General features: G+C 38.2%; 1 protein-coding gene across 2 annotated transcripts; it reads right to left on the bottom strand.

The window, feature by feature from the left end:
* Window positions 1-45,074: 45,074 nt before the first annotated feature.
* SLC9A9 (solute carrier family 9 member A9) lies at window positions 45,075-261,238 on the bottom strand. Of its 2 annotated transcripts, XM_035544998.2 has the most exons (16): window positions 260,900-261,238; window positions 254,632-254,834; window positions 249,555-249,632; window positions 248,843-248,919; window positions 217,092-217,207; window positions 207,396-207,501; window positions 180,971-181,109; window positions 180,023-180,128; window positions 169,590-169,678; window positions 149,431-149,544; window positions 147,456-147,567; window positions 143,359-143,512; window positions 105,275-105,323; window positions 100,015-100,094; window positions 45,993-46,098; window positions 45,075-45,458 (listed from the first exon to the last, which is right to left on the bottom strand). In XM_035544998.2, exons 1-16 carry the CDS (start codon window positions 261,072-261,074, stop codon window positions 45,267-45,269), a joined length of 1,896 nt encoding a protein of 631 aa, XP_035400891.1. In that variant the 5' UTR covers window positions 261,075-261,238; the 3' UTR covers window positions 45,075-45,266. The 2 variants fall into 2 exon arrangements, with proteins under 2 accessions (XP_035400891.1, XP_035400897.1); XM_035545004.2 differs by lacking the exon at window positions 45,993-46,098 and having other exon boundaries at window positions 45,077-45,458; window positions 260,900-261,232.
* Between the last annotated feature and the right edge of the window lie 14,951 nt (window positions 261,239-276,189).

Below are 276,189 nucleotides of genomic sequence, written 5' to 3'. Positions count from 1 at the left end.
AAATTCCAGAGAGAAGTGCTAAAAATGGAAGGGATAGTTAATTTGGTATTTAAAACACATACTGAGGTACTTGTGTTTTTGTGGAGTTAGGTGGCTTCTGTTATCACTTGTACGTATTCTGATTTGATGCTGAATGGATCCTGGACATCTAGGTTTGGGCTGTATGTTCTTTTTTCTTTTTTCCCAGTCGCAGTGCTCTGGGACAGTGCTTGAAAATCTGACCTTACAGAGCATGTCGCTTGCTTTTTATCTGCCCATGGCTTCGTGACATGCCGGTACTACCCGTTGCAACAGCCGCACAGCGTTCGCCAGCTCTGCTGTCGGCCGGGCGAGCAGTGCCTGGGCAGGCTGCGGTGCCTCTCTGCAGAGCAGTGTGCTGCCCGCGGGGAAAACAAGCCCTGCTCCCCTCCGGGCTTGGATGCTGCATCCGTGATTTCAGCGCCTGAAATACAAAGCTTTGCTGCAATTTCTAAACGGGACTTTCTCATGACAGCATGTTATAGCACAAGACCTTTTAATTTTGGGGGGCAGTCTGGTCATTTGTGTGTGCAGAGTTCCTTGCTCTCTTCTGCAAGAGTTTTGTGGTTTAGTAAAGTGAACAGGAATTGCCCTTTTGACTGAGAAATTGATGAGCCCAATTGACTTAGCCTCCTATAGTCTCTTTGGGATTCTAATTATATTAAAAAGCTCTTCCTGTTGTTCTGAGAAAGTGCTCACTGCTCTTGTGATGGTGCTTTACAAGCATCTGCTCTTTGCTGATACGAACGGTATGTCAGTCGAGTTATGCTATCTGAATCTGGTTCATAAATTGAGCTTCACCTACTACATTACAGCAAGGAATTACTCAACACACTCTACAATTATACCTGGGCATGTTTTGGTGGACAGAAGTAGTAACGCAAAGCTGCTTTTGTCAAAATAAAGAACTGCAATTTTGTTTAGGCAAAGCTTCGGGAGAAATGAGTGGGACTTTGCTTGTGTAAAATGCTGGTGGGCTAAGCCCTACGTTTTATGCTGCTCCATTAAATAAGTAGGTAAACAACTGGCAGTTAAAAGAGGCCATTTTTAGTTCTTTTATATATTCAGAAAAGAGGATTAGAGGAATTAAAAAACAATTGAAAAGAAAAAAATGTGGAAAATCATAGAGGAAAAATAAGATATGAGAGATTATGAGCATGGTTACAAAAGACTTCTGTCCATTGTCAGAAGGGACATCGAACAGAGGTTGGAATACTTAAATAATACTTGACTCTTATGCTTAAAAATAGTGCCTGGGTTTGCTTTCTTTCTAATTTAATAATTACAGCATGCTTCTTAAACTGAAGATAGTTCTTGCATTAGTGAAGAATCAATAGCATAAACTAGATGCTGAGTGCACTAAGTTGCACTGAATTGGGAGGGAGACCATTTTGAAGACGTGGCATGTTGACAGACCAGAAAGGCCAGTGCTTAACTATGTGCTGTTTTCTGCTGTGAACAAATGCAGAAAATGGTACAAGCATTGCTAATGGTAGCAACTGCTACATGTACAAAAGCACAGGGAAACCCTCTGTCCTCCAAACACCAGATCAACTTAAAACATAAGATGTGTAAAAGCATGCAAGTTGCTGCAGCTGACCTAAATTAGTGATGAGGAGTTGATAAGGAAAAGATGGTCATATGAAGTATCTTTGGTTCTTTCTAACAAAAGGGGGAAATTCCTCTTTCTGATCACTTCATTCTTCGTCAGGTGTTTAACTTCATGCTCTGACTGGGAAGAGGAACAGAACTGACTTAAATTAAGACCATAAATCATGTTTTTCAGTTATGAATTGAACTAAGGTCTTCAGAGATGAAATACGGTAGTTATAATCAATTCTGAAACAAGTGTTTTTCATCCTCTAGGCCATGAGAAGAAGAGTGGGATTATTCTTTATTTCCCTTCCATTTTTAATTGCTGTAGTGTGTTTTAAATGTCCTTGAAAGTGAAGGGTGTTTCACATGAGCTTCTGCATACTGCAAGGGGTGGTCTTAGAGTCTGCATTTCAGTTTTGCTCCTGTGCATCCCTTAAAATGCAGACATGGGTCTCTTTTTATCTATGAAAACCAATTGTGTCGCTGCTTAATGTGAACAGACTGAACAATGGGCAAATGCTGCCTGCATTAATCAAATAGATCAAAACTATTCTTATTCCAGTGCCATTTCAATTCAGGGTGTTATAGCAGGACTAAATATTACTCTGCTGGAATTATGCAGCATGAGACTGCTTGCCATTGATGTGTCCAGCTTCGATGGTCACTGCTCTCTGATAATTACCCTGGCAGTCATTGGATGCAGTTCATGATTTGTATCAGAGCTCACAGGAAAGATCTTATGAAAATGTGTGTATGTGTTATAAAATCAAAAATACATGTAGTAGCATTTCAGCAATATTCATTATGCTACAAACACGTAAAGTATAAAAGAAGGTTTACCTGCTTTCTTTGGATTCACTGGTACCAAGTGAGTTGTTAACTTATTTAAACAAGAGCTCTTGGCTGTCATGACATCCATGATTCTTCACTTAAGTTATTAATTCTGCAAAGAAAATGTATAGATCCTGTACAATACAGACTTTTAACACTGCAAGTTGGAAAACTTCCATGTATTTACTTTTCTTTGCAGCTTGGGGTTCCCTGCAATCCCTGCATTACAAGATCATGAAAGGATCACAAGAGTGGCCCTTCATTAGTAAATATTTAGCATATGGATCTGTGCAAACCCAAAGGGTGTGAAACATTAAGGTGTCCCGTCTTCCCCTGGTGTATGAAGAGTTAACATCCCTCAGACACATTCATACAAAATGTAAGAAAATAATCTCTAAATGGTGTTGCAAATGGGAGAACTAGGACCGAGGAGTCATCTGCTTTTGCAGTGAAACGCAAAAACTGTAAAATGCATGTAAAAATATATAACAAATTTCTTTGCCAAAGAAAATTCTGTAAGGGGCCTATCTGCAGCACAGGGAGGGACCTCCCCAGCCCCCTTATGCAAGTGAGATCTTTGGCATCCAATTCCATTCTGATATAAGAATATGCTTATTATAACAGGGTGGTGGGAAAGGAATTGAGATTGAGCAGTAAGTTACCATCTCTTTGTTCCTGTCATAGAAGTTGGTTAGTAGCCAGGACAGCCTGTGGCTCTTTTATAGTGAGGTACCACAAGCTTGTGTCTAGATATAATAGCATTATTCTGATGGGTTTTGAATGAAAATGGAGCTTTTCTGCTGAAAAACAAGATGAAAATCAGATTGGAGGAACTCTCAGAATGAAAAATTACTAACAAAGCAATCTGAGCAAGGCAGGCTGGTAGGAGCTGCTGAGCAAACTTTCTAATGGCATTAGTGGAAGCTGAAGTTGTTAAGTGGAATGGGCCCTATGGCTACAATTTTAAGGACTCTAAAGATGCTAGTAAGTTTTGAGTAGGATTTTCAAGAATGCCTTCACATGTAATTTCCATTGCACTGGGAGTATTATGCAGGAGTCAGTGGGACTTATATTTTCAGGGTGCCTCCAAAAACCATAGACTCATAAACACATGTTGGAATGGGCCTCAGGAAGTTTCTGGTCCAAACTCCTGCTCAGATCAGGGTCAGCTATGAGATCAAATGAGGTTGCTTCAGGCTTTATCCTGATGGGTACTGGAAGCCTCCAAGGACACAGACTGTATACTCCCTGAGCATCCTTTTGCAGTGCTTGACAGTTCTCATGGTGTACCATGATGCTTTGGCAAAACTAGCCCCAAATCACTAATTACATTACATAAATTTCTTGCTGGCTGCAGCTCAGCTGTTGCAAAGGGCCAGCAGCAAAACGGTTAGTGAGTAGTGATCTGTGGAAAAATGTGGATACACAATTAGAATACTGCAACCAGCAATGTCCCTTGTTTTACCCATGAGTGATAAAGAGGAGAGTAGAGGCAAAGAAATTGATTTAGTAGAAAGGAAAGGAATACAAAGCAGAATCTACCAGAAGTTGCTTTTTCTCTGCTATAAAAAGGAGGAGACACTGTTAAGGAAAATGGAAAGAAACAAATGATACAGTGCAGCAAGGTTGGAGGAGGATGAATAAAACCATTTGCATGTTAAAAGCAGAGGATAGACACTTAAAGGATATAAGATAAAATGTGCTGATACTGTGTGCTATAACTATTTGTGATTAATCACGATACGTGGAATGAATTCCTCACTTCTAACAGTTTTAGATTCAACCGTTTTGCTCATAATTTCAAGATGAATTTCAAACAGGAATAGTTTTCATACTTATATGTATACTGTTGGTTTCCTAATTTGTTTTGTGTATAGATAGAAACAGAATAGTTGACCTTTTGTCTAAATATTTCTTTCTTCAAACCTCTGTGCATAAATTCTCAAGAAGTCCCCCATGTCTATTGAATTCTTGGCACCTTCTTATTTTCCATCTGCCAGATGGTTCCTTCTCCCACCAGCCAGGATTATCAGTAATTATCTGTTTCAAGCCATGTACATGTCTCATAACATTTTATCACAGGAGTTATAAAATGGAAAAGGGACATATTTAGTGTTCATATAAATTCCAGTATCTCTTTTGGCAGCTTTCAATATTTGATTGTTTGCCAGTGTTTGTACCTATGGATGCTTGCTATACCGGTCTGGTATTAAACCTTTAATTCTTACACTATCTAGCTCACTTACTAAAACTAGGCACCTTACATACTTGGCAAGCAGGTGTTTTTAGGAATACTAGCTTAGTCCCTGGAGTGGTGACCTATTTCATTCTTCAGGACACCCTTTATATCACCTTGTCAGCCTCTCCACCTAAGATACACCAGAACCCACCGATACCATCCTGGGGTGGCTGGAGACATCTGGTGTCTTTTTACCTGTAAAGCAGTGAAAAAGATCTGACTGCCAGAGCAGAGCTGGGGCCTGAAGCATGTTGATCTTGATGGTGTTATGCACTTTCCACCTGCTCTGCTGGCCATAGCTCCAGCTCAGAGCATCAGTGCTGGCAGTGGTGATGAGTATCCATTTCAAAGAGATTTTGGTTCAGCTGTAGCATAGGAAGTACTGTGAAGTGGTTATTTGTGTTTCTCTGTTCCATTACAGGAACGAGCAAGAAGCAGCCAATGCTGACCTTAATGCTTTCATTTCGTAGAAGTTTAACATCTGGTCCCTAATCACATGTTCTTTCATGCTGAAAAGGGGTGAAAATACACAGTGTAAAAAGTTTAATGTAGCTACTGTCCAGAGGAGATTTGCTGGGTTGTTTTAGTCCAGGAAACCTCATCATAGGGCTCATTTCACAGGTCCTTGAGCCCCCTCAATTTTATCTTGTTTTAAAAAAGAAATGTTGTATATGATACCACACCAGAGAAGTAATCACTGACTTTCTGGAGGCAGTGCCACAGAAGTGCCAATTACAAATCACGTAGCAAGTGGAGGAGGGACACCTGAAGTAATTGAGGAGGTGTGCTGCTAACCCCCTTTGCCTCCCAGATATGTAACAGTTTCTTGGGAAGATGGGATAAAAACAGAAGTCTTCCCTGCCCTTCCAGATTGCAAGGGGCTGAGCTGCCCCCCCACCCTTTATTTTTGTCTGTGTATGTGTCGATACCTGTGTCCCGCTGGGTGCTGGTGAAGGCCTGGCCCAGCTGGCGCCCGTTGATCCAGGGGTGCCATGTGCCATCAGCCTCACAGGCAGCAGCTGGCTGAGGTGAGGGTGGCCCAGCCCTGGGGGGGGAAGGAGCACTCCTCAGGGTGGGCTTTGAGGGGATAAATGCAGGGTAGTGCTTCTCCTTGTGACTGGAGGAGGGCTGTTTTGTGGAGGTGGCAAGGATTTGTTTGGCTCTTCTGAGGGGAAGGAATACTGCAGTTTGAGCATTTGGTGCAGCCTCAGGACCGCTGAAAATCTGAGGAAAGGAGACTGAGCAAAAGCTCTCTTCAGTGCTGAGGCCTGGTTCTGGTGGGCCACAGCGTTCTAGTAAACGGAGGGAGGTGGCAAGGTTGCCAAGTTCAGGCGCCTTGTAGAAAGTGCCCTTTGGGGTGAAGACACTTCAAAATGCTTTGAAGAGCATTGGCTGGGACTAAGGAGGTTCCTGAGTGCAGCCTAACAAAAAAAGAGGTTCAAGATGGATGTAGATGACCCTGTGCCACTCAGGAGAACCAGCTGTGTGAGGAGAAGCTCGTGTGGCACCCTGCGGCTGATGGAGGTGAGCTGGGATGGCTGTGCTGTTGCAGTGGGGTGGGTGAATTCAGGATGCGAGTGGCTGCAGCACGGGGGTGCTGATCTGGTGGGATTTGGGGTGGAGATGGAGTGTGTCTGAGAGCGCTGTCAGTTAAACTGAGCTGTGGAGATGGGCACCAGGGTCTGCCTGTCATGGTGGCAGCAGGGCTCTGAGGGTGTTGTTTTGGACTGGTAACTGTAGGGGTTAAAGTCTGAAGAAAATTAGACTGTGATGTTAAAATTAATTAATATGGAATTAAAAATGCCCCCTAGTTGAACAGGCTCTTATGGGGTATGGGGGAAGGAAGTCTGTAGTGAGGGCTCTGCTTGCAGGGGCTTGTGAGGAGCCCCTTTGGAGCAGCAATGCCTGCGGACTGTGGCCCTGTGAAATGGTGGGAGTGGGCCAGGAGTCTGGGGTGCCATGGTGTGGGATTTGGGCCCTGTGGGTGCAGCTCTCGTGGAGCTCCTGTCCTCACTGTGACACACTGGCATGCTGCTGTGGGCTGCAGGGCACTGGCAGGTCCTGCCCAGCACTATGGGCTTGCTTTCCTGCTTATGGTCACCTCTTCAGGGATGTGCGGCTGCTCAATTGACTGTCCTACAGGTAAGGAGAGGCTTCAGAGTTGATTGTTCCTCACGCACATGTACTGACTGAAAAGAGAAAAACACCTGCATCTGTTTCCTTGCTGTTCTTAAGCCCTGTTTAGGCTAATGTGGGGTTCTTGCCTAGTGGCAGTCTTCTCCCAGGTGAACTACAGAAACTCTCTGCCTCTTTCCTTCCTTTGCTTACCGAAATGGCTGCAGCCATGGCTGCTGTGACCTATCAGCCTTCTTGCACAGGTGAGCTGTTATCTCGTCACTTGTCTCATTCCGCCTCTGTAGCCGATCAGGCTCCCTGTTGCTTAATTAGTTCTCTTGTAATTAATAATTTAGGAAAATGCTTTGCTGTGGGTGTTAACTAGTCATTTATCTTTATCGCTTTCATGTAAATAAAGACTTGTTTTGAAGCTTAACGCTTCCCAGTTGCTGGTTTTCATTATTACAGAGCTTGTAAGCTGTACTTAGATTCCTTAAATCATATTAAAATCATACTCTTTCCTCACTGCAGGCTTCAGACCTTGGTACAGTGTCTAATAATGGCTCCTCATCTTCTTTTATGAATCTTTGCATAAGAGATGCTAAGAGAATGTGTGTGGGGGCTCACAGCTGGTACCCTATTGACTACTCTGACCATTGTGAATGTGTGTCCTGATAATCTATAACTCCTTGCTGAAACAATGAATTAGATGTAAATTATTTTCACATATAAACCTTAGATGTTCTTGGCTTAAGCGTACAGACAATATGTAACAGATTTCTGTGTAGCTGCTGAATTTATCCCTGTGGGAGGGTAAAATGGGGAAAAAAATGAAAAAGCTAAACATAATTTTAGAGAAAGAGGAGCTAACTGTGTAGGCAGATGATGCATTTATAATGGTTTGTGTTTAAAAACCCTCATAACTATTTAGTTAACTGTCTTAATTAGAGAGCAGAAGTACTATTTTGAGTGTTCCCACCGGTTCTGTATTAGGTTACTGAAGTGAAATCAAGATTCCTGCTCTTATTTCTTCTCTGACTCACCTGTAAAGTGCTTAGAGGAGAGTGGAGGGCTCCCTAACACTGTCTTTGGGAACTGTTAGTGCTTGAAGCTTATCATCAGTTCTGGCACTCTGCTTTCCATGTTACACAAGTGGACTTGGAGGGTAAAAGGGGTATTCTGTGATATCCGAATGGTAAATGAGCTCCCTGTACCCACACTGGCTATGAGCACTTGTAGCAGCATACTGCAACCCAAGGCTGCCTTGGGGTACTCTGGGAATCAATGAACAAGCTGGGCAGTGAGGAGAGGATAACGTGTCTGATGGAACAGACCATGTTACTGTCTAAAAGGTTAGTTTGAAATATGGTTATTCTTGCACGAATATTAAATACCTCATTATACAAAGCTATAACTGTTTCTAACTCAGCTCTCTAGTTCTTCAGGTAAAGCAGTGTATAGTTAGCATCCATTGAAGTGCAATGTGGCGAAAATGTGGCATGCTGGCAGCTTTAAGAATGCACAGAACAGGGGCAGGTACTGTGGCACGAGGGGTTGCTCAGTGGCTGGAGCAGCATGAGATAGGCACATGGGGCACTCCAGCTAATTGATTGAACTTACTCTTAATTTGAAATCTATGCTTAGTAAAAAAAATAATAAAAAATGTATTCTAACCTTAATTTAACAGTATATAGTTTTAACCTGTAGGCAATTCTTACATCACCCCTTGTTGAGTAAAAGACTAGCTATCTAAGGCAGTTTAGAGAGGGAGACAGCATCTTCTATGCTGGAGTAAGGCATTAGGGAACACATGCAAGTGGTGCAGGTCACACAAGGTGCAGTGTCCAAGGAGCAGAAATTAAGATGGTTTCATTTATGCATGTAGTGGCAGGACCTTATCAGGCAGTAGAATCAGACTGCATTTCTGAAAGCTAGGGCTGGGAGTTGAGGTATGGGCAAGACTCAGTTTGGATTTACAGTGGAGGCTAGGTGAAGAGGTGGAAAATATACTTTTTGTATTGATTTCCCTTCTTGTTTTAATGAAGCATATTGTATAGTAACAACGCTTTCTCCTTTCTGTTAAAAAGACTACTCTACTGAGTAGTCTTTGAAGTATGTGCTCCCCCTCCCTGAAGTGGAGTTGAAATCCCTAATTGCTTTCAGATGTACTTGAATTCTAATGCAGCCTTATCTTCCTTCTGGAGGCTTGGCTTTCTTCAGAGTCACTGGCACTTCATCTTGCCCTCAATGCCCCTGTGAGCTGCATGCCTTACCCTGCAGCCTAGTACAGAGCAGTGTATGCCTCAGCACTTGCACCAGCCTGCAGCTATGCCACATCCTAACAGCATTCCTAGCATGAGGTTGTTTCAAAATACACACCCCCTTCTCCTCATAGAGTTGTGGTCATCTGCGCTCATGCAGTGGGGATAGTGTCAGTTTCTCTGTAATTGAGCTTTTGGGGACAGAGGAGTACTTCTGGTCGTAGCAGGAATTTAATGTGATGATCTACTCCGAAACTAGCCTGCTCTAAGAGAAAGTAAGGAGAAATTTTGCCTTGTGCTTCCAGCAGCATTTTTTTTTTTTTTAATAAAAGCATTTTCCTGAGTGCTACTGCTATTTCTAGGCCATTGTAGGAATTCATGTTGCTGATCTGGCACTCTTGTGTTCTTATCTGCTGCTTCATCATGATTTCACTGTAGTGACTTGTCTTGTCAGAAAGTCAATACAGTGAATTTGGAAATAGCTACAACTGCTTGAGAAGTGGATGCATCAAGCTAAGCAGTTGATCTATCAGGTTCACTTGCAATATTTGTTTCAGTAATGGATTACAGTCTGATCCCGGTAAGTGATGGCCTCAGCAGTCTCATAAAGACTAGCTCAGTCTGGCTGCTCTCAGGTAGGTGGTGCTACAAAAATCTCTTCAAGCAGTAGAAAATGTTTGTGCTGGAATCCCTGAAGGAAAACCAGAGAGTCAGGCTGCAAAGAGGGGGGATGGAGCCTGTTCCTTTTTCCCGATGTACTCTGTTGCTGTTCATATACTTGATGTGTGGGTAGGGGTAAATTTTTTTGGTACTTGAATATGCTTAGCAAAGTGCTACCATGGGTGGCCACACATTCCTCCATGGTTTTTGCTGTGTAAAAAAAAAAAAAAAAAGTGAAGAAAGATTGAATATGCAGATTGAAATAACTAAAGGTACTTCCATTATTGTCCCGAGTTGGGATTCAGCTTTGGTTGTGTATTTTATTCTTAAATATATTCAGTGCAAAATGCCTTGCGTTTCAGTATGTGAAATGATAGGCGAGGCATCAGCTGTAATGGGCCATGCAGTGACTTATTAGGCAGTGCATCTATTTCAGTGGGAAGTTCAGTTCTTATGGGAGGCAGAAATGATCAGTAGGTGATGTAACAAAATCAGCTGGTTATTTGATGGGGCTGAAAAATGAACTTTGTCCAAAAATATTCACCCTTCACTGATCTAAGAAGGCCATTCAGTGGTCTGTAACATTGCCAAATCCAGACTAGCTACCTGGGAACATGTGAAACACTTGAATTGCAGAGATTTGACAGTAACGCTTTTGCTGAACTTTTATTTATTTGTTTAAGCAGAGGCTCCTGTTCCCCTTTTGGGACCAGGACTGAGTAGGTGGCCTTTGGCTGAGTTGGTCCCCTACCCCCAGCCATGGGCATTGCAGCAGAGGGGCTCTGCCAGCGCTGTCCTGAGGCAAGAACCATTCTGGCTTTTCAAAGCAAGGCCGGCCTCTTGCTGCCTCTGTGACTGGCATAATGGCTGCTTGCTGTTGTGATGCTCTTCTGGTGGCTGTGCAATACTGTTATTTTGCTACATCAAATGACTCCAACTGAACCAAAACTGTTGACTAGTATTCCTGCTCTGTGGTGAGCCATGTCCCTTGCTCTCCCTTGCTGTGCCTATGGTGGTGGCCCTGGGAGTTCAGCAAGGCAGCTTCGTAGGGCCACAGAGAAGTAGAGTGCTTCTTGTAGGCTCTTGGTGCTGGCTGCTTGCTAAACCTCTTTGACCCAAACCTGTTTGAGGCTGAGATCTCCTTGGCAAAGGAGAGAGGTTGAGTTTTCTCTGAACAGCATTATTGGAGTTTCCAGGAAACTCTCAATGTGCTGGTTCAGAGCTGGTGATATCCCTTTCTAGTGTGAAGGTGTATCTTTCTAGTGTGAAGGTGATGATCAAATATGTTAGCAGAACGTTTGGAAAACAAAAAAGCTAATTTAAAAAGCTCTCAGGATTAGCAGACGTTCCTAGGAAAAGCTGTCATGCCCAGGATCAATTTTTCCCTGATACTGTCCCAATGATACTTCTCCAGGAGGCTGTTGGAATTCAATTTTTAGAATAATGAATATTTAAGAGGATAGATACTATTGTCTGGTATTTTTTCTTTATTTTTAAAAGTCATGTAACTTTAGTCGTGCAAATCTTAAAATCAGGAATTTTCCTATGGATAATGAAGTTAAAATACTGTCTAATCCTTTCTGAGAGAAGCACTGCTTTAGGAATTGTGGCTTAGAGCTTTCTAGTACGAGCACTTTCTAAAAAAAGGGCAGTATTTCTTCCAGACTGACTTGTTTGCAGGGTTCAAGGCAGTAGTGTGATACGCTCTACACCCCCCTAGGTCTAGCATTATAAATAGCCAAAATTATTGGGGTGATTTTGGAGGAGAGTAAGGGAAAGGGAAGGTGAGGTTGTGGAACATGGCTGTGGGATAAGGCTGCTCCAGGCTGACTGAGGGGTACTTCTGTTGCTCATTAGGCTACTGTAGATGTTAAGACCAAATTGCTGTGAAATCAAATGCTCTTTAATGCACCTTGGGTGCCAGCTACAGGAACATGTCATCTTCTAAGTATTGGCAGCCATCTGCTCAGTTCATGCTCTGTGTGGCATGTTGTCCTCACTGAAAGCGTTTGGTGATGGAGAGCAAACAAGTCACCCAGTCAGGTAAGTAGATCAGCTTCAAGAGGGAAGCCCAGTACAGAGCCATGGCAGCATGTTCCAGCCAGCCACGTCTGTGTAAAATGCACCCTCGCTGGTGTGTGGGGCACCTACTGGGACTCCAGGTGCTGAATCAGCAGTGCAGTTACATGGCCATCTTTGTCTTCCCTGATTATAACTCTCATTACGATCACACATTGGTATACGGGAGAGGGTGCAATAAACTTGTACAACTTGTTTTCTACTTACCATCAAGTTCTCCTAATTGCAAATAACATGAACGGTTAGTAATCTATTCAATGTACACTTAATCAAATTTAGCGTATGTTTCAGAACTGGGCCACAGCTCAAATCCAAATGCGTTATTTAGATGTATTTTAACACCAATACTGCACTAGAAACAGACTGTGGACCTTCAAGATATTTGCTGCTTGGCATTAGTGGACTACTGACAGGAGAATGGCTGATTTGCAAGGGAACTTGAGAAATAAGCAGGGAGAAGTAAAGTTAATTTGTGCCTAATGGCTTATTAGAGGAACTTTATAACATATCTTGGAGAAAAGGGGTGAAGCAGGTAAGTTACACTGATGCAGAGACCAGCAATGGTGTTTCTGAGGTACACAGAGCTGTTCAGGGTTAAAGGTGTCAGAGCAGGGTTTCTTATAGGGTTCCTTGAATCTGATTGCCCTCTTGTTCCTGCACTACTCTCAGGCAGAAAAGCGGTTTGTGAAATCCTGCCTTGGGGAAGGCAGGGACCCACATCCTGCAGTGAGGACTGCAGGGGTATTAGGATCTTGCTCTGAAGCTCTCCTCTGCCAGCTGAAAAGCCATGATGTTGGTAAGCTGAGGAGTTAGTGCCACTCGTGTGTTACTGGTGTCACTCCAGTGAGCTCAGCAGAGGTACATATGGAAAGAAATGGGCTATGTGGGCCTGATGCGGTGACGTGAGGCTTTCAGCAGTTGGGTTGATGTGTAGTCTTATCACGACACTTCTGAACTTCTGCGGTGGTTTACACCCACATCATTGTGGCTTCCCAGGGAATGCAGAAATGTACAGGGTGGGGTGTGTGGACCTGCATGTGGTGGCACCCAAGTCACCTCTGAAGCCACAGCCAGTAGCCTCTGCTGTAAGCCTGCATTTCCCACGGCTCAGCAGCTATTCCTCTTCCCTGCTCACACCTGGCTGGGGCTCCCTGCCCGACTAGCTGTGTTGGTGTGACTGTTTTGATGTTGTGCTCTGAACTGTATCAGAGAGCTGGGGGCTGGGTTAAAAATAATCTGTTTTCAGCTGAGGTCCTGTCACAAGTCTGGTGAGTATCAGTCACATGGCTGGCAGACAGGGACCTGCCTCACGGCGGTGTGGGTGTAGGGAGGAAGAGATGTGAGCGCCTGGGAGGCAGAGGGGGCAGCTCGTCAAGCAGGCTGGATGCTGAAATCCCGCACTGTAAAACGAGATGTTAGGGTGCTGCATGTGTTCTAGCAGGGGCTGTGGAAGGGCTGTGCTCAGGGCCCGAGCACCAGGTGTGCAGTGTAGGTGATGGAGCACTTAAAAGAGGACGATGGCTGGCCTTGAAATAGAGCTGTGCTTTGCACTTGTGAAGATGTGAAACCTGTCTGGAGCGGGTGGGTAGGGCTGAGCAAGACAGATGGTGCTCCAGCAGGCTGGGCAGGGAGGTGCAGCCACCGCAGGCTGTTAGAGCCTCCACGGGAGGAGCAGGAGATGCAGGTTGATTCCTTTCCTAGCTGGAGTTCTTCCTAGCCATCAGTCTAAAGTAAACTTAATGAAGGGGACTCTCAGCCTCTGATATCTCATTTCTACTACTTAAAACTAGGACAAAGCTCAAAAAAGAATGTGTTAATTGTGGCACTGGGGAAGGGTGAGCAAGAAAGACCTTGGTTTTGTAGCCTAGTAATTAGAGCATGGAGACTGGTCCCTGCTTCAAGGACTCCGTTTGGCAGTGGTTAAAATGTAAGCATCCCACAAGTGAAGAAGCCACATCTTTTGGATTTTTTTGCACACCTTCTTGCCTCAGCATCTGTAGCACTGCTCTGAGTTTGCTACTGTTCTGCAGCTTGTAAGTAGCTAGTGGGATGTGGGGGGGCTGGTAAGGCAGGCTAATAAACAACAGACTTTTCTCTGTTAACGGTTGCAATTGGGAAGACACACATAACTGGGCTTCAAATTGAGCCAAAGGCAAGAACAATTGGGTACCCGATCTTTTTTTGAGGTTTTTGTGGGCAAAATCACATAGCTAAACATCTAGGTGAAGCAGTTGTAAAACAACAGTACAAAAAGAAAAGACAACATTTAAGATGGAATTTTTAGTATTTGACTAGCAAATAATGTGTGGTGGTCATCTACTTACTGTGTGAAGGCAGTAACTGTGTTACTGAAAACAGATGAGAGAACTCTCCGGATGTTGTGTTTGGAAATATCTTAAATTGTCCTTTAACTGCAGAAATTAGTGGGATTTCAGTCTTCCTGGGTTTTGACCTTTTGAGTTATTTTTGGTTGCTTTTTTTTGTTTGTTCATATTTTAAAAATGCAATGTTAAAACCCAAATGCAAACTTCAGCTCTGTTCACAGGCACACATAAGAGAAATAATGGCTGTTATCCAGAATCAATTTGCATGTGTCTACACAGTGCATTGCTTAACGAGGTAGGTCCCAGAAACAGCATAACTGCATTAACATTGTGCTCTGCCTCTGCAAGCATACCCTCCTCCTCAGCAGAGCTAATTAGCCTAAATAGAAGGCTGCAGTGATGTGTTTATACTGTTTCCAGGGCTGGGAGGTCTGACTGTACTTTGCAATATAAACCTAGCCATCTTTTCCTTCAGTTTCTTCCCTCTAAAATAGATTTTTCTCATCTGTGGTGCCATGTACTTGTTATTACCAATATTTTTTCACTATCTCCAGTTGACAATTTTTAATACAAGCTGGAGAGGATGTCTGTGGGTAATGTCAGTAGAAACAATGTTGGTCTTAGAAGTCTCTAATGTTCTGCGTATTGGTGCTGACTGTGTGACTACTCATCCTTGCTTCTAGAGCTTGCATTTCTGTACAGTTTAAGATAGCTGTACTTAAGCTTAATTTTTCAAGCTTTTCTGTTCTGGTAAGATCACAAGATGCTGTGGCTTGTGTGGTGTGTGTGTGTTTTTTTTTTTTTTTTTCCTCTGAAGACACCAGGATGATACTGCATTGAAGTCCTATCATAGCTGATTTGAGCCTTACCTGTAGGAGACTTTCCTCTGAAAACTCTTCTGTATTTTTGTGGAAACCATGCAAGTGTTTTATGAACTGGATGAGAAACGTTTCCATACTGTGGAATAGTAATCTGATAGAATCTGTAGATGCATGATGTTTGTCCATATTACTTGTGATTCAACTTGTTGTTCCCATGCTGTCTGTAACTCGGAATATTCACTTGTGGAATCACTTGTTTTTCTCCACACTGAGCATTGCAGCTTACCCAGAGTTTATATTTTAAGGAAGCAATTCATGATTCTCGTTAAGATAAGCCCGTTGCTGTTTGCTTTTTGTGGAAGTTTGTCTTGGTTGTCAATCCATTGCTATATCTTTGGTCTGTTTGCCTTGGCTTAGTTTATTTCTATGCAGATCCAGATCCTATAGTGCAGCTCAGTTGCAGTCACCACCTCTGTGCTCCAAATAACACAGCCTCAAAGGGAGAGTTTTTGCTTTGGGGTGTGTTGGGAACAGCACTGCTTCTGTCTTAAGCCGACCCAAAGGCACAAAGCCAGGAGGCATTGCAGGACTCTGACACAGTAAGATCTTGGAGCATAAAGTGGGGTGGTTTCTGGAGTATGTTGCCGAGCGTGAGGTGTGAGATTGTGGGGATTTGGGCCTGCATGGGGCTTGTGAAAGTAACTACAGGCTGAGGTTATTCACTGGCATCAGCAAGAAAGATGCTGATTACTGCAGATATTGACTCTGGCGAGAATCCATCCTTACAGTTGATATCCTTGTCTGTAGTGTCAAAGAAACCATATGGCAGTGTCTGCAAAAATTGTCCCAGTTAAATCTCTCTGCAATGTGAAATACTGAATATTAAAGTATTCAGGGCTGTGAACCTGTTGCTCCTCTAGAATCCTAAATCAGCTTGGAAGGATTTGAGTATCTGGTGTTGAAATCTATTGGAGACTATTGATCCTGGAGACTTAGCTTAACTGTCCGTTGTTCTCCACTTCCTCACTTTGTCTGTGTTCCTCCAGACACCTTGAAAACTGGTCTGTCTCAGGGATCTTCGGCTGCCTGTTCTGGTTTCATGCATGTTGACTCAATTTCTCTTGTGCTACTTAAGGAGACATAACTTGCATTGATGTTTCTGTTGCTGATGGATTTAAGCCAACACCTGACTGAATTGATCTGTCCCTGCAGTGCTTCTCCCTGGCTTATGGCTGTCCCTCTGATCTACAGACTTGGCTGACACGTTGCTCCCAGATAAGGCAGTAGTTACTGATGGTTGTCTCCCAGTAGAGGTCTGTTATCTTTGCTGGCTATTTTTCACTGACAACAGTTTCCTTCCTTGATTCCAACACTCATTACTATCTTTTAGTTTGAACGTTCTTGGGAGGTTGGTATTTATTTATTTGATTTATTCTTTCAATTTACATGAAACTGTGGTAGCTTCAATTAACAGGCATCCATCTGTGCTCCTGACACACTGGTGGTAATTAAAATTAAGTATCTCGATGTTGTTCAAAGCAATATATAGAATGAAATTTTTCAAAATGCTTCTTGAAATGTCTAGGTGTAGGGGCTGCCTCTCCTGCCAGCTTCCCTCAGTTTGTAGTGTTAGAATAGAATCATTGCTGTGAATTAAGCATGTATTTTAACAGCTTTGCCTGCTGCTTTTCTTCAAAGCTTAGCAGTGTTTTTTACAGCTACATACAGGAGTTCACATCCTCTGCCCAAGGCTGGGAAGTAGTCCACCAGCTCCTGTGAATTGACAAGGTGCTGGGAAAGCAAAATATAAATTGAAAGTATGACTGCAAAAATTCAGTGCTAGTCAGTCCTACCAGCTGTGCTGAAAGCATTGCTGGAGGCCTACCAAAGAGGGCAGTGTCTGGAGCTTGTGGGTTCCTGCTTGCACCACAACCTCAGTACTAGTGATGCACAGCTGTATGCTTCATTTAGCCTGCAGACCCAAGCGTGGAAATGACTAACCTAAAAAACAGTTATTTTTCTCCTGTTCTGTCTTGAGTTCTAACAGTTTTCATGGTCAGTCCTTAGAGGTTAGTCTTCTCTAGAGTTGTATTGGTATGCTTTCTTGTTCAGGAACAGGAGTCTTAACCAAATTTAATGATCGGTTTGCTTGGTACAGCTTATGTGTTGTTGCTATTTGGTTTTGTCTTCAGGAAAGACAATCAGAAAAGTGAACAAATACATTGATTAAAGTGGACTTAATCTTTGTGTGTGCCTATATAGTCTATTAAAGGATTTCCCAGACCTCTGGATATCACAATGAACTAGTAGTACCTGATTTCTCACCTGACTGTTTCTTACATGTCAATCATGACCGCTTTGGAAGCGTTTACTGAAGCTTTTTCAGAAGAGTTTAAAGCCATTTACAAAAGTTCAGCTTTTTAACAGGCATGTAAAGTCCGAATTTGTGTGCCTGCTGTACAAGTCAGTAGGGGCTGAGACTGCAGGGACCTGGTAGCAGGGCTGCTAACCACGTGCACCAGAACCAAGTGTTGCCTGCTTATACAGGCACACGTCATGGGGTCTCTTTTTAGATGCTCTAAGTTCACTGAAGATGAACACGTGCTCATTTTTGCTGTATAAAAATCAAGTGCAGATCTATGACAATAGTTCAGTATCCAAATAATAGGTTGGATAGTACTACTGTGTGTGCAGTTGCACTGCTCTGTAAGAATAAAAGGATAAACCTGCTTTTTTAGTACTGAAAAGCGATCGTTACCACTGCTCATGAAGTACTATGGCATGAACGTAACTGTGAAAAGGAAATGCTTTTCATCAGTTTACATTTCCTTTCTTCTTGCTATCACTCCAAAAGCCAGAAAGTACTTTTCAAAAACTATTATTAAATTAAAAAAAATCATAAAGCATCTCTGCCAACTTGCTCTATCAATTTTAACTCATTTTACTGAGCCTTCCTACCTTTGTACCCGGAGTCCTCTTAATAATTCTTGATAATGAAAGTGTGGGAAGATGATGGGGGTTGTTAGCATGGTGTAGTGTGATTACCTCACATCAGATGTCTGCTGCACAGATCTTTAGGTGTTTCAAATTAAGTACCATCTCAGGTACGACTTCCTCTGTCTTTAGTAGAGGACAGGCTATGGTACAAAAGGCGAGAGGGGTAACTTCAGGACACTGGGAACCTGTACATAAAACGTGAGCCCTGGCCCTCAGACTGGCTCAGTTCACTGGAGAACTGTGTAACCAGCTTGTATTGGGACATCTGAGACACCACAAAATAAGTCTGATATTTAATTGTGGATTTCTTTATAGTACAAAGGTCTGTGCACTTGTGAATTACTGCTAAGTGCGAAGGGAGTTATGGTGACAAGCTGGTTGCAAGCATTGGGCTTTCTTGTACTGCAGGCTACTCAGATTTATTTTGAGATTTTCAGCTATTAGTTTTGCCTGGTCTTTAGTGCATGTAATACGACAGTATCTCATAACCCAGGTGCCCTCCATGTTATTTGCACCAAAGCTTGCCTTTGACAGTCTTGGAGCAGTGCACTGGCTATAGCTTGTATCTGTCAGCATTTCTGCTATTAGTGAAAGATTTTGGGGAGCAACAAAAGATGAGTCTGAGGGGAAAAATGCATTAAATACCTGAGATGAGCATGTTTTGAAGCTCTTCTTGATTTGATATGATTATGTAACATCATGAAAACATGGTTCTGCTTAAGGATATCAACAGAAATAGGTTTTTAACAAACTGTACCTTGCAATAATTTAGGGACAAATATTTAAAACTTTTACCTTTGATAGCGTGTCAAAAGAAGGATGGTAATAGTCTTAAATTCATTTTTTTTTTCCAGTTACATTTAAAAATCAGTGTGCTTTTGACTTGAAGATCTGGTATCTTTAGTGTATTGATTTCCATATTTTAAAGTATAGATTGGTTAATACTTGCCTAGCAGTACTGGTAGGTCTGTGGCATCCTGCAGTCATTCAGATCTGAGATACAAAACTTATAGGTTGAACTGATGTATTCTTATGGAAAGGCTGATGTAATTGGGATAAGTAGGAAAGCTTTTCGGGCACAAGGTCCCTACATTAGGCTCGACAAAATTAGAGCAAACTTGAAGCTAAGGACATCAGCTATTGCTTTTAGCATAACCTCACTGTATCAGTCAGCTGAGTAACTTCATGGAAGCGTATGGGTAATTGTAGGTGTCTAAAAGTGTTGTTGTTTCCACTTACCCCCAGTAAAACTACTCATGTGGCTACTTAAAGAGCTGTGAATAAGATAGGAAGGATTTCTGGAAAAAACTTGCAGGTAAATGGGTTTTCAGCTTTTTTTGACCATAGGCTGCTTCAGTCATGAGGCTGTTCCAGGATAGTTCAACAAAAATAACTTGTTGGCTGAAACTGGGATTCGCTGTGAAATGTTCTATGTTTAATTTTCCATGGCTCAGAGGTGTCTTGAGGAGACCTCTAAATTTTTTACCTTCTGGGAAAATTGCTTTGCAGCCAAATCTGAGCCTCTAATAACAGCAGGATAAGTGTTGTGAGCAATAATCCCACATTAAATTGTCAGTCATTGTCTTTTTTAACAATGATTAAGCTGTGGAGTTGTTGGAAAATGGGGCTGATTCCAGAGGGGGAAGCACTTAGTTATAAAATAGGATGTATGGTGGGTGTAATGCTTGGGGTCTGACCTGTTAATTTCACTCAGAGGAGAGTTTGGAGATGGAAATCAATTGTTTAAGCATATATTTGGATGCCCTGCTCATTAGCAAGAGTTTCTGCCTTTGCAGCTCTTTCCCCACTACTCCTGTGAACCTTTTTTCTTCTAAGTACAGTCAAACTCAAAGGCTGTTAACACTGCAGCTGGAATCAGTTCTTTTAAAAACCTGCTGCCCTGTATTGATTTATGCTAGACAAAAATCGAAGTCGGAACAGTACCTGGTTCTGTTTCCTGTGTGAGCCCATTTAAAAGCAGGAAAAGAACTATGCATGTGTACCTAACCAATGTCAGCTAAAAATAAAATTAAATTTATTTATATTTATTATATATATATTTATTATATTATATAATATTTATTTTAAAATAAATATTTTAAAATAAATAAACTTTCAAATGCTTGTTCCCAGGTAAACACAGTAGCCTGATACCTGTGTTGCAATAACAATTATTAATTCAAACAGTTGATGGCATAGATGAAATAGGTCCAATACTTGAATATTCAAATCTTATATTTCAGGGTATGTAGCTGATTGAAGCTATATCCTTAAAATTTTTTTCCACTTAGAGAGACTAGGTCTAGATTTCTAAAATATAACCCTTAGCAAAAAGTTACTCACCCAGTGTTAGTGGTGTCACAGGGGAATTGCTGTATCTGAACTTGTGTTTTGCGTCTGTGTGTTTTATTCTGTGGAAATATATACAAGAGAGGCAGACTAGAAGGACAGGTGGAGGGAAGATGGGTAAGGAGAATGAAGCAGAGTGTAAGCAACATCAGCAAAGGGAAGAGGCTGAGCGCTGCAGAGTTAATAAAAGGGGAATTGCTGACTGACCAGGAAGTCTTGTGAAGAGCAGACCTTTACTCCACATGTACAGGTGTAATTTGCAGAGCCCTGACTTTCTACTCTGTTCCTCTCCTCTCTCAGTGAAGACTGCTCACAGCACTGTTAAGCTTTAATTCTTTGCTTTCTGACTTGTTCTGGATCACTTTGATATACAGCGTTCCTTTTCACTAAAACAGTTATTCAGATAAGGCCAGTGTGATATTTTTTTCACTCTGTCAATAAATTATTGATGTTGCACCTAAAAATATAATGTTTTAAAAAGCAAGAGCTGCAAATGCTCCTTATGATATGAAAAGGCATTTCTAGGTTTATTGAAACAAAATAATGGATATGAAATATTCCTGAGACTATTAAAAACCTTGGATGTGCTTTATTGCAGACGACATGGACAGTGTTAGCACTATTTTATCATTATTTCAGTCTTACGTGGGAGGGAGAATGCAATGTAGGAAAACTGGCATGTTCATGTTGCTAATAGCCTCTGGTGTGTTACTGTCTCAACACAGGTCAGATCTCTCTCACTTCTACCTCCCTGCAATGCTATGGAGAGTGTTCACCTCCAAGACCACCTTGTATCTGAGGGCAGGAGAACATGGGAGTCTGTCTTCTGTGGCTTGGAAAGCTTTGTGGAGCTGAAAAGGAGTGGAGGCAAATCATGTGCTGTCAGGAACGGAGGCCTTAGTGCCACTGCCACAGGCCCTGGGGTTAAGGGAGGAGGGGGAAGAGGGGCTTCTAAAAGGCGTGTCTAGGTACTTAATAACCCAGCATCAGACACTTGCTTTCCCACTTGTGTTCCTCTTCATTCCGGTCTTTTTTAACTGAATGGAGGACATGTTTCTTTGCGTTGTCTAATTAAATTAGGTAGTTGCATTAAAATAGGCAAAAGTTATTGCTTACAATAACAGGGTCTAGGCACTGAACGCAGCTCAACATTCTTTTTAAAAAAAAAAAAAAAAGCACAAACAAACCCACCCCTCTTGAATCACAGAAAGTGAGCTGAATTTGCAAAGGATGTTACCTTTTATTCATTCCTGGACCCTCTGAGATTGCTCCCAAACCAATTCACTTTGAAGAACAATGGAATTATTGTCTCCAGGCTGGCAGCAGTCGTTTGTACGGCTTGGCTCAATGAATATTTTTATCAGAATGTTTTTGCATTGCCAGTCTTCTATGTGAACCCTCACCCTCAGCTTGGAGCTAATTAGTAATGCATAACAGGGGATGTGCTGCTCTTCTTTGCCTCTCCCCAGAAGAATAACTTGCCCTGCTAACAGATAACTCTTGGCAGTATGTGAAGACCTGGCCACAGAGTGTTTTTCTTTCTTGTAGTAAAAACACAGCTAGGAGGGGTGGGTAACTTTCTGGCGGTTCTCTTGGTATCATTTACATGTACAACATCCAATGTAGCACTGAAAACAGTTATTTGACTGCTCATGCTCCTGGAAATGTGCTGTTCTTACTCTGCTTTTTACTGTATATTATGTCAAAATTGAATATACTTATATGTCTGCTAGAAAACCAATGATTCACGAGACCACACTGTCCTGCTTACCCTGTGTTAGTTTACTATCTGAAGTTCCTGCTCTTTGCTTTCCTTCCTTTGTCCTCCACCCATTCCCCTTAACCCTTGCGAATTCTTTTGTGGTGGCTGCTGCTGTATGAGCCCTTTAGTTGAGATTTGAGTAAAGCTATGTGGTGGTCTCCTTTGGGCTTTGTCTCTCAAAGGTATAAGGTAAACCAGGTATGTTTATAAAAACAGATTAATTCCTGTTCTATGGCTAAGAATGGCTCAATTCAAAATCTAACTTACAACATAGTCTGGGGGAAGCATTTAATTACACACCAAGGAGAAGGGGATGAAGAGGAAAGCAGTATCAGGCTCAAACAACACAGAAATATATGCTTGGAAAAGCCACCAGAGCTGAAGCAGGCAATACAAACATTTATTAAAAATTGCGTACATCTTTTTTTCTTTCTTGCTCGAAGGAAGAGAGCTGCTGTGCATTAATGCTGCTCTGAACAAAGCCCTTTCATCTTCTGGGGATGATTTTGTATTCAGTGGTATTAAAAGAATTCTAATTCAAATTAGCATTAAGGCTATCTGAATTCACCTAAAGATATGGCTGTCTCTAATTTCTGATAACTTGTTCTCTACATAGTACTTTTCATCACTGGGCATTGTGTTATGTCATAAACTGTATTCTTTTATTCACAGGGAGTCTGGCTGCCATCTCACACCAGAGTAATTCAGCAAAGTTACTTTTGATTTTAAGTCAGTGTAAGTGAGAAGTTTGCTTCCTTTGTTAAAACTTCCAGCTTATGGTGTTAATTATTGGTGATATAAATTTAGCAGTAAACCTGAAGTAATAACTCCTACATTTGCTGTAGAACTTCTCTCTCCTTGGCTGTCAGAGTTCTTCTTCATCTTGAATTTGATTTGAAACATGGTGCCTGCTTGAATGAAAAGTGGGATGAGTTCTGCAATGCAAATATCTTAACCTGGGTGAAACAATATGTAAAAGTTGTAGGGGGTTCATGGCTGGTTATGATCCCAAATACATATAATTAGCGGGTTGATAGACAAGATCTGTGTTACCCTGTGTTTTTAGCATACAGGTAAGCTTATCATATGGACAATCCTCATCTCTTTCCACGGATGAAGACCTTCTATTAGCTTGACTACAACTTCCATTTAGTGTTTACCAAATCAAGTCTTTTCTAACACTTATGAAACAAAATCTTACTGAAATAACTGTTTACACACAACAAAAGATGATTATGCAGATACACTAGAAAATACTTCCCTGAAAGCATTTTTTTAGATTTGCCTTTGTAAATTCATCTTTCTCTAGGGCAGCTGAAAGGCAGTGTCAAAATGTGTTTGTTGGTTTCAAATCTGATCTTGCAGGGTCCAAATTCAGCTAAACTTGGTCACAAATTTATCAAAAACAATTAGAAATTAATAACTGTGGAATTAAGAGAAGGTGTGAACATTGAGAATGACAGCGTGACACTTCTATCACCAATTAAAAATTTAGGCCAATATTAATTTTTCTTTTCCTCAAGAACTATGTAACATGTATATTGTGTTTATGGTGAAAACTATTATTCTAAAAAAGCACTATAAAGGTGGTTGTGTGGCTTCTGAGAAGGCTGAACGTGAATCAGCATGTGCTCAGTACTTCAACTCTAAGGATCATGTTTAAGCAATTAGAAAGGCTTCAAGTCTTAGCTGTGCCATCAGGGCCTGGGATGACTGGAGCAGTGCAGGGCTGTCTGGGCAACTGGTCAGTGGTGGTCTTTGGAATTGTGTTTTTGGGCAGAAACTGGGTGGCTTCAGCCCAGGCTCTGCAAATAAGGCCGTGTGTAGGAACCTGTAATGATTCTGATGAACAGGCTGGTGATCAGCCACCAGGAATTTTGTCTAACCTGCAGATGACCTCTCTCTGGCAAAACATAGCACAGCATTTATGGTTTGCACCTATTACATTCTATCCAAAGGTGTGAGCATATTTTGCAGTAGTTCTATATATTAATTCCTGTCTGCTAGTAAATGTATTTCATGGAAGAATACAGTCACACAAAAAATGTTTTGAGTTAGATACAGAAGCCAATTCTTCTGATTTGTTTCTCTTTAGATTTCTAAGCTTGAATATCAATTCTGTGTAATGCTCAAGAACTCCTCTCCAGTGAGTGTCCAGTCATGTGAGACATTGTGCTGTCAGGTGGAATTGTTCAGTGGCCTTGTTACCATCAATATCAGCATTTTTGGGAGGATATTGAGCAGTTTCAGGAAACATACAGCCTTGCAAGATGCTGCATATGTGTGTAAGGAATAATAATGCAAAACTATTCCAGGAGCTTTCAGGCATAGCTATTAAACCATTTATTGTTCTTCCACTCCGTATGAACTGTGGCAATGGCATCATGTGAGTAATTGTGGCAACAGGTCTGTGCCTTTCTCTGTGGAAAAGCCAGATGTAAACTCTGAAGGACTATCAGGAGTATGTCTTTACTGTTGTCCAAGGCACGTGAAGACTCAGTGGAACTGTACTGCTGCTGTTGCCCTTCTGAAATCAGTCACACTTCGAGAGCATGGACCAAGCTACTCTGTGTACATTTGGGATCTTGCTTGTGCAGATCCTGAAGGATGCCCACAATCTGCAGTCTTACCGCTGTGGATAACTACCTGGATTAAAGCTAGTTGGAGTATTTTTTTTTTTTTTAATATACTGCAGATAAGATTCTTGACTGCGTTGCAGATGAACTGTATATATATATGTTTACTTTAACCTGAAAGAGAGGAACACAAACAGCATGCAGGATTGTCCCTATTGTACTAGGTTTTCCCATGGCAATAAGCTGATTCCAAAGGAAGAGCTACACCTTGTTCATTTGCCTCAAACCAATAACGTTTTCCAACGGTTTAGTAGGATATCTTAGAGCCTAGACATCAACTTTCAGCATCTTGAATACATGCTTGTGTACCACAGAAACAGTTCAGGAGGCTGTCTGACATGCTCTCCTTTCTGTCCTGGGGTACCTATGTAGTAGGTGTAAGTTCCTCACACTGGTTAATGTCAGTGAACTAGATTCACCTTAGGTAACAACTAAAAAGTGAGAGGCTGGTGTATGCCCGAACTCGTCAGTAATATAAACAAGCTTCCTTTAGTATTTCCTTCATTACTTTTTTGAGAGTCTAACTGCAATTTCCATTTATTTTCAATGAAGTGTTCAAGTGCGTGAAACTGGCAATATGCAGAGTTCCCCGCACAATGCCATAGCATGTAAAAAAACAAAAACAAAAAAAAAACAACCAAACAAAAAAAACTGCTGTGTGCACAGCAACTGGGGGAGTGGAGGGGGGAATGACACTGAAATAGCAATTTAGTCAAGTGTTCAGAGCAAATAAACTTGTGCCTTTTTCCTGTCTTTTTGAAGTTTCTGTGAGCATGTTGCGGAGCTGGAACATAAAGTTCGACATGGTTTTAATTAGTGACTGGGAAAAGAAGGTGTATTTGAGTCAGCTGGAAAAATGTGCCTTCAAGGATTCAGCTCTGTTGATCTTGGATCTGATTTCAAATTGGCTGACTTGCAAAACAGCCCTTTAAACTTAGATACTCCTTCAGAAGGATTGCTGTCAAAACAGTAGAAAAAATAAAGAGTCATATATCTAACCCTGTAGTGCATGCAAAAAGCAGCTCTAGGAGCAGCATGGCTGACTGCTGTAAATGATGTGCCATAGGCATCCAACTGTGTAGCTTGTAAGGCTTCTTCCTCTGGAAATACCCAAGTATCCCTTTATGTTTGCTGAGGCGTTATCCAAACTCAAATGTACAATATTTTCTTGGGAATTGAACTGCATTTTAAATGCTCTAGTGGCTTTATCAGATGGTCTGGAAGACATGCAGTTGGCTGGAATATGCATCTGAAAATACAAGAACAATCTCACCTTTTCTATGCAGGTTTATGTGGGACAGATATGGGAGAGAGAATACTTGTCCACAGAAAATAGTGACATTTCCATTGTGTAACCTCCCAAGCTGTTCTACGTAATTTCATCTGGCTGTTCCAGTAACAAATCCTACCATTTCAGATATATCCATACTTTTGAGATGATTGAAGCTTTGAAGAGTTTGCAACCTAGTGCTGTTTTGGGCTTAGCTTTTGCAAATATGTATTTACTTGCTTAGTAGCTTACACTTGAGAAGAGTCTGTAGGATTTCGAGAGTTGAGGAGTTCGGTAGACCTTGATGATGCAGTGAGCTACTGAGAAATGGAATTTCAGTATGAAAGCCAAATTAAAAGTAAAAAACAAACAAAAAAAACCCCCTGCTTAGATCAAACAAACTTTGTGCATCTATCTTTCAAGAAAATGGGAAAGAAGCAAACACTTATTTTGTTGGCAAACCTATTTTTTTTTTAACCTGAAGCCAAGCAAATTTTTGTTTTACTTCACTCTTTTTCTCCTCATTATAACTGATCTTCAGAAACATAATTTCAGGCAACTTGAATGTTCACACTTTGAAAATGTAGAAACAAAATACCTTGGTATTTCCCATGAGAATAATTTAGTGGGAAAATGTTAAAGCGGAGTATTTAAACCTTTTCAAGGATCCCCATCTACACTTTCGTTCAAAGCCTGTTTGCTGGACTTGATGTGGGTTCGTGACCAGTTTTTGTTCCCTCCGAGCTCCAGTTCTGAGTTTGAAAACAGCAAGCCACGACACAGGATTTGATCTCCATCTGTCTGACTGTAGGCATATCATGTGCCCTCTGTCTCCAGTGCTCAAGAGGGGAACACCGCAGACTCGTGTACTCGGTTATTCTGTTGTGTAACAAGGCATGCTCAGGCCTTGGACAAAAGCAGACCTTGTGGATTAGGTCTGCAGGGTTTCATGGAACTGCATGTAGCAGTTGGAAGCAGCAGAGCTGGAGAAGCAGTCTGATGCTGTGAAACAGAGCCACCATTCAGAACAGTTCTGCATCTGTGCTGTGTAAGCTGCAAATGGCTATTGCTAAGCCTGGTCATCTCCAAGAATATACGTACGGACACAGCAACAAATTAGAGCAGCAGCGCAAGTAGCCTGGTGCTCCCGGCTTGGTTCGCTCCAAAGAAATGACCCACCCTCAGTCCAAATCCCTTTTGGCTGCAAAGAAGCAGGGCACAAGTTTAATATTCTGGATAATAAACAGCATACTGAATTAAAATCTGGATGATGCACCAGACAGGGAATCATTTGTGCTGCTCTGCTTGTTTCTCTTTGGGCTTTTTGCCTAGCTGGCCAGCACCCAGGGAGTGCAAACTGCTGTGGTTCACTCCAGGAGACCGGCAGCCGAGGGAAACTGGTTGCGAATTAAGTCCCACTTCCCATTCCTGATGATGAGAGGCAATTAGCAACTGTGGCAGGGGAGTGGATGGTCTGTCTGAGGAAAGCAGCTTGCTGGGGCTCCGGAGGGAACGGCAGCTGCTTGGAGAGGAGGAGTAAAGCACTTGGACACAATGGTGTGTAAGGCCAAGCCTACAGCTGTAATACAAAATGTTGTTTCTGAAATCCTGAGCTGATTCAAGCAACAGCCTGGCTAAACAATTTCAGTGCATAATAAATAAGGGATAACAAATACTAAGTGAGAGCGCTGCCTGAAGTACGCGTGCACACAATGCGGTGGGGCAGTTAGAGGTCAGCAGCCAAGGAGGCAGAATGGAGCAGCCTGGGGGTGGTTTCCAGGCTCAGTCAGAGGGTGTGGGGAGAGCAGGGCTGGGGCAGCATCAGGTGCCCTGTTCGCAGAGAGAAAGCGGTGGGCATCAGTTAGGAGGCTGCTCTGCAGGGATGTGGGGGGCAGTGCACAAGAGTAATGCAGTATGTGAGGCTGTCACCGGGCGCTGAATGTGTGCGAGGGTAAATATAACTACAAAGAAAAAATCACAAAAATGAAGGGGGGTGCGTCTGGGGTTATAGGAGGTAGGAAGGATGCAAACATCCAATAGGATATCCCCTAAAATGAAAGGGCAGGAATGGAGGAAAAACGGAGAAATTGAATTATTCCTGTATAAAGGGCAAAAGGGATTTGAAAGGGAGGCCGAAAGCATCTTATAGTCACAAAGTGTACCTGGGGGAGTTGCTTCGACTATGAGTGACCCAGGTTATCACCAACAAATAATTAAATTTCTGTCATAAGCAAGAGAAACTTATAGAACGGGGACACTAATGCACTGTGATCTACTGTAGAGGTGTATGCCTCTCATGTGCGTGGGGAGGCCCAGAGACCTCCAGCAGGGTCTGAGTTTTTCTCATAAAGAGTGTTGTAAACAGCAGAAGAGCCCAGACAGCTTTAAAAATAACTTGAAATTTAAGTGTATTTATGTATCACTGTGGAGAAACTCTTCATAAAAGTCCCAGCAATATGTTATGCCTTAAAAAAGAGGACATAGGTGGGAAGTGAAGAATAACAGAAATGGCAAGAATCGAGTAAATTAAGTTCATAGAAGAGGAGCTCTGAGCTGTAGACAGAAAATAGGGGGAACAGATTTTTCATTTCTGCCAGGTATAGCGAATAGATTCTTTCCTCTTTCCTGACCTTTTAATTAGATAAGTATCTGAAGTCTTATTTACTTTTAATCTTTAGGAAAAAGGGGAGGTGCACAAATCTGCTTTTGTCATGAGAACATAGACTATTTATAATCACCTGTAACTTATGTGGCTAGATAATGTGTGCTGTTAATTTTGTGGTTTGGAATCGTGGTGTTAAAAGGGTTATTCAGTGTCCTGCATGCACTTACTTGGCCCAAACGCTTTCTCTAAATGAATAGTGCAGGCAGACTGCATTCAATGCCAGTCTGGTTAGAAGTAGGGCTGTTAAGTGCGAAGTGGTTTATTAATTACTATTTTTACAAGCTGTGATAGCTTACCTTTATCATTTGGAGAGATTCTTATTTTGCCCTTTCGCTTAGTGCAAGGTCACGGAACCATTGATTCAGCGTTTGGTACAATTTGCAGTTAAAGAGATGGAAACCAGGGGTGAGCAAGTGGAGTGGCTGCAGTTTTAATTTACTTCCCTCCCACCCAACTGATTACCTGCTGCACTTGCAAGTAAAACTAATAACCAGATCATCAGTTACACGTTTCTGCTCAGTCTGAGGCTTGGCTGGATGCAGTAGTTCTTCCACCAGCAGAGGCCCAGGGATTCTTCGACTGTTGCCTCCACCCTCTTTGCTAAGACAGCAGCAAACCCACGTTGCATACTTTCCTCCAAAAGAGCATATGGTGTTTAGGGTACAGTGCACAGTTAGTCAGTCCTCCAAATTAATTTTAATCCTCTGTAAGACTTTCAACTAATATAGGATGTTTTTTTAAAGTTGTAAACCAGTGTGATTTGACTGTCCTGGGAGGATATAACTCAAATGCTTCATTGAAACCAAAAGGACCTAACAAACAATGCAGTGCTCTCATATGGAAGGAGGCAGCACAGTGCTGTTAGGGACTGCCTTGCAATCGACAGACTCTGCTTCACGATGTGGTAGCTCTTTGTGGGGGACAGTAAGGATGTCAACTGTAAGGATTTCCATGTGATATGGAAATATCACATGGAATATCACATTTCATATGGAATATCACATTTTCACGTGATATTGGGTTGGAAGCACGCTAGCAGCAGCCCTTGTGACCCCAGCTCTGTTTGTGGCACTTGTGCCATTATCAGGTCCTAGCAACTGTGCCTGGTGAGTGGGGAGCTGTGCTTGTGGGGCTGCTGCCCTCCTGCCTTGAAACGCTGCCCTCCTTATGCTGCAGGCAGCTCCAGGCAGAAAATGGCCCGACTCCAGCCAGGACTGTGACTGAGCGGTTGGAGAGCAGCTGCTTTGCAAATGGCAGGCCCGCTGAAATACCGTGTTTGTGTGTCTTGGCTTCCAGAGCCATGGTGTTCTCCAGGATGAAATACTTTGACAGATGTTAGCTGATGTTTGACAGCTATTGTCCAGAATATATCATACCAGCTAAAGATTCCTGTAGGAATACTGGGCTCAGTACTCGGGGCAAGAATAAAATATGGACTGCACAGATTTCTTTTTTTTTTTACAAAGAGTTCATGATTAGAATAATCTGTCATAAAGCAGCTGCGAAAAGACAACTGAACCCCTGCAGTGTAGTCTCTGGGATTATTTTACATTAAGGAAAAACAATATGGAACAAACTGTCCTTAGCCGTCTTATTATTATGATAACGGAAAGAGGAAAAATCTAACAAAACCTTCAGTAATCCCGGTGATGTGCAGGCACTTCAGGATCTCTGCCAACAATAGCCCAAAGCTCTCTGTGCAACCTCAGCGCTAGGTTGCTTCTTGCTCTGTTAGCAGAAGCTTTCTGGTAACAAGTCCTGTTTAGTGTGCTAAGAATTAATTTTATTCTGTGCTTTATAAGTTAGCTCTTGAAAATTTCTGTGCTGGCAACTGTTGACATGTTTCATTGGCTGTTTTCCCTGGCTTTCTGAAAGTGTGATTGCGTTACCTTTGTAGGTGCTGGTGGTTTAACAGAGGGATGGATGATAGGAAAGGGAATTCCCTGAGAAAATGATGCTATAAAACACACAATGTACAACTTCTTTGGGAAGCTTCTTGATTCTTGTAGCCTTATTCTTTAAAGCATTTCAGCTTCAGAAGTGATTGCGTACAATGAGGTCTATTCGCACTACAGAGCCACTTTCAGAAGAAATGTGGGAGGCAATGGCAATTCCCCTACAGCTAGTAAAAATGAAGATGCATGATTATTTCTCCTGTTTATAAAGAAATGGGGCTTCATATTTATGAGAACAGACAAGCTTATTAGTATTGCAGTAACCCATGGTCAATACAAATATCACAGGCACTACTTCATCTTGCTAACTATGCTTCATGATGCGGGGAAGGCTTAATCTGTTGCTTGTCATGCCTGGCTAATTGTACTGCTAATAAGAATTGTGTTTTGGGGACTATTGACCTTCATGCCTCTGTGAGAGCTGAGGATGCCCAGCATTGGACAGGATGAAACCTAGTTTTCTCTTGCTGCTGATGTAAATGAGGAGTAAAATTCTTAGATACTCTAGCATGGTTATGGTGAAAGAGAAGACTGGGTGCTTGTGTGGGTTTTTTTTATTGGTGATACTGGCTGTTGCGGTGACAGTCACCAGGTGTGAATGATAATGGTGAATGGAGAGGAACATTTCATGGAAACAGGAAATGGCAGATAATAGCAACTGAAATGAAAATGAGCTGGGTCTGCAGCACCTACACAGCAAGGCAGGGAAAGGAGAGAGACAAGACAGGTAATATGGCTTCTCTCATCATGTTTAATTTTTTGATGGGGATGGAAGCTTGAGACGGAGCTGGAGGCAGCAGACTTCCTTGTCTAATCCCCAGGCACTTCCCCCTTTTCAAGAGTAACCAGGGGAACCTGGCATTAGTCATTCCTTCAGGTGGCTGGGGAGCAGGAGGGATTTATGGCTGAGCAGCGAAGGGTTTACAAGTCAGTCAGAACTCATCTAATCGCAGCCACTGAGCTGACTTTAATTTGAGCATTTGGTGTTGTTGGCAAGCTTTCCATCCATCATAAACAAAGCTACCAAATTAATGAAAATACTTGCCAACCCTCTTACCTCCCCCACAAAAACATTAAACAGGCAAGTGGCAAAGACGTGTCTGATGTTGAATTAATACTGGCAGGGGCAGGAGAAAGCATCTATTGATCTGTTTCACATAGGCATGTCTATAACTCAGATGACTGTGTTAAGATGAAATAGCAGGTACAGAGAAGTAGTTTGAGTATTGGGAGAGAAGGAATCTGCCTCTAATAATTGTACACATGGGCAAAGCAGCTTTTAAAGCAAATCAAAGCAAAGAGGTTGGTCTAAATTGAACTCTGCTACAACTCCACCGAGGGCAGTAGCATTACACCATGGATGGGTTTGTCTTTCAGCCCTCCACAAAGGGGGCATTATTGTGGCTGCTGAAATGAATTGACAATATAGTGGGTCTCAGGAGGGGATATTCAGAACAGTAAAAGCCCTGGCCAGGTACTGCAGGTGGTGCAAAGGGCTCTGTGTTCCCCACAGTACCACAGGGAGGCCTTTTTCTTCTTGTGAAGTGAAAGGCAGTGATGAGAGTGATAGATGGCAGCCTACCTGCCTATAGAAGTCATCATTAATGTTGGCAGAAATAATCAGGCCTTTGTTCTGGGGCGGGGGGAAGCAGCCAGCAGCCTTGCTGAACAAGTGGAAGTGTTAGGTTGTGTGCATCTCTTCTCTGGGGCAGGGAAGGGAAACACTTGGGAAGACGGTGCAAAGCTCATACGGTAGTAATACTCCCTGCTTTATTTACAGTTCGTAGCACTTTCAACTCAGGGTTCTTCAGTGACAGCTAAAGCTAAGCAGTACCAGACTTTCCCAGATAAACAACCTTCAACAAAATAACTGTGTGAGCCAACTCTGATTTAGTAAGTGGCACTCTTCTCCCTGAGTCAATTCCGTAGCACCATGAGTCTGGGGACACTGCTGTCATTTAGGCAAGCGATGGTCAAGAGGCCTTGGTTACTTGTGACAGAAAAGATACCTTGCTTCCTTTCTGAAAAAAAAAAAGTAAGGATTGCATTCATGTGCAGGGTCAGCTCCTTCAGCAACAAAAATGTAGGTTACTCTGAATAAGATTTTTCCATTGCCTTTCTCAGCTTGTGAATGTGGAAGGGCTGAAAGTGCCACTTCTCTGCCTAAATTTTAACATTTAAAAGTAAACTTTGATTTATGTTCCAGTCTTCCTCCCAGCTTAACTGAAGTTTGGATCAGGCCATTTGCAAAGAGGAGAAAAAAAAACAAGTACACTCACTTTTCTGTGAGAACAGTAGTCTTCGAGTTTCAGCAGGGTGAAAATGCCAAGAAGAAAGACTTCATTTTCATAATGATGAGGAACATGCTGGAAGCAACAGATTGAAATTAAGGGAAGAAACTTTAGGCTTTATATCATGAACGTAGTCTTGCAGTGAAGCCTGTGTGCCACTGTGCTGTGTCCTGAGGAAAGAGGCAGAGCAGGCCAGCAGCTGGCTCTGAAGCAGGAAAGCTGAAACACTGAGCTGGGTGGCTGCTGGTCCTGTGATTCCCAGCCTTTCCAAGCTCTGGGCAGAGACTCTTTCAGCCTCAACTCCTGAGGCAGGGGCCAGTAACGTGGGGCTGTTCTGCCCCAAGTGTGACTGAAACTGTGTGCAGGGTTTTTGCCAGAGGAGTGAGAAGCAGCCCCTGATGCAATCTGCTCCCACCAGATGGGTCAACTTTTGTCTGCAGCATTGAACCTCAGCTCTCTGCTAGTCCAAATGCAAGTCCAAAAAATGTCTGAAGACAAGACTCCACACCCCATCCGCAGCTTGTCATACAACAGGGGCAATGCAACATACTTTTTGCTGGAGCAAATAGGACCCCTGAGTTACCTAGCTGATTTGCATGTAATTGTTTCCAGTAAATGCTGGAACATTCACTGTGTAACACAGTGCCTGCCTTCAAGTCCCTTGTCCTCCCATCCTTGGACTACTGATTGCGGGTCCCTCTTGCAGTTCAGCGGAAAAGATGACTACAGAGGCTCTCTCCCCAGCCTGGCTTCCTGGTATGCAGCGTGGGGATCAGTGAAGAGCAGACGCAGCCTTTCCTGCTTGCTTGGCAGCACTGGTAAGGAGACCAGCCAGGTGTGCGTGGCTGGGATGTCTGGCCCAGTAACTTTCTAAGCTATGTTCCCAACATGAGGTGAGGTGTGGGCTCTAACTCATCCCAGTCCAGTGGGACATGCTTTGAGGTGGAAGGCAGACTGGAAGTTTTTGATGGTATCTCCTTTAAGCTCAAAGGTCAGAAATCATTTGATATGTCTACCTTCTGAGTTATAAAAATCCTGAAGTCCCTCAATCCTCTTCAAAAAAAAAAAAAAAAATGGGCAGACCAAGTTGCTAGTCAGAGGGATTTGTTCTCTTGGGAAAATGCTATACTGCTAGCAGCGCATTAGAGAAATTGGCTGTGCTGTCTAGATGTACACTGTTCAAATAGCTGTAAAACCTCTTTTAGGTATTTGAATTCAAGCTGCTGTTGCAAGACAGGGAAAAGTAGCCCCACAAAACAGGGAGCCCTTATAGGGTAACTGCCATTGTGCATGGCAAGCCTCTCTCTTAGCTCAGTAACACTGCCTGCTTGGGGACTAGGGTAGGATTAAGCATCTCACTCATAAGAGAAACCTGCAGCTGAACTCACGCACAGTAAGATTTCAGCAGGTAGATTTGAAATGAAGATCACAGTGGGGTTCCGAGCCCTAAGGGAGCTAAGAGATGTCCTAAGGGAGCATCCCCTCTGACTGATACCCACCTTGCTTGCAGCTACAAAACAGGTGATTAAAATGTGTGTCGGTGCTATTAGTGACCCCTGTCTTATCAACACTGGAGATGAAGGTGGGTGACACAAGGACCCAGCTGCGTAGACCCTGGCTGGCCCGGTTCTGGTGGCAGATGGATGGGTTTTCCCATGGCTGATGTGTCGGGCAAGCAGAGCTGCCCTCTGTCAGCACTGCTGCTCCTTTCCAGCCCAGCCGGGAGCCTGCTGGGGCCTCGTCCGCTCTGCTGGTCACAAGCGTCTGTTAGCTCCCCTCCCTGAAACTGAAAGCCGAGTCAGACGTTGGAATTTCTTAACTTCTCTAATTCATTTAAACTGAAAAGATCCAATTGCAGGAAAATGAGAGAACACATATATACGAAATATACTTTTTACCCTCACTTTTTTTCTTGAAAAATAACAATTGTATTTCATAGAAACTAAGTAACTGCTCCCCTTCTTGTTATGAAATGATTTCTTTAGTTTGGAATCATTTCATCACAGGGAGAAAAATCCAAGAGAAAAAAGCTTAAAGAAAATTAAAACATCTTTTAAAACTAGGAAAAGTCTAGGCTTTATTCTAACAAAAGAGATCTGACTGGGGAAAGGATTTGTGTACTTTTTCTTCAACGAAGTTTTTTCTTCTGTGTGAACTTTCTTGTGTTCTCTTCCCAAGCTTAAAAAGCAAACAAACAACTTTTTGAACTTGGGGAACTTGCCAAGTTCTTCCAAATGTGTAATTCTTATTGTATAGATTTCCTTTTGATACTGAAGGTCGTGATACTTAAATATCTAAATATCCTCTGTAGGAGGATAAAATGAATGTTTTTGCTAAAGGGAGAGCTTATGAATGACTTTTGATTTGATTTTTTAAAATGAAAATCTGCCAGCTCCATGCAGCTGGGTGTTTAATTCATACTGAACAATTTATGCAGAGAACTCGTGTTCATAAGTCCTTTTTTTAACGTAGTCCTAATTTCAGGCTTAACTCCAGTTTAACAGATGCTTTTGCCCATGAACTTATTAATAGACAGTTCTCTTTCCTTTAACTAGTGCGAGTTTCCTGGCTTTGTCATCATGTTCCCATTTAAACCTCTGGGGGTTTTGAGGCCTTGTCATGGAAAAAAGATGATTGTTGTGGGTTGGAGCTTATTTGGGTGAAGCCAACCCTGAGCCAGCGAAGAGAGGAAGTGAGCTGGTTTGAGAGCACTGGAATTCGCGTGATAAATGACTTTTTTAATGCTAGCCCATCACTGCTGGAGCAAAGAGGTATTTCTCCTGCCTTATCTGGAAGCCCTGTGCATGTCCTGTATCTCTGGCTGGGTTGTTGGGCTTTGGGCCAGGGAGCACCTGAGAAGGACGCTTAGCCGAGGCCCAAGGAGGCACATGGGTGGTTTTATATAATGCCTGTCCTAGGGGGAACAGAAAATCCCCATCTCTGAAGTCTTACTCTTTGTGAACTGGAATTAAAAACTGAAATTTCTTACAGGATTCAATATTGTTTCACAACTTTAATCTTTTTAGCTTTACTTTTGAATTTGGGTGTAGTATACAATATCAAATAATGTCCTTCTACTAATATTTAATGCAATAAGGAATTAAATGTTCAACACTTGAATCAAAACAATCAAAATGATTGATATTGACTTCTGTTCCATTGAGCTTGTAGTGAAATCAGTGCAGTATTGTGCCGTATTTGATTTTTGATGTAATGGTGCTTTCTTGATTCCCAAATGTCTGAGCAATGTTTTTGATCACTTCCACTGAAGTGCTCTGCAATGATGAGAACTAATTTAACTATGCCCAAGTCGCTCCGAATCCTGTGGCTTATATGAGGTCCTGCAATGGAACAGCAAGGGTGAAGAATGTCCAAGGGGGGAATGAAATAATAAGGTACAGAAAACTGACTATCAATGAATGTCAAGAATAGAGGGCTCTGATTTTGTCCTCTGAACTCCTGTACTGGCTTTGCTGGTTGCCTGCCCTGTTGAGATGAAACAGAATACTTAATATACAGAGAAAAAAGGATGCGACTGAGTTTGGGGAAAAGAGGTTTAATTGCTACCTCCAGACACCTTCAAAGGGTGATGCTTGCTGGCCCTCACCTTTGTATGAATACAGCTCTTTATTTTTTCTTAAAAAAAAAAAAAAAAAGTTTTAAGGTGCCATCAGGAGCTTGTGGAGCAGATCATCCTTTGGAGAGGATGCTTCAGGCATTGCTTAGGTCTAGCCATCACGTCTATGGCCTTGCACTGCTGCATCCAAAAGCGATATTTCTCCGTGCAGGAAGGTTCTCAGGACATCCACGTTAACTAAGGTTATGAGCAATAGCCCAGATAGTACAGGAGGCATATGCTGGAGCAGCCATCACAAAATCCACTGCAGTGCACGCTGAGCTTTCACACAAATCCTGGCTCTCCTGAGAAGTCGTGCAGAGTGCCCCCCCACTGCTTCGGAGGGGAGGCTGAGATGCTAAGCGAAGGATGGAGTCACCGCTCCTCATACTTGCCCAGGTCTTAGCCTGGTTCTTCTGGGTATTGTCTACTTCAAAAAAGAGAAGAGGTGTGGGTGGTAAAGAGAAAGCAATGGCCTGAAGGGCAGTCAGTACAGTACTGCTTAAGTCTCCAAATTGTTCCTTAAACAGTAGCTGAGTCATAGCGCTATGGAAATTGGTTGCAGTGTTTGAGTAAGGAACTTTATTGTGCTGACCAGAAAAGTGTGTTTTGTGCTATGCCTTTGTTTTACTTCCAGGCCTTGTTGGGAGCAATGAGTGGTTTTGGCACTTCCTATGCCCTAATTTCAGTGTAATTTGAGGGTTGCAGTAGGCTTCAGTGTGAGCTGCTGTGTATTCATCACTTCTAAAAGTCAGATCACTTATTTAGGAGCTTAAGCTTAGACTTGCTGTTAACCTGAGCAGAGAGATTTTTTTTTTTTTTTTAACACAAAACAAAGCTTTGGACAAGCTTGGACTCTTCCAAAATGAATTCAGTAGCAAGCAAATTCAAGGCAAAGCGAGGGTTGTTACCGGCTGCCCCAATCTATCCTCTGTCAGGTTGCTGCAGGAAGCGAAGGGGGAAGAGGCAAAGGGGAGGCTGTGCGCTGCTGGCAGCACCTGGACCTTCCCTACCCTAATGCTGAGGGCTGGAGCAGGGTGATAGCGCTGGCTGGGGTCACCCAGTTAGTGTGCTGGTTACTGCGGCAGACTGAGGGGTACTGAAATAACTTTCTAAGTACTCAGAAGTTATTGAGAGGTCCAGAAAATCATTTGGAAAACCCTGAGACAAAATCGATGTACTCTTCTTTACTCCCATTTTGTACTGCTTAGATTTCTTGAAAAGAAAAGTATGTAATGGAAGTCTTTGGGGTCATTCACATCGTACTTAGGATACAGCCAGCTAAAAATCTGTAGAGGAGTTGCACTAATTCATTAAGGAGCTGTGACTATTTCAACTGAGGGCATCCATGAACTTGAATCCACTTTAATAAATGTTGTTAACTGGGTCTTAAATGGTTTCAGAAATTGCTGTCAGACATCAAGAATAAACAGTTTTCCTTGTTCTCCTGATTAAGGAGAGACACTAAAAAAAAGTCAAAAAATACTTGTTAATGCAAATGCATTAAAACTGTTCTGGAGTATATATGGTACAAGAATTGTCACTTGTTTGTTCATTGTAGGTGTTTCATCAGCGTTAAAAAATTACAAGTAACTTCAAAGCTGTGTGTACAGAAGGTATAAAATCTCGGTAACGTAGTTATGAGTGTTCTTCCTTGGGAAATCTAGCTGGAATATCTGCCTTTGCTTACGGACTTAGGCAGGTTGTGTTCCTGATGTGTTTCTGAAGTGACAGTTAAGTAGTTATTGGCGAAGGTGGTTTAGAGTTACTGTTTGTGAACACCTGAACTACTCTAAAAGTCAGGGACACTGTCTCCATGTTCCTTTCTGTGTAATGAAGTTCTCTTCAGTATTTACAACTTCAGCTTTGGGACACATCACTGCATTTTCCAGTGAACTAGGTCAGGGTAAAACCCTGCCAGGTGCTGGTGCGTGGGGAGCTTGTCCCGATGGGGAAGATTTGTTTTAAACCCAACATAGGGAATCCAAGGGTCTGTGGCAGGTTCTACATTACTGATGTTCAGGCCTCTAAATATCAGGATCTGAGTGACAGCAGACTGATTCTCGCAGTAAGCGAAGCAGTTATGGAACAGAAAACAACAAAAACAGAAAACTTTTTTTTTTGTGTACGACATGTTGCATTCAGCAGGGTTTCCTTTTTTTTTTTTTTTTTTTTTTAAAAAAAAATAATCCTTTATTCTGGTTAATTCCTGTAATAAAATAAAATAAATGAGCACTTGCTTTTAACTTTCCTAGCCATAGTGAAGTGCCTGATGGAAGCACACCCCAGTGTGCTTGACCCATCTGTCTTCATGTACAATCTGTACTTGGAGTAGGCATTATGTAGCTGACACGCTCTTACGTTGGTTTCTTTTTGAAGAACCATTACAACTTTGGGTGTGAATCCCACACTAGGGGGAAAGAACTTCATAAAATATTTCTAGCCAAAGCAGTGAGGAAACTAAAGTTTTCATTCTAAAAGTAAGCCAGAGAAGGTGAAAGAGACAACTTGGTGAAAAAACAAATAGCTGGCAAGGCAGGGGGAGAAGAAAAGAAGACTGAGGAACTTATATCTTGAGTTGTTTTTCCACACTTCTGCAAACAGCAGGCTGGTGTTGCCTTTATTACTTTGCTAACAGTGCTGTTGAAGGATTAGCCTTTCATCCTGGCTCCTTTTTCTTCATTTTCTTTAAATTTGGTCAACCTTCAGCTGGCAGCCATGTCTCCCTTCAGGCCTGTGGAGTGCTAAAGTTTTTACAGCGCAGTATTAGAGCCAGGGATGGAACTCTAGCAAAAGTTTTAGCAGCATTCTTCAGGCTAATTCTTCATTTCTTTATTGGCAAATACTTCGCTGGAGTTTTTAGTCTGCATTTGCCACATAATATCTTGGTGATCTTTTTCAATTCAAGTGTCTTCTTTAGCACTGAGTTCTGTCTCCCTTTCCTTCCTCATTCATTTATTCATTTCCCTTTCTTATATTTTCATTTCCAGTCAGGCATGTATGCAAAAGCACTGGGTTACATTTAGATGGTACCGTACCTGTGGAGTCAGAAATCCCATTTTACTTATGGGATATTACCCTACTTCAGCTCACTTGCCTGTAACTTGTCCTAGGCCTGTGTAATGCCTAATATCACGGCATAAGGTTATTTCTTTCAATATTTAGGTTGTTAGGTGTAGTGCTCTCTAGTTTCAAATCCTTACTGAGTGAGGCAGCAGTATGTTATTTATGTCCAGATGCAGCACACAGAAGCAGACAGCTAGGTAGTAAAGAAGGATGTAGTGCCGTGGCTGGAAACCACCCCTGGGCATTCCTCACTGCTGCTTCTGGCACCAAGGTTTCAGGCCCTGCTGGGTTTTCACTGGGTTATGTTCATTTGGTTTGCTCAGATTTGAGAATCCTCTGAGGCCTGAAACAATATTTGTTCTTTTGTACCTCAGATCTGATATTTGTAGGGGAGTAATAGAGACCAGTGACACTGAATTAAGTGGGAAGATGTTGCCCGTGCTCTGACAGTGGTAGAAAAAGGGTTATTTTGGAGCAGAGTCATTCCTATGGCCCCCATTGTGCAGCAGAGCTTGTGCAGTGCTCCCTGCCTCCTGTGGTGTGCCCAGAGTGGTGGGCTGCTGTGAGAAGAAGGCAACATGCCAGTTAACAGTGGGGAAACTGGAAGTATGCAATTATGACACTTAAACCTTTAACCCCCCCAATATTGAAGGAAAAATGTGTCCAAATGTTTGTCCAATTCTGCTGAGCGGTAATACCTACTAGGAAAGCTAGTCATTGAGCTAAAGGAAGGCATTTCATGAGCTGAAAATTAACTGGTATTGGGACCGATGCAATAACTTACTGCTTGCCTGGGAAATTTGGATTGACTGGAGAGTTTAAGCTCTGGAAGACTGTTTATAAAATAAAAATGTTGACAAGCCTTTCACGGTTCACTAAGAGAACTCATGTCTGTTGGGATTATACTGTCAAGGATGAGCTTGCTTGTGTTAAGTTCTTTACAATGCTCTAAAGTGGTTTGCTGTAAGATGTTGAAAAGGGCTATTTTGCATTTCACTGGAAGGAAGTAGGGGAAAGTAACTTTGCCTTTAGAAGTAGCTTCCAATCTTTAAAGTGGGTATTCAGGTTTTTCCTTTTCTTAAGTGCATAATAAATATTTGTGTCCTGAGGATTCACCGTACTCATGAAAAAAATAATTTTGAAAACGCGTAGTGCTCATGTGCATCTAAAGTGACTTAAGTATCTCGCTTTTGTGTTGTACCCCAATACACCTAACAATTGGGACCTTACAGGTCTGCATTACTTGATGGCTGATAGCAAAATACAGACCAGCTTTCACAAGGGCAGACAGACCTATTGTACAGATCATTCAAAGCCCAGCACGGCGCTTAGGTTGCTCAGCGAAAGGGGTGTGAATTGCTCTTGGCTTCAATGCAATTAGTTTAGCAGCTTAAGTTATGTACAGGGTTAGTTGGTCTGGAGTTAGCCCTAATGTGGTTACTGAGGAAAAATGGGATCTTTTTAACACAGCAGTGTAGATGTTTGTTTCTAGCCTTGCTTTCAGCGAGACACAGACACAGACACAGATTTCTAGGTTGGAAGAGACCTCAAGATCATCGAGTCCAACCTCCGACCTAACACTAAGTACTCCACTAAACCATATCACTAAGCTGTACATCTAAACGTCTTTTAAAGACCTCCAGGGATGGCGACTCCACCACCTCCCTGGGCAGCCCGTTCCAATGCTTAATAACCCTTTCGGTAAAGAAGTACTTCCTAACATCCAACCTAAAACTCCCCTGTCGCAACTTTCGCCCATTCCCCCTCGTCCTGTCACCAGGCACGTGGGAGAACAGACCAACCCCCACCTCACTACAGCTTCCTTTAAGGTAACTGTAGAGAGCGATAAGGAGGTTACCAAATGTTTCACTTCTCTGTGAAAGTTATCATTGTGACCTGATATTTTTAGACCAGTGTCTTTGGGGCTGGCTCTCCTATCTCCTATTTATATCCTGGATTCATTCTGCTGCTTCCAACCAAGCAAACCAGAGAGTGTTTGCCAAACACTCTCTGCAGCTCAATATAAAACTTCACTTATTACTTCTGAAAACTGAAAGGTTTAGCAGTATTGCAGATTTCTGTCTCTACTAGCATGTTGGCCTTCAAACATAGTCACTGTTTTGATAATATTTTACATCTCTCTTTTCCAAGCGGTGTTCTATTAGATTAACTTGGATAGGAAGAATAGCTTCACATTTATCATGTGTAACTTGCGGGTTCAGTCAAATGCAGTGAGATATTGAGTAGTTTAAATCTCTAGCATATGAACTGTATATTAACTTTAAAGGCCTTTCAACATCCATTGCTCTGTTTAAATGGTTGTGCAGAATTACTTGTTGCCAGTAATTTTTACTTGAATACAAATATATGTTCTAATGTTGTTTTTACTCTCTTAAACTGCATGTCACGAAAAGAATAACTTAAAATTAGGCAATGGCAAGGCCGAATAGTGTAATGGATCATCAGGACTTTTATTGCCATTTAATACAAGTTTCAGGTTTGCTTGCAGCTCAAATTACATTTCCTAAAAGCCAATGGTACTTTTGTTGCTGAGCATAGTCCCGGAGGATAAAGCCCAATCTTGCTGGGACCACTGATTGAGCTTCTTGACAGGCTTAGCATAAAAATCTGACATGTGAAGAAAGAACTCTCCTGTTACAAGAGATGACTTTACCAAGTGAAGTTTAGGCATACAGACACAACAGTGAGGGGAGTTTTCACTACCGACTCTTTTTTGAATAAACAGAACTTCAGACCCCAGAGCTCTCTATTTATCACATTTCTCACAAGCGTGAGAGATTTGGACACAGAGATGACAAATCGTCAAAAACCCCATAGAGTATACTGTGGGATGGGTTGCAGAGCAGAATCTAAGAGCAGAACTCTTTTTGGGAAGAGTTTGTCATTTGCAGTTCATGTAGCAGTTGTGAAAAACAGCTTTGCATCTTCTTAATATAGTAACAGCTTATTGATTTGCACTGTAAGCTAAGGAATGGGGTCCATGCTTCCCAAGGAATTTGGGAAGCCTGGTGGCAAGTACTCAGTACTTCTGAAGATTGCAACAGGATATCCTGGCTACTGAAATCAGGACTGTGCTAGTACCCGTCCATGATAATTTCTCATGGTGTTGCCACATGTTTATCTCACTGCGGCGTGTCTCTACCTGCTCTCCTGCTTCCAGTTGTCTTTACCACTTCCCACAATATGCTGCAGGATGTGCAGTACTAGGCAATAAAACCTTACTTTCTCGCCCTTTCTCCTTCTCATGACCTGCTACACATCTTTTTTCCACAACACAAAGCTAAACAAGGCAGGGAGTTGGAAATCCATTACTTTTTCTCAGAACTTTTCATGTCTGATTTTTTTTTTTTTTTAACCACATGGGGACTAAGTTCCTTTGAAGTTCCTTGTTTAGTGTTTGGGGGGAAAAAAAAATGCCAGTTTAAACTTCTGATCTTTCATAATGGCATATAGAGATCCAGTGTTCAAACTTATGCTTAAAGCAGTTGTTCTAGAGCCACACTTTTCCAGGCTAATTAATTACTGGTTAAGAATGACTAAAGCTTGATTATATTGAAGCTTGTATTTCAGCTTCCATCTGTGGTGAAATCAAGATGTATTCAGCCTTATGACCATTCATGGAGATGGCTTGATTTTTTATTCTTATGGTTTAAAAGTTCCTTGCTTATCGACAGTGCATTTGAGAATGACCCTACTAGAAAAAGTTGATTGGGAATGTTATCATGCACTGTTAGTTGAAACTGTGGAGGTTAGGAAAGGTACGCGTGAGAACAATAGTGTGGTCCTACCTCTGTGTTTGCAGTACCTCGCTGGTACAAATGCTGATCTGCCCTAATGTATGATAATAGTATGTGGCAGCTCGTTGTGTATGTGATTGACCACTTGTTTAGTCAGTTCCTGCACTTATGCAAACAATCAATACTTTCATACCGAAATTCTCCTCTTGTTTTTACATCTAACTACCACTGACTTCACTACCAATGTGAAAGTGTGTGCCCAGAATAAGTACAGAAAGAGGTTTATCCTTGTTGCCAGTCTTAAGATATATTTTTTCCAGAGATATTTGATTGGAGACAACTTTTTCCTTAAGGCAATACAAAATGAAACAGATGATTTCTGAAAGTATACACTTAAAATTATTTTACAAACAACAACGCTGTTTACAGCTTGTAAGTTTTGTGCTGTGAAGCTGTAACGACAAATGCCTTCTGGAATAATTGCTGTATAAACAGTGATCATGCCCATTCAGTGCAGCAGTGTATGTGTGTGGGGAGACAGCTGCTGATTTTATCAACTTGAATGCCTCCTGCTACAAATATTCATTTTGTGGCATCATGGTGTGACCCTATACAAACTATGCTACAAGGTGTATTTAGAAAGCAGCTCCTGGACTGGTTGTCAGGAAAAGGCTACACTGTGAGCATGAAGGAGCTTGATTTACCAAAAGACTGAGGTTCTGCAATGCACATTAAGTATTTTTATATCATGTACTCTTCAGAAAAATCTTCTTCCTTTCCTGTATAAATTCAATAGTTACTAGAGTTCATGTTTACTGAACTAGTGATATCCCTGTCATGCTTGTGTGCTCACATGTATGCATCTCGTTCATCTTTTTTCCCTCCAAGTATTTTTTTCTTTTCCGTACCAAGTGGGACATTCTCCACAGTGGTAGTGTCTATTATTTCAGCATAACTTACTGGCTTGGTGGCTGGAATCTTTATATTTGGGTGAAGGATGCAGCCTCAAATCCCTTCTAGGCAGAGGTAATGTTGTTTCCTACACTTTGGGTTATAGAAAATCTTGATGTGGGGAGTGCTGGGTAAAGCAGCACTTCTGATCATGCTTCATGCAAAAAATCTGTGCTAGTTCTTAAATGAATCAAAAGGTTGCATCTTGATGGGAGCCTCCCTGGAGTTTGTAATAAGCAGCTTAAATCTCACCGTTCTCTGGGTCTTGAGACAGTTCTACTTCTTAGCCATCTCCTACTAGCTGCCTCAAGCAGTTCATTTCTGCGTGCAGGCTTTTCTGGATCATTTAGGAGATGCTTTTGTCCTTTTAAAGACAGTCTAGGGAGCGCTGGGGCTGTAGATTTGCTAGGCAACAAGAGAACCCAAATTGGGTGCTTTAACTCTGAGTGTTGAGAAACAGATGTTCTTTTTTAGGATGTACCTTAATGCTTTGAATGCAGGAAATGCTGTTAAATGCTTGCTTTTATTTCTAAAATCCTTTCCATTGTGTTGTGGATCTGTTCAGGAGCAGCTGTATAAAAAGTGCTGAGAGCATGAGTATGTTAGGAAGGTATTTCTTTCCATCCTGGCTGGTTAAAGCTGCATTCAAAGGCCAACGTACACGTGTGAGTGGCCTGATACAGTCAAATGCAATGTGAGAAAACATGTGACTGTAATGGGTTTACAGTGGGCTGGCAGTGCCTACGTTTTTGATGACACTATGGTTTAAAAAAACTGCTATGGTTTAAAAAACAAAACAAAACTGCATATTGTTGTAGTTATATAAATGATGGTAAACTTTATGTAGAGGAACAGGAATTTACTTGGTAAGATATAAGGTTTTTGTGCTTAGTACACTTTCTAGTCTCTTGCTCATGTAGTATCTTTTCTTTCTTTGGTTTACTTTTTTTTTTTTTTTTCAATTTAAAATTACTGTTCATGCCAGTGAATTTAGCTGACTTTGACATTATGTGTGTTCAAGCTGGAGTTTGTATGTTCCTAATCCAAGGTCTCCTTCACAAATATCTTCCTTGCCTGTAGCCTGGGTGCAGCCTGCTCTGTCCTGTGTTGGCACTGGTGCATGAGCAGAGGATTCGTAGTTTTCACTCAATTCATCATTATTTATGATATAACCGGTGTCCTCGTTCTTCAGTTGATCCTGTGTTTCAGACAAGGAAAAACATCAGTGGAAGAAACTATATAGAGAAGGATTTTTAATAAAGCTTAAATGAAAAACAGGTCTGAAGCAATTTCACTTCGACTTTTTTGCCTTTTTTTTTTAGCTACTAATTTACCATGTTAATCTCATTTTGATGTTGATTAAAGCAAATAGTTGCTTACCATGGTCAGCTCTCAGGCAGTACTGGGGAACATAGTTTACCATCCAGGCCTAAAATAACTTCAGTACTTAGATATTACTGATGCCAGTGGAATGGGACAGCCAATACTTTCAGCATCTGACTGAATTATTTAAAATATTTCCCATATTTGAAGCTCACAAAATGTGTGGCTGTTCTTGAAAATGTAGCACTGCACCTTCTGAGACCCCTCCTCTACAATCCTGAAGAAATCCATATAATAATTATCATTGAAAATAATAGGCTTTGGAAAAGGGACTTTACCAAGGTGTTTCATTGAGTACAGTGGGTTTTGGGTTACTCCTAAAATACCGTTAACTAAGCTAGGTACTTACTCCGTATGCACTGGGGCTGGTCAGAAGTCTGGCAACAGGATTACACCATTCGGGTAATGTCGTTGTGAGAGGTGGACCAGCATGGGTTAAAATAGGTTTTAGGTATCTGTGAAGTTCGTTAAAGAATATCTCCCATATTGGTTATTGATATTAAGATCCTTCTGTATTACACAAGGAAACTTCATTTCAAAGCTTAAAGTAATTCTCTAATGGAATGGAAACAAAGCAAACACTTCTTTGCTAACCCGTTAACTGTGCTGGTTCACCTTTCATTAGTTAGGATGACCTGGTGATCAAAGCCTGTCCCGAAAGGTACCAGAATGGCTGAAGGGTATGTCACAGGATACAGAAGTGGAGAAGGAATTGAAAGAGAAGAAATACGCAGTAGATTATGCTGTTTGCTGTTCTCATCTGCTGGTTGCTGTAAGAGTGATCTCTTATGCAATTATAACAGGAAACACTTTAAGATGCAACTGTATCAGCTTGTTATGTAAGAATAGTAGTAAACATTTTCTTAAACGTATACTCAACCTTTTGTAAGATCAGTGCATTTCTTCAATCAGCGAAGAATATTTCAAATAAAAAATTTCAAATGTAATGTGTCTTTATATCTGGGAGTATACGTAAATTCTTTGTAATACCCTGTTCTCAGCATTCAACACATTTTGCACTTCATACATCAATGATCCTTTACATAAAATTATGTAAATGAGTTAAGAACAGGCTTTATGCTATTGTCTCACGCCTGTCTTTCCTATCTTTTCATCCAAATGGGCTTTATTGAGATAAAAGAAAAACCTGCTCATCTTAAGCAATTATATCATCCTTGTATCTGTCAATAATAGCTCTCCCAAGAGTCCTGCAAGTTGACTTGTGTCCTCTGCTACTCGCAAAGTAATTTTTGGTGTTCTCTGGGAAGCAGGTCTGTCAGCTATTTGTGCTGCCAGGGAAAACCTGCTTTATTGATTGTTGACCCTCTTTATTCTCCCCCCTGCCCCAGCTCTCTCTCCCCCTCCTTAAAGAGGAGAGTAACAAATGTAAATCTGAGTGGTGACTTGAGCTCTGTAGCAACACTGCAGAAATACTGAGTAAGTAGCAGTATGTCTTCAACCTAGCCCTGCCAGTACCACCTTTTCTTTCATAACCGTCTGACATCACTGCTCCACACGCTCTGTACAAACTGTCTGCTGAAGAAACTGTCATGTAAAACATCCTTTATGCTCTCAGTTACAGATTGAAAGGCTAGATAATCTGCTCAGCTCTGTGCTACTGCCACACAAGTTCTGTAGTCTGTTTTTTTTTTTTTCTGTGGAATTTTTTAAAATTAAATGGTATCTGTTAGAAGACCATGCAATTCCTTCATCCAAGATCGTATGCTGAGCTCATGTGAAAAAATGAATGAGTCCACTTCAAAAAAGATTTTAAGACTATATTAAAATCTGATTAAACTGATCCAGTGGAATTGACCAAGGTGGGAATCTCATGATCAAATTACATAGGGAAAGTTTAGGTTCTGCTTCTGTAGGAGCAAAACTAAATGAAATCTTTCCTGATCCAATCTTATTGGAAACCTCCAGGGAAAAAACCTTCAAAGTGCCAAGTAGTTGAGAACTATTATTAAAAAGCAATGTATAGAAGCTATCAATTTGAGTTTTCTGAAGTGCTTAGAAAAGGCAAAAATGGAAGTAGGAGCCTAATTCTATGTTTTTAATCTTTCTTAATACTGGCTTTCTTATTACAAACTTGAATTGTTTGATCTGACTTGTCGGACCCAGCATGAAAAACAGAGGTTTGTAATGGAAGTTAAACTTGATTATTCTGTTTTCTATTATTCCTTCTAGAATAAGTAACTGAGAATGAATATTCCTCTACACTACCTCCTTAATCCAATCTCTTGGTTCTCATGTATAAACAGTCTTATAACTTTATTATAAGCTTTATAGCCCTCAGTGAAATGTGTGTTCTCTTTACCTCCTATGTTATGTACGGATGGCACGCATGCTTCCATGTAGCCCAGCACCATCATGCTGAAATGGGCAGACTACTTGGTTGGCACATAAGTCTTCAGTGGAGGGATTTCTATTCTACACCCCCCATCCCCGCCCCAATTTTTTGAGCCACCACACCTTTTTGGATGAACTTCTAGTGTCTGATGTGTTTAACTATTTAGTTGCTATGCATGTACTTTGATGGCTTTTAAATTGAGTGAAGACTTTATTTTGGGCTTCAATGCATCCTCTAAGTTCCCTTCCTTTTCTGCATTTGTTGTGAGTTGTCAATGTTTTTGCTTTATAGTCTCTTCTGATGCAGTTCAAGTGCAAGAAAACTGACTTCACTTTATTGTAATGCTTCTAAACCTGTAATAAATTTACTGCTTTGTTCCTTAGTTAACTAGTAATTATTCAGCCCACTAAGAACTTCACTTGCATGGGTCTATTTTTCATTGTTTTAATGACCTGTGCCATAAATGTTTCTTCTTTATTGTTGACACAGTTGCTTTATAGTATTGCAGACATAATCACGTTGTTCAGTGCAGCATGAAAGGGGAATTCTAATCCTAGTGTAATGCTGGCATTTCAAAAATATATCAGACATGGGTCTACAGCATTTTAAGGCTGGCAAAAAAATCTTATCACATTCCAGCTGGTCTGATTACATCTCCAGGGAGAACTAATTTAAATACAGTAATAGAAAAAGATGAATTTTGCACTAAGGCAGCTTTACAAATTGGAAGAAACTAAGTGTAGAACTTAGCAGAACTCAGATATAACTGCCTAACCAAATCTATGCCTTCCTAATTCAGGGATGGGGAAAAGATAGCAGGAAGATATATCAGTCAACCCACTCTGACTTGCATTTCAGTCCTCTATGGGCATAACAGGCTACCTGCATGTCTCAGATACCATACAGTAAATATACTGTGTTAAAGAATGTTATTATTGGAGCGGTGGTATCTTGTAAGCTGGGAAACTGAGTTCGAGATGTTTGTGTATGTGTATTTATGGCATATAAATTTGTATACAGTGCTGGTGTGTTAGCATGCCTTCACTTTTGAAATAGAATGCTAAATTTCCTATTGAATCCCCATATCTCCAGGCTTCTGCTCTCCATTCATGTATCCACAGATCTTTACCCTGGGTCCCCTTATTGCCATTTGAACATCCTGGCAACTGCTTTGGCAGTTCCATTCTGCAGTCCCTGCTGACCAGGCATAGTTCATCTCTTTTGTACTGCTATCAGACTCAGCATCTAAATCAGTGTTTACTCCTCCCTGGTTCAGCTTCTGTCTTTCTCACTTTAAATCATGAGACTTCCTCATGAAGGGTCTCATCTAGAGGTAGATAACACGTCTGGCCAATGTAGCCTGAATGCAGATGGGTGGTTTGCTAGGGCTGGTGAGGCTGAACAAGTCAAATGGGCTGTTGGAGGATGCAGCGTACTCAAAAACAAGATCTTCAGAGTTTTGCTCTCAAGATTGAATAAGCTTGAGGGTATGAATAGCAAACTTTTTAACGAAAGTTTCACAATGGGATCTTGTTTATGCTGGACTTTCAAATCACCAGGATAGGATTTGGGTTTTTTCTGCTAAGTATAGATCACTTCAAAATAACCTCTTCAGGATTTTTAAGGGGGAAAATTTGGAATTGCTTGATTTTTATTCCCTCTGTCTGCCTGAAACAAATGCTTATTACAGAATTTTTCCTCCCATATATTAAATGGCTCAGATTACCTGTAATTTTTTAAACAAAACCTTCAAATGAGAGAGATCAGGTAATCCTGATGGCAAATGCTAATATCAGTAACCATGCATTTAGGATTTCCATTATGCAGAAAATTTGGAGTTTTCAAAGCTTTTGATTCATGTCAGAACGGGGAAAAATAGAATCTCAATTTCTTTTGGTTAGTAAGTTTCAAATGACTACACTTTTGTTAAATTCATGCATTCTGTCAAATTTTTGAGACTTGGTAAATGGCTATCTTTTTGACTTAATGGCATTAGCATATTCAAAGAGGGAAAAATATTATGGTGGAAACGCGTCTGTTCTGGCTCTAGGACTTACATTTTTCTTTTGCTTGAGGGTCAGAGTTCTCTTCTACCTGTGATGGTTTTGTTAAATATGTAATAGTAACTACTGTGCCCTCACTTTCTGCATGCTTGACTGGAGCTTTTGAGAGAAAACTAATTTATATATAGTTTGAAGAAGAAAAAAGCAAAATCCCATGGGCAGGAGAGGTGGCCACAGTTCTTAAATACATGTGGCAGCTCAGCTTTAGCTCTATAAAACACTGCATTAGGCTCAGAAGGTGTTGGTTTTTTTTTTTTTTTTTTTACCTTTTATTTCATTGCATAATGGTGGTCTGTAATTCAAGGTAATTCCGTCCTCCCCAAAGGCAAATACTTTCATACTACAATATTTGGTATTAGAAAGCCCCAAAGTACAGGAATTCTTGTGATACTAGTCAAAATTACATCTAGTGATTTTTCCAGAGATTACTTTCCTATAGCAGGTAAGCTGTATCACAAGTACATGCTTGTTAAAACTATGTCCTTAAATATTCCATTGCCTAGTGTTACTTTTCTGCTGTGCACATATGTCTCTAGAGGCAGATGTTGCCACACCCAGAATCTTTCCTTTGTGCAACTCTTTTAAAGATTCTTGAGGATCGTGGCTTTTATTTTGTGAATACTTCTACTTAAATTGGAGTTTGTAAATTAGTTATGTCATGAGTTTTTGTTATTTCTCATTTTTATATTTATGAAGAAATGTATATAAGAAAGATAACTCAGAAAATATATAATTTCTGTTCATTCCATGTTTTTCACAGTAAGGACAAATGATATCTTGGTCCTTGGAGAGCTGCAGTTTTCAAGAGTGATTTTGATACTAGCTGTGTCATAGCCTAACGAGCAAACACTTCCGTTTTGGTCATGCTTGAGTAGCAGCAGGCAAACCACTGAACTTTAGATTACCTGCAAAAATTTTGTACATGGCTAACTGCTGTTAACAGCTGACCGAGATTATTTGGTAATCTTCATACAACAGCTTGTGCGTGTGACTGAGCTGGTGAGGCACAGAGACATCTCTAAGTCTTAAATGCATGCCCAGCAGATTAAGGGGGAGCTTGTGTAAGGGAGAATGGTCTTTGCTCACATACCAGGGGATTTTCTTCTGAGGATGGAGAGCTATCAGTGTACAACAGTTGAAAAAGGCAGGGCGTGATTACATAGGATTTAATCATTAGAATAACAAGTATCTTTTTGAAAAGAGCATGAGATCTACAGTGATTTAACATCTGAAGATAACCTGATCTGCATTGTGGAGAAAGCTGAGAAGTGACTAAATCCAGCATAAGTGATATTGGAATTTATCTTTGATATTGGTGAATAGTGCTCTGGTTCTTTGACTTTTTTTTTTCTTTAAATCCTCTCTCTAAATCCCACTACTGTTTTAATTTGAAATACTAAACAACTCAGGATAAATGGAATTGTACCGTAGTCCTGCGAAGCTTAAATTATTGGGTATATTTGAATGATTTCTAGATCCATTCTCTCTGTCATGTCTGAGAGCAGTGAGAGTGGGTGAAAATCAAGGGTAGTAAAAACTAGTTTAATGCATCCTCACAGAAAACTGTCTGACCGTAAAGTTCCAGAGCCAGATGTAGTGTCAGACCCAAAGAATGAACTCTGGCTTTGATGCAGAATATGGCTAAAAGTTTGAAGCTTTCAACTTTGGAATCACTGTAGAGATATGTGCAAAGTGGAAGCAGTTAGCTGAATTGATCTTAGCTGGGTCTTTCTATAGATAAGCAGCTGCAGACTGGGAAGTAGCTTGTTCTCTAGTATGCACTGAGTAAAATGTCTGGGATACTTGCACACCATGGGTTTCTTGTGTTGAGCTCACTGAAGAGGAGAGGAAAATTCAGGCATCTTACTCAAGATATTTGAAGCCTATTATATATTTGAAGCCTATTATATTCCAAATTTAACACCTCCATGCAAGGAAAATCCGAGACATAAATGGAGGCTTGCTTATATAATTGATATGTGGGTAATGCAGCTACTCCTGGAAACAGGAGAGGGCATGTGGAAGGACAGAATGTTACTCATATAAGACTCAACAGGAATATGTGAACAGGCACTAATGTCAGGCAAATTAACTATAGAAAGAGGATGCAGACTGAGGTAACTAAAGAGAAGAACAAAAAACCTCCCTCACGTCAGTTGCATAATAAAAACAAGGACATAACCATCTATCTAGCAATAACCCTTCTGATCAAAATACAACCAAATTAAAAAAAAAAAAACAGCCCTCCCCAATGGGTCTGCATGGGAGTCAGCTACATACCCGACAAAGAGTTAAGTCTGTGCTGTGCTAGTGACATCAATCACATAATTCATTGTGGAAAAGTATACAGTGAAGTTACAGAGGGTAGCTTTCAGCAGGATATTGCATAGGGGTATGCAAAGGAAATATTCATTATTAAGGCAAATGTATGAAAGCAACTTGCTTTGTGTTCTCAGAGCTGCATACAATGGTAAATGTCTCCAAGAAAAAAGTTAGGAACAGTAAGATAAAAGGGTATCTTCCTGGCTACAGTGCAGGATAAAAAAAAGGTATTAATAACATCAGTGTGACTTTTCACAAAAAAAAAAAAAGTGATTCAAGACTGGCATCATTGGTAGGTTCCATGTCCCCCATCATCAGACACCTAATAGCAGGATATTTGAAAGAAAACTAATCTATCCATCTTACATTTTCATCAATAAAGTGAAATGGGCAAATCCCAAGGCAGTCTTATCCTGCAGCGCCTAAGTTAATTGGAAAGAATTGCAACTAGGATGAGTTTCTTTCCCTTTTTTGACTATAAAAATCTGAACTAATAGATTAGACTTAAAGGCTAATAATTAGGTGTCTAAAGTTTGATGAAATGAATCTCACTTCAGGATTTAGGAAATTAAAAATCCTGAGGCAAAATACATGAAACCAAACACAACATCCTCCATACCAGAGAAACTAAGAGGGTTTGAAAGGCATCTCTTTTGTTTTTAATTAGGAAATAATGTATTAAAAGCAGTGTATGCGTATTAGAAGAACAAAGGTGAAATACAGATTTCTGAAATAAATTTAATGTCAAAGCCAGAAGCAGAAATCAAGACTTTAAAATCATTAAGCTTGGGAAAACCTAAATGACAATGGTATTCACAGAAAAATATTTCACCTCAAAATATTAAATAAATAAATCCTGGCCTATTTGAAGGCATGGAAAATCTCAGGACGCTTTAAAAACTTGCATACCCATAGCTTGGTAACAGAATGTGTGCTGTGTGCAGTAATTCACCGTGCAAAAAAGGAGCTTCTGATAGTGGTACACTTTCAGTGTGGTTACAAAGTTGGAGGTGTCATTGGCTTGAGTAAGCTAAACTGTATCTTTAGACAAGATGAACAGTGGTGTGACCTAGCGATGCATAGACCCTTAAGGCCTTAAAAAGACTGATGCCAGCTGCCTCAGATGAGATCGCTTTCAAGCTCTTCACATAAAGTATGTCCATTGTAATAAGGTGCTGCAGGCCTGATATTGGCAGAGGAAATGGCTGCAGAAGAGCAAGCAAGTAAGCAGGGATTTCTGCACTCTGTGGAAGACTGTTTCATGTGGGCATCTTTGTCATCACCATCTGCTCAAGAAGTAATCCAGAAAATAGATGTGTAAAGAATGAGGACTGGCAGCGTTCACAGATCCTGCTAACAGCCATCTAATACTGGTGGTCCCACCGATCTAATCAATTGCAAGATGCAGGGACAGTAAATCCCCAGATTAAACAGTGAAGTTTAATCAAGTGAGTTACTTCAATCACATCTTTGAGAAAAGATCTGATCCGAATACAGTGGAAGCTATAAAGCTTTTAAAAACCTCTCACCAAGAAGTTATATCGGGTACAATGAACCCACATCTACTAAGACCGCTACTGGGGATAGCGCTGACTGCGGTGCCTCTGCCCTGGGAGAGGAGAGCTGGGGAGCTGGGAGGCTGGTGGAGGTGGGAACGGCTAGCAGGAGAGTCCTGTGAACGATACTTTCCAAACGTGACTGGTGTCATTCAGCTCAAACTAAAATACTGCAATGAAAACAAAGCTGTACAATGGCAGCCAGAACTTTGCAAACAGCAGCTAGAGTAATATGCTTGCTAAAGGCTTCTGGTGACGTGGATTGAGAGCTGAAGTGAGTGCACCAAACTTGTGCTCGAATAGGAAAAAAATTATTTGGCATTTTTTCAGGAAGTTAGGTATTTCATCACTATAGATATAGCTGTACAATTGCAGTTAAAATGGTTCACAGGCCTGTGGAGACAGTTTTTGATAAATCTCCGGCTTCTGCTTTGCCAAGAATCCGAGAATGATCCCAGTTACAAAGGTGCAACTTGAGATGGAAATATGAACCCCCGTATGAGAAAATCATTTAAAAAAACACTTTTCTTGAACAGTTTTGAACAATGAGCTATAAATGTGGAGAAAGTCTTACGGGAACAGTGCATCATATTCTGATACTTGATTGTGTTTTTCTACATGTTAGCAAAACATGTACATGTACAAAAACATGTACATCTACGTGTTAGCAGAAACAGAAATAGAAGTGTTGATTCATTGCAGTTTTTAGAAAGAAAAATATGGGGTGTGTAAACAAACAGGATCTTTTTCCCTATCAGAAGCTTGTGGAGTAAAGAAGAGTAAATAAGGAGATGGGTAACATCCTGGGAGGGAAGAAAATGGTCACTCCAAAGAAAATGAGAATTCTGGCAGTTCTTAGAAGGCTGTGTTGGTACAGTAGTGAACAATAGACCGGAGAGCTATTCTCTTGGCCCAATATGAATCTATAAAAAGCCCTGTGATAGAGATGTGTGTATCCCTACTAAATATAAAAGCAGAGCATCAAGGTGACGTGCTGAGTGAAGCCCATGGCGAAGCTGACAGCAGAGAATTACGTATGGTGCATTCACAAAATGATGATATTGCTCATTTATACACTTGTGGGAAACAAAACTTGTTCCAGATAATGAAGCAGATTCAAAGCCCATGTAACAAGATCAGGGCATGTTTTAAGACTTTTCTTGGAATAGTGCTCTGCTTTATAGTGTAACATATTGTGCTTATGGACAGTTAGGTAATGACTAAGAGAGATGCTGGGAGTGCCAAAAAAAAAAAAAAGTCTTTTAATCTCACTGAGCTGCTGAGAGCAGGATAGCCTCTGTAAAGCCTTGTTAATAGGAAGCTTGTTTAGTTTAATATCCTCTGAGAATCTCTAGTCCTATGAGCAGATTGGTATGAAGATTATGCCTGCAGATTCTTTTGTAGCTCTTTCCAATGTGTAACCCATGTTGTGTGTGCAGTTAGCTAGCTGGATGAAGTTGGAAGTCTCTAATGGGTTTGTTTAAAAAAAAAAAAAAGCACATTAAGAAGTGGAGGAGTCAGTGTTTGAGGAAGGAAAGACACTGCATGGGAATAGGCTTCACTATAACCCAAATAAAGCAGCCTTCTGGCAAGTCAGATCTTTGCTTTTGAAAATATATTTTAAAATAGAGAAAGACCAGCTAGAGAACGCTCATGACATAACATTCCTGAAGAGGTATGGGAATATTGCAACAAAGAACAATTGAGGGTAATGAGTTATGGTAGAGATCCTAGCAGCAGAAAGATGTGTACTGAACAAAGGACAATAGGATAATAACAATGTTTATACTGCTTGGAGCAAAACAAATTTGAGGTATTTATCCTAATTTTACAGCTTAAAATTCTAAATAGGTAAAAGGAAATATTTTGTTTAGGAATAGTGGCAGATTACAATAACAGTACAGGGGATCCATATTACAAGAACTCGTACTGCCTTTTGATCGGCAAGAAAGTTGATTGAAATATAAAAACAAATAGAAAAACTGTCACTATATTTCTGGTTGGAATAGGTGATCTCACAGCTCCTATTAGATTAGCAGACTAGTCTGGAGTGGGGATGACCAAACTCTTAATATCTGTCTTTGCAGAAAAGAGCTTCCTGGGAGGCTGTGAAAGGTACAGAACAGGACGGTCACTGGGAACAGTGTGCTGTGATGGGGGGACTTTGAGATGCAAGGGGAAAAATCAAGATGGATTTTTAGTGTGACAAGTGACTTTTTGTGGTCTGGTTGCAAAGGTATCTGGACAAAGTTGGGAAAACTGGATGACTTTTGCTTGAATGAAGCAAAACATAGTTTTGCAAAGATGTGATATTCCAGATAAGAAACTGCAATGAGAATTTATAAGCCTTTCTACTATTTTTCCACATTTTTAAAGGAACGTGGAGATGTAGTTAAATGAAAAGGCACTCACTTTCAGGCAAACCTGACCTATAGTTTTATAGCAGGTATTCAACTTGTAGCAATCATTGTTTGAAGAAATCACGGACCCTGTGATAAAGGGATGTGTGCTCTGGATACTGTAACACTTATTGCTGTGCAAACCAAGAAAATAGAGGGTACCAGACCTTAGGCCTCTTGCAAGGCAAAGAAGTTGTCCCCTTTTTGCTCTACACCCTACACGGAGTACTTGGAGGAGTTTATTTTTTCCATCTGGTGCTGGAACATCAGCATGATGGTACATGCTCCTGCCACAGTAGGAGGAAATCTGCATCCTTGTAATGTTGTCATTGCTGTATTTGGCTAAAGGATGCTAAATGCTTTTGTAATCCTTTTTAATGGATAACTGATGTGTTAATAGAGTTGTTGCAGGTATTAGGCACCAGTTTCAGAGAGGTTAAGCCAGTTTCTTAAAACTTGCCTGCCTCATGGCTCACAGATCATTACATTTCCAGTGAAAGGTTCTGGAGACAGATTATGAAAGATATTTTTCTTTTAATTTGGCATCTTTCCCTTCTGTTTATTGGTGCAATACACTGTGCACATGTACCAACGCTGGCACTGACCCAAACACAGACAATAATAGAGAAGGGGAAAAGTACAGCATAGCATGAATGAGCATGAGGCTTTCTCATTCTCAGTGTTTCATTACAGATGGAGAGGTCAGCTACTGGGGTTTCAGTCATGAGTGGCTCGTAATACAAAAGGCAGCTATATGCTGCATGAACAAGCGTGGCTGTTCTGGGAATGTGATTTGTTTAAGAAACATTCAGGGAGATCACTGCTCTTTTTTTTTTTGTCCCCTCTATGACAGAACTCCTGTGCTCAACTCCTAATCCAGATCTGATTTCAAAACTGCTTGCTGATAGATTTCACTCTAATGGCTCATTTCCAAATGCCTTAATATCTTAATGGATTTAGACCTAGATGAGTATTCAAAAAGCCTAGCTCTTTGAGAACTCATGCTCAGTTTTTCTTTCCTAACAGTTGTTCCCCCTCAAAAATACTTATCTAGTCTTTTTTCCTTTTTTTTTTTTTTTTTTTTCTTTTTGAGAGGCATGACTTGGGATAATTCAGTTAACTTTAGAATTGTTTTTTTGGCTCTTGATGAAAGTTTGGCTGGATGATGGCATTTGGATAGTTAAGTACATTGATCTCTTTTCACCCCTGTCAATGTAAGAAAGGATTTGGTCTCTTGAAGGCACTTAGCTTCTCCAGGTTCTTCCTCCCCCTGGCATGGTTCCATTTCTCTGCTGTGGAAAGGAGGCTAAACATGGCCCTGTCTCCTCTGGGGCTTCGTCTTTCAGGAATTAATTATGTTAGCAGCCTTGCTTGCTTATGTTCCTAAGAGTGTCTGTGATTGCTAAGACCTGGCTGATAGCAAAATGATTTCTAAGCCTGTGAGAGCATGGATAGTCTGGCCCTATAAATAACTGACCTTCTGTTACGAATGGTATGGTTTGAGCTAATTCAGTGAAAACGTGAGTGCTCTAGTGCAGAAGACAGAAGATCAAGCAAAGAACTGAAGTCTTGTCTGGAAGTGCATTTCTCAGTGTGAAATAGCTCTGAGCAGCAGGAGGTACAGTGTGCCTACAGCTCTCCATATGAGCTAAGGCAAAGACCAGAGTCACTCTGTGTGAGCTGCAGGAGTCCTGTAAGGTGTTTGGAAGTGAAAATCTGATAAAAAAACGTAGGTTAGTTTGATTTACCTTTCTAACTGAGGCAGTGTTGCATGTATATGTGGTCTAAGGACAGAATTACCCATGTTGAACTACTATAATTCTACTCTTGGCTAGAGCTTTGCCATAAAAAAAAAAAAAAAAAAAACTTTTGGCATGCCAAAGTGTGACTTAGGTCGCATAGTTCTCCAAGCCCCTGTTGAACTGAAGCATTCAATAATGCCACTGACACCTTGATCAGCAAGGCTTTGCAGCACTCTGGCATTATTTTATTTTTTATATCTATATGTATCTTGATATAACTAGATTTGTTAATGTATTTTACATAAGGTTGCAGTATAGAAAAGGTTGGCATCAAGGTACTGTCTGAAAAGATATAGAGCTGGCAGTACTCTAGCAGGAAATGAGCTGGCTGAAAGGTCAAATTCTCCTAGGAAAAAATGAAAAATAGGAAAGAAAGGCTCAAATAAATGCACTTGGCTTTGTCTGCAACTTGTTTTTGCACTAGACACCTAGACTTTAAAGAAATGATTTTAAACTAGACAACACTTACCTTCAACCTCCTTACTGTGGAATCTGGGGGCTAAGTGTAAAACAAGCCTAATACTGCAAGTTGTTCAAAAATTACATATTAAAAACAAAAGGACCTGCCCAGGTTTTGTGAATCATAATTTAAAGTTGCATTATATAAATTTTTAAAACAACCTCTTAGTCCCTCATGTTTGGTACGAGAAACTTCTCCATCATCTGTAAATGTAGACCTTGCAGATGGACAGCTTTAGACTCTATTTAGAACTTTTCCCCTGTGTCTTTCAAGGAAGAATATGTGTGATGTGGTGACAATAGCTGCATTTAACCTACTCATAAGGTTGTAGAGATTGGTTTATATAGGAAATAGATCTTGTTAGACAAATCTAATTTTATCCTTGGATGAAATTACAAGTTTGATTGATAAAAATGATCTGCATTTAATAAACTGTGAAAGGCATTTGAAATGACACTGTGATTAAAATTAGCTCTTTAAAGTATCAATAAGACATGCATTAAATTGATTAAGAACTGGCTGGTTGATAGACTTGAAACAGTAATTGCCAGAAGAGAACTGCTATGGATTGGTGAGTGTTTTCAAGTGCTCAGTGCTTGGTAGAAAATGTGATATTCAGTAACTTGACCGTTGTTGGTGGTGATGGTGTGTGGACGGATGATGTAGATTAAATTATGATAAAGACAGAGCAGTTATGTAAACACACCTTGATTACTTGGTAAGCTGGTCTCATTTGGATATATTTCCTTTAGTTGCAAACCTGAAAACAAACAAGCAAGAAGGGCCAAATGTACCTGCAGTGATTGTGGATTATAGGATTTTCATGAGCTCCAAACGGAGGAAAAAAAAAAAAAGGCAATGCATGTGAACAGTGAGTTGTGAGTAAGCTAGTGTCAATACTTCTGTACAAAACACTAGAGAGACCACTGCTGGAATACCGTGCCTGGTGTAAGTGGCTTCAGAAGGTTCAGAGGATATCAGAAAGAGACCCTTCATTCTGCCCTAAAGATATTAAAACTAAGTGAGAAGTTAAAGTAGTGACTTAATGAACTCTTTAAGTATCATTACATGAAAAAATAACTTTACCGGAATAACGGTAAATAATAAAAAATAATATATATATATATAATATATATAATATATATATAATATATATATATATATATATATATATATAATATATATATAATATAATAAATAATAAAAAATAACGTTACCGGAATGTTTTTCAGTAAATTAAAGCAGGGTGATAAACTCAATGTGTTCTAAAAGGAAAAAAAAAAATGTTTTAACAGCAACTAACCAGTGGAAAACATTCCTAAGGGAAGTACACTGCTGATTTTCTTCTGATCAGAAATGGATATGTTCCTGGTACCTGTAATACTTGAGCTGGTTCCTGGGATCAGTACGAGATGAAATTTGTGATGTCTAAGAGGTCAGACTGGATAATGTAAAGACCCCTTGTGGACTAAAATTTGTGCTTTATGAATTTAATTACTTAACACTTCAGAAGTTCTTTGACACTAGAAAAATCATAAAGGGCTTGCTCCAGTTAATTCTCTCTGGAAAGATAGTTGGCTTAGTATCAGAGAAACATTTAATCTTTAATTTGAGCACTTTTTTTTTTTGGTATTTTCTTCCTCTCTTATGTGCCTAGTTGTCCCAAATTATGTCTGTGTGACTCCACTTGCTAATCCTTGTCTTTCTAGCTTCTTAGCTCTGCTTCATTTAGCTTGGTAACATTCTGTGCAAGCACATCATCTAAGCTCCTCTTTGTTCTCTACCAGTGGAATAAATATTTCATCATCGTTGTGTGTGAACCTGTAGGTCTTGAATGAGCTTGACAAATTTGTATTGTCTTTGTACTCAATTATAATCATTGACTTGAAGTTTGTCAACAACATAATGCAGGGGATGCTTAACTCATTTGGCATCTTGAGGACTCTGTAAGAGACTTAGATTTAAAATCTTTTTTTTTTTTTTTAAACTTCTGCTTCCAACATATATGAAAGCAATTACAGGAGTGGACTATTCTCTCTTATGTGATCTGGAGATATTTTTTACAGTATCTAATACCTCATGGATGTTGACACCACTTCAAAGCAGCGTCCAGCTCTGCAGAACTGTTATTAATATGCTGTGGCAAGATACTTGTGGTGCATAGGGAAAGCACTGTCCCAGTCAGCACGCAATTAGTGATGGGCAACTTTAAGAGAGTCAAATGTTTTTGCTGCAGTTGTCACAAACAATAGATGTCCCAGACAAACGATGCCTTCAGTACTGTCACAGAAGCTGACTTAAAGCTATGTGTTAACTAGAATCATTCTTCAGGAGCATCGTTATGCCAAATGCCTGATGCTAAACAATATCAGAATTACTAGGTTGTTGTAGTATCTATAATCCTGGCTTTGTGCATGGCCCTGTATCACTCTGCCTAGCTTGGACAATCCTCTCTCCATTCTACATCATTCTTCAGTCCTGTGCTACCCAGTCCTGAGAGAGAGCAGCTGGGAGTATGTGGGCCAAGGAAAACAGGGGCAAAGAAGGAAGGGAGCTGTGTTGGGGCTGGGTATTCCCAGTGCCTCTGCCCACGGCAGTCGATCTCCCATGGGAGATCTGCTGGGGAGTTGGTGAGATGTAAGAGAAATACTAGGTATGGTTTGCAGAAAACAGATCAGCTCCTCTTCCAGAAGGCTTAACAGTATGGCAGTAGTGGGTAGGAGAGTGGTGCTTTGTTGGTGTCAGTATCATGACAGAGCTAAACAAGGCTTTCTCTCCTTTAGTTTCACTTCAGTCAAAGGAACACCTAAGGAGACAATTTCCCTTCATCCATCCCTGTTGGGTCATTGGCATTGGTATGATCCAAGACCTATGACACCTTTATTACAAATATTTTTTTGTCTGCATTGCTAATAATCTTCTACCTGATCACCATTAGAACAGCTCCCTCTGCTGCTTTAGCCCCCCCACCCTGATCACAGGCAGTAGCTGTCTTTAATCCTTAAATTTTTTTTTTGTACTTGAGTGTGACACTCTGAATTCTGGCATAGCATTTCTTGCCTATTGCACATTGAGAGAAGTTCTTTTTGATCAGACTACAATTCCTGTGAGATACCAAGTTAACGTTTATAATAGAGATACAGTTGATTTCTCAGATGGAAATGTTTCTCTTTTTAGATGCCTAACACTTCAATGAAGAGTCAGAATTTTCCAAGAACATTTTTATTCAGTTGAAAGTTTCTTCTTCTGTTGAAAACAGTTTTGAGGGAAAATATTTGACCACCACAGTTAAGGTCCAACTGTACATATGCATGTACAGCTTTGTATGACCTAGGGTAGCCATCAAGGACATAGGACTGTAAGTATTTTGGGTTGAGGGATGGATATATTAGTCTGACCTCAGTACTAAGAGAAGTCTTTGAACAGTGAAAGAAAAGGGTAATCAAGGACTTGAAGTTATATGGAAAAATGGATAAAATGCCATGTGCTTCAACAAAAGCAAATTGTGTCAGGCTAGACTGGTATCTTTCTTTGATAAGATAACTGATTTGCTAGACAAGGTCAAAATAACAGATCAAATATCTATGTAGGTTTAAGCAAAACATATGAGGTATGGTGTCTCATGGGGAAAAGATTATTTGAGAGGCAAAAGGGAATAGTATATATTAGAAGACAGATAAGAAATTGATTTCCCATTTAGCCAGCTTGTGTCACCTTACAAAAGGCATCCAAGAATGGAGAGAGACTGTGAGAGGTGTGTCTCAGCCCTCAGTCTTGGGAAGAGTCCTGTTAAACTGAAGTGAGGCTAATGCATGAACACTGGTTCATGAGCAGACTTCATAAACAGGTGCAAGCAAGGATGGTATCACCAGTGCTGAGGAGGATTAGATTCCTCTGCTTGAACAAAGAGATGATCCTGAAGAGACCAGGAATAGGGAAGAAATTTAATAGAATAAAATATAGTCAAGTACCTAGTGGCAAGTAAAATGAGAAAACACTGCACAAAGGTCTTGGTTAATACATTTTCCTCCTTAGCTAGCGAGTCCATAGCCAATAACACCACCTCTAAGGCAAGAAAAGCTCCTTAGTAGCTGGAGATCAAAAGCAGCGTGGCTCTGAGTGTCTGTAAACAACTTTCTCAAGAATTGCTTACCTAAATTACTTAGGTACAGTGAGATTTGTCACACCTTAAGAACAGCTTTTCAGGATGTTTCCTGTAATTCCTAGATTTGGATATGTGAAGATACTACTTCAATAACACGGATTTAAGTTTGTTTCTAACCCTGTAGAAGTGTGTGCAAACACTCACAAATTCTCTTTTCAGGGGAACTATCAAGCATTAGAGTGGAAAAATGAAATTCATTTGTTCCATTAGGATTGTGACACATTTTTAAAAGCAACACTGTGTAAAAGAAAAAAGCATCAGTTTGTGTCTAAAAATTTTTGATAATGTCTTCCTATATTACAAGTTTGATTCTTGCTTAAATGTTTGGCTTAAATCTTATTTTATTCCAACAAATTTGCGAAGTGTTTAATTACTGGCTGTTCTTTGCATACTTTCCACTGAAAGCTATTCTCTTGAGAGATGATCACGCTTTGCGCATATTTCAGTGCTTCACAAATATTACTTGAACTTTGCAGCATACCTGTCAAATATCATTTTAGTAATCCTGTTTTGTGGAATGATAAACTGAAAAATGTATTTAAAAATGCAAAAATGCTTTGGCTGAGCTAGGATTTCTGTCTCTTCAATTCAGAAGGTACCATATTCTTGTAATTTGCTCAATTTCTGTGAATTTATTAATGAAACCCTCCCTTCTTCTGATTTAAATCATCTGTAAAATAACTTTGAAAAGATATTCCATTTGAAAAGCAGAGACTTTTGTATCTATAGTTCAAACTGTTGAAGTAGACAGATTTTCCAAAGAACGTGGCAGTTCTTACTGAGTGTTGTTGCCTGCAATGTTAATTATTTTTAATTCACACTGACTATCCAACAAATTAGATTTTTAAAGGGTTACATTTTAAAACCTTGATATTGTTTATTTGGTGTAGAGACTGAAAGAAACTTGAAACTGAAATAAATGAAAATCAGAAAATAAAATATGGTGACTTTTATAAAACTTTATTACTTTATTAATAGTGTGATTTAGTCCTAGATCGAATGCCAGCTATTGAAACAGTCATAAATTATGTCGATTTACAAAGTAGACAGAAGTAAAATAAGGTAGACAGTGTAACCTTCTGGCAGTCTTAATGTGAGACAATATTTGATGTGAAAATGCATTTAGATGACAAATTTTATGCAGTGTAATGGTTTGCATCTGTTAATCTGCAATATTACCTTCGACCTAAATAAAAGTAAATTTCTGGTTTATTTCTCTCTCATTACTCTACTCTTTAAATTTACTTTACTCTTGCTTTTGTGATCATAGCTCTCAAATAGATTAATCCTAAACCAATTTACTGAGAAGATGGTAAGAGGCAATTTTTATTAAAACTTCTGAAAAATGTTATTGGCACACATGATTGTTATTTGATTAGATCCTTTTCATGAGGTGAAGTCTGACAGCAAGATAAGCTGCATGTCATTTAAAGATTAGTAATAAAAAAAATCCACCCTCCTTTTGTGTGGTCTCATATTTTTTTGTGTGGTGGTATAAATGGAACATCACTACAAGTTTGAAATTAGCAGAAGTAGATAGTTACCTAAAAGGAAAGGATGGAAGAAGAATCATAGTGCAATTTCAACTCTAGTTTGTCATAATTATTTAGTTTGGCTTCCTTATTCTAAGAGTTCATCCATTGTGGGCATTGAGCCCATGGTACAAATGGCACTTGGATACCTATGCTATTATTTTCCTATTTCATAAAGTGTGTTAAACAGGTCGCGTGCACATGCTGAGGAATGCGGTTTGATACAAAATCTGTCTTGGGCAATTGTAAACAAAATTATTCTGAACCTTTAGCTAAAGCTAGGCACCTAGCTCTGAATCTTTTGGCCTGTGTTATAACTTGCTTCCTAGTATCTGTGTTCATGTGTGTATGCAGTGGACTAAAAGCATCATCTTAGCAGAGCAATAAAAATAAGAAGTTCAGAGGTTCAATGTATAACGTAGCATTAGGATTACTCTAGAAGTTATCCTTCTGGACTGTTCTTTTTTTTTTTTTTTTTTTCCTCCGTTCCATAGGAATGGGGGTCCGCAGTCTGTGAAGTTTACAGGCCTCCACAATTTTTTTTGTGGATCGTGAAAATGATTTACTAATCTTAATGTGAGTTTATGTATATACTACCTAGGTTTTATATGGCATTTTTCTTCCAAACAGCATTTTTCTTCCAAATATCTGAACATTACTAACTGATGTTTGTTGTAGTGTTGTATACAAGCTACTGTTTTTGGACCTACCAGAAATTGTGAGATTTTTCAACTTTTGCCAATTTGCTTGTGTCCTAAGGAACAAAGTCCTCAGTTGTTATAACCTGTTTGATTTTCATCATTGTCCTCTTTTACTTGCTGACTCCTGAATTAATTCATGCAAGTTTATTTAGGTTAATGGTGTTACTGCAGGTGAATAGACACAAATCATTACACACAGCATATGAATTTACCATCTAAACATATTTTCATTTCAACGACTGTCTCAGATTAACCACCAAGGTGCTGAACTGCCAAACTTAATTTACCTTTATCTGTTTTATAAATACTTTTACAGGTTGCTCAAATGAGGGTTGTGTTTTATTTTCTATGTTGCAAATAATTCTACTTTTCCTACCAGGAGAAAGATGAAAGGAAACATTAACCTTTAATCATCAATTGTAAATGATAAATTCCAGACAAGTACATTTAAAAAGAATTTGAAATGAAAGGGCTGACCCTTAAAATTCAAACTTCTTGCAGCCAAGTTGATGTTTGGTGACACTGTCTAACAGGAGGATGAATTGTTTTTCCTCCAAAAAGCAATTGTAGCATATGCTTAATGATTGTAATGATTGGTGTTTTTTTTTTTTTTTTCCAACTATACTAGTAAGGTAAGAATAGTAATACTGGAATGATATGAGAAACTATTTGTATTAACTTATTTAAACTACTGTAGGCAATTGGAGGAATAGTATGACCCCAACAATAAGACACCTGATAATATTTTGGCAAACAGTTTAGCGAACCAACATGATTTCCAAGGTTACAGGCAAGTCCATCACATTGAAAAGAATACTCAGTGTGTGACTTTACATGGTTCACAAGGTAGTGAAGTGTGTTGGAAGGTATATGACACAAGAAACTAAAAGGCGTACAGTCTTCCTAGTCCTCAGTGTTTGTGATGTTTGACAGGCCACTTAACTTTCCATGATTCCTCCCTCCCTCTTTATCTTGTTTGTCTTTTAAATTAGTGGTAAAGACAGTCCTGTCATCTCAACAAGCACTTTGAAATGTACGTGTAAAAAATTTGTCATGCAGTTCATAGGTATCCTCCCTCAGAGGTATCTGCAGAGAGGTTGAGAACTGAACTGGGGGGGGGGCAAAGTGAGGTGCTCTGCCTAACACACTTGTTCCCCATCAGAGCATGGCGAGGTGGTGGAGTACTGCCACAACCCTGTGCTGCCCTTTGCTGTGCTTGTGAATTGCATTTACTATAAAAGTGTTCAGAAGTTAGATTCTCACTCTGTAATTCCCTTCTTGCTTTTGTTATTTCTAGTCATTTCTCTTGTAGTAGCAGGCTGATTGTCACTTACTGTGAAGGGGTGAGAGAGGTGCCTGAGCAGTGCGTGTTTTCACTTCCGTCATGCTGGGACAGTCTGTGAGGTGTTCTGTGAACCTCATCAGGTCAGCATATCCAAAGGTGGTGCTGACATAGGAAGTGGAAAGGTTTAATAGCAAACTGCTATTTTGACCTCACAGTTTTGGCAATGAAACTCTTCTAGCAACATTATCTTGAGAAGCAAAGTTTTTTTTTTTTTTTTTTTTTTTTCCTGTAAGAAAAGATGACAGCATGTTCCTTTACAGCTGCAGTAACATTATCTGAATGGATGAGTTGGGCTCCTGTGGTTGTTTATGGATGAGACAGAACTCTTGAGCAGACCTAGCAGAGTTTTGGCATGACATGTGTCAGGTAGTTTTTTTGTCTGCATCTCAGCAATGCTTCTAAGGAAACTAAGACAGTTAATTCATGGTCTTTAGCTAGGCCCTGCTGAACAGCATCATCTTAAAGTTCTGCCCAGAGCATCGCAAATCTCCAGAAAATGCTTAGTGGTTTCCTTGAGGAATTTGGGCAGCAGGTCCAACTCCCAGTTAGTATTTGTGACCCTGCTGTATGAAGTCGCTTTGTTTTAATCTTCGGCATGGTCTTTACCTGCAGCATGGTTTTTAGTTAGTATAGTGGTAGGTCCGTGTGTGCATGTATGTCTGAGAAACTGTAGAGATTAACATTGGGCGATGGCCTAACAAAAGGGATGAAGAATTCAAATGTACAGTGCTTATATTAATATTTTGGTTCTTGTATTGGTGGTATAGTGATACCTAAAAGCACCCCACTGACTAGGCAATATATTGTAATCTAAATAATATATTATAAAACACTCGATCAGATGAAACGTTTCAAGGAATTTAAGTACACAATGGTGGAATGGTGTGCTCATTAAAATTGTCAGTAAGCTTTACTTCATGGCACTCCTGTGGCAATAGGAAAGCAGCTAAATTATTTGAACTCATAAATATTCCAATTTTGAATGCTTTTTCAATAACCAAGGGACGATTTTAGGAAATATTTGTGATTCACTTTCCTCTCTCCTCCAGTTCTGAACCAGCCCTGATGATCTGTCTCACAAATGCTAAGATAAATGATTTTACATGTGCATTTGGGAACACATCATAGAAATTAATGGGAGCATGGTGATTGGGAGGTAGTAAAAAGGGATAACAAATAGTTTAATCAGATGAATTTTGTGTCTAGGTGTCTCTTAGGCAAACTAGACTGGGGGGGGGGAGGTTCACCAGCTTAGTCTCCCTGTATTCGTTCACTTCTGATGTTTGGATGGAGAACTGGGAGGTGACTAAAGCCCTACAGTGCGAAGGAGGTCAGAGAAAAGTGACGTGCACTGACACTGAAATGGGAACAAGAGCCATCTGATGAGAAAAAGTGGGCCTTGTTGAAAAAAACATTGCGCACCATGATACAAACTGTGTACTGCATACACAAGGGACTGACTGACAATAGCAAGATTGTCTAACTTTTGAAGCTGTAACACTGCAACTTTAAAAGAAGAGTGAAGCATTTCAGTGTGCTGCTGGTGTTAAGAGAGATCCTGCTGAGGGGCTGCTGACTCATCCCCCAGTTTTTAGGCTTGGCAACAATTAGTCATGCTAAATCCCAGGGGTGTTCATGCGCATAGTCTGCTCTCCTTTTTTTCTGTCCTGCTAGGACTCCTCCTTTTCTGTTTCCCCAGATTTTATCTGATTGACGACATTTTCATGGATTTACCCCACCCTGTCATTCGTCTCTCTACGGAGTAGGAGCTCTCCTTCTGCCTCTGCTTGGTGAAGCATCCTAGCTCACATTATGCATCCTAGCTCCCATTATCAATCTTAAATTTTCCAGAAAGCACATTCTTTGTGTCTGTCTCTTACACTTGCGTAGAGTTTCCTTAGAAAAGTGCTTAAGACTTAAACTCTAAATACGTAAAGTTCCTTAAAATATCTTCTTAAAGCTTATTGCTATGTCACAGGCAGCCATCTCCTCTACACTCTCCAGAATTACACTCTCAAATATCTTTCTATTCCTAAATGCCCAAACAAGATGCAATAATTGTTAGTTATCAATCTTCCAATACCACAGCCTATTCTCTTATCAGATGCTGTTTCGTAATTTTCTTCTACGTTTCCCAAAGCATTAGCCTGAATCTCTGTGCATTTCACCCTGTGAAAGGTGAAGGGTGCTGGGATAAGGAGAAGGTGTTAAACTGAGACTGGGGACTCGTGAGGTTTGTCAGCTGTTCTTAAGTCCTGTAGCAAAGGTGAAGCAATTACTGCCCTGTAATTCATGAAGAAAGATTCCTACCCAATATACACAGCTGCTTTTCCTGGGTTTTGCAGGTTATTGGTTGCTTCCCCTCTACCTGTCCTAGTTCCCAGGAGATGTCAGAATAACATAATGTTCAGGTATCTTTCCCCAGCCTAACAGCTACTATTAGTAATTCATAATACTGTTAGCAAGGATTGTCACAGAATGTTTTTTTTTGTTTTTGTTTAGAAGTACACTATAAATCTAAGCCATGAGCAAAACATAATGAAAACCATATGGGGAAAGAACGAAAGAAAGCATAAAGGTTTCATGAAGAGATGGTAGGAAGTTAATTTGTAGAAAACCTAAAATCAAGTGCAATTGTGAAACACAGAAAAAGGACTCAACACACTAAACCCACCGTTCTTTCCTCATAGTCTGTGTGACAGAGCTTACTAAGAACAGTATTTATTTTTATTTGATCTGTGCTTTTCCACATAAAATAATATGAAATCTAATTTTTGTCTAACTCTTGATCCTCACAGCATTAGAGAACTCATAAAACAAAAATAAAACTTTCTCTTTGCAAGTTGTTTCATGTCCCTTCTGTTGTATATTTGATGTACGTAGGTTGTGTTTTATGTTTTGTGGAGTTTTGCTTTAAATTGCTTGAAACACAAGAGCAGTATAAGCCCAACCCAACGTGACTTACTAGCACAGCACAGTCTCCCTATCCGGGAGGTCCTTGTGACTTATCAAAAAGACAGGACTCCAAAAACTGCAACTATCTGATTTGGGCGGAATTTCAGCATCCCTCCCCTTTTTGCATTTCTGAGTAAATAAAGCATCTTGCAAAAATAAGTAAGTCAAGAGCCTGTACGTGTAAGTGGCAGTGTGGTAACACATTACCACAGCCACTGCAGCACTCCCTCAGGAGGCTGCGTGCTGGTGCTGGGTGTGCCTGAGCGGTGCCCAGCAGACAAGAGGCCCAGGCAGCTGACTGGCAGTGCCCTTCTGTAAGCTGGATTATTAACAGAGACTGCTCCCACAGCCTCTGCAAATGGAGAATACCGTAGTGCTATGGGCTAAGTTCACTCTACCCCACTATTGGGAGCACTGCTGCCTGTTTGGATGTACTGGGCCTCTGTTCTGGTGGGTGGTGGGAGCCACAAACACATCAAAAAGGATGACTTGTGCAGCCTCACTGAGTGTCAGAAATGAAGATCTGAACATATTGAAAGCAATGTACTTGTGGCAATGTTTTAGTTGGCAACTGGTTTGAGGAAACAATTTTTCTTATGTGACAAAATGACTGGTTGCATTCCTAGCCCCTTTACACCTCCTTCAGTGGCTATAAGTACTTCCAGAATGTGAAACAAATCTCTGTGGGAACCTATTTTTAAAACTTTGGCAGTAAATCTGGCAACTTGGGGTGATGGTAGGATGACAAGCATGATATATTTTTATATCAGAGTTTAGTTATAAATTTATTTTATGAAACATGATACAATTTTTAAGTGCTGGGTTCTAAGGACTCACCCCTTGTCATACTCAGAAAATGTTAGCAATGTCTTTCTGTAGCTACAGTAAGGTTCAATGTGCAGTATGTATATTTTTGGGAAGCAAGCAAATATGACTAGAGTTAGCATCAGATTAATTCTCAAACAAGGTGACAGAAAAACAAATTTCCAGCCTTCACATCTGATCCTTGATTAAAGCATTATTGCCACCATACAGACAATTACGCCCCACCTAATGTTGCCAGTTACGCTGCCAGCGATTCCAGTTTTACAGACAACTAGACGTGTCCTCAGATAAGCTCGCCCTGACAGAGATACTCTCCTGGATATGACATGTAATTGCAAGTAATTCCTTTGATGTAATGGAACTGAAGTAACTTGTACAAATTAGGAATTTGTCCTACAAATTTTTATTTGGAAATCTCTTAATCTATTTTTAAAATACTCTTTCAGATTAAGGCAAATGTTACTACTAATAATCTAAACTTTTTTTTTTAAAGTGATAAAACTTTCAGTAAGAAACATTTCTTAAAAATTCTTTAATGCAGATTTTTAAACATTTTTGCAAATTTCTGGTAGCAAAGAGTCACACGGTAATATATTTAAGTTGCTACTTATAGGTAGCACTTAGGGCTTAGTGGTGCCTCTGTAAAATGTGTTTAAAAAAAGGTGGCCAAATTCTGCTGGCACAACTGCACAGTGCTACTAGGAAGTCTACTGTGATTTTCAGTTCAGCATACGTAAGGAGAAAAAATAGAAGGTGAAATCTGCTGTGCAGGTATCAGAATTTTCTCCCAACTGACATAGTCTGGTCAAAGTTCACTCGGGACATGGACTACCAATGCAGGTATGCAGGTTGCTTTTTGAAGATGTATTTCAAGTCAGCATGTAAAAACTCAAAAAAAAAAAAAAAAAAAAAAAAAAAAAAGTCAAAAGCAGTGGTTATTTAGTAGAGCAGAGTAACTGCATGTTCTTCAAATGATTTTTATAAAATGCTGTTCTTTTCTTTCCTGTTCTTATCTAGGTGAGCACTCAGACTTGCAATCCCCATCTCATTCTTTCCTATGGCTATTCTTTTTGCTTCCAGCTGTGTTAACAACTTATACTTGGCTGTGTTTTAGCAACACCTCTTCATAGCACTTAAAATACTCAGCACTCAAGGATGACACTGTAAAGGGAGGATTATGTATTTGAAAACCATGTTAGCTTTGTAGCCACCCCACACTGCAGAGTGATTCATTGTAACCCAGATTTCCTGTGTGAGTTCCATGTAAGCTTTTGTGTTTTCTATTTGATATTAGAATGGTCTTAATATTTTTTTTTTTGTCATCTTGTCCCGTTGTGCATTATCTTCTGATAAAAATCTCCCATTTTTGCTGGGGACAATTTCAGGCAGGAGGAGTCTTGGAGACTAATTTTAAATGAAGTTTTGATGAAAGCATGGCATGGCTGGTGGGTATTCAAATTCTCCAAGGAGCACAAAGATCTCTGGTCTCAAGGTGTTTTACTATTACTAACAGGATTATACTCTGAATATTAGTTTCATGCCAGTTTGTATAAATAAAGGAAAAATTATGCTGAGTACATTCATTATTATTGTTGCGTGTTCTTAATAAGTATTGGCACCTTCACTAATAGCTACTTGCATATGCGCAAATGTAGAACACATTTTGGTTATTAAAAATGCATTTTTGAAAGCACCTCATTTTGTAGTAATTTCTACTGCTGATGGCAGCAACTGTATTTGTCTCCTATAGATGCATACAGGTGTGCAGTCTTTAGTCTATCGGAATAAAAATCTGTTTGTATCCATCTTTGAGAGAAAGTGAGGGTAAATAAACTATTGGAGACAATGGATAGTACCAGGATGCTTTTGTTACACAGAATGGTGTTTTTTTTTTTTAAAAAAAAAAAAAAGCTTAAGTCCTTGAAGTTTGGATTTTTTTTTAATGCAGTAAACTTTTCTTATTTGCAACAAACATGACCAAATGTCATCTAGTCTCAAAAGCCTTCAAAAACATTCTCAATCTGGGTATTTAAATGTCGTTTATATGATTAAAGGATTAATGAAGTGGCTTTGTCTGTAGATACAGAAAAACTACAAAAAGATTACTGAAAGCACAGGAATATGCTCAGGTTTTGATTTTAAGAACTTAATTGATATAACTATTCATATATTAAAAAAGTTTGTAACAACAGAAGTAAGAAATCCAGTTCATCTCGAAAAAGTTCATCTCAAAATCAGACTTTTTGAGTCCTGCTCATATTGTAGTTTGTAATGAAGGCATAGTATGCTGATGGGTGTTTGAATACACAAAATGCCCATTAGCCTACTTGTACATGTGCACAGATTAATGTATTCATACCAGGAGCCAGTGCAAAACACAGATGGGAACTTTTTGAAAAATTGATTTGTTCATGAAGTTAATTTATTCTGTTTGTTACTAAATTTTGGCATCTCTCCAAAGAGCAACCAGAGTGCTCATTGCTGTTTTGCTACCTAATTCATTAGGTCAGGGCATGGTTATGTTCAGAGCTGTACCACTGAAACTTAAGTAATTCATTCATAAATTCTGTTAAGCGTCTTGTGAACTGCAGGTGTCCACTCAGTTTTGCACTACTTCAAATAAGTTTTAAAATATCACTGTTGGTCCAGTATAACTTTGAATGAAGACTGGGTATAAATTCTCCACCCTGCTTAACTGGGTAATGCTGAGAGAAAGGGAAGAGATTTTTCTTTGTAATGCCAACAGACCCACAGTAGGATAAAAAAAGCTGTCAGCTGAAAAGAGTTAGCAAGCTTATGCAACAGATCCCTCCAAACCCTCCAAAGGTCGATTGCTTCCCTTTCTTATATCCTGTCTAGCCAGCATGGTTGGGCAGGCATTTCTGTTCTGAGACAGGAGCACCCTGTGCCACTGTGGGGGCTGGAAGTGTCTCTGAGAACAGAAAAGGAAGTACCTCGTCTTTGTGATCAGCTGTAGTGTGAGATACGCTCCAGGATGGAGGCTCCAGCAGTTAGCGTGCTTTGTTTTCTCACTGGTGGAAATACAAACACTCAGGGCAGAAATTTAGCCACCAGAAAATGTAGGTGTTTCTGGGTTCACAAATGGAGAGCACCATGTCTCCCATTTAGGTTGATAAGCATCAGTATATGTAAAAGCTTGGAAGCTTCTAACTTGTTTTGGATGCTTTTGGGGGAATGACAGGACTCCCTGTTATGGTGCTTTTCATGCTCTTATACCTTCAGTTAAATATACGGCAAGCGTGTCCTTGAATTCAATGGTTTTATTTCTTTGAGTTTATCCTATAAATTATGTTATAGTTATTATATGAAAAAAAAATTACAGTCTTAAATACACCAGGAGCGTAATATATATTTTAGTTGAGCTCAGCACTGCAAGCCATTTGAGGAAATTGTTTACACTGAGAAACACAATAATAGAAGGAGTAATTCATGTGAGACATCTATGCAAATCAAGTCAGCGTATACAGAAAGCAACAAGTAATTGATATCTTTGGGTGACAGACTGAAGAGGAAATAGAAAGGTGAGAAATAGTGTACTAAATCAAAGAGTTATTGTTAGAATTAGCAACTCTTCTCAGGATGTCTGCCTGCAAAGTTGAAATTTATGGAATTCCATTTACACTAGTTAGCCAAGAAAAGTATTTACTCAAAAAAATAAAAAGCCGGATATTCTTTTACTTGGGGTTGTTCCTCTCTGCTTCCAAATGCCGTGCAGTCTAGTGCACTGCGTTTCTGGGCTTACATGCTTATCCAGAAGATTATTGTCTGGTCATGCTAAGGATTTCCTGTACTGAAAAAGCCGGGGTGTGTGGCAGAGAATTTTCTAATTACAGTGGACCCTTTTCCAGTGTGTGTAATACACACCTTTGTACACAATAAGTATGCATACGTTATAACTATTTCTTTTGTACTCCAGATACACCGCCTCTGTATTTGGAGCTGGACACACAAAAAAAAAAAAAGAGGGTGGTGGAGTCAGCAAGAAAAGTGTTCACAGCAAACATGCGTAGGAAGGAAAGCTAAATGAGTATTTTGAAAAAAAAATCAACTTAAAAATCAACCTAACTGACTAGGTTTTGACAACATTAAGCAGTTTTTCTGTTGGACTGTTTTTGTGTGGTCTTAATGACATAAAGATCACAAAATTGGGCACAGTAATCATGCCTTACTTGTTATCTCACTAAATATATGGAAGAGTGCTTTGCCAATTAATACAAAAATTGTCAGATAAACCTGTTCTCCTCAAATATTCTAGCTCCATAAGTCTTCTTTTCTTGGACCATTCCTTTACCAACTAGATATTGTCTGCCTCCTCTGATCAGGGCTCTGCTCCCTAGTAGCCATGGCTTTGGAAGGAGGACCTCGATAAGTAAATCAAGCTGCTGAGAAAGAAAGAAAGGAGACAGCTGGTACTGCAAGAAGCCGTGTGCGTGTGGGGGGGACACGACGCGACACACTGCAGTGGGCTAAGAGGCTAAGTTCCTTCCTCAGTTACTCTCTTACACTTAGATTCATATAATATTCCTTATTTCACTGCTAAGATTGAGTTTAAGGGAATTTCTGTGCATTATCAGGTCCCCATTCTGGTTACAAATGAAACAAATGTCCTGTGATCACCACCCTTCCCTTGGATCTGTTCTTTTCCCTTTTTATATCTACTGCTACAGGTATTTTTCTTTTCCAGCCATGACTCACCTTTTAATACATAGGTAATAACTCATCTCCTCATTTTCAAATTGAGTGTTACATTCAGAATTCTGCATTTAATATGTTACATCGTAATTCAATATCAGTAACAGCTGACTTAACGTTATTTCATTTTTCTTTGTATGTAAACCTGTAAATACTTTAAAAATATCTACAGTGTCTGACCTCTGTGATTACTAAGCCTGAAATTTGGTTTTTAAGTTTTTGCTCTATGCTTTTCCACGTCAACAGAACATTAAGATTGGATTAGGTCTGTGAATTATATTGCAAATCTCCTGTATGGTACTGAATGCAGGTAGTTTTTGTGGATTGGTTATAATTTACTCTGGCTTTTAGAAAAGCAAGAACTGATGGCATTGCTTTGATATCTGCCCAAAGAACAGCAGGAAGTATTCAAGTTTCTGCTCTTAAATCTAAACATACTCTTTAGTTGTGACCTGAAACATATTTACTTATCTATTGCTCTACTGAAAGCAAACTCTGTGTTTGAGAAAAAAATTCTTAGTGCTGTTTGACACTTAGTGCTCTGCTCATACTATAATAAGATGTATTTTATCTCTCATTCTAGCTTGGATTTATTATTAAGCATTGTTTTTAGTATTAAGGGATGAATGGCTTGTGCATTAGCTGGTTTAAAATGATTATATATCATTATTCATTCAATATGTAATTTGATGTTTTTGAGACACGTTCTGGTTCTCCTATGAAGAGCACTGAAATACTTCTCATTAGAGGTATTCAGATAGTATAGTATATATCTACATCTTTGTAAAAAAAAAATAAAAAATGAGTTGTTAAAATGGAAAATGATTAGTCAATACATTGTGGAATGACACTACCTTCTGTTCTGAAGTTCGTGAGATGCACGCCTTTCGCACCTATCAGGGTAACAGAAGCTTATTCCTTCCTGCATGGCAGATACTGCAGCTATGGACATGCAGTTGGGGTATTGTGCCAGGACATAGTATTAAGAAGCCTGAAAGGAAAACAAGCTTGTCTTCAAGAAGGTCATCTTAATCTGGTTGGTAAATGTACCTACACCAACATTGTTGGTGGCAGTTTGTCTCAAATTGGCAGAGGGTATTTTCTGCTTCACAGAAATATGTGAAATAAAGGTGCCCGAAGATGACATGTTATACCTCCCTACAGGAAACCTTGAAAATGATAAAGGAAACATCAAAATAAAAACAACCCCCAAACAAGCAAGAACAACAACTAAAAACCCACCAAAATGCCTTCTGAGTGATACTCTGAAAAAATTCTTTTTTAAAACAAAACCAAACCAAACCTGACCCAACTGATCTTAGAAAATGCCTACTTAGTCTTAATTTAAGGTCACAGATGCGTGTTGGGCTGTTCTAATACTGAAGGACAACATTTGAATCACAGTAAGAACTACGCAGGAGTTTTGTCCAATTCGGTATTGATATTAATGAGTTTATTTTAGGTTTGTGGATTAGTTAAGGTATGGAAGAGACTGAGATTTGTGGCAGTATGTATATGATGTTTGTACTTTCATTATAGAAACATTTGGAGGTCCTTGTGATAGTCTTGACTGCATTTTGCTAGTTGCTACGTATAGATAGAATAAGAAAGAGACAAAAGGATAGCCTAGATAGAGAAAAACCAAGAAAGCTAGCCAAAGATTTTCTAGCAGTTTGTGGGGAGGGCAGTCGATGTAGTCTGAATGCCCTTAAACACTCTGCTGGCCACATCATTTTCTTACGGTATGGATTTCTGACACTTCAAGTTCAGACTGTCTGTTATCCTGGGCGATCTGGATACTCGTGAGCTCTCAGGTACGGACATGGGAGTAGCTACTTCCAGGGAGCCTGGTAAACACACTGTGGGACTTTATTGTACTTTGATTGTGACAGCAAGTAAGGAGAATCCTTTGAAATTTGTCAAATTATTTTGGCCCTTACAGTGCTTACTAAAAGCTGAATTTTCTCAAAGCTACAGTCCATTTCCTTTATACCTCTCTCTTTCAACAAATACTGAAAGACATTATTGTAATTAATGTATTTCCGTTATGGTCTGAGGCTGCCCCTGACAGCCCTCACTGTAAGTAGTGCAGCGTGAGTACGGCAGGCCCTGAACCTGCTGTGGGTCCTGCCTGCGGCTCTTCTAACTCTGCGCTAAGTCAGAAAGGTGCACGTGAAGACTTCATCCAGCAGCAAGGAAACCTACAACTGGATGATTTTATTGTGCTCAAAGTAGACAGCTGTGCATAGGGCTGGTATGACAGTGGAGAGTTGAGAGGGTCTGATCTTGCCCTGTGCTGCTTACCTGACCAAGGATTCTTGCTCTGCTGTGGATCATTTGTAGGCAGTTATTATGACAGAAATAAGATTTATCAGTTAGCAGTTCTGTCAGGACTTTGGGTTGCACAAGGAATTAAATTTATTCCATTTTGGCATTTGGCGTGTTTTTAGCAGAGAATTATCAGTCTAGTTTTTTTTAAAGACAGGATTCAAATATAGTAAAATAAGAGAAAATGTCATGAAATGCAGATTAAGAGGAGCGAAGCATAGGGCTGTGCCACATGGACTCTGGAATTTCTTCTAAGTCTAGGAATTTTTTTTAAGAACCAGGGCTTGAATCTATTCAGTTCATTTATGAAGCCTCTATATGGCAGCCTGATATGTGAGATAGATCAGGTTCTCAAAGAGCAGTGTTCTGCATAGGCTTCAACCTTTTTTAAAAAGTTGTCAACTGGTAAAGGCCAAATGCAGTTAATATTCTTAGTCATCTGCACAATGCAACAAGGTGTGTTTCAGTCCCATTTCACCAGCTCTGGTACTCTAGAATTACTTTCCCCTAATCAGATTACTGCAAAGGTAAATGATGTCACCTGATAAGAGCTGAAGTGAGAGAAATGCACAGCACCTCTCAAGTAACCATATGCTCATCAGTGCTCATTTGGGTTTTCCAAGAATAGTCAAGGTTGGCACTCCAGCTGTAGAAACCAGTGAATCATTCCCTTCAGAAAACACATGCATCAGTTTCTCTCTTACAACGGAAGAAGGATGAGAAGAGAAATGTAATAACAACCACTTGTGGAAAGGACAGAAGTTTAACGTGAGTTTTTAAATGGCATGTCAAATGTTTATGTCATTTTTAAGGAACCATTATATTTTTAGCTACTGTAAGGTGTTGCTTTGCATAATATTAAAACATATTTTGTATTCATTGTGCATAGCAGTAGAAAAATATGGATACTGTAATGCTGGCAAGTGTGTACATCTTGGAAAGGACAGATACTATCAGCATTCATCTCAGTAGGAAGTCCACTGAAACCATCAGGCTTCCACGTACAAGTAGGTCAAGGAAGATGTTTTCCAAAATTTGTACTTCTTAGTTGCAAATAGGAAAATTTCCCTCATTTTCAGGTCCAAAAGGCTATATTAAACCTGATCTCAAGCTTATGTATGGTTTTGCTTGACCTTATTCAGAATCCCTTCTGCTAGAAAATTGCCTTTTGTTGTCACTTAAAATATATTTCACTGTCAACGTTACTCAGCATTCAAAAAGAAGAGCTTTCAATCCAGTTATAGAGGTACAGTGCAATCCTGACTTCACTGATGCCAGTGGTAATATTTCCACCTATTCTGATGGGACTAAGATTTTCTTCCACTATCTTTATTGATTCAGTTGCTTTCATTGGATTCCTCCCCCCCCTCTATTTTTCCTCTGTATTACAAAAAAGCATTATTTTGACAGAGCAGCGTATCTGTATATATAGAAACCTTCAGTCCCTCATTTATGCAATGGCAGTTACATTTACATAACAGCAGCATTATTGTGTTTTCATCACTTCATCTGTATGAAGGTAATGGCTCTCCAACTATATAAGTGCACAAAAGCTGAATTATAAAATGTGTTTCTTGTTCTGTTGTTTCTTCTAATTTTTTGTAGCAAGAACACTGACCCTGCCAGCAGCCATCAATCAGTCAGCATAAGAAATGCTCACTGGCCAGTTTTGCAGCTTTCTTCTCTAGTCAACACAAAATCTGATGAGAAAATTTTGATGAGAGCTGGAACAATAGCAAAATAGGGATTTCTAATGCTCCTGAAATGTTTCCATGCCGTCTTTTTACTTTTTCTTTAATGAAATTATTTGGGAATATCTTGAAGTTTCTTTTTTCTTTTATACATAAATTGTGTAATGCGATATTCTGATGTGTTCACAGATATAACTCCGATTAGGCAGATATTAGGCAGATATAACTATGATTAGGCAGAGGACTCCAATTTTAGGTTAATGTCTTAAAATCTCTCTAGTACTTAAGAGCAAAAGCAGGACTTCTATACAGGATCTATCAAGTTAATGTTTTTCTTTCTTTCCACTGTTTTTAAACATTTCTGTTCTCTCTTGACTGTCTACCAGAGCACAAACATTTTTCTCATCTCTTGGCAAGTACACAATTTAAAAGAAAGAAATTTCTTATAAAGAGTGTGAATCATCTGTGAAGGTAAAGTTACAGGTGCAATTTATTGTCACTGCATCTGCAGAAATAGACATCTGGGTCAACAATTGGTACCTTAATTACTGTATATTGTGGTTTATTCAGCTGCAGAAAGGGAACAGTAATATTTACATCATGGGTGATTTTGAAAGAATAAATATTGTGAGGTGCTTTGAGAACTGTGCTGAGTCTCTACTGCAATATCCATTACAGAGCTTTGGCTCGAAAACTGCGTGCCCAGGCCTGCATGTATTAAAATGGATGGAAAAGCTCCTCTTGATTTTCGTGGTGCTGTTCATGACCCACACAACTCCTGCAAAGTTACACAGTGAAACTGTTCAGCAGCCTGGAAGTAAAGCCTATGATCCTTTAGCTTGCAAACATCTATCATATGCTTTAAATATATGTAAAATAGGGGTTGCTAAGGATTGCTATTTAAACCTCAGGGAATTTATGATTCAGTAACTCTTGAATATTTTGTGAAGTTTTCCTCCTTAAATTAGTCATTCTTAAAGAAAAATATCCTGACTGTTTTGTAATACCCTTGATTTATGTCCAAGCTGTACTAACAAAATTAAGACATGTAGCAGCAGCACGAAAACGGACTTGCCTACTGTCTTGACATGATATCTCCTGATGTCACATGGCATAGAATCAGTGGTGTGGGAACCAGCCATGGACAATTTTTAAAGTACTTGAGTGAAATTTCAGTCTTCAAAATACTCCCATAGAAAGAATTACATTTTTACCCTCTTGTAATCACAGAAGAGGAGGCGTTACTTTTAGGAGAACATCTGAGTAAAGAAAAATAGCAAACTGCTGATGGAAAAAATCTGTGTATCCTACCATTATTAATTTTGGTAAAAAGGACAGGTAATGCCTCTCGCCCACTCCATGCTCACACACTGGTGCTGGAGACTGAAGTTATCATGGGAACTGCAGTGAGCACAGGAAGCGCTCAGTTGTTTCCGATACGGTGAGCAGGTGGGCTTTGCCAAAGCCCTGCGCTGGGGAATTTGGGGTGCTGCTGCCCCTGGGGACATGGAGCCATAGGGCACAGCATCTGGGGTTTCCCAACTGCATGGACTGTGCAGAGAGAGGGTGGAAAATGGAGTGGGTGAGCTGGATTGTTCTTCTGAAAAGCTGTCAGCTCTGTGAACCAGGACCTTTTTTTGTTGTTGAAATGCCAAAGTTCATTTTTCTGATTTGTCACTTATTCCCCAGATTCACTGATACCTCAGTGCAACTGCAGCCTTGGCAGCTCCTGCTGAGTGTTATGTTAGCTAGCTTGTGGCAGTGCAGTGGCAGGAGCAGCACGGCTCAGGGTGGGCCAACTGTTAGGGAATGTACCCCGTTCCCAGGATAGGACTGTTGGGGAATGTACCCTGTTCTCAGGATAGGCACTGCACTGCTAGAAGTAGAGCAAGCATGCAAGAGTTGTCATAGCCCTTAAATTAAGTAAGATGCAGAGCATGCTCTCATCTATCAGGAATAAAGAGAAAGTTAAGTTTCATTAGTAGGACATTATCAAATGCTTATGAAAATCAGAAAATTGGTTTCCGTTCACACAAGCTTAGCCATTTGCCTTCTCCAGTGACTGTTACTGATGGCCTGCTGGTATTGTAACTTGCAGTTTCCTAAGCAGCAGCTATGCTGGGGTGGTCTCAGTGAAGAATGAGGAACCCTGAGAGACTTGTGCTTGAATTGTGGAAAACAAAATCTTTAAAAGTCTCTAAACAAAATATAAACTGAATACGTTTATACAGAGAAGTGCTGATTTGCAAATGGAAGACAACTCGGTGCTTTTGCAAAAAAAAAAAAAAAGGGGGGGGGGGAATGAGGGGTGGGGTGTGAGAAACCACCATGAAGCAGTAAGGCTAAAGAGGATTTTAGCTACTTTGGTATTTCACAGATTACCGAGAGGCAATTTTGTTAATGAAGCAGTGGGCAGCACTTCCCCTGTTCTTGCTGTATCAAAGCAACCGATGGTTGAGAAAGGTATTTTGTTCTATGCCATTGAGACTTCTCCAGGTACTGACAGATGGAGAAAATACCGCAGCAGGTTATTCTGAATCACAAGGTTGCCAGCTTGCAATTTTCAGGCTGGAGGTGGAGAGCTACACTTAAATATGTGATCCTATATTGCTCCCCTTACGTGTCACTTTGAAACATGGCAATGGTTCTTTGTGGGGAAGAACAGGGATAATTACAATGGTGGTAGACCCTGTGTGTAATTATGGAAATCACCTTACTAAAGTAAATAGAGAGCTTTTAAATGTCCCAGTTTGGAGCTCTATTATATTACATATGGCTGGATTAATATTTATGAAAAAGGTTGTACTTGGTTTTTGCATACAGCTCGTTCATGTCATTTATCACACTATTGTATAGGAAGAAGGTTAACAAACAGATCATACTACTGTGTGTCTGGAAAATGTGTCTGCACGTAGCTTCTAAAACCAGTCATGATGTATCTTGAAAGCCTGTTGAAAATGTTGCACTAATGGTTTGAGCGAGAAAATGGATGATTCCAATAAAAACAATAATGCGATGCAAATACTTGTTGATTGATGGAGATCTTTTAACTTACAGGTTGGAGGTCACTAGAATACTGTTTCTTTTATGCAGGTTGTTTTTAAGTGATGCTAAACATGCAGAAATTTAGATCAAAGATGCTGTAGGATGGCCAGAATGAAAGGATCTTACAGACTTATTTTAAATTGGTCTAAGGAAGCATGACTTATGATGTCTATCCAAGTTTCAACTCTTCATGTTTTACAAGAGTCCCTTCAGACCTTTTGGAGAAAAATTATTGCTCGTAGACAATAGTTACAACAGTTTCACAGAGGCTGAAAACATTACATATGGTATCTAGTGGTTGTGTTGCAATCTCAGTTCTGGCAGCAATTTAATAACTGACCTGTGGTTAGATACTCTAGGCCCAAAGGGTTCTGAAAAGATGATAGGTTTTACAGCTATGCTCCTAAAGGATGAGTATTTATTGGAAGCCTGTTGCAACTACAAAATGCTAGGCAAGTGTTTATAGATGGTAGAATGAGAGCTTAAAAACATATACTTACAATACAGCTTTTTTGTCTACTGATACAGGCAGATCTAAAAGGCACTGTACTTTGTGCCTTGCTAACTTTGACCTTTGACTTGTGCCGTGAACCATGATTTTTTTTTTTTTTTTTTTTTTACCTCTTTCCAACAAAGCCCGCTGTTTCAGTTTCCAAACTCCTTTAGGTCAACTAGAGTTTCATCATATGGAGAACATGTAGTCTTCCTTCATATACTTACTAGAGCTTTCCCTATCACTTTTCCCATCACTTTGAGATGCCACAAGTGCATCTCACCAAACAGTGAGGTATATTCTGATTTTTTTTTCCATTTTCTGTACTTCTTTCGGTACTACCTATAAATACTTATCATAGAATGTCACAGTCATGCTGTAAGATTGAGGGTGTGCGCATCCTCAGTAAGGGATGTGAGGTATGCACAGAGAAACCTAGATCTTATGAGATAATGGAACAAATGATTGTGTTTTTGTCTGGTCTTTTGCTACTATATTTTTTTAGCTGTATCTACCTAAACTGAAGGTCATCTGTTAAAAATAGAACAGCATCCTGAAAACATATTTTACTAGTAGCCATAGTCTGTTTTGGAAAAAAAAAAAAAGAAATATGAAAAAGCAGAGAGGAAAATTAAGAGCGCTAACATGAAAACATCTGCGTCTATTGAAAATTCCAACTTGAGCTGAGCTACAGATTTAAGGCCCTTTCAAACTCAGGTGGACACAAAATACAGAAAGAGATGGGGGAACTATACAATTGCAACTGGATACTGGCAGAAGAGGAGCAAGAACTGGAGAAGTGAAGAGATGCAGTGCTTCACTGAGAATCAGAGGATTGGAATGAAATACCTAAATATGAACTCCTTAATATTCACTAACAAAACCAACAATGCTAAAGAATTTTGGCTATACTGTTGTATTGGTATTAACGTATATGGTTATGGCAGTTGAAGATTTACTAGATCATGAGGGAAAAAGCAGATACATTTTTCAACAAATGTCTTGGAAGGAATTCGGCTATCCAATGAAAAGACTAGTGCTGTGCTGACTGCAGAAATATCGCTAACCCGTTTCTCAGAACTGAAGGGAATTTTGAACGTATGAAGGTGCAGGTGTTTTAGGTACATGCTCAGAAACTCAGATAATTAATCTTAATCAGTGTGAGTAAATAAGGATGCTAAAGAAAAAGGGTGAATATATTCCTTTACCAGGAGAGTGAAACTGTCCTCTCTACCCCAGAGGACCGGAAATGGTTAAATTCCAGTCTGTAAATGCCAGCATGGGAAGGACAAAACAGGGAAATGATGGTTAATGATTGTTCAGAGCTTGATTCATCATTCATGGCTTTAAAGCAGACTTACAAATCATGATCAGCTGTTTGCTTCCAACTGAACAATGTTCCTTTTCCTTTGGAAATCACAATAACAAGCCCCTAGAGTTAACTTCCTGCTGAGAAGGTGGCTGTTCCTATTTCACACAGTTAATGGATCACCTTGTCTTTGTATGGCTGCACTTCTTAGTTTTGGCTTGCAATTTGCAGGTTAACTTTGCAGCCAAGAGTATTATCAGCTTCCCAGTTGCAGTATATTAGCATGGTTTGGCATTTCAGAAAAAAATGGGTCATATATTATTTTAAAATGCCATCATATCTGTGAGTAGAGAAGATATAACTGAATAAATACAGATTTAAATATAGGCTGCTTGTTTTTTTCCTAGTATGTCAGTAACAATTTCCCTTACATTTTGTCATGATATATTTAATAATGTAGGAATCTTAAGGGAAGACTGAAGCTGAATGAAGATTTTACTTATATTCCCATTAACTACATAACTTTTACACACACACTCTGAAGAGATGTCTCTCTCCTTAATATGTCTGACTCCTTTACATTGCCTGTTTTCTGTGCTGTTTTTCCATACAGCTTATAAATAGTATATGTATATTATGTTAAAAACCCTGTACATGTTTGTGAAAGCACCTTAGATCACGTAGAGCATTTTAATTGGGTTGCAGAACTTGAAGCTGGTCCCTCCCCTGTGAGATGACGCATGCCAACAGGTCAGGCCTCTGGTGGGCCAGCTGGCTGTGTGTGCAGGTGCCCTGGTGCTCTCAGGTTCCTTGTGCTCAGCTTGGGCTTGCTTCAGCTTTCAGAGCATATCACAGTAAAGTAGCTCAGGCTGTAGTAGAAATTGACTGCAAGCACCATTCCAGTGCCAGAACTCCTTTAAGCTTAGTTTCTATGATTTCTGTTGTGCCTGGGGCAAAAGAGAGGTTGTGGAGTCTCCCTCCTTGGAGATCTTCACAAGCAGCCTGGACGTGGTTGTAGGCAACTTGCTCCAGATGTCCCTGTTTGAGCAGGGGGGTTTGACCAGATGGCCCCTGGAGGTCCCTGCCAACCTTAATCATTTGGTGAAAAGGGAGCAGGAATAGTTATTTCAGCACCTTCTTGTGAAAGAGGAGCAGAGCCTGCGTACAGCGGGGCTCAGATATCTACCCATCCACTGGTCAGTGCAGGATGCGCGTGACCTTGGCTATTGTTCCCAGATAGTGATAGTTATTGATCAACACTGCAGTGTACACTGAACCATGCACTCTTCAAGGCAGGCCACCCTTGCATCTGTTTTCATAACGCAGTGAGACAACAGGAAGGAATCACCAAGGAAAATTCTGCCCCCAGTTACAGCAGTGTTAATGCAGAGTAACTGAGTCCATCTGTGCTGGATTTAGCACTTGGAACAAGAGCTAAATTCTGTCAGGAGTCATCAATTCCACTCATTCTAAGGGACTTATTTTGGATTTATTTTTTCATTGGGTCGTGTGTTGTTTTATTGACACTAATACAAGATGGCAGGGAATGCATGTTATTTTTTGCATGTAACTCATCTCTATACTTTTCCTGTATGCTCTTTTCATAACAATTTGTGTAACCCTAGTTTTAAAATAGAACATCAAATAGGCAGGACGAACAGAATAAAGAAAAGAAGTCACCTTTAGGCTCAGATAACACAACTGTTACAAATGCAATTAATGCACAGTCTAAGGGGACTAGCTGAAATTCTGTGCAGAAGCATTATACCCTATGACCTTCCAAGCTTTGTCATTTACTGTGGAATTTGTTGCTAGAGAAATTCTCCTTTCTTTTGCTTTTATTTCCCTGAAACGTGTGCATTCGTAGCAGCAGTCATCAGAACTGCAGGTATTAAGACATAGGGTAGGGAAACTTAAGAATCCAATAATCTCCTGAATGCGTGCGATAGATCGTAGCTCTTTAGAATTAGTCTTGAGCATTGTTTGATGGCTGCAGTTCTGCACACAGTAGCTCTAAAAAATGTTAATTGCTGAGGAGCTTACACCCACCCCAGTAAGCAACTAGAATCCAAATTAATGCTAATGAGAACTGTTCATACATCACAAGGAGAACAGAATGCCAGAAAAGTCATTTTTCTCCTGAAGCAGCCCGTCTCCTTGACTCTGTCAGGAGCAGGAATGCATACCTTCGGAAATCAGTCTTCTCTTGTTAATTCCAGCTGAAATACCTCAGAAATGTTTCTTGCAACTGTTTTGACAGAAAGTACAGAGATAGATCGGAGGCCTGGTCCTGGGTGTCGCAGCTGGAAGTAACACGGGAAGGCTTTTCTAAAGGAATATGGTGAGGGGGCTCCACAGCCAAACTGGGAACTTATGCATTAATATCCAAGTCAAAGTAAAGCTTCTACATTTAAAAACTGAAAACAAAACAAAAAGCAGAAAAAACTTCCTGAGAAACAGGAAGATCAAAAATAGATCAAAAACATTTAACAAATGGAAATAAGCACTTAATCCTCCAGTATGCTAAAGAAAAAGGGCTCACAAAGGCTGGTGCTGACAACATAAAACCTTATGAGAGGAAATTTTCAGGAAGGGCTCCATGCACATGAAATGCAAAGCAAATAAGCGTTTTAATTCAATCTGTCAAAATTAATTAGAAATGAGATTAAAAGAAAAAACCCACACAATCAGATGAAGCATTAGCTTATTAATGTTAATTCCTGTTCTGTTATTGTTTGTGATAAACTGAGTCATAGCTATTTGCTCTGCCATTGATGAACTGCTCTGCAGAATCTGAATTTTCTTTTTACTTATCCCTGAAAGCTCGAGCAGAAAATGCCTATCTGTAGCGACAAGCTCATAGCCATATCTCCCCAGCCTGTTTCAGAATCTTGAGGAGGGAGGTTTTGGGTGTAAAGGTCTTGCTGAGGCTTCTCCTGTGGGAATTCCCTGCCCCAGGGAAGCGTGCACTTTTCAGGGAAGGTCCTGGGAGCTGCTCCCAGATGTTGCATGTTACGAGGAGTTCCTGAGAAGGCCTGTGAGCGTGTGTTGCATTTGCCCTGAGCTTCCAGCCTCCTCTGATCCTTGGCTATTTGCTGTAGCTTCTTCACTGCATCTCATAGCATACTTAGTTGGTCTTTCCCTGCTGTGTGCACTCAGGAGATAGTTGCTCAGCCTTGGTACTACTCGTATGGACTGTGACTGTTAGATTGCAGTTGCCTTGCGTGTGGAGGCTGGGAGAGCATGTGTCTGCTTGCTAGAGAAGGTGCAGGCATTTTTGTTCATTTGTATTGATTGGACCTGATGCTCTGTGCATGAAATCACACCTCAGACGTTCATTATGTTTGTGCCAGATCGGCAAGAGGAATATTGCTGTAAATGCCCCTAAAGAGGTGGTGTGCATTTCTGGAAGGAACACTTCATGTCTGGACTGAGTGTGGGAAGGTCTGGTGCAAGGGTTGACTATTTTGATCAGACACGTCTGATGTTAGGAAAATGTTATCAGTCCATTCTTATTGGAAAAGGTCACAGATCACTGTTCTGTGCTGTACAAAGGATGTGTATGTTGATAAAGACCTAGTAAGCATTATGTCTAAGACATTATGCTCATTTTGTATTCATGCTTGTAAGCAGTCACATCTTTATACTTAAAAAATAAATAAATAAATAAATAAAAATCTAGCTCTCCTAAGTGCAAAAGTAAAGATGCCACCATAAATACATGGCTGCCTTGTTGAATCTGCAGCAACAGAGCATAAACCAAAAACATACAGAGATGAGTAGTGTATTTATTGTCATATAAAAAGTTACAATAAAAATGTAATTTTCAATGCTCCTTTATGTTCATGGATATATTAATGAAGATATATAATACAGTAAAATGAGCAGATTTAAGAACAAACACGAGACATCTGCATTTTTAGCTAGAAATTTCTATGAGTTCCTAATCCTATCCCTATGCACTCTAAGAAGCAATCTGGGCTGGGGAGGGAGACATCAAATAGGCAGACACCTCCGAATCACTGCAGTTTGGAGGTGGTTGTGGAGATATTTCATTTATGCCCTGTTTCCCAGAGTGACATGCTAAGTTAGGTGTCCTTGTACCATCCCTAACTCATTGAGACAGCAGTGAACTGAACCAAAAAATCTCAGCTGCCAGGTGAGTTACTGGCTTTTTTTTTTTTAAACATAATAGCTTAGGTGTTAAAGCACTCATCTGAGAAGTGAAAATTGGGATTTTTGGTTCTTCTTGGACCAACAGGGGTTGAATTAATTGTTGCTGTTTCCTGAGAAAATTATCCTAGCAGGCAAGATACCAATCAGCCTCTAGTGAGGCTGTGTTGTTTCTATATGAATACAGCTGCTGAGGCTGCACCATTATGTAATTGAGAATGAAAGCGAGGGAAAAGACAGAGTTGAAAAATATTCATACATTTGATGTGGAGTATGTAAGTATTTTATGCTTACGTATTTTTCACATTATTTTTATTCTTTCCTTGTATTTTAAAATGTAAGGTATTGTTGAATTGAGTAGCAGATAAGAAAACATAAAAACTATATATTGCTTCTTTAAATTTGGGTAGCAACCTGTGGAACAATCAGATCCAAGGCTGCTTTATATGCATTTTCATGGATCATTAATAAATAGCATTTTCTGCATATCACAAAATATGAGCCTCTAGTTTAGCTAGAAGGACCAAGCCCTACAGGCCAACCACATCTTTATTTGCTCCACTTTCCCTCTGGCCATGATGCAAAATATTAATAGCAGTTTAACTATGTCTTAGCATACTGTATATATACATATAGATATACATTTTCAAATCTGAGTTTTAGTTAAATGTGAGTGAACCTGATATGCAGTCATTTGTGCAGCAAGTGTAATTATATTTCATGCATTTGAGAATTTTGGATGCCTGAAGTACGTGAAAAGAACTTTATGAGTACTTGCATTATTGCATATTTCATTATAATGTAATTCTATATTAGATATTCTATTTATGCAGAATCCAAAAATAGTTTGTGCTGTGTAGCAATGCAAATTTCAGTGAATAATCCACAAAGAATTTCAAAACCTTAACCATTTGTGACATGCACAGTCCTGTAACTTTAATGAAGAATCAAGCTTTGAATAAATCATGCTGTGCTTTTTATGAGTAAAAACCATTTCTGTGCTTCCCTATTAAAAGGGGTCTATCAATTCTTATCTTAATCATATTGGAAATATTAGGGATTATCATTACTTTTCAAAATTATTCAAACTGGTTTTAGATGTTCTGTTGATAGTTAAATTGTAAATCAGGTTTCTATACTCTAAGGCTGAGCTCCCCCTTCCCACCTGACAGCTGGCCACTGGGGAATCAGACAGCATAAGCAGCTTCACGACCAAGGCTATGTAGGATAGTGTAACAGCTGTGGGAAAATCTGCTTCCCCCATCCTTTTTTTCTAAAACATAGAATGGAGGAAATTTCTTTCCTACTAGTTTGGAAAAGAGCAGACGTTAATAGGGAAGCTTTTTTTTACTGGTGCAACTGAGGCTCTTATGAGATTGAAGCCCAAAGCATGTCTAATGAAAGGCTTGAAGACTATATGCTTAGATAACTTGTCTTCTACTGGTGTAAACTATGACTAATGGACTGCGCTAAAGTTGGTGGTATTAACCTTGATGTTACAACCACAGCTCAAGTCATCTCTGAGTTCAGACCGCAGGTCCTCAGCAGCATACATAAAAATATAAAGTGAAATGAGGAAGGAATCTCTTCTTGAACTATTCATAGACATTGCAAAGGAAGAGCAGGGACTTTTCTTTAAAATAGGTAGTACCGAGCAGAAGTTTGCCTAATGATGGTATAAGAAAAGATCCAACAATAATTGTTTATAGCTGGATCTTTTATAAATAAATAACAATTTACCATTGCTTAACCAATTCAAGATGACAGTGAATTAAGAAATTCCGTATTTCAAAGAACCGTAGACAAATGTTTCATTTTTCAACTGTTTTTCTCTATTTCTGCATATGAAGTTAAATATTTAAAGTACTATAATGTGATAAAGAATCAGTTCAGAAAAATCACCAGGTTGCTTTTACGAGATTGAGTATTTCACTGTCTGGTTGTTAGAAATTTTATAGGGTGTGTTTTATTCGAAGTCCATCACCGCTGCCTAGGAACTTCAAAGAACTTGAGATTTTACCATTTGTAGACTGTGTCCCTACTACATAATTACATGGAAAAACATAAAAAGAAAAAAAAAATCTATAAAAAATTGTCTGCATAAATATTGCATGCTTTACAATAACTTCTAAATGTATATTTAAGAGGTTAAAACTGTTTTCATCATGTACAATAGTACAAGATTAAAAAAAAAAAAATCTGACTAAACTCAGCAGCCCCAAACACTTATTCTATTCCTTTACGTAATTAAAGATGCATTTCCTAACCTTTCATGACAGTATTTCTTGCTGCTTGAAATAGCAGCTCCAGAACACTGGAGACACAATTTTTTGGTATTATTTTCATGATCTTTTAGGTACACTGTATACCCTATGTGAAAGCTACTATTTTACAATCTGTTAATTATTTCTCTGCTCTGGGCACTTCTATGGCTTGCTATGACTAGGTTGTGACCTAGCCACAAAGGAGCAGCTGAAAACGTTCTGTGCAGCCAGCTACTCCTTTATTGTCCATCTTTAGGAACAGCCCCTTTTTCTAAAAGTAGAAAGAACAGAGTTCATAGAATAAAATAATTGGTCTGTTCCACTCTGTCACAGGCCAAACCCTGTAAGTCATAGCATATTCCTTTTCCCCTCTACCACTAAGAACAGAGGGTAATAGGTTTTGTGGTTGTGATGCTGTCTTTATGGTAATAGAACCAGCTGAGGCTGATTTTCTTTATCTGTAGGTCAAATTAGACTCTGTTTATGATAACTAGAAACAAAAACAGAAAAACACCCAACCCCAAAACAATTAATATCTACCCCTCAGTCCCCTGGGATGTTCTAGGTCTGTACTTATGAATTTATTTATCTGAATTAATAAGCTGTATTCCTCTTGGCTCTATACTCAGGCTTTAATTATACTTTTGAAGCTCATAGTGCAGTGTTAAGATGAAAGACAGACTTTGTCTCTCCTGCTTTGGACTTATGCATCCTGTGAAAGTAGTTAAAATGAGCTCCTGAAATGTAATGTCCTGCTACAACCCCTCATGCAAGCCTATAGTCAGCCCTGTATCAGTATTTTCATTCTTCTGATTTATTCCCTCCACCTGCCCTTTACGTCCCCTTGAGGAGAAGTGCAAATGTATTGATGCACCATATATTTGAATGTGTGATGATGCACGTGTTACGGTGAATCAGGCACCTATTTCAATATCAGAAAACAGAAAACAGCTCTTGAGTTTTTCTGCTGTCGAGAAGTGCATTATTTTGAATCACTGATTGCTGGAGTTTTCTTAAAATTAGAGGCAAGCATTTTTTTTTTTTTTTCCCCTTCACGCATTTGTACTTTTGCCTTAGCCTGATTGGTGGTTCTGTGTTTGAGGATGCTGAAGTAGTTGCACTCAACTCAGCCATCAGAGCCCATACCAGCAGTGCCCGTTCTACAGCCACCTCCTAGGTGGGAAGAATGCCAGGCTACAGACAAAGCTTCTGAATAAGGCCTATTGAGGGCCCAATCCACACCCACTGGAACATTTGTCCAGTGTTTAAGGGCTTTGCATCCTGATATTAGCTTTCTATAAAAGAGTTCAATTCAACAATACTTTCTAATGCATGGCAAATCATTAATGTGCCCTTTGGATTCCTGGTAATAACCTTAATCATACTGAATTCCTTTATAGTCTTAGGGCTTTTATGAGAATACCACTGTGATTTAACATTATTGACAAACCCTTATGAGGAAATACAACCACTTTCTTGCTCAGGTAATGTTCTAATTAGCAACATCTTGCTGTGACAATTGCTGCTATAAAAGAAGTACCATTTATAGATGGTATTACATATGCAGCATGTGCTGCGTGCACATCCAAGCATCCTGTTATGTGCTAAGTGGCTTGGAAGACAGTGGAAGATACACATGCAGAAGAACATTTGAAAACACTTTAGGTGTAATGCAAAGTAACTTTTTGTGTATCCAAGGCTGTAAATGAAATAATAGAGCCTTAGAAGAAGAATCTAAGTATGGTTGATTAAGTCTACGTTAGGTGCTTCCGGTATTCCTGTATCATATTTAGGTCTCCTGGGTACTGTTAAGTATTGTCAGCCAGCAAACTAATTTCATGCTCGAGTGGACTAATACAAGCATAGGCCTCTGCTGCTTTGTATGTTCAGGCTACAGTATGTTGTAATAAAGTGAGAAGTGGAGAAAAAATAAAGCAGAATTAAGAACTGTCACATGGAATAATAATCAATATCCACCAGTAAAATCAAATGCTAAGGTAGCCTGAGCAGTAGTTTGTCCAGGTCAATAAACTGTGAGCATGTTCACTTCAATGGGCTTTGGATCAACTCCTTCGAGTTCTGTATTTGAGTGGATAGGTATGGTAACTTACAGCTGTACAGGCAGAAGTAAGCTGCAGAAATGGATTTTTTTTTTTTAAATGAAGGAATTTTTCTAGTTGTAAATTTTGTCCATTCTAGAGCATTTGACTCTTGGCCAATATCGATTAGTATAGTATTTCTGTACAAAATATGCCTATATTCCTCTCATGGTAAAGCATAAATCTTGATACTGTTTAGATTTAACATGCAACAGCTGTCTGTGGTGGCTTAATGCAGCTGAAAAAAACATTAAGGGAAAAATGAAAGCAGTTCTGCAAGCTGGATTGCCTTACTGAGGCCTTGGCTGTATGAAGTGCTATGTGCTTGTAGTGGGGATTGAAAGTCTGCTGAATAGCTTCAGAACTGGTCCTTGGTAAATCTGGGAGGAATGACTCAAATATCTCAGCCCTGGGGTGTAGGCAAAGGTTCCTTAGGCTGGGGCACTGTTGGCTCCCCAATGGGCATGAAGCAGGTGGTGGTGCTTGCAGAGAAAGGGGCTTCTTAAAATTTAGCTGCTAGAACAGGAAATTAGGCAGACCCAGACAAAAACTTACAGATATGTTATCTCTGTGTCTAAAGCACTGGTTCACCGATAATAATAATAAAACAAAAAGTCCAATTCAGTCAGTGGCATGCTAGGCTGGAACTTTACTAGGTTTGCTGTCCCTCTCCCCTTTACTCCCCTGGCTCCAGCAACCCATGTGGAAGGTACATTAACAGCCTCTGCTGAGAGCCCCACAAAAGGCAGACTACAGAGTCTCCAATTCGACTTCTCTACATTTTTGTCAACTTTCTGACTTACTTGGTGGGCTGCCAGATCCTATGCAGTGGATGAACCTTGGAAATGTTTCAGAAACATTCCCAAAAATAACATTTTGACTTTTAAAATAAGCTTTGGAGTTGTTTTGTACCCAAAAAAATTAAAATGTCTTTTTTTTTTTAATGAATATTTTTAAAACTTAGAACTCCTTGTGGGATGAGGATTGTAGTTTCTAGCTATTGCAGATATTAACATGGTTTAATATAGGTTTACATGAAAGGAAGTGGCATAGTCGCACAAAGACCCATGCAGTTATATTGGGCTTGGTAGCCTCAATGAAACATTCTTTTTGTTGTGGTCCTTGTCATCAGAAATTGAAAGAATCCCTTGAACAGCACAAACCAAATGTATGCTACGTCAAATGAGCCAGGATGTTAAATGCAAAAAACTGGTGATTCTACACTAAATTGTCTAGAATAAGCTGTAGGCCAGGCTCTGCCTTAGATACCAAACAGAACTCCTACAAAAATCAATGACTGTTCGATGCCAAGTACAGAAAATAGAACCTGGCCCTGCATGTCTCCAAAGGACAGCAACATGGATTCAGTAGCAGCTTACAGAACGTTTTTTTGGACTTCACTGTGAATCTCTTATCGCACTGAATCAGTTTGCCTTTTCTTAGCTCGCAACAGCAATGATATGCTCGCGTTTTCCACTAGTATCATGCCTGCACTATTTAAGCATTATTTTGAAAATTGAGTTTTGAAATCCTATAAAGTTTCCCCAATGTTTCCCTATTCCTTCCTTTAAAGGCAAAAATACTGCATACTATGAAGACATTAAAGAAATCTTATATAATAGCTTAGCTACCAGTGAAGTAAAGAGTAAAGCCTTTGGAGAGGAAAAAAGAAAAAGTTCACTCTCAGAATGACTTTAAAATGAAATTAGACTATGAAAAAGAATCCAACCTTTCTGTTGTCTTCGATTGTCAGTTTTTCTTCATAACTATTTTTTTCTTTGCTATTTTTTCAGCTCTAAACATGTAAATAGATCTTTCCACAGTGTATTGAGTAAGAATGAAAAATCTAAATAGCAAAAAATTCAAACTTTATCTCCTTTTGATTATATTTTGTGGAACCAAAGTTCCTGCAGCTCCTGTCTTCCTTCAGAATCATGGTGGGGAAAGGGTGAGTTCAAAGATTTATGTTGTGCAGTAAAAACAAGAAACTGTCACAAATCTTTACATAAGTCTTTATGCAACAGAATCGTGAAAAGTAGCATGTGTCAAATACTGTAAAATAACCTTTTTTTTTTTTTTTTTTCATTTAGAACTTTGTATTTTTTATTCATAGCTGGTATTTAACTTATTTTTAGTAATATTTTCTTGTAAAAAATACCTGGACAGGAAAGAGACTTTCAAGGAACTGAGGTGAGACAAACTTCCCAAATGAGAATTTTACTTGCATAATCAATGTGGATTGTTTAAGAATTGTTCATTCAGTTTTCCTTCTGTGAATGGAGGACAAACTGAGGTCACTTATTATTCTGGCTAATCATTATCCATGTTTATTTATTAGGTTAATTTGCAGAGTTTCAACAATCTTGCGTCCTTGGAAAGGGTCAGGTAATGGCCCCAAATCAGATATACTGATTATCTGTGCCGTAAAAAGAACAATGAGTTTTCATAGATCGCAAGCTTTCAAATGTGTTGTTTGAATGAGGTTTGAACCAAGTTTAGGCAATTAGTGCTACTAATAAAATGTCTTTTGGGGACCTTGTCCTTCTCAAGTTTGCAGTGCTTGACAGAGCTTTATGATAGTCAACTGCTCTTGTGTCATGCTTATGTAATGATGTCTCATGTAATGATGTCCACTCCAATCCATTGACTGGTATTTTTGCCTTCCTCTCAGATTTTATTATGATCTGCTTGTAACACCTGCAAAACCTGATCCCTGTGCTAGATTAGCACTTCTCCTCTGTGGATCCCACCTTTTGCTAGCAGCGAATTCTACATTACTGTTTGTGTGAGCTACTTGAATTTGCTTATATTGCCTTATCTGATGCTTCTTTGGTTCATAACAAAACTGAAGTCTCTGATGTAGAGTTATCTTTACTCAGTTTGGAAGCTCTCTAGCAAAATAAGGTCTTGGTCCAAAGCTAGGACACTGAGTACTATTTTACTCTTGTCACTGAAGTGATAAATATTACCAAATCAGAATATTAGTAATTAAGAAAACTTTCCTTCTCTAGCAAGTGAAAGAAAATGGTGTGCACACGCATGCTTTTACTGCCTCTTGTCTTTTCTTTCCAAAACATCTATTTCCGATAGGTCAGTCGCAAGTCACCTCTTAAGGAACATTCAGCTGAAGGCCACAAAATGCTGAATTTTTCTTTGATTGTCAGTTCACCCTGGAATGGACTTTTGCTTTTAGCAGCTTTCCCATTTTCTCACAGGCACAGAATAGTACTTATCTTACTTTATAGGCAGCCATTATGTCTGTTTTATCCATGTACAAAGCACAGGAGAAATAAAATGATAGCTGCCCTGATAAGTTAAGGAGGATAAACTAAAGTCTACAAATAATGCAATTCCTTTTGGCTGATTGATTTCAGGTAAGTGCAAGGGACACAAACAACCTTTTTGAAACTGAAATGAATGCATCTGAATGATGGATAACTGCAGTTCAAGTAGAAATGCTTTTAGAAGTTGCTTTATGGAGAATTGGCTCTCACAGTCCCAGACTCCTGCTTCTATTCAGGGTAACTGAATGTTAGTTCCTCAAATTCAAAAGAAATCTGTAAAGGAGGAGAAACCTCTCCTCCTCCTCCTATTTGTGACAGTGTGCATGTGAGGGCACCAAAAATCACAGCTCAGTGGAAGTCAGACAGCAATATTCCTAGGAGGACTTGCCAACTTGGAGAGATATGAAGGATGCAGGTGTGTCACCGTAACACCTACAGTACCCATGCTTGCCAGCTGACAACAACTATCCTACCTCTTCTCAGCCCTCATATCTGCCAAAGATAGGTAGCCCTAGAGCTTTGGTCATTTGGTCTTGGCCACATCACGCAATCCCGTCTTACCCCGCTGCCAGAGAAAAAAGGATTAGACTTGGCTGTAGGTGTGCACAAGGTCTATCTTTTTCAGTTTAACACTTATGAAATATTAAAAGAAACTTATCATGAATGTAAAGCTATCCTCTCTCTTCCTTCTCTTTTTACTTTCCTCTATTGTAGTTTTGCATGTTTTCATATTACAAAGTAACTATTCTTTTCTCAATATAAATTTGAGCCTGTGGTATTAAAGAGTAAGCTCACCTTTTAAATGTACGTATCCTGCTACATAATGTAGGCTTCTCCTTATGAAGATCATGAGCATTTATGGATGGAGACATCTTAGCAGATACATTATGTTCCCTTTTTTATCTTCACTTTCAGTTATTTCTGCATTTTTGTGTCCCAAATACCTTCTCCTCTCAGTACACAGTGTAAGAAGCAGAACAGTGCAGTCATCTTCCTGACTGATGCTACAGAACAGCCAGTGAGAGCAACAATGACCCCACACCAGGCACTCAGTATTGTATGAATACAGAGAGAGCAAGAAGTCTTAGTGGACACAAAGCCTTGTGTAATATTGTATTAAACTAGAAATTATTGCAGGAGGTTAGTCCAAAGGAGCTGGAAAAGCAGGTAAAGACTCTTTGCAAGACATGCTTAGATTCATTTTACTTTGATTTTAAGCAATAGATTGTGACTGGGAATACAGGCCTACGATGACGAGAAAGAATTCCAACTCTAGACAGGGATACAATGTCTTGGGATTAGGCAATAAGAAACAGTGATACTCTTATATACAACCTGGCTGCAGTAAGCAAGTAAAGACTGAGAAGAGTTAAAAGCAAATTGCTACTAGCTGGGAGCAAAGCTACAATTTTGTGGGATGCATGGGACTGGACAACTTTGCTCACCATTTATTTGAGCTCTGCCCTTATGTACACAGGTTCTTGTCCTTGCAGGACAAAATTTCCACCTACTTATTCATTAGCTAAACTTGGCTACATCTGCTTTGGAGAAAAAACAACAACCACAAAACCCCATCAACAATACAAAGACATGCTTATAGAGCTGTTTTTTTTCCCCCAAACAAATTCTTAAAATTTTTTTCCTTCCTCACATCTCCACTAGCCTTTAGGAGTATACCACAGCTTCAAATGGTAGTGTACCAAAAGGCTGTAAAAACAAGGAAGCTGAAATAAATTCAGTGGAATTTACCCACTGTCAGATACCAAGTATTTTGTTTTATATTGTAATTGTTTAAATTACTGAAATGAATATCCAAGATGTTATCTTGGATCAGCATCCTCACTTATGATGACTTAAATGATGTCGTCTTCACTTTTGTTATTCCAATATTAACATTTCTTAGCCTAGATTTTAGAGAACAGTATGTTTTTCTTAGACGTCAATACCTGTTTCAAAGATACTTGCTTAAAGAAAACAACCCATATTGAATCCATCTGACTCTGGATCAGGAGTCAGATGGACTCCTACTTTTTCATTCAGAACAAAAATAAAATCTGATTCTTAGTCTTTTTTTTTTTTTTTTGTACAGTTCTACCCTAGTTGGGCCCTTTTCTGTTGTCTAATACACACCTTTTTGACTTCTTCAGTGTTGTTTCTTCCCTTTAGCTTTTTGCCCATGAAATGAACAGGCATATAGGAGGTGTTATTGCCAGAAGAATGAGCATATTTGTGTTAAAGCCTAAGAGCAAATGTCGAAATATAGAAATGTTGCAGTCATGTATACTTTTGAAGTATATTACCAAAAAGATTGTTATTTTTCAGTATGTTTTCTTCGGAAACTTTATTATAATCCTCTGTACAACCTTGCACTAGGCATAAGTGCTGTGCTACATGACAATTTCTTGTTTTAAATTTAGCAGCACAGCTTTGTAGCATTAGGCAGAGAAAAGCAAACCTAGAAAGCTGGGGTGGATAATTTCTGTCTCCCTGAAAATAATGTATTTCAGAAATATAGTGAATAAATAAATGCTCAGTGCTGCAAGTCACAGCATTAGTGAGTTGAACTGTTATTGTATATGGACATACATTTTTGGTATTAGTAAAATATGGATGTACTGTTTGTAATGAAAATATATTTCAGGATATTGGCATGGCTATAATTTCTGAAAATCTGAATTCTGAAGGAAGATTATGACTTGAAGAGATTGAAAAGAATGTACTCTTTTTAAGAATCTTTAAAAGAAAACACAAACACTTTTACAATATTTTCCTGAAGTGCAAAAGACTTAGAAACCAGATTTTCTAGAGTAGAGCATCAGAAACCCCATTTCAAGATCTGTACTATACAGAAAACCTCTGAGAAGACAGTAGAAAAGACAACCTTTGTTTTCACTTCTGGTGAATGAATTCTACAGTCTTTTCGCTTTGCATGTAGTGATGTCCAACTATTTCATATTGATTTCTGTCTTTTCCTTCTGTCTCAATCCCTTGTTTTCTAGCTTTACCCTTGTTGCCTCTTTCATTCTTTTTTCATACCTTTGCCCAATTCTTGCCTTTCTTGGACATGTTTTCTTGTTTTCTCTCTCTCTTCTTTTTCCCTTTCAGAGCACAAAAATTTATTTATTTTTTCCCTGTTCATCTGTCCCTTTCAACTTACAGCTGCTAATACACAACCACAGGCTATTCCTTCTGAAAAAGAAGTGGGACTGGGTGGTATTTAAACCAGTTATGCTTGTACTCAGCATTAATTTTTAAACATTTTCCACTTCATACTGCATTTACCTACTATTTCTAAGTATCCTTAAATAATTGTCCTAGGGAAACATTTTAATTCTAAGCACTTCTTGGCCCTTAAAACTGCTCTGGTAGTTGAATTAGGGTAATGCATTCATTTTTAACCAAGAAAATGTTTTTTTCTTTTTTTCCATCAGAAGTCTCTTTGAAGGATAACTTCACTTGAACTCCTCTTAGGAAGCTATATTCCCCAAGGGTAGCATTTTATCTGCTGAAATATTTCATGCTAGTTTGCTGTAGCTCATATCAGAAAAAAGCATACATGTAGTTGGAACGTTAATTTCTGCTGAGTAGTGAAGGGCAATGGAATAATTAATAGATGTGTTACTGAATAATGGAGACTATTGGTAGAGCTTTGCATGTATGTGTGGAACTTAGCAGGAGGACTTCTGTTATATTCATTGTGTTTTCTGTTAAAGGCTTAGGGCACGATTGTTATCATGGGATCTCACTGATATCTATGCAAAGCCTCTCCAGAGTCAGATTAAAATGACAAATTAGAATTGTAGCTTTAACGTCTCTTTGCCACCAGCAGTAGTGACAGCATGGGTGTCAAAGAGTGTATGCTCTACCTTTGCTTTGGGAAGATGTAGCTGCAAGTGTTTTGTCTCAGTAGGAATGTGAATGGAAGCACAAAAGCTCAGAAATCTAAGGAATGTGAAGTATGAGCTCCAGGGAAATCCTGGGAGCTACATCTTCACAATGGGTGCATCCTTCTCTGCGGTTTGTAAGAGGTGTGGGCAAACCAGTGTTTTCTTATTTTTGCTTCTTCTTGGTTAGCTACCGCTCTGAGGATATAAAAGTTCAGAAGCCACTGGGCTGCTTCAGTCTATATAATCTCTTGGTTTCCCAAACACAGAATTTACACCAGATCTGATTTATAACTGGCTTAGTTTTCTCCTGCGATTTAAAAAGGTTAATTTGTTTAAACCTATTGACTATATACTGCTGTAGGGCAGAGGTTCTGATCGCAGCTGGTTCTCACTGCTATAGCCTCACCACTGCACTGCCCTGCTTCTCAACAACTTCTGTGTATTTGAACTTTGAAGAATTCTTCTCCTTACAAAAGTGTAATTTCTTTTAATGTGTTTAGAAATGTTTAACATGTTTCTGAACATACAGCCTTTTTTTTTTTTGAGTATTTTGAAGGTGCCAGTTGTAATGAAACTATCATCTGTGGCTTATAACAGAAAAGGATACCTGTGATCAAAGGCATACCATACTCTGAACAGCCATGCGCTCTCAGCTTTGGTTGTATTTTTATCCGAGTTAGATGTACTCTGCAAAATGAATAAATAAAAAAGTGAAAAGCATTTTTATGTCATAAATAAAATATGAAGTTCTAATATTAAAAATACATGTCAAAGTGAATTACAATTAACTGCTTTTTTTTTTCCTTTTAATTTAAAAAGCCTCTTTCGTGCAGGAATGTCATCTCTGTGAATGGGTTCATGAGTAAATGGGCTCATATAGCACATTTCTCATAGCTATATACTCACTAGAAGAGTGCAGCATTTAGTTTTTTAATGATTCCAATTTTATTAAGCAGCTGAGAAGCACTATATTCTAAGATCAATAGAATGATATTTCGATTTAATTGCTATTGTGGGATTACTTCAGTTTACTCCTACAAGCTCAGATGCTATTTGCGTATGGCTAACAAAATGTCATTCCCAAAGGGAACCTGATATTCTAATAATTATGACACTACTTTCTGTGCTTCTTTCCAAGGTTATAGGAACACAGGAGAATAGTAAGGGTAATTATAAGTACCAAAATGCACTGACTCAAAACACTGCTTTCGATGTGTCAACCTAACTCTGGGGCACAGGTAGATGGGCTGTCATTTTACTCAATGTCATATTTTGGAATGATGCATTTGTAACAGTCTTCTGTGCAGACAGATAGTTTGGTCATGCTCTGGGCATCACAGCGGAAGAACCAGGGGCAGGATGGAATTAGGAATGGGACTGCCAGCTCTCTAAAGGATACTTCATTATTGTCTTGTGTCTGTTTTGCTGCAAGCTAGATTTCTTTTTAATGGAAATGTTTTTCTTTGTGCAATTTTAAACCAATTTAATAATTTTTCTTTTAATCTAATAGTACATTAAAATTTTATTTTCCTGTAATACATAAACATGCATGTAAATGGGCCAATGTTAATAATATTAATGGATAAGGTTATATGGAGACAGAAACTATGTTGTAGCTGTTGCTGAGTTTGCTAACAGCAGAGCTGGTCGCAGTGAATTTACAAATGCACTGAATAGGCCAAGTATTATTCTTGGGTTCAGATTCTTTATTACTGAATTGAGTATTTCAGGACAGAATCTAGTAGCTGGGAGGGTTGGAGGGGGGTAGAAGATGGTGCTAATCCCTAAGAGAGCAGCAGAGCACTCTTCTAGGCCCTCGATATCTTAACAGTGCATTTTGACAAGATAGACACAGATGGGAAAAAGGGTCAAAAGGCTTAAATGGGAAGTGTGATGGCAGGTAAGATCTATGTTAGGTCAGTTCTGGGATAAACCGTACAGAAAAAAAAATACTGAAAGAAAGAGGACAGTGAAGGACTAAGGTGGACAGAGATACAGATGAGAAGAGGACAATCATGAAAAGAGACATCGTGATGGAGTGGGCTGCAGCAAACAGCCAATGAGCACAATGCAGAGGAAGGATACTTAAAAGCACAGCGAGCTCTGCAAATGGCCCTTGTGTACTTGGTTTTCATACTAACATCTCCAGGAGCCATAATTGCCAATTAATTCCTCTTTCCAAACTCACTGTATCTCTAGCTTCTTCTTGCATTCATGTTTCCATGTGAAAGCAGTGGACAAAAAAGTCTGCCCCAGAGTATAACTCTCCCAGAGTATGCAGGTCCTGCCTTGGGCCTATTTTTATTTCTTGAATTAATGTTTACTGCTGCTTTGCTCCACACCTGATCTGCTGGGCTGGAACCTCTGGCTGCTTTGAGCTCTGAAGGTGTTGCACCTTCCTCCTGTATATGAAACCTGTGCTGTCTTGTCAGCTTTTGCATTAATAGGAACGTGCGTAGTTCTCTGTCGTGCAGTTCCTGCAGAAGCAGAACAGTTAAGGGAAGGCAGGAGATGTCAGTGTGAATGCTTTTGGGCTGTTGCTGGTCTTAGGATCCTACGGTCTTAAAAAGTAGCTTTTTACTTTCCCTGCAGTTCAGGGAGGTAACAGCTGGGGAGACAGCTCATCTCCTCTTCTGGACACAAATTTCTCTGTGAAGTGAAATGCCAATGTTTCTCATCCCCTACTCGGGAACTGGCGATTCTTCTAATTAGTCCCTTGCAATAAATTCACCAACCAGTGGTGGATGAAGCTGATGGGGAAAGGTACTAATACTGTCCTTTATTATACTAATAAAGATATAGTCATAGTTAAACTATGAACATAATCTTGACAGAGATTATTTTGATAGGTGTTTTATCAGGTGTCCAGTTTTCTCCTGAGATCAATACTACATCTACCCCAGTCTTCCAAAATGTTTGTAGAAAATGTATCACACTGTCTTGCTGGAGATTAACATAGCAGAATTTCTGAGCTACAAACACCATCTGAATAAAAAATGTTATTTACTTTTTTTTTTTAATGGGGAAATTAATTAAAAAGCTCATTGCCATGAAAGCTTTTGTCTTTTTTTCTTTGTTGTTAATAGATCAATTTTGTAACTCTGCTTAGTCATTATTTATCCTGCATTCTGCTAATTAGAGTTAGCTTTTGGTGTTTATACTCTGAATGTATACAATATGCAGCAAAGTGACTGCTTTTGGTTATTTCTATATCTAATTTTTATATGATAATATATGCTATCTGTAGCAGTCCATCAGTAAATAAATAGATATGAGTGTAAGGCTGATTTTTCTTCTGTTAATGCTTTTGTAATGATAATGATTTGATGGTAAACACATTTTAAGGAAAAGCAAGGCAGAACTGATGCAAAGAAACTGAAAGATGTTTTTGATGTATGAGATTATAGCATTGTGAAATACAGATGGTAATTATAAATTAGAATACTCTATACCTTTGCTAGGGAACGAGCCCTGGATTTCCAAGTCTTACAACTAGTCCAGGTCTTACAACTAGAATTGGAATTTGCTGTTGGCTGACTGCCCAAAATACTGGTTGAGCCAGCCCAGGATAAAACAGTGAGCATCATCAGAAGTCCTACAACTGTGTACAAGGAACTTGTAACTTAAATAAGTTACATAGTAGGCTTAGTACATAGTAGTACTTAAATAAGTAGGCATACATAAAAAATTAAACTCTAAGGTGCCAACATCATTGCCTGTGTATTAGTACATGTATAGATATAACAAGCTTTAATTCAGGGCATACTCTTTTGGTCTTGTGAGGTTACCTACGTTCTGCCAAATGGGATGTCATTTTGATAAGAACTCAAAATATAATTGAGGTCTTACTTGTCTTGTTTGGACATTAGAGTCAGTTTTCATCATGTATAAAGTTTGCGTCAGCTCATATCTTGAACTTTCCTTTCTAGGGCTGTTGCTTTTCGTTCCCTATAATAACATTCTTTTAGGTGGATGACGGTTGTTTATATGGGGTATACATGAGAAAAATGACTTATTTTATTGTGAAGACACGCTTAATGTAGTAAGAAAATGAAAAGCAGGTAAAATAAAAATATCATGTTAGGAATAAAGGGAAAGGAAAAAAGACAAGGGGAGGGGAAGAGTAATGAAAGAGATGAGATAAAAGAGAAAATTAAAAGAAATAACCTAGAATAATTTGAACAACTCTGATATGTACTTAGTTAAAGAGGGTTACAGGCGACGCTGTAGAGATCTGAATTAGTAAAAGATTGAGATGTCAAATACAAAAAGCTCAGTGAAATCACAATGGAAGACCACAGGGTAGAAGAAATCATAGCAGCAAAGTTATCTTCCAAGGTAAAATTTATTCTGTAAGGAGTGCTGACTTGGACATGACAGGGCATGAAAGGTGTTATATTTATTTACACCTTCTGTATTCTGTTGCAGAGTTTTGTCAACAGAGATAGGTGTTGATTCACAGGGCACAGCTGGGACACTGGATGTGTTACTGTTATTCATAAACATGATTATTTTCATTTTTAATACAAGGAGGAGGAAACCAGAAGCCTGTTGGCTTCTGAAGAAATCCTGTTTTCACAAAACATATTAATTCAGTCAATATGTATACTGGTCAATTCAGCATTCTGTTATGTTGCTAATTTGTGACTGCTGCGAAGGAGAATATTTCCAAAATTAAATAGTTCTGAAATCCTAGCAAGAACAGATTAACATTAAGAATAAGGTTCTGTGTCCTGTCTTTGGTCAGAATTTGGGCAGAGGCATTGTGTAGGGATTACTACCAAGATGCTTAGGAGAGTGATATTAGTGATTAGTCCCTTCAGCTTCAAAATAAATCAATATCTTGTCTTGGTGAAATGGAGTGATAGCCCTTTTAATAGTGACTGAGGTGTAAAAACTAAGGATACGATCAGATATGAATCATCTTTTTCTGTCTTTTCAGAGATACTTTAAGACATTTAGGCACCTGAATTCCAGTTTCAATGAGTGTTGAGACTCTGAATACCTCTTATTCATGTTTTGCTCTAACTCATTTTCTACATTTCTCTCATTTTTCGATAATTCCAATTTCACTTCTAGTTGGGTAGTCTGAAGGAATGCATGGGATGGTATTACCTAGAAAGAGGAAGACAGTATTCTTTTTTGACACTCTTTTTGTTTTTTCACTTTGGCAATTTGTCAACTGTCATGCTGATTTTCCCTAGTCCTACTGGTGTTCCATTTACCAAGCTGGAGGATGTCCTGTTTGTGTACTGACTCTCATACAGATTTATACTGCTGTTGCAGACAGTGCCGTACTTGAAACAATTCCATACGTATATGACAAAAAAAAAAAAAAAGGGAGGTTGACAGATGAACAGCTGCAGCTTGCTAGATAGCCTCTTTTAGTTTAAAGTTTTCAAGTTCTCAATACACTCAGGTTTCAATGTTAAAATATTTTCAGAAACGTGACCTATTAGGATTAAGCATTACATGCTTTCCTTTTTTAATCCAGGAAATTAAATGTTGTCATGAAATGTCTCATTTCCATAAGCGTGACATTTGGATGGTGATAAATAGTTGAATTTATGAAGGCCATACTTCTATTATTTTGCTTATTAGACTTCCCAGGATATCTTTGCATTCATTTATAATTTTCTTCAAAGCTCTATAACATTTTCAGTTACAAAATTTTAATGATACAAACGCAATGAAAAATATATCTCCTTTCTTTGTACCTTGTACTATAAAGATACTTTACAGCTCCTTTTTATTTTTAATTTACCTGTTTTAACAATTTCCAGCTATAACGCTATATTTGACAAACACATTCTGCCAACTTCTGAATAGCTTTTAATTCAGCACATACATCTGAAATCCCAACGTACCTGGCTTGCAGCTTGTCCTTTGAGGTCTTCATCTGGATCTACACCAACTCTGTTTTTAAAAAAACAAACAACAACATGGTAGTGGTCTGATGTATAAGAGAGCTTTGAGGATAGAAATTTTTCTCTCATTTCCTACTAGGTGAACAATGCAGAGGAGCTGACAAAACATTAAGATCACTTTTCAAATCAAGAAGTTCAAGTTGTTACAAACACCAAGACTGTTAAACTGCTGCTACTTGTAACAGCTGAGATTTGGTCTTCACCTTAGCTTTGATTCATATCTGGTAAAAGACAACCAAGTCAACCAAGGAGGAACTGGAGTTTAAGAGGGATATGGAGGAGATGGCAGGACTGAGGAGTTTCTTGACTATGCTGCATCACAGATGGCTTGTAGCATTTGGCAGGGCTTTGTTTGGCACACAGAGTACAAGGGAGCAAACCAGAGGGCCAAGGAGGTTGCAGTGAGTGATATGCAAGATGATGAGAACCTGGAAAGCACTTTACTTATATGGACAGGGAAAAAAAATTGCATTATTAAAGTGACATGATGGAAGAATTGGCATACTTTGAGTCCAGCTGATGCTCAGAACTGAAGACAAATGCAACTGAGAGATGTTATGAGCTGAACAACAGAGGAAGGCTTGTGCTGATGTTCACACCAAGAAAGGAAAAAGCAGAGAGCGGTCACTGGAATCTGAAGTCCACAGCTAGCAAACAGCACGTCTCACAAGCTCCCACATATTACCAGTTCCACTCAGCTAACGCAGAATTACTGACATGAAGAAAATGTATTAATTCCCCAGATACTCATTTAAGGTCACTGTGCTGTTTTTCTGACAATCCAACTTCTTGAGTATGTTTTTGCTTCCAGTAATATATTTTACACAAACATATTAAAACAATATATTTTAAAATCATATTTAATATTAACAATTACATACTCAACATTCTTTCCTGTAAATATTATGCATAAACTTTTCAGTCAGAGACAACGACAGGAACTACATGCAAAGTAGCAATTTTTTATATGTAAATAGTGGATGGAAGAGTTGAAAGGAGGTTTGTTTCTGTCACAGTTTTTGAGTTTCAACGAAGCTGTGTCCTCCAGGCACAAGTATTTCTATCTTTGTATTAATAATAATGATCCTGATACTGACTCAACAAGGAGACAATGAACAGCTGTTTCTTTTCCTTTTTGTCCCGTTCTTTAAATTGCTAGAACAAGTTTCTAATGGCACTAACCTATTCGTTAGTTTAGAGTACAGGCAAATTAATTTTTTTCCATTTCATTAAAACAAACATTTACATGGGAAAAGAAACATACATGAAGGTTTAACCACCTGACACTGGATTTGTAGAGAAGCATGGTATTTAGGGCCTTCTCTGTGCTCAGCATTGTGCAAAGCAGGCCCTGCAGCGCAGAGTGTATGGCTTGGTGGCAGCAGGATAGGAAGGCTGCTACAGCCGGAGGTGTGACTGTCCCAGACTCAAAAAGCAGGTCAGAACCAGAAAGAAAAATTGAGTCTCCTAAATCCAATTGTACATCCACTTATTGGACTGTGCTTATTCACTGGATGTGTTCACCGACATTACTTGGCCAATGCAGAAAAACACCAGAAGTACAATAGTTAAGGGACTGCACAGTTCTGGGAAAAAAAAAAAATCAGAGCATTTACGCATGATAGGTATAGCTGAAAGGCTACAGCACAAACTTCCACACACTCTCTTCTCCTTAATGAGCTTGACTTGACCTCAAAGAATCAGTCTCCTGGGACAGAAGTAATTTAGCCTTCGTGCAGCTCTGAACTTACTGGAGTTGAGAAACTGCCAGTTCTGACTGATTGTGTGTGTTGGAGTTGTGATGCGTTTAATTACAGAATGAGCTAAGACAACAGCAAGCATTTCACCCGAGACTAAAAGAACTGTAAGCACGAATACGAAAAAGGCTAGACAGTGGGACCAACAGGAACTGGTTTCTGGCTGCTATGCTATTTCAGCAACAGTGATATAACTGCTAACTAATGGGGAACAACAGGAATCCACTGGCGCAGAAAAAATCTAGGCTTAAAGAGTTTTGCAGGATTTGTTTTTTCCTGTGGTATGCTTAAGCTTCTCTGCATGTACAATGTTGAGTTCTTATGACTATACAGATAACTAGTGCTTCTGCCTTGTTTGTTCTGTACACAATAGATTATTATAATATAGCACAGACAAAGATATTCAAATGAAATCTTAGCAGGAGTATTGCAATATAAAGCCAGAAAAAACAGCAATAAGTATGTAATGTAATCACACTTCTGTCTTAGATTTTTCACATATGAAAAAGGAAAGGAATGCCACAGAGCTACAGCTGATGCTTTCTTTTTGGTCTGTTCTCTGCTGTTATTTAAAACAGGCATGCATGCCATTGTCCTTCTTCTCATGGAAAAGTATCTCATTCTCAGATAACACTGTCTTATCTACTGGACCAGATCTTACTTTGCATTCTATGAGAGACTTTCTTAATGTATTAGAATTAATAAAAAAAAAGTAATAATTTGAATGTTAGCAATTTTATTAAGTATACACTAAGCAGACTCAGTTCAGTTAGTTCTGAAATTGAGGCTAATTATTTCATATCTAGACATAGGCTCGGAAGCCTAACATCAGGCACCTAACATTGAAAACCATAGTCTGCTATAATTAACTCTGATATAGCTGATATGAACTAGAATGCTATTTTTAAATTGCAAATATTGAAAAAACAAAGCATAGCAAATTGCATGAGACAGTCAAGACAAATGAAATTAAGCAGTTATGCGCTTCAAATTTACATCCTTGACCTCCTCAGAAGACCTGCAGCATCTAATGTTCTTACCACTAGAATCTGCAAAATTGAAATTTGTCTCAATTACTATGAAGATCTCTAAGAAATATTCAACTCTTAATGTTGTTACGAGCATCATTTCCCATTTAACATTCTCAATTTTCAATTTCTGTGAGAAGATTTAATGGATGAAGAGAAAAATATTTTCTGAACTTAGCATTATTTTTCCTTCCTTGCTGTCAATTATGTTCCTTTTCTCCTGTCATCTTGTCTTACTGCTTGAATTCTCCCTGTTCCATCCTTCTGTCTCACTTCCTGATTGTGCTCTATTCCTTGTTCATTTCTTCTTGACTCTTCTAAAAACTGTTGCTTTTATTTCTACCTTTCTGTTTTGTACCTTTTTATTCTCTGTATTAAGCATTTTGGATAACCTCTTAACAAATCTATTTGGATTGATTGTCCTGGTTTCAGGTAGGACAGAGTTAATTTTCCTCCTAGTAGCTGGTAGGGTGCTATGTTTTGGATTAGGATGAGAAGAGCGCTGATAACATGCTGATGTTTTAATTGTTGTAGAGCAGTGCTTACACCAAGCCAAGGACTTTCCAGCTTCTCGCTCTGTCCTGCTAGCGAGCAGGCTAGGGATGCAGCAGGAGCTGGGAGGGGACAGACCCAGGACAGCTGACCCAAACTGGCCAAAGGGGTATTCCATACCATCTGACGTCATGCTGAACAATATATAGGGGTGGCTAGCCGGGGTGGGGGGCCGGCTGCTCGGGGATAGGCTGGGCATCGGTCAACGGGTGGTGAGCAATTGCATTGTGCATCACTTATTTCGTACACATTATTACTATTACTATTATTATTATTATTATTATTATTATTATTATTATTATTATTATTGTTATTCTTTTCCCTGTCTTAATAAACTGTCTTTATCTCAACTCACAGACTTCACTTTCCCGTTTCTCTCCCCCATCCCGGAGAGGGAGGGGGGAGGGTGAGCGAATGGCTGTGTAGTGTTTGGCTGCCAGCCGGGCTAAACCACAACAGTCCATTTGGCACCCAACGTGGGGCTCGAAGGGTTGAGATATCGACAGATTTGACCAGAGTGTGTTAAACTAAAATTGGTATAAGTATTCGACCTGCTTAATAGTTGCTAGTCACAATGTTGATTGCCTTAATCTCAAGTCTGCTGTGCCTGTTTCCCAAATTGAGTTTTATAGCAAGTTACTTTCTGTATGTGCTCCCTGACGTGCTGTTTATCCTCTCCGGGCCCTGGTTTAAGATTGTTATGGTGCTGTGTGGTGTAACGATGGCTTATGAAATGATGAGATATCTGGTCATGACTCTAACCTGGTATTTGTACTCAGCACTGTCGTCGACTCTATACTTCGGAAACCATATCTCAGAAACTATTAGCAATTACACCTATTGCCTTTTTTCATCAGGGAGTCAATCTGTGGAGGGGACAGGGGAAGATATTTTTTCCTACCTGTTCACTCTCCCTTCCTCCTTCACCACCCTCTTATCCCCCGAGCTAGTTACGGTAGCTCTCCAAGATGTTGAATATCCTTGGGATACTCAGACCAGCATGTTCTTGTTGTTATGTCTCCTGAATGCGCTTCAGGTTTTGTTTAAGGTTAAACAACTACTTAGGAATCTCATCCGGAGATCTGTCTTGAGGCGGGATATTTGCGAGTGGCAGGGAGTGTGGGAGGATATGGGCAGGTTTCTAGAGCAGTGGGCACCTCCAGTGTTTTGGACATTCACCCCTGAACAACTGCAAAATCCTAAAAAACTGGTAGAATGCTTGAAAAAAAGGTGTCATGACTCTGGCAGTTCCAAAGTGACACAAATCACTGTGGCGTGCTGGGGTCTGGCTTGTGCCTATCGAGCTGCAGGTGATGCTACTATCAACCTAGTGACAGACCCTGCGGCCGTTCCAGCTCCAGCTCCCGCAGCCGTTCCAGCTCCAGCTCCCGCAGCCGTCCCGGCTCCAGCTCCCGCAGCCGTCCCGGCTCCAGCTCCCGCAGCCGTTCCAGCTCCCGCAGCCGTTCCAGCTCCAGCTCCTGCAGCCGTTCCAGCCCCTGCAGCTGCTTCAGCTCCTGCAGCCGCTCCCACTCCTGTGGCTGGGTCGGAGAAATGAACTGTAGCAGTGCAAGTTGCCCCTGCAGAGGGTACTCCAACCCCTGTGGCAGACCCTGTGGCTGGGTCGGACAAATGAACTGTAGCAGTGCAAGTTGCCCCTGCAGAGGGTACTCCAACCCCTGTGGCAGACCCTGTGGCTGGGTCGGAGAAACGAACTGTAGCAGTGCAAGTTGCCCCTGCAGAGGGTACTCCAACCCCTGTGGCAGACCCTGTGGCTGGGTCGGAGAAACGAACTGTAGCAGTGCAAGTTGCCCCTGCAGAGGGTACTCCAACCCCTGTGGACGAACCCTGTGGCTGGGTCGGAGAAACGAACTGTAGCAGTGCAAGTTGCCCCTGTAGAAAAGGTGAAAAAATGGTATAGAGACTCAGGTCGTTTAGAACGCAGAAAGTCTTCTGCTAAGTCTGGGTGTGGAGAAGACGAGGCTGGGCCATCAAGTGTGCAGGAGGATGAAGATGAGGATGAGGATGTCAGAAAATCAACAGTAACTACCCGAACCCTATACCAGCGTGAGCTACGAGATGTGCGAAAAGATTTTGGTCGCTGTATAGGTGAACAGCTTGTCACCTGGCTGCTCCGGTGCTGGGACGCTGGAGCCAATGGTGTGGAATTAGAGGGCAGGGAAGCCAAGCGGTTGGGATCCCTTGCTAGAGATGAAAGCATTGACAAAGCAATTGGAGATGGAGCATGATCTCACAGCCTCTGGAGGCGTCTCCTGTTAGCTGTGAAGGGAAGGTACCCCTACAAGGAAGAACTTGCATGTCTACCAGTCAAGTGGACCACCATGGAGAAGGGAATTCAGTACCTGAGGGAATTAGCCGTACGGGAAGTAATTTATAAGGACCTAGACGACGCACAAACATCCACAGATCCAGATGAAGTCCAGTGTATCCGACCCATGTGGCGGAAGTTTGTACGGAATGCACCATCAACATGGGCCAGCACATTGTCAATAATAACCTGGAAAGACGGTGAAGATCCCACAGTGGGTGACATGGCTAAACAACTCTGGGAGTATGAAGGAAATCTCTCCACTTCCCTACAGGCCTGCGTCTTGGCTGTGGAGAAACTCTCTGAAGAGTTCCACCAACTTAAAGAGAATTTATCTTCCCCCCCACCTGAACAAACCAGTGGCCACCAACTAAAAGAGAATACTTTGGAGAAACTTTTTGAAGAGGTCCACCAACTTAAAGAGAGTGTATTTTCTTCCCCACCTGTACAAACCAGCGTCTCGGCAATTAGGGGTAAACGTGCATCCGTGCAAAGAAGACAATATGGTGGGTACACACCCTGCGCCACCCTGTGGTTTTACCTACGTGACCATGGAGAGGACATGAGAAAATGGGATGGAAAATCTACTGAGACCCTTGAGGCACGGGTACGTGAGTTGCAAAAGAAAACAATCGGGAGAAAGGGGTTCTCTGAAAAGTTTGCTGCTCCAACTTCTAGCAGGCAGTCTTTTAAACACAGAAACGAAGATTCTGACCAGGTCTAGAGGGGCCCTGCCTCCAGCCAGGGGGAGGAAAGGGACAACCGAGTTTATTGGACTGTGTGGATTCGATGGCCTGGCACGTCTGACGCACAGAAGTATAAGGCTCTAGTAGACACCGGTGCACAATGTACTCTAATGCCATCAAGCTGTAAAGGGCCAGAGCCCATCTGTATTTATGGCGTGACAGGGGGATCCCAGCAGTTAACTGTATTGGAAGCTGAAGTGAGTCTAACCGGAAATGAGTGGCAAAAGCACCGTATTGTGACTGGCCCGGATGCTCCATGCATCCTTGGCATAGACTATCTTAGAAGAGGATATTTCAAGGACCCAAAAGGGTTCCGCTGGGCTTTTGGCATAGCTGCCTTAGAGACAGAGGACATTAAACAGTTGTCTACCTTGCCCGGTCTCTCAGAGGACCCTTCTGTTGTGGGGTTGCTGAGGGTTGAAGAACAGCAAGTGCCAATCGCTACCACAACTGTGCACCGGCGGCAATATCGCACCAACCGAGACTCCCTGATTCCCATCCACGAGCTAATTCGTCAAATGGAGAGCCAAGGAGTGATCAGCAAGACCCATTCACCTTTTAATAGTCCCATATGGCCAGTGCGAAAGTCTAATGGTGAGTGCAGACTAACAGTGGACTATCGTGGCCTGAACGAAGTCACGCCACCACTGACTGAGTGCTGCAGTGCCGGACATGCTAGAACTCCAGTATGAACTGGAATCAAAGGCAGCCAAGTGGTATGCCACAATTGATATTGCTAATGCATTTTTCTCCATCCCTCTAGCAGCAGAGTGCAGGCCACAGTTTGCTTTCACTTGGAGGGGAGTCCAATATACTTGGAATCGGCTGCCCCAGGGGTGGAAACATAGCCCTACCATTTGCCATGGACTGATCCAGTCTGCGCTGGAGCAGGGGGAGGCTCCTGAACACCTGCAGTACATCGATGACATCATTGTGTGGGGTGACACGGCAGAGGAAGTTTTCGAGAAAGGGAAGAAAATAGTCCAAAATCCTTCTGAAGGCCGGTTTTGCCATAAAACAAAATAAAGTTAAAGGACCTGCACGAGAGATCCAGTTTTTAGGAATAAAATGGCAAGATGGACGTCGTCAAATCCCAATGGATGTGATCAACAAAATAACAGCTATGTCTCCACCAACTAGCAAAAAGGAAACACAAACTTTCCTAGGTGTCGTGGGGTTTTGGAGAATGCATATTCCAAATTACAGTCTGATTGTAAACCCGCTCTACCAAGTAACTCGTAAGAAAAATGCTTTTGAATGGGGCCCTGAGCAACGACAAGCCTTTGAACAAATTAAACAGGAAATAGTTCATGCAGTAGCCCTTGGGCCAGTCCGAACAGGACCAGATGTAAAGAATGTGCTCTACACCGCAGCCGGGGAGAATGGTCCCACCTGGAGCCTCTGGCAGAAAGAACCTGGGGAAACTCGAGGTCGACCCCTGGGGTTTTGGAGTCGGGGATACAGAGGATCTGAGGCCCGCTATACTCCAACCGAAAAGGAGATATTGGCAGCATATGAGGGAGTTCGATCTGCTTCGGAAGTGGTCGGTACTGAAGCGCAGCTCCTCCTGGCACCCCGACTGCCGGTACTGGGGTGGATGTTCAAAGGAAGGGTCCCCTCTACACATCATGCAACTGATGCTACATGGAGCAAGTGGGTTGCACTGATTACTCAGCGGGCTCCAATAGGAAACCCCAGTCGCCCAGGAATCCTGGAAGTGATTATGGACTGGCCAGAAGGCAAGTACTTTGGGATATCATCAGAGGAGGAGGTGGTCCATGCTGAAGAAGCCCCACTGTACAACAAGCTACCAGAGAATGAGAAGAAATATGCCCTGTTCACTGATGGGTCCTGTCGTATGGTGGGAAAGCATCGGAGATGGAAAGCTGCTGTATGGAGTCCTACACGACGAGTTGCAGAAGCTGCTGAGGGAGAAGGTGAATCGAGTCAGTTTGCAGAAGTGAAACCCATCCAGCTGGCCTTAGATATTGCTGAACGAGAAAAGTGGCCAGTTCTCTATCTCTATACTGATTCATGGATGGTAGCAAATGCCCTGTGGGGGTGGCTACAGCAATGGAAGCAGAACAACTGGGAACGCCGGGGAAAACCCATCTGGGCTGCTGCATTGTGGCAAGATATTGCTGCCCGGGTAGAGAACCTGGTTGTAAAGGTACGCCATGTAGATGCTCATGTGCCCAAGAATTGGGCTACTGAAGAACATCAAAACAACCAGCAGGTGGATCAGGCTGCTAAGATTGAAGTGGCTCAGGTGGACCTGGACTGGCAACATAAAGGTGAATTATTTATAGCCCGATGGGCCCATGACACCTCAGGCCATCAAGGTAGAGATGCAACATACAGATGGGCTCGTGACCGAGGGGTGGACCTGACCATGGACACCGTAGCACAGGTTATTCATGATTGTGAAACATGTGCTGCAATTAAACAAGCCAAACGGTCAAAGCCTCTCTGGTATGGAGGACGATGGCTGAAATACAAATATGGAGAGGCCTGGCAGATTGATTACATCACACTCCCCCAAACCCGCAACGGCAAGCGCCACGTACTTACAATGGTGGAAGCAACCACCGGATGGCTGGAAACATATCCTGTGCCCCATGCCACCGCCCGGAACACTATCCTGGGCCTTGAAAAGCAAGTCCTATGGCGACATGGCACCCCAGAAAGAATTGAGTCAGACAATGGGACTCATTTCTGAAACAACCTTATAGACACTTGGGCCAAAGAACATGGTATTGAGTGGGTGTATCACATCCCCTATCATGCACCAGCCTCCGGGAAAGTTGAACGATACAATGGACTGTTAAAGACTACACTGAAAGCAATGGGTGCTGGGACATTCAAAAATTGGGAAACACATTTGGCAAAGGCCACCTGGTTAGTCAATACTAGAGGATCTGCCAACCGAGCTGGACCTGCCCAATCAAACCTGTTACGCACTGTAGAAGGGGATAAAGTTCCTGTAGTGCACGTAAGAAACATGCTGGGTAAGACAGTCTGGGCTACTCCTGCCTCAGGAAAAGGCAAGCCCATTCGTGGGATTGCTTTTGCCCAGGGACCTGGATGCACTTGGTGGGTAATGCAAAAGAATGGGGAGGTTCGGTGTGTACCTCAAGGGGACCTAATACTGGGTGAGAATAGCCCATGAGTTGAATTGTAGTATGTTAATTATCATATAACACTGTATGTCATCACTACCATGGTTGCTATATATCATAGATGAAAATGGTGATTAGTTAGAAGGTATTGGAAAGAGTGTAACCTGAGCATGACATAAATGGTATGGAATAAGGGGTGGATATCTGTCCTGGTTTCAGGTAGGACAGAGTTAATTTTCCTCCTAGTAGCTGGCAGGGTGCTATGTTTTGGATTAGGATGAGAAGAGCGCTGATAACATGCTGATGTTTTAATTGTTGTAGAGCAGTGCTTACACCAAGCCAAGGACTTTCCAGCTTCTCGCTCTGTCCTGCTAGCGAGCAGGCTAGGGATGCAGCAGGAGCTGGGAGGGGACAGACCCAGGACAGCTGACCCAAACTGGCCAAAGGGGTATTCCATACCATCTGACGTCATGCTGAACAATATATAGGGGTGGCTAGCCGGGGTGGGGGGCCGGCTGCTCGGGGATAGGCTGGGCATCGGTCAACGGGTGGTGAGCAATTGCATTGTGCATCACTTATTTCGTACACATTATTACTATTACTATTATTATTATTATTATTATTATTATTATTGTTATTCTTTTCCCTGTCTTAATAAACTGTCTTTATCTCAACTCACAGACTTCACTTTCCCGTTTCTCTCCCCCATCCCGGAGAGGGAGGGGGGAGGGTGAGCGAATGGCTGTGTAGTGTTTGGCTGCCAGCCGGGCTAAACCACAACAATAGAGTAGATGGCTTTTTCTTTGGTATAAAACAGCAGCTAAGAAAAAAATCTGACTTATTGAAATATTGGTATCACTGTGATCTTTACCTTTCTTTTTTTTCTCTCTTTCTTTTTTTTTTTTTTAGTGAAAACATTGCTGAAGACAATTCTTGGTGTAACACTCATTGTTTACCATGATCTGTATCTTTAGAAGACAAAGAAGCAAAGCAAAATCCTTTGTTTACAGCACTTAATAGAAAAGATGCTAGGCAGGTTATTTCTTTTAGTATTTAATACTACATAGGTTTCAAAGGTATTAAATATGACTGGAATATTTTGCACGTCACAGGTGCAAACATCTGTGAAACACGCCTATCTATTCAAATAAGGAACTTCATGTCAGCTGCTGGTTGTGATAAGAGATGTGGTTTGATGCAGGATGGTGGCATAGACAATTTGGTGCACTTTGAGAGAAACACAAATTAAAATTATTCTAGTTTACTTAAAACAGCCTCTGCAAGCTCTGCTTCCCCTCCTGTCTGTCCCACTGGAGAAATCTCTTCACACCCTCTCTGTTCTGGCTTGGACTCCTTCTCCAGCCCAGAACCAGCTGAGATTACTTTGGCTGCAAACCCATACATAGCTTGGTTTTGCAATAGCATAAAGTGATTTATTCCTATGTTTTGAGAATGTGAAATATGGCATTTTACTGAATAGATTTCTCAGCATCAGCTTATGATGGGTAGCTTTAGATAAAGTAGGAGGCCAACAGGACTGGTTGAAGGCAGCTGTAGGAAAAAGCAAGTTTTCTTTCCCTAGCAAAAACTTCCTTCTGGTGGTATCTGCTTCTTCTTGTGTTTGTTGAACCCTTTCTGGTTTGGAGCTGTGATATTGACAAATAACATGAGGATTTGTGAATTTAGATTTTGCTTATTCTAGCTGTTGCTAATCACAGAAAAACTATTCTTTTTTCCTACTATATGAATCAGATTGTACGAAGGGAGAATTAGGTTAAAAGAAAACCAAACAAATCAAACCACTTTTTTTTTTTTTTTTTTTTTTTTGGGTGGGGGGATTTTGAAGAATCTATTGGTAATTTTTTTCATTTTTTTTTATAGGCTTTCCTTTTAAATTTTGTTAAAATATTTTAAGGATATTTTTGCTGAAATGTACGCATCCCAAGGAGGATCTAGGTTTTAATTAAACCAATGTTGTTGTTTTTTCCATAGAACAAAATCCAGTGATGACTTTTTAAACAGATCTTTATTGCAGTGCAGTTTACCTCCTGTAAATATTTTGGTAGGCTTTAGTAATGTCTTCGATATCAAGGAATTAAGAATCCTGAAAGCTGGCCTATGTTGTTCGTTCTGTCTTCCTATAATGGCCAGATCAAAACCTGGATTTAGACATTGTTCAGAGTTGCTATATTCAAAACCTGGGGCTGAAGCTTGTGACTGCAGCCAGTTTCTAGCAATTAGGCCAGAGCGTTGCTAGGAATTGCGCTGGCCTGCAGAAGGACTCTTTGCACTTGTTGGTATTTAAATCCCCATGTGCTATCAAGTGCATCATTTTTTTTAGCAACAGTCAGAATGCTTTTGATTATAAGAAGAGGATTTTGTCACTGAATACAAAGCAGTCAATAACATCTTTTATTATGTGGTTTGAAATGAAAATGGATGGAAAGATAAATCCCAAATTGTCAGGGGAACAAGGAGTAAGAAATACAAAACCAGTCTATAGGAATACTGAGTAGTAAATTACTATTCTGACACTACAAGATTTTCATTCTCCCATTTAAATCACCACCAAGTCAACACTGTAGGATTATATCTCTGCTTTCTGCAGTAAAGCAAAAAAAAAAAAAAAAAAGAAGGCAGAAACACTTGTGTTCTCATAAAGATCTAGGCATGTAGAGCAGAACTTGGGAAGTTTTTGGTGTCTATACCTACAGGTATGATTCTCAGCCCTCCCTCATTTTAGGTGCCAGAAAATCTCTAAATAGAGACATTTCTCTGACATTTGAATTCTAAGTATTGAAATTCTATTTTTTTGGCCTGTCTAAGCTTTCTGTATTTACAGCCCAGTGCCTAGTTCATGCAAGTTGAATCATGTGTGCAGTCCCAGCTAGTCTGGTTTGCACCTACAGTATACTCACAGAGGTAAGCAGTGCTCCAGATGAAGCAGCCAAGACTGTTTTTAGTTGAAAACATGACAGCAAGTAGTTGATTCCATGCCCTTTTTATTTAATGACTAATGTATTAGAGCATCCTGCAAGGAACTGGGAAGCCTGCTCTCATCAATAACCTGAATTGAGGTGATTCCACACTGCAGCTCCTGGAAGCACCGTAAATACTGGCCTGGGAATGATATGGAGGGTGGCAATATACCCTGTCCTGCTGAGCTTGTCATGTTGTACCAAACATCATTCAGCTTCAAGCACTGATGAAGCCATGAGAAACTTTTTTTTTTTTTTTTTAGTTTTATGTATATTATTTAATGTGGTTTATGATGCAATGAACAAAAAATGAGGCTTGGGAAAATTTACAAGAGAAATGTTTCCTAATATAGCTGACTCATCCCTGATCTATTAAGTGTATGATGGTGAATGTGTACCTGATGGCATGTGAAATTACAGATCTGTCAGATACGGGTCAGAATTAGCAACAGCTCCTTTACTTCTTTTTTTAGATTAGTAGGGAAAAGAAAGCAATTTGAGAAGTGAAAAGTCTGGCAACTGCTTCTGACCTCTTGCTATAAAATGGGGATAATACTTCTTCTGCACTGGTGCTCATCTGTCTTGTGTATTTAGATTGTAAGTGCATGTCCTACAAATATATTATGCATTTGTACAAGGTCTAGCTTAGGAGAGCTATGATTTTGTTTAGTGTCCTAGGAGTGCAGCTGTAAAATAATTAATAACAATATTGGCTTCTTTCCCAAACTGTCAAAAAGTTTTACTGGAAGAAGTAACCTTCTCGATGCAATTGCCTCAGCCTTCCACAGGCTGTCAATGCAGCTAAAATGGTCTGTAAGCCTCAGCTTCTATCAAAAAAACTGCATATACCAGGAAGGGTTTTTTGAATAAGTGATTTATAACCCAATTTTCAAAGATGGTCATTAAACAGCATTTGCAAGAGAAGTCTTGAATATTTTTGCATGAATAAATCTGAAGCTTGTGGCTATTCATCATGAGCATATTGAATTCAGTACAGAATTATTAACTGTGAAGTCTAGAAACATGAGCAAAATCCAAAAAAAGATTGTTTCACCATCTCTAATAAATCATTACAATTGAAATTAAAAAACATTCAGAATAAATAATGATTGCTCAGGCCATGATTCTTGTCCACATGGCAGTAAGTGTGATGTGTATTCCTAACAAACTGACACCTAAAATGTGCTTTTCCTTATGGATTGCTATTAGTTGCTTTATATTGCTGCTGTTGTGGACTGATGCCCTCAGAAATACCTGCTTTTTATAGTACAATGTTTTGATTGACATAAACTCCTTGGAGAATTATGGCATGAGAATAGATCTTCAAAGTTCAGCTCAAGCTGATTTTGTTAATAATTGAGAACACTTTAGCTTAAGTTTAAGGCAAGAAAAATCACTTGTGTCTCACAGCAGAAACAACAAATCAGTTTAATTTCATGCTGAGAAGGATTAAAATAGATTATCAGCTAAATGATTCTAAATGGCTGTGACAGCTGTTTGTCATGTGGCTAATGCCTTCTATCTTTTATATATATCACAGAGCAAAGAGTATCATTTTAAATCTGTAGAATCATGTGAATGAGATGTGTGCTATAGTTTGATTTTTAACTTCTAATTTCATAAAGTTGGTATGATAATTTGTTGGGAAAAGGTACTGCAAAACATTGCTCCTACAGACAAGGCCCATGGACCATTTTTGGGGGACAGACAACTATTTGTTTGCAGAGTTGGCAATTAAACTAAATTAATGTACAGACGTAACTGTATAGATGCCTTCCAAGTAAAGAAAGGCTGCAGCGCATGAAGGTAATGCATAAATGCAAATAGAAGAGAATGTCAAATTAAGGAACTGCAGGGCTCTGTAACAGAGATCCACAATTTATACTCTTTAGATGTGATGTTACGTATTGAAAGGATTGAGAAATTGTGGATAATACCACTGCATAAAATTTTACAAATCACTTCCCCACAGCTGTGCAGCTCTGTGAAGTAAAACACTAAAATTTAAAAATAGATGATGGTTTACATTTACATCATGCTTTTATGCAGATAGTAACCAGAAAGATGAACTGGATCTTCAGATATCTGGTATCTCATTCACTGTTCTGTTAATCCTGCTTTATCTTGATGTCAGTGGAGGGACTAAAATAGTTTGGTCACTACGAAGTAACGTAAGGTACATCTGTGTGGCAGAATGCGCTATTAGATGTCTTATAATCACGACAGCATGGCATTCCAGCTCATGAGAAGCAGTGATTTATGTCCCTATAATGCTTCTGGCACACAAAGTAGGTTATGAACGTCATTGTTCTATGTGGACATAGTTGCAGTGAGGAATCGAGCCTCCTACTCAAAAATACAAACCACAGCAGACTAAATTGAGCATCATTTTAACTACTGTGGAATTTCTGGAAATCATCATTTGTAGTATTATCAGTGCATGTAATAGAATTGGAATAAAATGAGCGTGAAGATTGGCAGCAACTAAAATAATTTGAACTTAGTTCTGCGTGGTTACAACATAAGAGCTGGAGCTTGTTTTCAGATTAAGGGGAAGATCGTTGCAGTAGATTCTGTCTAGAATAAGAGATGTTAGACTGTTCATTACACTGTGACATATGGGCTGCTCATTACACCACAGATTACCAAATCTTAGCTGACACAGGAAATACAAGTTATGTATTTATCTCCACAATTTATCTGCAGCAATTTCATGAATTACATTGAATTCAATGTCAAAACAGAGAAAAACAGCAGCTACTAACTGCTAAATCCACTCTGCACACTTACTTAGCCATAATGGTACACTACCTACAGCTAAGCAGATCTTTGTAACTGGTAAATTTGCTGTTTTAGAAGACGCCATAAACTCTGTATGACTGAAGCTGGTTTTAAATCTTGATGGGGATCATTCCTGTACTTTGGTACATCGATTTGGTACATCATTCCTGTACTTTGGTTTTAAATCTTGATGGGATCATTCCTGTTCTTTGATAGATGCTTTAACTATATTTGAGTTAAATAACATTTAGGAACATCTATATCGATTGGTCATCACCTTTGAAATGAATAAGCATGCTTCAAAATTGCTGCAAGTCAGTTGAGGACTTTCATTTCCAGGCAGTGGGCTACATCTGATTCTCACTTTGAAGCTTGCTTCTGAAAAAATGTAGGGTAAGGCCATTTTACATTTGTGTGTACGTGTGTGCAGACTTTAGGAGTCTGTGCTCACACTTGCATTCTGCCTCTCATACAAAGTGACTCTGTGACAAACTAGGTATCTCTAGAATGGTTAGTTCTAGAGTCCTAGTTTCTCTAGGTTATTTTCTTGGACTTGTCCAATTAAATATCTTGAATACTAAATGTGTGGTCTTTAGGCAGTGAAACCCACAGACCCTTGGCAGCAATGTTAAAAAAGATCATCCACTTGGGGCATAAGTTGATTGAAACTATCTTGATTCTGCGAAAGACAGTGACTGAACAGTGTTAGAGAACATAAGAACAAACAAAAAAATCTGGCCACAGGAAACAACTCAAACATGCAATAGCAAAAGATATTTTCCATGGGAAGGATAAATTTAATCATTAGAAATCATTATGTTTTATCATTAGTAAGCAAGAATGCTCTACAGACACCTATATATATATATGATATAATTAATCATATGATATGGTCATATGAATCATATTCGTTCATATGACCATATCATATGAAGATATGATATACTTCGATCCTATGAACACCATTAAAACTTTGACCCTGAAGGAGCAGCTGTATCAGTATGGCTGTATTCAGATTAAAACTTTAGATATATAGGTACGTCTGTACTTGTGTCTCAGTAGGTGTGTGTCAATCGGAAACACAATAGATTATAATTTACTAAAGAACAAAATATATGAAAGTCCTAGGCCCTTAATTTTATACTTGCACTGTAATCTATCTTCTCTTGTGCCTTATGCAATATGTAGCATGAATGGTTTAAAGTCTCTAAAAACTTTCTCTGCAATTCTCTCCTCTTTGCCATAAGTAGTAGTCCATGACTTCTGTTGCAGCTGCTTGTCACTTTATTGTCCCCACTTAGAAGTCATACCACATCAGTACTTTCAGTATGGCTGCTGAATGTTGCAGAACCCTGTACCACTTTGTAGTATCACATTCTGCAAATAAAGGGGTCTTTTCTGTACTGAGGTCTCTTCTGTGAAAGTCTCCTTCACTTTACATGTTTTTTGCTTTTTTTTTTTTTGCTTTATTTTTGGTATTCTTATTTATATATGCTTATAGTCATGTTGTTCCTGTGCCTTTCATTGCACTGCGGTATGTGGTAGAGCTACCGCTTTACATTTTGCCGTTTACAGCTCTGCTTCGCCAAGTAACGATTCACTTACATGTTTTATTTTTGTACTCTAGCCTTAGGGAGAAGAAAAACATTTCATAAAATGTTATATTTAGTAGTCTGAAATGAGATTCGTACACGTTGTGTGGAAAACACCACCACCACTCTTTTCCCCCCTTTATATTCTTATCTGGAAACCATATCTTCCAGTTGGGACTGTTTATCTAGCAACCTGACGAAGTCCAGATCCCTCTGTCAGCTGGGCAAAACTTTGTTCTGCTCCCTCATCATTAATATGGATGGGACTGGATGTAGTGTGATTTTGTGTCAGCCATTCCCCCCACAAGAAGAGTAGTTTTTCTTCATCCTTCCTTTTTCTAAAATGCCCCCTGTGTTTTTTGTGTAGATTTTGAATTGCAGTTTTGGGGGGAAGGGGCACAAGGTGTTGCTAAGCAGGCACCTAACCCCTCCTTGTTCAAGGCAAGTCCCTAGTGTCACTTCAAAAGGAGAAAAACTAGACCAGCTCTGATTGTGCCTAAAGAGCCTTTTCTTAGGTGGCATTTTTTGCCATCTATCAGCATTCCTGAGCTATTTGGGATTGTGATGGTCACTTTAGTATTCCACTTAGCATCGTACTGGCATCACTCACATAACACATGGCTCAGTAGCAGGTGAATGGCGATTCCCGGTATTGTAATCAGTTGTTTTCTCAGTGAAAGCAATAGATTGTTTCATGCACCTTATTTATGTAAAAAACAAACTAACTATAGAGGAAGGTGACTACTTCATTGCCTGCTTTTTAAGTATTTAAATCTGCTTATAAGCTAGTAGAAATGGTAATATTAAATTGTGCTACAAAGTTATTAAAATAAGGTTTGTTCCAAAGTAGAAGAAATCTGTTCAGATTCAATCGAGATGTAGGCATCTCTGGAGAAAAATGTGGTTAGAAGGTCATGTCATTCCGGAATACTACATTGTGATTAGAGACACTGAACAGTAAAAACATGAAAAATAATGTAACTTGGATAAGTCTTTAAAACTGCAAGAGAAGCTTAGATATGACGAACATGCATGGTAGTAGCTGGGATATACAGTGCAACTACAACTTTCTCAATAGGGCCATATTGCTAGTTAATTTTCACCTGTGTTATGTCTCAGATGAAAGATGAGACTCCAAGAATAAGAAAATCCCTTGATATCATATGGTAGCATTGGTGCAGCATTGACCTAGGAGAAAGGATGGGATTTGTTATCTCTTTAGGTGGTAATGAGGTGGTTCTTTGGAGTGCCAACCCAGTAAACCCCAACAAAGCTGAGCTTTTGAAATATTACTGGGTCAAAGCACACGAGTGACTGATGCCTTCCATCCAAACTCTTTTTCCTGTAACTATTGTGGGGGGAAAAAAAAGAAAAAGTGTCTCAATTTACCTCACCTTAAGCTAAATGATCTTGTATTTTTAATACTATCTATTGGGACTGATATCATCCAACCTGTGTTAAGGACAAGTGATCATGGAGAGATAAGGGTCTACTCTAGTGATGCCAGGTGCATTTTTCCTTTAACTTAAGATGTTACAAAGTGGAGAGATATGGATGTATAAATGCATTTCCGTGTCATCCTATTTCAAGAGGCAATGCACAAACCACAGTGTTATACAGTATTGATCAGCCTCCACGTGCTTTAAGAAACTCAGCATGGGGATAGGTATGGTAACACTGTGAGCAAGTCTGTAGATCAAATGCCCTGCACACAATTCTCAAATTAAAAAAATCCTTGGAATATTATTAAAAATGCATTTTCAGCTAATACAAAGAGACAGAAACATCACTGCATTACAAGAAGTATCTTTTTTTTTTTTTTTCATATAGTAAATGTCCTGATTGCTACTTTTATGAACTCTTGGAGAGAATAAAGCTTTCAAAAAAAAAAAAAGTCAGGAATTAGGCCATTTTGTTGGCATCTCACTTAGACTACTAATGAGCTTTGCCAGCAAGGAAAAATGAGAACTGATTTTACAAAAGATCTGTACGAGGAAAAGAAACTGTGCTCAGATGTATTTTGACAATTTCCTACAGATGAAACTAGTTAATTCTTGGCTCAGAAATAACAGTTCTCTCCAGTGAATTATGTCAATGATTTTTAGAGCAGTAAAATGTTTATTCTCTGAATCACTTTAGGTGTCTGTTCCTTTATTTTCCTTGAACATAAACAGCACAGCTTTGGAAAGAAGCCAGGCCATTGTAGATGCATTACATTACTGTTAATGTGATTAACCCAAAGTAAAACATTAAATGCTCCTGAGGCATTTGTCTAAATAATGAGATGACCAACTCTGAGTTCCCTGGACTCACAGCATGGGGAGACACATGCCGTGTACTTAATCTTTCATATTGACATTTGAGATTTATTACCTAATGCTGGCACTATGGGCAAGTCTACACATAGCTATTGTCAATAAATGCCGGCCAAGCTAAATGTATGCCTCAAACAAAAAGCCGATGAGAAATGGTGACTAGTTACCTTGCATGAAAGCTGTCACTGTCACCGATCTTTCTGTTGCTCACTTCACAAGCAGTTTGGAAATTAGCTGTATTGCTTAAGTTCATAGTTAATTCCCAGTTTAAAATATGTTAACCTAAACACTGTCTGAAATGCTCAGACAACTAGTTCATGATAGTAAGAACTTGTAAAGATTCATTGACCCAAGACTGTATAAAATAAATGCATGGTATATTGGAGAACGTACTTGCAAAGATATGCTGTACAGTTGTTTTATCAAAGGGCAATTCAACATGGTATTTCTGAATTCCTGACATGGTTTTAACCGTGCCTGCACAATAGCTTTGAGACTCGAGGCTGCTACATGTAGCAGGCAGTGCAGCTGGTAATCTGAGTACGCATTGATATGGTTTCTGCATGCTTCCATTGTCTAAGAGTAAATATTGTAGGGCAGTGAGTGTTCAGTTGGCTGTGACGTAGTCATATAAGCATAGACAAATAATTATGAAATTAAAAATGCACATTATTATATGAACGATCAGTTGCACACATTAGATTTTGCCTATTCAGGGCTTTCACTTTTTCACATCTTAAAGTACAGGTCAAACTTTATAAGGGAAGAACCTAGGGAAAAGTGTCAGACTGAATAAAAGACTGTGTGCTTGAATGGAAGAGTTTTGCATAAATTTTAGTTATCTGATGTGTGTGGTGTCAACAATTATTACCCTTTCAGTTTTAATGGCAGAGAAATACCTCTGCGCATTGGTGTAGAAACACTCTTTAAAGCTGCTCTAAGTACAGTAGGATAAACAATAGTGTCATTTGTGAAGACAATGTTCTAAAATACTGCTTAATGTAAAATTTAACTTTTCACTTCTTTTACCACGGTTTGCTTCTCAACAACAAAGAGTAATAAAATGACTTAAAAAAAAAAGTCACTTTAATTTTCTTACTTTACCATTCTAACAAAGAATGCTACATCACATACTCCTGATACCATAAATATCAGTTAACCTGTAATAGTCTTTTTGACAGAGTGACTCTTTGCAAGTGCTGGAAAGGCGTGCTCCCCTTCACGATGTAGTAGTCATCTCATTCCATGTTGTTTTTAATTATTGAATTGTTTTATTCCAATATGATCTCGATCTGATGTTGCACTGTTCAGTTTAGGGTAGATTTTAGCTTTTAGATTTTAAATTTGCTTTTGCAACATAGTCCTACCTTCAGAAACTTGACTATGTTCACCAATTTCAGGCAATACCTTTAACTCTCATGTGGCTGTTTCATATATTTAGGTCATTCACAGAAAACCACACAGTCTCTAAAATAGATACTGATCTGTAGTCACAATGTTTGCAATACTGGACAATGCAAAAGCTACTATTAATATAAATGCATGTGTGTTAATATTTGTAGACTTTCCAAGTCTTTATACTACAGTTTCCAGAGGGGGAAAAATGTTTTTAAGTGCTGTTGGCACATTTAGACCAGATGTCACCCACAGTAGTTTAAGTTTTGCTAATTACAAGGTAATCGTGGAGTAGTATATAGCTTTGATAAAATAGTCTTTTTTTTTTTTTTTTTTCCAAATACTCTCACACTGTCAAAGTACTCTCGCATTCTCAAATATGTCTGGCTTGAGAATAAATTCATTCACATGGAGAGAGTAGAAGCTTAAGAAGAACATGGTACCAGACCTGGGCTTCTGGGCCATTCCTTATGTTGCTGAAATTGAGCTGATGTGCATACATTTGCATTATGGCATGTTTTAGAAGCATTTAGGAAATACCAGTCACTTATTGCACTTTTGAAAATACTTTGCCTGTTCTGAAGTGAAGATTTCAAATGTGAACACTAGCTTTTCTCTTTTGTGTCAGCATATCAACAGTGGCTGCAGAGCTCTTGATTTTTCTAATTCTGTACATGTTGAGTCAAACATTTCACAATTTATTTTTTTTCGTTTTTTTTTTTTTTTGGCCATGAACTGAATTGACATTCTTGTTTGGTTTGCTGGGGACTTTCTCCTAAATGTGCTGTTCTGAGATTTTATGCTGTCTACACTAGTGCTCACTAGTGCTTACAAGCCTTTTATGAACACCCAGGAGGAAGGCGTCACCTATTTGTTGAATAGCACTGAAATAGAGTAGTTGAGATTGATAAAATTGATAAAAGGTGACTCCATTTTAATCAATTAAAGTCTTCATCTTTTTGCAAGAACATCTGGAGACTTTTTTTCTGACCTTGTACCTATATTCAGCTTGAGCATGAAGTCTGAAGCACCCAGTTGAACTTGGCTGCCATTTACAGTGAGTGTGTTGGAAGAGGAGTGCTGGGAGGATGAGACAGGGACTGTACTGTAAATATTCATAGTTTACTGCATTATAGTCAAGATAGAGACTCTACTTCATTCCCGTTGCGTTTTTGTCTTCTGAAAATAAGTTGTATATAGCAACTATGAGCCAACATCTGAATTCAAGCAGTGACGACAATGAAAGCAGTAGCTTGCATAAGATAATGAAAAGGCAAAGTGAGAAAGGACAGAGTGAGAAATTGCCTCAGAGATCCCCAAAGCATATTACACTTCTACCTACAGGCCAAGAAAATAAATGAACGTTATGCTGACAATCTTTAGCCATTGACATTCAGCTTTCCTGGGGCTGTAAGTAATTCTCGATGGCTAGCGACTTCAGGCATACGTGATAGCTCTGTCAGTGTATTCATAAATATACGACACTTTGACATTGGCTCCAGGTTTGTACCTTACTGAAGAGAGCAAGAAACTTGATAGCTGAAAGGCAAGTCTGATGCTTAAAATTCCACATACCCTGCCACCTAATGAATCAGTAAATACTGTAAGACAGTACTTCTTAAATACAAAGGATTTGCTGTGTGTTTGAGGTATAACATTGGGATCCAGAGAGTATATATGTGAAAGCTGATTCTAAAACTGCAAAAGCTGTTATAATTTTTTAAAAGCCCTATAAAGTAAAACTTCCTTCTTGTCTAAAGAGAGGAGTTATTGACAAAATCATCCATAAATTAAGCTTTTTGAAAAGTTTTTTTTTTTCTTTTTTTTTTCTTTCTAGTTATTTGTTAGGATGAATGCTGACAGTCTATTTAGCATAGTATGACTGAGACCGTTGTATGAGAAAGCCCAGGGAGCTTGCTATCTAAAAGGCAAAACTGTGAAGGTAAGATACACTGGGAATCTAAGATAAAAGATTAAATTTAAATGTATCACTGTTCCTTTCGGGGAACATGCATCTTTTATGTAAGCATAGTGCAAGTTGAGGTACACATAATAAATTAGATTGAAAGCTGTGACATTTGCTTAATCTAAAATGGAGAATCCGCCACATGTTTGTAATTTAGATTTTTAATGTAAGTGATAGCAAAATGGCATGCAGGCATTATGACTTGGAATTGAAAATGATATGGCAGTACAAAGACATGCTCTGACGTTAGGTCTGATATAATATTTGTTTTTCCAGTATTGTATTGAGCATAAGAAAGGATGTAGACTTCAGACTGCCTTTTAGAATCAAGTTGGTTAAATGACTGATTTAATTACTTATCAATGTGAAAGTATTAAAGCAAAGGCTGCTAGAAGGAAATGTAGTTTTTTTGTACAGTAAACTAATACATGGCTATTGAGGTAACTTTGGCAAGTTATTTTAAGGACTGAGAAGTTTCCTTAATACTTTCAGAAACTAAAATATAAAGCTATAACCCAGCATCAGTTTAAAAAGGAACATAGCACTCAAGAGACTAAATGGTGCTCACTTAAATTGGGAGCTAGTCACCCAAAGCCTGAGATCCTCAGATCAATAAGGGCCAGTCAGATTGATGGGAGATAATGCAGTCCCACTAATTTCAAGAGGAAAAAATCATGATCTTTGGTCTTTATCTTGATCTTAACTAAATTCAAATTGTATGTATGGGTCACTAGGTCAGAAAGCATGTGAGCGATCATTATTCTGTAGGCTACTGAATAGGGTACTGAAAGAAAAGAGACCTGGTTTCTGTTCTTTGCTACTCAGAAGATTACTGTATTTTAGGTGATGAAACACTTGGACAGGAGCTGGAACCTTCCTAGTGAACACAATAAGGGCTAGTCTATGGAATAATTTTATCTCATTTTATCTCACTTTCTGATTCAGTAAATTAAAATTAAATTCTGCTTTCCTCATCTAATGCATACATGTTGAGAGCTGCCTACACCATGGTGAGGTTTGGGCTAGGAATCCTCCAGAAAGGTGACAGAAAAATGGGGGTATCCAGTGAGGCAGAGGAACTTGACACAGTGAGGCCATACCACAAGATGATGGGATGCAGCAGGCAAGAGAGAGGTCAAGCCCTCTTTTGTTGCGTCTCAAATGGAAACAGGCTGCCATGGCATTTGTAGGAATATGTCTGGGTGGAGATTAAAAAAGCTCTGGGACTGACCAAGACTCAGGAGATTTGAGCAGAATACCTGAATGTATACTGTGATTCCTGACCAGGCTTAATGCAACAAGTAAGTGAATAGCTAAGGCAATTGGGAAGTTTCAGTGTCACGCTGTGCGTCCTGCCTACTTGTAAGATTACAAAATTATTATTATTTTTTGCTTAGATAGCAAAATTGTTTTAAATACAACTTGTATGCAGTCAGGAGGAAGGTTAGACTCACAAGTGGAATTACTACCAAGGTGTAAAGCATTGATCTAAGTGATTTGGAAGCACTAAAAAAAAAATGCAACAGCTGCAAGTCCTCTATGATCATCTACATTTAATGTTAATTTGTAAGTTCTGATTAGAAAGCAGTATATGGCTTGCCATAAGTGTTGTTCCTCTGCCTTCAGTGAACTGTAATTGACTAGGGTAATAGCCTTCCAACAAAGATTCCTCTATCTGCTGTTTCAGTAACATTTGAAAATGTGAGTATTTAGCGTCACTAAATTATACCTATCAGTGAAGAAGAAAAAAGGAAGATTGAATACAGATATTTATACAAACAAAACAAAACACACCCTAACAAACAACATTCCATACAGTGACCTGAACTAAGACTTCAGATGCTTCACATCTGGTATATATTTGTATTTACATGGAAAACATCTTGGATTTATTAAAACAGGATAATTTCATGCACACTTTAAAGCTTCCTTTATATATTATTTGTTATGTGACAAAATGGTGAATCTCTTTGAATAAATAGAATAAAATGAGGAAACCAGTGATACATTTTTAAGTACATTGAAATCAATTACTTCCTTACTAAGTTAAGAGCTAATTTCCTCATTTAAATCTCATAGACGTACTGACCAGCAAATCACTTTAGGTCCATTCCTGCACTGATAATTCAGTATAAAAAGCTTGTGTTCTAGCATAATTAGCTGTTTACCGAATGCTAAAAGCCCATACAAACATACCGAGCCAAAGTTATAAAATATCTGCTTTAATTACCCTTTCACCTTCAACTAACTCTGGAACAATTTGCTAGATTTGATATCAAAGGTGCCAGAGCTTTCCTTCTACCATTTTTTTTTTTTTTAAGAAAAAATAAAAATTCAAAACTCCCAGTGGAATGTTTTGTGACAGTTCAGGTTTGCTCCTGCCTTGCTCTGTTCATGTAGCCAGTAGGGCAGCTTCATGGGGAAGCTGAAAAGCTATGAACTTAAGCAGTGAGCATGGATGGTGGGAGAGGTGCACAATCTTCACTGGAGAATTGAAGTCACACGGTTCTCTTCTGTCACTAAGTCACTCTGCAAAACCAGCTATGCAGTTATACCAACATATGATTTTATCTGTTTAGATTTATAAGATTTCTATCTGTCCTAGCCTGTGTACCATCTAAGACTGTTAAGGCCTAATGCTCGTCCCAGCTAGCATCTTTTTTCTTGTAAGAAGTCAGAACAGTTTTTTTTTTTTCCCTCTACACTTTATGTATAGTTAAAAAATGGAATTAAATGTTCTTCTACTGTGTGAAATACATGATATCAGAATGAAAAACCTTAGGAAAGCTTAAAATAAATTGAAAGAGACTGAGATTTTTTTTTCCAGACTGAAATAATATTTAAGTCAAAATGAAAACTTTCATCCATTCAAAATGAAACACTCATTTCATGTTTTCTTGCTGAAGGAGTTCCAATGTTATTTGTCAAGCAAAATGGGGGAAGAATGAATGTATACAATTTGGAAACAAAGCAAATGAACAAATGTGAATAACATTATTTTCATTCCCTTCTATTTTTTTTTGGGCCAGCTGACATTATTACACAGTTCTTTAAACACGAAAGTTCAGTGAGTTTCCAGAGTAATTATTTTGCAGAAAGCAACAGTATCTGATCAATAATACAGAGAGTTAAGAGGATTTTGATCAATACCTACAAACCAGGCACATAAATTTCATCTCAGTAAAATTTTACCATTTTTTTTCTAGAGCCATGATTTCTTACTACATATCTATCTCTAACTTCTAAAGACTCAAATTTCTTTCCTCGACATTCTCTTTCATTCTAAGTAACTCAGTTTTTAGACATGCTTGAAGTCAACTGGGTTTATGCTTGCATCCATTTAATTCTGGGGGACTAGGTAGAAGTCCAAATTAATTTGGTGTATTTTGATATGAAGTAATAAATCAGCAGTTTGTTCTGAATTCCTAGACAATTAAGAAGTTCCCTAGCAGTATTTCTGGATAGGTTTATTTGATTCTTTTTTTTTTTTTCTTTTTTTTTTCTTTGTAATTTGTGCAACTTTATCATGTTGGTTGCTGTATAAAAGCTACTTTGATATGTTGTAATGGAAGAGAAACATTACTGGATGAAATGGAAGAACACTTTTCTTTTTACCTACTCAGGCATATTAATGCAACAGTATTTTTAAAGTTAACAAAAGAAATTCTTTAATTGACACAAGTCCTAAATTGCTGCTGGGTAGATTATGTGCCAAGCTATAGGCTTATTTATAATTTTCTGGAAATCCCTATAAATTATTCTGTTTTTCTGAGATACGTGGAATTCATCTAACTGTAAATTTCAGTTTTACTTTCAGTAAACTGAAAGGTGTGGATCTTTCTTACTGCTATGTAATTTTCCCTCTCATAACAAATATTCTAGCAATAAAAGCGTATCTTTCATTTCATCTTTTCCTTTTTTGTTTTCAATAGCCATGTGGAGCTAGAAATACAAGGTATATGAGGTGGGATTTAACCATCAGCCTGATATGTTAGGAGACTGCCCGACATTAGACCCCTCAGGCCAGTAAGGACCAACAGAGTTGACAGCAGAAGACACACGTCTCACACAAGTCACAACTGTAGTCCCAAATCTCCCATTCAGCAACATCCCTGGACTGCCTTTCCAGCCGGAGACAGAAAGTCCAAGTCCTCTGTATTTTGTTCTTTGTATTTTGTTATCAAGGACTATTGCAACACAAATGTTTATAAACCTTGTTTAGTATCATTCAGGCAAACTGCTATGGTGAATAACTCCAATAGATCAAATACACACCTTATCTTAGCAGGAAAGTACCTTGCAAGTAAATGATAGGCATTTCAGCAGATCACTGAGATTCATTCCATGAACAATTTCTCATTTTCAGATAGAAATGAAAGGAAATTATCCAATTTCTCTTTTTATAATAACATCCAATACATTTAATGTCCAATTTTTATACTGCTTCTTGATTTATAGCATTTACTGGGCTACTCCTGCTCTAGCTACTATTATCAAAGTAGTTATTGTATTAACCCTTTCAGTGTGGGTGTGCACCAAGAAGAGTTTTCTTTGCTCAGAGATATATCTCATGTGTGATGCTGAACGTTTCAGGTTCGAAGCAGAATGTGTTTCCCTAATATGTTTTTAGTCAGGCACACAAGACCATTCCCTGTTTCTCGTAAATGCTACGTACACACTAAGGTTATGCATACCCGCAAGTCGAAAACTGGTGGCAAAGACCACCAGGCAAAGGAAGATTATCACATCTAGCAACACTTTTGTATTAAAAATACCTTTAGCTAGGATATAAACCAATGTTTTAGCAAGTCTGTGCTACCAGATCAAAGGGGATGAAGTGATAAACCAGGATCTGATCTTGCACTCCCTGTGACCTATATCATGAGTAATCAACAGATCACCATGCAAATTAACCAAATGCGTCACAGCAATGATCTGTGATGTGCTTGGCCAAACTTGAAATTGCTGATAGTTCTTCACACAGGATGAGTGTCTTACAGTTGAAGCTAAGTCTGCCTCTTGCTCTGTCTTTCTGGATCACTTGTTACCAAAATACTGGGTAAGATGCAATGCAGTTTCCTGCCTCAGTCAACTGAAGACTACTATTTTTCTGTCATACCCAGAGTATTGTGCAGGAATGTGTGTGTGTGGGCTCATCAGCAAAGCTGTGTCTTGCAGATAACACCTCTTTGATAAACAGGGAAACGGTGTCTTCTCTGAGCTATTATTTCAGACTTCCATGAGCTCAAACCCCTCCTAGTTACATTTTCTTTAGAATCATTTTCAGGTTGTGATTCATAACCAGCATACTTACCTTTTAAATGGTAATGTAGATTTTTGATTTATTTATTTTTTTAACCTGAGAGTCTGCACTTAAATCAGCAATACCTTAATGCCGAGGAGAGCCTATGGAGGCAGAAACGTGGCCTCTCCTGTATCAGCCTGCACTTCATGTTGTTAGCATAGCAACATTCAAACTATCATCATTATAAAAGATGTTAATCAAAATGCTGTCCTTTATATGTTCATAGGTACAGGCAGCTGGCCAAGTACAGTTGTCATTTTAGAGTAACAGCAGTGTTAATGGTTAGGCTTGTTACGTTAAGTTACAGGTGTTTCTGGATTTCAGAGGCTTTCATTAGCATTTAAAAGACTTTCCAGGCAAAGACAGTATGATCACCAGTGAAAGCATGTATGGGTTAAGAGGAACTCAGTGGGCAGAAGTCACTGTGCTGAAGCTGGGCTCTCAACAGGCGTGTTTATTGTAGCAGGACTTAAAGTCCTTACCGCACTATTGCTAAAGAAGAATCTGACACAGGAAACAAAGGAAGAGCTTCGTTTATTGGAGCTATTCTGGTATGGCGAGGGAATACCAGTTGGACTGATTGCGAGTGTTTTAAAAACAAAATAATAAGCAGTATGAAGTGCACAGAAATATAGCAGTACTTGAAAACATAGTGCTGTTAATTTAACCGCTTATCCCTGTGTTGTGGTCACTTGCAAATTACAGTTGAAGATACTCAGGCTGACATTCTGCTTTCAATAGTAAATCAACAGACCCTTCACTTTCACTAAATTGTTTTCCAGGACTCTAGAGGAAATATGACCCAAAGAAATATAGTTGTAGAAGAGAGAATGTGCCGAGGCCAAGAGAAAACATTTAATTAAAACTCCTTTTCTAAACTGACCTTCCTTTCTCTTGACAAATGGTGACAGGGAAATATGTTCAAAGGAATACAAGCAAAACAATTAAGAAGGCTTGTAATAATTTATAACTTTTGAATTATGGATCACCTGAAGATTTGAACACATGCTCCTGGCTGTTGATTTCAGAGTATGTACCTCAAGGATGAGCTGTGTTTCAGAAGGGAAAATCCTTGCATGCCTACATGAGGCTTAAAAAGGAAAGCCGAGATGCATTTACTCAGAGCAAACTTTCCACTTAATTTAGGAATAAACAATGAGCAGTAGAGCACAACCTCCTGCATGAATCTAGTTCATGTCAAATGGCTGCATGGAAATGCACTCTTTCACACCCTTCTCTGTGAGCAGAGCAGAAATCAGAAAAGGAGCACCGCACTCTGGCTGGGCTCTTCTGAACCAGGCCACAGTATCCCTCCTCACCTCAGCTGACTGCAGCCTCTTAGCCTGGATGGTCACGACACCATTCCTCCCAGTGCTGTAATCATGTTACTGGTTTTCCTGTCCACATATTGCCCTCTCCCTTGCTATCCCCAAGACAGCATGAGAAATCCTGTAGGTGCTCCCAGTAGTGTGATGAGAGCACGCAGGCACTGCAGTGCTTGTGGCAGTGGTGGACACAGAATGGGGGCACAGAGGGAGCAATGTGGAGCAGAAGCTGATGCTTCTTGATATAACAATGATCGAGAATAAACTTTGGCTTACCATCCAGTTTCATTTTTCTCATCTGTATATAAAAGGCCTATGTAAGGAGGAGCTTCTCACCCCAGTAATATTTGCAAGAGCATTGCTCCACTTAGCATTACACAAAGCTGTCTAAATCAAACTTCTGACAGTGGCTTAGGAGCTTCAGCTCCCTTGAACTTGTATGTACTTGAGGTTTCTAGACACTCTTGACTATGGGACTTTGCAATTCAGCATAGAACGTGTGTTTAATACTTGCTATTATTTGTTTTATAGTTTGGAAATCTACAGAGAACGGTCGTTTTATCTCTCTGACAGTTTTATTATAGTCAGAAAAATCTTGAGATTCTCACTACTTGTATTTTAAAAGAGAGTGCCTCAGGAGCTGGGGGTGCTCAGTCAACTGCTGGTGAGAAATAAAAAGGGCCCAGGACAGTTTGTTTTTAAAGCACTGCAGCAGGAGGTTGTCAAGCATGTACCAATGGTTTCAGATGAGGTTTAGGCTGAGATTTGCGTGACCTCAGCCTGAGTTTGCTGTGTTTGACTATCTTAAAGCTGTAAATGCCAGACAGAACAGACAGTTGCACATTGTGTCCATCTCAGTATCTAAAAGGCTTCTACCTCGTTATCAGGTAAAGATTCAGAATCTCAACCCGGATAGCGATGGAAGAAGCCTTACCTGAGAAGAATTTCCTGTCAAGTTAAAGGTGAAAGTGAGCAGTTTCTGATAATGGCTTGATCACTGGTAGTGTTGAGTAATACAAGATTCCAGCCTTGTGCCCACAGCACAGCAGATGTGGCAAATAGAGGCTGATAGGAAAATAATGGTTAACATGAGCTTTAACGTTGCCTATATCATGGTTAGGTCACTTTTAAGCTAGTATTGTCCAAATTTTTGGTATTTGGTATTGTCCAAAGACTTCCATTTAGTATACCTTGTTGGGATTAAGCACTGATAATGTAGGGGTCCAGTTACATCACCACCTCTCCCATAGATCCCATTCATACAGATTTGACATGTGGTCTTGAAGAAAAAAAATTCTGTTATAATTACCATTTGAATAAGGAGAACAAATAATCCACATACTGCAAGCATATGATAGCAAATCAGAACTAAATTCTGTCTAAGCACAGGAATAGGTAGATTTTTAATAATAATTCGGTAGGGAATTTTTAATAACAAAGACCTGTATGTCATTATAAAACAAAAAATATCAATCGTACTATATAACTGGAAAATTATAGTAATGTTGGCTGCACCATTCACCTTGCCCAGAACAACCTGTTAATGTTTTAATCTAAAAGTGCATCCTGCTTTGTTCTTAGGCTGTGGTAAGGAAAGGTTCCTGCCCTGAGGCTCAATCATACTTTTTCCATTTTAGCCCCTAGACTTCTTATCACAATGGTTGTTTTTCTAGATAAGGCAGAATTCTTTCCACAGCCTGCATTTTTTTTTTTTTTTTTTTTAAATTTGAAGGGCCTCTGCTGGAAAGCAGAAAGAACAACTTTGGAAGCTTAAAGTACTGACCAAATCTGATGAAAGCTTCCACCTTGGCAGCGAAGAGTGCTACAACTGTGGCATTGTAAACTGCCTTTCTGCAGCATCTCTTTGAACACAGCTGCTTCTAGGCATGGGAATACTACCATAGAGTTTGGGAATAACGGAAAGTATATTTCTATTACTGAAAGAATAGCACTTAAAAGACTGGCTAATGTCATATTGTGACTCCAGTCACTCCATCATAGTTCTGTCTTTTAGCACTTTATACCCAGTTGATAAAGGGCTGGGATAAGCATGGAATCTTACTTTAACATTTTTTTTTGGTAGACAGCCACTGCCATGGTTACGAGCAGTCAAGCCACAGCTCGTAGTCCATTTCCTCTGCCAACCTGCATCCCTAATGAGATGTTCTGGTAAACAAACACACCACATTAGCCTTTCCTAAATTATTTTTTGAGATCAAGAAGATGATTTCAGACTTTGAAATTGAAACAATGGATTAGAGAGTTCCCTGCTGAAGGACCCAAAATTTTGATGTCTTGGAAGAATAACTTATCCACAGAATATTTAATTGTAAAGAGATATGCCAGGATTCCCAAGGATATTGGACTCTTCTGGTTCATATCTTTTGGATGCTGATGTTTGTTGAAAGCTCATTTCCTATCCTATTCAGTAGATTTGTAATACAGAAATAGGTGGGAGTTCAGGAGTTAGCAGTGTTTTGATCTTCCTACTTTTTCACCATAACACTGAATAATGTTATAATTTTATGTTTCAGAGGAGATACAGTCGAATAGTTGGCCATATTTCAAAAGCATTAACAGCTATGCCAGATTCTCAAAATGTTTTGGATGCAATCCTATAATTTTCTTCCCTTTTTTTTTTTTTTTTTTAATTTAGAAAACAGTGCTGTAGCCATACCACATAGAAAACCCCACAAAAGAATCCAGATGCTTATGAACTTGTACAAGTGGAGCAACAAAAATCAAAGTAAAACTATAATCTTCAAAAGTTTAAATTTGCCAGTATAGCAGTATATTACAAGTTGGTGAGAAGTACTCCAATTAGTTCTTAGAGTTCTTATTTTCTGTCAGAATTATTCAATGCAGATTTACAGTCAAAATAGATAGGGGTAAACCCCTATAAGGGCTATACATTTGGTTTGATTGAGTGATTCAGTGTGTAAAGAATGAATGGAAGGACCAAACACGTCATTCAGACAACTCTTTTGACTTCAGTGGCTTCATATCACAGATAGATTTATGTCTTCACATAATCTGTAACAGATTTGTCCTTTCCTTCATGGCTTTAGGTCTATACGGAAGGTTACTTCATGCTTGATCCTTGACAATGGCAAATGTTTTTTTCATGCTAATAACAATATTGCTCCCAGCTTACCTCCACTCTACTGTTAGAGCCAGTCAGCACCATTTCCCTTACAAAACAGAAAAGTGTCTCTGCAGCAATGATAGCCCCTTTGCTTATCTACTCACTTCAAGCAGTTAGGTCTGAGGACTTTCAAATTAGAGGATAAGAATCCTCACCTCTTATTCTTGTTACATTCATTAAGCTGTTTTTTTAGTGGTATTTTTTACCTTTGACATATTTTTATATTTTATATTCTCAGAGATCATTGACTACATTAAGGTATGCTATATTTATGCCAGTGTAGTATGAATGAATGATCAGATGCTTTTCATCATCAGAGATCTTCCGTCTCCACCCATGCATAGAAAGTTTTGGAAGCGTGCCTTGACATTTTTAGGTTTAGTTTTGACTAGATGGGCAATGAGAAATAGCTGCTGGTGGTTATAAAGCTGGAATCTGAACAGCAGAAACAATTAGCAGAGCTCTGGGAGATCTCTGAAAGCAAATCTGAAAGCTTAGGACAATTAGAAGGTAATAGTTTGAATGTTAGAAGAATAGTTTGTTTTGATTAATTTCATTTCCTGGATTGGTGTTTTCTCATAGAACAGTTCAATGAGGAGATGCTCCTGCTAAGAATGGGAATTTGGACAGCCTTGGTCATCCCCCAAAAATGTGTTGTGCCAGGCATCTGGCACTGGAGTTTAGAGAAAGTTGGAGGTCTGGAACTGAAGCTTTAGGTGAACTAGATATGGCATGTTTTAAGGGCAGCCAGGCACACAGACATTTGCAGCCAGTTTGTAAAATACATACCAAAGGCAATGGCTGGATAGGCACAGTATTAAAAGTTACTATTCAATGATGCTTTTTATTTATTCAGAATATGGAATAAAAATTTTACTCACTGAAGAACTGATGCAAAAAAATAAAAAATAAAAAAATATGCACAGAATCTGGGAATCCCTTGACAAACATTTACATGGGAGGTGATGATAAACAAATAAGACTTAATACTTAGCACAACAATACTTTTAGAGGACACGTTTTATTAACAGCTTTGTATTTCTTTGCCTGTCAGGAGAATCCTCTATTCCCAAACCACTCATTGCAGGTTTACTGTAAAATGTAGCTTGCTATTTTTAATCAGAGTATGAGAAATGAGGGGAGACGTAGATCCAAGAGCATTAGCAGGTAATACTCAACATCTCTGAAGGCACATTTATTGAATACTTTAATTTGACTGTGAACTCATGCTTAAATGGCTGTCTTTGTTTCGCTGCTGATATATCGTGATATTACTCTCATATACTGATGCAGGTTTATTCATAGTCTGCCAGGCACAGCATGCTGTAGTCCTTTCACATGGGGAATAAAGAAAGTTTTTTTCTAGTTATAAGTGTCAGATAAACCAAAAGATAAGGTATTATTTAGTGACACGGTGCAATCAGTTCTTTCAGAATGCCAGCTGATAATACAGTGACTGTGCATGTGCCTTTATGCTCAGAAATGGTATGTTACTGTGCGAGACAATGGGGAACATTTAAATAGGACCCAATTTTCAGAAAGGCAATACACTTCCTGAAACATGGAGTTTAAAATCAGTGTGTCTGAAAAAAGGAGACAGCTAGAATAAATAAGACATTTTGGAAAACATATGCCATATTGTTTTAGAACAAGATTTAAAATTATTCAGACTGCCAAGAATTTTAAGACCCATTTTGAAAGCTACTCTGCATGGGTAAATATATTAGTAAAATAACTAGAATGATTCATATCGATTTCTTTTAAAATTTTGGAATATAGAGGCATGTAAACATAAATTCTGCCATTAGCAAGTCAGATTTCCAAGGCTTTAAGAATCTCTCTTAGATTCAAGGTACAGTTTAAGTAGGAGCATATATTTCAATATAATTCATTTGTTAAATGAAGAGACTTATAATTGTGAATTTTAATAAAATTGGGTGAACTCTTAGGATCCATTTAAGCGTCTTTTTAAGAAAACTCTCAGCACAGCTAGCCTTTGCAGCCTTGTGAGATAGCTGAAAGATACTGCTGCAAGAAATGGAAGTGGAGTCTTTTTCAGTAGCACTTGGTTAGTTTTGATAATACCACAACCTATATGTTTTGGCAACAATTTAGAAGTGTTGTATCAGCCGTACGTACTCCTGGAAGAAGTCAGCTGCTAGTTATCTGTGAGGACATATCTTTATCTTTTCTCTAAAAATAGTGATAGGTTTTATTTACATTGTTGAATTTTAACCAGAAAAAAGAAAAACAGATCTAATGCTATTGTTGTCAGGATCAGTGAAGGCTTATGGAAATTCCACATATGGAAACAAAGACTGATTTTTAAGAAGACTATCACTACTACTATTTAAAAATTATAATTGTTTTTTTCCTGGTACTCTGTTGATATATGACTAATCTTGGTTACAATTATGAGGATTTCACACTGTAAATTACATAGAATGCAATAAATCATTGAAACATAGATTAATGTGTAGAGAATAATACAAAATAAGTAGGCCATACAGATCTTGAATACTGTCTTTTACTTTGACTAACACTGTAATATTTTGTGTTAAAGCGAGTAGTAAATATATTAGTATTAATTATATGTAATTTATGTCATTTTTACATGTCTTCAACTTAATGGATGACAGATTCATTTATGTTTTACAACCAAAATGTGGGTAAGTTGGTCTGTAACAAGTAAACTCAAACACTTACCTCTAGTGTAAGACTAACTTGATAAAACCTGATGAGTTGAGTTGCATATTCTAAACTACTGATAGGAACTGCAGCCTATTCCACATTGCTAGTGGAATAGCTAGTGGGACTAGTAGAGATTGAATATATGTGAATAAGATTCCATTCACCTAAATAGTCTCAGAAATCACATGTTCCTCTTTATTATCCTCTGAATACCTTCTATTCCAAAACAAAACAAAAAACAAACAACCCCCCAAAAACCACACTGAATAATCATTTTATGATGAAATCGTTAATTGGCAATAAAAGAGCACTCAACAATGGACTTTTATTTGCCTGATCACTGTATTTTTGGCCATTCCTGTCTCCTGAGAAGGTTTATCTGTACAGTAACTCATAGGTGGTATAGGGAAATCCGATGTAATCGCTGTGACCTCAGTGCAACCATCCATGCATTTTTCATTTCCTGTAAGTACTTACTTAATTTTTAACAATGTGAGTAACCTTATTTCTATTTTTAGATTAACTGATCTCGCACTGTGCTTTGGATTTGAACAGTAGTGGTAAATCTGGTTCCCTAAAGCTGAAATCACTCCAGAAGTGGTTTTTATACTGCCTTGGGATGGTTCTAACTTCATATCAGTGGGACACTTTTGGGTGACTGTGAGATCAGTCTCTTTTCGGTGTCTACAGATATAGTTGCAGCATTTCATTGGTTTCATCCTTTTTTTTTTTTTCTTTCCTGTAATTGATGCTATACCAACCCATTCCACTGAGTCTCTTCACAGGCAATCACGTCAATTTTATACACATAATGCAGTCACTTTTGGCTTCATGAGCAAAATCCTCCAAACTAGCATGACAAAATGCAGTCTCTCCCTTCTAATTTTATTAAAACAAAACAAAACAAAAAAACTGAAGATAAATGCAGCTCAGAACTGCCATTTAGCCACAGCCGCAGACATACTGGGGACTGTGTCCTAAGCAAGATGGTATAACAGGGAGCAGCCCCATAACTGTCTTAGCAAATCCAAGTCCGCTAGAAACCCTTCAGGTATTAATTGTTATGAATTACCACTACCTTTAATAAAATTATTTAGCAAATTATTTACTTAAGACTAAGATGACAAATGCAGACAGCTAAAATTCCATAGTGGGGTGTAATAAATTATAAAGACTGTTATATATAATCAGTAGAAAGAAATTGGAACCTTAAACTACATTTGTAATTAAAATGTCTATTTAAAATTTTATCTTAGTTTGACCACACACTCATAATTTTTGAAGCTGAGTGTTTTGATGTAAGAATTTAAGTTGGCATTGTGAACCTAATAACTTTTTAGGATGAAAATCTAGGTCCAGTTACAAAACCAAACTATTTGGTTACTAAATCTAGATCCTGGCAAATCTGCTGGGATTCAGAGGAGATCTGAAAAGAGATGAGCATTTCAGAACAATAATGACTATCTACTTCCAGTGTCTTTGATAAAATCAACAGTACAGGTGGTTAAAGTAAGAAGCATGTGGTTGCATTGAACAGTACAAATAGTTAATGTGTGCATCAGCCCCTTGTTTGTAGTCTTGTGGGTCTTCCCACCTCTGATAGTACCTCTGGTAGCAGAAGAAATGCCATTGTATCAATTAAGTTGCTTTTATTACTGAAAGCTTGCAACAACAATCATTTAAAAATTTCCTAAAGAGCTGGACTAGGACAGGCATCTAGTGAGATAAGTTCGTCCTTGGACTAGACATGTGACTACTGTTCCCAGCTCCTGTTTCCCTTACTGTATTTTCAAAATTGTTTCTTAATCTCACATTATAGCAACATAGTCTGTGAGATCTAGCCAGGTTATTCCTCCTCATCCACATATCTGTTTCCGTACAGAGCAACTCTGTTGCTGACCAACAGTGAAAAAATGGCAAATCTCAAAAAGATTGGCTGAGAGTGGTGGAGTATATTCAAACCCTATTAACTTGATTGACATTATGGCACATGAGAGATATTGTGAAAAAAATCAAACATCATGGAAACAGCCCCAACATTGCATATGGATGCCTGCGTTTTATGTTTATACGGTGTATTTTATGTTTATACAGTGCATTTGTACATTGCCCCTTATTTTGTCTGCAAACCTTTATCTTTGCTCTTTATTAAATCTTCAATTTAGTTATCTTCAGCTGGTATTTTACAGCAACAGTCTGACACAAAGGCTTGTTAATCAGACATCATTTTATAAATAAGCAAAGTGTGTGCTATATATATAGGATAAATGATATGGAATTGTGAATTACAAACCTATATTCATACTGAGATTTTCTTTGGTGACATTATGAACCATTGCAGGGACTCAGCTATGGCATTAGACTTTTATTGTTAAAGGTGGGATTTTAAAAAAGCATGTTGGGCAGGACACCATCTTTAAATTAAATATTCATTGTACCAGTTTTCTCATCTCTCTTTTTTCTCATTTAACCTCCCTGCTCTTTCATTGCTATCTGTGAATACAAGTGACTATAAAGTAATCGAGAAAATAATGCTGTGAAGGAGCATATATAAGACAGTGAGCAATAAATAAATGGTTGAAAGGTATACAAAAGTAGGTAGATTTCCTTGGATATTCGCAGTATAATCAGAAATACATTCTATATGACATGTTTGTATAATAAATACACATTTATAGATGAGGGCAAGATCTGCCTTCATAGCTATTTTTTTTCAGCAGTGAGGAGGACACTCACAGTATTTAAAAGGATTAGTAGTGAAACAAATTTAGGAAATAAGGACAGATTTGACCCAGGTCCAAACCTTTAACAAGCCTGGGAAGAACCTGTTCTTTGTGGTCTAGAGTTACCTCTACCAGGTAGCCAAATACTTGCTCTGTGCTTGTAAAACTCTATTAAAAAGCATATAATTAAGTCTTAGAAAGCTCTAGGAATGTAATAATCACAGTGAACATAGAGATTGCATTATATTTTGATGGTTAATCTTGTAAAGTGAGTACTAACCTGATCTGAAGCCATGTGAGCATTGGTGTTGTGCCTCCACCAAATACCCAGACTGTGAAAAACACAATAAGCAGTGCTGTTGTGAACATCATTTGTTTGGGCTGGGATCCTGTGTCTCGAATAGCCAATGCAAATGCTATTGCACCACGTAATCCTGAAAAATGGATGAGAATGGTGAACTTAATGTGATGGAGAAATAGAATTTTACTCTTTCCAACCCAAACCTGATTTCAAGGGCAGAAGGGATTTTCAGCCACAATCATAATTATAATTTGTTGAATCATGGTAGTTGAAAGCATGGTGTTTAATGCAAGTGTAAGCAACTTAGCAAAAGCGGACAATGAAACCTCTATGATAATCACATAATAATTACACATCTGTTTTCTATCCACTGAATTCTCTGTTGTGAATAATTTTATATTAAACAGTAATTGGGCCTTTATGCATGTTAAAAAAATCTTTTCCTTGTATTTTTTCAACAACTTCAGCGGAACTACTCATGAAATCAGGTGCAGGTGAGGAAAAGGGCTGGCATAAAAATCTGTACACAAATATAGTACTCATTTCTTGCTTGAAGCAATGGAAAACTTCATTTGTTTAAAATCTTCCCTTGTACTAAGAACAGCCATAAAAATTATGATTTAAAAACAGTGAATAGATTTCAAAAGATGATTTTAAGTATCTGAAAAAGGGGATGCAGAATACATACAGATTTTTAGCACTAACTTGAAAATACTTGAATATTTTAATAGTCATAAAATCATATACCTGAGTAAACAGAAAATCTTACAAATATGGAGAAAACAGCTAATACTGAGTTTAAAAAAAGCCCCATGGGTAGTAACAAGCTAATTAAATAGGTCCTCATACAGTGACACATTAAAAAGAGACAGGAAAATAAAGTCCACTAATGCTTCCAGACCTAAGGATGCATAATACAAATAATACCCTCTATTTTCTAATGCTGTTCATTAATCTATTTAAATTTACTTTATAGTTTACTAAAAAAAAATCTATAAAATATATGTAGAGAGCAAAGCCATTGCATGTATACAATACACACTGAATCTTTGCAAATATCAAGAGATTAAACCTAATTATTAAAACTTTTGTAAGGTACTGATGGTTTACGCAGAATCATTTAATCAACAGCTAAAAACCCTATTTTTTGTAGTGGAACTCTAAAGCTTTTTAGAGTGCATAGCTAGGCTATGAATTATTTGGTATAGAAGATGAACAGTTTATCCAGAGAACACAAAGCCATTTCTGCAAGGCAGCACCAGGCTGTAGTTACACCAGCTGAACTGCTTCAGTGGCAGAGGTTTAAAATCTCTGCTTTTATGAAAGTGACAGTAAAGTCAACAAGGAGACTTGTCATTGATTTTGCTTTTATGTAAAAGACATCTCTAAGGATGCTTATGCTTTACTATTTTCTTCAAAGAAAAAAACCATCAGCTCATTTTAAACGCATGTCTGAGAAGGGAATGAGCCACCACTGACATGGTCTTTTTCCAGGTGGTTAAAGTGGTAATCTAGATGACTAGCTCAAATTAAATTTAACACATTAAAATATTTCTTTTTCACATGAGCTGAGACGGCTGGCCTGCTCATTTTAGCTAATGTTGAACTTAATTTGAGAAGCTGAGGCTTAATTACACATAGACTAATCTAGTTTTGATTTACAATGCATTTTTATCAGGAATCATGATTAAACATAATTGCAAAAGGGAATCTACCCTCTGTAGCATGATGCTAGAAGAGGAATACAAACAGATGAAGAATATAATAAATTAAAAAGCTGCATAATCCACTTCCAAGACTAACTCATCCACCTTTTCTCAAATGTATTAGTACTCCTCAAAAAGTAGCATTTAATAACTTCAGTAAAATTCTTGGCAAAGTCAGGTGTACTCAAATGCTAACTGGCAATGTACTTGCCCAATCTTAATTGCTTTTTTTCAGACTTTGATATGCATGGTGACTATGGCCATAAAACTCAGTAAAGAAAATAGTAATATTGGGTGCATTTGGTAACCATATGATTGAAGGCAAAACTAATCCCAAATTCTTTGTTTTCACATCTTGGTGTGTGATGATGTGGTGAGTGAAGCCCAGTTTTCTCCGTGGCCTACTGGAACCTGAGGTTATGCGAGAACATTGCATCAAAAGCTCTGCTGATCTTGCATAGGCACTGGCACTAAGCAAATGAGGGTGTTCCTCCAAACGCGAATTCAGTGTCTTGTTTACTTGTATCAGAAATGTGTCTTGCTTCTGGCAGTCGTTGTCTTCTCTGTTTATCACTATACACAGGATGATCAGTTTGTAGTAAATAAGAACATTATTGGTAACTGAGCATAGATCTTAACACTTATAATAAAGTGCAATTACATGGAAAATCCACACATCAGTGAATTGTGAAGCTGCTGGCAGTGTGAAAGGCAGTGAGTCCTTATTGGTCTTCTGGCAGATTATGCCATTTATTTAAAAAAAAATGTTTTAAAGATATTTCTTTCAACAAAATACAGTATCTCTTTGAAAACAGTTAAAAATACTTTCTATTTTAACATTTGCATTTTAGAAATTTTCGATACTACCATTTTCGGTTTTCAGCTGCCAGATTATGCTGGGAAGCTCATGTGTACTCACACAGTGAGTCCTCGCTGGCTGCTTTCTGCTTCTAGCTCTGTGGAGAATGAAATTTGACTGAAGAAACAAGGACAGAAAAGTTGATGAATAAGATATATTTTAGAATACTTTGAAATCCATACTTTATCTGAGCAAAAATAAAAGAAAAATGAGGCCTGGAAACTGGACAACTAATGATAGCAATTTTTTTTTTCATGCTGTTGTTTAGTTGGCCACCTGCTAGCTTTATCAGAGTGATCTACATATATATCTCACACCACTAACAATTGTAGATGAGCAGGCGGTCTGAAAGCCAGTTTGTAATGGATGTATGTCATCATCTCTGACTACAATCTAGCTGGTATTAACTGACATTTTCAGTGGCAGCTTTTAGCAGAAGGATTGAATGGATGTAGAAATGAACTACTGTGCTGCTCTCTAGAGATATGGAATTATATAGGCATAAATGAGGCACCCTGATGAGGAGTATTCCTGATGAGGAAGCTTGAAATGTAGTCCATTGTATTCTACTTCTTACCTGGCTAAATGGATCAGTGTACAGCAAAGCTGTCAATCAAGAACTTTTATCCATTAAAAATTGGAATACTTTTTTGTATAAAAAGCAAGAAAAAGACAAAAAAGTTCTGACTTTCTAACTTTAGAAAATGATTTCATAAATGGCATCGGGGGATCTGTGTTTCTGTCTTTCAGTGAACAAATATTCTTAGCTTATCAGCGAGTTTTTTTCTAAGCAGCCTCAGAAAGTCAAGTGGAGGTATTTCTAGCTTATGCAAGTCCAAAAATATAGTTTCCAGCTGATATTTTAACAATTCAGTGGATCAGTGGATGATGCCCTGAGAATAGAAGATGGCTCCCTCTCCTGGATTTTTTTTTAATTTTTTTTTATTCTTCATTGCTAATCAGATTTTAAAATGAATATAACCGCTATTTAGAAAGTAAACCTGAATTTAGAAGGTAAAGTCCTTAGATATCAGGCTGGAAAACACGTGAAAATGTCTGTGGAATTAAGGTCTCCTAATCTCATGTTTCAAAGTCAAACTGTTCACTGAAGTTAAAAAGAATTGCCAAAGACCATGATCTGAGTAGCAGTACTAACACCTTTAAAGTTGGGTATTTATTTCCTGGTAGATAAGCATACTGCTAGATATACTACAAATGCCTCTCAAACAACCCAACAATTTCCAAATTGGCATGGAAGTGTTGAGACAGGATGAGGGACAACAGATTAAAAGACTGGCTTCTGGGTGACAGGTTTCCAAAAAAGTTAAATAAAATAGGTCCAGAGCACAGCGAACTGCTGAGAGTACGTCCATTTGCTTCAATGACTTTGAGGAGGCTATCTTGAGTACTAAAATGGTGACTTCTTTGTGACAGATGTGACTTCTAGTGATAGATGACTGTCTTTGTTAGTTGTTAAATGTGGACAGGAAAAATACCAAAATAGCACTTACCTGAAAACATCATCATGTGTTGAAAGTTCCTGGGAATCTTTTGTTTTCGACCCAAATTCAAAAGGAAAGAAAGTGGATATATGTTGCAAGCTCTTGCTATAAAAACTGCCACCTAAAATGTAAGATGTTAAGGAAAATGGTGGAGAAACTACTGAAAGAACAGTCAATTTAAATCCAGTATTTCGTCACAGTTATTTTAAAAGTGTAATTAAAATGAATACAAGATTATCTCCCTTCGTATTTTACATATCACATCCTTCTGGTTCCAACTTCGTTATAAAACCATGCAGTGGCAGAGATTGTCTTCCCCAGACATCCTGTTTTCAGATTGATCATTATATATCCCACTTCAATCACTCTACTTTCACTCATCAAATTTGTATCACGTGTGACTACAGTCCTTCAGTAAAATGCCTGTCATCAATTGCAAGGATGGCATTATCTCCTTCAGCAGCAATTTGCAAAGAATAAATGTGCTTTTGGACATGATTACTTTCTTATTTCCTGAGGATTCATATTGTCCATATCCAGCATTTTTTTTTTTGAGATTTTTCAAAAGGGGTTCTTTATTACTGCCCTGTGGAACTATCATGAAAGTAGCTTTAATTAGAAACATAACACTATTTCAGATTGAAAAAAAAAAGATGATCATATCTCCTTATACATGCTTTTGGCAGGTGCTGTCCTTCCCTTGTCTTGTGACTCTTAGGGCTCAATTACAGCTTCAAGAGTCTGAGACATGCTGTGGAGTGTAGAATCAATGAAGCACTTGAGTGGCAGTGTTTGGGTGCATCCTATCTATGAGGCCAAGAGCCTGCTTAAAGCTCCCACGGACCTGGGATAACAAGAGTTAGCAGTGGTTGCTTCACATGCCCTGTGCTCGCCAGACTAGCGCAACCCTGTTGCAGTCTGATGGTTCTTAGTGTGAGGGAACAAGGGAGAGGGGTCCCTGCAGTGCTCTGCAACACAGTCTCCCATCTGGGTTGCCGAGTGCTGCTCTCGTGTTCAGCTGTCTCCCTGTGCTAGGACTGCAGGACGCAATATTGCACTTGCGTCATTGCAGTGGTGGATTGCAATGGGCTCTTGGGCTCCTCTCTGCCATCTAAAGCAACCTGTAGTGAAGGGAACTGGAATGCAGTTCTTATTATTCATTTGGAAATTGCACATACAATTACTGCAAGTAACAGTGTGATCCCAACTTTCAAAGCTTCTATAGTTCATCAAAAAGTAATGAGCAAAGGGCCACTGCTTGAAGCTTTTTTTTTTTTTTAATAATTTGATGAATGAATTGTAAAAATGAATTATAAAATGAATTTGCTGAGAAACCATGGCAGAACTGAAGACACAAACTTTCCTACCCACCTCTGGGGCACTCATGATGTAAATAATTCCCTGTACACTAGAAATATCAAATACAAAGAAGGAAAGATATGAGCAATGCTAAGCTGTTGGATATTTTTCAGGACTTTATATAATTATGTAGTTTTGGGGAAGTTCTGCTTATGGCACATAAGTTCTGCTTATGGCACTCTCTGAAGGCAGCTCTACAGTTTGTGGATCTACACTGGCTTTGTATGAGCAGAAAGATTTTGTGTGCCTGCACCTGTCCGCACAGATCTGTCCCAATACATATCTCAATTTCCTACCCCACCTCTAAACCTAATATCAAGTCCAGTGTCAGAAATTCCCCAGCTGGTTTAAAGCTATTTGCCTTATATCTGCAAACCAGAAGTCATAAGACCACCAACTTACATGCAGTGAGGCAGTTTTTGAGATATGCATAATAAAGACAATAGCTTTTTTTTTTTTTTTTGTAACATCTAAGGAGCTAATAGGTTTGCTGTTGACTTATTTATTTATTTATTTATTTTATGGAGCACACATTCTTTATACATACCCAGAAATATAAATATATTAACTTATATAAATATATATATATAAACACAGATAAATACTTATTTAGAGCAAAGGATACAAATGCACCAAAAATAAAAAGAGGATTGAAGATATGATTTTGAAATGTGAATAGTGCGAGTCCCATGTAACAGAAGATGACATTCTCAGCCAAAAAATTCATGAACTCGAACAACTTAAATGAGAGGGAGAGAGAAAACACAATTATGATTCCTGCCTGTAACTAAATACTCTGTCACAAATTTTCCTTGGCATATGGAACAATTTAGATGAAAGGAAAAGGAATTGCATTCATTTCAAGGGTAGATTTTAAAACCATTTAATTTGTTATATGGTTTAGGTAGTCCCAGTTACATGTTTTTCTCTGATTTGTGTATGAAAACTTGCCACAGACAACTGGTAAAATACAGAAACAGCAATTAAGTTATACAACCTTCAGTGGAAACTGTAAGGAAGCTGAGGGGATTTAGCTTTGGTCAGGTTTACACAGGTGAACCTGGGAACTGGCTCAGATCCTGACTACACAAATGACAGCATAGTACAGTTAACAGGGATGGTACAGTAATGTCAAGAGAGAAAAAAATTCCTGAGTGCATTTTTAAGAACCTGTGCCTTTAAAATATAACATGATCTTTTTATTATCAAGAATACTATTCCGTAGGTAATGATTTTACCACATTATATGCATATCAGTATGAAGTACTTATTTCAAACCAAAGTATTTAAGATATCATTTAGACATATTATAAATAAGGCTAAAATACATTATTATGGTAGGATTTCTTCTGTGAAAAAAGCAAGCAAAGCCAAAATACTCATTTGCCTTTAGGGGATGTTCCTGATTCATTTGCAGCTTATTATATAAAAACTAATATAAAATATAAATTTTCATATTTATCCACATCTGGAAAAAATCAATCGTTGCTGCCAAATAACTACAGAGGAGTGAAGATGAGGATTTAGACTTCTGAAATCACTTTTGGGCTCAGGAAATACAGAATTAGGGCTGAAGTTTGTCAATCCGTCTACAAACAGTCATACATCACTCTACCAGGATTGTTACTATGGAGATATTTTCTTCATCCTCAGTGGGCTTATGTACTTTTCTTAATACGTTTGTGCTTCTAAAAATAAATATCCAATAGCAGTCAATAAGATCTAACAAAGAAAAAATGAGAGCTGTCAGAATGATTATTTTAAACAAATTTCAGAGGCAAAAAGAACTAGTAGTATATGGGAAGATATTGTGGACCCTGTGGCAGCACCATTAATTATTCCAAGCTCACATTCTGTGGTCCCCATTTTGTACTGCATTGCTGAACAATGTAAAAACAAACACAAGAAATATTTGCAATTTAGTAGACTTTAATTAAATTTAATTTATATTTAAATGATAAACTAGTTGTTAAAATGTCCCAAATTATGGGTTCTAGTGACCCATAAGAATTATTAAGATATATCTTTGCATTTCCATATTGGGAGCAAACAGGATCCCATTTCTTTGCAGGCTTGTCACCTTGCGCATTTTTTCTAATGATGTAAACTTTCAGGACTAATCTTTCAGGAGTGTCATGACAGGATTTGCATATCTATATCTATACATTTGTATATATATATAAAAATCTTTGGAGGGAAGGGAACTGCTATGATGAGCCACGACTGCGTGCTTTAGTTGTTGGGATGAGGTAAAGGTACTCTAGAAGTTTCAATGCTGGGTGATGTTTTGCTCTTCATTTATAAAATCTCATTCAAGACTTAATGTAAAGTGAATCTACTGTTAGTAGTTTCAAAAGCTAAAGTTTATTATATTTTCAAAGTATCTGTTGACATACAGTTTTGGAAGGAAAATAGATTTTGCTGTATCATTGCTTTTGCTGTACATTCTTCCTCAATTGTCTTCAACAGTAAATTCACACTCTTAACTCCTGCCTGAAGTGCTTTCATGACATTACTGCTTTCAGACTTCTCACCCCTTGTCTCCAAACAATCTGGTCAAAATGCAATCGTTAGGTATTTCTGTGAATTCATTTAGAGCAACTTTTATGTTTCCCTATAGCTTCACCCTTTCTGGCTACATGCATACTGTTTCAAACCTTCAGAACTATTTCAATAAGTGATTACTAAAAATAAAAATCTCTAATTGTTGACTACGTGTTTTCAGTCAACATGAACAGCATGTACAGTATATTACTTTGCTCACTGGGACAGTGTTTCCTATGTCACGAGCATAAGACTATTTGTTCTCTTAGGCTATATTTTAGAGTTCATGTGATGTTTGTTAGCCACATCATCTATGTAAGATACATACAAGACTGTAATCCATTGCAGTTCTTGAATCATGTTCCTGGGCATGAACTGGTTTGTTTGCAAGAGCAAACAATCCAAATCCTGTGTTTTATTATTTTTTTTCCATAATAATTGCGGTGGTTTAACAACTGATGGGCAGCTCAGCTCCACCATGCTGCTCTCTCACTCCTCTCCTCAGAAGGACAGAGAGATGAAAATATGATGAAAAAAATGAAAGCTTGTGGTTTGAGATAAGGAACAGTTTAGTTAAAGGAAAGTAAATAAATAAAGCAAAGGCCACTCAGAAGCAAAAGGAGAAAACAATTATTCACTACTTCCCATAAGCAAGTGATGTTCAGCCATGTCTTGAGAAACAGGGCCTCAGTATGGATAATGGTTGCTTGGGAAGACCAGTGCTTTCATAACGAGAGCTCCCCCCAGCTTCTTCCCCTTCCCCAGCTTTTACTGCTCCGTGTGACAACATTTGGTGTGGAATCTTCCTTTGGTAGGTTTAGCTCAGCTGTCCTGGTGAGGTTTCCTCCCCAGCTCTTGCCCACCGCCAGCCTACATGCTGCGGGGGTTTGGAGAGCTGGCCTTGGTGCTGTGCCAGCGCTGCTCAGCGATGGCCAAAGTGCTGCTGGGACAGCAGCGCTGCTCTGGCTACCGGTGCACAGCACAGCCCTGTATGGGCTGCTGCAGGGAAAGTTAACTCCATCCCAGCCAGACCCAGCACAGCAATACAGGGCTTATGGAGATACTCCATTAAGCATTTAACTGACACTGCTGTGTAGCATAAATCCCACCAGAACAAAACAATTTATTCTAAGGAGATCTTCTGAGAGCCTCTTTAAGAAACAGTTTCCACAGAAGCACATTCCCAGACTCTCATGCCTTTCACGTTAATGTTTCTGTCAAGGTTGGACTAGGTGATCTTGGAGGTCTCTTCCAACCTAGGTGATTCTGTGATTCCGTGATATTTTAAAGATGAGATGTCAAGACCTTTTGATAAGAAGTGGAAGAATAGGAGGAGTAAGTTTTCTTCTGGAGGGCATAATTTCCTGGGACACCCAAGAATTTCCAAGAAGAGTTGCATCACACACATCAGTATCTGAAAAATGCTTTTTCTTTTTTTTTTTTTTTTTGGTCTGTGCAGACATAAGCAAGGTCCATCCTATGGTCCGTAGTCTGCTTAAATGGGACTCAAAAATTTCCCTTATGTTGAATATATATTCTTGTAAGTGGGGCTACTTTCATGGGAAAAAAAGAAAAAAAAAAAGGATTAGAATCCTAGATATTAAGTCCTTAGAAGTATTTTGTTCATAACCATAAATTCTCTTTCTTTGCCTCCCACACAGGCCACTAACCTATTTCTACTTTAAATGAAATAGACATTAAAATGCTCATATGCTGCCTTTAGTTTCCCTAAGGCTACCAGAAAATTATACTAGAAACCATTTTAATATACACATAGTAATAAGACATTTTTTCTGTATAAAACTAAAATAACCCTAATTTTTAATGTGCCATTTCTACCTCCACATAGTCTATAAATCTGCTTATAGTTCTAAAGTAAGAGATGTAATAAATCACTAATGTAAGTTTGAAGTAATGTCAACATGTCTAAGGGTAGAGTATTAATTACAAAAATATAAGTGCAACCTGAGCGCTTGGTTTAGGTGTTAGCTCAGTGAATTACTGACACTGCTATTTGCTATGTGCTTTGGTTTGTTTATTTTCTCCATAAGAGTGGGTATTACAAAAGACTGATGTTAAAAATATCTATTAAATTCAACATAATATTTATGCATTTAAAACCTCATATTGTTCGCCAGATATACCGATTTTGTTGTTGTTTTTGTTATTATTTTATTATTATTATTCTCAGCCCTTGTAAGAGCTCAGAGGGATGTGCAAAGAATCCGTTTCAGGTTGGGACATGTTGATTTATCTAGCAACATGGAGGAATGCCACCTGTCTAGGGGTTACATCTTACAGTGATATATTCTTGCATGACATCAAAACAGGGAGAGTTGCAATAGTCCGACAGCAGCTGGGAAGCTGGGATGTGAAACTGATTATACTTTGTAAGAGAGATTTGGAGGTGACAGAGCTCTTAAAATCCCAAGCAGTTGGTGTTAAGTGATGGTTATGAAATTTATGATATTTGAATAATGCTATTTAATTAGAACACAGCTATAAAAAATGTTCCATGAAGTCAAGGATATTGATAAATCAATAGTTGATGAAAATTGCTTTTCCCTAACTATTTTGAATTAAAATGTAGTGGGAATTCAGACTATCATATTTTTGTAAGATTGTAGAAGCCTTTATTATAGCCTAATTTCTTTATTTAATCTTTCTCTTTTGATTAAAAGTTTCAAAATCTGAAAAAGAAGGTTTGACTTGAAGCTCTTGCCTGAAATCCTTTATACAGCTGTAATGAATCTTCACAGCATAGTGATACAGTGCTCATTTCTAGAATAACAGTCTTAGATGAAAGAATCAGCAAAAGTAACTCAAATTTATGATAGACTATAAACTTGTGTATGGTGATAATTTTGATATCCAAGAATATTTGACTGTAAACTTACAAACACACCAACAGAAGCAAATTCTTACACAATCTTTTTTTATGTCCTGGTGCAAAGTTCTGGTCTTTTTTATCAGTAGGCTTTGCTACCAAATTCAATAAATTTAACCCCAAGAGATTTATGGAAGGCACACAATAACTTTCTATTTCTCTCTAGATCTGAGAGGTTAAAAAGATTCTTAAGGGCTGAGGAAGAAGTGGGAAACCAAAAGGAAGAATAAATAAAGAAAGCATCAGAACCAAGGGAGAGGAAAGGCCAACAATGTTTTGCATTTACACATTATGATTAATCTTTGTGGCATAATCTACACACCACCACTAAAGTTCAGCATGGGAGAAACTGGATAAATTACTGGCACAGGACATGTTAGCTTCTGACTATCAACAGTAAGGTAAAAATATTGGTCCCAGACATTAAAACAAATCCTTTCCATCATTAAAAATGTCATAGGTCTGGAATATCTTTGCTGAACAAAAGAAGTTTCAACCAAAAATATTGAAATTTAAGTAGATGAATTCAAATATTTTTCTTGTTCTAAGCTACTTGGAGTGGTGAAAACAAGAGTGAGAATGATTTAAGAATTAAAAACTTCAGAACTTCTAAAAAGGTTTGACCTCGGGGTGAATGGAAGCACAGGTTTGTATTTACAATGAATCTGCCAACATCATTAATTACTTGATTCAAATCAGCCCTCAGAAAGATCTTTGTTATTCCCTTTTATCAATTAATTGGCAAGTAAGAGAGACTGTTCAAAATCTAAAACTCAATATACTCATTTCTTAAATGTGTTGGGCATGGAAAGCAATAGAAACTTTGCTATGCACTTGTGATAGTATAGCCAGATTCAGAGCCTCCTTAGAATTTATATGTTGACTTCAATAGGCTTTGGATCTAGCTGTAGAAAAATTAATTATTCTATCATTACTCTTGTAATTGAGTTGCCTAGGAACAGGAATGGGGGGAGGGGATGTCTGCAAGCTTTTTTTTTTTTTTTTCAAATGTGCATCATTTGTAAGAGAGTAAACCTTTCAGACCACTATCTGCCTCCCCTGCAGTACAACCAGCTTTTACAGCTATAAATCAAGCATTAAGTTGTTCCTATAAATGACCTGAGTAAGACACCTTAATGGAAGATATTGCCAAAATGGAGAGGATGATGCTGTTGCTCCTAGAGCTTCTCATCTAACTTGTTATTTAGTACACGAAGTGAGAACAACCATTTTCAAAGTGCTTATTTATCTTTAATTCCTGAACTGAGATGTTGCAGGCACACAGGGAAGAAGATCCTCAGTGCTCGGCTGTATCAAGATAATATGCTCAGGGATTACTGCAGTTAAAGCTCTGCACCTTTACTCTAGCAGTGAGTGCTGTGCTGTTCTGTAAGCATTAAGGAAGGGTTCTGCTCAAGACAGGGCACACCAGATTGTAGTTGGAGAATCATTTGAAAGGTTTTAAAGAACTTTTGACTGGTCAGCAATTAATGGTGGTGCTAGAATCATTGTGTATAGGGATGAATTTGGAATTTTCTGGGAACGTTGATAGCTGTTCTGTTAGCTGATAGAGGAAAAGGAAAAGGAAGAGGCCATGAACAGCATATGTTGTCTAGGATTAAGCTAGTATTCTTACAAACCTGAGATCAGAGAATAAAATATATCAAGACGAAAAAGAACTAAAAAAACTGCAAAATAATAATGACATCAATAAAAAGGAAGCTTTTGCTTATGACCTACTGTGGATATCTTGAAAGAGACTTTCTTGGAAGCTGTCCTTCTGGGGCAGTAAATTGCGAATCAGGTGGAAGAAGAGATATTATGCATTGACAGTTAAGGGCTATGGAACATCCATAAAAAATAAGCAAAAGAAAGGAAGAGTTTGTGGCTTTGCTAAAGCTAATTTCAACATGCTTTTTTCACAGCTAACAAAGGAGGCTTTAAAACCTGACTGCTCTCCTTCTGGTCAAAGAGAAACAGTAATGTTGTCAATATAATCTAGTTTGTAAAATTGTGATGAACTAATACGTTTTTTGTGTTTGTGCATTTATGTTAGAATTAGAGGAACTGCTGCTGATTTTTCAAAAGCAAAACTCTAAAACAATCTCATCTTCCTCTTTTTTTTTTTTTTCCCACCCCCTCAAGTGTTTTTCTATGACTTGCTATCGCAGTCCTAATCTCAAACGATCAATTCAATTTCTATGGAGGACAAATGCAATTTATTCCATTTCAATTTGCTGAGAAGAAATATTCTGTAATATTAATTCTGGAAGTGAGTTCATAAAAACAATTTCCTCTCTTGCCAAGTTTTGGGTGTTTGAAAGAAATTCACTTAGTCTTTGACATATTAGGAGCTGGTAATCAATATGAAGGCCTTTAACCTATCAGGAAGAGAAAAAGAAGTCTTATGAAGTCTGTGGTGTCCTCTCTTTGTGCTTTCTGGCAAGAATCAAGACTGCAAAAAATTATTTGATGTCAGTGACTTCCATCCCATTGCAAATTCAACATACGTGACGACACATTTTCTCTCTTTGCACATATAGAAACAGCAGTATTGCAGCCTCTGTCTACCTGTATTGCTGCCCTTTACAGTCTGTAAAATTTCAGTGAAAAATGCTCTAGAGCTGCAAATCAAGTCTCTAATTTATCTAAATCCAGAAAACAGTAGCAGTATTTGCATATGGTTTTCTAATGAGAGGCTGCTCTATTTTTGTCGAGTGCATATTCTAAGATAGGAGAGTGCTTACTAAATAACTTCTCGACTTTCTGTGCCATAGCTATTTGTTCAGGGCTTTTCTATAAATGTGCTGTTTTGTTATGTGTTTGTTTACAGTGGTTCAGGAGAATGGACACAAGACTTTGTCACTTTCTAATGTACAGAGTTTCCTCTAAGAACTCTTGCTCTAACTGGTGATGAATAACATGAGCTCCTGACCATGTTAAACTATATTTATTATTCTGAAAGACCTATTGCTGATAAACTGACTTTTAACTACATTACTGTGGTAGAATGCTACCCATTAGAATTGTTCTGTAGCATTATTTGCAATTACTCTGCAGACTTGCATACCAGTTTCTGTAGCAGGATATTGAATTAGTAGCACCAATGATCTGATCTTATATGGGTGGGATTTTTTTTTGTTTTGTTTCATTTCTAGGATCATTCTTAAACAGCTTTCCTGCCTCTTCATGTAGGCTACAGTTTAAGATTTGATGATCCATTCAGATAAAAGACAGAAATGTGAATATCAACTATGTTTTTGTGTCACATTTTTTGCCTAGGTATTGGAGTATATGTCTTTTCTAATCTAGCAGTCACCTATGCTTACAGATACAATCTAGAGTGCAGACTGTACGGAATTGAGATAAATGAGGCACAGAATGTGCGGGGGTTTTGCTTGAACATTAAGTGTGAAAGGTCCAATTACTTAAATACAGAAAATGTCAGATACTCACTGGTGATGCACATTAAAAAGGACCTTCTTGTGCATAAAGCACAGGGAAGCTGTCATCAAGTACAAGTTAGCTTGGAAGCGGCTGCAACCTTGGTACTTCCAGTCTGAGTAAATAATTGGCTACAGTGAAGAGCTGTATAACACACTGCATGTGTATCTGTGAGATACATTAAACAATTGCAGATGAAGGGTAAGTGGAGATGAACTTAAAATTAAAGAAAGGAAATTATCAGCAATGCTTATATGTCCATTTTACATAGCACAGAGTGTACCTCTGTGCATGTGTGTGTATTCACACACCGATAGTACATGTAAAAGCTGGTGGAGACAAATAGGTAGGATAAGCACAACCAGGACAAAAATTTAAAAGGGCAAAAATACAAAAGCTACAACAGATGGATATTGCTAGGGTGCAGAGTCTGAAAGGTGAAATCTTGATCCCGAAGTGTGCACACAAACAACGGGAGCCCGTTGATACTTGAATCCAAATGCTAGAATCATAATTAATTTCACTGGGACATATCCGGATTTGGCTATAATGACTTGATATGAAACGACCAGAAACCGTTGGAGAAAGTATTGTAAAGAATTCCGGTGTTTTCAGATCTACTATGTCACTACTAGTGCCCTTGGTGTTGTTTCACAAATCCCACTACTGATCCCAGAAACAAACAAACAAAACATTGTCAGACAAGTAGAAATTAAAATCCCTAAACTAAGATACACCTTCAACTGTACTTTTAAATCCAAGCGTTCAGGCCACTCCTTATTTTTCATAAAAAACAGCGTATTTAGTGAATAGATAAAACTATTCTTTCTTTGATGCATTTTTAAAACAGCTCTTGATATGAATCTGTAGGAAAGTGGGAGGTGGGTGGAATAGAGAAGTGTCATCTGGCACCTCGTACAAAGAAGTGGTTTTTCAAGAAAAGTATTAGTCACTACATGAGGGTGTGCTTCTGAGGATGCTGAGTGTCTGTATTGAATTATCAAACACCCAGAACTCTTCTGAAGTTCGCTGGAGGCAAAGGGTGGTCCACACCAACTAAACGAGTGGGACTGAAGCAGAGGAGAAAGAAACTGATGCTCAAACTTACATGATATTTTCAGTATTTTAGGTGAATGGAAGCAGGTATGTACTCTGTGAAAAGACAGGACACTGTCTTTTAAATGAATTTTAGTCATGATATAGACATTTACTTTGAAAGATTTTGTCTAAGGGCTTTTTAGCCCTTGATGATTTCTGCAGATGGCACCATGAGAAACAGATGAGATACAGCTAGCTGTTTAGTATTTCTTGCACTGTGCTACCATTTTGTACAAATGTCTCTTTTGAAGATATACAATCCATTAATCACATAATGGAAACACAGCTGTGCAGTCACTAAAAAGATGGGATACTGGCAAATAGTTTAGACGGTTACAGTGCCTCATTTTTATTTATTTTCTTCTTATTCCAACTCATTGTGCGAGAATTTTAGTGTTAGTTACATATTTTGAAAAAGTTTTGACCGAGGTTTTTGTGCGGGTTTTAGTTGATACTGAGATCTACAGAGAGTGGCAAGTGATCAACAGTCATGTAAGAGTCATACAAATTAAAAAGCAAACATATACAAAATAAATTTCAGATTGCAAGAATGGACCTTAGTCAACAGCAGCTCGGTAACGCCAGAAACTACAAAACAGCTCAGATTCTTTCAAGCCTCCCACTGCCCTAAGCCTCTCTGGGCAGTGCAAAGTCATTGCTGTTTGCAGAGGAAGGAGAAGCCCCAAAACATCATCAAATCTGTTAGCTCCCAAACCATGCCGACTTCCTTCTGTCCGGTCAGTGCACATTTGTGATAAAACACTTGATGCTTTATATAAATCACACTGTAACCTACCTAACCATGCAAGAAATACCTGTCTTAATTCCTACACCAAACACAGTGTCCCCACAGTAAAGCACATATTGATACATTCTCATGCAAGTGTAAGGGCTATAAGAAAGGAACCTATTAGTAATACCCTCAAAATTAAAACTTTTTAAAACTATGTGCTTAATGCTTCCATTGCATTGTGATTTAGAGGTTAGGAACACTTGGTTTGATTAGTTTGGAGAAAAGAAGACTGAGAGGTGATCTCACTGCTCTCTGCAACTTTCTGAGCAGGGGAAATGGAGAAGGAGGCCTTGACCACCAAAGACGGGATGCGTGGGAACAGCACAACTCTGTGCCAGGGCACGTTCAGGACATTAGGAAGAACAACTTCACTGGGAGGGTGGTCAAACACTGGAACAGGCTCCCTGGCGAGGTGGTTGATGCCCCAGGCCTGTCAGTGCTCAAGAGGGATTTGGGTAACGCCTTTAATAATATGCTTTAACTTTGGCTAGCCCTGAGGTGGTCAGGCAGTTGGACTCTGATCTTTGTAGGTCCCTTCCAACTGTTCTGTTGTTCTGTTCTGTTCTGTTCTATTCTATTCTATTCTATTCTATATATAATAAACAACACAAAGTAATACAAAACAGATGCTTTACAGAGGTTCATTCCATAATCAGGAAATTCACTGATACATCCTGTAGTAAAATCACCTAACACAATACATGTGAAGTGTCAGTGTTTCAGACAAAGCAAAAGTTAAAGAGAAAATCATTACGATTAGGACAATATTTTATATTACATTACTATATTTTAAGAAAGAATCTCAGTACTTTTACTTGTATATTAATATTATATTTGGAGCCTCCTCATTTATAGCATAATCCAAATCTCATTAAAGTTAGAGGACTTCAGTTCTTGACATAAAACTATTAAATTTGTTTACCTGTATGAAAAATGAAGAGATACTTATATGAAGAATCCTACCTTTATTTATTTATTTTTAATCTCTGTCACAAATTCTAAGATGAAAGAGTTGTGATCATGAGTGTTTAAGGGGATGCTGTATTTATCAGCTTTTAGAAAAATCAGAAATTGGCTAAAATATAATTCAACATAAAAGTAACTATATATACTCTAAGAATGGGATATTAAACTACACTTTGCTCTGTTTCAGTCCTACATGTTGATGGTGCAATAATATTTTCATAGACCAGGATTAGTTTGATTTTGTTTTGCTTTTCTTCCCTGTGTATTCAACAACTGCAGTGATATGGAGATATCAATAATAAGGAAGAGACCTGATTTGATGGTCAACATACTTAGATGAAATTCTCTTCACAACATTAGAAGATGCACTTTACAGAGCTGAGGTACAAGGCTGGATCTTTGCATGGGCACAGACCTAAAAACTGGGGATAAGTGCTAGCAACTCACAGTAAGGAGAAATGTTTCAGAGGTCATTCTTCAAACCTCTTGTGAAAATACTGAGAGATACAATAATAGACGTGTGAAATAAAATTACATGACCTGCATAGCTCTATGAATCAGCTTTTTGATTCTGCAGTAGCTTACTTAGCCCCATACAATTTGACTCCCCCATACAGATTTAGACATATGAGAGTCTCATTTGTGATTCAGAGCCTCTTTCAAAGAAAATACAGCATGTGTCTCCACTTGGAATTCCCATGTATATTCCTCTATATGCCAATGAGAATTTGGCCTGTAGGTTTTAATTTCAATTGGTATATGTTAGCTAATGGCTGGCATCTGCTACTGTGCTGTAAAGAGTAAACTATAACCTTAACAATCAAAGGACTTTATTAATATTTAAAGAAAATGTTTAATGTTTAAACAGATTGTAAAAACTTTAATGAAGCTATTTGGGAACTAGTTTGCATATGGCATTATGCTGCCTTAGCCTACCAGCATCAAAAATGACATCATTTTCCAACAAGATGAGCCTCTCTGTAAGAAGTATTGCTTTCACTACAGTTCTGGCTTTCTTCAGGGTGTGAATTACATTTGAGCATGTGTATTTTCCATTTCCTGTGCTTAAGCAAAATGAATAAAAATTGTTTTGCTTTGTTTTTCAAGATTTGTTTTTCATAGGTCCAAAATACTTTTTTTATTCATGGGTGTGTGTGGGTGGAAGATACTATTCCTTAAAAAATGTTGATAACAAAGGGACACATGCTTGATAGAAACTAATGAGGCCAGGGTGAATCTGCACATTCTCAGTTGAGGAAACACTAAAACTGGTATGCAAAAACAGAGAAAAAAACAGATTAAACAATAGGGTGTAGAATTGGATATACGGACAGGATTACTGTATGTGGACACTGAGTATTTTCAGTATTATGGCTAGGATAGCAGTGTGTCTGATCTCTTCCTTTGAAAAACAGAGTTTTTTTTTTTTTAAAGCATTTAATTAGCGATATACCATAGTTATAAACGTTATCATCTTGTAGCAATGTTTCCTATCTGCTTACCAACCATCACATAGCACACAGGTAAAAGAGAGAAAACAATTAAAACATCTCCACATAAATTTAAAGGGAGCTGCATGTGAGGAGAGTGCAGATTAACATTCTTTTAGCATGTTAAGTAATCAGGAACATCAGTCAGATAATGGGGGATTTTGCTGAGAAATTCAGATTGAAAGACATGGTAGTATAATTCCTTTTACAGAAATCACGATTTTCTTGTGTTGTTATGATTCTTCTTGTTAAACCCACATAGTAAGCAGCTTTAGTTTTCTTTATAGCATTATACAATTCTACAGGGTTCCATAAGATCTTATGGTACATCTGGTCAAACAATGCATCTGGCACACTTCCCATCTTCAGCTTTTTCTGCTAAACACAGAAAATAACTCTGTAGAAAACCGAAATTAATTGTACACTTCCTGTCAATTCCAGTTCATTTTAAAGGTAATAATTATTACAAGCACTAAGCATGTGGTGCATATTCAATTGGAGATAAGAAGGCAATTTAGAAACTAGGGCAGCCTGTTTGTAACAGACCCACTGACTGTAGAGATGCACACGAAGGTCCAGCTCAGGCAGGCACTGCTAAGTGCACACTGTGCTGGTGGTGCAGCTGGAGCTCAGTGCCTCGGGAGGTAAACCTGGACATCGTAAGAGAAAGGGTGGGACAGGAGCGAGTGGCTACAACGAGGGATTGCTTCTCGCCACGGTGCCAGGCTAAAGCTGTGAGGATAGCTAACACCTAAAGATATGTGAGCTTTTGGACTTTTAGCAGGGTCTAAAACTGTGACTTGTCTTGTTTCCCATATGTTAGCTGTCTCAAAATTAGCAGAAATTTCTAAACAATTTCACATATCTACTCTTATCAGCCATGTGCTAAATGCAGCATAAACCACGTCCGTCCGTCCGTCCGTCCTTTCTTCCTTCCTTCCTCCCTCCCTCCTTCCTTCTGTATGTTTGAAACCTTTTCATGTTTGTCTAATTTTCCTCTCTCAGAAGGACAAGTGACAGGGACATTTCTATAAGAAGACAGAAAATACCCTGAAGGTAGAGAAATCTAGGGACCCAGTACAATCTTCTGCCATGATTTCAGCATCTGAGTGTTAGCTAAATCTTAGACAAGTGAGCAGAGAGAATATTGCTTTCCTCCTGATCATTTTGAATAGTTGCAAAATGGAGGCTTTTCTATAGGTCCTGTCTCAAAAAAAGCAAAACCCCAGAACAACCCCCCTCCCCGAATCCAGAATCTGGGTGAAATATATAAGAAAATAAGACTATTTTTTTTTCTCCCTAAGGTAACATTTCCAAAGTTTTTAATTTAAGCAAAATTGGGTAAAACAATGATAAAATGATACTAATACTATTCCAATAGGAATAAATCTTCCCAAGATAGCATTTAATTTTCTCATTCTTGTTATCATAATTTGGTGCTTCTTCAGACTGTACTGACCGCTGTAGCTTGGTCACCTGGACTCTTTCCTGAGCAGCACTGGCTGAAGCCCCAGTCTTTATTGCTTTTGAGTCTGGACTTGAATGGGTTCAAAGAAGCTGGAAATTAGCTTTTGTTGTTATTGTTGTTGTTGTTCAGCTGCAGAAAATAAACCATGGGGCAGAAGGGAAAATGTCCATCAGACCTGACTTTTACACTTGGTCTCCACTTAAATGGAAGAAAGTGCTTTATGCATGCAACCTGTTTAATGCTCAATAGGAACTTGCACTTTATTGGCTCCTTTAGGCAAGGATCTCTTTTTGTTTGAGAGTGCCAGACCTGAGTTTCATCTATTAGTTAGACAGAATTTCCGTTTTACTCTCACAGTATTAACCATCAAGCACATCATCTTATTTCAGCCGTTACTGTATTTCATTGGTACTGTAAATTTGAGAAGCTAATGAAAAAATAGCCTAGTAAGAAATTTTCCTGCAGTGATTGTGGGATGCTGGGTAAACAGCTTCCTCCTGCACAGCACTTAGGCAAGGACTGACTAGAATCTGGTACTGGTGGTAGTCTTGTTTCAAAGATAACTTTATTTTCTTTCTGTCTTTCTCTCTGCCAATCATTTACGTGGAGACACCTGACCTCTCAGTGCCTTAAAGGCCATTTCTTCCTAAGCAGAGTTCCTGAACAAATCACAACAGCAGCTGCCAATTAGGCTGTTCATTTGAAAAGGATGAGAATTATGTTTTGTGGTGGTTGCTCCTTTGCTAATTATCAAAGACATTTTGCTACAAGTAGGGTTTTCCTTGGTTTTGAAATGCTCTCGAGTTTTTTAAAAGTCAAGAGACTGGATTGTAAGAGCCATTATATCCTGACATTTTTGTGGCCTTTTCTTCCTAGAAGCGTAAACTAATTATCTATAAACAGTCCAATGTCTGATAACAGAAAATAGTTGGCATTAACCAGAGCTAGATTAATATAGGCTGTATGCTTTACAGGTATGCATAGCTCTAAATGTTTTACCTCTTAACGACTCATACAAATAGCAGGACCAAAACCAGAGGGCCCATACATGTCCTGTGTGACTGTGGAGGCTTTAAGATAAGGAGCACTAAACCCATTTCGTTTAGCGCTGTTGCTCCCTCTGATTTGAGAGGGCTGCTTCTCCCAAATGCACAACAGGTGCAAGGTGTCATGAGTGGGACCCCTCAGAAACAGCAGATTGACACAGTTGGGCAGTAGTAGCACATAGCCATCTCTACTCAGCTGCTCCCCTTCTCTCATGGGAAGATAAAAACAGAAGCTGCAGTCCTGGCACGTGCTTTTAACAATTACAAGCTCGGGAGAAAACATTCTGCTACTGGAGCAGAATTTGCAGTAGATTATTTCTTTTCTTAGGAAAAGGAAGCTGAAAAGAAAGCTGATGGAAGAATCCTGTAGAAATCTCCTCTGCATCTAAAGAGAGGAAATTTGTTGTTTAAATTGAGTGTAGGTCTGCTTTTGTGTAACTTGTTTACAGAGATATTTAGGCCAGTAGAAATGCAGTAAAACACCTAGATCACAGTGATGGTGCTTCATTTGGATATAGGGAGCTAAAAGCTGACTTTAGCTACCTCTTTGCCTTTAGTCCTAGAACATTAATTTCACTAATCAATCTGATGGTATTCAGGAAACATTCCTTTGACTCACTGACTTTTTTCCCCTGTCTGGTAGGTCTGGACATCACCATTGTGATAATTCACTTTTTAAGTCATATTCTGCTGTTCAGATGTGTTCAGATGTGTTCCAGTTTGCTTCAGAAGTCAGTCTATAACTATGGATGGAACAGCAAAGTCTAAAATCTATATCAAGGCTATTCAGTGGCATATCAGGGTCCAGTCTCTATAATGGCTTGATTTTGTTTTTGATGAATTAAATATAAATATATATACTTGTGACTTTCGTCAGTCTTCTTCAATCAGTATGGTTAATAAGCATTAAATGAAATAATATGTTTATAAACACAACCCTTTTACACCCAACAGCTTTTGGAATACAGCTCAACTTATGATGTAGATATTAGATGATTAATCCCTACCCTGTTTCCTTTATGAAAAATGTATAGCTATGTCATGAGCTAAACAAGTTTTAAGAACTGATTGTATTTTCAAGAGTTTTCCAGAAGATATTAACTACCTCTCTGTAAGGTGATGACTTTCCATAATCAGAGATAATCATATCTGCCTTATTGTGTGGAGGTTAAAATTTAAATCAATCAGTATCCATCAACGAGCAAAGATCTAAAATCCCAGTCTGAATTTTCAATCCTTCAGAATAAGTTACTTTGCTCAAGCAGTCCTAGTAACACTACATGCTTCAGTAAAGTTACTCAGAAGTTATGCAGTGCTGAGTTCTTTTGTTTTACTTTTACCCTGTTCTCAACCTTGGAGGTGAAGGGCCACTGAAATCTTAACACAACATCTTGTACATACTGCACTCCCAGCACAGCTGAACAATCAGGCCAGAAGCTTTTCTCTATAAGGTAGGTGTTCCCTAATGGGTTTGCTGTCAGGATCAGGAAAAAATGTGAGTAACTGTTTAACTAGTAATGTGGTAAGAGAGCCCCTTACACTTAATTTCAGAAAGCAGCCCTCACGAACTTGTTAGACACAAGTATTTCAGAGGTCACTATGTAAACAACTTTTAGACTGGTGGAATGACTGCAGACAGGCAGGGCAGTATGTAACATACCCCTTTGCAGGCTGGACGTAATTCTCTATAATATAGAAGGCTTCTCTCTATAAATAAAAGGCTTCTCTCTATAAATAGATAAAAGAATAAAATAAATCTAATAATTATCTATAAATAGATAAATAAATAAAAGGCTTCTCTCTATAAATAACAGGCTTCTCTTAATAATCCATCAATAGGAAACTGGGCTGGTCTTAGCTTGGTATTTGAGTGAAACTGAGAGACAAAAAAAATAGTGTGGAATGTCTTCTTTTCATGCAGAAAATACAGTATTGTCCATGCATCCCTTTCTAGAGCTGATGTATAGAGATACAGTCTGCCCATTTTCAACAAGCCAGTAATTTCTCTTTATCTAGCAACATCCTGCCCAGCCGCTGACTTACTTGTAGCTGAGCAAATCAACCAAATACAACTGTACATCTGAAGAACCTAATTCAAAATATGGTCTATAATGTCCCAAGATTTAGAAGCAGCTGTTGTTTGCCTGCAGCATAATGTGAGGTTATACTTGCAGCTGTAAATAATTCTAGTGAAAGCTGCACGGAATCAAATATCTTTTGATAAGGTCCTACCAGTTTCGTCTTCTCCTTCACTGAAGATATACTGGATAAATTAAACTTTATATGCATCCAACTCAGGAACACTCTGTTTGACCTAATCTTGTTGCCATGGAAGGCAGTGTCAATTTTAATGTTAAAATCACTGTGACCATAATCAGGTCAATGATGATGACTTAAAAATACTGCCATAAAACATCATTCACACTAAAAACAAGCTATAAAAACACATAGAATTTGTCTGAATACTTAGTGAGACTTGGGACTTTTGTATGAATGAAAACTCTCTCAAGTCTGCATTTTCACTAAATCTTTGTCATCTTTTCTTATGACTGCGTTAAAATAATCCATTGTTTGTGACACGATTTATGTTACTTTGTAGTTTCAGAGTCTGTAAGTTTCAGATCCTTAAAATGTAATACTTCTCTTTTACGGAATGTTAATCAGCGATTGACTGGATAATAAAGGATACATGGGGACTAATAATTATACAGCATCTTTCAGCAGCCATTCTTAATAGAGGTTCTTAAATGCGAATTTAAGGTTTTAAATAGGCTTTAATTTTATATCAACATCTGAAGAAAATCATATCAGTCTCTTTTTATTTGTGTGTCCTTTTAGACCAAATGATGAGGTATTATGAGAAATGTAGGACTCAGCAATATGGCCAGAAACACCACCACTGTCATTGTATACCGAATTTTACCATCAAGATATGAAATGCTAACAGCCAGTAGAAAATGTAAAGAAGATTATGCAAAACAAAGGAGAAAAAGCATTTGTTTAAAGACAACTAACACAATTTCACAGTCAGATTTACAGTTTTAAATCTGATTTCCATGTTCTTCGTTAGTTTTAGCTTCAGCCTTAACTCACTGTCTTGTCAGTGTGCATTACAGCTCACCAATCCTTACTGAAAGGCCTGTCATATTGTAACAAAAGAGACAGAGTGCCCTGGAATAATTCTATAAATGAACTGAAAAGCCTGTGATTTCGGCCAGTAATGAGCAATAAAAATGATTTAAATTGGGAGCGAGGCCATCTGTCTGAGCAACAATGTCCATTTATAATGCACTAAAGTCATACATGATTGTGACAATGCTGAGTGTGTGGCTTAGTAAATTTTCTTCAAGGTAATTCTTGGGGGGAGAGAAAGAAAATGACAGTGCAGATCTCACCGAAACAGCTACATATGAACGGGTAATCTATGGATTAGAAAATAAATTAGAAGAATACAGAGGAATTTGACAACAATTTTTGAACAGTAATATTGTAAGGGAGGCTGAGGATTAAGAGCTTATGGGGGAAGAGAAAAACAGAATAGAAAGGGTGCATAAAACTCATAGGTTCTTAGAGAAACACAATTCTTTTTCTGTGTGTTAAGTGTAGATTCAGTTTATTTTCACTGTTTTGTTTTGAACTGCTGAATGTGAGGGAATAAAAGCATGAACATGAACAAAACCATTATGCGTTTAAACTAAATGTTAGTTAATTCTGTTGTTGAAAATATTCATATGTAATTGGAATTTCCTTGCCCTCTATCTCTTTCTGGCTATGTGTCACTAAATCATGCAGATGAATCTCTGAAAAAGACTTGTATTCAAATTTCAACAATTATACTCAAGGGCAGTAATAGCACATAGAATTCAGTATTTCTGCAAAATAAAAAAAAATCTGTAGTAGATATAAATGCTATGCTATTGTCTTAAAATACAGTCACCAGGGAAAGTTACTGTCTTCTGCTGGAATATTTTCTCAAAGTATCAACAGCTTCTGCAGGTATGAAGAAATGCAATTGAGAAGACTTACCCTGTTCGCTAGCTAACATTTCATTCTGGAAGTACCAACCGGAAACTTTTTCTGATTTAAAATCTGTGAGAGTCTGACAGTTGAACTGATACTGTGGCCAGTATTTTTTCTATCAAACTGTTTGTTATAGAATATTGGATTTTTGATTAAAATGAGATGTGCAAGAAGAGATGAAATTTTCTGCATAAAATTTCTAATGCTTACAACAGAGGAACTGCTGAGAAGGGTACCAGATTGCATCATGAAAATTGTAGCCTTGGAGCATATGTTTCCATTTTGTTCTAAGAGAGAGATTTTCTATAACCTGGGGTTCTTGGGACATACAAGTCAACATTAAAAGGGAAGAAAACAGCATTTAAATGACTTGTCTCAGGAGCTAGGTAGTGACAAGGTAGTCTAATATTATTCCTTGTGCTGGAAAATATTTTCAACATTGCAATGCAATATCTCCTGTACTGAGAACAGCCCCAAGTTTTTCAAAATAATTACACTTATACTACTCACCTGTTTGGACTAAAAGCAGCTCATGTAATTTCTCATCGCTAAACTTTAAATAACAAAATGGAAAATTTTCACAATCTCTATAATTATATCAGATTTTTAATGAGATAGAAATAAAATGATGTCATTGCTCAAGTGTGGGGGCTGGACAATCTGGACTGTTTCTACAGTCCCCTTTTAAAAGTCCATATGGATCTACTCTCTCAGACCACTTCTTTCCTGTTTACCAGAGCTCTTGGATTTCTTTAACCTTGCAGAATTTTTTTTTTGGAAACTGATGTAAACTATTATCTCCTTACTCTTCATCTCCGTGATTGACATTTTGGGTCTCTTAGGAAGAATATATTTCTTCTTTGGCCAGAGAATTGTTACTGTTTTCCTGGCAAAATCTCATCTTCCCCCTAATGAAGTCACGGGCCTTTTCATTTGCATTAATGGAATCCCATCCAGCTATGTTCTAGTATGTCTGTCTATTCCTTGTACCAGTTGAAGACATAAAGTCAGTTATTTCCATGCCCTACCTGTTTAGTTCTCATCCTGGAATCTGATGACAGATTGTTGTAGGTATAGTGGGCCTGCGTGACTCCACAGAAAAGGACTGCAACGATACCTGAAATTCAAAGAAAAGACAGTTAGCTGCTTCTATTTTCTTCCTAGGTCTTTCAAAGAGCTGCATAATAAACCTAATTAGACTGTTAAAAGCATTTGGTAACAAAAGAACTGTAAGATATGTTTCATAAGAGCATCTTTCAAATAAACTAGAAGTTTTTCTTTGTTAAAAACCATAGAGGTCTTGAATCTTCTAGCTGGCATCATGCATTCATAACATTTCCACTGCTGTGCCTTTGGCCTGGGAGCATAGTAAAATTTGTTTGAATTAATATGTGCTAACATCTGACCATAACCTGACAATTAGGCAGGACTAAAATAATTGTAATATGAAGGACTTCAGACTATATGAAAATTTTGGCAGAGACTGAATAGGAAAGGAAAAAAATAATTTCTCATTTTTAAATACTTTCTCCCCAGACCTGACCGTGCCTCTAACTCACTAGAACCGTTGAGTAACATCACTGCAATGCCATATTGTAATTAGAGTAGCTGATATGATTGTAACTGCAATTTTCTGTCAGCTCTGGACATAGACCAAGCAGAAGAAACTCACACAGAAAGAAAACAGAAAATAAAATAAAAGTGTCCACCAGTGATCATATGCAAATGCTCATGAGGAAGAAAGCTCTGTGTTTTTCTTAAACTCCGGGCATGTTTACATTGATAGTTACTTACACAACAGCTCAGGGCTTGTTGATGTCCATTCCAATCATCATTTCCCTGAAAACCTCCACCCACATTTCCTGAAGTATGAAGAGCAAACAAGTTCTGCTTGGTTTCTAGACACACACCTCCTCAGCATCCACTGGTTCTGTACAAAGCCAGCTTGCAGTGTGGTCACAGCATGCCTGTGATCTCCAGGGCTCACAGACAGGCAGTTTTCTGCCATTCATCCCACGGTGCTTTAGTTCTTACGCCTTTCAGCCCTTCCACTTGCTGCCTCCTGTCTAAGATGTACAACATGTCCTAATTGGCATTACAGTTCTGATTCCTCCTGGACTGCTCTGCGACTTGTTAGGTAATTTTTAGCTCATAGGCTGCTGACGTGTACTGAAATAACATTAGCGAATCCTAGAAAACTCATTGAGGCATCAAAGCAAGCACAAATATACCAGCCCAGGGTTGGGTGATATTCATCATTGCAATGTGACCGTGTAACAGCTTTCTAGGCTTTCATTGGGTTAAACTATCATGAACTGAATCATATACATCAATTCTACTGGAAGCAAAAGGCTTCCCAATTCTCAGAATTGGGAAAATAATCAGTTCTGTGCCTTCAGGCCTGGACTTGAAACTGGGAAAAGCTTCTCTCAGCTTCTCCAAGACGGTGACTCTCCTGAATTTATGAAGACCAGCCGGAAGGAGCTCAGTAAGGGGGACAAAATCTACAGTGCTGCAGGCTTCAGTACAGCAAAACTGATAAAAAACAATCTGCTACTTCAAAAGGATTAAAAGAAGTAGGCCAGGCTTAACACAGCCACAGGGGACGAAGGGTAGTAATGTTCTGAACAAGCATCAGGTGGAAGTGCTGGTGCCTTGACAGGTCCTTTAACAGTCTTATCCAAACCTCCAAGTATTTGAATTTTAGCAAGAGGGCCTCTGTGGCTCTCTGGGTGAAATCTCCTCCTCCCCTAAAGCAAAGCAGAGATAAGGAAACATGAAAAAGTAAAAATTTAGATAATGCTAAAACTATTTCACTTGTGGGAATATGCGTGCAGGGGAAAAGCACACCGACACACACCACTTTGCCATTACTACCTTACCAGATCTTTCTCAAGTTTCTGACTCTCTTTGGATTGCTAACCATGGAAGTGCTGTCCAACAAGATCCAACTGTCTTTATTTGCAAGCGTCTCTTGTTTCTGGGAAGAACTGAGGCCTGGCATTAATATGCCCTTGATGGAAATAAAAGTATGGAGGAACAAGACACTGATATGTATTTAGCACAAGAAATAAGTGAAAAAAATGAGAAAGCAAATATTTTTTTTTTCTCTCCCACAAAGCAGCTTGGACATTTTCTTTGCTTCTGGGTTCTCTTTCTATTTATTTACTGGTCCATTTCCTACAGAACACAGGCTCTGCAGCCAACAGATATTCCACTGAGTTTAAACTGCTGTCTTTGTTTTATAATATTTATTTTCTTGTGCCTGTTTTGATCATAGAATCATTGAATGGATCGGGTTGGAAAGGACCTTAAAGACCATCTAGTTCCACTCCTCCTCCCATGGGCAGGGATGCCAGGGCCTCATCCAACCTGGTCTTAAACTCTGGGGATGGAGCATCCACAATATATATCGATATATATATTTTTTCTAACTTCACTAAGGCTTTTCTTTGCAGTAAATAATATGGGTAGTGGTGAGATTGTCACTGACTAAATATGTTCCAGAAAGTTCATGTTTTTATTGAGGCATAATTGTTCTTCTAAATATGTCTTTTTTCTTAGTAACTGTGTTTTATTGTGAAGAAGTAATCTGGAGAGTTTATCATTTCTCAAGGCATTAAAATATGTAATGGGATGCTCAAACAATGAAATCTGAGTTAAAAAAAACATACCTAATCAGTAATGTTGCTAAGTATCACTAGCTCCAGGCTCAGTAATCGGAATGGAGATAAGAGTTTGTGATTTACTTTCTTCTACATGAATCATCGTCATGCCAAGTCTTGCATTTTTAAATTGACTAGTAAATTCAACTATGATTATACAATGCTTTTTGACTGCTAAGAAACTGTTAATTATTGGTAGCAAGAGAACTGAGTGACATAAGGAATAAAATGGCCTAAATCTGATTTTACAATAGGAATAAATGATCTGAACCGTGTAATTATGCAAGTGTAGAAACCAGAAACCCTGTTTCCCAGGGAATGAGGTGGAATATTTCAATCGCTACAATTGGAGGCTTAATATGTACCAGCCATGTCTTTCAAAATGAATGCTTCATTAAAAAGCTTGCAGAAAATTGTAATGCATTTCCTTAAAAATGATTACTTAAGACTAACGACCAATTACATGCTAATGCAACTACTTAAGAAAGAGGAGAGCAGCACCTAAACAGGCAAATATGGAACTTTTTAGGTAGAAGGAAAAAATGGGATGAAGTATGGATTTCTTTCTAAGACTATTAAAGCTGAATTTTGACATTAGCTGGGTTGCAAAATACAATATGGCATATAAATTAGGTTGTTAAATTTTTGCTTTTTTTCACAGAGAAATAGATAAGAATAAACATGATAATTCTGGAACTGTAAACAGAACTTATTTATTAGGTGCAGTGAGGCAGATAAAGTGAGACAGTCCCTTTTACCAGTCTTTAGCAATCAAAGCTGTAATTTCAGGGTGCTGTAGATTAGCTCACTTTTTCGTATTGTTTTATTATTTCAATTTTTAAGTGGCAAAGTTAGCTATTGCTGAGAGACTTAGTACTACAATTGCTGAACACAATGTGAACAGGAAAAGCTTAGAGATTAAATGGGTAATCAGCTGTTGAGTGCAATATAGCTGCTTGTCTCTCTATAGATAAAGTTACTGAAAATTTTCACTTGATATAAGAATGAGAAACATAACAATACAAGGTTGATAGTCACTAGTGAAGTTTCAGCTGAAGCTTAATCTTTTTGAAAAGGTTTCATTAGGTATAAAAGCCTACCATTTCACTTGATTTTTTGTTTCCTACGTAACAGAGAAATAACTTGTTAGTTGTTAATGTAATTAGAGAACTTACTGTTAGTTTTGCTGAATACTTGTTGAAATCCTTGATAGGATAAAAGCTAGATAATATAGGAAGGACAAAGGAGTAACTTATATCTTCTGCTAAAATGGGAAAAAAATCTGTACTTTGTCAGAGAAGGGCAGCATGTCTAGGGGGTGCTTTTAATGAAAACCAAAGTGACTGGCTACAATTTAAACTTCAGAACTTGCTAATCTGAGAGAAAAAACTTAGATTGTGTCTCCAGTTGTCAGGTCTTTTAATGGTAAAAGTAAGAATTTAGAAAAAAAATACAAATAAAACAACACTCTAACTTCTGGGGAAACAAAAGAGTAAATTACTGGATGAAATGTAGAACTTCTTTCAAAAAGGCAGACTGACTGGATTTCACCCCAACTTTGAAGCATTCCAGAGCTTCAGGGATGTAGGGATGCCCAGCGTGCTGCACATGCCACAGTACAACAGATGACCCAATCTTGCATCAAAGGGTGAAATGTGGGAAAAGAGGACAGTGAGAACTGGAAAATAGAGAACTTATTTAAATCAAACAACATGGAATATGGTCAGAATGGAATGGAATTCATGGAATTATGTCAGAATATCTCCACAGAGCCCATTGGGCATATATCAGTTGTCCTGGTTTCAGTTAGGATAGAGTTAATTTTCCTCCTAGTAGCTGGTGGGGTGCTATGTTTTGGATTAGGATGAGATGAGTGTTGATAACATGCTGATGTTTTAATTGTTGTAGAGCAGTGCTTACACCAAGCCAAGGACTTTTCAGCTTCTCCCTCTGTCCTGCCAGTGGGCAGGCTGGGGGTGCAGCAGGAGCTGGGAGGGGACAGACCCGGGATAGCTGACCCGAAATGGCCAAAGGGGTATTCCATACCATCTGACGTCATGCTAAACAATATATAGGGGTGGCTAGCCGGGGTGGGGGGGCTGGCTGCTCGGGGATAGGCTGGGCATCGGTCAGCAGGTGGTGAGCAATTGTATCGTGCATCACTTGTTTCGTACACGTTATTATTATTAGTACTATTATTATTATTATTATTATTATTTTCCTGTCTTAATAAACTGTCTTTATCTCAACCCACAGACTTCACTTTCCTGTTTCTCTCCCCCATCCCAGAGAGGGAGGGGGGAGGGTGAGCAAACAGCTCTGTGGTGTTTAGGTGCCGACCAGGTTAAACCACAACACCAGTGCAGACTGCATCTGTGAGTGACAGGAAGTGAGACATTGTCTTCTTCATCAAAGTAATAAGGCTATAAATCCAATAGCAACATCAACCCTATTCAGTCTGTTTTCACCATGGATAAGAAGTGTGGCTAATCGTTTTCTTAAACCTACACCAACGCAGAACCAGAGTTGGTGCTTTGCTCATGGAACTCTCATCTTTGTAATTCTTATGTTTATTTTATGTTGGAGTGACAGAAAAGAACAAAAGACAGAGCTGAGGGAAATTTTCAGGTCCTCATTTGAGAAATTAGATTTGATACTGGCCTTGTCTACTTCAAGTGAGACCTGAACTTCAACGTGGTGAGACATGCCAGGTTTTATTCTAGACATGCCAGGAGTGTTTTTTCTGTTTATCCTAACACTATTGACTAGCAATAATACCACAAATTAACATGGATACTTACCCTCAGCTAAGAGTTACTAGTCTGATTTTATGCAACTGATCATCAGTCTCAGCCTCATGCTGTGCTAGAATAGGTACTTCAACAACAAATGTCTTTCTCCTCTTCGCTTACTGTTTTAAAAGGGTGTACCTACAGCAGCACCATGTGAGCCAGACCGAAGCAGAGCCTGAAGTATGTCCGTAGTCTGGTCAAGTGACACTGTTGCAAGGGCGAATGGTTTAACTAAAACTGCACAGAGTATTGGATTTAGCATTTATTTCAGCAAAGGATGTCTAGAACATCCTCAGAAGTACAGGATTCATTCCTGACATTCTCTTTCTTAGAATACCACAAAGATCATGCAGGGCCATCTCTGATTTCCTGCAGACAAGTAATGGGTTAGTAATTAGTGTCAAACTTTCCCGGTTGTCATCTGTCTCTGCACTGTGGTGCAAATGCCATCTTCCTAAGCATGAAGAGCCTGCTTTCCTAATTAGACCCAAATTTCATCTTTTCCTCCTAGGAGTGGCAAAACTGTAGCTTGAGAGAACTGAAGAAGTTTCTTTCCTTTTGACCTAGAAGCCAAGCTATGCCCTCTCCCTTGTTACTGCACGGAGTCTACCTACTTATGTGTATGACACAACACGACACGTTACATATGAATAAGGAAAGAAAACTACAAAGTTGAGAATTTAAAGCCTGGAATAATGTCCTTTCATGGAATAATGTCAGGCCAGTGAACTAAAGACAGTCAGGTACCAAACTGCACTGTGCTTACACTCAACTGCAGAGAGAAAGAAATGTTTTGATCTCTTCTGAGAGGGATATAAGAAGAAGAACTGGTCCCAGCAGTTCAATAAAGCAGTGAAGTACATGACTGATCCTAGACAAATCACAGCAAACAGATGGAAGCAGTGAACAGCTATAGGGATTAATTCACTTTTTCAGCAGTATTAAAGGAACTGGGAGTTGGTGCATTTGTTCTTGCTATGTCCCAAATGCAACAGGTAGCACAAAACTGCCCCAGTGGTAGACCAGATCTTTGGAGTATTCTTTGGACTAGTCCTAGGTACATCAGTCACAAATAATTTTCTTATTTATATTTGGAGAAAACCCTTCATCACTGGGTAGACTGTGCTCCTGTATGAGGCCCAAAATAAGAAAGCACATGTCAGACATATCATGAAATGTTCGGAAAAGAATTGCTGGGGATGAATAAGCAGCAATAATTTGTTACCACAAACTATTTAATTCATAATGACTAGAAAACTATCATTTTGGGTTGAGTTCTGAAAACCAGTCAGGGAACAAGGATGATCTCCTGCCAGATTTCTTCCTTCAAGACTTGTCTTTACTAGCTTCATAGTACAGGTCTCTGGTATTTAAATCAGAGGCTGAAAAGGTTTGAAGAAACCCTTCTTTTAGGATCGACATAATTTATTCAGCATCTCTTACACCTGCTCAGGAGACGCTTTTCACTAGGAAAGTAGAGTAGTTGGCCATAATTTTGATGCTTTTGCACTGATAAATTACTTTGAAGTATGCATGAAATGGATACATACATGTATTTGAATGATATATCAACCGCTGTTTGAATGTCTGCTTAGTTCAAACACCTGCAAATACAGAGGGCCTAGCTGAGGTGAATGTTACATACCCATGCATTTCATGGAATCTTTCACAGACTAATGACTGAATGATCACTTAAAAATTAGCAAATTTTATCAATTAGAAAGCAAGAGAATAAGCAATTAATAAATGCAAGATGTACTTCCCTCACTTGTTTTGCCAAATGTTTAGTTTATTTTTTTTATGATTTTTTTTTCATAGCTTTTTAGTAAGTACTCTGTAATGAAGTTTGGAAATGAATGCAGCTTTATTAACACTGACCTTACTATAGTACTCTGCTATTACAACTTAGCAGTCAGGAATGATACACTTCAGGGCAAATCAGAAAATGCACAAATTAGATTCTACTGTGTAAGAATCAATTTATCATGCATATGTTAAAGCTTGATGTTATAGCTATAAGATTAATAATGATTATATTAATTTATGAACCGTAGTTATCTGTTTAACAATAATTGTGTAGTCATCCCAGATTTGCATTTTGTTTTGCTGGTTTGATTGTATCCATTTTTCAACAAGGGTCAGATTCACATATTATGTGTTATATATCATGGGATATCTTGAGGAAGAGGAATAAATTTTGTATAAAATATTGCCCTGTACTACTGCCCTTTCACATTAAAAAAAAATAAATCCACAAGTCCAACAGTGAGATCTACCACCCACTATACCTACACAAAACACAGTATAGTCCTTTGTTTATAAATTATGACATACTTCTGTATTAGACTTGCAAAGGTGCATAGTGATTGAAGAGATCGTGCGGAAAGCATTACAAGAATAAAATTAATTTGAGATTACATTACTTAGTAGCTACAGGGAAATACTGATGTCTGTGTTAATCTTTTGAAGTTTGTTCAGAAGGAATGAGTAGAGCAAATACAATATGCAAGGAAATGAATATGAATATATGTGTAAATGATATACAATGGATTAATTTTTGAAGCGAGTCTGCTGAAGTCAAAGATTTTAACCTAGGAATTCAGTTCATTGAATGGGGTAGTAGAGCACAGCCATTCCATGGCTATGATGTTCTCTTAATTCTAATGATTGCTGTTGAGGTCAGGCACACTTGACTGTAGAACCAGATGATATATGCATTAAGTAAGGTAAAGAGCAAAACAAGTAATCTGGAAAAGACTGGAAAAGATACCATATGAAGTACAAGCTCAGTGTGTTCTGAAGGACAACAAGCTTCTCCCCTTCTGCAAGAGCCACCTCTGAAATCTATACATCCAACAGAACCTAATTCAGCTGAAATTTTTTTGTCTTGGAAGTTTAAAATCATACTACTAATGGAGGAGATTTAGAGCTATTTCAGATTAGATTGAGAGAATATTAAATCAAAACTGGTTAAACCAAACAACTAAAAATATCCACTCTAAACTGTGATGTTAACACAGCATTAAGAATGTCAGTATATTTAGAAAACATTGCTTTGAGCTTATGAAGCTACAACAAAGGCTCCTTGAGGTTTTTTCACTCTAACAGCTTCTGACAAAAACCTTTCACAGAAACTAAACAACAAAGACCTAATTGATAAAACTCTCAAGATTAAACTTTGCCTCCTTACAACAGTGTAATTAAACATTTTCCAGCTGAAACTCAGAACACATCCCTGAAAAAAGGCTAGTGACAGATCTAAAAGGTCTTGCATGTTTTCCTTGCAATTTCTGTATTGGCAGAGCAAATCTGTTTTATAAGCCTATACCAATTCTTTTATTTATATGAAATAGCTAAATTTCCCTATAATTTTCTATTTTTCCCATTAGTTGAATCTTGACTTTCATTCCACTCTCTTTCTCTGGCTCTTCCTCTGTCCGTTTAAAATTCCTTTCCAAGGCTAGCATAAAAACCATCTGTGGGATTCAGTAAGTCTTTCATTTCAGATATTTTATATGTTGCAAAAGTAAGGAAAAATGGAACACTCTTCAGAGTGACTAACAGAAGAGACTGCACTGTCTGTCATCTCATTTGCAGTATGCAAAAAAGGCATATGACAATTATTTTTTGCTGCCTATGTAGTCTGCTCCTGTGCCCAAGAAATGGAAATTACCTTTGGCGAAGGACCTGGGGCTTTAAAAGATATTGGTATTTCCCTTACAAATCCACTTTTTGGGTATAATGTTTAAATTTAGAGATTATGCATTTGGTCCTTGATGTAACATAGGATCCTTGTTCTCAGCTTGGAATGTATTTTAAAACATCTTTCCTTGGGAAGTCAGTGATTTAGAAAATCATTACCTTCAGTTGAAGGCAAGAGGTTATCATACGTCTTTGGTGATTTTTAGTAATGGCATCACATTTTAAAGAGCCATTAAGCACAAAGAAACAAAATGGACAGATTTTCTCCATGAGACAGAATACTACACTTTTGTTCAGTTCATGTGCCCCTCTTTGTATTCATTAGCTTGAAGATTTTGTCAGGAAGCAGGACACAGAATTATATATTTAATAAGGCAAAGATGTCAGAAGATGCAGGTGTTAATACTAATTCAAAAATCATTTTAATTGTGTATTAATACTAAAAAAGTAACATGCTGGCTCCATAGAAGTGAGTGGAAATATAACTCAACTTCAGAAGCTTTGAACAGTTTTGCAAACAAAACAGCATGGGCTGCATTAACACTCCATTAAGCAGTTTTCTTCCCCTGACTTTTCATGCCACTAATTAGAGGTGACAGCTTCAAGAACATTAAAATGATGAAGCTATTATGAAGTTTGTTCTTTCAAATCACTCTACACAATAGATTGTTACCTGGGTAAACTATACAAATTTAGAATTTAGAACAATCAGAACATATGTATCTTTTTACTTTTCACTGGGACCTGAATGTACCTCTCTCCAGTTGCAAAAGGTGTTTACATAGGCACATTGAACAAGATGATTTATTTTTCAGAAAAATCCAGAGGTGGCTGCACCCCACTGGCAAAGGTGAGGATGACCCTGTCCTCCATTTTAGCATTGAGGGTGGGGAAACAGGAGGAGGGACCCGGACAGGAAGTGTAGGAAGAGGAGCTCACTGGCCATGACAGTCACACAGCACTGTATATTTTGTTCCTCATGCTTACTGTCATCTATTGCTCTGTTGCTCTATAGGTGGGCAACAAATAGTGGGATTAATAGTGGGACAGAGAGTGCTGGGAAAATGTAGGTGGATAGGAAAGAAGACTGGGGAATTTAGCCTCCTTTAATAAGTCTTTGGAAGAACCATTCAATGTCCCTACAAATTTGTTTTTAGAGATGAAACAACCTCCAATGCAGCAACTGGCTTTTAGAAGCTTTATACACGATGATAAGATGTCATGCCCAAAATAAATATGCCATTTTCCCACACTAGAGGCATATTATAAAACTCCTTTTATTCAATAAAATGCTACACTTACCTGTGAGACCAGCAGCTTCTGCTGATAAGAAGGCGCTCCAAGATAGGAGGAAAAACAGACCTGTCTCCAGCATGGGGAACTCACACAGCTTTGTAAATTTTGTCAGGTGCTGAAAGGTTGCTAAGGAAAAGTAAAAACCAACTATTTTATAAGCTTAAATTGTCCACAAACAGGGAAAAAAAAAAAGAAAAAAAGACACCTCCCTCCCCCATCTATACAAGGAAATTCAGGAAAAACTGCACAACTTCTAAATTATCTCAAAGAGGAAAGTCCAGCACAGGTTTTAAATGAGTGAATTGTGCAAGTCTGCTATTTGAAGTGCTTCTGTGGTTTTTGAACCAATGCTTAATTGGTTGCATTTTATATTATTTCCCCAGAAATAGAGGAAAGAAGCTCATTTTGTCCAGTTCTGTATTGATAGGCATTTGTTTTACATTTTCATCAATGCAAGAAAGATGAAAATAGCTGCTCTTCATTCTTCATAGTATTTTACATGAAGAACTGTATAACACAAAAAAAGTGCAGGGCAACAGATATGCCTTTTGTTTCTGTTTTAGGTAGACTGACTGTCTTCCTTTGTAGGCTGGAGTTTGCCTTGCATTTTTCTGTGATTGCTGCTAGTCTGTAGTTCATAATTAAGTTCATGTAGTTCATACGTTCACACTTGAACCTCAAAACATGTCAAAACATCAATATCTCACTATTTACAAACAGTAAAGACCAAAGTCTTGCCTAATGTTAAAATAGATTTGCATAAAATTTGGAAATAGGCTTGTTTGAGGTCTTTGTGGATTCTGACAAATTAAATGTCTTGTCAGTTCATGACTTAACTGTTTGCAAAGTCTTGAGTCGACAGTGAAAAGGTTCAAGCTCAAAGTAAAGATGGTCATGTTCAGATACGATACATATATATAGATGTTCTCTCTGAAAACAACCCATGAAGGATATTAAAGCTGTGACAACAGCATAAGAAGATCCCATAGCAAATGATCCAGCAAAGATCCCCAGGAAATTTCCCACTGACTGGAAGAAAGCAGCAGCATCAAACGCATTAGGATTCTCCTTAGGACTGTAAATGGATATAGAGCTGAAAAGAAAACAAAGGGATTGGGGAGAGGGAGAGAAAAGGGAATAATGAATACAAACACATTATTATGATACTGGAATCACTAACTGTAAATAGACATTTCTAGGGACTCAAAATGCAAAACAAGGCTTCTTGGTGCTGATAGCAGATGGGAAGGCAAAGCAGATGGAGACTGGGGTGGGAAGCAGTTTATTTTCAAGGTATCACAATGGAAATCAATAGTCTGCTGCCAGTCAGTAAACATTTTTGTACAAGAAGTGCCATAAAGAATATTGTTTCCAGGCCGACTAAACATTAATAGGTGGTAGGTGTATAAGAAATGTGCAGGGAAGATAGATAACTTTGAATTATTTATTGACCATATGTTTTCGGTACAGTTATATATTCACAAATATTCCTGATAAAAACTGCAGCTTTATAGCTGAGGCTCAAATGGGTGATACAAATCACAGTAGGTACCGAATCTGCAGCAGCAATCTTGTCATAAACCACCTAGTAGTTCCCTTCTTGGTGTAACCCTTCATAAATACAACTGAAAGCATATCAAGAACTCAACAATAGGAAGCCTTGAGGACAGAATGAATGTTGTCCCACAGGAAGAAACTGCTGAAGTTGTCAGAGGTCATCTCCCATGTCCCACCTCTGAGCACAACCATTAAGAGTATTTCTGAATGGGAAATGATGTCACCGAAGGGGAGATTGTGCACTTAAAACATTTCTGAGAATTTCAGGATTAGTATTTGCCACTAGCCAGTTATTGCCCTAGAAATACCAAATATATATGCCTTTTTTTGCTTCTGGAGCCATTAAACTTAACAGATACACAATAACCCTAAGCCTCCTAAACACTAATTAAGCAACATTTCAGATTTTTGTGGTTCTGTTGCATTCAGTACTGTAGGCCTTTTATGTTTGTTGTGAAAGAAAATGTACTGAGCTTGGCACTGGATTCCAGAATGTAGCTTGGGTTGCTGGAAAATGGTTGGTATTTTAAGCATTAAAAATTTAGAATTTTTAAAATGTTTTGAATATTTTAAGCTCTTGCATATTAAGTATGTGGTCCCAGCAGTATGATGTCTTCCATCTGGAGTTAAGACTTAGAGACATAGCTCTTTATGGAGGATTTTCTAAACAGTTACATTAATTTAGGAATCTGCAAATAATATGAAGACAAGTGAAAACAGACATCATGCTTTCAATCTGTAAAAAAGGCACAAGGATTCTGAAACATATGGTGAAGCACCACTAAATATGGGAGGTAAATACTAGAATGGAAATCACTAAGCACCAAAATCTGGTATCTCTAGTTATGCTGATCAGCACCAGCACAAAACTAGTGAGATGATTCATACTGGAAAGTGCTATTAATATAACTACACAAAATACTGTTCCCAGAGGAAATGCTATTTGACAAAATGCTGCTCTCTGAGTTTTCAGTCCTCTTTCAGCTGTGACTCTCTTTGACCCTATTCTTAGACCAAGGGTCAGTTATAATTCTTTGCTTTTCTTGCCTTCAAATGACTCTTGAAATGTTTGTCTTCTCTGCCCTATTGAATATTTGTTGTTTTAGACCTCATAGGAAATAAAGAACTATATTAAACCACAGATATATTTGCTAAATGGACGGAATAGGTATCTCTGTCAAAGGAAATCCTATCTGTAGTGATACTGTGCAATTATGTTTATCCTAGAGAAGAGAAGGCTCTCTGGACCTTATATGTTATATTTTAGCGTCCTTCCAATACTTAAAGGAGTCTTACAAGAAAGATGTGGAAAAGCTCTTTGCCAGGATGTATAGCAATAGGACAAGGGGTAACGAACTTCAAGCAAAGGAGGGAAAATTTAGATTATCTCTAAGGAAGAAATTCTACATTCAGAGGGTGGTGAGGCCCTGGCCCAGGCAAGCTGTGGGTGCCCCATCCCTGGCAGTGCTCAAGGCCAGGCTGGATGGGGCTTTGGGCAGCCTGGGCTGGTAGGAGGTGTCCCTGCCCATGGCAGGGTGTTTGGACTGGGTGGGCTTTGAGGTCCCTTCCAACCCAAATCATTCTATAATTCTGTGATTCTATAAACTAATCTGCTAAGCGTATTTTGTATGCTTAAGGAGGGCTTCAGTTTAGTTAGTTAGTTAGAGTTGAAAATTTTTAGTAGTGTAACCAGAAATGCTAGATCTAAAACTTTAGGCATGTCTTGACAGTAAAGCAGACACTTGGATCTCTTTTATTTAACTCAAATAAGTATACAGTGCCTGCAGCTCTTACTATATATTGCTTAATGAATTATAAATCAGGAATTGATCATTTGTGTCACAGGTGCTCTGAATTCACTACTCACAAGCATTGAGTGGTGAATTTAGGGAGGTCGACCTGACCACATCCTAAAATAAAGCAAAACCATTCAATTATATTGATGGGCTCTGTCCTCAGAAAAGAATGCTCAGTAATAAAAAGTAAAACAACCAAAAAAAAGTATTGACATGGAGAGAAAGTTTACTAGTCAAATTTCAGCTATTGCCATTAATTGACTTTTATTTATTTATTTATTATTATGTACGTTAACCTCAAGGCAAGAGAAGTTGACTTTGTTAATACCAGTCAGGGTTACAATTTACCAACAGCTTTCAGGTGTAGAGACAGCTAGAAGAAAACATCCTATTCTTGATGTAGTTATTTCAGCAACTAATATGGAGTGACTCATTCTCAATGGGAAATTTTTCTACTCAATACGCTCCCCCAAAAACATGGTATTTTTTTTTAACCTCCATAACACAACATATGCTCATTATGCCAACTACGGTTTCTGCTATAAATCTTTTCAGAACTAAGGTTTCCCATATACCAATTTCCTACAGTTCAAAGAGTATTTAGTTCTATTTTTCATTTTGTATTATTCTGAACTAAATTTATTATTTCCTTTTCTGAATGTTTCTTCTTTAATACTATATTTTAGCTATATTTTAAGCATCCAAAATACATACTAATTTACCTGATAGTTTTCCTTTATGAGCTACACATAAACAGAACACAGTTTTATACTGTTTATTCCAGTACTTCCTGCCAAGTCAATTATTTGATCTAAAAGCAAAATTTCAAAGTTTAACACTGGAGAGAAACATAATTAAACTTAGAGAGCCTCTACTCTTCTGACTGCTCCTCAGAGAGCAATTCAAGAAAGATGCTGGCATGGCTCACTGTTGCTGTTAGTCTGCTCTCTGTGCCTGTTGCAAAAGGGGGTGATCTCAGTTCATTATCAAGCAGTGTGTGAAACTTTGATATTAAATTTTAAATTGCATTTAGTTTTTTAATATTAGGGGTTTTCTAATTGTTAAACTAGTATAACTAAAAAATTGTGTGTTTAGATAAGTTTGTATCAACATTGGATTTAGGAAATCCTAAAAATACATACAATAGAAAACTGTCTTCAGAGTTTGATAACTGAACAGAACTAATGTCAAAGATATGCTTTATTGACCACCTATAGTGAGAAACAATTGAGGGACAGAGTGAAAGATTTTTGTTAGGTCCTCAGTGAGTGCTTGATAGACATATCTCACAAACACCTCCCCCAGTCCCTACTATCCTACTGGTTCTTATAAGGATTAGCTAGTACCTCCTGTATTAGAAACCTATTTCATGGATCCCTTTTTCTACTCAGTTCTTCTGTGCTTCCTTGACCAAATATCAATGGACAGGGTCAAGTGTTTTCACAGCTTTCAAAATGGAAATATAGGCAATATTTATTTAGACAATAAAGTGTAAGTTATGATCATAGCTTTTGCTTGAGACAAAAAGAAGGATTTACAGCTTGTGCCATTTATACCACACAGATCATTCTGCTTCTTCCCTCCATGACCTGTTAAGATCATTTTAGGATGAAACCTCAGGATGGTGAATGGTTCTTTCTATAGGGTTGTATAGAGATATAATACTAAAAGTTTCCATGGCAAGTAGAATTTTAAGTGCTGTTGTAGTAGGAAGAGTATAGCCATGTTTCAATTTACATCTTAATTGATTAGTTTTTACATCCCAATATTCTCAAGAAATATCTTATTTACTCGTAATATGCTTTTCTTGCTGCAATTTTTTCCAGTCTGTGAATTGCGAAATAGTCTGTGAATCTCTGAATATAATTTCATTTAAATGATAGTATTTTACTTAAAAAAAATTGAATGTATTTAGGATTAGAGCAAAGGTTTTTCAAGAAGTCATGAAAGCTTTATGAGGAAAAATCTGTATATGAGGTTAAATCTTGTATCCTGCCTTTGGCCCCTGTCAAGGCCTGACGTGCCTCGGGCTGGCATGGCAGCATCAAATAGAGAGGTGTTAATAAGTTGTAACTAACAGAACAGCACAAAGATCCTTGGTTTTGATAAAAGCCAAAGTGATGCAACACATGTATTAGATGAGTTTTAAAAAAAGATGATATGCTGGAAAAAAAGGCATGCAAGGATCAGAATAAAAATATGTGCAAACTGTAGAAGATTTCTGATAGAATGATGTGGAATCAGTGATTAGAAATAACTAGTAGATAAACTTATTCCTTTCTTCCTTCATCTGTTTATTTGACCAACATGAAAGCAAAAAGCTTATGATCTTCAGAAAAAGATTTTTTTCCACTTGCTAGGTCAAAGGGCTTCCTATTGCCCAGTGGCCTTTTTCCTATTTGCTGTACTGATATGTGCTACATAATACTGCACAGAAGAGAATCAGGGACAATGTTAAAAATAAAATCATGTTGAATATACAGAAACATCAGATAAAATTTCCTTAAAATACCTTCACAGAGTGAGAGGGATTTCCCTCAGGTGATAAATAACTATAGAACTACATGGTGATTTTATCAGCTGCTAATTAAGAAAAACAAAATAGGCCATTTTATGACAGAGTTCAAGGTTGTTTTTAAGATGGAAAGAATGTTCTTCTTTCCTAACATTATATTTATACAGATAAAGATAGGTCACTCTACTGTGTTAGAAAACTTGGAGTTTTCAGAGAAGTGGAGTGAACTGAACAATTTCTGTTCTCTCTAAACTTTTTAACTATATGATTTTCCTAAAAGTGTTGGAAGAAAGCCCGAAGCACAGAACTGTAATTTTCCCAAAAGGCAAGTGTTTGAACCAGAAGCTCGATGTGAAAGTGCATGTATACCACTAGACACCTACACCTTCTCTTGGCAAGTTTTAGGTTGGTAAAGGCTTCCGGGTTGCCTCATAAAATAGCTCCTTGCACAGTAATAGTAAGTAGATGAACTATAAAAATGAAAACAAATGAGATAAGATTGGGATGTGAGTATGCTAAGCCAATAAAAGCATCTGTGAAGTAGAGACAAGCTTTGCAGATGATTAAGGGAAAGGAAAGAAGTGGCACACTGCTGCAGGAAGCCTTTAGGACTTGCAAAACCAACCTATTGTAACAGTAGATTGAGGCAAATATATGGAGATCCTCTAGATGACAACTTCCAAAACCAAACTTACTGCATTTTTCAGACATATTTGGAATGGTGTTTGGTAAACAAAGTCCACGCACAGAAGGTGCATTAGAAGAACATAGATGAGTCTATGTTCATCCTTCATTGTAAAGAAATCTGTCTCCCTGGAATTTATTCCTGACAATATTTGTGAATGTTCAGAAGATTAAGGCTCCAGAAGTGTGGAGTTCACAGAAATTTGGACTTTCTATTTATATACTTATAAGTACTGCAAAAAAAGTTGCAGTTGCATCCAAATCTGAATGTCCAAAATATTGCAGTGACATCCAAATCTGGATGTCCAAAACTTTATTCTTGGCAGTACATCATATCATGGTTATATTCCACTCGCAATCTGGTTTTAGCACACTGTTAGTAGTTCTATTGGTTTTAAGTCTAGAAGAAGGTCTAGCAGCTATTTAAGAATCTACCTTATAGAAGGAATTACACTCTATTACATTTTCTCTGTGTAATGGAATATTTTTTTCCTCTCTTTCCTGTCCTTACCTTTGTTCCTTTCTAGGCTTTTCTAGACTTTATGAGCTGTTATTGGACTTCTTGTTTTGATTAATTCAAACCAAACTAACACTTTCTGTTGTAGAACATAGGGATTTTACTGTTTATAGAAACCTTTCTTAAAGTAGATTTGTTATCAATTCCAAAGTGGCTAGCTGATGGCAGATGTCAAAGCACAAGGCATGCTAGAAAGGTAAAACTGTCATAGAGTTTATGGAAAACATAAGTTTTCCCATTTATGAGGAAATGCAACATCTGCATGAAAATGAAGAAGGAATTCAGTCTCTCTGCTAAATTTTCACTTAGCATAAAATATCTAGAGTTACTGATAGATTCAATCTTCTTTTTAAATGACACAAGGCATTTTCAGACCAGATTTAACTGCATAGCTTAGTAAATTCATCAGTATTATTATAAAGCAGCTGCAGAATTTGAGTGACTCTGTCCCTTAACTTGGGAAGTCAGAAGTCAGCTTAGCTCATCAGGAGTCATTTTTGGCAGCTACTGACAAATATTTTCTACACTGGTAAGTATTTCAGTTTTCTTCTTTGTTCAGGCCTGAGCTGACACAGAGCAGCAACTGGCAGTATATCTGGAGCAAATAATGAGTAGTTTGTCTTGTTCTGGGTAGACATTCCCTAATGCACATCTTAGTTTTCATCTGCCCTCAAACATCAGGGGCTGCAGAAAACCTGTCATTCTCCCTCCATCTCCACTGCCTCCCTAGCCATTACCCTTAGGGAGCCTCTTGCACCCTTAGAGAGTCATGGGTACCATCTCTTTATCATGGTGATCCTGCCCTGAAAGTTCCACCACCTTCACCTTTAAAGGAGCTGGTAGCTCACCCACCTTGATGGGATTGAACCCAGTGTCATGGTGCCCAAGAAGACCTCTGCAAGCTCCTCCTGACAGAAGTGCTGAGAACTCCCCCACCCTCTAATCCTGTTCAGAACTAGGTCCCTACAGACTTGTAGTCACTACAGACACATAGAAAGGAGATGTGAGATTACAGTTTTGATGATGAGTAATACCCTAATGGGCTTGCAGACTGAACAATTTCAAGTCCAAAGCCATATCTCAACTAGTAGGGGGGTTCTTTACCCGTGTACATCTGAGAAACAGGATGTACTGTTTGTGAAACCTGACATTTATACTCATTAAGGCATGGTGCAGTAGAAAAATTAAAGTAGGGCATAAATTTCTAAGTACCCCAGGCACACAAATTATGTTCCTTATACTGAAATCGGTGCCTTTGAACATGTTGTGCCACAGTATTCTTCAATTCTTGTAGTTTTCTAAACTAAATTCCAAGTGAATTAAATTTTTGCTTCTCTTCTCATAAGCACTGGATACAAACAACACGTTTTTATAACTGAGTCACGTACATATAAAGTATGAAGCCTGTAAAAGAGTTATTGTGTCTGGAAGACATGATAAAGGTGAGGAACCAGATACACCCCCATGGATTCAGAACAGCACACTAATCTTTTCAGCAAAGGTGGCAGTGTCCTGATCACTAATATTCTAAAATCTACCTTTTTTGGAGTAGTTTTTCCTCTCAAAATGAGAGGAAAACATGCCGAACCCCTAGCTCAGCTGTGTCTTAAATCTTCCTTACCAAGTTTTCCCTTCTCTTTCCACAAGAAGTGTATATGTACTTCTCCTACACTTAGTGTTCTGAGGTATACACAATATGGCATATCATATATGTACAGGAGTCCTAACATTTTCATTACCTTGTCCTAGGTAAATGCTGCCTTCTTTTTACCTTTAATAGAAAGAAATCCTGATAAACTGCAACCCTGACATAATTCTTTGTAAAATCAAACTAAGGCTTTAATAGTAAAATATGTTAGCATTTATCTGAGGCTTGGTATAGGAATGTTTCTTTCTTAAATGACAGCTATTGCTTCTAAATGTCTAATTTTCATACATCTTTTTGAAAATATCACAGTCATTTTGCAGTGACAACTCTGTTCCCAAAAGCCTGCCCCATATCTTTGAGAGGAATGAAGCACATCAGCAGAAAACAGATGGCTCATAGTGGTTCATCTGTGACGGGATGTGCTGTATTCTGCATTACGCTGTTACCACTGTCCTTACTTATGAGCTGATCATATCAAAAAGCACATAATTTAGAAACTTCTGTGCCTGCAACTGTGATTATTTCTCATTTGGGTATCACTAACGTAATCCACCTCAGTGTTTAACTTCCATTGTTTTCAAACGTAGCAAAAAGAGAAATGGCTTGTGTATCTAAAGCGACCTGAAGGGTGACCTCACATTTAGGGAGCTCTGAGTGGCAGCTGTAAAGATGCTTGTAGTGGGAAGAAAGTAGAAACAAAGAATCAATGTCCAAGGAACATAAATATGTAAATATAAATTATTAATGTATTAATATGAAGAGCTGGATTTCTCTTCTGCCTTGCATTCTCTGTAATAACTTACGCCCAAGCAAAATAGAATTTACAAATTATAACAGTACTGTAAAAACTGTGCAGTTTTTCTGCATTAACTGCAGACTTACTGCATTAACTGCAGAAAACACGACTGTAAAAGTTACTAACCAGGGATGTATCAAACCGCCAACCCTCTGAGTTAACAAGAAAAAAAGAACAAGGAAAAATCCTCCAAACAGTTTCTGGAGAAACTGAAATAAATACAGTCCTATGTGGTATTTGAAACAATTCTGCTCCACCATGCTACTTAAACAACCAGACATGAATGGCTGGAAAAAATAAAAAATAAAAAAATAAAAAATAAAAAGAATAAAAGTACTTCATACTTTGTGAAGGCATTCTCAGACATCCAGGCACTAATCCCCAGGAGGTGCGTCAAATGAAATTGTTTCCTGAACAAGATGACAATGATAAAAAACAAAAAGAGAAACTAAAAATTTGAAGAGATATATTGTGCCATTAAGGGAATTAAACGTGGTGTATGAATTAACACTTCTACTAACATTTGTCCATGACCCTAGACTACCTTTTTGCCTCCTTACTACTGACACCTGACTTAAAATAGCTGCTGTCCACTCTCAGCTTTCACATCTCTAGACCCAACCATCCAAACTTGTTTAAATGATTTAACGATTTTTATTTATCTAATAGTAAAATAAGGAACAGCACTTGCTTTCTTCTTATGTGCTTGGACCTTTCTTTCTTATCACCTTTATATTATTCTTCTTTATTATATCATTCTTCATCTTTGTATTATCCTTCAGTTTTTTGCCTGTGAACCATTCGCCACTATTTACTTAAAGCAGAGTTGATAAATATTTATCAGAAACATTTATACAACCTTCAATTTATGTGACAGTTCTTATATTAGTCCAGTGTGATGTGTTCATGAAATAAGGATATTCACTGAAAATGGTATTTCTCATTTGAAAGACAAAAATTGAATTCAAGTGTAATTGCAAATGTTCCATGAGTGTAGGGCAAAGAGTTTAATGTCCTCTTGGAGGTCTAATTCTATCCACAGATCAGTTTTATTTTTACAAAAGTGGCAAAAGGTGATACTATGGGACTTATTTTACTCTATACACCTGGAGCACAAAGAATAAAACATCAGAGCTAACAAGATGCTGACTGATATGTCTGTAAGAAGCACGGGAGGTGATTGCTGACCGGATGGGTAGTTTTAATTAACCCTCCCCTTGTACTAAAATTATTGGGATAACTCCAGAATGAGACACTGGAGCCATTGAACTACCCTTGCCTTTTACGGTGATGGCATTAATGCAAATAAATGCGATATTCATCTATGTCAATTGAATTCTACCTTCCTGTTGGTAAAATGATACTGCCTGATGGTTGCCTGCACTGAGTGATACACGTTAGAATGCTGCAGCAGATTACTATTAAATGACTGTGATTTACTGTCATTCTGCTTGAACACTCTGGATGAGAAACTGCCTCAAACTGCTTTTACAATGATGAACATCTGAAGTAACTCCACTGATTCAGTGCAATCGTTCCAGATTTGCACTGGAGTCATAAAAAAGTAGAATTTGACCCAAACACTTTATGAAACATTTCAAGGAGGCTGACTAGCCATGATAAATCCTTTGCCCCTGTGGGCAACTAGTAGAGCTTTTGGGGACACAGTTTGCGCTAAACCCTTACTGAACCATAATTTTATTTCTCAGAATCATACAGCCCATAGTTTTGCTCAGGAGAAGCTTAAAACTGAAATAAAAGAAAGTGATGTATATTTTATTTCAGACAATACTTCCTTCATTTAGAGTTTGACTCAGCGTCATAACATTGTAGCAGAACTCACTACAGCTATCTGCCTTGTAAAATGCTGAGGGATGAATAACAACTTTCCATTTTTAAGAATATCTAGTCCTTGTCCTCCACAAACACACAGTCCTACTCGCATCACTCTCCTCTGGGGTTTAAATCAACTTCTCCCTGAGAGCTAGGTGGTTAAACAGTATTATGCTGTACTATAATCTTGTAGCAACCTGGAAATCCCCTGGAATGAATCCAAATGAAGGGGTGGAGAGGCAATGTCAGCTTGCTAGCTGATCAATGAAGGAACTTATGTGATAAATTCTTATTCAATATTCAAAGAGTTTTTCTTTTCTGTGGCCTCTGCTTATGAAGATCCTGATGTGTTTAAGTGTGGTGTGTCCCATTTGTGCTCTCAAGACAGCACTCCAGATTCACAGGAGGCCTGCCTGTAAATTACTCAGCTCCCAGAGACAGAGCAAGGAAGTTGTAAGTACCCAGAGCTCCTCATCTTGAAGAAAACAAATAGCCTGTTCTTTCACTCATTCTCTCCTCTTTGCACCAAAACAGGAAAGAACCCCATTCTTTGGGGGTAAATTTGCTTTGGTAAATTTACCTTAGGCACCACAGAAATAATTTTATTCTTTTTCCTCTGTTTTTCCTCTATGTTACCTCCCTGAAATAAGCTGTCCATGGCACAAAAGTAATTTAATGAAGCAGGACTACATGACAATGTGTGTTCAAAAAAACCCCAGAGTTCTGTAAATAGTCAGTGAAATATGGTACTTCTTGTCTGTTAAGAGGTCTTGTAAGCTACTGTTTTTGATTAAAATATTATATCCCAGACAGAGCTACATCTGCTTTTAGAGGATGCATGTAGTTGCTAGAGTGGCTGGATAGTCTATTGTCAGTACCAAAGTCCTCCGCCAAATTTCTGGCCTACCAACAACCTTGGGCTTTTTTACTTCCAGAATGTAAGAGATCCTGTACGAGATTAAGAAAAGAGCCCTCAGTCTCCCTTCACACAACTTGAGCATCTTTAGCAACTTGTGAAAAGAGTAGTGCATTCAGGGGCCTGGTGCGGAATACAACTGAGGAAGATAAATTATGTTAAAGCCCATAAAAAATAGAGTGAAAGTTATCTGAAAGTCTATCTAAAATTCTTTTCAGTTTTAGCATGGTCCTCCTCTCCCACCTAAGACTCTCTAAAGCGTAAGAAATAAGAAAAATGTTCTTTGGTATGTGTCCACATTGTGGTATGTGGTCACCTTTCAGTCTGTGCTTACAAGCCACATTTTATCATTGTTTGAAGGGATCTAAATAGGAAAACAGCTTTAGATTTCATGTATATTTTCAACATCTGGGATACAGTTTGTTGATCTACCCAGATTCTTGTGGAGATTTTAAAAAGTGATTTAATGTTCTAAGAAGTGTTGGAAGCATAAAGAAAATGGCCTATGTGATTCCTAAAGTACCTGGGCCATATGCTGAATGGCTACACCTCAATCCTGACTTGGAACAACATGTACCTTGAGGCTGGCACAAAACTGCCCTCATTAGCCACATTTTAATAGGGGAAATAGTACATTGTTACCTTGGGTAGCCCAGTAGGTTGCAAATGATATGAAGGAAAATCTTGAAGGATAGCTCATTTTGAACTATTTTGTGTTAGTATTGCAAACTGCCTATGAATTTTTTCATTGTGTAAGATATTAGCTTGTTTCAAGGATGGGTCACATCCTTTTTCCGTCAGTGAAGACACACCCTTCATGTATACTCAGTTTGCTGTCTCTGTGTTTCAGCTGAGAACATAGCTGTTATGGGAATGATTTTCAAATCTCGGTACCCTAACAATTTTTTTCAAGCCCCCACCAAACAGATGAAAATTTTTGGCTCTTGATAATCTGGATTTGAGATGAGCCAGTAATCTAAAGAAGAAAATCTTTATAATCGCCTGAGCTGTCCAATCCCACCTACATTTCATTATTGAAAATATTTTCTAAATTTTTCTTTAAAAAAAAAAAAAAGGAAAGGCTAGGGAAAAATGACTCTGGTGTTGTCTGAATGAAATACTATCTTGATAACAGAGCTTCTCTCACAAATATTAGTTCCACTTCTGTTGCTTTATAATAAATGGTTGCAGTTGTTGCCATGGCAATTTTCATTTTAAAAAATGTATCCAAGTGAAGACAAGAAATGCAGCTGTTATCATGAGAAAGTCTAAAATAAATCCAGATGTGAACTGCATGCTCTAGTGTTGGCAGTAACAATGTCAAAAACAAAACATGTTACATGTTTTGTCTTCTTGACATAGTGGAGCTGAGAATAGGTATTTAGGGATATTTTGAATTGTAGGTCTCTGGTTCCAATCTAAATATAGCAAATGAACAGAAAAAAACTTACCTTAGGGAAAGACACTTCACTTGCTACAAAAGCTGGTCAGCCTCGCATTGAGAATGACAGTAATATTCCTATAGGAACAAGATGGACTTGAAGCTCTTCTCATTTACCTTTCTGATAATACTAATATTCTGGTACTTACAGCTTATAAAAAGAAAGAAAAACCCAAGCCATGGTACAAATTTTCAAATTGCAAACTTATTACTTGTTGTCTTATCACTCTGTATCCTGAAGTTCTTTAAAATCACTGCTATACATTTAATATTAGACACAGAATATTAAAACAAAATCATGGGAAAGTGCACTGCAAGGAAGGTTGGATTCAGCAAGTCCCAACAGACGCACTTATAGCCAGGCACTGGAAAACTACACTATATTGGTTAGGTATAGTCCATTTAAGTTACTTTAGAGAAAAAAGCATTTAAGGATAGAATTTCTGAGAAAGAGATAAAGGAACAGCTCTGGACTTATTTCAAAGTGAAGAAAAAAAAATCACAGTATGGACTTTTATCTTCCAAAGCAGGAATTAATTGTCCAAAGCATGAGCAAGAAAGTTTAGTTTAGAGACTGACTGTCTAGTCTGATAGAGTATGGAACATGGGCTGGATGCAGACACTGAAAGGCAGCTTTGCATCAAGCTTTTTCCTTTTCTCCTTGCCTGGGAGCTGCAAAAGACTACTTTGGCTGAAGCTATTCTGAATTGTACCTGGGTGTCCACAACCTCACTGGGTTGTTTCAGCAGCTTGGGGCTGCTGAGAACAACAGAGACGTGGCTGTGGAAGCTTGTGAAAATTGTTGTACTCAAGAGTTAAGTCAGTGTTGACTATGAAAACTGCAAATACCCTTTACTGTGGAGCATTACTCAGACTCACTCACGATAAAATTAAACAAGGGGGAGGAATCATCAGTTAGGCAATGAAGATGATGTGGATAGAATTTCAGTCCCAAACTCTAAGTCAATCACAATCACAAAAACTATTTTTTCCTTAAGGATTATAGCTAGAAGAGAAATACTAGAACAGACATGCCATGTGTCTGGCTTCTATCTCCAGGGATATTTCTCTCAAAACTGTTGGTATCATATTTATTTCCCTATCCCCAGTAGTTTGAAATAAGCGAAATTTAAACAGTGCTACATGAACATGCGCCACTCTTGAAAAACAATCTAAAAGATAATTGGAATTTTGAAAATAGTTTGAATAATTGAATCCTAAAAAAAAAAAAAAAAAAAGCAAACAAAAAAAAAACATGATGCAGTTCCTTGAACATATTGCAAATCCCTTAATCAAATAGACCTTACACCAAATATATTAAATGTGAATTCTTGCTTAAGAATATATTATTCAGAAGTACATATGCTAAGGTTTTTGGACATGCAGCTTATTTTGAACTATTTCTCAACTGCAAGTTTAAAATAGTTAAGTAAGATCTCCCTTTGTTTAAAATTAAGATCTCTGCTTATTATCTGTGGACTTGATCCAATGCACTCTGGAAAATCTCACAGAAATGATAGGCAACCAAACATAATTTTTGCTTCTGGATTCATAAAGATTCCATTGATTTACCGTTTTAGTATGATGCACTAAGTTCCACTACTTAGTTTTCAAATAGATTCTTTCCCCAGACAGGCAGTTCCATGAGGCTTAACCATAGCTATTAATAAATGAAAATAATTCTCACTAGCTTCATCACCCTCATAATTACTAGAATAAAGAAGTCTTGCCTCACAAACTTTTGCATTCACCTCTCTCCTACAATGTGCAGTGAAAACGCTCTCCTAGCTATGGGCTCAGTCATGCTAGCTCTAGAAACAGAATGTAAAACTGCAAACAAGGGTCCTAACATGATCCTAACGTCCCTTTAGCATTATTCTGTAGGAATAAAAATACTGTAATAAAGAATATGTATACTGCTAAAGTGGTTCAGGAGACTGAAACATTTTCTTCAGTAATATTTTCATCTAGCCATAACCATTTTCCGGTGTGTTTAAGGCAGCTAACAGCATTCTGCTATGCACTCTTATTTTCATCTCTCTTGCTGTCATTTCTGTCTGCTTGCTACACATCAGCAAAACAATGTAGAAAGGAACAATGGATTTATTATTATTATTATTGAATATAAGCATGTAATAAATGGGGATACAAAATGAAAACACTGTGTTTAATGATGATTTCACTTTTGTGAAGTTTTGTAATGGAGAAATTGCTAAGGGAAAAGGGTACATATCAATTTATTCAATGAATTGTTGGGATGCTATTTTGTTCAAAGTTTTAATCATCTTTAAAGCTTCCTTTTCAAAATACAAATTCTAATGTCACTAGGTCTCCCCAGAAATGTACTGAAATTTCAGTATGAATCCAAACATACACATAATTAATTCAAAATATGTAGATCATTATAATTAGCAATTAGTTGGAGAACATCAAAGTACCACACATATTAGGAGGAAACCGATAAGAGTAGATTTTTTATTTGGTACAGTGGTCTTTACAGCAAGTGTTCATAAGTCCCATTTCCCTAACCGCAGTAGAAACTAACAAGCTTTGTCACGCTGGCCTCTCTCAGGGCCACTTAGACCCCTGCTGCCCTGACTGTCTGATGTCTTTCAGTCTAGCTCACGCCTGCAGCGTGCCAGGCAATGCCCTACTTTTATGTGGGCATTGGTTTTTCCTGGTTTGTGCCTTTGCAAACTGACACTGTTTAGGCTATATTTCCATGTTGTATTTCCACTTTTCATGAGGACTTTTTTTTTTTTTTTTTTTTTTGAGATTACTGCAGCTGAAATCTAGCCATTTTGCAAAACCAGTATAGAGAAAATACATTTATTTGCCTATCTTGGACAAAAACTGTACAATCGCGTAAGTATAAGGCTTTCTCACTATTCCACTTTGAAATTCAGACTTGTCTCTGCTAAGGGGAAGAAAGGAAATTACTCGTCTGTTGCTCCTGTGTCTTTCACTGCTATGAAAAGATGCCTGAGTCTAGCAATATTTTAAGGTTTCGGAAATGTTTAGCTGACAAATCTCAGTAGAGATCAGATAAAACTCATCAGCTAAACATCTTCTAAGACCCTATTTGCATTAGGCTTGTGCCATCTAAAATTCAAATGTGATTTTTTTTTCCTGCAATTGCTGTTCCCCAAACTCTTCCGCCTACTGTTTGTCCAGCCATCAGAACTGACCAGCAGCATCACTCTCTTGTCCTCCTCTCTCCCCTGTTTTTCACAAAGTAGTAAGGAGGAGAACTAAGAGCTATGTGTACCAGAAATAAAGAGGGGGTATCTCTTGGCTTTAGGTAAAGAAGGAGATTGGTTTAGCAGTTTACAGTCCTGGATTATGCTTTAGAAATAATTTCTTTCCATCTCAGATGGGAGAGAAAAAGGCTGGTGACTGCAGCAGTAGTGGTGGAGTAGGTCAATCAATTCAGGGGAACAGGTGGAGCGAGATAGAGACAGTGACCCTTGTCTATTGAAAAGATAAAAGTGAGAGAAAGAAGAAGATTGGGACAAAAACAAAATCAGGTGGAAATGATGAGAGAGTGGAGCTCTATAGGCATTGGAATAAATTCTAAGAATAGAAATTTGCTGAGTCTCACCATTTAAGTAGATCTGAAATGCACTAGCTAGAGGTATACGCTCCTCCTGCTGTGCCTGGCGTGCAGGGAAGGCAGCTGCATGCTGCTGCTATCAATTATTCTCTTTGCTCAAGTGACAAAAGTATATTCTGAAAACACTAAAGTTCCTAATCCAAATGTCAAACCACACGCACTGAGGTAATGTCTTGGGTATGGACTGAGGGAGGTTTCTGTGGATGAAAAATAAACCCTAAAAATTACATTTGATTAAAATGTTTACAGGAGGTGTGTCTCCATTCCTCTTCTGTAAGACATGAAAATATATTTTGGGCATTATATAACTTTTGAGTACTTGATAACATTTGTGTTATTTTGATGTACGTCAGGGATGACTCCCCATGTAAACACAAGCCTATATGTACATGTGTGCACATGCAAAAGAATTTCATGTGGATTGATGTTGGTTCACTCTAACAGACTCAACAGTTTATGGATTTGAGTCTTAAAAAGTAAAGGCTTGCAGTAAAAACCAGTTTACCTGATGCTGCTGCTGGTCAAATAAAAAATAGGAATTAGAGCAGGTTAGAATGATAAAATTCAAATTAAGCTGGGGAGGATCAGTAGGGACTTCAGTCTTTCCTGCTTCTGGGTAGCCACTGGAAATACGCAGCCCATTCTACCACAGTGTGAGCAGGTTCTTCTTGCATCTCTTTTATGCGATCACAACCTGATCTCCAAAGAATAAAAGAATTTTGATGGGGTTTTATACTGTTGGAACACAACCTCTGTGTCATTGAAATAGCTGTACTCTTCAATACAGTATTTCTGGAAAGGTTTTCAACAGCGAATAGGTATTGATGGGTACCAGTAAATGAACTGGCAAACTCCCCCTCACCTTTCCAGTACATACTCCTTTCCTACTGTCTGTCCTCCCAGGAAGACTTGAAAATATGTTCTACTGCAAGTACCAGGCAGACTGCTATGGACAGTGCCCTCTTCCAGATGAGCTTTCTTTTGCAACACTTTAAGGGAAATAGTATCAATACATTCATTTTCAACTAAGAGGGAGTTGTCTCTCTAAGTGGAATTAGACTCTGTATGTAATTATCTTCCTCAGAAAATCTGTGTCATTCACTAGAGAAAGGTTATTTGGATAAGGAAAAACATCTGGAAGAGCTCAAAAAATAAGCTGACTCGTACCAGGATGTATTTCAGTTATGAAGAGTTCCCAACTGAAATCTTTGAAATGAAGAAGCTTTGATGCCAATTCAGTCATTTGTATGGAAAACGTAGCTAAATAAATGCCTCTTAGATGTGATTTGCAAGCTCTGCAAGCAGCATGCTTAATTCCGAGCTTGCATTTCAAATTTTTAAATGTTATCAGTTTGTTTGTGTATAAGTGGACAGAAATACCTGCAGCAAGTCTGATTTGATTGGATATGACAAGTACAGACATTCCCAGCTGATTTGAGCTAAGTTACATTTTCATACATCCCTGAGGGTAATCTCCATAACAGTAGTCACTGAAATCTATTCTAGTTTACCAGACAGCAAACGAAGGCTGCCTATTCAAATAAATTGCATAAACAAAACAGAGTCAATTAGATAGCTTATAGCTAGAGACACCTTTAGCATGTATTTACTAGCAGCTAAGTAGAATTTTAATGTGGAGCTGATATTGGAAAAAGAGGTATGAAACATTAAAAAGTGAAAGAAACACAGTGATGAGGAATATCACTATTTCCTGAAAACGGTCTGTTCCAAGCCTCCATTTCATAGTGAAATTCCAGCTACAGCAAGCATTACAGAAATTCAATAGTATTTTTCCCTTGATTTAAGCACAAAACTGTTCTGTACAGTAAGGTTCACGGAGAAAAAAAAAGAAATTAAGTTTTAATAAGCAAGGACTCCACCATATTATGTAGGATTTCCTCTATTCTAGGAAAGAAGCTCTTTTAAAGTTCACGCTAATAGCAAGCTTGGTCAGCTTCCCAGTGCTTGCATCTCCTGTTCCAGATGGTCAGTGACGTGAAACTCTAATTATCATCAACAAAATAAGCAGGGACTAAACCCTTCCTCAAAGGTAAAAAGAGCAGATGGGCAACCATAATTTCATTATTATAGAAATAATAGTTGGAAAGGATTCCACATCCCCCTTCTTAAATATATCACTACTTGCACAATTAACTCCTTGCTCTATTAATTTATCAGTTACTCTTATTTGTTTGGTTGAGTGGCTGCTTGGTATATAAGCCTTTCTAACAGTATTAGTAATAGTAGCCAATTTCATCTTGTCCAAGGGGAACCAGCAAGTGAAATGTTTGGGCTGAGCTTCCATCCAGCATTTTGCTTTCTTTCATGTTTTTCAGCAAATTCTGTTTATTCCCCTCCACAATGTAGCAGTCATTCCTTCCCAGGAATCTTTGTGAGAATAATCACAAATAGTAATTTATGTGGAATGAGGCTGTGGCTGACTCCAGAGGTCTGGTTCTTAGTCATTTGTTCAGAACTGCGGCTCACAGAATTACTGCAATCTCCAAATCTTTGTCAAGGATTCAGAGTCATGCAAGTCAGTACCATGGAGCAGCTCTTCCTACGCCCATTGTGAGGCAGCGCTGGTCTCTCTTTGACCGGCAAGTTCTCGGTCAGGTTGCACAAAGAGCAACCACCCATCTAAGCCTACCACTGCTCAAACTGAGCACAGAGAAGCTCCAGTTCCCCTAGGTCTGCCAAATTTATTTATGTAAAAACAGCTCCAAAGGAGGGGTCTGGGGACATATCCTATATATGCTGTTTCTGGCAGAATCTCATTCCTTTCCTTAATCAGATTCATTACCTGATTAGACTGCACCATTCTTTAGAACCGACTGACCTAATTATTACACTTTTCAGAGTTTCCTTCCACTTCAGGAGCACATTTTCAACTTAAGGATTTCAAACACAGACATTGCTAACAAAACAAAATAAAATTTTTCTAGCCATGTCTTCATAATGTCCATTTGTTGCCTTCAGCCTTTCATTTTCATACTTTTTCTTTCATCCCTATTTCACCATCCCTTCCCATTCTTAGAAGTGTATATGCCACTTATGTTCTTTAGGCAGGAAAATGTTGCTCTTGTTAATCCTTTTTACCTTTTTCTCATCTGTCTGATGGCACATGTGCTTGTATTTTCCTCTTTTCTTCCTTGGCCAGAAGTATACCTCTGTGTGCTATTTGTACAGTAGTTGGCAACGAATGAGGCTTATACACTTCTGAGAAAGAAGGACGTAGGTTGAAGAGTTCTATGTGTGGGTACACTAAAGCTATTAATTGTGTGTGCAGAAGTGCCCACTTTTGAATAGGACTTTTTTTACAGTATGACTTACATAATGATTTGCCTAGGTTGTGTGAGTAACAGCTTGTCAGCACATTTATGCATGTTAATATACATGTTAGAAATAAGTAGAACAATAGAATTTAAATGTTGTTGTTGGTCGCTTTTTGTTCTTGTTTTATTTTTTTACTTCAGTGACTGAAAAAGTATGATAGTAGACATTGAGAAATGGTATGAATAAATGGTTAAAATGGCTAAAAATACAGGGACAAGGAAGAAACAGTTTTTTTTTTTTTTTTTTTTTTTTTTTTACTATGCTGTAACTCAATACTGAAGCAATCATAGTTTTCACTATTTGCTAACAGTTCCTAATAAATCTGAGCAGGAGATATGGGTTACAGGCTGGCAGACTTCACCATATTCTTAGATTGAATGAAATTCTATTTACTTACAGATGATGGGGAAACTGAAACAAAGTATTGGTGATAGAAAAGTCTTAAATGACTGCATATAACACAAAAGGTTTTGAGATAGTAAATATGGGATCCCACCATGTCACTTTTAATGGCCATTTCCTGACTGCAACTGCAGTATAAGGGAAAAATATGAGATTAGAACATTCAGCTGTCTTTCCTCTGAAATTTGTTATTCAATGGGTTCAGGGATCAAAGTGTGGCAAACTCTATACAGAATAATGCTCTGAAAATTGAAGGGCAAAGAACCCAAATCACAGACAGTCCATGACAAAAGAAGAAAGCTTAAAATATTCTTAAAGGGAGCCTTACATCTAGTGAGATATGCACCAAGGAGACACCCATCATACCTTTCAAAGCCAATATTGTTTCCTGCAAATCCCAGCTCCTAATTTCATTATTCAGCAGCATAGTTACACTGTCTTTTCTTTTCCTGTATAGGACTACTGATTTTAATATAAAATAAACAAGGAATCACAATTAGAAATAAAGCCTGCTTGTGAAAAGTAAGAAAGTAACATTTGCTGATAATGGTTGTTAATTAACCAAACCAGTGACCAAGTTAAATGGAACATAAACTGAATATTTGTACCTATATTTGGTGTGTGTCAAATGTCTGTTTCTTCAGTCTCTGACTACATTTTTCCTCCTTTGTAAACTTACCCTCTTGTTCGATGCCATACCAACAGAATTTAAACCTCAGAAGTAATAAAAATACTGGTAAACAAATAAATATCTAAACCCGGAAAGATTTAAAGGTTCTTATTCATCTTCTATTTGAGGTCCATTTGATCAAAAGAGTTTCATGTATTTTGGAGACATCTGAACTGAACTAAAATTAGTAATATCATGACTGTACCTATTAGTAAGGATTACCAGTATGACAGAAGGAATTCTCTTGACTTCCTAAGGCAATCATAGGGATCGCTGTCTGAGAAATGTCAACCTTAGAAGGAACTAGCAAAAACTGAGCTGAACACTGGCTTCTGAGTTATTTCCCATGGAAACTGACACTGTTTTTCAAAAAATTTCTCTCACCTCTGCTCACTTGTCTCAGTTACCTCTGCTGTGTTACTTTAGAAAGCCCTATGCAAGTTATCAGAACTTCTGAGAAGACAGAATGGTTTGAACATGACATTAATTTGCATATGGTACTGCTAGACTAGAATGAAAATATTTTTTGAGCAGAGAAAAGCTATGCTATGGAAAGTGTTGGAACATGTCCATCCTAGAAATATTTAAGAGGAGCCATGAAACTACTTTTATAAAGGATTTCCCTACAGGGCATAGTAATGCTGATCATTATTCATTTGCCCTGCCCCCTTTCTCCTCAATAATAAGCCCTGCAATACTGCCCCCTTTCCCCTCAATACTAACCCACAAACAGACTGAATAATTGGAATGCCTCCATTATGCTCTATTCCATTCTAGTGGATAAGCTCTGATGTTTATTTTGAAGAAGGAAAGACAAAAGCAAGATGAAATAGGCTGTTTCCAAATTATTTGTCTTAAATTTCAAGTCTTTAAAACTATTACAAAAGAGTTTGGATTCTAAGGACAGTTAATTTATCAAGCACAAATATGGTGTCATGTGCTGTAGCTGGATCATGAAAAAAGGACTTGAAATATATCTGTTTTTAGAGAAAAATCATATTCCAACAATGCTGGGAAATGAAATTTCTTCATCATAGTAAACTGCTTGGTAAATCTTTGAACCAACCCAGGGAAGTTTATTTTATAGAATGGGTTGCAGCACCTTTTTACTAGCATAGATTTTCCAAAACAAAACAAAAGGAATGTTGCACATTTGTGCCATTTTATCTGGCCAATAGAGGCTCACTGAATTCCTGAAACATACAGTAACAGGACCTGTTACCCTTCCAGCTCCTATTGCTCTAAGAATTTAGCTTTTTAGTGCTGGTTCTAGATTTTTGCAAAAGGATCCTTACATCTTGACTATGTCAAAGTCCAAGCCTTCCATAGCCTAATTTTTGCCAATAAGCACGAGTGAACTCTATGAAATGCATCCAACCTGTTGATACTTTACAAAAGAGGCAGGATATCCAATTTGAACCAACTCAGTATTTTTCAGTTATGTTCCTCTTCACCTTCTTCTACAGAACCTCCAAGGTTATCATCTCTTCCTTTACATACCATTTAAGGTACCTAAAAACAACAAGCCAAACTTTATAAGAAAACTATGTTTGCAGTATTACTTTCCTCTCTGCCCAGAAATATCCAAACTTGGCAGCTTTCTAGGGCAATTAGCATTCTGACAAGGTAGGACTTCATTTCCTATGTCAGCTAGAATCCATGTTCTCTGGCTTCTCTGCTATGTGATCTTCCTCTACACTTTTTATCCCCAGGATTTCCACTTCACTCACGTATCAAACTGTTCTTGATTGCATATAACAGAGGGATGGGCAATAATAATTCAATTTCTTGTTGGAACTAATAAATCCATGTCCAAATGTCATATGTCCCATGTCCCCTGGCTGCCACTCACTTCTGATGATTACGTATGAAAGACAATATCATATGTTGATCGCAGATTTTTTATACATACTAGCTAACATGCTTGCTGCCAGTGTGACTTCCACACTATCACATCTTCTAGGAAGGAGATGAAACTCATCAGGCGAACTGAGCAATGGTACAAAAGCCAGTGGAGAAATGGAGGCACCTCTTTTGCATAATGATGATACAAACACTTCTCATACTGACAACAATGCAAACATTTCTTGTGCAATGTTCTCTAAGATAATTTGTTAGCAGAGAACATGTATCAGTATTCATTACTGCTTTCCACATCCTGCACTCAGAGAGCGCTCAGCATGAGAAAGATTAAATAGCTCTGCTAAATATACTATCTTGATGCTAATGACCTGTTCAGCTACTTTTCTGTCACATCTCAAGCTATTTAGTGCTATTTTTACAACTTCTTCCACACTTTCTTATACAAATTCCTCTGCAAATATGCAAAAACTATGCAAAGTCCAAAACTACAGCATGTGCACTCAAAATATAGGCAAATGTTTGCTTCAACAATTTTTATATGGTACATAGAGAGAACAATGAAAACGGAAAGAAAGCAAAAGAAGAGGTTAATCTTAAAGATTTGCTCAAAAATATTCATAAGTTATTAATTTTCAACCAGATTCAACAGTCTTCATCACACACAATTCTGAATTTACTGAAGTTACTGGGATGTTTCTCAGTTATGATCTTTAGAATGCAGTCCACAGCTAGTAAGTTCCCAAGTGCACAAACACTTCTTTGTTCATTGTATTTGTCTATAAAGTACTATTTACATTTTTTAGTAATGATAAATATTCCTCAGTCTGAAATTCATAAATGAAATATATCACCTTGAATGTTTCATCCTACAGGTTTCATAAAAGGTTGCTGCAATCTGTTGTTTAAAATTAGATTCCAAACAGGGATGTTACACTATTCTAATCACAAAGTGGTTTCACTCTCTAATCACAAAGACTATATATAGCACATTTAAACACTCAAAAGAAGCTCAAATATCTATTTTCCTATGTATGCCTTGTTTGTTTGTTTTAATTTTGGCACATATAAACTACTTCTAGAGATAAAGCTTAGGCTGTAAATAGAGAATAAGTACACAGGTGACAAGTCCATTTCCTGGAGAACAAAGTACATAGTAAATATTCATGGCATAATTATTCATATAGCTTTTTCCACATAAAAGCAGGCGTGTTTAGTCAGCTAATGAATATTCTCTTGTAGCTCTGTTATTATTTTTCTTAAATATCATGAATCATTGATATAAACAGGCTTTAAAATGACTAATTTTGAATGTTTAAAATGTGAAACGTAGGGTAACTGGTCTGACTGCTGTCCTTCTTAACTAAATGATACACAGTGCAGTAAAAATAGATGTTGGAGGGAGAAGCTGGAGGAAAAGACAGGTATCAATATAAAGCCTTGTTGGCAGATAGCCATGCTACTACCTTCACCTTGCCAAATCTTCACAGCTAACCATAAGGGGTTTCCCTCTTTTCTCTTCCTTTCCTGTAATGAGTCATTCCTGCAGACATTAACTTGGTTATTCTGTGAGTTGATGAAACACACTGTGTATTCTCTTTTTCAGTCTTCTATTTACCATTACAAAGTGTACAAAATGACTTGTTATTGCTTTTCCATATTTGTAAACATTATTCTCACACCTTTTTAAATAGTTCCCTATTACTGTAATTATGAACATGCTGTGTTTGCACCATCCTGAAAATGTGTATATGTTACAGAGAAAAAAATAAACAAAGAAAAACACAAAAAAACCTAGCTGTTCTTTCATAGTGACAGAAAAATAATATTCTTCATTTAAATTCAGTTTGGTTTACTGGGTTGTTAACACATTGAAGCTGACATTATTAACAGTATAGTTTTACTTACAAAGCTACAGAAAGGAAGATCATTTTAAGTTGCAGAAACATTTCCTTTGTGCAGAAGCTGATTATTTAAGCCAGAAATTAATGAAATGTGAAACTGATGATGCCATATATTCTCTTCAGTCTCTGCAAATGACTAAATCTATTAATCGAGGTATTACTCACACTGGATATACAGAACAATACACTAATTTTCCAGGGACAAGAGAGTCTACAGTAAAGAAAGTTTGTAATGTACCACGTATAGCTAAGAAAACAGAAGAAGGAGATAGCCAGCATTTGTGTCAGGCACCATTCCTGTTGATTTTTTTATCCATGTACAGGCTGAGGGTCCTAACCTAGACCTGAGTACAGGGAAGCTGAGCAGTGGCTAGAAACTCATGAATCAGGTGCTATCTGATAGTACTTATCTTCCTAGATTTGCTTTGCAGTTGAGTTTCACTTTTGAAGAGACCCATGCGCTTTGACATCACAGTGACTGAAAACTACAGGCACTTAAAACATTCTGAGTGTCCCTGTGCTGCATGTAGCATAATTGTTACACAGCCTATAGGAATCTTGCTTTAACAAATGAAGAGTCTAAATGAGCTGTAAATGTCTAGGTCTCTATTAAACAAAGCCAAATGAAACAGAGAAGAAAATTTCAGTCTTTTTGTCACCTACAAGCTTCTTTCCAATTTTTAAAGCTGCCTTAATGGATGCTTTTCTGTTCCCTCTACCGAGGTTGCCATTCCTTGCTTAGTTTTCCTTTTGCACATTTTATTATCTGACAAACTAGATGCTCTGCTAAGTGGCATATTCCAACCCAGATGTGCTCAGACGATTCAGCATTTGAAAATATCATTCTTGCTCTAAAAACAATGCAAGGAGTTTAGTGTAGGTGAACATAACTAGACTGATAACTGTAATATAATAAATTAAATAGGATTACTATTTTTAGTACCCTGAAACTACTTTTTTAAAAAATTCAACTATTATAATTGTTTCAGACAAAATGTGAGGTCATTTTTTAATGACTAACCTCTGTAAAAATCTTTTTTTTTTTTCTTTTTTCTTTTTTTTCAAGAATAGCATAAATCCTAGTTCAAGGATCTGTATCTTAAGGAAAAAGCTGGCATTGAACTGGGGCTTAATGTGAAGCACCTTCAAGCATCCCAGAAAACTGAATTTGATTTTGCAGTTATGTTACTTTACGATTATCTCAGAGGATTATTTGTATTTCTAGCAAAGCTCTAGTAAACTAATACAGGTAGAGTGGAGTTAACTTGAGATCCTGTTAATCATGTACTTAGCATCTCTCTTTTTAGGACAGCACATGATTTTTACCCATCATTTGTGATGTTTGAGGATTCCTGAGAATGAAAAGGCTTTATATAAATTTAAGATAACATTACCAGCTGAAACTCTGTCAGATTTAATAGGCAGAAGGAGATAAACTGGGCTACAGTGTACCACTTTGTGGTTTTAATCGTGGAAAATAATAGATTGCAAAAAGTAAAAGAATAAAAGACATCTTCTATTTCAAAAGTTCTGACTCCAATTTTATGGTTGCCCTATGTCCCAGGTGCCCATTCAGCATTATTTTTTCAATACATGTTGATGAGAAAAGAAATCATGTTAAATTAAATATGCACATTTTACAGAATATACTGCTTTCTAGGCTGAAGAAAATGAAAGAAATGAAAGTTGCATTTTGGATACTCAATTGTTATTAATAATATTGGAATTATTTTATTTAACAAACCAAGAACAACTCCAAAATGACATCTTTGTGATGAAAACTTAAAATGCTTTATCTATATTTGGACAAACAATATAATTTGAGAATGATATCAGCAATTAAAGCTTGGAATTACCTCACCAAGTAAAGAATCAAAGTGGCTGTACTTACTATGTCAGCACGATAGCCACAGCATCATTTAGAACACTCTCTCCAAACAGTAGCGTGTACAAATCTGTGTCCACATGCAGCTCATGGAAAATAGCAAGGACTGTCACTGTATGGAGACAAAACAGTGAATTTGTTATTTTCATATTCCTCTGGCAGTTCAAGAAATAAAGCAATGTTAGGGTGTGGGCTTTGAAAAGTGTAATCTGACTTACTACCTAAGTGGCTAATAACAGAGGTCAACTGAAGTATATAAGATACTAAAATCCAGCAAGTCTACGTATTTTGTTGCTTCAGCTAGTTAGGAAAAAGATTTCCCTGTTACACACAGAATCACGCATAAATGAAAATGTCACAGTATATATTATTGTACACAAAGGACTTGGATCTTGTCACCAAGGAGTAATAATGGTGCTGAAAAGAGTTGGGTTTGCTATGGGCTTTGTGGGTGATTAAAGTAGTGGTTTACCTGTTTTAAGAAGGTGTAATAATGTTTATCCATCTGTAACGTGTTTTTATTGAGGAACACTCAAAGGGAAAAATAACCTTGTACCCTGTCCTACCAACAACAAAACCACTTTCACCTCCAGTGTAGCACATCTGTAGTCATGAAGCGCTCATGCAGATCAGGACAACTGATATTTACAACCCATTTTAAGGTTCCTTCAGTGTATCATTGATTTAAGTCCCTTCCTACTCTCCAAGTGGTATGCTATATCTGACTTTTACCCTACCAGTGCAATAGAAAAAAATTTAGATTGTGTCATATTTAAACTTGTTGGCTAAATCATTTAGACACACATCCTCAAGGACATTTAGATACCTGTACCATATTTAGGATTTTAAAGGACACCTTGTTTGCTTTATGCCTCAGTTTCCTAACCTGTACACAATCCTTTCCTAGACCTTCCTAGCATTTCATAATCTCTAAATGAAAAAAGCTATCCATGTTCTTTGTTGATATTAGTATTCTCTCTTTGCATGGAGGAAGCAGAGCTTTCACTTTTCAAACATCATTTAATGTAAACGTCTCCAAATATTTGTGTGGTTGAAAATTACATGGTAACTCACTGCTTCACTGGTGCTCATTCTAGTAAGTAATTGTGCAATTGATTCAGTCCTTATAGCCTACAAATCTCAAATATTAGGAGTGCCTTCAGGATGCCATGTTAACATCTGACATTTCAGAAATGGAAATTATACACTTTCATATTGAGATGACTGCTGATAGCTCACAAACACATGAACAGGTGATTATATTCTGTCTTAATCAAATTTATTGGAAATTTGAAATCATAAGATTTTCTGAAAGGTGCTTAAATATCTATGTAATCTATCTATCTATCTATCTATAAATGTACAAACCTAAAACAGATTGTCAGTTTTCCTGTGGGATTTTATGTCACAGTGATCTCTGTTGATGTGTTATCTTTGAAGAATTCTGGAAGTGTTATTCTACAGAAGGCAATTTAGGAGATGTGTGTGGATAAACATTTGCTGATATAGCTATATTTAAACGAACTAGTTTATTTCACCATCCTGATAAACTCACCCATCTAGACCTACTATGATTATACCTTAAACCAGGAAAAGAGTTACTTCCTCAGAACAGCTCTAAGGTATAGGAATAACCTTTATCGGCAAGGATATTTTCTTGGTTCACCAATACTCCGACTCTACTCTGTGCTGGTGCGGCCTCATCTCCAGTACTGCGTACAGTTCTGGGCACCGTAATATAAGAAGGACATAAAAATATTAGAGGACATATAAAGGAAGGCAACAAAGATGGTGAAGGGTCTAGAGGGGAAGACGTATGAGTGTCTGAAGTCCCTTGGTTTGTTCAGCCCTGAGAAGAGCAGGGTGAGGGTAGGCCTCATGGCAACCTGCAGCTCCCTCACAAGGGGAGCGGAGGGGCAGGCACTGAGCTCTGCTCTCTGGGGACAGCGACAGGGCCCGAGGGATGGCATGGAGCTGGGACAAGGGAGGGTCAGGCTGGGTGTTAAGGAAAGGTTCTTCACCCAGAGCGTGGTTGGGCGCTGGGACAGGCTCCCCAGGTAAATGGTCACAGCACCGAACCTCCTGGAGTTCAAGAAACGTTTAGGCAACGCTCCTCAGACATATGGTTTAATTTTTAAGCAGTCCTGTGTGGAGCCAGGAGTTGGACTTGATCATCCTTGTGGGTCCCTTCCAACTTGGGATATTCTATGATTCTATGCATCTCTCTCTCTCTATTTTTTTGCTTGATTAGGCAATGCTGCCTAAATGTGCTAAATGTGCACCCAATTTAGTCTCCCGTTCTTTGATGGCATAACAACAGACCAGTTTTCTAAAACTCTTTGCCGCTTCCAGATTTTGCTTATTATCATATTACTTTGGGCTTGCACTAATACTCCCTCCAGAAATGATAGAAGGGAAATAGAACAGTAATCAAAGTCCAAGATACTGTTGGTATTTAAGTAGAGTAGACCAAGCTAATTAGACAGATGCCTACACATTCCTCTCCTTCCTCTTGCCTCCTACAAAAACAACACCTTTTCTTTTATGTAACATGCATATTCTCTTACTCTCTGAACTCTATTCCCCAAATCTGGTTCCAGATCTTTTCGAATGAAAGCAAAATAATAAAGCAATCAACACAATAATGCGCCACTTGCCTCCTCTGTGAAAGACTCACTAGTTCACCCACTTCTCTGGAAGTATCTTCCATTTCGTATGTCTCTCCCACTCCCATTGGAGGTTATCGGATCTTCTTTTCAGCATTTTCTGTCCCTTGCTGAAGAATCTTGGTCTCTGGAGGAAGACCACTACCAGTATCCACTCTGTCCTTACCTCCCCACCCCCCCACCCCCGTCCCAAGACACTGTAGGCTATCAGTGATACGTGTCATCACTGATGAGACATATTTATCTGATCTATTTTTAAAGAACTGAAGTGTTTCTGGTTTCACAAATCCCAGGGAAACTAATCCACTCTTCAGTTTATAAATGCAATTATTCCTGAATGTCTAACCTATATTTCCCCTCCTACTCTTCAAGTCTGTAATTTCCATTCCTAACCTAATGAGACACGAATAATTTGGCATATTTATTGACTTTTTCTTTCTTTCAGCAACATTTTTCCTATTCAAAGATTCATTTCAGATACATCCTCTCTAAACTGACTTGCTTCTTCCAATCTTCTCCTTTCAAAAATATTTCCTATCCCTTTAATTACTAGCTAAAAAAAACCTCTGAACTTTTTCTAATCACTTGGTATCTTTCTTGAAATACAGTGCTCATAACCCTATCCAGTTACTGTAGGTGATGCTTGCTGTCAAGAAATAGAGTGAAATGATGCTGTAGAATATGTTTATGAAACTGAAACTGTTTTCCTCCCTCCCTCCCCCCGCCCATATTAGTCCTGATGACTCATTTTCAGGTTGTAAACTTGAAATCCTTTTCAGCAGTAAATGCCAATTTCTTAGCTTCTATCTATTAAGATGACTATTCCTAACTGTAGCATTTATCCTTGTTGATTTTAAACTATTGCAAGGATTGAGTTCTAATCCTGTTTTTCAAAGTGCTTGCTATCTCCTCTCAGCATACTATTATATGTTAAAGAAGCATCCTCTATTGCATTAGCCAACTCATTAATGAAAATGTTAAATGGTATCTGCACAAGAACAGAGAGCAGCAGAACCTTTAGCACATCCATCCCATTTAAGAATTCAGTAAAACATTTACACTGTTTTGCCAAAACCATATAGCCATTTATTCAAGATCACATTTGCTTTTATTGCTTATGAGAATCTATGGATACATGTGAGAATGGGCACATTAAAAAGGACATGACATTAAACTAAGGGAAAAAAAAAATTGAATTACTCTCCGGATAGAAAAATACTTTGTGAATAGTCATTGTTGTCCGAAATAGTCACACTATGTTTTGTCTGATGGACGACTTTAAAAGAGAAATATTTAAAGATTCAGCATTTGCCATCATATGTCACAGTAATCTGTGACATCTAATCTGTGAGAAGATTTATATTTAACTAAAGTTTATAGTCTTTAGATACTACATTGCAGTATGGCCTCCCTAGCTTTCTGAAGGCACAGTAGGTATGACTTGATTTTTGTGTGGTAAACTTCTTAAAGACTGGTATAATTCATTAGATACAGTGTGATAGTATGTATTAAAAAAATACTAAACTACATTTCCTTAAACTACACAGCAACTCTTAAGCTCTTATTTCAATCTAAGCACGCGAGGAAAGAGATAGAGACAGGTAAAGAACTAAACAGAAGTGTTGGTAATTTGGGGACAGCAAACATTTTTTTGTAGCAGTAGAAAACTCCCACAAATAGAAATAAACAAAACAAAGAAACATGTAACAGAGCTCCTGACTCAGAAAAGGTAGTGAAATTCATTAAAAGAATCAGTGGTGGGAAGCCTGAAATAATGAAGCATCTAAGATTTTCTCAGTACTTGTGCCAGGAGAAATCTGATTCTCTTCTTCCTTGACTTCATGGACTGAGGGAACAGCTGTTAGATTCTAAGCCTAGCATGATTTTGATTGTATCCAAGTCAGAACTAGTGTCTATGGAGCTGGTCTGTGAAAGATATCTTTTGACATATACAGAAAAAAATTGACTTGATCTTAATTGCTGTAAAAAGGATAATTGAAAATGTATAACTGAAATATCAGCAAACTTCAACAATCCATAAGCTAACTGTATCCAATACTTCTTTGCTGTTGTGTTTGAAAAGAACAAGGAAACTCAGAAAATAAATGCAACCAATATATAAAGTACTGGTTTTATCTTACCTTAATATTCTGACTAGAACAATTAATATCTTTCATAACTCATGGACTCTTAGGAGTTCAGTATCAAATGTAACGTAAATCAGATGAGAGAAGTCTCACTTATGTTTTCCATCAATTTTTCTTTAAAAATAACAACTCCAATTTTAATTATAGACTCCTTTCCCTAATAAACACCACTCACAGAATAGATCAGGGGTGTATAAGGAGAAAGAAAAAATATTTTAATTAAAAATATGCTTATAAACAGGCCTATAGAATCAGTGCAAAAATGTATTACTCTGCTGTATTTATAAACTGTGTTTTTCTATGCAAAATCCTCTGATTTTATGAGAAACGGGAACTGCTCTTTCTGATAAATATCCAATTTTATCAATAACAGCAGCAGTGCAACTCACATCTTAGGTTCAGCTGTAACCATAGTAACTTCAAATAGAAAAGAGCCTTGTGATTATCAATATGACCAAAGGTAAGGGAGTTCATATAGCTCAGAAATAGCTGTGCTTCAGCAAACCTTGTGAAGGTAAATCTGTTTTCTATGCTTGAAATGTCAAAAGTTAAAAAAATAAGAAGCGCTAAAGATACATGAAATGTCTCTGGATTGGAAGGTCATTGCACAAAATGTGTTAATAACAACAGCTACGACAAACTGCCAAAGCTATACTTTCCTGTTATTTTTTGGTAGCTAAGGCAGAGGTCAAATCTTTTAGTTCATGTGCCAGTTTTGTTCTGTCATTCACATTATTCCATTACAGCTACTGGTACCCTGAAGCAGCCTGTTCCTGGGACTTATTGCTGTGTCTGCCTTTCAGCCACACAAGACAGTTGATGCCAGATATCCTTATCCATGCTCACACATGAGGCAGTTTCATTTTGCAGGTCTCTGTGCCCAGGGACCTAGAGTTAGGGCTCTACTCTCCACTCCAACCCCTTTTCCACAGCCTCTTTGGTGCTCTTGATGAGTGACATGCGCACCAGAACACAGGCATGAACAACTGCTCTGTCCCTTTTGAATGCATCACAACAAAAAAACTTCCAGCCTCCAGAGTTAGGTTATATTAGAAATCATAATGCAGTACTAATACAAGGGAAACGCTTTCAACAGTGAAAACAGTGAAACAAGTCTGTGCTGTTTTACATAGATTAACTAATGAGAAGAGATGATTTCCCCAAATACATGATAAACGATATCTGTTGATCAGATTGAAAGATACTGGTCTGATGTTTAAAATCAAAGACTAACGAAGAGAGAATTTGGTGGTTTTAAAATATTACTTCTTAAAAATTAAACTTCTCACCTGATGTCTTGAAATGAGAAGCTTTTTCTGTCAATAATGAATAAATTATTGGAAAGAGATATTTCCTGTAAAGTGATTCATTCACTTGAAAACAACCTGTCTGTCCCATAAAGTTTCTCTTTTTTTTTTTTTTTACTGGAGACCTGAGAGCTTTTATAATGCAAAATGTAGAAACAACTAAATATTTTAGGGAGCTAAGATTCTTAAACTGTAACACTCAAAGGATTTTCTCTTTTTAATTTTTCTTTTTAGTTCAACGTTTGGTGTAATAATGGTTTCTATATCAGCTTGTGATAATTCATCTTTATTGGGAAGTAGATAAAGGAATCTCAAACACAGTCCCAAGTATAACCAATCATAATTTAATTTCTAAATTTTAGTTCAAATGCAATTTTCTATAGAAGGGAACCTATGGAATACAGTTGAAATTTTTCTGAATTAATTTTATGCCAAAATCTCTATATGAAGATCTTTAAATGCTCACCTAGAGAGTGCTATGATGTTATTTCCTTTTTCCTAACAATATAAGGAACTTCTAAATGGCACATATTTATTTACTGACCTGGTAGTAAACATGTAAACATCTACAAGTCATCTTTACTATTACGAATAAGGAACTCAATCAAAACAACTTCTGTCGAGTCAACAGATCAGTTTTTAACATCTTTTGAGACTTAATTGCTTTTCATAACCAAGGGAAATTAAAACTGGTTTTGGAACGAGTTTATAATCCTACACAGTGAAAAATTAAATGAAAAATCAGGTAGCATATCTGACAAGAATTTCTTATTTCATACTAGGACAGTAATTTATTATTCTATTCTTCAACACCAACAACATTTCACCAGAGATTTCTCTTTTTTAAAGCTAGATATCAAATGTAAAATCACATATAAAACTGATTATTTTATATGATCTATCAGTCCTTCAGAGGATTGTGTTTTCACTGATTTTGGAATTCCTATGAGCTCTTTGCATGGCTTGAGTTTATAATTCACTAGCAAATCCTACAGGACAGTGAAATATTTTCAGCAATGTCTACCATTAAATTAAGCAAAAATTTCATGTAAAATTCTCTAATCCTTTGGGGGACTGAAATTAGATTAGATCAGTAAAACATCTAACAGCTTAGATAACAGAAGGAGCAAGAGTGAACATTCAAACAAACCTTGGACACACACAGGTACTCTATATAAGCAGAAGAGTAATTACCAACAGCATTAATAGATGACAGTTTGTCCCACTAAAAGTTTTCACAATTGCAGTATTATATATTATTATATATATTATATTATATTATATATATATATTATATATTAGCTGTTTAAGCTTATTAAAAAATCTGGGTAAAGTAATCCTTGTCATTTCTTATTCCTTCCAGTGAAAGAGGAAGTTCTCTCCATCCCCCCCCCCCAACTTTGCCAGATTATTCAGTGGTGATTTAACACTATTGTAATCAAAATCACAGTGTTTGTCTTATGTGTATATCGCCTTGTAAATCAGCATTTTCATTTGTGGAACTAAATAGTATTGGAATGGAAAATGGGGAAAGAAACTAAGCCAACTACGAAACTATTCATAGCACAATCAAGAAATGTACTTGGAAGCTTTAAGCAACCTTTTATTCCATAAGCAATTATTTTTCTTATGTTTAATTTGTGCTTTTAGTTTCTGTGTTGTTCTCTTGTTCTGAGGATAGGCTCTGATCATGTGCTGAACCTTATTAAAGTAGTTGGGGGATTTTATAAGTGACAGCATATTGGATGCTGGCTTAATTTGAGAACAATTTGATGCAGCTTTTACAGCAATCTTGCAACAACAGGTTTTGTTGAAATAAATTGTTTTACACCATATTTTTAAGCCATCGGAATGATAAATCACAAGCTCTCAAAGTCTTTTGTTAAATATTGAGGTTTCATTTAAAGAATGGAACAAATTTGTAGAACAATGTTTCTTTTTGTCACTTCTTTTAATAGCCAAGAATTTGAAAGACTTATTCATATGTTTCTCAGAGAAGCTTGTCAGGGGTATTAGCACTAACACAGCATGTCACGTGCATCGTGAAATGCTTTTTGTTCTCTTTCCTGTAACCACTCAACTGAAAATTTTGCAAAAATCCAGTGTACCTTTCCATAGTTTTCACTTTGTCTTTTACACGGTATTATAGTTAGGATATCAACAAATTCTCTTTTCACCTCCTCCTTCACAGTTGTTCCATAGATGTAAAACCAATATTTTGATACCAGAGTAGTCTTACTATGAACACAGTCAATGTAGCAAAAACTTGCTAAGTCTATGAATAACTTTGAGGTTAGGCCTGTTTTAATTATTAAGTTGGATAGGAAATACTCCAGAGGTCCCTTCAGATATACACAATTCTGTAACTTTATGACTGAATTCCACTGAATCTGTTTCTCCCACACTTGGGTATTTACTGTAACTGTAGGCTTTAAACCTCACATCTGCAAGTTCAGGTCAACATATTGGTACCGATCTTTTCAGAATTGTATTTACCATGCAACATTGCATTCAAATTCTAAATTGATACCTTATAAACTATATTTATATGGCCATATCTGAAAGGTAGTTCCCCATATCTTTAAACTAGGTTAGATCACACATTTTATAAATGATCTGGATGCAGGACTCAAATCCATACTAAGTTTGAGATGATACTAAATTAGGAGGTGCTGTTGACTCCCTCAAGGGTAGAGAGGCTTTGCAGAAAGATCTTGACAAACTAGAGGGCTGGGCACTCACCATCTGTATGAAATTTAAAAAGAGCAAGTGTACCTGGGGTGTGGCAATCCTGAATACACATGCAGGCTGGGGGACAAGAGAAAGGATCTGAGGCTCCTGGTTGATTGCAAATTGAATATAAGCCAGCAGTGTGCCCTGGCAGCCAAAAGGGCCAACCATAGCCTGAGGTGCATTGGGCACAGCATGGCTGGCTGGCTGAGGGAAGTGACCTGATCTACTCTGCACAGGTGTGGCCTCAACCTCCAGTACTGTGTGCAGTTTTGGGCACCACAATGTTAAGAAGTATATAGAAATGTTAGAGGGCATATGAAGGAGGGTAACAAAGATGGTGAAGGGTCTAGAGTGGAAAATGTATGAGGAGTGTCTGAAGTCACTTGGTTTGTTCAGCTCAGAGAAGAGGAGACTGAGGGGAGGCCTCATGGCAGCCTGCAGCCTCCTCACGAGGGGAGCAGAGTGGCAGGCGCGATGATCCTTGTGGGTCCCTTCTAACTCAGGATTTTCTATGTTTCTGTGAATGTCTACATTAATTAACCATAAGGTTTAAGGCTTACAGAAGTTCTCATATTAGCAATAAACAGTCAGGTGTCCCGGAGACTGGAGAACATTATTCCAATCTCTTCAGCAACTTCATTTGTAAAGTCTGTAAGATTAACACAGGTAAATCTTACACAGGGGATCTCTGGAGGCAATTTGACATATGATAATCAGAATTTCAGACTTTTAAAGCTATGAGAATCAAAATCGAGAACAGACACTCAAGATTTTTATGGCACAAACAGACATTATATTTTTATTTACTCTTCTGACTTTTGAAAAAGCTATGTTATTCTAAATTGTTACCTGGATCTGTGGCAGACATCAGTGATCCAAAAAATAAACAGTCAGTGAAGTGGAATTCCCATGCTTTTAACTGGCCAATGTGTACCATGGCCTTCACAAAACCATACATTATCAACCTGTCAGAGGAAAGAAAAGACAGTCATTAAGACACAGTATATAACACTTATGCATATTTCACCATACTAAGCAGTTTCTTGTTCTCTTCAGCTTCTTTTAAATAAACATACTGTATGAATACTGAACATAAACTGCTGTCCTAAAAATCCTATTTCCTATTAAACTATTCAAGTATTGTGTCAAAATTTATAGACAATCCAAATGCAAAGACTTTTCTGAATAATTGCCATCTGCTGTTGGCAGAGGGCAATACCGTTTATATTTTAAAGCTGTTTATTTTTCAGAAGGAAAGACAATATAAGCTTAAGAAGACTAATTCAACTAATATTGTAGAAACTTTACATAAAGACAGTTCTACAATCAGCTATGTGGCTTGTTCTAATATTTCTAAATGAAATTATTATCAGCTTTTAAATTTTAGTTGCATTCAACATTCCAGGTGATGTCTCTAAATGAGACAGCCATTTAACAACTCAAAATGACAGTGAGGCAACAAGGTCACACTTTAAAATGCGCTGATAAATCTTCAGTAATTTCACAGAAAATCATTGGTTAAATAATTAGGTAATAATATCAGGGATGTGTATTCTAAGAAGATTCTTGAAATATCTTGAAAAAATGAATTTGCTTGCTGTTACAACCTGTAGTAGATTTTTTAAAAAAATCATGCAATTCCAATCCAATTAATAGTAAAACAATTCCATTCAATACCTTTTCCACAAACAACACACAAGTTAACAGCTGTGCTCTTGTATCTACACATTTTAAAAAATTATTTAAACAGAATAACATGCATCCACATATTCAGCTACGTTTTGTCCTCAGCTGGATTCCTTAGAAATTTCTGAAGTCACATGAATACAGAAGATCTGAGTGACAGATAAGTGCTAAAAAAATCAACCAACCAAACAAAAAAAAACAACAGCCTGAAAGTTAATTACAAATTGTTTTCAGTACTTCACCAAGCTGTATATTTTAGCTGTAGTATAATAAACCTATTAAATTAAGAGGGAAACAGATAGGTCACCACAGAATTTCCTGATGGTTGGAAATATATATGTATGTATTTACATCAGCTACCTAGTTAATCCCAAATTGTACTAAAACAATTTATCCATCTGTGGGTTTTCCTGAGTGATGAGCGCACATTTTCTCTGTTCCCAGACAACAACAATTCAAGACCCTGTAATGAAGATAGTCTTTTTATCCCCAGCACAAATATGTATGTTTTTAGGAAAGAGTTCTTCAGTGCTGCTATCCTGATTTGTAATTTTCTCAAAAGTCAGCAGTAATTGAGGTTAACATATAAGTGTCTTTTAGAAATAATTGCCTGAACCTACTCACAGTTTTGATCAGTGATATTCTTCTGATTCAGTCAAAATACTTTAAAATAATAATTAAAATTAATATTTGACTGTCTGGCATATTTAGTCGTGATAATTCTTTAAATACATACTGGAGTAATCATTCTGGACTTTAGCATTGTTTCTTATACAATAATAAGTATTTACAGTACGTCTGTCACAGTACAAAGATGTAGATGAACTGGACAAGCTTGGATTCAGGTATCTGGAGTCCTTTACTGACATAGGAGGTCTAAGTTTGCCATAAAGCTTAGTACAGTAGAAGACTTAGGGAACCTGGTCTTCATTCACATACTATTCAGTTCTTAGCTGCACAGGAAAGGGAAATAAAACTGAAGATTGGACTAAACAATGGTACTAATCACTGAGAGGTTAAGCTTCTCTTTGTCTTAGTATTCTTTTTTAATTCGAGAGATATTTAATCCATTTTGATAATGCTACAGTGGCAAAGGTCTGATTTTTTGAATATAAACCCAATTAAGTGCAGGCAAGGATTTGGATTGTGTGAGAAACTGCTGGCTTAAATAAACCTCAAGAACCTGTACTTGTACCACTGAGCACATATGAAAACATGTACACAAATCATTTCATATTGTGAATTAATTTTTCAAACACATTGGTTTATCTTTCTTCAAAAGCTGTAGATTTTTAATGAAGGCAATACATTATTCAAAGTGATCATTAATCATCATTTGTGAGAGTAATTTCTTAATGGACACAGCCACACAAAATGCAAAAAAGCCTACTTAACTTCATATAACTTTAAAATATCTTAAAATTACTTTGAAACAGAACTAATTTCTTTCATCTTCAATTGTCACTTTCTACTCATCTCCAAATTCAGTTTCTTGTCATCCTCTCCAAACTACACAAAAAAGTTCATCTTAGAGGCTATTTTGAAAAGTGGAAATCAAAGGGCAGTTCTGAACTGGAGCAAATTCTCTGATGTTTGTAAAATTAATGGCAGTTAATGGCAGTTCATACCAGCTGAGAGTTTGCTCTTGGGAAAATCATTTAATAAATTCTTCATAACACAGGATAGAGTCACACATCTGAGTAAAAAGTTCAATTTTAACGGATTGTATTTCTTTAGAAATATCAAAAGCTGAGCATGTCATGTGTTTAGTTTTTTTTTTTTAATTTACTTTTTAAATATAATTGCTTTAGTTATGCTCCATATGAAATCAGATCCTTTTCTCAGTTTCATAGGTTAGAACAAAGAAAAATTCCACCTAAATCACAGGAGTTACTATGCATTTTAGAGTGCTAAAAATGAGATCAGGCTCTAGCACGGTGTATTCCAGCTTGTTATTTTTTATTAATAAAAAATGCCAGCTTGGCTTTATCATTTATTCACTGACTGAGATTATTTAGGTGACACAGTCTAGAATAGTCAAATTTAAATAATAAAGCAATTTACCTATGAGAAATGTTAACAACAAATCTCATTAGAGTAATAGTTAATAATGAATTGTGGCTTTTCCAATGTATATTTAAAAGTTGGATCTCAGCTGGATACTTGAGCTCCTAACTATAGTGCTATTAAACATCAATACAGTACTGCACAACATAGCTGTTCTTAGTGGAAACCCAAGGAGGAAAGCATACCCCAATGAGAGCAGCACATGAATCCCAATGAAACACCTTCATTTTTCCTAAATACTAACTTGGCAAAGAGAGACTCTAAGTTCCCCATGCCTAAAATCTGCTCCACCTCGCTTATCATTAGCCATTATTCATTAAATTAGTTAGCTGAAAAGTGCATGAATGAGAAAGTGTGATGTGGTAACTTTTGATCTGGTCCTCATGCTGTGTGAGGGAAGTCTGAGTGTGAGGCTACACTTCGATGTCTACTTCTTTTCTGCTCTACCCCTCCAGCTTTGTATAGGTAACTTGAAGCTGTGGATTTTGCTAGGTGAAAAAGTGTCTCTCACCATGTCTGTTTTGGATCTAGAAATATATGGCTATTTAAGGAACTACGTGCAATCAGTACATAGCAGGAACTTATTTTGGGTTGCTTCTTATCATGAATAAATATGCAAATTCAACAATTTCCATGTATGACCAGAAACTAGATGATTAGAAACATTATATTTTAGAAAAAAATGCCAAGTAAACAGATTAGTAATAAATAGTTACTGAAGACATCAGATGGACTCGTTGGTGCTAGTTTACTAATGCAAGCAATATTTGTGAATAACTGATTTGGTCAGGGATTTGGAATATTAATCAAGGAATACAATAGAAGAATAAAACTCAGATTAGCTGTGCTGTAGAAAAGCTGACATTTTCTACACAAACGTAATTTTTATTGAAAGCATGGGGAGGAGCACATCAAGCCAGAGCAAGTATTTTGCACCATTAACAGAAAAAAGAAAAAACAGTAATGTAATGAAACACAGGAGAATTCAGAATTTTCCAGATGATGCAAGTCTGGCACATACAAAGTGCCTCATCTCTAAAAAATGCTACATATGATACTGTCATTGCACAGTAGAGGAGACACCATATAAGTATTTGACTTGAATCGTTTTCTGGAAAACTGAGCTTTTACTGTCAGTATTTCTGGTATGAATAAACAAGTAGACCACATGGAATTTCAATAGAACACAAAATAAACTTCAGACTGACCAAAAAAAAATAAAAAATCTAAGTAAACAAATACCAAAGAACCAGAACAACTCCACATGGCATCAGTGGTTCTGAGCATCTGACCACCCTTGCTTATTTAGAAGTTGGACCATATTTAAACTCGTGTGAATAAAGGGGGAAGAATATCTGTATTTAAAAGGTGTAGGTATTTAACTACCACTGTAACTACTGCTGCTACTAACCTTTTATTGCTGTGCCTTCAAGAACAGGATTCAGAGAGCACATTGCTATCTGGATACTGCTGGAAGTTTCCAAAGGATTTATTTATAAAGCTGCTCTCTAGGAAGGCTAGTCTGGGATTGGGACATCTTTGAACCAGCTGCTGTTTCAATGTAAAGTAAGAAAAAGAGCCCTCTCCTAAAGACTTTAGAGTAACGACTACACAAGAAACTATTTCAATGCTCAGGAAAAGCTGTAGATGCAGCTGAACAGAAGCCTGTTTTTCACAAGTGTCCTTTAGCAACAGCTGGTTTTAAGAAGTGTTGTGAAGAGATACCGAAATTGCTTTGGTTTTTTTTTGGGAAGCTCTTGTCAGAAAATTCTAACAGTGAAACACTATCCAACACACAGCTAGTAGAAGAGAAATAATTTGTAGTTTTACAGTGGAGACAAGCAGGGTCTGTTTGATGTGGAATAGAATGGGGAAGCTGTAGGAAAGATTCAAGGAGAAGCTGTCAAGGGGCTGGGAGAACAATTTTAACAGAAACATTGTGAATAGCCACAAATGGGGTCAGGCTACATGAGGCAAGGCATGAGGAAAAAGATACTGGAGTCATCAAGACAGGAAATGAGAGCCTGGCAAGAATTTTAGCTACATGGCTGGACAAGAAAGGCTACATAAGAGACATATCAATAAGCAGCATACCTGATATCTAAAAAGCTAACAAAAGGCTATACTATACCTAAACGCAGCTGGCAAACAGCAACCCAAGTTAGTAGCATTTCTGGGAACGCAATACAACATGATGTCCCAAAGAACTGTTGAGAGGGCTACATATGCATGAACAGTGAACAAAGTAGGGGACAAGGTGACAATGACAGGCAGAGATTGCCACAGACAACAGAAGAACCCTATCACATCTCCTAGTTTTGTGCTTTTTGACCTTCAAAAAGGAAATTGCTTCCATCTAAAGTTTCTTATCTTCACTTAAAAAGCACAAAAGTGATGCTTGCTGGTTCAGAAGAAAACTTTTTGTAGAATCACTGTCAAACAGCTGTTGATATTGTGGCTAAAAATGGTTCACCTTTACTACTCTCAAATGCATATAGAACAAGAGGGTGAAACAGCAGAATCATAAGGGTTGAAATGAAGAAAAAAGGAAAAAAAAGCAACAGAAACTACCCAACACTGTCCCATCAATGCAGCAGATGATTTATAGAACATAACCAATACAAAAGAAAATAGGTATTATGCTCACTCATATTTCCAGAGACTGACTCTGAGAAGCAGTGCTGTCTCTGGGCTCTGACCTGGCCTGCTACACAAATGTATAGATTATTCTGTGTTTGTGTTAGGTAGCTTAGGCACATATGAGGTGAGAGAAATACAGGTTGAAATAAATCCTGAAAATCTCTCATGGTAAAAATGTGCCTGAACGGTGTAGTCAGAAAAGAAAACTTGTGTTGAGCCTTGATTACTAAAATGTCCTGGCCAAATCCTCAGCTTGCATAACGTGGCATCACAGTACCTGGCCCTCTGCATTTCAACAAAGTGAAAAAAATATAGCAATAAATACATATTGGCAGGTTGGTTTACAGGACGCTTCTTCTTTAGTAAGTAACTGCATCTTCATATGCAAGCTACAGGGAAAACTTATCAGTTCTACAAGACTCTACTCTCAATTTAAATCTGTAGGCAACATAATTAGAATGTAACAGAAACTGCTAAATGAAGATGTACAATATATATACCATATCCTCAATACAGGCAGCCCCATCTGCATGATAACTTTATCAGAAGTAGTATTTTCTTCAGTTTTTTATTCAGTGCAACATCACTGCTGAATCTCACTGCTTAAAGTCTTCACTGTGTTAAAGGTTTAAAAAACATAATTCCACATTGAAAGTGGGTGTGCAGTTCTGCTATGTATGAATGGGACCTGCAATTTAAAGATTTCTTGCCAAATAGATTTTCTAATCTGCAGAGAATTTTTCATCTCATATTTTAACTCTCCAAAGAATCTTACTCTATCTAGACATGGTAGACATGGTTATCTTGTAGCCTGAAGTCAGTTGAACATACATAGCTATAGATTGTAATCATGCTAAAAAATGAAAAAAAAAAAATGAGGAGTTGCATTTCTTTCTTTTCACAAGGAATAGCAATATTAATAAGCCAACAATAGGCAAAGGAGAAGAAAGATGTTATTCTTGCTCATATATGAAGTAATATAGTGGTTGACTGATTGATATCACAACACTAATAAAAAGAGCCACTAGTCAGAATTTAAAATGTATGCTGCAAACCATAAATAGTAGTGATGAAAATGAAATACTCATTCCTTTATTCTGAGCTTTCTATTTCTACCACACCAATATATTCCTATAACTTCTGTACAGTGGAATGTTTCACATCATTGTTTTTGCTACAATGATTCATTATCTCAAAGTGCTGTATGTGCTAGTATATTCTTTTTGTCATCTTCTAAATCAGTTTTGTCACTAGAAAGGTTATTATCGTGAGTTTTCTTCAGTAAATCACTTGGTAACTAATCAAAGCAAGAGAAGACCTCAGTGAAGTGTTTCAGGTAACAGTGCACCAATAATAAATTTATCTTAAACTATTCTGTGTAAATTTCACACGCAGAAAACCCCTTTGGTTATACAAATAACTGGAAAAACAGAAGAGAAATGGACTTTACATGTCGTATGTGTTTACCTGAGGTACAATGACTGTTCAACAGCTGAGTATCAGTACTGCTATATAAATAATTTTGTATCTATGGACCTGACAGCAACTGTTCAAATGAGCACAGCTTTGCCCCAGCAGGACATTAGCTGATGTAAGAAGAGCTTTTGCTTAACATTTTCCAATGTGCGGGATTTTTTTTTTTACTAGTTAGAGATTATCTCCTGTTTCCCCTCTTAACTCAGAAGTTTTAATGGGGAGGCCTAATAGAGAGAAACACACACCTCAGAGGTAGGATGATGTATGTGGGTGGGAGTAAGAAAGGTTGCATTCAGTAACCATGGTATCTTAGCTCATTAGGTATTCCTATGGTCTTGGGCTTTTGGGAAAGTAATGCCTCTTTGGAGTTATTCAAATAGGCAGTTAAACAGATAATGAATGTGGATGAAAAAATGCAGCTCATTCATTATATGAATAAATTTGGGGATGACTGGTAACAGAAAGTTCAAACTCAAATTATTCATATTATTCATAATATTTATCTTAGGTGTTATACCACCCTTTATTAGTACAGAACCAAAGAGGGACTGTCCTTACTTATGCTAAAACTAGGAGAGACCACCTGAAACACATGCAATCACATCCAAGCATGGGCTTCAGCAAGGTGTCTACATGCAAGAGGGCAGCTCAGAGGTTACCGTGGGTGCGGATGCACCCATTACTGTGTCTGTACCCAATCACAAGGCTGTTATGCCTGAGTAGGCTAAAGTAGTCAAAGCTTCCTTTGTCTTTAGGAAAAGCCCAACCATACTTGTGTTTGATGCTTTAGGTACAGCCTGAATGAGACTATGCAGAATGCGTGAGTGGTCAGAAAACTTGAATGTCTGAGCCTTTGTTTAAAAGAACCCTCCTGTGGAGTCTTGCTCAAAAAAGTGAAGAATTGCTACATTTCAGTATTTTGGTTAGTCTCCTGTAATGTTTTTGACCATGGAAAATGTCTGTTGTGATACTAAGATGTATTTTGCTCAGGTTCAAAATTTAAAGGTGCAATTGTAGATTTTCCTAAGTAATGCTAACAAAGTGGCAGAAGTAAGTCAAAGTAAGTCACATTCATCTCATTCTGCCCCAATTGAATGCTGTCCTCAAGCATATTTCACCACATGTAAATCAGTTGATATACTATTGTTTGGTTATGTCATGGTCTGTCTATTAATCTGTCTAAGAATTAACTAGAAAACCACCACAACTTTTTTTTTTTCCCCTTATAGGAGAATGATGCAATAGTACCATACGTACAATATTTTGACTTTATGATCTATTAACTCATTCTTTGCATTGATTTCCAAGTGAGGGGTGTAGCTATGTGAGCTGAAAAGTCAGCTGAGATCACTAAACATAGCTGTAAACTGTCAATAAATGGGATTTCAGGTTGTTATACTAAAACAAAACAAAACACTCTTTTTCAGATTGGATTTCAAATAGTCCTTTCTGTACTACAGTTTCACAACATTTTGCATTAAAGACATACCAACCAATCCACCTCAATTTACAACTGCACAATATTATTTAATGCTTTTTAAATATTCCTGTAATGAGTATATCACAGCTCCAGGATTCTTGTGTTCCTGAGCTCCATTTAAATCACAGCCATTATGCATTATATAGATAAAAACCTGAGTGTCTTTGCAATGAAAAAGCTGCACTTGATCTTTGAGTGATGACTACAATCTTGTAATTACTTGGGCAAATGAGCCATGAAACATTGTCAACTGTACTGTGTCCAAAACATACTGCCTCTGAATATTTTATTGCACTACAAAGATTTAAACATTACATCAAGATTTACTTAGCTCCATATTATTTGTTGAGAGAACCTCCAATAAATACTGGATAATTGACAATATTACACACATATTTTGAGACAGATATAATAATGACAGTTAAAAAATAAAAAAATAAAAACAAAAATGAGATGTATGATTTTCCAGACATGATAATGGTAAATTATTTTAGAAATCCATTAACAGATGTTATACAAGTGCTGGCAGAATTCTGGGAAAAATATTAGCAACACTAAGAGACTTCCACATGAAAACAGAAGGACTGAAAATACCTAGTTTGCAGAAGGGATAATAAAAATTTGATTTTGATTTTTTTTTTTGATACTCCTGTGTTATCAACAGGAGTTGAAAACATGATAATTTCAAGTCAATAATTCTGAGTTCTCAGACTACTCAACTGTTTTCACATAATGAACTAAAACAGAAAGTTAGGATGTTGGGTAAATGAGATTCACTAATGAATTGGCTAATTCATTTGGTCAGCACTGATTCAGTTCACCAAACAGTTATTTCAATGATTATCAATCATTATTATCGCCCTCATAAAATGCAAGGTTCTTTCTATACCTAGAAGATATCGATATCCTGAAGAATTTAGCTTGGTCAAAGCATTGAAAAGTTTTCCTAAGTTCAGGAAAACCTGTTGCAGACAAACATAAAATTGCTTTCTATAAGAGAAGTTCCTTTCTACTCCTTAGATGAATGGGTGCTTTGTATTCTGAAATGTGAAGACTTCTAATCCCATCTCATTATCAATATAAATGTCTGATTTTATTAATGATTCTGATAAATCCGTGGCTTTAACAAAATCTGATAGGAGTAAGCATCACAGATTAGCTACAGACCAAGAACAAAAGTTTATATGTTTCCTTCACCTTTGATCAGCTTCAAAAATGCTAACCTTTACTATCACTGAGTATCAACTCATTATTATATTGACAGAGGGATGAAATGAGGATCATTTTGTCTTTTCTTTTTTTTTTTTAACCTCAAGAACATTCCCTGCGTCAAAAAACTTTTATATGAAATTTCTTCAGAACTCCATGTAACAGCAAAATCCTACTTTCAAAACCAGGTTTCAAGACAGTTAAGAATGTTAGTATGAGAGACTGAAGGGAAATCTTCAAACCTCATGGACCTCAATGATTAAAAGGAATTAAAAAGCCCGATTCAGCAGAAATTCAGGTGAAACAGTATTTTGAGTTAAGAAAGTGAGAATCAACAATGTTTTGAACTTTCGCTCCAAGTATTGAAAAATTGCTAGATAGTAACCTGCTATCAAGCTGTGTGGAAGACAGCATGTTTCTGGCTATTATTCACTCTGAATTAATTAATGAATATCTTAGCTGTTCTCTAAATTTCAGAATAAAAAAAAAAGAAAAAGATTCTGAAACAGCAATGTTCTTGCCCCACGTTTAAAAAAAACAAACCCAACATTGTGTAAATATTAAACGCTACATTTAAAACATGAAAATCATTTCATTTAATATTTTCCAACAACACACAGAAAACCTATGATCTTATGTTTGCGAGGACCTGTTACAACAGGTTTTCACTGGGGCACCTGATGTTCCCTTTAAATTAGTTTGTATTATCATCAAAAGATAATTACGATCAGTTTGTGATTTCAAAATAATGTAAATTAGATTAGAGAATAATCTGCTGTAAAATAGGGCATGAAATGAACTATAAAGAAATGTTGGAAACCATTTTAGCATTTTTATTGGTTTAGCTCAGTCAAATAGTGATAAAAGTGCTCAAGAACAAAGAAAAGAAGAACTCATACCCATACTTAAAGTGGAGGTTGTCAGGTATCCTAGATGGACATTTAATTTACAGTGCAATTTTCAAACATAAAATATTTTTGATAGAACTGTTGAATATTTTAAGCACAGACAGGGACCTTGCTGAGGCTTGAGAGTTTTCAGGTATCTATCTACATGTGCTTGGTTCAATATCCCACAGAAAGAAGGGACACATCAACATCAACTCTGAGTTTCACATTTCCAAGTTGGGATGTGGGTACCTCTTGGTATATGGTTCAGATTTTATTTCCTAATAATTGAAATCCAAACATTAGATGCCTGAAAGTCTGAGAATCTCTGTAAATGCATAGGCAGGAAAAAAAAGCCCGTCCTTTAACAAACATCTTAATTCTTGTTTTATTTTTTAAGCAGAATGAAAAACTGAAAACTTACAGAGGATAAAAAAAAAAATATTTAGGTAGTGGCCATATTCTTACATTAATACTTCATTTAGACTAGGTACTGGTCCTTGCTCCAAGATGTTACATTTTAAATTGGCGCTTAGTGTTATGCTGGCTTCTCTGTGCCCATGTCATGTGTCATGCTCTTGGACTTTTCTGTACCTACAGCCTTCCACATATGAATCAGCCCCCTTTTGTCTGGAATAGATGATACAAGATTTTGACAGATAAAATTTCAATGGAAGATTACTTATCCCTGGTGGCTAAACCAGCATCCTTTCTATAGCAAACAAGGAAGGAGGAGAATGGCAAGATTTCATGTGTACAGGCTAGGTCCTATTTCCAGGGACATGAGAGTATTAATGTGCAGTGATATACACTGGTCAACTGCAAACTGGTTTTTATTTATTTGTTTTGAAAGAAAATATGTTAACTGAACAATGGACAGCCAGACATGTCTAAAATGACAAGAAACTAGAGTGGAAAATAGTCAGAAATAGGAACCTTTTAGGCCAGTAAATAACTTCTGAGGGTGAAAGTATTTGGCCTGATATGATTCAGAATGAGTCAGCAAGCAATGAGCTTCAGAACGCTGTAACTTGTGGCTAGCAGGTTATCTCCTGCTTACACTGCCATCCTTAATTAGTACAGTGGATAGAAATATTGTTTTAATACACTAAACATAGCAGCAGAGTCCCAAAGAAGCTTACTGTTATGCTACTGTCTTTTTATTTTAAGAACACTCATATTTAATAGGTTTGCGGCTTCTGAAGTTATAATAAAAATAAATGTGACTAGTATCAGTGCCCTAGAAGGGGACTGAATCTGCAGTTATGAATCTGCGGTTTTATGAGAGTTGCATCTTCCCCAACCTGATTATATTACTGTATCATAAAGATTACAATGTTCAGTGGGTTCACCAATATTTTAATCAGATCTTTCAGCATTGTCGGTTCTGCTTCATGAAACATAGCTCTTTCTTCATTGTAGTTTTGTTGTTTTTATACAAAAAATCCATCAAATAAAGATCTGTTAAAATAGTTCTTTAATTATGGCTTATTATGATAATCATAATGTTATCCTGCAGTTTTGACTTTTTCCTCTCTGATGCCAGAAAACCCCTGTGGCAAAGATACCTCAGTTAGCTACCATATCTGAGGAGCACAGGAATGGGGAAAGAGTGGATATCAGGTAACAGGAAGGAAATAAAGACTTTTGCTTCCCGATTCACAGTCCATTCCGGTCCCTGCTCCTCAGGTAGCCACAAGGCTACAAGGTTTATGCCAGTGACTAGCCAGAAAGAAGAAGGTCCCAAGAACTTCCACCAGATTTCTTGCCAAAAATATCCACCTTCATCCTCAAGAGTACTTAATGCTATGTTGCTCCAGCACTTTGACAGAAAATCTTCTGGGGCAAATGCTAATAATGACCAAACATATTGCACATTAGGCAACTGCACTTAGTGAAGAGTGTGAGGGTTGGGATTAGAGAAGTCATTCTGTAATCCTCTGCTTTTAAATGCGTTTCAAAGGAATTGACAAGTGCAAGGTACTGTCAATGGAAATGAAAACCTTATCCACACTGCCAGGAATGTACTAGATATTCAGAGTGCACACTGCTTTTTGTCAGATCTAGACCATACAAGAGTGATCTGCAAACTTCTGCCTTGCCAGTTTTAGTCTTGCAAAGAGAGCTATGCAGAAATTATTATTATTATTTTGAGTTCATACTACTCCAACTGCAATCACACAGCAGAGGGAACTATGTTCTGTGGCGCTATCCTGTACTCATGCTCCTCACTAATTAACAACCAAGAATAAGTGAAGTCCATAAATAAGTCCTGTCCAAGCTTCCCATGGAAGAGCACATGTTCTCGAGTACTTGATTAATATTTCTAGTGAAAGTCAGTGCTTTGCAGACACTAGTCTTGTCCAGTTACAGATTAGGAATTGCCAGGAAATTTGGTTATTGCTAGTAGATGGCAGCAAGTGGAAGTTATTGCCTATTCCTTTTGGTTTGTAGGATATATGATTGAACCACTAGCATAAATCTACAGATGTGTCAGGATCTACTTCAATCCCTCTCCAGTTTTTCATTTCCTTTCCCCTGAAGGCAGAACAACGTCCTAAAGAATCATTCTGTATTTTACTGGCACTAGGATCTGTTTAAGAAGACTTACACTGGCACAAGAGTCAGCTGTATAAAAGACAGTTTTACCACAGAATTCGTGACTGGTTTGTGCAAGTAACACCTTGAGGAAAAATTGACTGGATGCATTTCATGAAGGACACTTTTCTAAACTCCAAGGCTTGCCCAGTTACAGGACACGCTATTTCCATTTTAGGGTCTTCATAATGGTTGTGTGTCTTGTTTAACTAAGAAATAAAATATACCATTCTACAGGATAAGGTCTGACAATCTTTAAAACCTAAGGCTATTCCTGTAGCTTTTAGTAGGAATGATTAAGTAGAAAATTGCCTTAAATATTTCCTGGGTGAGGCAAATGAATGATAATTAAATTGATTAAATGGAAATGCAGTTGTGAGGTATTGGATGCTTTCACATGGAAAACGTACTTCGTAAACATATGAAGAATAAATGGGTTTTATGAGAAAAGATTGAAATATTTGTATAAAACACTTTGACTTTGGAACAGCTCTAACAGTCATAGTGGATCACATTGGAGGTAATATCTTAAGTGTGTATGTAAAGACATCAAACCAGGGGACAAATAATTTTTGCATAACTCATGTGAAATACTTATCAAGTTAAATGAGATTACAGACATGAATAAGGCAGGCATATGGGATTTGCTCTAATCTAGCTGAAAATAACACTAAAAACCAACCGTCTCCTTTTCTTCACTTGTTCAGATTGAGTATCGCTAGAAGCTGATTCCTGTCCATAGGGTGCAATTGCAGAGTAAACTCATGAGCATGTACACTGCTATTCACTGGGCATGATTGCCAGTCCCAGACACCTCCCTCAACAGGAGTTTGGTATATTCTATCGATCTTTTAGTATTTAGAGAGCTCAGAGAAAGAGTCCCCTTGTCTTTTCTAGGCAAGAAGAATTCTGTCAGATTAATCATATAAACATTTGCATTTCAGTGTTTAGTAACATAAATTTATAATAAAATAGAGGAAAGTAAACTCAACTTCCCCTGTAAGAACAAACTGTTTATTCTGTTTATTTCATTGCAAATACCTCCCCTCCCCAACATGTCTATGATGACTGACTGAATGACATTTTCCTTTTACCTGGCATATCACGGCTTCTGCAGTTGAACCAAGTGCTATAAAGGAGCAAGTAGAGCTGTGACCGTGGTGTAACAAATGATCTGTCCTCACCTCTACCATGCCCATTGCTCACATGAGCAGTCTGACAGCATGCCAGTTCTGTGCTGCTTCAGCCACCTCCTTTTCCCATGGGGATCTTTAACCTGGCCAGATTACAGCACTTATGTGCTGGGTGAGGGAGACAAAAATGCTGTACCAGATCTGAGAACTGTGTGCTAAGCTTAAACTGACTGTAAGTTCCCAGGCTGAAGGCAGAAAAACACTACTGGCTGGGAGAAGAGCAGGTACAACTTACTCGGATTCAGGTTAAATTTATAAGTATGTGTCACTCACACTGTGCAGGCACATTTGCATCAGAACACGGCATGTAGAACAGGGAATGAGAAATACAGCCTGCAATCAAAACTGCAGGGGAAGCCTGGGTGAGAAATATGCAGTGTAATTATTATAGCTTAAGCTGGTAAGGACATTGGGGCAAATGTCACTATTCGTGCAAGAGTGTGTGATGGGATTTGTATACATGCATTATTCAGGACATCAAGAAGTTTTACAGTTCTTCTAGAAGCACAGTTACCCTTGCAGGCCATGCTGGGTGGTATTCTATTAAAGGTGAAAGGAGTATTTACTGAAGCACTGACATTGCTGTATGAAATATAGTTTCATACACGTCAGCATTGGCTTCAGAAATTCACACCACAGCCCTCCACTGATGTGGGCCAGGACATGGGTGGAGTAAAGCAGCTATGTGGTAATGCACTGCAATCAGACAAGAGATTTGACAAGAGACTGGAAAATATTTTTCCAGCCATAGGACTGATTAGACATTCACAGCTAGAGTTGCAGAGCTGTAGAAATGCAAATAGATTTGTTCTCTGTAATAGCAGCAATTACTGCTTTGCCTATAGCTGGATCAAAGCAGAGAGAAAAGAACTGACATTTCTGCACACTAGGATTGTTCCTTCATTATTTCCGTGCTCCCAGGTTTTTATGTGTACTGGACAAAGCACCCATGAATGTACTGCAGAGTAGCCTTTTAGGGATGGAATAATGAGCTATATGGTCTAATAGCTCTTTTCTTGCTCTAATTTCTCTGCCTCCATGTTCATTTCATGACTTCAGAGATCAGAGAAAGAAGATTATACTCCTAAATAAGCCAGACTGAAGAACATTCCCTTCTTGGAGGACGCTGATACTACATCACTGAGCATTGCCTACTGTGAGCTGTGGTAACTTTTGTTCTTGATATTATTATACAGCAGCTGTAGCCAAATTTGTTTAACACACAAACACAGTTTTAAGAAGCATCTGTTTAGACTTCATTGTAAATTTAAAGTTGCAAAAATCCCCCCCCCCCCCTTTTTTCCCCATAAATCTCATATGGACAATCAATTACTCAAAATGCTTGCCAGTAGCAGTGTGTACCATAGCCTGAACCACAGCTCACAAAATACTGCTCACATCACATTAGAGAAATCTTTCCTAAATCAGGCAGGATATCCACAGATGTGCAGATTTTTTTGAAGACTATTCACAAAAATAAGAAGTGCTTCAGAAATAAGGAAACATTAGCTGTTTTAGGTTGCCTGTTGGTATAGCTCCAAGTAATTAAGTTAATAAGTATTTTTGGAATTTATTAACAAAACTTTAAGAAGTGGCCCTAACATCTCTACTTCCTTCAGTTTGTATTTCTTGCTATGCTGAATTATTTTTTTTTCTTAATATTACATTCCAGTGTTCTATACACAGGCACACACTTTTTTTTTTTTTTTTTCCCTCACAATAACAATTTCTCCTGTAGTGTAATCATTGGTCTATGTTATGGAGCACTGAAAGGGTTAGAGACCTTACAGAATTACTTTTTCTTGTCAAACACCTCAAACACCTACTGAAGTCAACAGAAGTTTGGGCTGCAGAAGGAAATAATGATGATAATATTTTTTCTAGTAACTGAATATATGGTAGAAGAATATGAGGGACAAGACAGAAGAGCACAGCAGAGCTGCCTGCAGAAATAGCACTAGCAACAAGAGAACAGGGAATAAATCTTGATCCCATATGATAGACGAAGAAGGCTCAAGACTGGAAACGAATGTTAAATATCCACTCAGTCTCCTGAAGCTGCGTGGGTTGCGAAAGCGGCGATCACCAGTTCCGACCAGTTTCCCGAGTCCGTGTATGAACTGCACTTTGCCACCCCCTGCTGTCCATATCCTGTCCAAGCAGCAGTCATTTAATCCAGTTAAAACCTTGTTTGAAGCAAACGATGTTTTCTGTGGCACAGAACTAACACAGTGAATAGCGTTGTCTTCCAGTATCCTTCTAATTCCTGAAATCTTACAGGAGCTTGGTTCTGGGATGTTCTCAGCTCCCAGAAAAAAAAACAGAAAGGGAGCTGTAAGTGTAACTTTGGTACATTCTGTTTGCCACTTCCCTAGCTAACACTTCGGCTGATTGCAGCTGGGATGTGACGCTGCTTCAGAAGGACAGGCAGGATTCTGCACCAAGGCCTCTGGCCCACAAGGCATTCTGTTGGTATCATACAGCATAACACTTTGACCTGGCCTAAGGAGTCCCTGAGGATGAACTTTTCCTGCTCTTCCTTGTCTTCTTGAAGCTCCAGCCTGAAGAATACCAGAGCCTTGTTTGTTCTAGAAAGACTATTTGTACCTGCTTCTGCTGGTTAAAAATATTTTTGATCTCAAATTAATTTTAGTGAGTGTTAGAACTTCTAAAGGATAAAAAACATGCCTAGAAGCTCCATTTACATTCACTGAAGCTTGAGTCTATTTGGTGGTGTAGAAAGCAGAGCTGCCTGCAACACCTTGCCATGAGAAAAAGCCCAGATGAAAGGAGGAATTGTGGCACTAAGGATTTTACATTTCCATTACACTTTGATGTTCAGCTTTCACTTCTCTCCCTTCCCAAATCTAGCTAACACCATGGTGTGTGACTATATGCTTCTAAGTGGTTGAATCTGCCTCCAGGCACCCTCCTTGTAGTCCTCCTCGCTACATTTGAAAGATCATCTGCCTCCCCAGCATCTGTTCAAGAGTGATGACAATCAGTGCTAAAGGAAGAGAAGGGGCATCCCAATGGCAATTTTATCAACTGGAAATCATATGTGAGGCTTTTGATATGGGTTAGCAAGAGGAAATTAAGAATAGGTTAGAAAACTATAATGATCAAACAGATCAAAGAAGGGAGAGAAAGAGGGGAAAGTAACTCTGACGTGCTTTAAAGGCAGAAGTCCCTGCAGAAAAGTATGAAGGCACAGATATCTCAGCATAGCGTCTTGGCACTGCACATATTCCCTTGAGATAGGGGCTTATATAGTATCACTATAGAAAGAAGACAGCATTCCCGCAGGGATATTGGCTGAATAACACAGCAGTGTTTCCATGTTAAAAAAGCACCAAAAGATAAAAAAATAAGTCCTCAAACAAGATCTTTATTAAGTGACATAGTTGTATTCTTTGGCTTGTGCAGCTTTAAGTTTGCAGTTGGATCATATTTTCCAGTTCTTTACAATGAGGCATTAAAAAAATAGAATATGAGCTCTTTGAACAATGAGAATATCCCATAGTGTGGCACCTAAATTAAAATATCAAAGATAATGAGGTTTACCAATAAAACCAGGCTTAATAGCCCAAGGTGTGGCACACCTCTGAAAGGTGCTGCTTTGCTTCAGCATCTGTCCTGGCTGTTACCAAAGGTTTTTGTCCTTGTAGCACAATGAGGTTAGTATCTAGTAGTGGAAAAAAGACACGCATGCAAAGTTTGAATAATTAATTCTTTCAAAGCAGAAGCCATACAGAGGCCAGGACCTAATGAAGAGATGAAACATTGAAACAACACTGAAAAAAGTTTTGAATGACATTGCTACAGGATCCTTGTTTATGACCCATGACAAGTTAACCTCATGGTGTAGCATATGTTTTTCCTCAGCAGAGAAGCTCTTCCTTTAATCAGGGGGGACATTATTTGAGAAGGTTTGTGGGGATGCTTGTCCTTCACAAACTGTTTGTGGGCAATCATTGGAAAATGTGTTAAGCTGCTACCAGTGTGCCTTACTGAAATGGAAGCAGAAGCAGCCTGTCTGGATGCTCCATAGCAAAGACTTTTCCAGGTAAACCTGAGGGTTTAAAGATTTAAATCTGATTCAAATTTAGATAATTTAAAGAATCAGTGGGAAAAAATGGAATTTGTTCTTCCATTATATTGAATATTTTTGCCTTTACAAGCCAGTGGCTACCCAGCACTGAAAGCCTATGAAATGACAATTCAGCAAGAGAGTAACGTGAATACTCCGAAGGAATGAAGTCTGACTTAAATAAACCTCAGGTGACCATTGGCACCTGAAGAGACAAGTTGATTAAGTTTTTTGGGGGGAGGGAGAAGTTACTTTTTGTCTTGACTCACTGAGAAAAAATGACAAAATTTATGTACTTGCAATTATCATTAGATCTTAATTTTTGGCAGGTTTAACTACTGCCTTCTCTTCCCATTTATTTTTGAGTTGTGTGTTCATGAATGTGCCAGTTTGATAGCCCCAAAGACAGAGAGCATCTGTTTGCCTATAAAGGAAATATATTTACAACATTCACTTCCACAAACTGCTCCCAAAAGAGTGCTTCAGTCACACACTTGAGGGGCTAACAAGAGAATCGGTAATGGAAAGCCCCCATCATCTTTCCAAGCATACTAATAAGGCTGCAATTTGCCAGTGAGAGGTTGCAGCAGTTTTGCAGGCTATTCCTTTTACTAGAAATGCAATGTAACAAGTAGTTCGGGCTTCTGAGTCACTTCCAAGCCTTTAAGTGTTCCTGTAACTAATGTAATTTTGCTGGTGCTGTCTTCAAATTGTTGTTTTGCAATTCTGGTAACTAGTTTGTACTTCGACAACTAAGTAAAGCCATCTGAAAATCAGGCTGATTATTAATATTCTGACATTTAGCTACTGTGGATAACAAATTTAGCTAATAGACTGCCTCATGCCTATGACATCTCTAGTTTACTAATAACCATCACCAGAATTGTTTAATTTACTGTGTTATTCCGAGTTCTTGGATAGATCAGTGTTTGAAGCAATCTGTGAAGACTAATGCTTCCTTGATAATTCTTAATCTTCCCTTACAACCAATACTACAAGTTGGAGAGAAGAGCAGTGTGACCCAGCCCGTGCAGGCTTTGCAAACTGTTCCCACCACACCATGAACGAGGGCGCTGGTAGCCGCTCTTGCTGATTTGGAATTGGAGCATTGCCTTGCTCTGGTTATCCTGAATCTGGATGCCAATATATCAGGCCCACAATGTGGACAGGTTCCCCACTACTAGCCTAGCAAAGAGATCTAAATAAAGAACAGTGGTGGTGGAGTGGTGGGTGGTGGTAGTGAAGTTTTGTTTGAAGTAAAATGAAATGAACTGCTTTTTCTCTTCCCTTTTCATTAATCACCCAAAAATCAACTCAAAATCTGCCTTTGGATCAGCCTGGTATTTCTCCAGCCTCTGACATTCAGCAAAACCTTGCTTTACTCCACAGCCTGGGCAGGATGCCGTGCACGGAGCAGTGCTGCCCAGGCACTTATGACTTTCTGAGCCTTCCCCACCGCCCTCACACTCGCACGAAACCGAACAACCGCGACGAGGAAGGCTGCCAGAGCTGTGGATTTAAGCGGCCTCCAAATAAGGTCCTCACCGCGGCCTCCCGGACCCCAGCGGCCGGGGGCTCAGGCAGAGCGCGACCGCCACCTGCTGGCTGCCGCCGGGCAACGCCGGCCCGGCCCGGCCCGGCCCGTGAGGGAGGCGTCAGGCCTCGGTGATCCGAGCAAGGGTTCGCCATGGACCAGGCCCGTACGCGAAAGCGTTGTGTTAAATTTTTCTCGCTGCAGTACCGGGTGCTAAAGTGAAATACTTGTATTTGCTGCTTCTCTCATTGCCTCTCGTTGTGGTGGAAAGAAATGCTGATGGGCTGTTTCTTTAACAGGGAAAGGAGCTTACAAAGCTTGTTCAAGCAAATGCACTGTGTGTTACACGTATGACTCAGCTCAACAGCAAAACAGGATTATTCAGGATATTATTAAAACCATAAGTAAGGCTCTAGCACTGAATGACTAATTCAGGATCAAACGCAAAAGCTTTCTGACTATGTTAGAAAGCTGTTTCGGAAAGATGTCAAAATGGGATTATGATTTGGACAGGAAACTAGATTGTGTAGTAACCCACTTACATTTGTCAGCCCTCAGGCTCTGGCAGTGCTCTTTGATGCTGGCCTCACCATGGCTCTTCTCTCTTCCATTATACATGAAGTTTTGAGTCACCTGAATGGTGATGGCAAAAAGGGCTTTTCAGATACCCACAGTGGTAGACCAAATGGCGTACCATATATTAGAGCAGGGTGCTGGCGTTCAGAGTTGTCTCTCAGCTCTGCCACTGGCACAGGCTGAAACAGTCCCATCCCTTAATCATAGAATCATAGGGTGGCATGGGTTGGAAGGGACCTTAAAGATCATCTAACCCCAACTCCCCTGCCATAGGCACGGATGCCAACCACTAGATCAGGTTGACCAAGGCCCCATCCAGCTTGGCCTTGAACATCTCCAGGACATCCACAACTTCTCTGAGGAACCTGTTCCAGTGCTTACTGGATCCTTACTGTGAAGGATTTCTTCCTAATGTCTAATAAATCTATCCTCTTCTAGATAAGACCATTACCCCTTGTCCTATCATTATCTACCTGAGTAAAGAGTCCTTCTCCATCCTTTTTATAAAACCCCTCTAAGTATTGGAAGGCCGCTATGAGGTCTCCCCGGAGCCTTCTCTTCTCCAGGCTGAACATCTCCAGCTCTCTCAGCCTTTTTTCACAGGAGAGGTGTTCCAGCCCTCTGATCATCTCTGTAGTCCTCCTCCTCGCTCCACATCTTTCTTGTGCTGGAGGCCCCAAACCTGAATGCAGTACTTCAGGTAGGGCCTTATGAGGCAGAGTAACCTGTCAGCAAGTGCATTTTTCCACATCTGAAGTGAGGGCAGTATTCTGCTTTCTAAAAATCAATCCATACTTAAAAGGTATCTTATGATCTTTGAATGAGAGAGGCTATTTAGTAGACATGTATAGGTAATGCTATGCTTTCTGGATTCTATATAATTTATAAAATATAAGGCAAATTGTGGATTTCTGTATGTACCAGATAAGATAGCATTAATGGGAAGATTACTGAAAGCTGTTTGAATCAAGTCGTTCATCATGGAAGGACATGGTGGGTGGAAAACCCACTCACCTGCTGGTCGCAAATAGTAATGAACATTGGTTTGAAATCCAGCTGGCACTGGGTTACTAATGGCATTCCCCAGAGGTGGATATTGGGAGGCATTCAGTATGTGATCAGACAAGGCTCAAAATAACTTGTTCTAACTTTGAAGTTTGCCTTGTTTTCATCAGGGGATTGGGTCAGAGACCTCCAGAGGTCAATTCCACACTAAACTGTTCTGTGATTCTGCAAAAAAAAAGAGTGGCGAAGATAACCTCACTCAGAAGGTTGTTTGAAGGGAGAGAAATGGCAATGAGCTGTACCCATATTCTGATGATCAATGGAGGGCAGCTGCATAATCCAGACCAGGTTTGCAAGAGAACTGAACAACATCAGATAGGTTCTTCTGCTTTCCTAAATTTCATTTTGTGATAAATGAAAAATTTCATTTCAGGGTCTATAGAGATGGCGTGAACACATGCTCTTTCTTCTCCCCAGCTCAAATAAATGCAGTGGGTTGTAAGGACAGCTGGAAGGAAAAAATAAGGTGAGCAATTTTATAAAATATTCTGTTTTGTGTTTTTAATCTGAGAAACAGCAATCTTCTTGTACATCATAGACTACAAGAAGGCATCAGTGGTGCAGTATGTAGGTTAGTGTATCTAGTCTGTATATGGCCTTACATTCTTATTGTAGAGTTTCACTATTGGTCATTGTCTTTACAGATGAAGTGTTTTTCTTTTTCTTTCTCTCTCTTTTTTTTTTTTCTGATCAGTGACATCATCCTACTCTAAATTTGCAGTATGCTCATAAATACCACAGAACAGATAAAGGCACCAATGCTTCCAATAATGGAGATGCCAAAAAGGAGTGAAGACTGGTGTTTTAACATGTCTGTTTTTGTTGCTGTTAAGCTTCACAGAGGGGCTAGTTAGCTGGGAAGAGGTGAAGGCACAAAGAGCAAGCAAGAGCCAAATCATTATATTAAAAACGTGAATGATTTTTCTGTATAAGCTGTGGAGCTGGCTATGGGCAGAGGCTAATTAGCATTTCAAGAGCCACCTTGATGCATAAAGTCCTTGCTGCAGCAGGAAGTGATATAATTCTAGCTGTTTTTCTTCAGTAAGACATTTTTATTGCAGTCTCCATATTTCTAAAGGTAAGAAGAAGAAGGAAAAAACTGCCTGGGAAGCTAATTGTTGATGATGGGTACTAAGATGACTGAATCAAAAGAAAACACGGTAGAAAAGAGGGAAGTACAAAATAGCTGAAAGGAATAGTCTGGAGGCAGAATATGTTCTGCTGTAACGTGTTATTTATAGCATCATAGAACTGTAGACTAACTCAGGTTGGAAGGGACCACAGGACATCTCTAGCTCTACTCAAAGCAGTGTCAGCAGTGAGGTCAAATCAGGGTGCTGGGGCTTTAGCCAGTTCATTCTTGAAAATCTCCGAGGGTGGAGATTGCACAGCTTCTCTGGATGACCTGGTCCAATGCTTGACTGTCCTCATGGCAAAAATGTTCTTGCTTGTGTCAAATCAGAGCGTCTTTTATTTAATGTGCCTCAGTCATTTTGTCCTCCTGTCATGCACTGCTGTGAAGAACCTGGCTTGGTCTTTTTGATAACATCCACCCTCATCCCCAAAGCATCTCTTCCAGAGGCTAAACAAGGCCCAGTTCAGTTTCTCCTTACAGGGCAAATGCACTAGCCTGCATCCATCTCGGTGGCTATCTACTGAACTTGCTGCAGTTTATCAATGTAGTCAATATATGGAGTATGGAATGAAATGTAGTGGAGCTTATTCTCAGACAGAAGGTGTTAACGCAACAGCAACGATTAGGGAAACACTTTAGATGGTTCGTTGTCTTCTTAATACTCCAAACAAGTAAAAGCTGAAGAAAGGCTCTTATATTATTTTAATGTTATCTGTGTCTCAGATGTCTCACGTGGAGAATCTGACTATCTGGTGGGTGAACGAGCAATCCTCTGAGTTTGCTTATAACAAAACTTTTAAGGAAATAGATCTTTTCTCCAGTCCACGCACACCAATGAGTTACTGCCTATATGTTTTCAAATGTTGGTCAGCATTTTATCTGTTTGACAGATGTGATCCTGTGTAACATGCTCTAGGTGACCCTGCTTGGCAGGGGGGTTGGACTAGATGATCCCTGGAGGTCCTTTCCAACCTCAACCATTCTGTGATTCTGTGACAGTAAGCTGGCCAGTTTGAAGAGACTAAAGATTTCATGCTCCATGCTACTAGAGAATAGGATTTTCCTCTGTTTTAAATTTCTGTTGCACTGTTCACCCTGAAGCAGCTCAAAGTACTTTGTAAACAGTTCAAAAATTCCTGCGTACATGATAGAGATCATGTCATTGCCCATCTTGATTCAGAGGGAAGCAATGTATTTGGTGTATTAGCATGTCTTACTACTTAGTAAAGCCATACAGTTTTGTATGGCCTGAAGCAATGCATAGTGTGGGCTGAAGTAGAGATCTCTATTCCAAATGCTGCTGCAGCCAAGAAGCTGGGTTGCAGAGGCATATGGGTGGTCTGCAGCTAGAGAAATAGGGGGTGGTGGTATTTGGAGACCACACTGGGTGTCAATTCTTAAAGGATTCATGAAGACCAGGGAAGACACTAGGAGATCTAACCAGAAGTATTTATTCCTGCAGTAAAAAGCTTCTACTTCCACAGCAGTTGGAAAGAAGCTTTTTAAAGCAACACCAAAATAAACAAACCAAACAAACATGCTCCTGCCCCTCAACAGGGCTTTCCTTTGGGGAAAAATCTGGACTTGAGTGTTTTTTCCTATTTTGCAAGAAATTCCATTTGCATATTTTTCAAGAGTGCATGATTTACATTTTTGCTTGCTTTCTAGAGAGCATACTGGGTATTAAACATCATTTTGCTTTTAGTCTCCTGGTATTACAGGTTCTGTTTGTCTCCCCAGCCACACACCTTTAATGTTCCCTATAATGCAAATCTTTCGATGTCCTTAGTATGCTGAGGGGTTCTTATGGAAGACACAAATAATTACACCCTGCTGTTCACCACATCTGTTTATGAGAAGAAGAACCGTGTTTTCTGCGTGATCAACTCTGCTGCAATAAACAATGTCAGATGTTTGTTGTGAAATGGCTACAAATACTAAGACTGAACTTGTAGCAACACATACTTGAGTGCATCAAAGTACTCTTGGAAGCATGTTCAGCTCTGTGTGGGTGTTAGTGGCCTGGAAAACACTATTTTATATCAGTATCTTAATTTAACTGAGCTTCTTATTCATAAGTTGACAAGTCATACAAATTAGAGTGTTGTGTTGTTGTTGTTTTTTGTTCGTTTAATACTTTATAACTTTTAGAACCGCTAGATCTCTGAGAATTATGTCTGAGAGAATGTCTCTTCCCTTTTTACTCCCTTTGTAAAATTCTGTTCTGGATTTGCCAAATATCTTTAAACAAAGTGACAAGCAGGAACTACCCCTTGTGACTGCAGCTGTGAGTTGCAGTTTGCAACAACACAGGCAAAAGAAGAATTATTTTAGATTCATACTGACTGAAAAATCAGAGCTACCACGAGTTACACAGTCACAACTAAACACACCAATTCTTTTCCTACTGGGGCTCAGGGTTAGGTTGTCTTTGGAGAATGCCGGAGAGGCCCAAAAAGAGTACCAACACAGGTACTACATTCAAATGAATGTCTGCTTACTAGTTTTGTCTTTATTTCCAGTCATAGGCTGAATATCTGGTTTCAAAATATTAATGGAAATTATTAAAGCCAGACATATGAAGCATGTTCAGAGGGATTTATCTGGGAGGGCAAATGGTCCCTATACAGTTTTCCCTCCTTTTCTCTCAGTTAATTTTTACAGCAACACGCTACTTGAACACTCCCCCTCACCAGTTTCTGTTTCTACCAAAAATAAAGATTTTATTCTTGCCTGTGAGTAGGTTAAGCATTTGCTATTTACAGGTGATGTATGGAATAAATTTAGACCTGTTTTCATTACATCGTTTGGTAGAAATGTGCAGTAAAAAATAATCTTAAAATTAGGAAAAAAAAAACTACTTTTCTTGTACATGAAGTAGTTGTGAACTAAAACAGAAATTATCCTCTGGGCAGGCAAGAGCTTATGTGGTATAACAGCTGATAATCATTGTAAAGGTAGTTGCTTAGTTTATGGAGAGCTCCATAACAGAGGGATATTTTCCATTACCCTTAATGTGGCCCCATTTTTCCTTGCAGAAACAATTTCCAAAATTCAGAAGACTCACATAGCGCTGTACAGTAGATTCAAGCCAAGAAACATTTCATTTTGCTCTGCTGAAGCACAGAGCAGCTTCCAAGTTGTAAAGCTTGTTGTTTCTAAGCTCAGTACTGTCTCACATCAGCACACCCCATTAGCATATTCCATTAAGCTTCAGTTAGAAAGCAATATAGAACATGCCCATAACCTAGCTAAAAATCTATTCGCTTGCCAAACTACCCAAACATCTATGGAAATGGTGAGTGCAAAGAAAAATCGTATCTCTAGAGTCATGCAGTGCTTAATAAACATAACTATTACATGCTGATCTCCTCGGGCATACATTGCCAAATCGTTAATGAGAAATGGAACCTGTGCCTACTGAGAATATGTTAACCTGTCAATTTGTCAATACATCGACAGTGATAGTCCTGTCTCCTATTACTATGAAGCCAGAGCAAGCTACTTATTGTTGAGAAGAAGGTTATAAAGTAAGTTTACTTTACAGGAGGAAATGAATACACATGCCTTTTTCTTTCCTTTTTTCTTTTTTGAAAGACTATTTTCTAGTAAAAGTGGTTAATTGTGAATAGTCTATTTAAACGGTATGCTAGTGGAAAGAATTTGTCTCTTAGTCTTTAAAAGTACATTATTACTGGGAGCAGTTTGGGTAGGCATAATGAACAAAATCTTTGATTGGATAGTTATGTCAGGATGTATGGCATTGATGTAGACACTATGAAGTTGAACTTTTTCCTGCTACTGCTGCTTTTTAGGAACGCATTAATTCAGCCTGCCCATTCCTCCCTTAGGAGGCATATAGAGGGGCTATTGAAAGTATATAGTTAAATGTGAAGAAAAAACAGCTTCATGTGACAATGGAATCTTGATACCACAAACAGTTGAATTTGAAACATTTAAAGCGTCTACTTAGGTTTTGATGGAACACCCAGTCTCATAACCTTTTTTGGGGGTAAAAAATATTTGGAATTGTATTTTCTGTTTCTTGATATCTCTTTCCATGTCTCTCATGTATTGTATGTATATGTATAGATGTATGCATGTATAGAAACAAAACCGGTTTTGGTTTTCAAATTAAATCATTTAAGATTCAGTTTTATAAGAAGGAACTAGAAAAATATAAAAGAGAAAAATGTATTTGCATACTCTAAATTCTAGCCAAGTATTTTAGCATGAAGTGTCTCCCCATGGCTATAGTTTGCTGAGCTGAATACATGCAAAGCGTAATTTCTCTTTTGCTTAGAGTTTTAGGTGTCAAATGTTCTAAAACAACAGGTCAGTAGCTGAGACTGAAAAACCACCCACTCTTTAAAGGAGCATTCTCCTTAAAGTTTCCAAGGTTATGGCTCTGCTCTGTGTTTTTTCTGTTATTATCTCAGCTTTTAGTGATCATATGCAATGGGTATTTCAATATTAATTTGTTGAATGGCAAGGCAAATGATTCTTGACTGCCCATTAGAAGGAAGTGTGAAGACTTATTTCTTGCTCTTTAAATATCAGAAGAGACTTTGTCCAGCATGTCAGTCACTCCAGTTAAACAAAGATGCACAAAGGAAAGTATTTTGATTAGAAGTTCACTTTTAAACACTGATTACCATGAAATAATCTGATACACTTATTCTAAAGCAAGCATCCATGTGCTCACAAACTTGTACTGGAATTAATCAGGGCAAACTAATGAGCTTTGGCTGTCTTGAATATGAAAGAGTCCTACCTCTTCAGTCAGAGAAGGTTATGTGAACCGGAACAGCTAATAATAATCACCTGCATCTTTTCCTTAAAATATTATTTTAAAACACTGAGCAATAAAGGCTGTAAAGGCATAGTATTATTTTCTGTCTAGCTCTCTCCCCTTGTCAGAGACCTCAACATTGTATGCTTACACTCTTTTGTGGTTAAGCCGTTAGATTTTGTGCCAGATGTTCCCCCTCACCCGCAAGGCATTATATTGCCAATTGCACCCAGTGCCCATTAGCAAAATAAGAATGATTGCCAGGGAAGTATCAAGCTAAAAAGACAGTAAAGAAGTATCGAGACAGCAAAGGTAGAACAAAGGTGCAAAAGGCAGAGTATTTTGAGAGAAGACTGCGAGTATCATAGAGAGCAGAACGAGAAAGGATAGGAAGAGCATGAAGCAAAGGGGAAAGAAACAGAGGAAGAGAAGGCTACAGGCTACATAGGGAAGAAAACTACAAAGGGAAACTGGTATCTTCCAATCCAAGGGCAGTGTTTCATCAGCTATGGTATCTCCAGTTTTTACCTCATTTATGTGGATGTGGATACTTCAAGTTTTATACCCAGTTAAAATGCAGTAGAGAAATACTTACCTTGAGCTATTATTGCATTATAGGTTAAAGTGTGGTGTGTCCTTCCTCCTTGCCATTAAATTTAGAGGAAGTTGCATGCGTCTGTCAGATTTTCAGGGTACCCACATTTTTCAAATAGTGCTGCACGAAGAGGGATGGATTTTTTTAATAGATAATTTCTAAATTATTGTCTAATGATTTCATCTTTGGAGTAAATAAATTTTATACAAGATAACATCAAACTGCTAAGACAGAATGATGTAAAACTGAAATGAGCTTTGAACAGGAGACAGCTATAATGAACTAGCATACAAAGGGGTGCTTTTTGCAAGACTGCCAGAATGAAACAGTTGAATCATAAAAGAGGAATGGAGTTCATGGAAAAAAGTAATCACCCACATTTAGCTTGTATCTGTTACAGGCCTTGTGCTTTTCTGCTACCAAGTTAAAGCTAGCCATAAATTTTCTACCTGAACTGCACACTTTTTAAAAATGACTAAGTGTAATTAAATAGGAAGGAGAAATCAAAAAGGTATCAGACTTTTTCTGGTGTGAACTGCTATGCTTTTACAAACTTTGCTTTGAATAAGCAACAGTGATGATCTTGGACTGCCTTGTCCAAACATTGATATTATCTGTTGTTTGTATTTCATGGCTTCATTGTCTTGAAACCACAACTACTCTTTTTTTTTTTTTCTTGATTCAACCACGATTTTTTTTTACTGAGCTTTATTCAAGCAAAATTGTCACTGCAGCCATGAAGGCAATTCAAACTTGGCCTAAGTTGTCTGCAAATGCTTTTGCTATTTGAGTTGCACACTCACAGGGCTTTAAATTCCAGAAAAATGTGTCCTTGCCAAGCCTACTACACAGGCTGGAAAAATGAGTAAGTGACTGCAAACATGCTGGATTCTGAATATCTAAAATGTGGTTTTGGCTTTGCAATATGAGAGAACACAAGTGAAGCAGAACCAAAAATCACAGATAAGGCCAGCTTTATGAAGTCCATGCTCCTATGCACAGATAGCTTGGCCCTGGCTGCAACTAGGTATGCTGATCTAAGAAGTCAAGATGATTTCAAGAGGGAAAAAATGCAAATCTTTGTACTCCCCTGACACTTAGTCATATGTTGCTCTGGTGGGTTGTTTCAAAATTCAAAGAATCAATTTTTTTCCAATTTCTTGATCACTCTTCCAGCATCAAAATAGAAAATATCTACCAAAGGCATCAAATTGGGAAGATACATCCCATCAAATAGCAGAGTTTATCAAAAATAAAATTTAAGGGAAGAGAACACCATTTCTTCCTGAAGCAGCAATTAAGCCTTTTCCCTGCTTCCTCCTTAATAGTTTTAAAATAAATGTGGGAGAGAGTGTTTACTTGGTTATAGCCTTTTCACTCAAATTCTACACTGTTCCTCTTTCTTGATGCTGGAAGACTTTCACGGAAAAGCAAAGATTTACCATGAGGAGGCGGGCACCATTGTAGCAGCTTTGCCAGTGAGTTCCATGGCAACTTTTTAGCATTCATAGAGTTTGCACCCTACAACTGCTGTTCCTGTTCTTTATTAAAGATATTTCCCAGCTGTTTCTGGTTTACAAAGAGAGGTCTGGTCCTTCTTTGTTATCAGCCGTACAGTCACTACAGCAGAAACCACAGAAGGAGGTCACGATGGGGTGTTTTGTAGTTTGCTGTGACAGGAAGAGCCCAGTCCCAATGAGAGGCTGCAGATATGCAGCCTATAGGTCAGAGCCTATATATGGATTGATGTACCTGTATGTTGTTGTGCATATGTAATAAAAAGTAAATACATGTTTACTCACAGCTGTGCACAAAATATTTATCTACAACAATGCAGTTTAGAAGTACCTCAGGGTTCTGTCCTTTCTTTTGTAACAAGAACTATAGTTCTTCATCCCTTCTCTCTTGGGACAAGTTTTTCTTTTAGGACTTATTTATAGTTCCCTTCAGTAAAGCTTTTGTATTATCTTTCTTTCTTCTTCATGAGCTCATTGCCTTATTCTTACCCTGATCTGTATGGTAGGCAAACATGTTTCACATTCTAATATGCCTTATTCTGAATACATTATGTGCCTTTGCTGCAACGATTTCAGTGCGGCTGTGACTTTGTAAGGAGCACAGTAAAAGGCTCAGTGCTAGTCAGTGTTTACTTCTTTACCTTAGGGTTTCCTGACTATGGGCTTGAACTTTAAATTGCTAAAACTAGTAGGAACTTGCTGTATTAGATTCCATCTGCATTTACTCTGTTTTACATAAAATAACACGGGTACAGGAATGCCGGCATTTGGAATTTAGGATAAACTCAATGTATTATAATTCTTTTAACAAGCTTATTGAAGCTGCTGTGGCATTTTCCATTTACCAATGGCAATAACACGTGTCAGAGCTCAGAAAGCAAATGCATGTTTAAAGGCATCACTGGGCTGGACAGCCCTACTGCTTTTCTGCAGTCCAACAGAGCTATTAGAAATTGTTTTACATGAGTTTTCAATAGCTACGACGAGTGAGAGGAAGCACAGCAAGAGTCCTAATGAGATCCAGAACCACTGTTACCTCAGTAATAAGTCAGCATTCGGCTCAAACTGTTAGCAGAATGAAGATTTTTGCTGAACTTATTATTTGAAACTTAGGGGTGTTACCCCTTTTATGGGTAAGAAAAGAAGCAACTCTAAGAGCTGGGGTCTTACTGAGGTGGGTATTAGTGCAAATAAAGTTGGGGAAAGGATTTTTAAATGGTTTGCTTACTTTGATTGAGCTAATGAAACAAAAATTCCACATCATGCCAGCCTGGAAATAATAATCCATTTCTGACTTGCCAATCAGGTAAATTTTAACAAAATTAGAAAGTTTCCACTTTGGAAGGATGGAAATGGAACAAGATTTTTCACCCCTCTTTTCTTCTCCCTTCCTCTTTTTCTGCAGAAATTGTTCGGTCATGTCATATATGTGTTTAGTCATATCAGCAGTATAGTCATACCATATATATATATATTTCATATAGTTAAATTCACTTATAATTTCATAGTGAGGTGTTTAGCATGACCTTCAACTAAAAGGGTTCACTTGGCCTTAGAAATGACTCCAGGAATTTTACATTTATGCCGCTATGTATCTGTTCCCCCCCTCTTCCCCTTCCCTTGTGAGATTTAAAGTCCTTCCTCTTCCTTTATAGATTTGGTGTCCAATAAAAGGAATGCTGGTTAGAAGCACGGAATTTCAAAGGATAGAATGGTTCCTTTTCTTAGGAGAGACGGTTAAGGCTACAGTTGTAGAAAGTAGGTCATGCTTCAGTCACATCACCATTCATCAGTCACAGACCACGAATGCAGGACATAATTTCCTGAGTGTCCTAGACAATTCTTATTGCCTGAGAGTTTTGTATTTTTTGCCTGAGACTTTTGTCTTTTCCATCTCTGCATTCCCTGATAAAAGAATTACTTGATCTGTTACACGAGTTGTGAATTATATTGACCATGCAAGGTCAGCAATTCTTTTTAGAGTTTAGTTTTTCCTTACGATTGAAAAAACAGAGCACTAATAATGACTTCAGCAATAATAGCAGAAGGCATTCACTTACCCTATGACAATGCAGGAGATGGCAGTTCCCAAAAAGGCATAGGTTAAAATTGATCCTAAGTTACGAAAGAAATGTCTCTGAGGAGGAAAGTTTAAAAAAAAAAAAAAAAAAAAGGTCATTTGTAATACAGTCATTAAAAGAACATGAAAAGCAAGTTGAAACACTGCATCCAGAAGTGCCATTCCATCCATTCTTTTTCTTGTTACAACCCATAACTCAGATATTAAATGAAACAATATAGGCTACAGAAGTTATTTTGGAAGATACGATTTGATTCATTTTTTGCCTCTTGGAGTGCCATTGAAATTCCCTCTTTTTATATATCTAGCCAAATGCTTCAGGATCATAACAGAAGTTCACGCTGAAAGTATATGTTGAAAACTGTATCATAACCTCATCCCTGGAGCAAACTAAGTCCTGATCATGCAGTGTATAAAAGACAGATGGGCTGCTGCCTATTTGCAGTGTTACCAGATTCAAAGTGGCCTCTTCTGAAAACAGCAATGCCCAAGAGTTACAAACTGCAAAATCAAGTCTTTGCACAGACACAGACAGAGCAGACTGAGGACCACGCAGCTTGCATTTTCCTCTGTTTTTGCCAAGCTCTTGCCATGCAATATAAAGTGACTCTTTTCTCTGTTTCTGGCCTGTTGGATCTGCAAAGCAGCAATCACATTCAGCCATTTTTGTAATATAAGAAAGAGGCACATACCTTCTTTAAACTATAACCAGCATGAAATATAATGGGTGGCAGCAAAATGTTGAAGAATATGGAAGGATCAAATGTCATCTGCCAGAAAAGACAAAAGAGATAGTAAAGACATATAAAACATTTCATTTGCTAGGATAGATTTTAATTGTAACTTTTAATAGAATGGTATTATGAGTTTTCTTATACGTATAAACGTGTAGTTCCTTACTGCTTACACATAGAATACTGGTTGAATGTTTAAAGAAGAAAATCAGTCATGCGTTATTTTATGGGGAATACATACTAGCAGTGTTACCTGTGATATTAAGTACTTGCACTGTGAGACCATCCAATCTGACAGTCCCATGCTTAATTCCTGGTTCTGACGTAGACATGAGTATTGTGTCTCAATTCCCCACTTAACGAATGACAGTAACAGAAAAGACCAACGCTACCAAAGCCAAAGTAGTTTTTCCTTCAAAGCATGTCTATATAGTTACAGACAGAGCTAGCTAATGTTGCTTAATGAGCTACTGGCTGTGAGCTAATATGTACTTTATCGAACTACGACACATGAAAACTGTGCACACCCTGACCATCTTCATAAGGAGATCTTCCTACATAAGGAACCTCCTTATGTGTGTGGGACAGACAGCCTCTGTCTCCCTTTTGTTTTTTAAGGAATGAGAATTTATTTTACTGCCTCCTTCGACATAAAGCTGAAGGTGCTGCATGGGAGCTTCACTGCAGGCATACATGGGGAGTACAGCCTGCGGCACTCACTGGTTCTCACTGAGCTCTCCTGAGCTCACTTGGTGATCACATCTTTTGTGGACCCTCAATATAGTTTCCTACTAAAAATTCTTAAAAGGCAGTATCACTTCAAACATACACAATTATCTACAAAAGAAGTCCCCAAATGGTTTCTAAATAATTGTATTCCAAGTTTTTAGTTTTGAAATTTTATGAGTTTTAGCCACTCTTGAAAGTTGCTAAGTAATTTATGCAGACTCTGAGGCCTCCTCACCTCACACAGAGTTCTATACAGATCACTGGAAATGTTACAGGCATTTGGTAGAAGCTGGAGTTTCATGAATATTGTAATAAACTACAGTTTATTACAGTAATATTTATTTACAGAGCGACAATAAAGATTGTCAAAAGGACAATGAGTCAATTTATCTTTTCGGTGACCATTTACAAAAAAACTCCTTAGGTATTTAAAGCACAACTGTGCATCTGTTTGAAAAACTAACAAACAAACAAAACCTAACAAAAACCAACCAAGCAAGCAACCCCCCCTCCACATATTAACAGAATCTGTCAGCTATGTGTTGTATAAAGATTAATGGCTAACTTTGAATGAACACAAAGAAAATATGTATAAAATATCTGCTTAAGTGAGGTTCACAGCAGGGTGTATTTGTCTTCTACCTTTTTAACATTGTTTGCTTTTGCATTGCAAATAGACTGAAGTCCAGTTTATTTGCAATGCCTCAACAATAGATTTGACAGTCAGTCAATGATTGTTTTCTAAGTTGACTCTTATCTTGTCATTAACAAAATTTTAAATTGAAAACAAGGACATTATACAATTTGGTTTTAATATTTAAGGAACAAAAGCTGCTTTAAAAGCCAAGCAGCAATCTGAACTTCAGAAAAAAATGATGTTTGTACAGTCTGTCAAGGTGAACATTGCCTGAGGAACTGATTTATTGTATTTTTTTATAAAAGTAAAAATTTACTTTGTTTGCAGATAGTAGCCAAAGTAACTTTTCTTTTTTTTCCCCATTCCGTTGTAATTATTTTTTCTTTGGAGAATTGTCAAGGCATAAGTTTTTATAGTGTCAGATTGTTGGCTGGTATAAAATACCGTAAATTCTTTAACCCCAGAGAAACTGTATCAGTGCATACCAACCACAGAGCTAGTTCATTATTTCCTCTTTCAGTTAGGTGTGGGATCTTCATACTATCTACCAAAAGTTACAGGATGAAGTATTTAACCTGAATTTCACAGAGTATGTGAACAGGATGAAGAGTTTTTTGGTAAGAAATCATCTTTCTAAGCATTTTAGCCTAGAGTATGTTCAGCATCATTTTATTCTCCTTGGAAAAGGTACTTAATCGTCTTCACATTCTCCTGATGCATTTGTACGTGCATACAGAGAGTATTGATTTACGTTAGTCAGTAGTGAGCTCTGGGATTATCCTTCAGCAAGAAACTAAGAGAACAAGCTCCACCGTTAGAAAGCTGCCAGCTGTCCTCCTTTCCTCATCTAGTGTGTTCCTGGCATAAAAAGGGGATCAATGAGTGGCATAAAACCTGGGACCATAAGACCAGCTTTACACTGACAGAACCATCCCCTAAGTAGATGGAGACAGACCTTAGACTAGCAGAAAAAGACCGAAACACCACAGAAAATAGGAAGCATTTCAGCCACCATATCTCATTCTTTGTTTTCTGACTGCCATTGTAAATATTTAAGTGTCATGAAACTGGAAAAGTACCTAGAGTTCACATAAAGTGCATTCTTCACCTAACACTATTTTATAGATGTGAAACAAATTTTTCTTTTTGTTTCTACAGCAGCCAGAAACAATATATAAAATACCTATTAAAATTTTAAAGTAATACTAGAATGAGGATGAGTTTGGGCAAGGCAAAAAGTTCTTATTTCAGCTGTCAGTATGTTGTTCATATTTGCCTTCAACTTCAGGCATGGAGAGTGACAAAGGACAATGTTCAGTCACTGCACTTCATTTCAAGTAACTTTCAATAAAACAGAATGCTGTTTAAAACTATGGCATTGCTGGAGAAGAAAAAAATATTTTAATAAGCCTCCGTACTGTTCACTGTTCTGTCAGCAGCTATATTATATCAATACCTTTAAAAGAGACAGAACATAATTAGTGCAGTGGCTTGCAGCTCCTTTTATTCAGATGAAGTGATATTTTAAGGCTACAGTATGAATTATTTAGCTTCAGAAGAGTAAGAGCTGACTACAGAATTACTTCTGTCTTCTTACTAACAGATAGCTTGATTTGATAAACAGGAAGTGAGAGCTCATCCTTTTTTTTCCCTGTTCTGCTAACTTTGAATTATAAAGTTAAAAACAAACAAACAAAAAACTAGCTGGCCGATAATGTGCTGGCAATTTCAGCTCTGCTGGTAACTTCATGGAGAACAACAGAAAATGAATTTTCTTCACTTCTGAACTAACAGTCTCAAATGTTAATTTTGGAACTAATTCAGCAAATATTTTAAAATATTTTTCCATAAGCATCAGAAATCCTGAACGCATGTTTTACTACTCAAAACTGTGCTCTAAAGGATATGTATTTGTATGTTATGGGACAGTCCATTATTTCTGATAAATGCACTTAATAATCTCTTACACTGCAGTCAAAAGGGAATTGCAATTGTACAAAAACCAGAGCATGGTGTGATCATGTTTTCTGTTTTGTATATCAGTGCTTTTGCCACGGTCAGGAAGGCTGCCAGGCATTATTTTTGTCTCCTAAATACTGTTGAATCCCTCCCTCTTCCCTTTCTTACATATTTTCTTTTTACAGGAGCACTTGCCAGTTAATTTTAAAGGGAAAAGGAGTGAAAATCCTAGCAGGCTGAGACCTTTCCTGTCATGTAGAGAATTCCACAATTCACAGTGGAGACTTTTAAGAATCTTCCAGCAAACTGGGACTATGGAAACGGGATTGGGCAATCCCTGTAATGGCAACAGGGACTTTTGTGTGAGCTAGTTCTCCTCCTTTCTCATAACACAAGCTAGATTCAGTATATCATGTCTGATGAAGTTGTTCAAATGTTCAATTAGTGCATATGCTTTGGGAACTAAACCCACGCTTAGACTAAGACAAACCAACTGCAATCTACTAGCAGGAAAAAGGATGAAGACTCAGCAAGATCTGTCTAGTGTGACTACCACTGTGCTTTCCTGTCTCCACCCGCCACAGCTCTCCTAGCCTTGAATGTCTAGCTCTCTCAGAGAAGGGCAAGAGTCTAGTAGTAACTACAGGCAGGCCCACAATGGTCCTTCATTAGCAAGGAATTTCGGCAGATGGTTAAATCCAAATTCTGCTGAGATGCCCAGTGTATATTCTAAGCGTAATTAAAAAAAAAAAAAAAAAAGTATAATGATAAAGGTATTATAACATTCTGATAACAGAATATGTATTACTATAGTAGATAAACAATGATACTTGTTAAAAAGCAAAATAATATATAAATAATGTTTTGTAATATTGTAAAAGTGTCACTAAGGGCTTAGAACCTACATGTGAATATGTGATATCTTTGAGCTAAAAATCTGGGTTTTAAAAAGCCCCTCTGCTCTTCCGAGTTCTTTAAGTTGCTGTCATTTTTAACAGATTGACAGTCACAGGAAGCAAATATTGCAAGGGTGGGAAATATTATAATAAATAAGTAAAATATTTTAATTGTCATGTACTGGAAAACAGAAAAGGCCACAACATTGTAAGGGACTCTAAACCTTCTCCCACACTTCCCTTTTTGCATCCAGCCTGACTTGCTGCAACACTGTCTCCACAAGCTTGGGGATAGCCAGTGAAATCCCTGCTGAGGACCTCTGCGGTGCTGCACGAATGTGTCAGAACATTGTAATGCATTTAAGCATTAGCAAAAAAAACCAAACACCTATCTACAGACATGTAATGTTTACAAATTCAGATTTGTAGAGGGTAAACCTCCTCTGCTTATACTGCCAGAGCAAGCCATTCTTAAGTCAGCAGACCAAGATTTCAGTGGGGTTTATAAAGCTGTGGTGGCAACGAACCCAAGGTAACGGCTGTGTCTGCTCCCCCTGAACTCAGTGTCTGCAGGAGGTAGCACCGTTCAGGCAATTATTCTGCAAACATACAGCCAGTTGGATGCTGAGCAATTGTGAGATTTCTACTGTGACTTACTTCCTTTTCTGTTCTCCTTCACTTTCACTTCTCACCTTAGATTCAAAATAGCCTGTGTCTCTGTCACATTTTATCTTGAAACTTGTTTTTCTCTCTTGAGGGTGTAAATAAAAGAAATATCTTACACAGTTTAGAATAAAAATAAGATTTTTTTTACCTTTTGAAGCATTGCATTGCCCTGGTGACCATTGATATTGTGATGGCTGATCTCTCTTTTGTATTGGTATTCATAGACCTGATTAGTTATATTGATAAGTAGGGTGGATGGCCCAGATTCCAGCTTTTCACATTCATAAACAGTTCCGCTTTCAACGTCTGATGCTTTTGTTGCATATCGTATAAGTAATCCCATTACAAGGCCTGGAGAATAAAAAAAAAAAAAAAAATAAAAAAAAATAGAGAGAGATTCAGGGGTACCTTTGTGTATCTGATGTTGCACAATTACTGACTTGGAAAAAAAATGAACTTCCTTGCTCTGGTAAAGCCAGGACACCACTTTCTCAGTGTTTCTACCTTCACAGAGGTACATTTCTCTCAGTACTTCATGGAGGACCAGGAAATTTCTTCCAAAGCAGTCAGTTCATTAGAATAGTGATGTTGTTTTGCCACGTGCTCAGTTATTCTCCTATTTTTGTGATCCAGTTGTTGGAATCATTCTGGTACAGTTATTAACTGAGTTGTTAAACTGTGTTTTCGATAGATATTTAGAGAAAGGGGATGGCTGCGTATCTGAAGTGCCGTGCTGAGCATACAAAAATCAGCTGGTGCTGATTTTACACACTTTATTCCGGGGGCGGAGGGGTGGGTGGGCTCTGAAACCTTATCCTCAGGGTCAGTCTGCTTTCTGTAGAAGACTGTGTATTTATGAGACTGTATAAACATGGAGAATACAAACAGAATGAAGGAAAATTAAGTTTAGGATTAATTGGTTTATCTAAAATGTAGGACTCATATCTAAGACTTTTTGGCTCCTAATATAGTTAATAGTTATTACTTCTGCAATTGCCCTCTGGAAGGTGCGATTCTTCCTCTCTCAGCTCTAGTGGGAGTTTGAGTGATTACTTTAGGAGAGGTAACTAATATTTAGTTAGATAACGCTACTGGAGATGATTTCCACCCTCAGAGACTTGGATGTGGTTTCAAATTTAATTTCCGCGCTTCCTGCATGTCCTAGGTGCTTTAAGTCCCATGTACAGGAACAGCTTTGCAGTTATTAATTATGAACACATTCATAAAATGCTAAGAATACTCAGATGAAATATTTATGGAAGCCATCTAGATGGATATACTTACTATTAAAAAAATAAGAAACATTAAATTACAGAAAATAGCTCATAGGAATCTGAAAGACAAATTTTATCGAGTAATCAGATGCCATGGATGATGAAGGTGACCATGGACACCTGGACAGGTAAATGTCTTTGTTATTTTCACATTTTGCACTGAGAGAGACCTCAGAACTGCCAGTTTCTAGCAATGATGTAACACAAGCTTGTAGCTTCCTGGATTGATGCTACAACAGAGTAACAGCTGCATTGCCTGTTTAGTAGGCTCATGAATCTTCTTCTTTAGTATGGCTGGTTGCTTTACATGGTACAGGATTTAGATAAGCAGAAGAAAATGCCAAGACTACTTTCTGAAGTTACACAGCATTTGTGCAGTAGATCAGATAACAAATCTAGCTCTAGTAAAAGACAGAATTCCTCAAAACTTTTTGGGAAAGCACTTATGGGAAAAGGGAAGCAAGCACTGCATGTACTTCTGTGAAATATGATTTCTACAGCAGTCAGTTCCAGATGTCCAAAATCATGACTGAGAACCGAGGAAACCATTAATTAGTTAAAACGGTCAGGGTTTTCATCTTATTTTTATTAGTTTTCCTCTTGAAAAAAAAAACATTTTATTTTCAGATTCAATTTCAAACATATTAAAAACTCCTCTTCATTTGATGCTTGGACAAGACCTGATGTTTCCACCTCATTCTCTGGAATGGAAAACTTATTTTTCCCTTTATCACTTCTGCTCCTGACACTCTCTTAAACTATAGCCTCGGTTTCAATCCTGTTATCAGGTATTATAAACTACTGTTTTCTACAACATTTTGAGATTCCTAGTATGTTCATAGCACATAGTATGAACCAAATTCTGTCTGATAATTTAAAAATTGAAAATAAATGTTCTCAGTTATAGTAACATAATTGCATTAAATTGCTCAAGGGAAAATTAATTCAAACTTCAGTGTCAAGTTTAGACTAGGAGTGAAGAAGCACTGCTCTTATTTTGTATTCTGAGAAGATGTGTTATCCTCAGCAGCAGTCTCAAGCTACCTCTGCAGGAATTTTCTGGAATCGAAACAAATGCAAATATTGTTGATCATAATCCTGCAACATAGCCCTTGAGTATACATAAATCTATTTGCAGAAGAGGAATATTTTAAAAATATGATAACTGTAGCTGTAGAGAAATAATGATCAACATGGACTGAGAATTACAACCGGAATTCAAATCTCAAGGGTATTCTGGCATGTCTTAGATTTGAACAAAATGTGGATGGGATCCGTAATGATGGGTTAATTCAGAATATTCTCAAGTGCTCTGTGGAAAGTTCAAACAAAGGCAATTGCTATATCACTATGTTATGCTGCAGGAGTCAATACAGGTGGCGGGATAGCATTCTTCCTTCGGTAATAGGAAATGTGCCAAGGACTCTCTATACAAACCCTGATGAATTAAAAATCTGGGAAGAGTGTATTTAATATTTTAGTAGGTACATCATTTATGGAATGCACTTGCTGCTTTAAATCATTACATAAGGCTTCTCTACTTCATGCTCCAAATTGAAATCATGCTTTTATAACATATATTCTAAAACTTTCTTTCTTGTTTATTTAAAGAAGAAAATGGGGAAATATCATGGTAAATATTTTTAATGCATCTACTGTGGAAAAAAAAACACAGTAACTTCTAATTTCCTTGCAACCAGTGTTTCATGGTAGAGTACTTAAACACAAAAATTTCCCACAAAGGTCTATGGACCTAATATGTAAAAAGCATACCTTCTGTAGAATATAATAGCAGCTCACTCTGTTTCACACTGGCACATAGAAAGCCTAACCTTACCATGTAAGTCTAGGACTTGAGCAGTTAAAACTTCCTGAAGATGAATCAGGAATGATACCACATCAGTTACCTGACATCACAAGTAGGTATTATACTACTGTACTGATTAGCAAGAATAAAAAGTTTCAAATAGTATTATGTGAATTAGGGATTTAGGTCATCGTAAATGAAAACTCTCAGGCAAGGCTAAATTTGAGTGTAATATCACAGAGAATACATATTTTGTATTCTACGAGCCCAAATTCCATTATAAATGTTTTCATCTCGGTTACCCTTTATTTAAGTCACTTCCCTTCAAAATTAGTACCGAGTCTTCATTTAATTGTTTCAAGCACATGTATTTAATACTGGATTGAGAGAACAAAGGGTGTAACTTACAGTAAAAAAAGCAAAAACAAAAAACTGAATTGTCCTTTGCAGTGAGATCTCCTTGCTGCAAAATCCGACTCTGAGTTAGACCTGAATTGTTTCAAATGAAAGTTGCATTTTTTTCCCACCTTCGCTAGTGGAAGCAGAATAAGATCTTTAATCATAGAGGAGTATTAGAAGGGATTTCTTAAGTCACCCATACCAAACTCTTGAGCTAAACAAGACTCTTCTTTTTTCCCAGGATTTTATCTGGACAGCTATAAAATGCCTTTCTTTAAATTACAACACTCAGGGAATCCTCAGCAGAGGCTGGGTAAGGCTCACTCAGCCTTCCCGTTGCACACCTGTCAGGAGTTGAACAACGGGGGGTGGGAGTGGTAGATCTCCAATCCCTGCCATCCAATCCCCGCCCTCCGATCCCCTTAAAACTTCAGGAGGTAGCTCTAAGCCCTCTAACATGAAGTCATTTCTCTCTCTTGAGCATTGTAACGACTGTGTTCTGCCATTTACCCTTTTTTTTGTTTTCCTTTTGGTCTCATCAGCTGGTCCTACGGAGCACAACTCCAGGTACAACTCCAGTCAGCCTCACCTTCACCCTGTCTTTCCTGGGGCTGAGAACAAACCAAGCTGAGAACAGTTCTTAACTGATGTTGCTGAGGAGCCTAGCAGATAAATGTCACATCCTGTTGGTGGGGTGGTTTTTGGTTTTTAGATTTTTAGTTTAATTCTGGCTGCCTATTTGCAGGAGTTTTTTTAACTTTATCGCATGTATCTGGTAACACCTGCACCTCCACCCTGATACCTACGTTCTGAGGTGGATCAGAAAGTTGGAATTTTTTTTTTCATTTCTTTTTTTTTATTGAACTAGCTCTGGGCTATTCCCCTCTACTGCAGAGGGCTGTGACTTAAGTGCTATATGGGGAATTTGGGCACCTGACGTGGCTCATGAAGTATCTAAAGAAATCTAGCCCTACTGGAGCTGACTAATAGGCTTTAGAGATGCCCATCCAGTTTATTCAGAAGCCTTGTTTTGTTCTGTGTATACATTCCCAATTTGTCTGAGAAAGTGCTTACTCTTCAGGATTACAGTAAAACATCTAAATATGTAAATTTTGCTCTTTCCTTTCAGGATAGCACAAAACTTTCACCTGCCTCCTTGATATACAGAAACTAGAAAGTAAGCTGAGCCAGCTGTTTGGGGTCTGTTTGTCAAAGCAAGCAGAGAAACTTGTTCTCCAAGATACTGAAAAACAAAGGGATGAATGAATAAACAGATAGGTCTGTGTTTTTTTTTTTTTCTTTGTGTGAGTAACTGACTGTTCAATTTGGTGCTGAAACAAAACAACTGGAGTGTGTAAATAATTTCAAGCTAAGCACCTTGAAATATATATACACTAATATATTTACATACATGACATTTTTGTTGAAATAATGTTTAAGTTTAAACTAAATGTGGACTTTTTTGGGGGGGAGGGGAACTACAGAAAGATTATTAATGTAAATATGGCTATATTTAGTGTAGAAACATTGCCTTGATTTTAAAAAAATCAATACATTTCCATTTTTAAAGTTTCTAAATGGATTATTTTCAAGTATGGATTTTTTTTTTTTAGTTGAAACTCTGGCCAAAAGCTGCATTTTCCTTAGAAGCTTATGCAGAGGAAAAAAAATCTATACTTTAAATAGAACTTTCTATCAGGATGTTCTTAGTGTCCAATTTGTCTGTTCAGCACTTTGCAATAATTTAAAACGTCTTCCTGTTTTTGTATTCCTATGCTTTCTTCCTGATTTTCCTTTTTCACTCTCCCCATGCCTTCAACAGCTATACGCCTGACAGTATACTGCCTCGATAAGTACACTGACCCATCTGTCATACTGTGGGATGCAGTCTGCAAATAAGTGGCTACGTTATTCTGTCACTTGAAGGAAAATTTATAAGCTTCTTGTACTGCCATTCATGTATCTAGGAAATAGCTCCATGGGCTGGAGTAAAGCAAATTTCAGGGCAATATATTTATTTATGAAACAAGTATAAAAGAGAATTCTTCTCATAATGAACACCCCACACACACACACACCCAAAAATAAACAACAAAACTATGTGAAGCAGGAGAAAAACAGTTGTACCGAAGTCATTCAGGCTTAACTGCGCTGTGAGTGAAGGCAGGATTTACCTGACTGCCAGTACTTGGTCCCCTGTAGATTTCCTGAACTGATTTTTCTCCTGGAGTTGCTGCCAGTAATCACACACTTGAGGAAAAATGAAATGATAGCAAGACAGAATGACCAGATAAGTCATTGTACACTTAAGTGTATACCATTAAACCAGTGAGTACTTCCTATCGGTGGGCAATGTGGAAGGTTCTACTTGAGAGTGATACACAAATATTGCCAAACAGCACAAAAGAAGATTAGAACTGGACAGGCAAACTGAAATTACAGTACAATGATAACAGTCAGAGATGACTTGAGGCATTCTTCATAGCCTGCTTTTCAAAGGCACAGTAGAAAAAAAAAAACACAGAAGTCTCAAAATAGTTTAAGCGTTATTGGATAACATGGGTGGATTCACAAAGCTCCCTAGTCTATAACCTTTGAATCTTATGCAAAATAGGAACACACAACTTCTTTCGCTGTGGGTGTTTTAATTGTAAATTTCCTACTTCACAAAGGGTCATTCAGTGGCTGTCTGCCCATACAGGAACATAACGTGAACAGGGTGAGGGTAAACAGCTCGTGTTAGTCACTCCCTTACCAAGCCAACCTGTAGCAACTTTAAAAGAGATGGTGTTAGATTACATTTTACTGCCCAGTTAGGGGGCTGATGACACTTCATTGAGCATGTTTTCTGAGCCTTGTCAGCACTTGATTTGAAGTGCCTGATCATAAATATGCAGCTAGTCCCATGTTAAACTGGCACTTGAATTTATACTCACCATAAACCATAGCTCCTCCAGTTTCATGCAGAAAGCGGAATCGATGGTTTTTAAACAACCAAATCGTTAATATGGTAAGAATGAGCAGAAAGTTAAAGACTAGCAACTCCACGGCTCCCTGGTGATAAAACTGATCTTCATCTTTCACTGATGCATATTTTTTCAACTTCTCCATTTCATTCCCTTTATGAAGAATGCAAAATAAAAGAAAAAAAATCACAGAGGAAGGAAGGTGTTATCACCTTCAGCACAAAAAATGGTCCGGACACTACAGAAATTCACAGCAAGCACATCTGCTTGATTTGCAGCCTGACAGTGGAGTGCCCCAGCTCCGAATTCAGCTGGATTCTAGTTACAGCTTCCTGTTTCTGTCTTAAAGCCGCCCGGTCTCATTTCTAACGTTACGGTTGCATCGCTGGACTGTGCTTGCTCCGGCTCTAGATGCACAAATGGTCTCCAAGGCTTAGACTCTGCCAGTTTCTCAGATCTTGTGAAATTTAGGCTGTGTTCATAAAGCTTGTTCCTGTAACACAATCTGAAGCCTAAAAATCGTATTGGGTTTTGATAGTTTTAGAGGGAAGAACTGAAGTTACGAGAATGACGTAGCAACCTTTGCTAAAAAGAATCTTTCTGCTCTCTCACTTTCAGATGCAAGCAAGTTGAAGGTGAGAGTTTAGTACAGTGCAAAGACAAGAAAATGAAGCAATGAATAAGGATTTCAAGGTTTAGGCCCTGAGCAGGCATCAATCCTGTATGTAGCCAGAGATCTCTATGAAAGCAAAGGTCCAATAACCTTGAAAGTACTTTAAAAAAAAATCAAACCAAATAAAGACAGTAGAATTTACTTTCCATTGTTTCTGTTGTTTGCATATTTTCATTTACATTACTCAAGACAGGAAAACAATAGAAACTGTCTTACTATTTATAGTTAATCCCTACTCCTCATGGAAGTTTTTCTGTCCTGGCCTAAAGCTGCAATACATGTCCAGTGCTGGAGAGAGGGATTCCAAATAAATTCTCATCTTCAATTCATCATGGGGAAAAAAAAAAGGAAAAAAAAGTCTTCTTCTCAGTAGAAGAGGATAGTATTTTCCTCACTATTCTTTGTCACAAGTTCATGAAATTTATTTCTTACAAACATTGTGGGCCAAACTTAGCTGTATAGTATCCATTCCAAGTGAACGGATACTGTATTCCCGAGGTGAATAAAATAGAAATAAATACCTAGATATCCAAACTCTTGGTAATGTCAAGGCTGTAGCTCATAAAAGTATGAGTATTTCTGAGGAGGTGCTGTTGTTTCAATCTGCAGTGTTTGGGCAGCTTGTTCCAGTGCTGTGCCACCCACCAGTACAGAAGTGCTTCCCGATGGTTAGACAGAACCTCTCATGCCCTGGTTTGTGCCCATTGCCCCTTGTCCTGCCACTGGGCACCACTGAAAAGAGCCTGGCTTCTTTTTTTTTAATTCATGCTTTTTCTTCACTTAGCGGATTATTCTTTTTTATTTTTTTTCAGTCTCTGTCACAGGTTTTACTCTGTCCTCTGCACTGTTTCACTGTCTTCTCTCTTTTGTGTTTCCCTTATTTTTCTTTTTCCTTCTGTAATTTTACCTGATAATTTGCAATCTTAGTCAGGATCAAGTCAAAACTGTATTTCTGAACTGATTATCTATGGAGTCTCTTTGGGATGAAAAGTAGTCAAAAAACAGCTGATACTTCCCAAATTAATGAACCATACAACTCAATCTGAACTTATATGTTATTCTTTCTTTTCTGAGAATTATTCACTAATGTGTTGTGGATAAAACAATAACATATACGAGGATTTGATGTAGAAATTTCATTAACTGATGCAACTCTTTTATAAATATTAGTCACGTATCTGAGGTTTAAAACTTTTAAAAGGGAGAAAAATAAAAAGGAAGACTTGATTTGGATGTCACATTCACAATTTAGAAATGGCAGTGACATGAATGAATGTTGTGACACTGATTGTCTATCTCCAACGTGGAAGCAACAAAAACAAAACAAAAATGAATTGACATTAGCCACATTCGATATTTATCACAATGAAAACCAAAGATTTTATTATAAAAACCAAAGTTCTTTGCTCTCCTCACCAAATAGGCAATTTGTGGACACTCAGAATCAAAGGGAAAGAAGCACAGAACAGTGGAAGGAGGTCACTCTTTACTGAGAATTTCTGTGACTATGGTATTCACCTCAGAGCTGGGAGACAAGGTTCAATTCCTTTTTCTATCTGAATATACTGGAGCCCATATTTCGCATCAGACAATAAGGAATTCGTCCATCTCAACTGTTAGACCAATTGTGGTATAAAATATTTGAAACACTTAAGTGTTAATTTCCCGAAACTGCATTTCCCTTATTGCAAAGTAGGGTTATAATTCTTCCTTATCCCATCCATGCATGTTTGTGTCATATGCTGTAGCAATTTGCACCCTGCCAGAGCTTGGATGGAAACATAATTTTAGATTTAGTATCGGATGTGGATAATAAACATATTTTAACTTATTGTCCCATAACAGGAAGTGGAAATGATGGGAATTTCTAGTTATTTGTTCTCTGTGTCCTATCCGCTTGCCTACTGGTCATATCAGTTACGTGAGAAAGCCAGTATGTAAGTCATATGAATAAAAGATTTATTGCATAGGAACAAAGGGGGAAGAATGTACCTTGTGTAAACAACTGGAATTCTTTATTTCCCAGCCGGTCCCACTTCCCCACTGTCTCTTTTAATACGAAGTATTTTAGAGTGTACTGAACATCCTGAGAAAAATATTAAGAGGAAGGGTTATGCTGACTACCACATGTACAGTGCACATTGCCAAGCAATATATTAGTGGGCAAAAATTAGTACAGTTTCCCCTGTTTCTACCCCCCAGTAAGGCATTTGACCTAGAGTTTCTAAGGTTTTGTTTATTTGTTTTTATGGAAAAATACTATTCAAGGGTAAAAAAAATCTAGCACATGATGATTAGATAACAAAAGACTAGGCTTTGTTCAGGAAGAATTTTCTAAAAGTGGATACACTGTGAAAAATAATTGAATCATGTAGTGGTTGATCAGTCATGTTTGTGTGTGTGAAACTATAGGGTCATCAGAGGGAATGATTTTTGTTTGTTTGACAGAAGTGATGAAGGCATTCTTGGACCCTTTTTTGTAAGAAAAGACATCTGTGTCAGGAAAGGCTGAACTCAAAAAGCATCCTTGTCCTCAGGAATGAGGGTTTAGACACTAGTAACTGTGCTTGAGAGTCAAAAAATCTTGCCCCCGTTGGGAATTTTTAAAATTTTTTAGTTGTTTTTGTTTTCTTCTTTTGTTTCTACTGAACACAAATCACGGGCTTGTTCCAAGATTTACTTTTTTGTCAGGCTGTAAGTTTATGAAGGCTGACTCTTAGCAAAATGAAGGCTTCAAAAACTTTTAAGCACGTGCTTAACTTTCTGAATGGGAATGCTCCCAGTTAAGTCGCCAATTCAAACCTCGCTTACTGAATAGGTTTTGGGCTTAACAAGTTAATCTAGACACAAAGCAATTTTTCTCTTTACTGATAGCTAAAGTAGTTTCCTTAACTTTGACATAACTGCACTGATAAAGATGTGCTTATACATCAAGAGCTTATTGCTGTAATGGGTGAGGGATAAATTATGTATTTTGTCCCTTTAACTGCTTCCACATTGTGGGTTGCATAGAGGTGAATTATTTTAGAAAAAAATCACACCACTACAGAGAATAGCTAAATTATTTCAAAGCAGCCTTTGAGGATTTGTAATAACCGTTGTTGGATCTTGAGACCAAACCTCCCTCTTTTCTTTAAAATATTGCCATATCTGTTATATCTGCATAAAGACTGGGAGAAATGATGTGAATTGGATTTCTACCTCTTGCAGATAATGTCTTTAAACACCAGGCCAAACAGTTTTGTTCCTATGTACATGTGCAGTTTGGCAAGTGATTTTTAATTTTTTTCCTTCATGCACAGAAGCACAACACCAGATACCGGGGAAATGGAAATAGTGTTTGCTATTACCTGAATGGGAGTTTTAGACTCAAGATTGGTTAGGCTGACTTGGATGTTTAACTCTGCCAAAGACTTAGCACAGCTCTTTATGTAATTTTGCGGAGTTCTGGTTCGAACTACCATTTGTCATGTTACGGGACTGGGCTTTTAGATACTGCTTTCCTCTCAGAGATGTAAGGCATAATTTTAAATCAGCTGTCCAGACACAGCCACCCAACATAGCTGCTGTTTACAGGGAATCCAGATATGACATCAAAAACTGTTGGTTTTCTTCTTTGCCTTCTGAAACTGTGTTTGAAGTAAGGTCTCATTTGAAAACTTGCTGGCAGTGTAAGCAGATGATCGGCTTGGTTATTTCTGTGCTCAGGTATTTCTATGTTCTGATGTGTAACTACATTTTCAACGGTACCCAGCTCCCTCACAAATCCCCCCTCTTAACTGGAGTAACTTCTCTCCAAGTTGTACTTGATATGCAGGTCAGATAGCACAATAAGGTTTTGCAGCAGCTACATCATATTTACAATACTGATAACATGATAAATCAAGAAGGAAGGGAACTGGATAAACTAAGAAGTTACATTTTGATTTTCAAAACAAGCTACCAGGTGAAGGAAGAAAGCTTTCAGAGGAAAGATATTTTGAATATTAATTCACAGGCCAAAGACAGAGCCAAGATAAGTTAAAGTTTCTGTTGGAAGTTAGTATGTCAGGCAATTCTTCTAATGTCATACTCTTAATACAAGTAATATTGTCTTCTTCTCTCTTGATGTGTCATTTTTATGAACAACAGGTAGTAGTAGTCTTGCTTACTTTCTATTTCCACCTTATAAAGTATCCTTTATGAATTTGACAGAACAATAATCCTTTTCTCCTTTAGTCAGACAGTTGTAGAAGTCTGGTCTTACAGAAACTATCAAACTATAGAGATTGAATAGAAAGTGAGAGGAGTCTTGTAAATCAGTAGAGAGATCCCCATCTTTGAAAATATAAAGTCAGAAAAGCAGAAAAAATTACAATTTATAATTATAGTGATTATAGTTAATAGGAATTCTCAGCAAAGAGACAATGCTTTAGCAACCCTGGTGATTATGAAAGCATACAAAAAGTACAGCTAAAAGTAAAAACAAACATTGAAAACAAGTACATCTCTACATATATGTGAATAAAAATCCTAAGTGAAATCAACTCTGAAACTGAGGAATCAACCACATTGCCAGTGCCCAAGTAACAAATGTTCTGTCACAGCCTTCTTGCCTAAAATCCCCAGATAGACTGGAACTGGATTAGTGGGATCACAACTGGTTATCCTTCTCTAATCCATTCCAGCCAGTAAGATCTGCCTTTCTAGCTCCGGTTCTGATACACAACTGTCTGTGAAATCCTGTGGGCTAAGGCCACTTAAGACCACTAAGCCCATAGTAGTGGGCTAAGTGTCAGTTTGTAACAACTGGTCTCAGTGTATTTTGAAATCTGTTCTTCTGCTGCTTAGAAGAGCCTCGCTATGACATCATTTATTTGTTGGTTTCTACTGATCCAGTCCACACTTTTTCTGAGGTCAGCCTCCGGTTTTACTATCGCTTATTTGGTTTTGATAATAATCTATCTACATGTGTCAGAGAGTCTCTAGTGCCAGAAACAACAGTCCCCATAATCTATATATCTAGTACATTACAGCTATTACTCTTAGATGAAAAATAGCCTCAAAAACAATTTTTGCTTGCTGGAATATACCTTCCTATCTAGGAGGCAGGTTTTTTTTTTCTTTTCTTTTTTTTTTTCTTTTCCTCTTTTTTTTCCTCCTTGGTTTGTAGCATGTTTTACTGCCTGATCAAAACACAATACTAATCATGATGAATATACATTGACTTAAGTAGAATTTGACTTTTAGTCTCCCAAGAGGGTTGTGATATTTCTGATTATATGTCACTGTCTCCAGTCATTGAATCAACACGAAAAAATCTTTTCTCCCTTTTGAGTGCCAATGAATTCAGTACACCCTGTGATGTAACATAATAATGAACAGTTCAGCACGCTAAAATCATCATATTTGAACCAACCTTTACAGATTAATTTCAATTAAAAGAGAGCTGAAATGCTCGTATGCATTTTTTTCTCTGAGAAGACAGAAATGCCAGTACTTCTAGACAAATTAAAACTCTTAAAGAAAGAATGATTTGCTCTGTAAGTTTTCAAAGTACACTCGATCTGCTGTGTTTTAACCAGTTTTAGCCAATTGGTTCAGAAGTAAGATATGAATTCTTAAGGAATTCTGAGAAACTTATACTACTGATTTATATGGTTTAAATTAATCCCCATTGTGAAATGTCAGGATCATGAGTTTACTCCCATAGGTTTAATTTTAATGTTCATTTTCAGCTTGAACTGCTGCCCTGAGGTTTTTTTTTTCTCATATTTTGATAAACTGAAAAACAGTCTAGATAGCAAGATTTAACTTAAAAATGCCAATTTTAAAGATAATATTTAAATGCTAGTTTCCTGATGGGAGACTCTTATGGAAAGCTAAAAAGGGGGGAGAGGTGCACTGTGAAGTGTGATGTTCAATCACTGAAATCTCAGCACACGCAAAAGCTGATTTGCTTATCTCAGAAAGTCCTTTACTAAAAGGATCGTAGGATCCCTGTAACCTGACAGAGTGAAATATCCCTTCACCAAAGAATGGATTGGAAATAAGTTCTGTTTAGTAGTGTTATAGCATTAGAATAATTTAGGCTAGAATGGACTGCTGCTGTTATGAGGTTCCTGACAGCCCAATTCAGGAACTTCAGATTCCTCTGAGTGGCAGCCCTGCCCTTCAACCATACAGACTGCTCCCCACAATTCAGTTTGTCCACAGACTTGGTGGCAGCGAACTCCAGCCAATCATCCAAGGCAGACAATAAGCAGTACTGGCTGCAGTATCAGTCCCAGTGGGATATCAGTAGCAATCAGCCAACAACTGGACTTTGTGCTACTGATCACAACTCTAAGCCTGATGCTCCAGAGCATTTCCCACCTACCTTATCATCCACTTCTCCAGTCCATATCTCACCAATTTGCATATAATGTTACAGGAGACCATAATCCAAGCCTTGCTAAAGCCAAAGCTCTTCCCTTGCAAAATCCATTGGTCTCCCCTTATCCAGAGGAACAAACATCTCATCATAGAAGGCAATCAGGTTGTGTAGGCATAATGTGGCCTTGATAAAACTATGCTGGCTGTTCCCCAACTATCTTCTCCTTCATGTGCTTGGAAATATTTCCAAGGAGGATTTAATCCGTAATTTTTGCAGAGACTAACATAAGGCTGACTGTTCTAGTTATCTGTATTCCTCTGTTGAAGATGGCCATGACATTTGCCTTTTTCCAGACATCAAGAGTCTCCCATAGCCCCCATAACCTTTGAAAAGTGATAAACGGAGGCCTCACAAGTATATCAGGGAGCGCTCTCAGTACCGTTGGTTGAACCCCATGTGGAACCAGGGACTTGTGTATATCCAATTGGTTCAAGTCTATTTTCCTGTACAGCAGCTAATATTCAGACCCACAGGCCCTGCTGCTGCACTGGGAGGTGTGAAGGCAAACCTGACCAGTTAAAACTGAGGCCAAACAGTTGCTGAGTACCTTTGCCTTTTCCATGTTCTTTCTCACTAGCTTCTCTGCCCTACTGAGCAGTTGGTCTACATTTTCAATAGTCTCTTTTGCTGCCAGTGTACTCATGGAAGCCCTTTTTCTTATATCAATAGCAAGTTTCAACTCCAGCTGTTTCAGCTTTCCTGAGCATTTCTTCGTGTGCTCAGGCAATGTCTCTGTATTCCTCCTGGACTGTCTGTTCCTGCTGCCACCTTCTGTGTGCTTCCTTTTCCCATTTCAACTTAGCCAGGTGTTCATTCTTCATCCACACTGAAGATCCACACTTCCTCCACACTCGCTTGAGTTTCTTCATGTTGGAAGGTTCTTGTATTTTGAGGAAACGGTGTTTGAAGATCAACCCCCTCTATCCTGCACTGTTGGCATTAGTAATACCTGTCCTTCCATATGAACAGGGAGTGACAGCACATGGCTGATTAAATTGTGATTAAATTGTGTTGGGAATACAATTGTGTTGTGATTAAATTGTGTTGGGAATACAATTGTGTTGTGATTAAATTGTGTTGGGAATACAGCAACTACAGAAATGCACCAGGATTAATTCATGACTGCCACATGTCAGCAAGCAAGCTTCCTGACTAGGGTTAACATTTAAATTAAAAATAATAACAAAAAACCTCTGTCTGACGAAGTATATTGCTATAGTGCTTTTCACTTTTCACTTTTCACTTTTCCCAGGTAGATTATTCAAAAGTATGCCATTTGGTGACTTGTTTCAGACGCTGGCTATATTGCAGCGTAGTGTATTGTAGCGAAATGCTTACTAAGGAAAGAGGGAAAAATACGCTATTTAACTGGCTGATACATTACAAGGACTATTCTTTTTCACGAGTTCAATCTGAAAGTGTATTCCACTAGAGGGCTCTCTTCACACATAAAATGAAAACCAGACTTCAGCAGTACTGGATCTTTATCAATTCATCAGGTTATCAAAGGGTTTTAGTGTAAGTAAGAAATGTATTGTAGTGCATCAGTATACTGGATAAGACCCTGTTTGGAATATATAATTAATCTTGTGACTGCATTTCCACAAGAAGCGTTCAGGTCCACTGTTCTGGTTTTGGCTGGGATGGAGTTAAGATTCTTCCAGGTAGCTGGTACGGTGCTGTGTTTTGGATTTAGGATGAGAGTAATGCTGATAACGCACCGATGGTTTAGCTGTCGCACAGCAGTGCTCACACAGAGCCAAGGACTTTCCTGCTTCGTGTGCAGCCCTGCCAGAGAAGAGCCTGGGGGTGCACCAGGAGCTTGGAGGAAACAGTAGCCAGGGCAGGGGACTGAGGCTGGCCAGAGGGGTGTCCCATACCTTGTGGCATCATGCGGAACAATAAAGTGAGGGGAGTTGGCTTGGGCGAGGTGGGGGAGCTGCTTGGGAGCTGGCTGGGCATTGGTGGGCAGGCAGTGAGCGATTGCATTATGCACCTCTTGTTTTGTGTGTGTTTGTATAAATAATTATTATTATTTTCCCTTCTTTTTCTTTCCTATCAAACTGTCTTTATCTCAACCCCTGAGTTCTACCTTTTTCCAGTTCTCTCCACCATTCAGCTGGTGGGCGAGTGAGCGAAAAGCTGTGTGGTGCTTAGCTGCCTGCTGGGTTAAACCATAGCACCCAATGGAATTATTTTTGGTCCCTGAACATGAACATTTTGGATAACTCTTAACTAAATAAAAGCCCATCCAAATTCCTATCTCCCTGAGGTCAGTGAGAATCGATTAGGCCAAAATGGTTATTTTATACGTGCTGCCAATATCATTAAAGCATTCTTTGGTGAGGGATTATGTTCACAAAAAATGGCCTTTCTTATGTGACGATAATCCTGCCATCTTCCTACCTAATAGCCTAAAAACATATTTTGAAAACAATTTTTTTTAAAAAAACATATTTTACTGAAACAGACCTATGATGAGCAATGTTGTTTACATCTCTATCTGTATCCAAACAGCTGCTGTTCCTTTTTTCACTTGAAAACTGTTTAAAAACCTGTTAAGTAAGAAACATTATGAACATTTAACCATTATCTCTACAGAATTGCACCATGCTATTAACAGCAGCATTTCAAGAACACATATTGAATGAAACAGGGCTATGTTTGTGGAAAGAGGTGGACACAAGAAGTGCAGGCAGGTGCTTGTGAAAATCTCAGTGAGCTTAAACTGCTTTTGCAGACAAGGGTTAGCTCTGTTTCTCTCCTATAGTAACCAATTTGTGTTTAAGATAAAGATACCCAAAATTTAATTAATTTAATTTACATCTGGGAGTATCTGCCAGGAATGCTTTATTATTATTTTTTTCCTTATCCAAGGGAAAGCCTGAACCGCTCCCTCTCTAATCTCCAGTGTAGCCTTTGTCCTGTACTGTCTCTTCCTCTGCCATTGTCTGTGTTGGTTCCGGGCAATCATGCCTCTTCACTCCAAGCCACATTTTAGCCTTATGTTGCTTTTGGTTCCAACCTTCTTGTTCACAGACCTCTTTTTTTTTTTTTTTTTTTCCTCCAAATGACAGTTTTCAAACATTTTTCTCTTGTTCTCCGGGAACTCTAGTTGCTATAGTGACACCTGATGATTACAGAGACAGTGACTACCTTTGTTAGAGCCTCAGTTGCTATAGCAATGACTGTTGGCTATGGGTTCAATGAAATTTGCTACATGGTTCATGCCCTTTTACACAGCAATACAGCTTGTAAAATCTTCTTTTAATTGTTATCCTCAGTAATGAGAGTGTGAGCCAAATTCTGTTCTAATTGAAGTCAGTGGGAGTTTTGCCATTAACTTCAGTGAGACCACAGCTTGGTTCTAAACTCCCGTGTGCATAAATAACAAAAGGAATCTACTTTCAGCACAGCTGCAAATGTGATTTAGTTTCAGTCTACTAGGAACATCTGAATGCCAACCCAAAACTTGGGTATCAGTGACTGTATTTTAGTAAAGACTGAATACATGATAATTTCTTTTGGACTATTACAGAAATGGTCAATTCTCAGGTCAAAAATATCATAGTCCTCAGGGAGTTATTCTTTCGATGAGAGGAATCATGAAACAAAAATGACATCTTTATAATTCTTAGATCATCTGTTTCTCTTCAAGAAGAAATCTTTCCCTATTGTTGCTTTGTGAACCAGTGACAAGAGAGTAAACTTTTTCAAGGAAATATCTTCACGTCACAGAAGGGATATCCCTATTGAAAAGGCAGATAAAATGCATTTCTTCTGAAGACCATTATTTCTTGGTAGTCTCACTGAATTTTCTTGATGTTATGGGAATGACCTCTGAAGAATGTCTTAAAGCTAGCATTGCCTTCGAGCTATTTCTGTTTTGTTTAAAATTATCTCCGGGATATCTTAAAGTTGTGGAAATCCAATTCAAGTACAAGTTAAGACTGGAAAATGCTATATTTGATGTGTCCTTCCACTTACATTTGTTTTGTAGTTTATACCCAAATTATCATATATTATGACTGTTGCAGTCACTTCTAAGTTACAGCCAAGATTATGAAATGTCTGATTTTCAGCATGCTTAGAATAAAAGCTCTGACTTTAATAGCTTATTCACAATTAAAAACAAACAAACAAACAAACAAGCCCCACTGTATTATTAAGGATGTCCTTCAACAGATTTCTACCACAAACCTTGTGTTTGAGTTCAGGTCAGTGACAGGAAAATGACTATATGATAGTTAATACTACAAGGAAATGTTTGTCATTTCATACTTGTATGAAAATATGCTCATTTTAAGCAGTCAGGAATACATGAAAAAATCATGAAAGTACCTGAAATAACTACCATTAATCCCTTTTTAAAGATATAGGCCAAAATGATCACAGATTTCATTTGCTAAGTATGGAATGGAGAAACATTGCAGTTACTACAGAAAAAAAAAAAGAATTCTTTAAGAATTCTTTAGTAAATCACACCTTGTATCAGCACCTATTTAGTATCAATTTCTACTTGGGTCACTCCCCAAGCACCAGGAGAACACTAGAAGTCTGTAAGCACTCCCATGCTTTTAGTGAGCTTACTGCTCTACTGCATTTTTCTTGGGCCCAGGCCAAGACTCAGGGAATCTGTGCTCATTTCTCTTTCCTTTCCTTTCATATAACTTCCTCAAAATTGGGAATTTCTTCCTACTACACGAGTTATTTCTGTTTCTTCTCCTGCTCTCTGAAGACTCTTAAAATAAATAATGAATAAAATCCTTTCTTAAGAATTCTGCTCTCCTTTGGTGATCAGTTTTATCCGATGATCAAAGTCATTAAGAGGCATTTCTTCGGTTTGGTACTAGCCTGTTGGGCACACTGGTTGTTCTTGCTATTTACACATGCTAGGTTTTCTGTGATACAGGCTCACAAATTGTTAACAACTGTCTATTATCAGTCCTGTGCAATTATCTTTTGGAATTTCCGATTAATTTAGAATCACAAAATCAGAATGAAAGAAAAATTCAGGTTTGAAGGGACTTCTCAGGGGTCATCCAGTCCAGTCTGAGCCAGCTTACATCAGGCTCCAAATTTCTCAGGTCTTTAACTTGCAGGCAGAGAGGAGGTAAACAAGTGCTGCATTCAAGATTAATGTTGCAGTTTGATGAAGTTATATACACAAAAAAGATTTAAAATTGAGAGCTGAAATTCAAAAGTTATGCATAAATTCCATTATACTCAAAGCATCATATGGTGACTCTGCATTTTCATTCCTCTGTCAGTCTGGTCATAGAATAGCATCAGAACCAGAATTTTTTTGTTGCTGAGGTCTCATTTTCTTAGACCTTACGTGCACATTTTCCACTAATCTGTTTGTTATGGGAGACACAGGAGACTGAGATAATGAAAATTCTTGCGGACGACTAATATTGCTGAGATTTCACCCTGCTTTGCTTTGCAGCAAAAAGCCTTATGAATTCTGTACTGACTAATCTGCTCCATTTCTGCAGCATGTGAGCGATTCTGTCCTCTCTTCTAACATGCACACACAATTTATTTTGGATTATTTACATGTTCTGCTTGGATGCCTAATACATTCTTATATGATTTATGGAGATACATTCTAGAATTGGAAAGAGATGTTATTTTCCATGTCCTTCTATTAAGAACATACTCCCTGAAGTGAGCAACAATCAAACCTAAAGCTGTGTCTATTGCTAGCTGAGGGACAGTGATACTAATTCCCCACTTGAGGATGTTCTTTCCATCCATGCCCCATATTAAAATTTATTGCAGTTTCCTGTCACTGCTAGGGAGAGCAACTACAGGGGCTCACCATGCCAGGCTGTGGGAGACTTGGAACAAAGGTAGGTTTATGTGTCTTCAAGTTAGATGTGCTATTCTGCTCCTTAACTGCTTAACTGCGTAACCAGTGTGCTTGCAGGAGACTGAGACTTCTGCAGGTCTAAGTGTCCCTTGCAGCTTAGGCGCTTTTTAGGAAAAACAGAGTATCTTTTCAACATCCTTAAAAGTAAAAGGAAATCATAGTTTAAAAAAAAGCAGTTAAGTATCCCAGATAAAAATTGATATGTAGTTATTCAAGCCTAGCTGGCACTTGTATCATTTCTGCTTTGTTCTCAGGCTTGCTGTTAACAGTGTTCTTTATCCACTTTCTTGGCCCCAGTCTCTTTCCATCTCCATTGGTTGCAGGCCAGAAGGAACAGTTGTTCCTTATGAGACAACTTCAGCAAAAAAAAAAAAAAAAAAAAAAAAAGGAAGGAAAAAAAAGAGGGTGTTGAACTTAGATTTACATATTGTTGTTGCTTGACTCATCTCCAGAGATCACAGCTTGAGTTCTGCTTGAGTTCTTCCATAAGGAATGTTCTCTCCACCATGTCAGACTGTCTAAACCTGGCAACACCAAACACTACCTGCTGATTACAGCTCTCTAGGTACACAGAAGATAGCAGGACAAGTCCTCAGCAGTTCTTTTCTGCATCTACATATTCTGTCACTCAAAATTCCAAATTGGAATTAATTGAACTGGTTTTGGAAGAGAGGAAAAACATCAGCTTCCTGACCATCTGGATTTTACTGGATTTGGAGATAAACAGTAATAAAGATTCAGCATTCCTCTTGCTCTTGCTTCAATCCTCTTTCTACCTTCTAAGAGTACAGAGAAATAGCCTTTGAATGTGATTCTTCATATATTCCACATTAAAAAGAAAAAAAACAAAAAACAGAAGAGGTTCTTTTTGGAGTGTTAAATGGGTTATATTACATCATGAAACATGTTTGCCAGGTTGAGTTAATGGTTAAAGGTTCTCTTTGTGACTCGGGAAGACTCTGGCAGCAAAGCACAGAATATTTTGTTTGAGTATTTGGAAGTCTGGTTTTGCATATGGCCTTTTGTTGAAAGACATATTATGGGTGGGCAAAAAGTCAGATATTGGACCTGAAACAAACTAATTTCTTGGGTTACATTTGCGTCTTGCATACTAAGTAATTTTTAGGGGATTTAAAAGAAATAAAACTGAAAATACCGTCAACTAACTTCCCTTATATAGTATAGATGGTAGCAGAAAATAGTGAGAGTTGTTAGTATTCTGGTAATATAAAGGTTTGCGTTTTCCTGATGAAAAATTCAATCTCCTCCTAAATCCCCCATAGAAATCAGTTCCCTGGAATTTCATAATTCATGTCTCACATGAAAACTATTTTTTTAGCAAATAAGTAAGCACAACTGTTTTAACATATTATTTAAAGTCACATATAGATATATATCATTCAGCATGGCTCCAAAATGGAATATTGCACACAGAAATATCTTTTACTGCACTGCTTTGTAAAAGAAAACAGTACGATTTTTGATATGGAAACTACCCCTTTGAGTCAATCCTTTTTTCAAATTTAAGAATCATTTGAAATACATGTGAAGGACCATAAGGCCAGCCAGGTAAACAGAAAGTATTATGAACAGAACTTGTGAACTGGAATCAAATCTAGGGTTCACTAGCCCTACAGAATAAGAGGAATGTAGTCCTTGAATGGTTTAAAGGTGTCCTATCATGACTGTTAAGTCTGCAAACCAGCTGCTGCTTGCCAACTTGATCATAAAGCTATGTTTTGCTATGTATGATGGAGACCTTTGTTCAGTTCTCTCTGTTAATAAATTCAGCAAACATCTGATTCTGGGAAGCCCCAGAACAAAAGCAGTCAGAAGTTTCCTCTGCATTTTTCTGCTACAAATAGACAAGGTTGCATGTGTTTCATTGATGCTTTCTCTCGAGGACTTTTAAAGGTTACTGACAAATGAAAGGAAAAAAGAAAAACAGAACATCTTAAAGGTGAAGGGGCTAAGGATATACAACAGCTGAAAGAACTCTGTCAAGGTTTTCAAATATAAACTCCTTTCCCGAGTGACTCAAAAATACTAGCCAGTGCTTTCTCAAATCCAAGGAACAACAGGAGAGGTAATTTAGCAAGATAAGTAATTTACCAAAAAATAAGTAATTTACCACTTATGACTTTTTTTTCTTTTTTCAAGGAACTAATCCATGTCAAAAGCCCCCAGAGAAGATACTACCTATGGAATTGTGGCAGACAACAAAAATAGTGGATACAGAAAATAGACCTGATTAGTCATCTACTCATCCAAAGATTACTGTTATTCTGCATCACCTT

Source organism: Cygnus atratus, chromosome 9, assembly GCF_013377495.2.
Source record: "Cygnus atratus isolate AKBS03 ecotype Queensland, Australia chromosome 9, CAtr_DNAZoo_HiC_assembly, whole genome shotgun sequence".
NCBI classification, from domain to species: domain Eukaryota; kingdom Metazoa; phylum Chordata; class Aves; order Anseriformes; family Anatidae; genus Cygnus; species Cygnus atratus.
Note: the sequence above shows the minus strand (reverse complement) of the source record. Positions and strands in the feature narration are given on the sequence as shown.

Excerpts from the sequence above, each read along its gene's own strand:
- SLC9A9 (XM_035544998.2), bottom strand. The coding sequence starts at position 261,074 with ATGGAGAAGTTGAAAAAATATGCATCAGTGAAAGATGAAGATCAGTTT. Across the intron at positions 169,679-180,022 it reads AGAAGCTGCTGGTCTCACAG|GTATCGTTGCAGTCCTTTTC; the intron begins GTAAGTGTAGCA and ends TTTGAATTTCAG. Across the intron at positions 46,099-100,014 it reads TGGTATGCCTTTGATCACAG|ATACCTAAAACCTATTTTAA; the intron begins GTATCCTTTTCT and ends CGAACTTCACAG.